The following is a 243,793-nucleotide window of genomic DNA, read 5'->3' as shown; positions in this document are numbered from 1 at the left end:
GATCATTTGTTAGTACTGCTCCTTCTTGCCTTCTAGTACAAAGTGTTCAGAGAAGACTGTGAGCACTAGGAATGCAGATGGTTTAATAGCTCTTTTGCATGCAGTAAGATACCCACAGCATTTTCACATTTGGGAAGGCTGACTGATCCATACTAAATCCTAGTTAAATAATAGAAGGAAACCTCTAGCTCTTTATATTCACCTGCCTTGCCAGGGGCAGGAATTAGAAGGCTCAGAGATTTCACTCCATGCTATACATGGAACATGGAGATGGAGTACAAATGAGAAACACACTTTTCATTTCATGAGTTCCTGAAAAAGCACTAACCCCAGAAGGGGAGAGAGGCAACTTCACAGCCCACTCTCAGATTTCACTAAGCACAACTGACTCCACCCCTCTTAGCCATATATCTACTGTATCACCACATCCAGCCAGGGACCTTGGTGTGCAAAATAGCTGAAAGCTACCCTCAGGATGAGAGCAAGGCAGCTGGTCTGTGGAATTTGGAGTCTGTGCTTCCTGTTCTGTCTTTTCTGCATCTTTCTTCACCAAACAACAGCTAAGAGAAAACTGAAGTTTGTGTCCCTAGTAAGTATGGGAAAATTAAATTTCTTCAAAACCTGTCACTTACTACTCTTTTTGTACTGTAGGGTAGGGAGGAGGGGGAACCTTTTCAAATATTTAAATGTTTCCTCCATATTCAAAATTCATTATTGCATTGTCCAAAAAAAAAAAAAAAAACCAAAACCAACTCAATTTTAAGTAAGATTTTATAATTTTGTCTCCTTTGTGCACTCCTAGATGAAGTTACTTTCTGAATGGATACAGAATACTTATTTTATAAACTTTTTTTACCACTGAAGAGTTTGCACTTTCCAGTGGTTTCAATGGACTAACATGCAAAGTAAATTTCAGTATGTGAAACTCAAACAAGTGTACAGTGACACTGAACAAGCAGCATAGAAACCAGCACTGTGAAGCTAATGTTATTTGCAATGATTATGATGTACTATTTCTTTGCAGGAAGTTTGAATCTTATTCTGAACATTACGCACACAAATAAATCATTTATATAATTTTCCCCTGCAGTTTATGATTTAATTTCTCCCTGCTTGGATTAAGAAATTACAATTTCTTAATTTCTAGTGTTAAAATTTAGAATCATATGGCTCATATCTACAGGAGTTATGCTGCAAAGCATACAGAGCAAAGAATTCATCAGATGAATGAAAAAATCCAGTATATCTGTATAAATAATTCTTTTATGTAAGGAAGTTCAATGTTTTCGGAGTAACACTTTAGCCTGTATTTACATATTAGATAACACTTCTATCACCTTTTGTGATGAAAAAGCCAACATATGACTTTTTAAGGCTAATTTCTGCCAAGTAAGAGAACTTCACAGCAGTCCACAGAACTGTTACTTTGTGTAATACTTTGGGTTTTTCCCCTTTGAATTCCAACTTAGTCGTACCAAAATACTTATATTCAAATATATCTGCAAAATTACTTACATGCTTCTGTTTGTTTTCTGTTTACTTAATTTTATGGTCTATACCTTCTAAGATACATAAAATCTCTTTAAAATATAATAGGGTATCCTGTAGTTTTTATAACTTGCAAAAATTTATTTGAGCTAATTTATTCTCAAATGCCAAAAAAAAACAAACCCAGTTATATTTGTCTAAATAAATTAAACAGGAAATGTTGCTATCTAGATTTAAGGTAAGCATTATTAATATACTTAGCATCTGTCAGATACAGTACTCACTGTCATAGCATATTGCTTGTGACTACACTAATTAATTATAATTACCACAAAAATTACCAGTAACACAAAAGCAATTTCATATGTTTTATCAGGTATTTCGCCATGGTGATCATACCCCACAGGAGTTTTTCCCAACTGATAAGCACAAAGAAATTGCAAGACAACAGGGATATGGCCAACTTACCAAGGTGAGTTTGTTAACCTGGGCCAAGAACTGAAATATTGGAAGATGTTTTGTTGATGTTTGGGGGTTGGCTCTTTGCTTTTGCTTGAAGAAAACCTTTATTAAGTTGCCAGTTAAGGACAGCCAAGGAACTTATGAGGAAACTACAGCAACAGCACTCACTAAATTTTGATGAAACTGAGTCAGCCTGTTCTGGTCCAGTGTCAGCATATGCAGAGTTTTTTGACTGCAGACTAGGATCTTCCAGTCTGGGAGGAGCCAGGCACTGGTGACCATCTCAGTTCACCTGAAACCATACAGGAAGCTTTAACCATCAGTAGCAGAAAGTGATGGAAGTGCTTACAGACACAATCCTCTGTCAATCTCTGCTGAATAGGAGTGCTTCCTTACTCATAAGCTGTTAAGATCAGTACAAGCAGAAATTTTTCTTATGTTTCCAAGAAAGTTGACTTAAAACTAAGCTATTTTAGTGCAGGCATCTGTGGACTCAGCTGTTGGTAGTAACCAGAAGCAGCTGAAGCAACCACAGATACTGTATCTGACAGATGCTGTTCCTGCCTTGACTGTAACTTCTATTAGCTGCCACCTCTCACAAATGAAGCCACAGTGAACTGTACTATCAGACTGTAAGGCAATATTTGGACACTGGGTGGTTTTTCCCCCTGCACTGGCAGGACCCACTATGTCTGTGTGATTGTGCTTCACTCCTTTTTCCCCAGATATGTTACTTGGATGGAAAAAGCTTCCAGTTATTTGCCCAGCACTCAGAACCAGGCAGTGACTCTGAAGGAGTTTAGAAGTGCCAGAAGTCTGGTTGTCCCAGACAAATGGTTACAGTCCACATGGAGGCAGACTGTGAAGTGTGTCTCTCTGTTAGGAACACACACCTTATGTCCAGTGGGTCTCTCTCTTAAAAGAACTCGCCAGGTCTCCACCAAAAGCAGAATAGAATAAACTGCCTGAGAGGTTCCTCTTCCCCACTGTTCTTAGGAGGCAAAACTGGTCTCCAAAGCAAAATCAGGCCTGTTTATGCTTATGTCAATTCCCTTGAAGAAATAGGAGTAACAGAGCAGCTTCCCAACTCAGCTATGAGTCAATCACTCCATATAAATGCTATGCAAGTTCAGCAATCCATGCCAGTTTGCTCTGAGGCATAGAAGACTTCAAGACCCAGGAGTCAGGACTCAACAACATGCATGGTAGGCAAGTTGGGGCAGAAGCCTAAACCACACATATACCCTAGGAAACTGGATGCACAATTCCAGCAAGGGGAAGAGGTGATCATATGCACACACAGTGGGTCCTGAGTAACTCCTAGCTGACTTGGCTTTGAGCAGGAGTTGGACTAGAGACTTCCTGAGGCCCCTTCCAGCCTGAATTATCCCCTGATCCCACAACTTAGAAAATTGCTTTAGGAACAATGAGTAATCACTGTACTTGAGATCCCAGTCTACAGTAATGGTTACATGAGCAAAGTGGAATATGTTTAAATACAGGCCAGGAAACACCCTGTACAAGTTAAAAGATGTCAATATACAGACTATTACAGGGACACTGCATGTGATTGAAATGGAGTCACTATCCCGAGGGGTGTTTAAGGAAAGAGTGGAAATGGTACCTAATTCCATGGCCTCTTTGACATGGTAGCATTAGGTAATAAGTTGGACTCAATGATCTCAGAGGTCATTTTCAACCTAACTGATTTAGTGATTCAGTGATTCACATGTCACTGACAATGTGAGTATTCACAAAATTATGTAGGTAAGTTGAAAGATCTTCAGCTACAAGCTACTAAAATGTTGGGAGTGGGAAAACTTATTTTGCTTTGAGAGTAGAAAATTGTCATCAGTTTAACACAGAGCTAATATGAATTGATTCCATTTTATGGATTATTATTTAACCATTAATAAGATCTGCGATGGTGAATGTTATTCGAAAGTGTAACAAAATTCAGTGACTGAAAGTTGAGAACATAGTCAGGTGTGAATCAAAAATCAAATCTTTCAGACTATTGATAAAAATCAGCTATTGCAGCAAAATGCCCTAAGGCTTGGAGGACTTTTACTTCGAGACTTCTGTTCTGAAAAAAACTAGATCTTTCCCAGGCTAAAACTGTAGCCCCCATAAGGAGTCACTGGTAATACTCCATGAGATTCATATCCTGGATGTGTCTCCATGGACAGGTGGCTGTTCTGTCTGCACTCCCAGTTAATCAGCTCTGAGACAGCAATAGAGTAGAAAGTAGACAGATGGTGTTGGAACATCTCTATGCCTGCTTTAAGTCTCACTAGCTCAGATAAACATACACATAGCTTTCCATCAAGCAAAATACAAAACTGCATCCACCAGGAGTCATATCTAACATTATCCAATACCATACATGCAGCAACTTCAATACTTTTTTTGTCATGTCTTCTTTCCTAATTCAATTTGAAAAAGAAAAAAAAAAGTCTTTATTAAAATAATATCAAATAATATTGCATTATTTTTTGGTTGTAGAAATGGATGCATAGCACATTTCTTTAGCCTCTTATGCTCTTGTGTTACTTCTACAGCTTGGCATACAACAACAGTATGAGCTTGGCCAGTACATGCGGAGGAGATACTCTCATTTCCTGAGCGTTGTATACAAGCAATGTGAGGCAAGTACTGGATCTGGGCAGGAAGATGTCTTTCATGGTTGTTAATGAGACTTCCTGGATGTGTAAGAGTCTAAACCTGGTACAGTCGGAGAAAATTTAATATCAATTGAAGTTAATGTCATTCCAAAGTATCCCTGAAACTGTAGTTCAGCTTTTTTCCTGATGGTTAACTTAAAACCACATGAAAGGCCTTTAGGCTGCCCACCAGGTTCAGCTCCCTCACTGCTGTATGGGAAATCATCTGTGCCAAATACCTCCAATGCTACACTTCCACATGGAATGCAGATACAACTCAGTTCTCATTTAGGTTTCAGCTTTTCAGTACACATATGATGTCCCAAAGCCTAGAGGATCAAATAGAGTCAATCTCATGCTGTCTACTAGGATTTCTAAGATGTGACCCTGCTGCAGCTCAGTTGCCCAGCAGAGTTTTATTCCAGCTGTAGTCTTTCTCCCTCCTCCTTCTTTCTCATAGTCCTTCATGCCACTCTGTTTTAATGACAACTTCCCCAGTACCAGCCCCTTTTTTTCTTACCAAGAAGACAATAAACTAAACTTAATGAAAGAAATTACCATCCAAAATGTCTCTTTTTCTTTTTCTTTTTTTTTTTTCCTTCAGATTTTTGTTCAAAGCACTGACTGTGATCACACACTTATGAGTGCTCAGGCAAGTCTTGCTGGACTGTACCCACCAACACAGGATCAGATTTGGAACCCCAGAATCCTTTGGCAGCCAATTCCAGTTCACACAATGCCACTGTCACAGGATAATGTGAGTATAAACTAGGGGCATCTGCTTCCCCTTGATCATTACTAAAGTGCATAGGATATGAGATGAAGGTGCAGCAAAAGGTGCATGGTAAAGGCAATGAAAAGATCATTGCTACAAGCATTGTGTGGAAAGGCCTAATAAGCTGAATAGAAGTGTTGGCAAGTATTTCCACAGGAATGGAGTTGCATATGAGAAACATGATCTTAACAAAATAGGAAGGAAAATGGGACTACTGGGTATAGAGAAAAAGAGTTCATTTATAAGGTGCGTAAATCACTGTAGAAGTAGATCAGTCCTAAATTTAATGCAAACATGACTTTCTTTGTGTGAGAAAAGAAAACTTACTTAATCTCACTAGTGCTTCAGTATTGCTTAGTCCACAGCCAACAGAAAAGACAAAAGAGTCATTCTGAGACTTACATTATGGTGAGAATTGAGTTACAGGGTTGTTTTTCATGCACTTTGCAGGTCAACGCACATACTCCAAGGATTGGTGAGAAAAGTAAAAGGGGAAAGAAAGGAGGACTCAGAGCTTTAAGCATGAGTTCATAGGGCAATGTATTTTTTCATATTCCTTCCTTCAGCTCCTCACTTTGGAGTTGTAAGGAATCCTGTGGATGGCAGCTCTGTAGCCTGCATATACTTGTCCTATATGGGAAAGTTGTGCAGCTGACTGGAGCTGAAATCCTCTGTGTGTGGAAAATCTATGATAAATGTTAAGATCAGGAGTGTGCAGCAGGAGTCTTGGTTTCTGAGAGCAGGTTTGCTCATGTGATGCAAGATAAATTGTGTGGGCTTTACAAGTCTAAATATCACAGTCTGTGATGACAAGGGAATCACGTCAGATAGGTCATGGAGCAATGGTTCTCACCTCGGGGTGATGAGAGCATGAAGATGGAAGGTGTGGAGACATGTCTTCCTCTTCACACACACAGCCAAGCACAGTCAGGAGCTGCTTCTGACACTGTCACAGGTCCCCACCTGTGACATATCCCAGCAGACAGTCAAGAATACCTGGCCAATATCAACACAGATGGCAAACTCAGCAAGCAGGTGCTGCACCTCATTCACATCTAGGGGAGCAAGTACATTTATTCAAACAAATCATAAAGTCATTAACACATGCACAATTTTCATACTTTTTTCAACTATTTGTGTTTTAACTTTATTTAACCTTACTAATTATACAGGCTGAAACTTAGACCATATGTATCCTACAACACAAAAAAGTGCCCATCATTAATTGGTGAAATCATGCCTGTTCATGAACCTATGGCTATGATTCACAAATACCTTCCTATCTGGTGGAATACATAGATTGTATTTCTAAAAAGATTGAGGAACTGCTGTGAAGCATTCCAAGCTAACTTCCCTTCAAATCTCCCCAGTTATTTCCAAAGTGCTTTTAATATTGGGGCTATATAGATGGAGCTACATTACTGGGAAAAGGACAAAAAAACACATTAGGGAAAAGCACTAATATCAGTGTCAAATTTAAAAATTTGTTTAAAATTTAACACAGAAAATGAGAATAAACTCAATTTAGCTAGCATATATAAATACATATAAATTAAATAACAAGTTCTTAAATTATTCTAGTCATATGTAACCTTCATATATCTCAGATTAATAAAAGACAAAACCGAGTTACAGAAAGTTCACAAGTTTCTACAATTTAGCTGAACTAAATGAAGCTGTGTTAAATAGACTCAATACAGCTGAATCCATACAGCTGAGTATGCACAAAGTGTCCTATTTCAGTCCAGCTGCTGCTTTGTAATTTGTTGTAAAAATGTGATGGTGTGTTTAAAGAAAGACTGAACACAATGAATTAAATCATCCCTGGAGAAGCTAAGAACAAAGGAGTTCATGAGGGCTTGTCTTAGTCTTCTGTCAAAGGACAAATTTCATCTTGTGCAAATGAATCCTTTAACTTTGAACTACTGCAGCTATTACTCCTCTGAACATTTAAAGATTATTTTGTATGTAGTCATCAGTATTACTCCTGGAGTCCTGAAGATGAATATCCTTGAAACTACGTTGCTAAATTATTTTCCAGCTTGTCCTAACTAGTGCAGCCAATCAGAACAGCAATTCTGCAAGGGTATATTGAATTGCAGAACAAGATGCACCTTGCCTAAATAGGATTTTGCAATTTTCTTTCCAGTTGCTATACCTGCCTTTCTCACACTGCCCAAAATACAAGGAGCTTCTGAGAGAAACCTTTGCAACTAGAGATTTCCAAAGGCAATTCAAGCACTACAAGGTAAAGTATTTTCGGTTCTGGAAATCCAGTCAAAGTGTACCACTTTTTCAACATTATTATTTTTAAAACATACAGGTTTTAAAAATATCAGATAATATGCTCCTTTCAGATCTCTAATCTTCAGAGTGGGTGTAGACAACATACCTAAAAAACAATTACAACATTACAGACCCAGCTGGACTGGGCTATTCCCGACAATTGAAAATGGCAAGTCACAGAAAAGATAAAATATTGACCTACTTGCAACAACTTAGTTTCTAGGAGACTAGACAAAACAAAAACTCAGATAAAATCAGTGTCAATGAATCTTAAATTATTCCAATAGCTCTTTCTGTTTACACCCATGTAAAGCAACTTCTCTGACATCTCTGCCTATATAAATCTGCGAGTTCAGATTAATTTTCTCAGCTCAATTTTCCAGAATTTCTATAACAGTCTCAGTGTTTTTTTCAACTACCTATTCACGTTTCCCACCCAAAATCTTAATTTAGGTGTTCTCTTATGTTTTGTGTCAGTGTTCATATGGTATCCTTTCCTTTCTTTCTCCACCATCAAAACCTTTGCATGACTATATAGTCACATGTTTATTCTGCTGCAACCTTCTTCTTCACAAGTGTTTTCAAAAGGACACTATGAACCTCACCTGTTTTTCTATTATCTTTCACCACTGACCTCAATCATCCATTTGTGGCTCTGCATCTGGGTATTATATGCAAGTAATCACAATTCCCATTTCATCAAATTTACATCATTACCTCTCCTCCTGAGTACCACTATCAGAATAATTATCACACTTCCTTTAAGTACTTCTTGGATTTCTGCCAGACTTCTTCATATATCTGTGTTCCCTCTACTCCCTTCTAAACATTTCCACCTTTCATAAACAATCAGCATACTTCAAATCTGGACTGGAATCACCAACCTTGTCTAAATGAATAGGCCAAATTCTCTTACATCTAGGCAATGGTTCATTGCTTTAGTGCAAAGTGCAAAGACTGTCTTCTTTCTAAAAATTCCTACATACTAGTATGGCAGTGTGTAGCAATCATGTAAAAATGCCCTCAGTACTACAGGTTTGGTGTTTTATTTGTATTCCAGCAATTTCTGAAGTTTCTAGCCACTCATACGGGATATCCATTGAAGAAGTTGACTAGTGAAAGGATTTGGAAGCTCTCTGACACTTTACAGTATGAGGTAAATAGAATCAAAGAGTCATTTAGGTTGAAAAAGTCCCTTAAGATCTTTGAGTCCAATAGAAATTCCTACACTTCCTTCAACCTGGTATTTTTATTTGGTTTAATTTTTTACTGTAAGTCATAAAAAGATCATAGATCTATTCTTCAAAATTCTTTTAAACATAGACTATTTTCAGCTTTTCTCAGAAACACTCAATGTCAAACTTACAACTGAAAATCCTGTAAACACTCTATGTCTGAGGCTGCTCTGGGTCATCCACCACTATAAGGAACACAAACTAGTGGACTTTCATATTCAAGATCCAGTCAGTACTGCATATAGAGAATTAGGCAAAAGCATACCTTTGGATAAAATTGTCTTGTAATTGCCCCAGACCCCACAGGGATAAAAATATGTTGCTGGCAAAGAAACATAAGCATCCTTCCACAAAGATTTCATGCAAACTGTAAAAGCAGCAGAAGCCATTATTTGTACATGGCCAGTAGTGGACAGAGTATTTTCAGGAATTAAGCAGCCATTGGAATGACACAAATTGCTATTTTTTGCAAGTTTGGGTGCTTGTTCTAAGCAAAGGTATCACAAAAGAGCATGGATTGTATATCAAAAGGGGCATTATGGTGCCAAACTGGCATGGGTATCTGGGTTCCACAGTCTGGAATTATCGTGATTTGAAAAAATCCTAACTGCCTTTAATTTAGCAAGAAGTCCCACTTCAAAGTCTAGACTTACCTCAGCTGACAAAAAATTGCAGAATCTTGTGTTAAAAAAGTCATTTTTTAAGGCATCTTTTGCTACCTTCATGCATAACTATTTCTAAACTTAAATATTAATGATAAATTGGTCACCAGTGTTGGGATATTAGTGAGGGAGTTTTAAGGTGGATTTCAGAAGCAACATGTAATAATTTACACAGTGTGATATTAATGAATTTACCTTCACTCCTGCAGTTTTTGCAAAACTCCAACTTTGATCAAAGCAGACTTGATCAGAAGGTTATCCAGGGCCTTAAGTTAAATGATATGTTAACATGTTGGTCCATCTCACTCTAATTTCAGTGAGGTCACCCTTCCATGTTTTCCAAATGCAGGACCACAACTTTATATTTCCATTGTTAAATCATACCGAGAGTCTGTCTAATTTGTCATCAGACAAATATGCAAAACCCACAGGTCCCATCAAGAATCTAGCTAAATGCTGGAATTAAAAAAAAAAAATAAAGAAAAAAAAATAAATTGTGGTTTTCCTTCTAGTGTTACATTTGATGAGCCTTGGTGTTTGATACTACCAACTGAGGACTCTGAGGGTATAAATTAAGACATCTGCCAGAAAAGCCTCTCTCATTTTTCAAGCATACAGAGAGAGAGTGCTTACACAGTTTTTTAGTACAATTCATGAAATCACAGTAGCACACAGCTCTCTGTGTTTGTTACTTTCAGCTAAATGTTATCTGACTTTGAGGTAACTTGGAGACTGAGGTGTTTGCCTGTCTTAAATAGCATGCAACCATCCAATTCTTTCCCTAAGACATAAATCACATCTATTAAAAGAGAAATTGATAACATTGTGATCTGAGCTGGTTTAACCTAGCACGTTCTATTGTTTTCTTGTTTAAACAAGCCCTTAAAGTAGTTGACATTTTCCTTTGAGCTCACTTGTTACAAGAACACTCCTTTTGGTGAGCTCAATCCAAAGGTTACATTGCTCTAAGGGAAAGTTACCAACCTTGTTTAAACAGGAATTCAGAGTAGTGCAAACCAGGAGAGCTGTGCATATCTTCCCTTCTCACAATTGTGATCACTAATATACCTTGGACTGCATCCCCAAGGAAAGACAAATCCATTCCACTTTAGCTTGAGGACTGTGACAGTATCTAATAGACCATAATAGGTACAAATTTCATTTATATCTCATCCTTATATATCTACCCCATACTTTGGTACATCCATACTACCGCTATACATATTGCTATTTGATCTCTGTATTCCTGTTACACCTGAAAGCTACCAGCCCTTAAAATCCTGATATTTAGATGGGATTTGTTTCAGTAAAAATATATCCCAGTACGTGACTGAAAAATCCACATAGTGATTTTTTTTTCACCTGACAATACCAGTTGCTTTTTGCATAATTTTAGTATTATTAATAAGTATTCCTCTTCTTGTTTAAAATATATTTCTTATATTTGAAGAAATAACCTTCAAATTTCTATTAATAGGAATGATACAGCTGTATAAATGCAAAAGACAGTCATCAATTTATTACAATGAGAAAATGTTACTGGAGTGAAACATTCAGAATTGTTCTGAGAAATATTTTGTGCCAGATTAAATAGCAGTTAGTAGTAGGAATCGGTAAGAAAATCACCATGTTTTCTTTCTTAACTGTAGGATATTAACAATTACACTTTACCTGTTTGGGCTACTCATGGTGTCAGGACCAAGCTGATAAAGCTGTCAGAATTGTTATTGCAGGCGGAATTTGGGTTCCACAAACAAATACAAAAATCACGTTTGCAGGGAGGTAAGCTGAATTCTTACCCCATTTAAATTCTTACCCCATTTAAAATCAAAAGTAGGGTGGGAAAGATAAAAGGGTATATGACAAACAATGCTGCTGATTCTATGGTAGAACAGTGAAAGATGACATTATGGGAATATTGGTGGGCAGCACTGAAAGGTTTTGATTAATGGGGAGGGAAATGGTGGGCATATGAATCATGAATTCCTAATCTAACATTGTAATTGAGGTATCATTTAGATTACACTGTGTAAGAAATAACATACAGATTCTTGTTGAATTGAATCAAGTCTGAACTTAGAGAAAGTCTCCATGTGTACCTTACTTAAAAAATATTATTTGTAGTGATGTCTAGAATGGTGACTTTGTTGCCTAAGTCTTCATATTCCATTACTGAGAGTCCTAAAATTAGTTATTAAACTGCTTTTAACCTTACTCTGCCCAGAAAACAATGGCAGAAGTTTGAAAGAATTTTATACCTTTTTTATCATTTATTCTCCTCCATTCACCCACTGTCATCTTTTGAGCCTCCTTTGTGTTTTATATGTACAGGCAGGATCTGTGAGCTAGGAAGACAAATGAACATATAAGCATGAATTAATTTATTGCATTTTTCAAAGCTCCAATTTGCAAAACCTGGCACAAAGTTTAAACCTCTGACCTTGCTTTACTAACAGTTGCTATTAAAAATGTGCCAGAAGCTAAAGATTAATTCTGTCTAATTTGCTAGCTGGTGCAGTTCTATCTACTTTTAGGATTTTAACTTGTCGACATGCCAACCTTATATTAACATATTAGCGCAGCCATTGATTTAAATCAAGTAGTTTGTCTTACAATTTTTCAGCAGTTAACATTAACAAAATGCAGGCAACCACACAATTTATAAAGCCTCAGAGTCAAGAGGATATGTTCTTTCTTTTTTCTCTGGAAAGCAGGAAATCACTCGAGCTATACAGACAACAAGGTAGCATTCATTACTGTGCTCTTTTTGCACTGTTCTGCTAGCACAAAGTAACTGTGATTGCACTGTTTGAAGCTGTTGAGGCTATTAGGGATCCCCAAAATATTTTACACAGAAGTAAAATAGGCCCACTGTTCATTTGAAAGATACTGTCACTATTACTCAAGGCTCTCCACACAGATTACCTGTTAAGTCAATTGAATAAATCTGGTGCACTTAGTGACAGATTGCTCAAATGGCAACAATCGATACAGATGTTAACACAAGCATCTCTTTCATTGTCACTGCTTCCCCATTTTCTTTCAGGAATTCTTTTAAAAACTCTTCTAAAGCATATATTAGATGCTAGAAAGCCTTCATACCATCAAAAAATGGTTATGTATTCCACGGTGAGTGCTTTCTCTTCATCTTGTGTTTCCTGTCTGCAGTTATTAAATGCAGTGAAAGCCATGAAATTTTATTTCCTTCATGAGATACAGCTACAAGCATTTTTTTATTTGGTTAACCTTAAATATCCTCAGATTTAAAAAAAAATTAATGAACAGGTACTACTTTGAAACCTGAAACATTCCACTTTCCACTGAATGTCATGGTTTTTTCATTGTAATAATGTTTTGATTGAGCAGGGAACTGGAAAAATCATGCCTCATGTTTTATTAAACCTGGATCACAAAGTTAATTTAAAAGAAAATCTCCTTCCTGCAAGTCATCTTTTTCAAGTGCATATGGGAAAAAAAAAGAAAAGAAATTAAGTTACAGTTATTTTAGAAGGCCTTATGAAGGTACTTACTCAATTGTGATAGTTTATTTTTGTTTAGAATGTACAAATGCTGTCATTGGAGGAGGAAATTTTTGGATTGCTCTCACAAAAAAGCTTCTGTTTCTAAACTGCATTTATATCATGATCTATTGGGTATATATCAGCTAAAGAGCTTACTGATTTGATCTCAAATGCTGTTTACTTAACAGGCAAAACCACTAGTTCTTTTCAAAGAAGTTTTAACAGCTCCTATTAATTTTGTAAGAGCTGCAAGTAACTAAGACTTCTTAAATATTTACATATGTGTATACTTTATACATGCAGGACTTCAGTTTCTATAGCCATAAAGGGACAATATTTGCTCAACAGTGCAGAGGGCAAGTACTAATGAGGATGTAATGAGGTTAATGTTGAGTGGACAGATAATGTGCAGGAAATATTGCTAAATAATAGGTTCATGTAATCATTTTCAACAGACATTTAATTAAAGGTTTCCTCTGTTCACAGCATGCAGCCACCATTGCTGCCTTACAGATGGCACTCAATGTCTTCAATGGGAAATTGCCTCCTCACAGTGCCTGCCATTTTTTTGAACTTTACCAGGAGAAAAATGGGCAAGTATCTGCAAGCTGTACTGCTAACATGTACCTTTTTTAAAACGTAATTTTCTGATATCCAAGGCTAATTAAACTAGATACTGAGGTTCACTATTCAGGAAAACATTACACATTGATTTTAATTAATGTAATTGTATTCAGTTTAGTATTCAGTAGCAGAACAAGCCAGAAAACCATATATATATATATATATATATATATATATTACAATTATGAAAGAGTTTACTCCATCCTTTTTATTTAACTCTTTAGCAAAGATGACAAACTACATGCAAATTGGTGTTGACTGTTGCTTAAAAACTTCTTTTCAGAGTATTAATTATATTAGTAAATCATAAACATATTAGCAACCAGACAAAAGAGCTGGCTAAAAGTTTGTCCCCAAGTACAATAACTGCAGCATGGAAAGGCTGTGTGGTTTTGCACACCTCACTTTATTTTGACCCCTCTGTATTTTGAAACAGGCAATACACCATAGAAATGTACTACCGGAATAATTCCTTGAGGGAGCCTCACCCCCTCACCCTCCCTGGCTGCAAATTTCGCTGTCCCCTGGAGAGATTTACTCATCTGGTCTCTCCCATCCTCATACACTATTGGACAAGAGAATGTAGAATTTAGGACATCAAAAGAGGTAAGTTAAGTGCTCTGGGCACATGTACCCAAAAGCAAAGTCAGGATTACAACTTGAGCCAACAGCTCATTTGAAGTGACAATCATTTTCATAAGGGTCTGCTCTGAAATGAAAAATATGCAGATCCAGGAAAAGAGAATTGTACCCACGGCTGTCATTCCTACTCCATCAATACACTTATCTATTCTAGACCAACTTTCTAGTAAAATGAAATCAAAGCTGATCTGACTTGAGGGTGCTGTTTTTCATGTGTGGTTTTTTGTTTTGGTTTGGTTTAGTACAGTCAAAAACACCTTCAGTTACTGAAGAACTACATATAAAGGCACTGAGTTAAAACAGTCACCTTTTCTTCTCTAACTGTAGAATGTTTGTCCAAGTTGATTAACAATAGTCAGCAATTATGAATTCTCTTGATTTTAGCAGGCATTCAGAGATCAAAATAGATGAATATTGAATAGTACACCAGATTGGTACTTACCAGATTTCAAAAGTATACAGACACACATTGGTATACTAATGCATTCCCACATAGGCAAGCAGAAAATGACATTGTCTGTCTTTTATCTAGCTCTATATTACTTAAGGGAAATGAAAACTTAAGAAACCTCACTTTTCTAATATTCAAATATTGTATTCAATACAATACAATTCAAAATACAATTCAAATATTGTACCCAACATTAAAAAATCCCATATGGCTTTCTGAATCACTGATCTCAAGAAGAATTTGAATCGTTGTAGATTATAAGAATACAGACCAGCCAACTCATCTCCTTGAAAATAATTTCCTGTTAAATATCTTGAATCCATTAATAGAGTGGAGATAGTCTGGCCAGAATACACAAAAAATTAGCAAGTAATGATTCACTAAACAAATTTCTTTACTACAGTCATTGCTCACAAATTCTCAGGAAATTACCACATTTAATTGCAAAAAGTAATTTGGCAGAGGAAGGGGAAGGTTTTTTCTGATGAGTTTTTTTCCAGCCACACTAATAACACAGTCACGGAGGATAATGATAAATACTTCATATTTATATTGTGGTGCTTAATAATCTAAGATTTGTGGAAATTAATCCCCCTCTTTCACAAAGCAAACTGTGTAACTGATCAGAAAAATAAATGAAAAAAATGGTAGTATATCAACATTTTACAATTATAAAGGTACAAATATTTAGCCTTTAAGTTTAACACAAAGGCTGTACATTGCTTCAATCGTCACATTTTGCTGAAGTAGAAGTTAGATGATGTTCAGGTATTTTACACCAGCATCCAGCATCACTGCTTTTATTAGCAACCCTGAGTGCTGAAAACACAGAAGGACCACAAAAGAGGTTATAACCAAACCTGATACTCCAATAAAAATGTTTTCCATGTTGTCATATAAAAATTTGGCATTTTACACTGTTTTATCCTGGTTCAGAATGGACCTGTTGTAGCCATATCCTATTTTTTTTTTTTTTTTTTTGTTATTAATTGAGGAAACATTAATTTCACTTTTCCTGCAGGCAATTTTAAGTTCTCTGCTGTGCATGAGTGGCACTTGGGAAAAGGGCAAGGCACACTGATCCACAGGCTGCACAGCGCAGCACACTGACAGACTACCCTGTGCTAAACCACTGTACATTAACAATTCTCAATGAATGCAGACAGCCTGGAACAGTTGATTTTTAACCCCAGAAAGCTAAATAAAGGAGAAGAGTGATGCACAGTTTACAGGTCACAATTACACTTGACACAGACAGCTGCAAAATCCCTGATTTCAGCTGTTTCCAACTCTGTCAAAAATCATCTCAACAATTTTTGTTTGCTAATGCATATGTTATTAATTTGATTATACATGCATGAAAGCATTTTATGAAGCTCATAAACGTTATTAAAAAAATAAAATTCAGGAGTGTGACTGAGTGCAAAAGTGCAATTTATATAGATAACTATTCTACAGGGAGACTCCAGTTCACGAACATACAGATGTTTCTATAAAAAGCTTAATTGAAGTTTTATGGAGAGGATTTATGCCCCCACTACAAGGAAATAAAGGAGTTAAGCAAGTATTGTTATTATAGGTCATACAATACAATAGCAGTATTTAAGAATGGTTTAAATCAGACTTAAATTACTCTACATCTCAATAACCCTAGGGTGAAACAGGCAATTACTAAAGCTCAGCATATTTGGGAAGGAGGTGAAACTGTGAGCTCTTCCTGTGCTCTTTTTGGTGCTCAGGAAGTTTTCAGCATGGATTGACACAACATTTCAACAGATTTTTCCTAATTCCATTAAAACAGGAACAAATGTGTTAACTCCTCTCCACTTAGTCTGAACTGCTTACTTGTTGAGGTACTATCAACAGGTTTGCCATGCTTTTGGAGAATGCCATATGCTAAGAATGCATCTCTCTTTTTGTCTTATCTTTAGGTGTTCACTATCTTCAGTGTGGTTCACTTTATGAAAGAACTCTTCCCACACTGTGATATGACTGTGGTCCAACATTTCTCTTTAAATTCCATCAGCATGACCAACTGAGTCTCCTCATCTCTACTAAAAGAAAACACTCCTTAATACTACAAAAGTTATAGAAAGCAAGGACTTATTCTTCATGAATATTTGCTTTACTTTGTCACCTGGCAAAACCCAAGTGCAATATGAAACCAGTGGAATTTTTCAAGACCTATTCATTCCAATGGGACTTTGTCAGAACTAATGTAACTATGCAATGATAGTTAGAGTGTTTTGAAGGTCTACAGCCTTGATTTATAGCAAAATTGGAAAATATGTCTGAAGGAGTGTTGCCCTCTTTTGAAGAATGAGACAAGAACCTCCAGAATTGGTGACAGAAGCAATGCTTCAAACGGAGACCCTAAAAGGAGGAATCATTCCACTGTCCTTAGAATTTATTTTAATTAAGAAGCAATGAATCATTTTACACAAACAGATCTCGGAAGCCACAAGAATTAGGATAATGCCTGCTTACTTATCAAAGAGATTTATTTCTTCTTTTCTCTGCCTTCTACATGCACAAATATACCATCTCTACACAGAAGGAAGATGAGACTTGTGGAAAACTTGAACTGTAAATCTAGATCTAAAAGGGGCCTAAAAACAGCCAGACTATCTACCATGAAACACCTAGCAACAACTGGTTGACCTAACAAGGACTTCAGATATTATTTCCAAAAAGACAGTAAAGCCAAGAATTAATTTTGGAAGAAAAATAATTTTTGGTTTCAAATAGCTTTTTTAACATCTTCTTTTGGTTATGTAACCTTGATTGTATATTCTGATCTGATCATATAAAGTCTGTTCTTCTGGGAAATTGTATGTAGACACTGTTCTTGACATGAACAAAAAATGGCAATGCAAAATAAAAAAAAAAAAATCAGAGCTGCATGTTTAGTAAAACATACAGAACATGTTGGGCAATCCTTCACTATTTATGTTTTCTAATATTGCTATTGCAAAACCAGCTTGTTTCCTCACTCCAGAAGCTGGATCAGAACAATCAGATGCAACTAATTTCTAAAAACAGTGGATATGTCTTTGCTTGGAGAACTAGGATCTCTTTATTTGTTTGTTTTCTCACAGTGGACAGGACCTTTTGTCAGCAGTCTTATTGTACACAGATAATTTCAAAGAGAACTAGACAAACATCTGAGGTGCAGAAGATTTCACCATTCTGGTTTCTTTTCCCCAAATCAGGCTTTTTAAATGGATGCTAAACCTAAAATGTATATTCTATACAGCATAAGCAGATAACTGCCACTCTACAAGATAAAAATGAATCAAAATAATAAAAATATCCCTTTTCTGTCCAAAAATAATCTAAATTTCAGAATACTCACTGTAAATGCCCTATTCTCTTCTCAGCAGGTCCGAATTTCTGTTCATTTTAAGCCACCATAGGAAATACAGTTCTCCAGGAAAGCTGTAGTTAGATTTCCAGTCAAAAAATGCAACCCCTTTTACCATAGCATCCAAACAATGGTAAAAATGTTTTCTGACAACATGAGATAACCAGTTCTACCTGCTTCTTAATGCAAAGAAGAGCAAGCTTGTTTATTCCGTATTACCTTAATGTCCCATAATAGACACCAGAAGAAAGTCTTCCCAGGTCTGGCAGCCCTCACAGGAAAGTTAGTGCAAGGTCTTTAAGTTATTCATCTCAAAACCATGCTGATCATCACACCTCCCTTCCTAAGAAGTGATTAAAAAAAAATCTGCTAGACGAAAGCAAACAGAAAGGAAAAGCCAAGACTCCATCTTTACCAGTGTTAGACTTCTAACAGATTGTAGCCGTGGCTGTCAAAACCAAATTTCTAGGCACTTTCTCTTCTCAGCCTGTTCCTTTTTCTTCTTTTTTTGAACTTGTGCCAAATTGTGGTGCTCGAGTTACTTTTAACATTTTGTTTGCCAGATGTTTAGAAGTGAAAGCTCAAGAGCTGTAAAGGGCAAGTTTCATGCTTCTCCCAACAAAGGTAGGGTAACTTTTCTGTTAGTTTCCTGAACTGGACAATGCTTACATAGAAAATGTGATAGAGACCTGAGACATTCTTCATTATTCTTTTTAGTCTCCAGTTCCCAGTTCCTCCTCTACTTCCTAACCCAAATCCATGTCCCAAAAACTTTCAAAACTGCATGAAGACCCTTTACCCCAGGGATTTGTCTGGTCTGAGGAATCATGGACCTGGATAGACCCTGGCCTCAGCACTTCAGTTCAGTTATAGAAGTGCATCCTATGTGAGGTCACTGCTTACAGTACAACAATGTAAGTTCCCCCTTTTCTGTCACATGTTCAGACAATGTCTTCTTCCATGCTACATGCCCCAGTGTATATACCTTGAATAATCTAATTTCTGCTGAGCAAAAATAAATTTCAAATTTAATTTACAAATTAAGAAATGTCTAAATAATTTTATTCCCCCTAGCCCTATGGAACATAAACCCCATCACACACATTCTTTGTAATGTCTTTTGTTCTTAAGACTATCACTGTAGAAACACAGAAAGGAAGATTTCCTTTATACCTTGCTAACTCTGAGGGAAAATAGGTATCAGTGTTTATAAAGGCTGGAACATAAAGCCCAGATCTGTTGTAGGAATATAAATTGGGATGTCAGTGAATGAATAATAAACTGCTCTAAATTATGTTTTCCTACAACTTCACCAGCTGATTTAATTTGAAAAATTTGTCTTAGTGTCTTTTGCAGGCATGAAGTCATACACAGGTTCATTTCAGTTCCTCTTAAAGAAGAAGTGAGTCAAAATGAGTAAAAACCCCATGCAGTTTAGCTTTGGAATTATTTAGATAATTTATTTTTTAAATATGTTGCAAAAGCAGGATCACCTGGATATGCAACTCCCTCTCTTCTTTCACAAACAATGTCTAGACAGATTGTCATATTTTAGAGAAGACTTGCTTCAATAGCCTGAATAGACATAGATTCTGTAATATAGCTGGATATAACTTGTGATCACTATTTTTCCTTTCATGTGCGGAAGCAGTGTCAGCAAAATGGGGAATGAACAACAGAAAAGCAACAGTAATTTTGTGCTGCGTGGGAAAGGTGGTACTGGACAGCCTGAACTATCATTTTCATTAATTTCATCATCTTTGTTTCTCTTTGGGTTATTTACTGAGCTGACTATCAAAAATGAATGCAAGAAGAAAAACCCAAACCAACCCACACTCTGATCAAATTAATAAATTAATTTAGATTTGTTTCCTAGTAGTACTAGAAGTAGGTTTTTCTTCTTTTTATTTAATATTCATAGTACTTACCCAAGATGTGGCAGACATAAGTTCAAATCCCTCCTTTTGCAAAAGGATTTGTCTCCACTCTTCCAGAAAATAAAATCACCACCAAACTTTAGAGTTTCAGAGGGAAAAAAGGAATTGTGTTTTCTGTCACTTAGTTATTTGCTGTTCACTTTGCTTTTTGCAAAACCTGTAAATTCCCTTGTCTCAGGCAAACATCTTAATCTCATAAGATCAAGAAGAAATTCTCTGAGTGCCCTGTAACCAGGTGCATATTACAAACTTAGGACAACTAAGAAATTATTAGAAGACAGTGAATAGACAGTGAGTAGATTTTTTTCTTCCCCCCACCTGCCTTAGATTAGTAACTTTGGGCTTAGGACATTTTTCTTTGTAGTCTAATATATAGGTTCATGTTCTGTCAGCAGTACAAATAAGTTAATTCCTTCTGTGTCACAAATTAACTCCCTTGTCCCTTCTCACTCCCCACAACTGGGTGAAAACACCCCTACATAGGGCTGTGAGACAGTCTCATTTAATGTGTTTCAGAATGGTGCTTGGAAAACGTTTCACTTTGTTTACTGAAACCAAATCTTTTCTCTCCCTCTTTCAGCTAAAAAAAAAAAAAACAAAACAAAACAAAAAAAGCTTGGAAAGAAAGATTTGAGATAAATCCAAACTCTCCTAAGTGCTGATCTGCACATGCAGTCAGTAGCAGGACCTGATCTGTTTCCCTACGTGAGCAGCCTGGTACATGAGTGCTGTCAGCAGTTTCATACCTCGTGCTTTGACTGCAGTGACTTCCACCCTTTCAGGGTGTAGGTTGTGCTCCACCAGCAGCAGTGGTTACCTCAGGTAACCCTCATGCACAATAAAGCACAGGCTCTTTTGCAACCAGACACTTCAAAGGAAATCAAGGCTTCAGCAAGCCTTTAACATAGGTACGTGCGCTTAAAATTTATAATTGTGTTTAATTCTACTTGATGCCATAATTTCATAATTAGAACTTATGACAATAAGCCAAATTAACATAAACGTGATTTAAATTGTTTAGGTTTGCTTGCATTATAATGCTTCAGCAACCATAAATAGATTAAGAAGGACTTTTAAAATTATTATAAGTTTGAAGCCATTTTTCCTGAAAAGTGCCAGGATTTAGTTACTGCAGAATATGCTGAGTTTATACCTGCCAAATGCTCAGTAGAAATGGAGATAATTCCAGAAATGCACAGAAATTTCTAACATACTTACAGATTGCATAGAGGATTCCTACATGACTCTATCTTAATCAGTATGGCACATAAATGGAGATATTTTTCCATTTTGGAATGTGTAAACATTAACTTAAGTTGTTGTGGTACCTATTATTTTGAGCACAAAATACTTTCCCTAACAATGTATACATGCCAAGGGAAGAGTGAAACCACAGAAATACTTACCATATCCTTGGTCTTGTGTTGAAGTATCATTTTTAAAAGACATTAACAAATATTTTCTATAAAATATCTTTGTCAAATATTTTTTAACATTCTTGAATGATGCCATCCAGAATCCCCCTCTTCATGACAATAAAATTGAGTTCAGGTCCTAAAGTGAGGTCATTAGAATGGTTCCATAATAGTGAGACTACAGTGGTCATAGTCACTCATCAATTAAACACAATAAACCAGAAAATCTTATAAAAACTAATCAGTTATGAATTTTGTGGTAAGGTCATAAGAAAGATAAGAAAAGATTCCAAGAGCCAACTGTGATTCTTGATCAAATAACTTTGGAACCACTCATTACATTGATTAAAAAAGTAGGGGATCCATTCTTGAGTTTTGAGACATGTTAAAGTATTCTGACAGTCTGTTTTATGATTTACACTCTTAAATAATGAAGATGATCAGCTTAAGTTTGTTTTCAGAAAGACTACGTATTATATATTTATATTTAGATAAGTCACATACACCTTTTGCATAGGCAAAAGTCACACCAGGAGAGATCAAAAAGGAGGGTGGGGACATAACAGTGGAGGAAGAAAGAAGTTCAACTGCTGGAAACTGGGAATGGACTGAGAAGACAGACAGGAAAGTTTGGGAGCTGTAATACTCCTCCCATCCGGTCCCATCCATCAGAAAATGTGGATACATAAGGACATGCACACAACTCAAAGGAGAGGATACCGAGGCTTAGTGGGCTCTAGGGCCTTAAAGATGAAATGGCTGGTAAATGGTGAAGCACCTGTTGTAGAAAATGCTGCTGAAGAGAGCTCAGCAGAAAACCCTGAGACAAGTTTGGGTACAGTAGGAATGGAATGACAATCACAAAGGACCTAAAGTTTTAGCATTTAAAGAACTCTACTAATAGATCTCTGTGAACTAATTCATTACTCAAAGAGTGCTTATGAAATCAAGTCTACAGGTATTGTTCTTCATTATTTTATAGAGAGAAAGTCAGCAGAGACAAGCTGAGCAATCTCCTCAAAGCCACTAAGCTACTGTAAGAAAGAGTGTTTTTAATCAGTAATAATAAAAATGTGAGATCCAGGACTTGTTCACAAGAAATTCCTTAAAGACTTCAGGACAAAAAAGATCTCGACATGAGCAGTTCCAAAGGGGAAGTATAGGAATACTCTAAGGGAAAAGAAAAATAACACACACAAATTGAAGAGCAAATAACTGCCCAGCAAGGATCTTAAAGAAGATACTCGTCACAAAATTTATTTGGGTATTTTATCTGAGGGACTGACAATTTCAACCCACATGAAATGTTGTTTTAAATAATTTTTCTGATTTTACAATGATAATGTGGAAGAGGGGAAGAAAAAGGGAGGAGAAGGAAGCTGAAAAGTGGGCTAGTTGAGCAGCAGAGAAACAGTATTGCCTGGCTCGTGGTTCATTCTTGTGGGTATAGTTTGGAAAAATTCCAAGCAAAGAAAAGTCAAAATGCAACAGGTAGGTTGAAACATTAGCAATGCTTAGAAATTCCTTTGTATTTTAACTTCATCCTCACACTCCAAAAGAGAAAAATATTATAGGGAAAAAAAGGAACTGAATTATGATTTGATTAAAAAGAATGTAAACAGTAATTTGAAAACAAAGGGCGATGCAATTTGTTGCGTAGTCACACAACATTCCTCTTGGATTTGAAATACACCAGCGGCAGTTCCACCCCTTCTGAAGGTACAGCCTGACGTCTTGCAGTTCAGCCTGAGCAGCTGCTGGAGCTACAAAGTCTTTCTTTCCTCTTCTGTCAGGATGGGTGTGATACGGCTTCCCAGCTTGTCTAGGATCCTGTGTTTTACTTTTCACATGATTCTCATTCTGCTTCAACAGACTATTACAGCACGAGAACTGAAGTTTGTGGTTGTAGTAAGTATATTTGTCCTCTGTTTTGTTGTGGGGAATTCAGGGACAGAATTACATGTCTGTTGAATCAAACAATGTGTACAGTTTCTTTGCTTGTCTTCAAACCTAGAAATAAGTACTGCTGCCCTTTTGCTGACTGAATTTAAAGACCTCACCTAAAGAAAGATAAAAATGTCTCTAGTTATTACAATTTTCATCTCCTAAACTCCTAATTATTTCATCTCCTAATTTCATCTCCTAATCTCTTAATTGTTATTTCAAGATAACCTACTTTGTGGTAGATGCATAGTGCAAGGCAGTTAAGAGATGCAAAGTCCACAGTTACCTACTCTTCCTTAGTTTAGCTGACACTCCAATGCATAGTGTGAGAGCTGGTGATTGTGGACTACCTCTTCTATGCTTGGAAGATGAAGTTTATCATGTTACAGAACACACAAAATATTTTCCATTTCACAATAACTGAATTGTCACAGCAGTAGACTGAGAAACTAAATAGACAGGCATTTTTAAGTGGAGATTTGAGAGATGTTTTATTCAGTTAGGCTGAAAACAGACTGTAATGATTCTTTTGCTGGACCATTTCTTATTTTATAGTAGCTAAACAGTATTTCAATGCCACTTTCCCAAATACCTCTAGAAAAAGATATTAATTCAATGTAGCATTTTGGATTATGAAGGTTGAGCTATTGTCCTTTTCATTCTTTTTTTAATAAAAGGTATAATGATAAAGAATAGTTAGTCCAAAGGAATATTTTCTGTACAAAGTTGAGGGGATTAGAATGAACTCTTATAAACAGGCAATTGAAGATCTTCTTCTTCAGCCTTTGTCTCCAGGTATGAGGCAGAAGTACTGTGTCCAAAACATATTTTCTGACTCTAAAGTACTTCATGTATAGCTACATTGGGTGCATTGTGCATGCACAGCTTGGAGGAAGGCCAGAGTGCACAGGAAAAACCAGTTCCTACTCCTGCTGAGACACCACACATAGCAGGGACCTGACACTAATTCCAGTACCATTCTGTATACAGAAATATACTTACATGCTTTTTTCAATGGCAACAGGGACAACTGGATGAAAACAGGTAGACATCAAGCCTTGGAGCATTAACTCCTTAAAAGGAATGAGATTTTTATTGAATTGCTGTTATTGTGTTTTGACAAGCAATGATTTTGCAGAAAGTTACTGGAAATGTTTACCATTATGGAGAGAGAGGCTTCGTGTCCAAAAGTCATTTGCTTACCGTAACTGTGCAGCCACCTAACAAAAACAAAAATAAAACAAAACAAAAAAAAAAAAAAAAAAAAAAAAAAAAACCAACCAACCAAACAAAAAACCCCAAAACCCACTAGGGTAGCTTGTCACAACAAACATTAAATATATTAAATATTAGGCAAATTTCATTTAAGATGTCTTCCTTTTAATCCTGTTACTTTTGCTTAGGCTGACCAATTACATAAAATGTCACAATGGATTTAATCTTATTACAATATACATTTTTTTTCTCAAGGCCTGGTTTATATATCCTCTATTGAATTGTGCCTTCTGAACTGATTGAATTTTCACAGAAACAGAGTTGCTAGTATAAATGTATAGCATAGAAATAGACCCCAGAATATATCGCTGATATAATGGGATATAATGAGGGCATTGCTGCAGTCAAGGTAAATCTGAAAGGCACCTTTCTGACATACTTCAATAGCCATTGTCCAGCTATCCTGTAAGTTACTATGTTTTCACCTGAGAGTATTACTGCAGTGTGAAAAATGTCATAATGACTTTTTAAAACTTCCTTAGCGGAACTGCACAATATAAAATACATCTGCAGGGGTGAAGAAACACAGATAAATGTTTGCCTTTTCTCACTTCTAGAATTGTGCTGTGTCTGGGAAGGTGTCTCTCTCTCCTCACAACTTCCAACTTTGTGCTGATTCCCTGTGTTATGATTATTGGCCACAAGCCCTGTTCTCTGAAAAGCTCTAATTCAAGCCTATTTGTCAAAATGCTTTTTAAATTTCTTTGCTTACATGTAAACATTAGCTTTTACTATAATTCTTGTGCAATTAATTAAGATTAAAGGCAGAATTTAAATTTAAAAACACAAACTTTAACGAAAGAAGAAAATAGGAATTACGTAGGACAATCAGGCACTCAAGTAGAAATGAAGTACTTATTTATTGCCTCTGTTTAAAGAAATTCTGACCTGGACCTTCTGCCTCTACACACACACACATTTCACCTGTCATATATACAAAGAGGTGTGGTTTCTGAGGCATTGCGGATTCATCATGTTTTTCTTCTTCTAACTCAGGATAGGAAACATTGACTGGGCATGTTATCTCTGAGCATGATTTTTCTAATCAAGCCAAGCCATCAGAAACCTTGACTAAACATGCTGGGTATTTCTACATCTGATTTCCCTGAACTGGCAGCATGATGGTTTCACTTCACTTTTGTTTCTTCCTTCCTACTGCTGGCTTCAAAGTAAGAAATCTTTTTGTTTAAAGTGAAATCTGTCAATAAAAGTGTCTGCAAGAGACTCACTACTTCACTGTAATTCATGACATTTCTAAATGAAAATGATATATATGTGTGTGTATGCTACACATGCCATATTTTCAGTGCACCCTCTCCCCTGCACCAGTTTGTGTCCAATACGATTTTTCACCTGTCAACAATGGAAGCAAATGCTGGCCAAAGTCTCAGTCATGTGACAATTTTCATATGAAGTGATCGTGCTCACAAAGTTACCAAGAGTGGATGAATGAACCCAGACTCAATCTGAAATCAGATTCAAGCTGTATCAGAGTGGAAGGAAAGAGCAATGAACTTTGTAATTATTCACCTACTGCTTTTGAGAACTGAGGTGAAGCACTTCAAAAGGAGTGCCGAAATTAATACACCAAACAGATCTGCTTTGCTCGTCTTCTGTACATACCCCTTACCATCCCTTCCTTCTTGATTTCTGGTGTCTTTTTCACTTTTTATGATGCTTCCTTGCTCTTTTCTCATTCTGCCACGTTCTGTGTCTCTGAAAGGTCAGGAAGGCAATTTGTAGGCCAGAAGTAATAAATGCTGCAGCACACATTTTTAAAAATTAATTTGAAGAATCAACTCATTTTTAACAAAGTAGGAATTATGAGTGTTGAGGAACACATACTGATGAGTAAGGTCTGTAGGGATACACTTTCTTTTCCTATCAGATGTTCTAATGAAAAACATAGTTTGAAATTTTAGAAAAAATCTCCTAAGATGTAGCTGTGAGTGAACAAGTAAGTCTTTCAGGTTAAGGGGTTGGTCATTGCTTCATTTGCAGTTGAAGCAAGGTCATTTTCAGAAGTAGCAAGGAGGTTTGAGCACATACAAAAACAGTTGACTAAGAAGCTTTGTCCTTCAATTCCTAAAAGTGGGGTTCTGCTTTTTAAAATGTTTGTTTCCTTCTTGCTGCTTCCAGCTTTGTGTTCATATCATATTTATGTGACACTGTGCAATGAAGGTGCAGAAATATGAACAAGGAGCTTAATTATTATTTCCTATTTGGTGTGGACTTAAAGAAATTAGACTTCTTTTTAGAAGAGCACATCTTCACCCCTTCAATTTTTTAAAGTTACAAAGAAATAAAATATTTTTATTTGTATCTCCTGCTCATATATTCATTATATCTTTTGATGTTGATATTTTTGCACACTAACCTCTATTCAGATAAAATGCTACTCTGTTCTGGCTTACTGAAAGCTGTTAGGGGTTGACTGTTGAGACAGTGGCCATTGTGACATGCTCAGGGTTATGTTGCACATTGAACATAAAACATCACAAACCAGTATTTAAAATCTGACATGTTGTCAGTAATTTTTCTCTAATTAAAAGGGCATATTTATGACCAAGTGTTGATCTAGTGTTAAGTATTACCTAAAATATACGTAAAAATTAGTCATTTAAACATGCCAGTCAGTTTGAACAATTGTCAATTATCCAGAAAAATGCTTTTCTGTGAAGCTGGATAATTTAACAAGAGAGGATGGAGCTATGTTGTAATTGGGAATTTAGCCTTAATTCTTGACACAAGTACCAGCTTGTCCAGAAAAACTAATTAATCCTATCTGACACCTATGTACATCAGTATAGGGAAATGAGCATTAGTACAAAAGTCCTTCTCACTGGTTTTTCTTGCACTCAACTGAATCAGCCACTAGACAATCTAGCTCTTTACTTAGTCTCCTGTTCACTAGAGGTGCACGGAGAAATTGTTATAAAGAACCAACTGAGATTCCAAATTATAAGAAAAGAGATTAAAATAGGATTTAAAAAAATGCACAGATAATGAAAAGAAAACCCAAACAACAAATTTGATGATGAAGGTGAAAACCCTCCTTGATTTGCTGCAAAATATTCATTTTCAGTTGGCCACATAGTGAAATTCAACTAGCAAACCAAAAAACATAATAAGCAGTCTTCTACATGTTCTAATGGTAACTTATATTCTAGCAAGCTTTGTTGTCTATTGTAGAAAGTGAACAAAGGCAGAAATCCAATTATATTTGCCTTTAATGGACAGCATTTTCCATCTCTGAAGTACCTGCTCTAGCAGAGGTTTGTGTGCATTAGGCTGATGGAAAGGGTGTGTGTTGTAATTAAAACATTAAGTCACATCACTGGTGTTTACTTTGAAAAATATAAACGTGAAACACCTCCCAGTGGGAGTGGATAACTGGTGTGTACAACCCTCTCTGATGTCTGGACAAGAATGGTGTGGCTTAATGAGGCAAAGGAGAGTATTAATTATAAACAAGTTATGTACCACTGAGGTATTAGGGCATAAACGTCATTTTATTAACAAATATACCAGGATGCTGCATAGTCATTTTCTTGTGCTAAATCAGGAATGAAGTTGGTGATGGGAACACAGATAAGAAAAGGTAACTTTTCTGATAATTTGGGTCAGCATCCTGGAAGGTTGTCTGAAGCCCTGTGAATTTGTATTCCAGCATTTCCTTTCATGTGAAACTTCTGTGGGTTTAATTTTTCTAAGCTCACACAGCATATGTTTGGAGGGGATAATTCAGTTTTTCAGAACCATTTAGTCTAGGGCTGTAATTTCCTTTGACTGCTGGAATAAAAATACAAAAAGGTTTAATTTTCCTAATTAAAAATAATATGATTGAATGCATCACACTAATACTTACTATGCTGGAGTGTCCAGGATACGAAAGTAATCAAACTTCACTCTCACTGAATTTGATGTAAAAGTATTAATAAAGTAAGTATTAATTAAGCTAACAATGTAAAAGTTTATATTCTTCTATCTTTATATTTTAGGATGATTGAGAATCTGAGCATAAGATCCATATGTATATTGAATTACTTTAAAAGATACTGCTATGAAAAAACAGTTACCAAAAAATTTCAAGTGTCTATGACAAGGTAATTAAATCCTAATCTAAGCACATCAGTAACTGGTTTAATATCCAGAAACACCGGGTTTCCAAAATTCAGTCATATTTCCTGTCTAGATGCCTAGCTGTGAACACAATCCCAGCATTAACATCTTGGGTGATTAATTTAATGTCCGAGAAGTAAGAATCATCAGGTTTATGCCCACTTAATTTCTATATAATTATACATAATCTTGATTTTAAAGAATGTATTCAGATCCTACTTGACCAGGTTTCTGCAGACTCTCCAATACTCTCATTTGAAAAATGATGCTGGAAGTATAATGCATGCTTGACTTCTAGTTAGATAAAAAACAATTAACTAAAGGGGTTTTTATTGCTTACATTGTCCAGCTTTTCCGACACGGTGACCGAACACCAATTGTGAACTTTCCAACTGATCTACACAAAGAAAGCGAATGGCCCCAGGGATTTGGACAGCTCACCAAGGTATGTTAACTTTCTTAGAAGAACTTAAAAATGCTATTAAAAGAGGAAGTGGGAAGATATTTTGTGTGTGTCTCTCAAAGCATAAGCAAATCCCAGGTGCTGATAGTTGCTATTAGCAAATACCAATACCAGTAATTCATAAACATTTTTGCAATGTTATTTGTTTAGCTATTATTAAATTGAAATCTTGTTCATCATAGCTTTATAATTACCTTCCTAAAAGCAACAACTTCTTGATAATGTGTCTGCTTTCAAAGAAATGGCAAGTTTAAACACTGTACTGTTAACACTGATGAAGGTCTAATGACCATTAAGTACTGAGTCCTGTGACAGGGCAAAGACATGACACCTGCCCACCAAGTCAAGTGACGAGTCCATATCTCATCATTGGACTGACAACCACCAATTCACAAAACAAGAGAAGACTTGCAGGAGAAGGTTGCTTCTGGGGACAATGTGTCTTGTAACAATGCCACTTGCAGTTCACAGTTTCACTAGGATGCATGGAGCATACTTGTTGCTCGGGTATTTTAACATCAAGCCTAAGCTCTTTGACTGTATTTGATATATGAAGCTCTGGAGCAAAAGGAAGCCAGTGCATTTCCTAATAACATTTTGTTATGGTGCAGAAGTATGAAACGGAGATAGTTTAGTGTTTAATGTTTGAAGGGGGCTTGAAAGATCTGTAAAATTTACACACTGAAACAATGCATTACTATTTTATTACTATCTTATTACTAGCTTATGTACTAGGATGTTCCTGCTTTGGCATTGACTTTTTTGAGAGCTTTTTGCTATTTTGCTATCTTTTTAGCAACAGTAGTAGGAATGTATTTCTCTGACAGGTAGAAGCTAAAAAGCTCAGTTCAGGCTTTAGAAATAAATAACAGAAAAGATGGTGTGCAACGTAAGACAACTGCAGGCACATGAAGGCAAAGAGGGAAAAATGCTACTTAAGGCATGAAATATAGGCTACAAATTTATAAGGCTGAAGAAATAACAGCAATGACAATGATAAATACTAGGCTGTCAGTCATCCTCTCTCAGCTGTCACTAAATGACATATATTATAAAGGACAATGTTGATTGCTGTCTACAGATCTACAGCTCTGTGGAAATAATATTTGTACAGAATCAGGAGCATTGCCTTTCTGTAGCAGATGTTGCAATCTTAGCCATTTCAGAACATATACTTTCTTCATAGATATAAGTGAACACTTCTATTAAAAATTATAGATCACCTGCAACATACACAGTTGTTCTGGTTTTGGCTGAGAGCTGGTATGAGGCTGTTTCAGATTTGCACTGAAAATGGTGCTGATAATGCAGGGACGTTTTTGTTACTCCTGAGCAAGGCTAACAGATTCAAAGGCTTTTCTGCTTCTTGTACTAGCCTGAGTAGGGTAGTTTGTCTGAGGTTGCACAAGAAGTAGGGAGGGGACAGAGCTGGGACAGCAAGTCTCCACTGACCAAAGAGGCTTACTGTAACATATGATGCCATGCTCAGCATATAAAAATGGGTGGAGAAAGAGGAAGGGGCAGACATTCAGCTTGATGTTGTTTGTTTTCCCAAGAAATTTGGAGGGAGCCCTGCTTTCCTGGAGGCTTAACACCTTCCTGTTCATAGGAAGTGGTGAATAAATTCCTTGTTATGCTCTGGTGGAATGTGTGGCTTTTGCTTTCCATATCAAACTGTCTTCAAGCCCTGGAGTTTTCCCACTTTTACTTTTCTGATTTTCTCCCATTTCACCAGGCATGAGTGAGAGAACAGTTGTGTGGTGTTCAGTTGCCAGCTGGGTTTAAACCACAATAACAGTACATTATACAAACAGTTAATGATCACTTAAAAGTTGATTGCTGAAGAAAAAAATAAAAAAAGACACATTTACATTAAAAATCTTGAGTCACCTTAATCTAGTAGTCACCCATATGCTTGCCTTACAGACTGGAATGCAGCAGCTATTTGAACTTGGACAGTACATGAGGAAACGATATTCCATCTTCTTGAACAGCACATACAACCGGAAAGAGGTATTGAGCAGATCTATCAGCAGCAGGTTTCTCTGGCATAGCAGAAATATGGACTTATAAAAGCACATTTTCATACTCATTTCATTAATGGAGAAATTAGGCAATAGAAGAACATTTTTGAAAGTCAGACTTACGTCAAGGTAAAAAACCAGAATAAAGTCTAATTTTAAGCTCTTACATTTTGTTTGAGTCTTTCACAACCTAATTTTCCCAAACTGAACAGCTCCATGATGAATGAGTTGGGAATTTATACAGTGACCATTATTGTTTTGGTCTGTTGAAAGATAAATGCCTATCCTGTTATGTGATGGGCCATGCTTACATACTTCCTCTTGTAACAGAGAGGTCTAAGAACTGTTTGGCTGTGCTTATCATACAGTATAGATCCATTGTGGGGAAAATACCTCTACCATTTTGGTCTGTTTAGGAGGCATGCATTATGGGAAGGTATGGAAGACCTTTGCTATGCTTCCAAGAGAAGTTTATGTTTTTGAGTGCTTTAATATTCCTGAGGTATCACTGATAGAATCATCTAGATGGGAAAAGACCTTTATGAATTTCAAGTCCAAATGTTAACCTTTCCACCACCCCATGTCTACATGCAACAATGTCCCTCTGAATTTCAAAAGATAGAAAACATCCTTCTTTGAAATCATGCTTTCTTATTCTTTCAGTTCAGTCTGAGGGTTAGATTACAAATTAAAAGATGCCTTGGAAATTCCATTTGTGAAACTGAAGTAGGGCCCAGGAAAGCTGAGTTATGGTTTCACAGTTTTGTCTTTATGCAAAAATATAAAACTGAAACCAAAAAGTCAGTATTGATAAGTCAGGTAAAATTTCTCCAATATTTTAGAGTTTCCATTTTATCTTTAATTCTTTGCCATTCTATTTTCAGTTTTATATCCAAAGTACAGATTATGATCGCACCATTATGAGTGCCCAGTCATATCTTTCTGGACTCTTTCCACCAACTAGCAGCCAAATTTGGAACCCTGAGCTTCTCTGGCAACCCATTCCAGTCCACATTTTTCAAAAAACAGCAGAGCAGGTGAGTATTGGCTAGATGCATTCTATAATCTCACAGAAGCAAAAAAACATAAAAAAGAAAAATAGCTAAAAAGCATTTTTTAAGCTTTTTGAGTTCAGTATAATAGAAAATATCAAATGCAGCTACTGGCTGACAAGTATATCATAAGTCAACTGTAATAGCTACATGAAAATCTTCCTTCCATAGCTGCAGAATACATGAACACTACAAGGTTATTTCCTCTGACCAGAACACTTTTGGACAGTATTCCAGGGAAGTTGCCCTAAATCTTTACAGGAAACAAGTGCTTTTCTAAACACCACTCAATTAGGCAAATCACCCCTCAACTCTTTGGCAAGTTTTTTCCATAGTTTATGCAAGGAATTGAATTTCTACCAGCCACTGTAATGACCTCAAAATTATTACCTTCCTATTCTGGTAGCAGTTAGGCATTCTAATTACAGACAGGAGCTCTTTTACACTCAGTGCTATAGAAACATTTAATGAAACTCTAGCACTTCTCTTGCAGAATAGACCTACCTGCATAATAGGACCTGTAGAAGTTTTACTTCATGTAGCTCTCTGTGGCTGACTCAGGTTTAGATTTTCATTTCACTTACTCTTGTGACAAGGACTGTGTAAGGAACAGTGTGGCCAACAAGGATAAAAAGCTTGTGAGTGTAATAACAGAAAGCCTTATTTACTTCTGACTTTGAGGACAGACTTCAAGAAAATTTGTACAAACCCCCTATTACATAACTGCCTGTCACCAACATCAGAGGATGGGTTCACTCATCGGGGGCTGCCACACCTCTCTCTCTTTGATGTTGCTCCATTCTTGGAGACCATGCTTGAAAACAGGTACAGAGAGAAGGGGTTCCCACAAACTGGATTATGCAAGTGTGATTCAGCCAGAAACTTAACCCTGTTCCTAAACAGAAAAGAACAGTCATTGTTATTTAAATACGAGACACCAGAGGAAGTCCTTTCACCAGAAGACAAGAAAAACATCAAAGTGGTAAGAGTTTTGGCCACATAATACCTCAAAGCCCTTAGGAGAACCACAATGCAATGAAATTACCTGTTTGAGGAAGGCAAGCTCATTTGTAAGAGTCTCTAGTGCCTCATCACTTCTGTGGCTGCTTCAGGAGTGCGTATTAATGTTTCTCTCGAACACACCTCTGCAGCAACAAAAAATGCCTTTTATAATGCAAACCAACTGGAAAAAAAAACTGTTCCTTTGTTAAACCAAGCAGATGTTTGAAGGCATTTTCAAGCCCCAAGCAACACAAAGTGGGAAACTGAAGCCAGGTACAGTGCTGTAAAAAAAACATAATCACAGTTTATTTTTAAGCCACTGAGTCTATCAGACTTGACAGGCAACAGTACTGAGTACTGCTTAATGAAGCCAAAGGGAGTGGCTTTATTAATAATACCTAGAGAGACATAATTAAGACATAGAGCAAGAGAAACATTTGTTATTGTGTAATTAAACAACATTCCCCAGTTTCATATTGCAACTCTGAGCTTTCTTCTTCCAGTGTGCTGCTATTACAGAAAAATTGCACCCTTGGAAACCTAACCAAGTGAAAGTGGGCTAGGGTTAGTTGGTGGTTGCTGCCAATGTCCCACTAGAAACATACTGGAAATGCAATCTGTTAATGTTATAGGATAATATTCGTAGTGAGTCAAAAATGCTCTAGTGATGTCACATAAAGTGCTGAACCAGCACAAGGTTTTTTCTTCACCATGGCTTTTCACTGACATTTTATGCTATATCAGGGATCATTTGTCATTCTGCAATTGATATAAACCATATTTGCCAGAGCTCAGGGTTTGAAGGATTTTTACGTGTTGCTCTGATCAAATATGTACTATCATGTGACCTCATAATGCACACACTTGGAGTAATTAATAGTGAACCATTTACCTAAAGAAGAGCAGAGCCCTTAGGCCCATAGTTTTTTGATATTTCAGGAGAACAAGTTGTCACTCTTGTTTCAAGTTCTGTCTATTAAGCACTACTTAAGGTGGAGTTAAGTTACATCTGGGGAAATGCAGAAAATGAGAGGGAAATTGTAGCTTTTTAAAATTTCTGATCATGGACCCTGACCCATTGCTCAGAGCAATCCCTTGACAGACATGTGCCATTTCTTTTTGCCAAAATCAGTTAAATTGAGGGAAATCAATCTATCACAAAAACAAGCATCCATTGAAAAGTCAAGTTATCACAGTCTATCACCTATTTTAACTGAATTCATGAGTAAGGTACCCAAAGAAAAAATTATTGAGTAGGTCTAGCACAACCATGAATCTGCCTAAAAAATATTACACTGTTAATTCAGCAAAAGAAAAAGCAGAGGGGTGTTGATAATTTTAGAACTATTCTAACTTTTTCTTTTCATGTTTCAGAGGCTGAACTTTCCTCTGCCCAACTGTCCTCGTTTTGATGAGCTTCAGCATGAAACACAAACATCAAAAGAATTTCAAAGTAGAATACAACCATATATGGTAAGAGAAAAAACCCAAACAAACAAAAATCCAAACAAACCCAAGATGTGAGAAAAAGGAAGGTAACTAAGTTGTAGAAGTTTTAGAATTGCATTTTTTCCTTTTGTTAAAATGGAAAAACAAATTGAAAAAAATTAAATCCCTGTTTAGGTTATGTCACTATTGGGTCAGAGATGACACAGAGTCAGATCAGAAGGCAAAGTAGCAAAAGCCCCAACTTTACTGAAACTGTTCCTTTTATACACTAGTCTGATATAGATGGACCTGATTGGTCATTTAATCAACACATTTCACATAATTGGCTAATTAACAAGACACCCATTTGTAAACAACCTTATGAGCAAAACAGCTTATTAGAAAACACCAGGTGGAGATTGTTTAGAATTCTTTCTCTCCAGCTCCCTAAAGTTTCCCAGACTGATTTATGGGAAAGCTTATCTTGCTTCCTCTCTCTCTGACCAGACTATTGCATCCACAAGGCAATATTGTGGATGCAATAGATATTGGAGGCAGATATTAGAGAAAGATTCTTCACCTAGAGGGTGATCAGCCATTGAACAGGCTCCCCAGGGAAGTGGTCACAGCACCAGCCTGACAGAGTTCAGGAAACATTTGGACAATGATCTCAGGCACAAGGTACGATTTTTAGGAATATGATGTGCAGGGATAGGAGTTGGACTCAATGATCCTTACGGGTCCCTTCAAACTCAGTTTATTATGTGACACTGTGAAAATTCTGTGGAAAAGGCTGGATGTTAGTGAATCTATCTGTATCTATGCTCCATATGTATTGAGCATTTGTGGTATACTCTTCATTTTTTCCCCCACAGGATTTTTTACAAACAATGGCAGTTAACACAGGGCTTGAACTAAATCACCTTAAAATACTGGATAATTTCCAGCTCTGGAATACATATGATACTCTACATTGTGAGGTAATAATAAATCAATAGATGCTGGGGAGGAATATAATTCCAGCTTTGGGTTTTAATTAAACCATGGCAATGTGTTTTCACAGGAATGAGTTGTATTGTCTCCTACATTTTTTTCTTTTTTTTTTTTTTTAATTTGGATCTAAGTTACATTTTAGTGCTTTGGTAAAAGATAACTGAAAAACAGTCTATAAGCTTGGGAGACTGTCACTTCCATTTTGCGTTTGAAGAAATGTTACCATTCCCACTATTCCCTTTTTCCCCTTCCCAATATGGTATTCCCAATAGAATTATTCATCATGATGGCTATAATAGATTTTTGATTTTTAACAGAAAATGAAATTACTAGCTTTAAACTATTAACAGGTAAACATCAAAATACTTAAGATTTTGAACACGAGAGATCACGAAAGATCTATCAGTTAAAAAATTTTGAGACAGAGCTAACAGTTAAAAAAAAGCCCAAACTGACTCCAAGTATGGGATAACTTGGCCCCAGTCAGACTACCAGCAATGAATGAAGGATTTTGAACATCTCCTCTACAAACTGAGGTAATGATAAGACATTGTCACTCTTACATGACTGGAGAATGACACTTGTCTCTAACTTCCCAGTGGAAGAACTGGTATGTGGACAACTGTATAGAAGGCAGAAAAAAATAGATATTTATAACCTGAAGACACCCAGAGAAATGAAGAGAAGAAGACATATGTCTGCAATACTTCCCACCAAAAACATGTACAGCAAGAACATATTATACCTACAAGGAATCTCCTTCATTCAGGTGCTTCTGCTCTGCCCATTCACTCACTTCAGGCCAATCCCCATTCCCACAAAATGTATTTCAGGGCCTGCTCTGGAGTAAAACCATACTGTGCAGAGAATTGCAGGACAGCCTCAGAAAGTCTAAACTAAGTAGTGTGAGGATAGTTAATAGGATGATGGAAACCAGTGAATTATAAACATTCTTTTGTTTTCCTTTATCACTAGGGTATTCACAATTACACTCTCCCTGTATGGGCCACTGCAGATGTAATCAACAAGATGGAAAAACTGGCAGAATTGTCCTTACTTTCATTATTTGGGGTTTATAAAACAGAAGAGAAATCACGACTACAAGGAGGTAAATCAAAAAATGCATAGCACTAGGAAAGCAGGAGATACGTCAACATCCTGTCACTTTTCTGATGCAAAATTATTCAAATAAACCTTTGATTTGAGCTATTGACATTGGATGCCATATTAAGTATTCAAATATGTTCTGAACATTGGCACTTGCATGGATAAAATACTGCAACAAGGTGTAAAAATCAATATCTTCAGGTTTTCCAGATTTTTTAAGGGATTAGGACTTTTTAGATATATTATAGAAAATGAAGGGAATAAATCAGGCCTTCATGGTTATGATCATACTTATCTTGTAGTAGGATAGATTAAGTTGTTTCTCCAACATTTCTTCTAATTGTTTACTGTTGTTTTTTTTTCCCTTTGATGTACTGGTTATACATTGTGTCAAAATACTGGCAACACATTTGTAGCTCTGTTAGTGATATAAAGCTGCTCCAAAATAGTCTGATCAGAACAGAATCTGAGAGATTCCAGTTATGTCTATAATGCAAGAACTACAAGAACTGGGAACTACTGTTTAGCTCCAAAACTGTGCACACATAGACTGTGCTGCACATTCTGACACTACTTAGGATACAAACCTGGAATTTATCATATGATCCCCAGGTATCCATGAGCAGGAAATCCAAACAATTGAGGTTGATTATTTGCAGGCTGGAGCATTTGAGGCTAGGCTTTCTAATGCACCTACTGTGCAGCCTAGATCTAGGTAAAGAATTATTAGCAGATCCATCATCTAGGCATACACATCACTGGATCAAATATATAGTAATTACAGGCTCCAATCTCCAGAAAATCCTATTAGCTGGCAGATGCCATATCGCATGGTCAGGACTATTTAATATTCACTGGCATACCAGTTACATCCTCTTTCCTAAGAATGATAGAAACTGTGCTTCAGAGAAATTCTGGTGCCCTTACCCATTAGCTTTAGAACACCTTTGGGCTGAAGAAGAAGTACAAAAGAGCTTTGGAAAAAACAAAGAATCAATAATGTGTAACATGTTGGAAGTAAATAGTTAAAATATTTTTTCTTTGGCTTGTAGAGAGGAAGAGACCAGCACAGTTGTTATTATTCCAACACTACAAAAAAACCCCAAAAATTAATGGACAGATCTCAGCATAACAGAACTGGAAGTGTCATTACCACCAGTTCTCAGGATGGTTCTAGACGATTTCCTGTGAATCCTGCCTCTTCACTGGACCTGGATGATGAATCATATATTTCTCCTCTGTAATACCTTCTTTGTAGTTACAAAATTGTAGTAAACTAAAAAATTAGTATGAGGCCTGAGTAGATGTCTTATATTTGATACTCACAATATTTTGTCTTTTTTTGTTTCTATTCAAATATTACACCTTCATTTTCCAATTCCTTTTTTCCTATATTTTTAAGGTGTCCTTGTGAATATTATTTTAAACAGTATTAAACAAGCTGCAAATTCTTCAAAACCAACAAAAATGGAGGTCTACTCTGCAGTGAGTATTTTCATCTTTCATAAATCTTGCTTTGATTTTACCAGTAAAGTAAGTTAAATGAAAGAATAATATACTACAGTTTAATTAAGCTAACAAACTAAACACCAATGAGTACAAGAACAAAGTACAGGCATGGATCTCACCTCAGTTTTAGTTAAACTATATTTGGCAAAGAAAATTATATATTTTATCATTCATTATTCCTACAACATAATGGTGCAGTTTCTATTAGTTGCATTTTCCTGAAGTGTTCCAAAATTACATAGCAGAACTTCCGCTGTGCCTCCAAACCTCACTGTGGGTTCTTTTTTATTACAACTATTATTATTTTATTTATTTTAGAAGGTGAAGAGGCCACTTTCATCAGGCCAAGGTCTGCTTAGCTCATTCATTATTCTGTCTCTAACAAGGGCAAAAGGCAGGGATGAATATGAGAATAAAGCCAGCAGAGAGTGATAAAACCTTCCAGCAATCTGTGTCTTAGGAACATCCTGGAATAGACTTTGTCCCTGTGTTTAGTATCTCTTGACAGACTGTCTTCTATCAACTTGCCTAATTACTTTTTTGCCTAATTACATTTATTCTTTTGGAATCTGCAACATCCTGTGAAAATGATTGGTGTGTTAAAGAAAAAAAGTATTCCCTCTTTTAGTCACATTTTCTGGGTCTAATGAATTTACTATTTTCACTATTTTCTCTCACTTCTTTTCCATATTTCCTTTTCCAAGACAGAGTCCTACCCTATTTAATCTTTTCTCCTATAGAAACTACTTAATATTTCAAATCTTTGTCACTGTCCTTCCTACATGATATCTTTCCTTCTAGTACTATCATGTTCTTTTTGAAGAGGAAAGAGCAGTACATCCAGATTTTTCACTTCTACTTTAATACTGTGAGTTCAAGTATACTGTTATTTTTGAAACTGATCAGCCTAGAAAATTCCAGAACCTGAATAATAATTAAGCCATAGCTGCTAGACTATAATATAAATAGGCTTAGCAGATATATATACCTAAAGATGCTTGCAAAATTTATGCTCCAAAGTGTTTGGACTTCTGCCTTCAGATTCTCTTGCTATGATCCCTGCAAAAACAGGGATAATGGGTAGACAGAGATCCTATATGTGGGTGGGTAATAGATCCCATAAAAATAGAAGCCAAACTGGGATTTTGTTGTATGAGTCCAAGTAGAAGGAACAATAGAAAAAATTCTGAAGTGGAAGAAAGGAGAATAGTCTTTGCACACAACTATTTGTTTGGTATATTACCTGAAAAAACATACTTGTACCTTCACTTGAAATGCCCTAGATGATACTACTGTACACTGCCTTAATCTGACCTTGGAGCAAAAGACACTGCCAAAGGAAGAAAACGAGAAAATGGACTGGAAAATTAGATTTATTACTCAAACCATTTCTTGCTTTTCCTCAGTATCTGTCTCCAAAATCCTGCCAGATGGTGTAAGACACATACTGCAGTAACTCTTTGGAAATGCCTCCTGCTGTCTGTAGTAATCAGTTAACATGTTTTTCCAATGGTGAATATACTGAACACATTTTTATGGTCACAGATTTTTTGTTTATCTCGATTTCCACTCCCTCTCTACTCTTGTCTCGTAACTCTGGATGAATGGTAGTTGAATTAATTGACTGTAAAGGATGGATTTTTTTTTTTTTCTCTAATAGCACGACACCACAGTTGGGGCCCTCCAGATTGCTCTCAATATTTTCAATGGAAAACTGCCACCATATGCTGCTTGCCAGTTTTTTGAACTCTACCAAGAAAGCAATGGGCAAGTATTGTCTTACTGATGCAAGAAAGAGTGTTTAGACTTTGCTATTCTCTTCCCCAAAACCATTTTCTCTCAAATATTGTGAGATGATACAATTTTGATTTAAATAGATACTTCACTAATAGCCTATAGACACAAAGTCATATTAAAACTAGGGAAAATTACATTTTCTGTATGTGCATGTATGCTTTGAAAGACAGGAAAAAGAGGTAAAACAAGCCTTATGAGAGGGAAGAAAATGGTAAAATAAATTTTTCTGATTCTTCAGATGATAGCACAAACATTTCCAAGACATAACTCCCACATTAAGCCAGTTGGCTTAGAAAAGCCCAGTGCTGGTTTCATTCAAGGAGCCTGCAAGAAGACTTTTTCAGCTGTTGATCTGTGCAGTTAAATAACCAGCTTTGGCAAAGTGGGCTTTGCAGATGTCTTTCACAAAGCCTCCACTCTTGGAGAACAGGTTCTAGAGTAGAATGTTAGAGCCTATTTCCAACGTGCTGTGTCAAAGTAGGAAACCTTCTATTTAAGAAACCTTCTATTTAAAAAACTTTTCAATATTGTTCATCAGGCAATATAGCATCGAAATGCATTATCGGAACGACACTTCCAAGGATCCTTATCTCCTCACTTTGCCAGGGTGCACCTCTTCTTGTCCACTTAAGAAGTTTGCTGAACTAGTTTCTCCTGTGATTACAGAAAACTGGTCAAAAGAATGTGGGAAGAAAGACAAAATGAAAGGTAGTGTAACAGTTCTGTATTTTCCACTAAGACATGGAGGCAGATATTTTATCAGTGGCTTCAAACTTTGTACCTTTCACACAATCTATAGATTTCCCTTTAAGACTGGGCCAGATATACTATGGACAGGGAATGTCAGTAGAAGTTAAATTAGCATATTCACAAAAGGTGCTGCCTAAAGGCCATGGTCAAAACTAGATCTCCACTTGTTGAAGATGTCTAAGAGTAGTGTGGATGTGGGTGTTATACAAGGGTCCTGTTCATGTTGGATACATCAGACTTTCTGCAAATGCAAAGCAAAAATGGCCTGCAAATGCATGGAAAGATTTGTGCATCTGTATTTCTGCAGTTGTACTGAGTGCAGCTGATCCATGATCTACTAACAGCTGAGAGCTGATAACCTCTTCCTGCCTGAATATTATTTCTGGGAGGGAGGAGAAAAGCAAGGCAATATATGTTACTTTTCAATAGTCCCATTATTTCCCCTATCCTGCATATATTCATCATTTTGCTGATCCCTGATGAAACTATTTTTCTTTTTTCATTAACTACACATAGGCCCTCCTGCCCTATGGAAACATTGGAGTAAGATTTACCTATACACAGAAAGCAATCTATAAATTTCTAGGATTGAAGTATATGTTCTTATCTTGCATGTCAGTAAGTGTAATCTTGCCAGAAATATTTCCATTGTATGTATATATAATTAGACTGTTAGCTTTGCATAGAAAATGGCATACATATATGTCTTTCATTAACTCCCTTTTAATTTACTTTTTGTTCTTCACAGATATTTTTATTGGATTTAATGTTGCTGTTGGCTTGTTGTCCATTTTTAACCTTGTACTGCTCTACCTCCTTTATCATTATGGACGCTGCAGGAGCAGAAACAACTACCAAGACATTTAAAGCAGAGGTAAAGAAGTAAAAGTGAGAGCAGCTAGACATCAAGGAATACTTGAAGTGGTTGATATCCATCAGTTTGCTCTGGTTAAAATAATCTCCAAAGCATATTCAATAAACCTGAACAGCTGAGGTTATCTGTGGCCCAGCTCCTAAAATTCTACGCATCTGCAGCGAGAAATACTGTAGAAATACACTATTTTAGGAATTACTGGATGGATGGAATTATTCCAATTTATATCTTTATTCTACTACTACTACTATTAATCATTTTTACATTAACCAGTGGGGTGAAGGAATGCCTATGTTTTTTTTTCACACTGCCAATTACCATTTAGCCCTCTGCTGCTCAACAGGTCTTGCTTCAAAACTGCATTCTGTAACATTTACCTTACTTCCTATAAATGGCTATTTTGTTGATGCACGGGAAAACAGTTTTAGTGAGCAGAAGTTGCAATTAATGTATGAAAAAGACTCATACCAACATTTGGACATATTGTTCCTGCACGTATTAATGCAAATTTATGCATGAGTTTTGACCTTGGCTTTCAGCTAATAAAAGTCTTTAGCCTGCTCTTTACATCTTTTCTTTTACATCTCTATAGCTCTAACTGAAATTAGTAGAACTGGGATGATCTCTGTCACATATCCAGACATCAAGCAAGAAGTTTAGTGCAACAGGATCTTGGTCAATGTCTGTAACTTCAATAATATGAATTAGTAAATATATCAAAATTTATTTTCTGTTGCTACATTGTTTTCCTATTTTTCTGAGCTCCCAGTCATGAATGATCCTTTGTTCTGTGTTTCTTTGAGCCACTCTTAGAATAAGTCCTCAAGCTATCACTCTCCTCATTATCTTTTATTTTAAATCACAATAACTCCTTTAACTCCTTGCTCTGTTCACAATCCTCTATGTTAGCAAGATCTACAGTAAATGTAAAAAAACAATGATTCTGCTTTTTGTATGCTGATCTCTTCTGTGCAACATATTTTGTTTATATTGTGAGCTTCTAATGTCAGCAAATGTGTTTCTGTAACTGCTCTTGAATGTCACAAATTATATGCATAATAAGCACTAATATTGCTGTATAAAATGCTACTTATTGTCATATGTTTCAAGACTGAATCAAGACTTTCATCCTGTAGTCCTGCAGAGGATACTGTGAATTACAATACCTTGGAGAAGTCTCTTGAAAAATCAAGACAACCATACAAACAGCTGGCAGCAGCAGGGTCAGCCCATAATGTGCTGAAGCTAATGTGTCCTGCTGAGATTCAGAAAGAGAGAAAGCTGAGGGATGGAGCTGCTTAACTCAGACATAGCATCACAGCAATGTGAATACATTGCTTCTGAACTGACTTTCACTCACATTCTGTAGGTTGCAACGTGTAGCCCAGAAGCTTCAGTAAGCTATCACTGAGAGAGTGATCTAGAGATCAGCCCTCAATATTGCAGCTGAAAAGTGATATAATTATATATAGTGATATTAAATATCATATATAAAATAGCATAAGTCAGAGTAACAAATGCTTGTGGGAATATAGCACTTCCCAAATATTGCATTTCTTGTAATAACTTTAGCTACTGAAGTGTCCAGCTTTTGAAAATTATTTCTCACTCAGTAAAATACTTTTAGTAGTATCCACGACATTTCCATTTTATCTATTTTAGGAAATATCATAATCAACTGGTGAATTTGAGTCTTACATGTTCAGGATTTTTATTGTATAACACGTTGCAAAGCAGTCAAAAAGATGAAAGACTGTCCCTAAATTAGATGGTTTAGATGTACAAGCTTCAGATTGTAAGTAGTCATTTTGATCCTCATGCAAAAACTTGAAGGAATATCTATATTGCAGTAAAAAGTATTAAAGCAGCTCTAGGAGACAAACCTGAGTTGGCTTGGTTACTATTAGAAGTGTACTCAAGGTGGAGAAAAGTTCAGAACAAACTGCAAAACCCATGCTCCTGTATGTGTGTGTATATATATATATATATATATATATATATATATATATACACATAGTCAGTGGTTACCTGATACTGAGCTCTACATTACCACAGCCATAATGCTGGAACCCACTTAGGGATAAATTATGTTTTTTTATTAGAGGAAGTCAGATGCTTGACAAATGAAGATGTATCGACTGATAAAGTGCAGTAAGAACCAGTTTTGAAATATTAGAAAATCAGTTGATTGCACTCCTCAAGAAGCAGAATGGGACATGTTTTTGTAAGATTGCTTCTTACAAAAAGAAGTAGATTCAGACAGAAAGTAAAATGTGAAGTGTCTGAGACATCTTGTATGGTTTATACTGCCCAAGCCTAAGTTGTAACAAAGAATTTCAAAATATAAGGCAATTCTTATTGCAAGCAGGAGCTGGCAGGAAGGAGTTTTATTGTAGGAACACCTTTCTGTTATTAGATAGTCATACTTGAAAATGCATATGCACTTTTAGGAAGGATCCAGTGAACACAAGTCACAGAGAATGTAATGACAGGTTCAGATGATGTAACTTCAGAATTAATGAGGGTACATAAAAGATGTAATAACTTAGTAACGTAGGCCCTGAATCTCACTTATAGGAAAGATGTTTTGTCTTGCTGTGTTTAAATCAAGTAAAATTTCTCCAGTGGAGTAAAAGGTTGTACATGTAGACAAGTTTAAAGCTTTTTTTTTTTTATTTTTTCAGCCATATTTACAGTTTGCTTAGTATAATCTGCAGACTGTTTGTGATTAGAAAATATTTTGTCTCCAAGCAACTTGTGGCACTGCAATAAAGTACTTTAAAGAAACAATTCAACATTTGCCATTTTTTCTTATTGAAAAACAATGGAGCTTTCTGTACCTCTAGAATTTCCAAACAATAGTAAACGTTCATATTTGTTGCTTCAATAAGAACAGATTTTAAAACACTTCTGCTTTGATATGAATAAAGTTGATGGCATGAAGCTCTTCAATTTGCCCTCTAGCAGTGACATCATCTGTCTCTACAGTAATTACAGTAGCAACTAGACACTGCAGCAGGGTTTTCTGGTGCCTATGGTAGACAGTAGTGCACACACAGCACTTTTCACCTCAGTCAGCAACAACCTCCTCTCACTGAATTGATTTTATTTGGGACACTAATTAGACACTAATGCTTCTTCATCAGAAATTGCCAAGTATTAATACTCAGATTGATAAACATGAGTTGATATTGAAATAAGAGCATATGACTTGAACTATTACATTACATGGTCTCTTTTATGACTAGGCAACTTCACCTTCAAAGGGATTGGAGCACTGGAAAGACCGACCTGCAAGATCACGTGTAGGACATGAGGTCAGATGGAAAAACAGTTTAAAAGACTAAATCCTGTTTTGCTAATGTCTGTTAACATCTCTTGTAGAAAGCTACTTCTTCTCCTGAGAGTCAGTGCATTATCAATTCTTTCCATCCTGCAGACGAAGGTTCCAGTCGTCTTTTAAAAAACCTGTAAAAAGCAGGATAATGCCATTTATCAGCTCAAAGTAGATAGAGACAAAAAAAAATTGTCTTGGCTTCATCTCTGTATATATATAGCTGCAGTCATGTGCATGTCCAAAAAAAGGTAATTTCTTTGTGCTCTGTTTACAGCAGCTAAATCTCTTGCTCTCCTCCTACAGTGAGCCCTTGACTTCAGAGGACACAATTCTCCTAGCTCATCTACCCTATAAGCTAAAAAGTTGTAAAGGGCAGTCTGATCATAAAGTCTTTTCTTTAGAAAGATGAGAAAAAAAGTGGACTGTAATTTAAGGTCCAAACAGGTAAGCTTTCCATCCTCAATATACAAGTGTTGACAGCTTTTGGATCAGTAATTACAGGCAGACTACCAAAATTCCATAATACCCACAACTATTTTGAGCTGTCTGAGGACAGTGCCAGTACTTCTTAGAAGTGGAGCTCCTTAATTCTTTCCATTCTAAGGCATTCTCACAGTTTCTCCTGGCTGCTCTTCAGGAAGCAGCAAGAACTGAAACATATTTGAAGCCTACACCTTATTCAGAATTTTTGAAACACATGCATTTAAGATTAAAATAGATGTAATTAGTGAATTACTATTTTACTTGTTGTACAACAGTTTTCTTCACTTGTTTTATTAGAATCTATATACAGAGATACATTTACAGAATGGACTGACTCCTCCAGGGCAGTCAAATGAACAATTCAGACATAGCATGTTACATGCATATAGATGAGATAATTTGCTACTGATACAAGCAGCACTACATGAGAATCTTCTGTATCCTCTGTAATATGGTGGTGGAAGAGAGCTTTATCAATCCATTACCCACAACAAACAGACTCTTCTTTTCTTGGTACAAGAAGATGTAGATGAAAAAGCACAGTAATCTGAAATACTCTTCAAATAAAGACATAGAAGTCTCCTTTTGCTAAATGAAGGCCTAATTTTTCACTTCATTCAGTTAAATGTTTGGAAAGAAGGATCTCAAAAAGACAGGCAATACTAAACCATGCATGCTGTGGTTAGCTCATCTGCAGCACAGTTACTGAGTTGTCTTCTCTTGTAAAGCTATTTGCTTTCACCTCTGAGTTACTGATAGGATATAGGTGAAGGACAACAATAGAGTGAGTACTATAAGCATAATTTTACATATTGTGATGACCAAAATATTTGGCCATATATGTGAACTGAATGAGCCATTAATTCCCTTGAATTCCTTGTTCTAACTACCACACTGAACCTGAGTGTATGCACCAAGCATAATCTCTGTTGATTTATCTCTCTTCCTTTCTGACCATACATTCAGTAATATAAATATTATAAAAAAAACCCACTAGCTGGGCTGCTTGGACTGTTGTCTGGTTGAGGTTTCACTATGGTTTGAATGCCAACCCTCTGTAAAGACCACTCTTCATTATGAAGTGCTGTTGTCATTAGTGACTCCCTGACTTGAGCCCTAAGAAGAATCCTATATTCTGAAGCATTGCCAGCCAGAGTACAATTACTTAATATTTATTCACCTGATGCTTCAAAAAATAACTCTGAACAAAATTCAGAGATTTAGGAGATTTTCATAACCATAGCTTGCTTTAATAACCAAAGCAGACTGAACATGCAAAACAAACTTCCTTATTTACTTCAATGAAGTAAGTGCCACTTTGGAGAGTGCAGACATTGTCTGACTCTTCTTAAGTGCATTATTTATAATACAGTAGCTCTCTGGTTTAGGATGCATTCTTAAAATCTAGTCTATATTTGTCATCAGATGAAACACAAAGTCTAATATGAGGGTCTTGATGATGATAGGTCTTGACTATTCAAGAAAGAGCTGTGTATCCTGAAATAAAAATGACAAACTTTAAAAGGACTGCATTGCAGAACAGAAGAATGTTATAAATTGTTATCTGTTTAAAATAAATTCTAAGAAAATTGGAAATACTATAGGAATGGTCATAGGTATGGGTTTGGGAGATTTCTAATAATCAAATATAAAAATTTTGAAAATGGGCTCTTCTGTCAAGAAGTCCTGAAGTTACTCTTTCTGTTCTTCTCAGAGATGTTTTTGTTTTCCACCATGTGTTTACATGTTCACTGAGCCCTTGTAAATGTTACTGTGACAAGATCACTCCCAATTTCCTCTGAGCCTGAAAGAGCACATAGGAGGGAGGAAGCAGGGAAACTGTGCATAGCTGGATAACACCACATTCTCAAATCAATCTTTTATATATACACTAAGCAACTAATATAAAACACAGCAAGCTAACATGACACATGGTAAGGAAATGTTTCAAAAAAAATGTTTCATCATGTTTCATCATGCATGATTTCTAAAGAAATTTTAAGGGAGATAAAAGCAAGAGAAATCATCTTGAATACAAATGTCATAATCTTAGTCTAGCCAAATAATGCAGTCAAAATGTAACATAGCCTGAGCAGGAAAGTAGACCCAAAAGAACTATGATTCTGCATATCCATGGGATGTCCCACTAACCATCAGCAGAGCCTAAAGGATCAATCTCAAGAGTTATCTTAAATATAGAGGCAGCTAAAATTAGCATAATCTTAATAAAATATAAATTCCATAATGTTTGGTTATTTTGTACTTTTATAATTCATTTCCTAGTATGAAAATCTATTTTTAAAAAATTCTTTTGCTTTCAAATCTTGTCTGGTGACAAAACAAGTTTTAAATAATTTGGTGAATGCTAAATAAATCATTCCATAAATCAGATCCAACATTTTTGCATAGTGGATGGGCAGCTCCCCCAAGCTGCCAACCATTGGATTATATGATTTCCAGCAGTCTGTGGACAGTCCTCTATTTTGATACAAGAGCCTAGTTCTAGGTAGGTAATGAAATGTCTTGGTATACACTAGATACAATCTGACAATCAGCAAAATAATGGCATGAAAAACAAGTGTGATGGGGAAGGCAGTCTGTGTAAGCACCACATGCTTCTCTTGAAATGAAACATATGACACAAAAGGCAAGGCATAAGGTGCATCCTTAAGTACATTAATTACTAGCAGCAGGGCATTGGGAAAACTCCTCAAGGTGAATCTAAATTCAAAATAAAATCTGCTATAAAGAGAAGAGATTTGTGCCACCTTAACATCACTTAGGTAAGGGGTAAGCAAAAAAAAATTAAAAAAATGTTTTGTCAGAAGACTGGATCTCAGCTTTTTGAGTACTGTTCAGAAACTGCTTTGTGTATGTAGAAATCAGTAGAGGCTGTGGTGTATCCACAGACATCCTCAGATATATAATTCCATGTGTTAAACTCTATTTTGGTTAAAAAACTCCTCGGGTCTCGGGAGTTTAAAGGGATTTCCAAATAGTGACAAATCTACAGGCATACTGTGTAGAGGTGTCATAGCCATGACAGCGCTGGCTTTCTGTCAACAGCAGCAAATCTTCCAAAACAAGATCGAGGTCACCCAGCTGCTGCAGGGCAGGGTAACAGCCACAGTTACTCTAGGAACTGATAACACAGGGCGTGTGGGAGCAACATCCCTTCGCCTGGCAAGTGCTGACCTGAGTATCCCTGGCATGCTCTGTGAAATTAGGCAGACTGCTTGAACCCTAGGAGTCTCCCCACCTTTACAATTCTTCTCATCACCTTTAATTGCAGCCCCGTGAGCATGAAGAAGGGCTGAGTCACAGCTTCCTAAGGATTACTGGGAGCAGTCTGCCACCTACTGCTTAGACAGGATCTTGGTGTTTGCAGCTTCCTACTTACCATAAGAAATCCTGTTTTCATAATCGTAAGAAATCATAAGAAAGTTTGTTTTAAAAGGGATCTAGACCACTCTGATGCTTCTGAATCTAAAGCTAAAGTAATCTTGGATGGTAAAAGGTCAGTTCTGCCGTTCCAGAACTAATTTCTGTTTTAAAGGAGTTGAAAAGACTATTAACAATTTTCTTCTAAACAACATGAAGAAAGTTGATAGGTAAGTTAGTGTCAAATGAACATATCTTGCTGACTCAGAAAATACCAGACTTCACTACTACACTCAGGGATTAACCTGTGGTGGTCTTTTTCACAGACAAAAACTTCTACTCAGTCATAATCAATGGCAAAACTTCAGGGGATGATTGTTTTTCTGACCTCTGTTAGCCTGTGTTCATCTTGATCTGTTCTTAATTCCCATACCAGCTAATACAACAGACACCTTAAATGGAAGAACAGAGGAAAAACATCTTTGATCAGTTTGCTGTTGATTACAGGCTTAGCATGCTGACCACAGACTTTCCACCTGCATTTTCTTACCTCTTGTTGAGGTATGAATCTTGTTGAGGGATGAATCCAACCCATTGTATTTGGCCACTTCATCTAACACTGGGAATTTCAGCTGGGCATTTTTCAATACTTTGTTATCTGAAGTCCAATGCTGTTGCCACATAGAGATATAAGCCTTCTATCAAAACAAAGGAAAGACATGTTTGTTCTAGAAACAGATGTTCAAGGCCTAGCACATTTGAAACTTTGTATATTTTTAATTCTGGGAAAATCTACAACATAAAAATTTTAAAACCTCAAGCTATTAATGACTAAGACTCTAGTAATTTGAGAAATAATTAATGGCAAGGACATTCCCACTTCCAAATTCTCCTTCAAGACCTTGTACTAATATAAATATAAAATATAGTGATACACTGTAAGCAAACATTGTTGTAACAGATTTGTATTGCTTTTAATAGCAGTATTCACATTTTAAAAGGTACTTCTTGAGGTAGATGAAGTAAATGATCAGAAATTAATTAACTTTGTGTTGCCTCCTGCAGTACAGACCAATGCAGCTTGTAGCCCATTCAGACAAGACACAAAGAAGAGGTACACAAGGGTATGTATGAGATAAAAATAGCAAAGAAAATGTGAAGATATGCAAAACACTTGCCTGGAAAGCACCTCCTGGAAATCCTTACCTGTGGGATTACTCATCACACATGCATAGTTCCACTGACTCTGATCCCTCACACTGAGAACACTCACCCAAGCAAAGGCTGGAAGAGGTAGGTCCTTCTAGATGATAAAGGCAGGAGCAGTGAAACAAAGAACAATATGGTAAGCTGCAAATATCTCGTATGTTGGGCAGAGGGGTATTAAGTCTCTGTAGGAAATCGAGAGGAAGAAATTAATTATCCTAGAGGGAAGAAAATAACACAAACCCACTATGAAACAGTAATAGTCTGCATAGGGATGCCGGAAGCCACAAAGTAAAAGGAAACAGAATCCCATGTGTTGAGCTGGTTACAAATTGGAACACTGTCAAATGCAGCTTCAGGCTTTTTAATTTTGCTTTTAATCAGCAAAGTCCATGCTGTGTCCCTGTTTACTGGTTGAACTAAAATAAATTTAGGGCCACAACTGAACAGTTTGTCCTTTTTCTGCCATGTGCCAACTCATCACTTAATGCTTCTGTCAAAAGTTACATTAGTTTTCTTAAAAAACAGGGTGTGCCAGCTCTCTCAGCACTGGTCAGAGAGAAAACCAAATTTTATTCAAAGACATAATTGCTAGTCACTTTTACATAAGAAAATAGCAGCAAATAAATTAATTAAACACTTTATTTTCTCTTAATGACTACCAAAATGTTAGTTTATTCAAATACAATATACTAACAATTCACTTTTAGTCTATTTCTATATAAGAGTATTCTATACCTTACTTCACTGCCATCTTATTTGTGCAGAGAAAAGTTTTCTTTTAAGAGTCAGATAATTTCAGATGATAAGATTTACACTGAAATAATTAATCAGCATATCTGGTGTTATGAAAATAATTAACTCTTCATAAAAAGATTCAGTTTGAACATGATTAGTAGTTAAAAAAAAAAAAAAGCTGCAGTGCCTTTTTTGCTAACAAACCACTTGTTTTGCAGATTGTGGGTGAAAAACATCAGTAAAAAGCTTGAGCAATTATGAAATTGGCTTATATATTCATGAATTTTATTCTTGACTTTCCTATAGTGGAAGATATTCTTCCTCTCAAAATGCAACTTGGACCAGAAGAAAAATAAAATAATTCTGTGATATGATAATAGTGAACATGGCTCTTTTCACAGCTGTTATAACATCACCCCTATTGAAGGACAGTTCAAGCATTTTTAAACTTAGTCTAACCTCTTCTCGAGTGGATAGCACTTACTTGCTGACCAAGTAATTCAATAAACACACTAGCTAATTTCACTTCACTGTTAAGTAAAAAAGCTGATTAATTCATATAATGCAAAACTGGTTATTAGTATAGTACAATAATTTGTATTTTCCACAAATTAAAATGTATAAATAAGAATGTATTTGAGCTTCTTTTGTTACATGCCTCCCCGCCATACACTAAAAATAGGACAGCAGAAGTTCAGAGGAATTTGGCCAAAAAAACCAAACTAGCACTAAATAAGATTACATAACTGTCCATATGCTTATGCTTAAAAACAACAGCATATGCCTTATATACTACTTGATGGTCACGATCTGTGTCAAAGCAAAGCAAAAGGAGTGGGAAGATAATATGGATAGCATACTGCCTGAAATGGATGCTAGAAGGGGCATTAACTTACTGCTGTTAACTTTCTGCCTTGCTGCTTGTGCTTTCTCACTTTCATCTACTTCTGTTTCCATTAATTCAGCCAAAAAACCCAGTGATCTGGATATTAAGGGTGAAATACCTTTTCATCACCAGAATCTAAAATACCAGTATCCCTGCAAGACTGAGAAATTGGTAAGGGACTCAATGATTTGGTCATAATGAGAAAAATGAAACCAGCAACAGCATGAGGGAAATGAAGGTGAAACTGTAACGATCTAAGAAAAAATACCTACCAACTCAAAAGAGAAATTTCCAAAGTACTGCTTCTGCTTATTACAGGAAATGGGAAAGAGCTGAAAATCATGCTGACAGATGCTCTTTTTATGACTCACTGTGTCCAGCAATCTTACATTGTAGCTGTCATTGAATAATGGGGGAAAGACAAAGTATCAGCTTCTCAATGTCCACGGCTTGCAATGCAGTTTAGCATTACTGCAGTGTATGTTACACCTTCCTTCTGTTGTTAATATAATCTGATTATCACTCTAAATAGCTCATAACAAAAGCTTTATAAACACCTGTGCCCATCTCTTCAGAGCCTTCTTCCAAGGAGAGGGTGTGTTGCCTGGGAATATTCCCCACCCTCCTTCAGACCACCACTAGCGATCACTGATGTTAAAGAGAGAGCTTAAAACATCTCTCATATAAATGAGGAGACCTCTTGCCTATGAACAATAAAGGTGAGATTATGCCTATAGGGAATGCCAACCACCTCTGTGGGTTCAATCACTTTATGTTTCTTCACAAACTCCACAATGTTATTTGGACATTCAGAGTCAAGGACTGCAGGGTAATTGCGTGTGACCTCTCAGATCTGAGATCTGTTTGCATCGAGGAGGAGGCACACCTCCCAGAATCACGGCTTTTCCTGGCTCCATCAGGAGTTTCAGGTCCAAATGTCAATTAGATCAGATGCATCATGTGTCAGTGTGTGACGTGCCAGCTCTGCTATGCAGGGACAGGATGGCTTTGCGTGCCATGCTTTCCTGAGGCAAGTTACACCAAGGTGTAAAGCTACACATAGGAATATAGCCTGAAATACCATCACTGATGACTTTTAGGCATTCTGACTGAAGTGAGCTGAAAGGAAAGTCACTATAGTTAATTTCCAGCTTTTCTTAGCAAAAAAGGGACAGGGGATGGGAGAGAGCAGCTTAAGTAGCCTAGTAAGATGTGAATACTACAACCACATACACACAAAGCTACACTAACTTCTGAAATAGTTGTAAACAGTTTCTTTGGCGAGCAGGATTAGATAGCGATTGGATAGTGGTTTGGATAGCATCGAAAATGTGGAAAGCAGCAGGTGATGGACATCCCATTTTCAGTGCTATGGTGCTGGAGCTAGGGGTGTCTGGTGTAATCTCATAATGAAACTTCTGAATGCTTTGAACAGAGCTCAATAAAACAGCTCTTGAACTAACATGGAATTTTTTGTTGTCCAGCAATCAGATAATTGTCTTCTGTCGTACTTTAGAATGTTTATAAAACCAAAATACATTTTTGTAAAATCCACCATGAAAATATGTATCCAGTTGTGAATCATGCATATAGGGCATTAAGCAATTATTGGGGTGGGGGGGTTTCTAACAGGTATACAGATAATACTTGAGATTAAATTATTATAAAAGCAACACAGCTTTCACATATTATGCAACTTAGATCTTTCAGCCAGAAGCCTTTTCATTGCTGCTACTATTGGTAGTGATCTGTTCACAGATGAATTAGTGTTGAGGAATGTTATTAGGCAATAAAATGTTCTTTTGTTTTAGTGATAATACCTTGCAGCTGTATCATTGATAAATGGTTAGTGCGCATTTCTCAGCTAACAGTCATTCTAAATGGTAAAGAGCATACTACTCTACTATGGGAAGCTTTAAAAAAAAACAAGAAAAACCAAAAATTAAATATTCTTTCTGATTTACATTCTTTCTCACAAGGCTATAATTTCAATGACTTGGCCTTGCAAGTTATGAGATCATAATTTCCTCTGTTCTTCTCTGTGCTTCACAAAGAAATTTTGATGAAACTGGATATGCTCAAGAACATTCTTGCTCTCTGAAAATAGTAAGACTTCTAGAATCATCTGAGACACTGTGAGCAAGGTTAATAATTCCTGTTTGTTTTTTTTGTCCACAATTAGTTCTATTGGGCATTATAATCTCACTTATTTCTACTTTTGGGAATTGACCCCAGGTTGGGGAATCAGAGAATTAGTACTTACTTTTCCCCTATTGCTCTACAGGCTGTAGTGATGAATCAAGAATATATAAGTGACCCCTTCATAACTCTTGCTTATGAAAACTGAATTGTGTAAACAACAGGAACCTTTTGCTTGGTTTTCAAAGGCCCTTTTGGTTTGGATGACCAAATTTAAATACCTGCACTGCAGGAATCTGCAGTGATTCCGAGTTCAACCAAAAAATTCCAATGACTCAATTTTCCTACTGTCCCACTAATTCACTGTGCTCCTGAAATATTTCAGTGTTCAAAATAACTTTTTTAAACTTGTAAAAAAATTTTATTTTTTGTTACTCTAGTTTCTGAATATAAATTTCAGCCACTCTGTCAATATCCAGTTTCTCAAATTAATAGCATTCCCACTCCTGGACTAGCATTTAAATTTAAGTTTCCATAAAAATCAACTTTCAATAAATAAACTGATAATGAATTTGACAATGTAATGTCTTAAGTACGTGAATTTTATAAGATAGGAGCATGTATTAGAATACATAAGATATAGAAAAGTTGACATGTCACACTGTCACACAGATCAATACATTGAATAAGCCTGCAAGGTACTGTCATCTGTTTTTGTTCTCATGTCTATTAAAAGAGACAGGGAGAGATCAAATAGTAATTTTATTTTTTATAGGAGAAATGTACTTTTGCTAAAAAACACTTGATCTTTAAAGGTTATGTTAGGAAACTTGAAAATTATACACAGGAATACACAGAAAAAGAAACATTAATGTACTTTCAACTAGTCAAATATTAGATGCAGAAGGATGTTGAGAAAATAATTAATTCATATTTCTAGAGCACTCAGTGTACTGAACAATGTCACAGAAATGTCAATATGGAAATTAGTAAGCTTGAATATTCTGAAGCTTGAATAATAGAGCTGGTATAGTGTACACTAAATAAATCCTGGGCCAACAAACTGGGCAATGTGAATAGAACACAGCATAGCATCCATGTGGATTCAATGAGTCCTTTCATCTGGTGGAGTGAATAAAGTAAATTTCCCATGGATAAAAATTATACACAAGCATGCAATTATTTGCAAAGGCAATCCAAATAGTCTGGAATTTATTAACTCTAAAAGACTTTGAGTTTACAATGTCAATACTGCATAGTTATTTATGTATGTAAATGCATAATTCTCTAGGTTTATTTTTTAAATCCACATAGTTATGATGTGGGATTATATCATATACCACATCTAGATCTGCAACACAGATCTCTGATTGGTATTAAGAATAACTAATAACAGAACTAAGTTGAGATCCACTAGAGAGGATATCAGATCCCAATGGGCATTAGGTTTCCCAGCCTGTTATCCTGGAAAAACTGTGGTTTCCAGTTTAGCAGACTGGTGTGGGTACTGCCTCTTGTCCTGTCTTTTGCAACCTGTTGCTCTCTAAGCCGTTTCTCCCACTCCTTGCTTCTACATTTGAATCTTCCTATCATCCTATTCTACTCTCAGATCAACCCCTATCTCCTTCCCAGACATTCCCAGTCATTCTTCTCAGCTATTTGTATCATTAACAGTGTTTTGGTAGGCCATATCTAGCTACATCTTCTCCCTTACTTTCCCTCGTGTCACTTGTCTGTATCAGTTTTCTTGAGAAAAAGTCCTCCCTACATAAGCATTTCTTCTGTTCACAGTAAAATTTTCAAAAATCACAGCCTCACAACTCTTCCTGTCTTCCCAGTTCTCAAGTCTAACCTGCAGAAGCTGACTGATTACTCTTCTCTCTCAGTTGTTCAAGATATTTCTCCGTCCTATGAGTCCCATGTGCAAAACCCACTCCTACCCTGCTGGCCAGGTGTGCTCCTCCAGAACTCCAATTTCTTCTTTGCATAGGCCCTCACCTTTATCACAGCCTGCAATGCTTCTTTGTGTTTCAGGGCACTTCCCTGCATGGGCTGTGTGTCAACAGTGGGAAGAAACATCACCTGGGACATCCACAGTACCTTTTATCCCAAAATGGTCCCCAGGAGTCAGATATTTCAAAGAACAGTTTACCTTAAGCAAGCTTGCAATGCTAAGGTGAAACATTCCCAAGATGAACTAAGTATATGGGAATTTTCATTGTCATTTTATCAAGGTTTCCACTGAACATATGTGTATAGATTTTTTTCAACAACCTGACTAAATGCAGTCAAAAGAAAAGGTAGTTAAAGACTTATTCTATGAATTGGTTGCTATTTTGTTTTACATGCAATAAACAATACATTTCGCCTTTACATTTTCCTTTGAAAAAATACAACTACACATTTCTTTAAACAGAGTAATTTCATTATGAACTGTTACATCATTGTGCATTACTGTTAAGTTCATGAAAATATTCTTTTTACTGTGAATGACATCTGAGATTTTAAGCGAATCTGATATATTCACTTCTCTTACACCAGATGTAACTAATTGCAAAATATTGCAACTAATATTGGAACTTATCTATTGGAGGTAAAAGTGTTAAAAGATAATTTGTAGATTATCTTCAAAAGACACACCAGAGAGACCAGGTAATACAAGGATATAGATGGATCAAGAGCTCAAAAGTTAATATGTATTTACTGCACATGGGCCAATGACAAAATGAAAGGATTATCCAAACAGAAGAGGAATTATTGGAGGAATGCTATGAACATGAATACAGATTGGCATGCATTGCTGTATTGAAAATACATATTAATTATTTACCAAAATGTATCACAAAGTTAATTAGCTTAGGCTACAGTTATTATTAAGCCATTAGCTAAGATAACAAACAAGTCATCATTTAACAAGTCTATCAGGAAATATAGAATTATTAATGGAGAGCATCCAAAAGTTACCTGTTAATTAATGTCACAGAAAAGACAAATTATCATTACTCTCTGCATTTATTTTTATACAAAATATGTCAAGATACATAAAAATTTGATGTGAGCTTTCAACAGCTGGCAGATTGTCAGCATAGTCTTAATGCATCTTTGGGATAACAAAGAATAGAACAAAGACTGATGTAGGAATGTGGGTCTGATTTCCAGAAGGCCCTCTGTGTAACCTGCATTTTGCTATTTACAAAACGGCACTTACAACAAAATGGCATTTACAACAGCTTTGCAGTGAAAGAGACAAGATCCAGGACAGAGGTTTCAAAAGGCATGTTACTTAATTAGATTGATGTGGGACTTTTACATTTACTTCCCCCCTTTCAAAATCTTTGTTATCCCTTCTCAGTCAAGTACTATAATTAGTCATCACGGGATTACTGTTATTGTTATTTAGCCATCTAAAAATTACAATTATTAAGCATATTTTCTGTTAGTTATCCTAAATTCATTCTAAGCTGTGGTGTACCTTTTAGATCCAGTCTTTAAGAGGACTGGATAGATCCCCATCACTTCATGGCAGAAAAACAGTAGTTGACCTTAGAGTAGATGGTCCTGCATCCTCCAATGCTGAAAGTTAAGTAAGAGAGTAAAGTAACTATTCCCAGTTCTAGCAGGGACTTATTTTCTTCTAAGACAAGGAAGGGTGGAAAAAATCTCTCATTTGTCCAAACAGACCCAAAATTCTGCCCTACCATTATAAACAGTACTAGGAAGGGAAGTTAATTTGTCCATTGTTTGCTGCTTGCAGGCTAGGTAAAAACTTGTTATTTCTTTTATTGCAATAAACCACAATAAATCTGTCTTAAAAGTAATAGGATTTCTGCTGTTATAGGTTGTATTTGCAATCATAATATTTGCTGTTGCTGTAGAGAATCTTAGCATTGGCTCTACAGTATCTCTACTGTAGCTTGCTTGAAGAATTCAGCCATCCTAAACCTCAGTCTTTCAGAATAGGTGCTGATCACAGAAATAGCCAGTGGATTATTAATTATTTAGGGGTGGACTAGAACTCCTCATTCCTTCCAGATTTCCATAATTGAATGGTAAGGAGACCTTGCTCTCTAGAATGGATATGACCTGAACTCTTTTGCAAATGGAAGTATTTAAATGGACAAGGTCGTATTGACATTTGCAGTACTTCAGGTGAAAGATCTGGAAGAACTGAACTTGGGTCTGCTTCTCCAAAGTGGACTGAAGCAATTTAACATTTTATCTTTCAAGAAGGCATAAAATCTGTGTTTTGCTGTTATTGTTTTGATAATGAGAATGGCTCTGATATGATTTCTGACTCTGTAAGTGACTGGGAAAACTATGGGCAAAACACTACCTGGGTCACACACAGGTAACAACAAAACTGCTATTAATGGAGCAAGGATTTTGTTCACTTTCTTTTTAAATTAAAACAGCAAACTTTTAAATTTGAGGTGGTAAAAGTACAATTTTTATATTCCAGCATTTTCACAAACCTTTGGTTAAACAGAAAAATGAGACCCTATATCTAAAAATATTCAACAGTATTATTCCACAAGAAAAAATGACCAAGCAATCCAGAATGTTTTTTCTGCATACAAGGTAACTTCACACATACTTTACAGTTAGACAGTAATGAAATCCTGGTCTACTTTAATTTCTGAAAGACACTGTACCATGTTGTACAATATAATTACCATAATTTCCTGTCAGGACTGCTAAACACATCTTTCTTGTTAGTTTTTTCTCTGAATAATTTCAAAATTATTATTTCACTATCTCTCAAATTTTCTCTTTCTTAATCTCTATCCTCCTTTCCTTTTATCAGTTGTTTGCATTAGATCCAAAGTTAATACTACTACTTACGCAAAAGCACGTCCAAAAATACAGGATAACACAGTTACTGAAATACTAGCTTGAGCTGCATAAATATACTGAAATATAATCTGTGCTTTCTGATTAACATCCATCCATGAAAACATTGATTACTAGTTTGTTACATCGATTTCATTATGCAAGTGGTATCTTTGTTCCCGAGTAATAAACAGCTAACAAGCTGTTGGTTTACTTGGTGTATAATGCAAAATAAGTACAGAGACAAAATCAACACCCCTGAGCCAACTAATCAACAAAACCAGAAACCACTCCAAACCTGTCCAAAAACTCTTCCATGCGCTCCAAGAAACTCTTCCGAATCATATGACCTCCCTCTGAAATTAGATTCCTACAATTCCTAGTACGTTAATAAATCATTAAGTCTTTTCTTTTTCCTCCCATGAAGTTCTGTAACCAAAAGCAATTTATCAGCTTCCCCGAAGTAATGTTATTTTCCCATCAGTGCTATTTTATCACAGTGCCCCAGATTCAGAGGACTAGATTTATCAGAAGAGTGTCTGACTAGTATTTAAATATCTGAAGTAAAATATAAGAGAGATATTTTATCACATAATCACAGAATATGCTGAGTTGGAAGGGAACCACAAGGATCATCGACTCCAGCTCCCAGCCCTGCACAGGACACCCCAAGAGTCACACCTTGTGCCTGAGAAGTTGTCCAAATGCTGCTTGAACTCGGTCAGGTTTGGTGCTGTGACCACTGCCCTGGGCAGCCTGTTCCAGCCCCCAGCCACCCTGCCGGTGAGAATTTTTCTCCTGATACCCATCCTGAACCTCCTCTGACTCACCTTCATGCTGTTTCCTAGAGTCTACAAGATGATGAAAGGATATTAAAGGATATTAAAAAAATTTAATACCTGTGGTTTTGGTATTTTCTTGCCAAGATAGTTAGTTCCACTTACAGTTTTTTCCTCATTTTTCCTCTCTTCATCTGTAGACTTTAATGACACTGCTTGAAAGGAAAGGCCACAGTATTCTAATACAAGTAATATTTAAAAATATTCTTAGTATTTATGTCAATCAGTAGGAGCTTGTGTTATAATGCTGCCGTAGGTTACAACATTTTTGGGAAACCTTGTATCTGGTTCAGAATATGGGGAAGTTGACGGGGAGCTCAAGAGTCCCGTAACAAATCTGGAGGGTGGTTCGCCAACCACATAAATCAGTGATTCACTTTCCGCAGCCTTAATGTGGCATTTTAACATCGCTTTTACAGTCACGTAAGTAATGTGCATAATTAAGCAGCGTGCTCCGGCTTTTTAACTGTCCAGCGCGCTTTTCACGGCCCGGAGACGCTCGGGCGGGAGCGCACCGGTCACCGACGCTCCTGAGGGGACGCGCAAGGGGAGCGCGGCGGGGACTTTGCCCCGGCGGCGCGGCGCCTGCGCACGGAGCCATGCCGGTTCCCGGCAGAACAAGGCAGGGCAGGGCAAGGGGCGAGGGTAGGAAGGAAGGAGGGAGGGAGCGCTGCGGGAAGGGGGAGGCAGCGCGGAGCACATCAGGTGACCGTGCCCCATGACGGCCCCGGGCCGCACGGCGGCTGCGCCGAGGGGGCGGTCTCGCTGCCCGTGCTAAGATGGCGGCCTCCAGCGCCAGGCTCTGAGGCAGCGGGAGCGGTGTAGCGGCTGCCGCCCGCCCGCCCGGCCGGAGGGTGAGGGGTGAGAGCTCCGCTCAGTGCCCCTTCGCCCTTATCGCCGTGAAGGCGCATTGCTGGTGGGGGCAGGTCCGGGCAGCGCGGGCTCCCCGGCCAGGTAAATCCCAGCGGCGGGGGACGTGAGGGGGCGGCGGCAGCAGCCCCCGCCTCCTTGCACGGTCCCGGGCGCTGCTCGGGCCGGCGGCAGCCCCCGCCTCCTTGCACGGTCCCGGGCGCTGCTCGGGCCGGCGGCAGCCCCCGCCTCCTTGCACGGTTTGGGGCGCTGCTCGGGCCGGGGTGGCGGGCGGGGGCGCGCCCGGGCCGCGGGGCGGAGCGGGGTCGGGGCTGGGGCAGCGCTCGCTCTGCCGCCCGGGGGCTGATGCTGCCGGCACGGCCCCGCTCCTGCCCCAGCCGTGAGGGGCCTGGGGCTGTGCGTGCCTTGCCCCAGCGTGGAACCTGCCGCCAGCCGCTCGCAGCCCTTCGCTTCCTGTATCCGAGCCGAGGAGAGGGCTGGGGCTGTTCTCCAGCCTCAGCCCGCCCGGTGCTTCGCTCGGCATGCCCCGCACCTGATGCGGCTTCTGTAGCCTGCGGGCAGAATTTGTCCTCTTTCTTAGAGCAGTATTGACATGTCCATTAAGAAAAGACACGTTATTTTCCTCCTCCTACCCTCAGATCAAAATATACGCGTCAGGAGATGCTTTGGGAAATAATTTATGAAGGGTGTGAGAGATGTGGCAGAGATATGCTCTCACGGAGATGAGATTTTATTTCTTTTTTGAGTGCTGACAGTATGCCTGAAGTACATGAAAATAACTAGATGCACTTTCCAGAAAATCTACCCTTAAAGCTCTTATTTTGCCACGAGCATTTGGGTTTTTTCCATGCATACTTTTAGCTTGCTTTTTGTTTTCTGAAAGTCAAAACAAGTAGTCACATTGGATGGTTTTCTGTCTGCGGTGAGCTGCCAGAAGTTTTTGGGATAGATTTTCCTGTTGAGTGGTGTGAAGCTTGTGTCTTCATACCTGTGCCTCTACTGAGGGCTGAGTCCTGGGCCATGAAAATGTTGTCTTAGCACTTCAGTTTGGGATGAAGAGGTCTTTTTTCTCTTTTTGGCTTGGTGCTCTCAAGCTGAGGTAGTGTTTGACTCTTCTACTTGGGGGGAAACACAGGCCTAGAAGTTTATTCAGGGACTTCCTGTGATGCACTTAATCTCTGCTGTGTGGCTGCTTTTGACGTTAATGTAGTCTGAAATGTATTTTCTCTTTCTCTCTTGTGCTCTTTTGGAATAAGATTAGTGGTGGTTGGAGTAGATGCAATTGAGTAGATAACTGCTTTGTTTCATGTTATGTAGCACTCGTTGGATAACACTGCATTTCAGAAAATGGTCCTTGTTTTAGAATTTAAGTTCTCGCTGAAGACTTTTTTGTTCATTACTAGATTCATCTGCATAGGCTACTTGCATGTAGTGACATCTGTTGAAAAGGAGGAGGCTGTTGAAGGGACTACTAGTGAGTTGAGATTCATTTTAGGATTGAGTTAGGAAGATACTTTATGAACAGTCTGATGAATTAAATCAAAATAACAGGACCAGTATTACAGTTGTGAAAATTATGCTTGGCTTTAGCCTGCTTCAATTCATAGATGTGCAGCTTGGTCTAATTCTAGCCTACTACAGGCAGCCAAGTGCCAGAACACTTAACTAGAAGTTACTGGTGCCTTTCTATTATTACTGACAGTTTTTTCCACTTGCAGCAAATACCTCAGTATTTGGAGACAGAGTTGCATTCCTGTCCCTGTGTGGCATAGATTTTCCAGGAACTTTAACCTTGTCTTTTGGCTTTGTTGGAACACATTTTTTAGAAAATTTCTTTTGTATGTATTGCTTGCTCCTCTGGGTGTCATGTGGTATTTTTCATAGTTTCCAAACACATACTTGTCCTGAGGGACTGAATCACTTTGTATTTCCAGATTTTAAGTGATATGTTGAGGCTTGGTCTTTAAAGCCAGATCTGTTTTTTATACTGTGGAGGTGACTTTGCTTTTAACTTGTTTGAAGATCAGTAAGTGAAACTCACTGACTTAATTCTTCTGATGGCATTCAACTGTATCTTGAAGTGTTAACCTTCAACTGCTTAGCTTCCTTATTTGCTTCCAAAAAACTATTCTTGTGTCAAAAAAAAATAACAGCTCTCTTGCCTCACTAATAAAACAGAACATTATTCTGAAGAAATATGACAGGATTGCTAAACTATGACTGAAAGGAACATTATTTTTTTTTTCTTCCTTCCCTTAGTGAGTATATACTTTTGTTCTGATACTCACCTGTCTAGCTGGTGAATCAGATTGGTTCACTGGTAAAGCAGAATGCTAATATAAATTTAAAAGAAAACCAGAATCTTCCACCCATATTCTTATCCTTAACACTGATCCTCAGTGAGGGAATGGGTCACCTGGAGGATGGGCTCTAATGTCACCATCATTTTGGCAGTAGTAAGGCTGAAATTCTCAGCCTATTTCTGTTCTGGGCTGCAGAAGGTGGGATTGCTGCTATTACTGAGGCAGGTTGCATGTAGGATCTGGTGGATTATCTCTTCCCCTTCTTACAAAAAGGACTGGGAGTTCCTACACTATAGATGAAACCTGTTTCTACAACTAATTAGGCTGTAGTACTTTAGAAGAGTACTGTTCAAGGAAAAGGAAAAGTTAATGCTTGTTAGAAAAAATCTGTCTGAAGGCAAAATGCTGCTACTTAGTGACCAATGAAATACTTAGTGAGCAATGAAAGAGGAGGTTGAAATGTAGACAGCTAAAACATTCCAGTGCAGGAAAACTCACTTATTTAAATAATGATTTTAAAGCTACAGAGGTGTAGATGACTGGAAATCAGGCTTCAGACCTTTAAGGTAGCAGGCAGGTATGTAGAACCACAGAATAACAGAACCTTAGGGTTTTTTTAAGTGCTTTGCTCTCATTGCTTTCCAGTTGGTTCCTTTTTTTGTGCTCATAGTATGTCTTCTCTCTCTCAGAAAAGTCACACTTGAGCTTGCTATGAGTAACTGTCCTGGTGTAGTAAAGACTTTCCAGGAACTCTAAATAGTATTCAGCTATGCTGGAATAAATTTTTAAAACAAAATCACAGTTTCTTATCTGCATTTCTCTTCCTCTTTTGCCCAAGAAACTTCAGTTTCTTATCAGCATTTATTTTACTCCTCCCTGCAGTGGAACAGAATAATAATTCTATGTGGGGCTCTGAATCCTACCTTGTTAAACCTTTGTTTAAGAAAGATACTGAGACTTTGTAATAAAAGAGAGATAATATAATCAGAAAAAAACTCAACTTTGAACCCCTGTCCAAACTTCTCCCTTTATTTAATAAATTGAAGGAAACTTACGTGTAATTACAGCTGTGCCTACTGCTTTGATGAATGCAAGGTCACAGCTTTTCTTCTGACTCCACAAGTGCTGGTTTGAGACTGACTTGTCTCAGTTTCCTGAAATAGATTGTTTTCCCAGATGGTAGTTTTGTCTAAAGAATGTGAAATCCTGGAAAAGTGGAAGTTGCATGCAAGTTGAATATAATTTGTGTAAAAGATCCCTTTCAACTCAAACTGTTCTATGATACTGCGTAGCTTAAACTCTGAGGCAGGGGGAGTCCTGGAAGCAGTTCAGGCCCTTAGTTTAAGGGATTGCTATTTCTGGTACATGAGACACTCAAAAATGTGGTTTCAGCTCTTCCCCTAAAGCTGTTTCACTACTATTTACAGTACTACAGGAACCAAATAGGAAAGTATTGTTGAACTTCAGTCCTGTAAAAAAGCTGTTTAAAATATCCAGGGGATATTTTGGAGAGTGCTTTAGTTATACTCCCAAAAGAAGTTGCAAGTTGTAGACAATACTTTGCCTGCAGAATCCTTGGATTATTTGACTACAGTCTGTATTCAACATGCCCATTCTCAGCCAAGAAAACCATGTTTACAAACTGCTACTCTCAAAGTAGATTTTGCCTCTATTCCAGCGGAAATAGAACAACTGGGTGTTTCTCTAGTATCAAACCTTTGAAAACCATCAGTACGGGATATGCAATAGCTGTGCTAAGAAATATTCAAAATAACCTTTGAAGTTGTGACTTCTCTACTCCTAGGTATTCCAGAATATAAAGGTGATTGCTCAAGTTAGTGCCTTATTGTCCTGGATGCTCTTGGAGTGAGCTAAATTTCAACCAATTTTTGTGTTAAATGAGGCAACTTTTTAAATGTCTATTGAATGCAGGAAGAAGTGGCAGAAGTAACAAGAATGTTGTCTTATTTTAGGAAATTAATATGTAACTAAGCAGGCCACTACAGCTTACACTGGCAATATGGCTAAACTTCATTAATGGTAAAGCCTTATGTGTTCTGCAAAGTCAATGGTTATACTGTCTTAGGTGCTAAAATTACAGTGCATCACAATGTGGATAGTACAAGAGGGATGCCACACTGGTTCTGCTGGAATGAGTGAAGGAAGAGGAAATTCTTGGTTTTTTCTAAAGTATCTTTGTCTTTGGTATGAACTATTTTTTTTTTTTTTTTCATGTTCTTATTGTGGAATCAAAGATAACCAGTAAATAATTGCTGGGCTTTACCACAGCAGCTCAGAACACTAGGCTATTGTTAGCCTTTTCTGTCTGTTAAACTGCCGGAAAATGTGTACAAGAATTAATTGTTACTAAATTTGTTACCCCTGTGGTAGTCTCCTCAGTGGGAGGGGTGGTTGCAATCACTGTCCAGAAGCACAGTGAGTAAAGCATCAAAGCTAAATTATTTTAGTGGTTTTCATCTAAACAAAAGAGCACTCTGGTGAATTTGTCACTTGCACTTCAGGTACAATACTTAATGTATCAGTATCCTGATTCTAGTTAGATGTTGGTGTTAAAATTTCTGGAAGCTGCTGGCAGCTGATAAATGAATGTTTCTTAGTTCTGTATTATAGGAGCAGATATTTGCAACCTTGAGAACTCTAGAGCAAGCAGTGTTCAGGTGTGAGAGTCCTAATAGAGCTGGTCAGAGGAGTCTGGTATTGGTGAAACTGGAATTACAGATAAATAGCTCTTTTAATCCTGTACTTAGTAGAGCTAGTCTTGTTATAAGCCTCTTATTTTATTTTTACTAATACTTTAGTCAATGTCAAGAAAATGGCTTTGAAAGAGAGGCATGAAGATTGAGTAGATGGAATGTTGTTCTGAAAGATAAGTTTAAAACAAAATTATTAGATCTAAAGTGTGCTACTATACAGTAAGATCTGTGTCGTTTGTATAGAGCGTGCTCTTTTGATTCTTATCCATGGTAATAATAATAATAGTTCTGAAACCAAGCGAAATGGAGAACTTCAGGAGTAATCATAGAATGCTTTGGGTTGGGAAGGACCTTGAAGGTCATTTAGTTCCAACCTTACTGCCATGGGCAGGAACACTTTTCACTTGACCAAATTGCTCTAAGCCCCATCCAACCTGGCCTGGAGCACTTCCAGGGCTGGTGTAATGGAGTGTCCAGAACTTCTCTTGGCAACCTGTTCCAGTGCCTCACCATCCTCACAACAAAGAATTTAATCCTAACAGCTAACCTAACCCTCCCCTCTTTCAGTTTAAAGCTGTTACTCTATGCCCAAAGCCCCTCTCTGGCTTTCTTGTAGGTCCCATTAGGTACTGAAAGGCTGCTCTAAGCAGGCTGCCCTGGAACTGCTTTTTCTCCAGGCTGCACAACCCCAGATCTCAGTGTGTCTCCATAGAAGAGGTGTTCCAGCTCCCTCCCTGGCCATCTTTGTGTCTCTCTGTAAATTGAGTCCAAAAGGTGTGGACCAGGCCCTTCTTATGTTGGGAGCTCCAGAGCTCAACACAGTACTGCAGGTGAGGTCTCACAAACGTGGAGCAAAGGAGAAGAATTGCCTCCCTTGGCCTGCTGGCCAGTTTTCATTTGATGCAGCCCAGAATGTGGTTCTGGGCTTTGAGCACACACTGCTGAGTTGTGTCGAATTTCTCATCAACCAACACACCCAAATCCTCCTCAGGACTGCTTTCAAGCCATTCTCTACCAGGCTTGTGCTTGGGATGGCCCAGCCCAGCTGCAGAGTCTTGCATGTGGCCTTGTTGAACTTTGTGAGGTTGGCACAGACTCGCCTCTCCCACCTGTCAGAGTCCCTTTAGATGTCATCCCTTCCCTCCTGCCTGTCGATTGCACCACACTGCTTGGTATTGTCAACAAACTTGCAGAGAATCCACTGTCCATATCGCTGACAAAGATGTTAACCCAGTGGCAGTCTCAGTCTTTACCCCTGAGGAATGCCACTTGTCACTATCTCCACTTTAAAAGTGAACCATTGACTGCATCTGCTTGAGTGCAACCCTCCAGACAATTCCCTATCCACTGAGTGGTCCTTCTGTCAAATCTGTGTTATTTCAGTTTAGGGGCAGGGATGTCAGGCGGGACAGTGTCAAATGCATGGGTCCAGGTAGATGTCAGCAGTCAGTAGCAATAATGCTGTTGAATATCCTGCCCCTCATAAAACTTTGTTTCCAAAAACTGGCTTTAGAGAATTTTAACTTGCCACAGGTCATTGGAATATTAACTCTGAAGATTTGACTCAAAGACTGAGTCATTGAAACACGTAAATACTATTCTCTCTTCCCAGAGGCAGTACTTCAAGTTTCCTTCAGTAGGTAGCGATAATTGTGCTGGCTCTTCACCTGAGGGAAGGAATTCTAGAGTTCATTTCTGAGCAGGTTATCCATTCTTCATGCTTATGACTCCATAACTGCTACAGCCTTTGCTCAGAAAGAAAATAACCTGAAGTCACAGAGGGTAGAAATTAGCAATGAGCTAATGTTGCAGGTCATCCATCTCAAAATAAGAAATCTTCTTTTGATAAGTCAAGCAGAGTTAGCTGAATGTAAAAAGATAATGGATTGTTATTTAACTTTCAGTGGGGTACTGACTGGGATTGGGTTGCTTGGGAGTTGCTTCAGGCAAGCTGTGTTCTTGCAGACCAGTATTAGTATGTGATATTTTGTGGGGGGGCTGCTGTGTTATTGGTGTGAATCTGAGAGTAGTACCAGTTTTCAATCAGTTACAGGGAATCCTGATTTAACACATTTGAAAATAAAACTAATGCTGTAGCAGTATATGGAGAGTAACAACTTCACTTTTGTACTTAATCAGGGAATATCTGCTTAAGTTCCTTGTATATGCAATACAACATAGTGAAGTAAAAGGGAGATTAATTTCCTAACTACTCAATATGCATTTGTTTCAGGCATTGAAAATAGTAGTGTTTAGAAGCATTCTTTAGAACTTGCCAGCTCCTATCTACTCAAGCAATTGTGGGCAAGGTTCACTAAATTCTCTGTGTGTGTGTTTAGGGAATAGATATTCACTCTGTGAAATAAGCATGTCAGGATGTTAGTGGTGAGATTGCTTAAACTTTTACAGCACAGGAATGGTACTCAGTCAGCTCTTCAATCCTAATGCTTAGCTAGTAAAGTAAGTTTTTCAACCTCAAGTTCTGATTCAGACTGGAAAACAAACTGTTCTATGGATCCAGATATCTCCTTACTATTTATTTCAGAATTGCAGTAGTACTTTGGTTTATCTGGCGTTACAGGTAGAAGATACTCAAATAATTTTATATAATATGATTTTTGAGAGCAAAGTATTTTGGAGATGACATAAAATATACTTGAATTTGAATGTACAAAGATGCAGTGAAAGTAGAGTGCTGGTAATGTGGCAAATGTGGCATAACTTACTGGAACCTGGTACTATTAAGGAATAGTGTAACAAATGCAGTGAAGAAACGAATAATAATTTTGCAACTTGGTCCATGTATTGTTTGATAAACTTAAATTTAAAAACAAAGTCTTTTTGTCTTGAAGTATATTGATGATTTGTGAACTTTTTAAGTAAGAGTCCTGAGTACTAACAGGATGTCTCCTTTGTTTTCAGATCTTGGCGCAGAATGAATATAATTAGAGAAAACAGAGACCTGGCTTGTTTCTACACAACAAAACATTCATGGAGGGGAAAGTAAGTAGTTTGAAGTTTGTTAATTCTGGATTTTTGTTTTTAAAGTTTTGTGTGACATTCTTCTCTCTTTTATTGGATTTAACTGCGTAGTTTTAACTTCATCCAACTGATGAATGAAAATTGAACTAAAGGCTTCTGCTGCTCAGTGTCTGAACTGAATGTATCTTCACTAGAATCAGTTTGGATTTTAAACATTGTGATTTAGCTTTCCTCTGCTTATGTTCCCACACTGCAGTGTAGCTCTGAAATGGACCACCTGACCTCACCAGTTTCTGAGTCTTTTCAACTTACTAAGCACTAAATTTAAGATGGAAATGTTTATTCTCAGAACAGGTTTATGGAGGAGTAGTGTTTTAATTGATGAGGATCACTACTCCACATATACACTTAAGAAGTTGTATATCAGATTATCCGTTAGACTACTAACTGAGATAACTTGGAGAATTCTGCTAATAGAAATTAACCTGATCTTAATGGGGGTCTTGGATCTAAAAATGAATTTTTGATGATGCTTCTGTCTTCATAAGCTTGGGAATGTCTAATAAAATTATCCACTAAGTTATAATAACTTGTATCTGTTATGTTGTGTCTGAATTGGGTGTTACAGGACTTTATTTGGTGTTCTTATCCACTGTTCCTTTTCACATGCATAGTATCTCTGCAAAATGAGGTTTTTCCTTGCTATACAAACATCAACATAACAAAGAGTGGGTTATCTGCACCTGGGGAAGATGAGAACTGCTTGATTCTAATGGTTTTATGAAGAGGTATTGTCCAAATCTCTTGTTTGACCAGTAAATTGAAACTGGTTGATTTTTTTGTCTGACACATTCATCCTATCAAAGACTGTGAATACTGAAAAGGAAAGGAGAATGGGCTTGCAAGGAGAAGCAGTCACAGATCTGTCACAGCTGTGCTTTGAAGAAACATGAGATTGCTTCAATGTCTAATCAAAGAGCTCCCTGCTTTTTTTGTCAGCAAAAATTAAAATCCTGGGTAGTTCTGAGTCCAGACTACATTGAGCAGCTGTCTGAGTACAAAATCTTTCCTCTACCAAGTCAGAGTTTCGATAGACTTGACAGAAATTGTGTAGTATTTAGTTTTTCTCAGTAGAATTGTATCCAGTACTTGTGTAAATTGAGTCTTTTGTGAGTTATGATCCATGCATTTGGAATTGTGTGAGCATGGATGAATAAACTACTTCCCTTAATAAGATACTATATTGCAGAAGAATATTAGAGCAGTTTGTTCCTCCTAATCTTTCTGTTCCCCAACCAAAAATGTCTGGTCTCTTCCTCAGAATTTTCTACAGCATATGTGCAAGTTTAGTGTGCATGGGATTTGAGCCAGTTGGTGAAAATTAAATACATAAACCTCATATTTCTTCTTTTGCCCAACTCCTCTCATTAAAGAGCCTGAGGCAAGCTCTTGAAGTTATGATTTTGAACCTTGATGGTAATGCTCTGGTATACTTAGAGAATTCTTATAGAACTTCAGGCTAAGTCTGATGTCTAGAACAGATTTAGTGTAAAAATTCAGTGCTGTGCTTAATTCTTTTATAGTGAGGGGGAAAGAAGTATTTAGTAATTAGTTGCCTCTTGTTTGTTGCAGCAGAAGTTTATTTGGACTTTAGTAATTTTCTATTTGAATTATTTATTCCACTCAGTTCATAGTTATACATTCGCAGTATAATCTATGTATAACATTAAAAAAGCCAGTAACTTAATGTGTGGTGCTAAATGAGCCTGAATAATTTTGACTACTTGTAGAGGTAGTCACTTTGAATGTGACTAATGCTCTGTGTGTCCATAAAATATTTTCCAGTAGTGCAAATGATGATCTTCCAGTGTTCTGTCAATCTGTAAAGTTAATGAAGATTGCTTTTTTAGTTGGGTGTGGTGGTATAAAATTTATCTGCCAGTTTCATTGTGACTGAAAAAATCTCACCAGTGCTTTGAAATAAATAAGGAACAGGCTGTAGCCTTTTATGGAGAAGAGGACATTTGCTTCAACTTTTCTCAAAACAGCCTGGGATTAGACAGTACTGCAGAGTAGTTTGAGAGATAATTAATAGTAAACCTTTCAAGTCCTAGAGGTATGAATACCTTTCTTAAATATTTATAGGTGAAGTTATGAACAAGAGTAGGCCACATGTAAGAGTTGACTTCTGAATCTCCTTGGTTCATGAAATAAGACTTGGTTCTTCTGAATTTACCTAGGGAGAGGAAACAAGGGAAATGGCAACCCAGCAAAACTGCTGTTCTGTCATGTGTTCCTTGTCCTATCACATATTACGAATGCTGGATAATAAGTGCTTCCTGGATCTTGAAATGTAGGCTTGAGCATAAGGGGAGAAAAAGAATGGGCTATAATGTTTGCATGCTAGTCTTTCGTTATGTGTAATGGTTGCAAATCCTTACTCTGTCACAAAACTCTGTGCAGCTCATAGTAGCTAAGTAAGTAAATAAAACCTTGAGCAAGTAATAAAGAGCTTTATTACTTGTGACATGCTGTTCTAAAGAACTTAAATGAATCTTATAAATAAGTCATATAAAAGACAGAAAACCTGCCTAAATTGTGCAACAAGAAGAGAGGGAACAGTTGGTTTCTTCTTATAAACTAAGAACTGGAGCATTCTTTAACAGGCTGAATATAGTGGAATTATTAGCAGCTAGAGTAGCTTCAAACATTCTGCTTCGTTACTTCATGACTTCCTTGACCTGCATCTTAAATAAGGAAATTTCAGCTATGTGGAAAAACAAATAGGTTTTGCAAACGTGTAAACATCCTTAAGGTGTCACATCAGTTCCATGCAGATGTTCCTAAGCTTTAAAGAAAATAAGTACTTGTTTTAATTTCTAAGTAAACTCTGTGCTGGTAAAGGCTTCAACTCACACTGGTCTATTTTAATAATAATGGAAGTTGGAAGGGTATTAAGTTTGTCTGATTGCCTGACTGTCAGATAGGTGCTCTTGACCTTTCTGTCATAAGGAATATGTTAGAGCTGCTCTGAATATATTTGAAGCCCATACAAAGTTTGACTTTCTACAGAAATGATGGCTTGTGCTACAGACCTGTCAAGTGAGAAACGAGAAAGGACTGCAACACAAGAATGCAGAGAAGGATAGAAGAAATGACCTGCTGGTTCCTGATGCAGTCTAACATGGCGCAGATTCAGATTAATTAAGCATCTGTTGTTAATATCTTTTCCAAGCAAACCCACAGTTTACCCAGAACTGAACCTTAAATTTTTACATTTAATCAGTTTTAATATGGACAAACAGCCAAAGTATTTTTATTTTATTCAAGTTCAAGAAAGGCATCCATGTTCAGATGATGTTGCTTTAGTCAGAGAATACTTGCTAGTACTGGCTCTGGCTCAGGTTTGGCTTTACTTTTTGGGCTGGATGGCTTCCAGATGGAAGTACCCTAGAACATGGTTTGTGCAAGTAATAAGGTATTATTAATTATCTATTGTTTCAATCTCTGCTTAGTTATGTGTCAAAGCTTTCAGATTCAGAAATATGTAGAGAGTCTTTATTTATTCAGGGTACATTTTGAGGATTATCTAGGAAATTAAACCATGTTAAGGCTTTGATTTTGCACTTGATGCATCTGAATTCTGTAGCTTTAGCTCACTGCTTCTTGTGTCTGATCCGTCTGAAACACAAGCAACTACCTTGCTATTCTTTAAGCCCTGTGACAGCTAACGTATCTGTGGTATCAATGTGCAATGGCTGTAGCTTTGGTGATCTGAGTCTTTCTAGAGTTAGGTAGCTTTGGCTTCCCTCAAGATGAAGAAAATTAGGCTTGACCATAATAGTGCTTTGACTTGGTACTGTATTGCGGCCAGTTGTGTAAGTTGGGTTTTGTGTTAAAGCAGTTGGCTGAGACAGCTTCAGACAGATGCTTCAGATTATTGCAGGAATGGTTGGATATTTTTTTCCCCTACCTGTGTAACCTTCTTAAAATTTATTCTGGTCTGATAGTACCTTTCAGTGCAAGTTCCATGAGCCTTTGATACTGACTTAACCACTAACTTAGGAAAAGGTATGCATAAATAAATCTATTTAATAGTATTTAACTTGTCCTCTTTATAGATATATGGAACAGAAGAGCTTAACATATTATAAGAGTAAACTGCAAGTAACAACAAAGAAAATTCCATATTCATTTCCTAACAAAAACCTCTGTATATCATCTTAACATCATTTTTGCAATTCAGTATGGGTTTTCCTGTGGCTTCTGAAGAAACTTAATACTCTCTTGTATTCTAGATATAAACGAGTCTTTTCAGTTGGAACCCATGCCATCACCACATACAACCCCAACACGCTGGAAGTTACAAATCAGGTAACTGTCATTTTTGAAGTTGGTTTTGACTTATGTTCTGTATCATGAACATTGTCACATGTTCAGAGTGAATAGTGGCATTCAGGCTTAAGAAACCATCTAGTCTGACAAGATCTCAGAAAAGCCAGAAGATGTGGCAGCTGTGTACAAAACCACACATAACAGAAGGTCTGTGTTGCCTTCACTAACTCTACAAATACTGGTGTTTGTACTTTTTAGGCAATTTCTCTTTATTAGCCAACAAGTAGTAGTTTGCCTTTGCTGTGCTGTTCTGAAGGAACCAGGCTAAGTTTGATCACTGCTAAGCTATGTCTCTGAAGGGAATCAGGACACTTAGTTACTTTGCACAGTATCAAATAGGAAGCTCAAGCTCATTATGTCACTTTGTTACAGGGTTATTAAAGGTTCTAAGGGGTTTTGGAAGGGAGTGATGTAGCTTTAAAATTACTAACAGTATTACCTAATTATTTTCAATTGTATAGTGGCCTTATGGAGACATCTGTAGTATTTCTCCTGTTGGAAAAGGACAAGGAACAGAATTTAGTCTCACTTTTCGCAAAGGGAGCGGGAAAAAATCTGAGACACTTAAGTTTTCCACAGAGCACAGAACAGAACTCCTTACAGAGGCACTGGTAAGATTTTTATTCTTATTTTCTTGAATCAAGCAGTAAGTACTTAGTTACTATTTGTGGTAGTGTATTATGCTTTCTTTCCCTCCATAAAAAGTAGGAATCCAAGTTTTTTGAGCTGTTATCTTAATGATCTTGATCTAGTGTCAGTTGGAGTAAGTACTTTGATTTGTAAAGAGTGAATAAAGCTACAAATATTTAATATATTAAACTGCAGTAGAATGGTGAGCCTTCTGAGGAGGCTTAATATGAGGCCCATAAAATGGAGTCAGCTTAAATGTAGACTTTCTGGATAGATAGGTTGTCATATTTGCATTCATTGTCTGTTAACTTTGTTTTTAAAAACAGAGATTCAGGACAGACTTCTCAGAAGGAAAAATCACAGGACGGGTGAGTGTCTGGCTTACCTGCATCATGTGCAGTTTAAGGAAATGATCTAAAGACTCAGACTTCTACTTTGTTCATGTGTTTTATGCTTGTGCTATATGTGCTACCTAAAATACCTTTGTGTATTTGGATTGGAAGTCGTTGAGAAGAGAAAATGGAGTTTGTTCAAAAGTAGTGGGAACCTCTTTACCAGTAGAATATTTGAGCTCTCTTTGATTGGCCTGATCCTTGTACTTGTACATGGGTTATGAATGTTGAAATATAGGCTGTGCTATGTGGAGTTCTTATCTGGAGAGGTGAAAAACATTGATTCATTAGTCAATGTTTGCTTTGCTTCCTAATTAAATATTTTCTGCATAACATCCTGAACATTTGATGCTTCTTAGGATTTCTGTAGGTCAGATTACAGACAAGATTGACATTTACTGAATTGTAATACAGTAAATAAGCAATGCAGTCTACAGAGCTGGAGTTTATATTTGTCTTTTGGTCACAGAAAATAGCACTTCAAGTGCTTAAAGTTACTTTAAGTAATTTAAAGTATTGCATGGAATAAATCTTCAGTCATGAGCATAGTAACACTGCTGGAATGAGGGGATCCCCTTTGTCTTACCATAGTTTACAGCAGACTTCTGACTTTTGCAGGTTAAAGTAAGTTTGTATTTGTAATGGAATGTGACTGCAGGAGATGAAAAATTGTCACTACAGTGACAAACTTAGCTGAACTTGATTTAATTAACTGAATAATAGCATTTGATATAAATGCTATTTCCTCATCTAACCACAGTGTTCAGAAGTCTGACCAGGCCCTGGCTGGAGGCATTTGAGACCCTGGCAGGCAGCTGGAAACAGCTGTGATTTTTGAGTTTGAGCCATGGAATGATTTACCAACTTTGCAGGTGGAACAAGAAGTCACAAAAGTTTAGATTTTATAGTAGAAGTAGTTACAAAGTAGAGGGAAGAATTTTTTAGTATTCTATAAGGAGGTTTTAACACCTGTACAGGGGGGTTTTTACTTTGTACGTGGGGGTCAGAGGTTTTAAGATGGAGGAATGTAGGCCGGTCCTGTTTCTCCTCTTTCTTCTTCCTTTCCTCCATGTTCTTGATGTTGGCACTCATGGATTGGTTTAGAATAGAAAAACACCATTTAATATAGGTAGTAGGTGTTGGGGAAAAACTGTAAACATGTATCACATAATGTATCATGTAACAGATAGCTACAGCCAGGGGCGGGGAGAGAGAAGACAGCAGACAGAGAGGGTGTCAGGGGTGTGTGTGTCTCTGCCTGAGCTGCTGACCAAACTGCAGTAGCCAGAGAAGACGATCTTTTAGATAGCTTACAATAAACTGCCTTGAGACTGAACAACAAGAGGCTGCAGAGTTTTCTTTGTAAGCATGGGTTGGAGGAGAGACTTTTCCACCACACGGAGCCCCTGAACCAAGCCAGGGTTCCGACAGAGTAGACCACCTTCTGCAACAAGACAATTTACTTCCTTTGGGAGTGGCTCTTTTGGGATTCTGTTCTTGCTTCACCATGCATTGTTTAAGCTATGATCTCCTTGTCAATTGACAGCTACAGCTGCTATCCTTTGCTTCATAGTGTTCTTAATATAGATAAGAGTATTAAGGGAAATTAAATAATTTTTTAAACTTACTAGATAAGTAGAGAACTACTGTTGTGTAGTAAAGGAGTGTGCATAGATGTCTAAAAGTAGCTCTCTCTGCAGAGGTATAATTGCTATAAGCATCACTGGAGTGATACGAGGAAACCTGTTATTCTGGAAGTGACTCCTGGAGGTATTGACCAAATTGATCCTGCAACAAATAAGGTCCTGTGCTCCTATGACTACAGAAATATTGAAGGCTTTGTTGATATTACTGGCTATCAGGGAGGCTTCTGTATCCTCTATGGAGGATTTAGTAGATTGGTGAGTATTAAATCAAAATATCTTGGTATGGTTCTTAGGATATTTATAGCTGCATATTTAATAATGAATCTTAAACACAGTTGGAGCATAAAAGTATGTGCATCTTTGGGTCTTGGTTGTGGAGCCTCAAGGCTTATGGACAGATCCTAAAAGGAAAGGATATTAATTAAAACATTTGAGAGGGTATTGATATGGGTTTGGTTACAGTTTTTGGTGTGGGGGCTTTTGTGTGTGTATTGCATGTTTAAGAACTGAAAAGGATGAGATATCTAGGTAGTAAATATGAATGTAATGTGGATGTGGAATTTCCTGTCATTTCTCAAATTTATAGTAGTGTGTTACAAATATACCTAACTGATGTAGGGATTCAGTTTAGAAATAGAGTGATCAGTGATGCCATTGCCTCTTTAGACCTGTGATCTGATTACTTGGCAGCTTTGCTTGGGAAATACTGCAGTGTAATGTTGGTTCTAAAATCTTAACAGGGTTTCTGTGTACAACAGTTCAAACGGTGGAAAAAGATCTTTACATTATTAACCATAAATTAACTTCTAGGTATAGCTACTTCAGTCTCTACTAACAAAATACGACTCAGTGAGGGTTTCCTTGTCTTTTGTATTGCAGCATGCTTTTCTCTGGCATAAAATTAGCAATATATAATTGATCCTCTAGAGCTGCCCTAACCTTAAAGATCACTAGTGGTAGCTTAGTTGCTTTCTCTGAGTCCTCACTCCTGCCAGGCTGTCAGGGTCTGTTGCCAAAGGTGGACAGGCAGACAATAACTTTAGTGGCACACTAATGTGTAGCAGGGTATCCTTTAGGAATAGCTGCTATAGATTTTCTTTTTAAAGGCTAATGTAAAGTTAATAGTGGATCTCTTGTGTAATAAATACCTGTCTATACCATGCATTTAGCAAAGGCCAGTCCAGCTGCTGTGAGCCTTCCCTGCTGTTAGGTCTATAGTGGAGGATTATTTATGATTTTATATTATTTGTAATTTTCTTTGGCTGTGCCATATTTTTCACCTATTTCTTTTCTTGACAAAATTTGCAGCACCTGTTTGCCTCTGAGCAGAGGGAGGAAATTATCAAGAGTGCAATAGAGCATGCTGGCAACTTCATAGGCATCTCTCTGCGGATAAGGAAAGAATCCCTAGAATTTGAGCAATACTTGAACCTTCGCTTTGGAAAGTACAGCAATGATGAATCTATAACATCTTTAGCAGAGTTTGTTGTTCAAAAAATAACACCTAGGCACTTGGTAAGGCTGTCAGACTGAACATACTTGGTTCCTATTAAGTACTAAGTTTTCTCTTTCCTAGTTTGCCTCTCTCTTGTTTTACAAGGAACCTGTGAAAAGAGTACTAGCTCTTACAGAAGCTTGCTTAGTTGAGAGGGATCCAGCTACCTACAACATTGCAACTTTGAAACCTTTAGGTGAGGTAAGGGCCATTCTTTCTCACTACCACTTCTTCAAATAAAGGCTTTAAAAGAGAGGAATTGATAGTATATGTGAGCCTTAATTTGTAGAGTAGCTAAATAACACTGCTTCATGAATGTGATCCTTGTCCCTTATTTTCAGGTATTTGCAATAGTGTGTGACACTGAAAACCCCCAGCTTTTCACCATTGAATTCATCAAAGGACAAATTCGGAAATACTCTTCAACAGAAAGGTAACTGGAGCTTCTGTGCATTACAAATTAAAATGGAATTTGCTACTGTGGCACTTGGAGTTCCTCAGTTTCTATAAACTCTGACCCTTGAAGGAGTAGATTCAAAGCCTTACTGTTCTAGCAGTCTGCCACTTTCAAATCAAGATATGTTAAAGGAACTAAATCTCTGCCATTTACTTTCATCCCAACTTCAAGCAAATCTCCCCAGAAGTTTTCTGATGCACATGAAAGGGTGTTGGACAGTTAGATACAGCCTGTTTCTCCTAAGCAATATAGTTTTATGTATTCTGTACTTGGCTAAGTAGTATATCCAAAACAAGGGAAGAAAGCACCATCTTTAGTATGGAAATGTGAAGGCTGTGAACCCTTTGAGCTCTCTGCTTGAGACAGTCTTAGTTGATTCTATTTAAAACAGCCAACAGAACAGTCCCTGAGTGCACTTGCAGTTGTAATACAGTCTAATCCTGCTAAGTGAGGTTTTGCAGAAAGCACAGGGATGAATTGGCTAACAACATGTGTCACTCATTAACAGATAATCTAGAATTGATTGCATTAGTGAAAGGCTGCAGCTGGCTATACTGAGTGTAAGTCAGCTCTCTCCTTACAGTGCATAAAGGAACACTGAAAGTTAGTGACTTCTTCCAGAGGTGTAGCTGTTGGCAGTAGTGTTAGTAAGAGATTCCAGGTATTGCTGCCTTTTATGACATGATTTTTTCCCTCATTTTCTCTTATAATTTGTTTCTTTGGCACCACTTTTCTGATATAAGTTGTATTTGTGTGTCATTGTCCCAACCCAGAGATTCTCTCCTGGCTAGCTTGTTGGATGGAGTGAGAGCCTCTGGTAATAGAGATGTCTGTGTGAAAATGACCTCCACACACAAAGGCCAGCGTTGGGGATTACTCAGTATGCCTGTGGATGAAGAAGTAGAGAGTCTTCATCTGAAGTTTTTGGCTGCTCCTCCAAGTAAGCTAATGCTTCCTTTGTGCATTTATAGTGCTCTTTAAAGCATCCAGATATTGAGTCAGATGCTGTACACTTAACTATTGATATGTCTTTTTCCAGATGGTAACTTTGCAGATGCTGTGTTCAGGTTCAATGCTAACATTTCCTACAGTGGAGTCCTACATGCAGTTACACAAGATGTAAGAATAGAGCTTTTACCCATCCTTTTAAGATGTTGCTAATGCAGAAAGAAATTAATCACTGTTATTTTTTAACCAGGGTCTCTTCTCAGAAAACAAGGAGAAGCTCATTAATAATGCCATAACAGCATTGCTTTCCCAAGAGGGAGATATTGCAGCATCTAATGCAGAGCTTGAAAGCCAATTCCAAGCAGTAAGACGACTAGTGGCTTCAAAAGCGGGATTCCTTGCCTTTACTCAGCTTCCAAAGTAAGTGCAAAGTCTCTTCAAGCTTGGAAGTAGTAAATGAAAATAGGCCTCAAACTTCTGTTAGTAGCTTGTGTCTAAAACTGAGAAATGGAATTCCCTTCTGAAAAGGACTGTAAGTCTCTGTACATTATTGTTTTCAGTAGTATGAGGCTGCCACCAGGCTTTCAGGCAAATTGAGAATCCCAGGTAATCATCTGCAAGTAAAGCTGATTCTTCCTCTGCTAAATACTCTGTCTTGAGGCAAATATGGTTTAATGATTTTCCTAGTGGAAAAATTTTTAACATGTACCTTCATCTGTCCTTGAAGTGGGCAGTTCTTCATTCTCAAAGTACGCTGATGTCATTGCTGTCTTCAGTTCAACACAAGATAAAATGGTGTTAGGAGATTGTACTTCTGTAGTATGTCCAGAGTGCTTGGAGTTTGTTTTAACATTAGGAAGCAGAAAAACTGTCTATTGTTCTGAAAACGAAAAATTATTTGAAATATTTCTGACTAGGAAATATAGAGCAACTATAATATAGAGAGTGATGAGAAGTGTAACAAAAGCACTTAGTCTGAGACCTTTATAAATTTAGGTTTTTCTGTAAATAATATCCTGTAACTGCATGGATACATTTTCTTTATTTTGATGATTGTGCTTGGAATGCTAACAGTGAAGTCAATATTTTCCTACCAGGAATCTCAAATTTATGAAACTATCAAGGTACTGGCTTGCTAAATCCAGTGGGAGCAGACTCCCCTTGGCCACTGCCTAGATGTCATCTTAATTTTAGGATTTTAGTTTCTTCTCTCATCTTGGTGGTTTTGCTTCCCTTTCAAAAGATTTCGAGAACGATTAGGAGTGAAGGTTGTGAAAGCCCTCAAAAGGAACAATGATGGAGTAACCCATGCCTCTATTGACATGCTGTGTGCTCTTATGTGTGTAAGTATTAAATTTCAGGTTCTTTCACTTTGGAATATGTGAACTTCAGGGTACTGAAAGATGTAGAAATAGGGACTGCCATTCAACTTGCAGTATGTTCAGATGTGGATTAACTTGTTATTCAGTGATTTCTTGCTGAACTTGAAGGGGATGTGCTTTTTGTGTGTAGAGAGAGTGCCTTTTGGATTACAGCTGTTAGGAACTGAGGGTTGAAATGTGGCTACATAGTGAATACTTCTTTTTTTGTAGCCCATGCATGATGACTATGATTTGAGGCAGGAGCAGTTGAACAAAGCTTCCCTTCTTTCTTCAAAGAAGTTTCTAGAAAATCTACTAGAGAAATTCAATTCCCATGTGGTAAGTCAAATTTTGGAAACAGATTTAAGCTTAATTGCCTTTCCTAATTGCAATGAAAATGCTTTTGTCATACTTAGATTATCTTTGAATGCATTTGTACCTACAATTGAAAATACAGCTCTATCTGGCACTGAAGTTTGTTCTAATTAAGCTTGGATCTTGACAGGTTAGGACATAGCTGTCAATACTGCAGAATTTGAATGTCCTGCAACAAATGTTTGCATGTTTAATATGGAAATTGCATGTTTCTTTTAAGTAAAAGAATAGTGTGAACTCAGATTTGTGGGATTAAACTAGAGAAGAGTAGTTTGAGTCTAAAGCATATTGAGTCATTATGCTTTAGAAACCAATTATTTACCAGGGTAGTGACATACTCAGGCGAATGTAGTATTCTAAACTTGTAGTTTTTGTTTACAGACTATTTTAATGCTATGACAGGGAAAAGCGCCTTCAGCATTGTGAATACGTGTGGACCATTGTATCTGATTTACATACCTGTCTTCCTAATTTCAGGATCATGGGACAGGTGCCCTAGTAATTAGTTCACTTCTGGACTTCCTGACATTTGCCCTATGTGCTCCATATAGTGAGACTACTGAGGGGCAGCAGTTTGACATGTTGTTGGAAATGGTGGCATCTAACGGAAGAACACTATTTAAGCTGTTTCAGGTAAGACTTACTTTTCACTATTATTAGAGGTTTCATGTACTCGGTGAACATGAAACGTTTCTTTTACTGGAAGACAGATTTGTCTTCAGCTGGTTAATGTGCCTCAATCTTTTCTATTTTGATGAATGTTTTAGTGGCCTGTTACTTTGCCTTCAGATATCAGATTGAGGTGGTTATTCTATGGTGAATGATATGCCAAATCATTGTAGAATAGACTGCTTAAAAGCTGTTTCCAGAAACACAGTAAAATACTACTTGGACTTTAGGATAGATTCAACAGATGCACAGATCTTCCCTTGACTGGAAAGTTTTCTGCCTTTTTTTTCTTTCTCAATAAATGGGAATTAAGACTTAGAAAACAAGAGTAACATCCTCTTCAGTGGTAAACCTGTAGAGATTGTAGAGATTTTTAGCTAAAATGTCAATGCCTTCTTACTGTAAAAATAGTATTTTCTTCTGCTTTTGATTAGTGTCAGCTGTGTCAGCCAGTTTGCTGAGCATTATTCCAATTTCTCTGATAGATACTGCTGTTCAGTGCCAGGAATTATGTCTGGGAGTTGCATAAAAGATGCTTGTTCAAAGATACAGGGTAGGAAATTTTCTTTAAGCTAGCTTTCACAAAACTGAATAGGAGATAGAACAGCCATGTACATTAGTTAAGGAAACTGAATCATAGGTGATCTCATGTTCAGTTTTTGCACTTGGATAATTTTTTGGTTAACATTCTGTTCTAGCACCCTTCCATGGCAATTGTGAAAGGAGCAGGTTTGGTGATGAAGGCAATAATAGAGGTGAGATTTTATAAATGTTAGCTGGGACAGCATGCAAAATACGTATTGTCTGTTTCGGAATTGCAATTGCTTAGCAAGAGAAGTTTGTTATATTAGCTTCTCAAAGTGGGGAGGGGGAAGTTGGAAGGTGAGGAACCGAGCACCTGCTTAATTGTGAGTGGTTTAATATAGCAACTTGCTTTATCTTACACTTGGGTGTTTGGAAAGCATGTGAGTTGGGACATTAGATAGCGCCTTGCATGTCTTCATACTGCAGTCAAGATTTGGCTGTAAATGTTGTTTGTAGCTCAGCCACATACCTCAGAGCCACCAGACTTCTGCATGTTAGACAGTATCTCAAGGAGGAAAGGCCATATTTCCTGGATGGAATGGGACTGGGATTAGCAAGCAGTAGTGTCCCAGAGCAGACTAGTGATGTCAGCCTCCTTGCTTTGGCTTTAAGTTTCCATACCACATAATGTATGGGTCAAGTCCATACTTTTCAAGGGCTGCTTATGATTGTTGCTAACTGACTCTTGACACTTCCTGGGTTGAAATTCAGGGCTTAAGTTAGTGCCTCATTGTATCACAATGGCTTATGCATCTGAAATCCATCTAGTACTTTCTTGGAATGGAAGTGAATGAACACTTGAAATAGAGGTATTCCAAATCTTCATGTATCCATTGATGTAGCTGATAATGTTAGCTAAAAGTTACTATGTTGTTTATTAAAAGTCCTATCATTTCGACAAGTAAAGGTGCTGCAAAAGCTTTTTCTTATTCATTGCAACTAATGCGTTTTGAGTGAGTGGCAGTCTTACCCACCTGGCTGTCTAAACTGAACAGCAGCTATTCATCTTAAGTGGTTACAGTCAGCAAAAGTCAAGCAACAAGAAATCATATGTGGCTGCCATTCTTTGTTTCATCCTAATGTATAATTGCAGTGTGAAAATGGTACTGCTACTACAACCTGATGTATGATGGCAGGCATCCTGCCCTCTTCAGTTAACTGTCCTCATAGATGTAACTACCAGTTATCTGGTCCATGGCTTTACTACAGCATTGAGCAGTTGCTGTTGAGAACTTTCAGTTAAAAACTATCATACTTTAGCTTCTGCTTTTTGAATATTAGTTGGTATAATTGATAGTCAGGAAGGCCTTGGAACTTTAGGCTGAGATAAAAGCAGCTTAACTAAGATTCTTTTCTTGGTAATCTTGCCCTGTTTCCAAAGGAAGGAGACAAAGAGGTTGCTACCAAAATGCAAGATCTTGCCCTCAGTGAAGGTGCCTTACCTCGTCACTTGCACACTGCTATGTTTACAATAAGCACAGATCAGAGGATGCTTACAAATAGGTATGTCCATCTCACTTGATATGTTTAAAAAATCATGTTTAAAAAGATCATGTTTAAAAAAAATCTAAGTAATGGCCTAGTGAACACTGGGAGGTCAAGGAAAAAAAGTGCAGTTCTTCAGGAGAGTATTTTCTTTAGCAGCTGGTATGTTTTAGTAGGACAAGCTTCAGCTGAGACTGCAGCCACTTAATAAACCCTTGATTATTTTTTTGTTAAGGTGGGCTTGGGTTTGTTACTCATTAATGACTCAAGTTTTGATTTTTATTTCTTTTACTTCAGGGAGAGAAAAGGCAAGTAGAATGTTTAGAACTTGTAAAAAGTTTCAACTTGTGGTGTACAACTGTTTAAAAATGGGTGTGCACATCTCAGACATCTTGCATGCATTTAGGATCACCCATCCTATGTGAGAGAGAAGTTTCCTTACAGAAGTTATTCCCTGAATCAACAGTCAGTAGAACTTGTGATCTCTGAGAGTATGCTGTGGAGGATGAGCAATGATTCAATTAATTCCACCCAAGTACAAGATTATGGAAGCTTTAGCTGTGAATTCCTGAAGTGCTTAGAGTTGCTAAGGAATGTAGGGACAAGTGGAGCTTGTTGCCGCTGTGTGTCATCCAGGAGAGAGCGGATATGAAACCATCTGTCATGCCAGTTCTGTTTGGTGCTACTACTTACAATGTGCTTGTAGCAATGCTTCAGTTCAGTGCAGTAGAATTCTAGTGACAAATGTTGGCAGAAAGCATCAGTTGGCATAGAAGGCAGGCTCCCAGAAAGGATTTTCTAGTCATTGGTATTAAGAACTTCAAGTAGAGCATGTAGCAGTTCTTGATGACTTCTAGCCTGTTATCTTTAGCTGTAACTTAAGGTTGGCTGGATAAACATACACTTGGTTATTAGACATTTCTGCTCTATTGCTCAAGTGTTCTTTGAGGTCTAGATCAAAAAGCATGTGCTGCTACTGTTCCACTAACTTCACTGGAACTTCTTAAAGGCAACACTTTAAAGCATGCTAAGCATATCCTTGAACAATGTAATGCTTTGTGCTCTTAATCACTCAAGAGCACGAAGCTCTTGCTCATTTTCATTTCATCAGCATGGTAAAGGTGGCAGTTTAGTGGTTTAAAAAATCTGTTTAAAATACTAACTTGCAGTTTGGTAATTTCAATGGCTTTTTCAGGCAGTTAAGTAGACATTTGGTTGGCCTCTGGACAGCTGAGAACAAAACTGCTATGAATTTGTTGAAACGTATTTTGGTAAGTAAAAATGGAATATGGAGTAGCAAAAACAATAAAATATGAAAGCTTGCAGTATCAAAGTTGGGACAGTCTATATAGTAAACATATTCCCTTTTCCCTTCAAGGGGAAGGTCTTGCCTGAGAGATTAGCAGTCTAGCATCTGCTAATTAAAGGATATTGATGAGGTTCAAAGCATCTTGTACTCCAAACATTTTGTTACTTCCCTGACACTTTTAAGATACTTTATGACATAAAACTTAAAAATAAGGTGTCTTGAATTATTTTTCTTGATTAAAAGGACAAAAATGTGGGAGACATTATAAGCATGTCTCTAATGCTTTTTTGTGCCAATAAAAAATTAAGGTGTTAAGAGTTCTGTCCATGTTTTCATGCCTTGCCTGTTCAACTTTGTTTGCTTGTAACTTGTTTAAATCTGTATGTTGTTAGTTCATATGCTGATCGTTCATATGTTCTTTCACACAGCCTCCTGAATTCTTCTTTCTTAAGTTACTTCAGTGAAGTTAGTTCAATAAATAGAATAATTTCTTACAACACTATCTGGGAAATTACTAGCTTTTAATTTCAAAATAGCAGTTCCTTCATTTTTGGCAGAGCAACTGTCCTGATCTTGAACACTATCTTAAGGAAAGCTTACTCACAAAAGACTGTCTCAACTCTAATGTCACATGTAATGTCACATATCAGAGAATATGGATGGATTCTAGTATTATTAATCTCTGTGTGTTGCCCTGAGATCAACTCTTTTCTTCCTGCATTCTTTAGGTACATTAAGTGCTTAAGAACTGGGATATAGCCAAGAGTTCTGCTGCACTGAACCCAATAATATATCTGTGTTGAGCAATTCTATTGAGGATGGTGGCATTTTACTACTCACAGCAACAAAAAATGCTGTAGCTTTATATATTTACTTTTGAGTAGAATATAAATTCTGTTTTGAAATCTCTGATTTAAAGAAATTATGTTATTACCTAACATTATGGTTTCTGTTCATTAATCATATGTCTGTTTAAACTGGTTTTAAATGTTTTCAGCCACCAGGTTTGCTGGCATACCTTGACAGTGCTGATCCTGTTCCTGAAAAAGATGCTGATAGAATGCATGTTAGAGATAATTTAAAAATTGCAACTGTAAGTAATTGTAATTGTCTTTCCTATTCCATTATATAGATGTACAGTCTTAGAGACTTTTCTAATACAAACACTTGACTGCTGCATTGACCTGCAGCAAAGATAACCCACAATTGGTTTTATTCTGCAGGATCAGTATGGCAAGTTTAATAAAGTGCCAGAGTGGCAGAGACTGGCTGGAAAAGCTGCAAAAGAAGTTGAAAAATTTGCCAAAGAGAAGGTGGATCTAGTCTTGATGCACTGGAGAGATCGAATGGGCATAGCTCAAAAAGAGGTAAAAGTATTTGAAAGTCTTTGTTAGAGTAACTTGACTAAGTCACAGTTGAGTGTCAGAACACACACTCAAATAGTAAAAAAGTGTTGTGATGTGAGAGCTCTCCTTCCTTTTAGCAAACTCTCTACTTCTTAAAATTCTTGGGTTAGAAAGAGGTTCCAGGGAGAATGTGAATCAGGCAAATTAATTCCTTCAGCATATATATTAAGCTTTAGCCAACCATATTGAGCTGCAGTGCAGCTTACATGCATTTCTTGTAAGCTGATTATGCAGGAGAAAATGCCTTGAAATGTGGCAAAACCAGTTTTTGAAGTTTATTTAAAAGAAATGGAATAGTCTTTGCATTCAAAATTATATACTTCACATCAGTGATATTTCAGTTTACGGAACCTGCTTGAAGAATCCTAGAATAGCCTAGGTTGGAAAGGACCTTAATCATCATCTAGTTCTATTCCCCCTGTCATGGACACCACCTTAGAATTCACTTGAATGTAGGTATCCCAGTGCTTAAAGGGCAACACAAGACTGTACTTAAGGTCATGATTGAGGCTGAAGTCATAAATAACTGTTTTGATCTGATATTGCAAGAAGAGAGCTTAAGCACTGCTTGAATTCTTACTGTTGGTCTCCTTTTTCGTTTAGTTTTATTGCCATGTTCGAAATTACAAACTCTTTCAATTGTGAGGTGTTTCCCTTAACTTTCTTTGCTATATTGACTAAGCTTGTTTTTATGCATTGTGGAAGTGAAACAATCTGTTGTACTTGTAAGGAAGGATGCAAAGCACAATGCAGAGTATTGAAAATACCTGTCTTTGTATACTTGTTCTGATGTAGTAATAAGCTTTAGTTTATGAAAATCTAGCTCAAGTTTGATGTAGAGTGTGGTGCAGAAGTTTGACAGTGATATTTGTGAAATAATGGTGAATTAGGTTCAAAACAGGGGAAATGAAGAAATGTGAAAAACAGTGGAAGGTCACTGCACTTTAAACAACTTGTCTAGTTACTGAGTTTGAAGGGTATTTTTTCTCTGTGGATTTCTGAGCTATATAATTTCACAGTAAATGTGTACAAGTGTAGCAAGATTGGTGTTACCACTTTAAATTACTTCAGTGACTCTGGAGTGTTAAATGTATTTTTCTTTTTCTTCCAATTTTTCTTCATAATCAGGACAGAAACAATATGGTGAGTCTGTATATCTCTTGTCGCTTGTGTGGACTCTTTGCTCAGACTTCTGCTTGCATGTGATACCTCATGTAGATGATAACAGTGATTTCATGCTTCATCAAAACAGGGAATCTTTCAGTGACCAAGTCAGGCTTGTTTATATTTTTGTGACTTCCTCTAGTTCGTTCCTTTCAAGGGCAAACATTTTTCATGCAAGTTTTCACCTCCATCAGCTTTGGAGCTGATGACTACCTGTGGTGGTGGGAATTAAACTTTTCTCAGGGATATAACTTGCTCCTAAACAGATGGTGTGTCAAACAGCTGAAAGTTTCTCTGTCATGATTTAACTTGGTGTAAATAACACTTGTGAAAGTCTGTTGCTGCTACTCACTAGAAAAGGAGGCATTAATGAGTGTGGTTTAATAATAGTATGGTTTCTGAAGGAGTGTAAAAAATACAGCCTTTTATTTTAAAAGGGAAAAAGGGGAGGTATCTGCCTCTACTGACTTATGAAATTTGGTTCTTTTGCAGAACATGATTCAAAAACCAGTGATATTAAGGAAACGGCGCCAAAGGATAAAAATAGAAGCAAACTGGGATCTCTTCTATTACAGGTGAAAATACTAAACTTAACTTGTACCTGAGACAACCACATTTTTATCTGGTTGGATATTTTTGTTAATGTCTTCTGAGTTTCTGTGACTTTCAATTTCTGCCTGCCTTGAAACAGTGCAAGTGTTTTGTAACAGCTACTTACTAAAAACCCCCTAAGCTATACTTAAGGATTTCACTTGAGTTTAGGCAAAGGAGGAATTTAGAAAGCTTCTGAAATACCATCAAACTACATAATGTTTTCCCCTTTAACCAAAAAGAAGAGTAACTAACAAACTGCAGGTGCAAATCTGCATGATATTGAAGACCAAGTGAAGTAGCACTGGAAAGTATTAAATGTAGTTTGATGGTACCTGTAAGCTACTCAAGATGTTGTAACTTGAATTAGAACATGAGCTTAAAGCAGGGCAAGAGAAGGTACATGGATACTGGATTTCAAATAGTGTTACAGGTCCTAAATGCAACTTGCTTACCTATGAGTTCTTAAAGCTGTCAAAATGTACAAGGGAGGGGCTTCCATCTGAAAAAGATACATCTCTTTGGCTAGAGCCATTGTGTTAGAGTGATAAAACTTGGCTAGCAAACTAGGTAAGCAAGCTTGGGGAAATTTCATAACCTTAACCGCTTGATGTTTCTAAGAGTCAAATACAATTTAATGCAAGGAAGATTCTTGTGCTCCTAAACCTTTGGTATTAAAGTCCATTCTCAGTGTCCACTGACTATTTTGTGACATTTAGGACATCAACTTCTGTTTTATTGCATAAGCTACTTTTTAATGTTGGTTTTGGTTTAAAACAAAGCTGGTATGTTGCTGCTCTGGATTGTTTACCTGTAGCCCTTTCTGGCTTACAGTGAATAATTTGCATGTCTCCTGGTCATCAACTGAAATAGCAAACTTAGCCCTAAGGGATGACACAGGCATGCTTTAGTCTAGGCTGGCCTCCATGGCTATCAAAACAGTATACAAGTGAACAACTGTAATTACTATAGCAAACTGGAGACCACTGCTCTCTACCTTCTAATTAAGGTCCATTAATGCTCATGATCTCCCCTAGCTTGCCAGCTGAATATTATCTGCTTTTCAGATAACGTTTTGAGGGGTTTAAACTATGTAACTTCTTTCTTAGATTTGTTCAGGATCATGCGAGATCAAACTTGATTTGGAACTTCAAAACACGGGAAGAACTGAGAGATACTCTTGAGTCTGAGATGAGAGCATTTAATATTGATAGAGAACTTGGTAGTGCTAATGTTATCTCATGGAACCACCAGGAGTTTGAGGTAAATGACCTATCATAGGACAAACTGCATTTGTAAAATATGTCTACTGGAAATGTCACTTCTCTCTTATTCTGCAAGTGAATCTTCTGTTGATGATCTCTGACTGCAAGCTAGAATTTTTTTGGGGCTATGGAATCAGCTGCTAAGGCTTGAATCAGTGAACAGGTACTACTGTGCAGTGTCACTGGATAAAACAGCCTCTTCTACCTACCAAATGATGCAGTAGAGATGAAGCATTTATCAGAACCTGTGGTGTATTCTTGCATTAAGACAAGAGTTGGTCCTTACACTGTTGTTTATGGTCTTTATTTCATTCATGTTTCAGTAATCCTGTGTCTGTTAAATACTGGTTTGCCAAATCATCAGTAGGTTATGGGGCTAAAACTTGCTGCATTGTAAAATATAGATGAAGGTCACTGTCATCCCATTCTAGGAACAGCAGTACCTAAAACAAAAATATGAACTTGGATGCTTCTGCAAAGCAATCAGTATGGTCCTGATTGGCTTTCTCAAAACATCTTGCAAGGTGTTTTCAAGTAATGTGTTAATAAACACTTCTTGTACTGTTCTCTTATCTCCAGTATTGTGGTTCCACACGACAATATGGTTTTAATTAACGCGTAATGTTTAAGCAAAGCAAGGCCACCCTTGAATTCAGCTGCAAGATATTCCTAAGATATTCCCATTGCCATCCTTGTTAGAGTATGGCTTTCTAGTGACATTTGAGCTGAGAACTTCTAGTGAAATGAGAAGAAATTTGGTTTGGGGAATTCTCATCTGACTACTCTGCACATGAGGAAGAACTGCAAGCTAATGTTTTATGAGAGAGCAATTTTATGTGTGCAATTTATCCCTATCGCACAACTACAGGTTGCTTCTTACATTTATGCAGTAAATAGCTGAGACTTGGTTTAGATTGATACTTCTTGCACTGGCATTTGTCTTTCAAAGCTTCCTTCAGGTATAGGTCAGGCACAGGACTTGTGGGTGTCACAGTGTCTGCTATCCCAACTTTTTAGCGCTGCAAACTAGAACAGAATCAGAAGTACAGATTTGAAATTTAGTAATACAGACTTCCCCTATGTACTCTGCGCTCCTGTGTGGCTTTATCCTGCTGGAATGTAGCAGTAGCATTCTTGCAGCTACAACCCAGGATACTTTGGGACTGGATTGAACAGCTGCTGTCTCAGAGATTTGCTCTTAAATAGTAATGAATATGTTACTAGACTACACTGTAATTATTTGAACTAGATAGTGCTGACAAAAGCTCTTCTATCAGCTGTGGGACCTGTCACTTTGCCAAAGGGGATGGTGGCTTGAGACTCCTCTGAAAACATACCAGTTAGTGGGATATCTTTATATAATATGCTGTGATCAAATCTGTAGATAACTTTGTGGCCTCATGACAGTAATCTGCAAACTGTAGATAAGAAAAAAACACTGTAGAGTTGCTTTTGTTGTATGTTAGAGGTACCTCATTGAAGTGCTTCTAAATGCTTGTTACCACTGAACATTGAGGCATTTGTTAAATTTAATGTAGTTGCTCTGAAGTTAATGATTGCTTTTATTGTGCAATTTTTCTTCAGCTTCTTGTTTTGTGAACTGTTGCCTCTAGGCTTTTATTATCCAGCACAATAGCAAGTATAACTAGTAATTAGCTCATGCTTGTGTTTCATACTTGCAGTAACATTAAGTGAAACACCTTGCAGTGCAATAAGTACTTATTAAACTTGAGTCACTGAATGCATCATGTGTTATCCAAGTTTAGTCAATAAAACCAGCTGGTATTAGAAACAAGTTAGTTAAAGGCTGGAAGTGGAGATTTCAGTATGATGAGAAGCTTCATTTATTCAGGGGGATAACAATAGCCAGTGGTTTTATTTTGTAGATGTGTGTTTCTTTAACAGAAAACTTGCAGATTTCAGTTTTCCTACAACTTAGGAGAGGTTGCTAACCTTGCTGAGTTTTTAAATGCGATTGAGCTCAGTATTGTTATACAAGCAAAAACTTACAGAAGGAGAAACAATATATATTGTTAAGTAAGGTGTTCTGTGTTACAGGTAAAATATGAGTGCCTTTCTGAGGAAATAAAAATAGGGGATTATTATCTAAGATTGCTGCTGGAAGAAGATGAAACTGAAGAGAGTGGAGCAATCAAAAGATCGTGAGAAATTATTAAAACCTTATCTCATTCCTAAGGTCTATGTTTGTTTTCTTTTCTAAAATCTCATTTCTTTTTTAGATATGAGTTCTTCAATGAACTTTACCATCGCTTCTTGCTTACCCCAAAAGTGAATATGAAATGCTTATGTCTGCAAGCATTGGCCATTGTTTATGGAAGGTGTCATGAAGAAATAGGACCATTTTCTGATACTAAGTACATTGTTGGAATGTTAGAAAGGGTAAGAATTATTTTAAATTACTGGGTTTAGTAGTTAACATACTACTAGTCCGACATATGTTCAGATCCTTCAAGTTACGGTGAAACCCACGTTTTGGGTTTACAGATTGTGAATACTTTTTTCCATGCTGTCAACAGCTTATTTCTTAGTATCTCTCTTTGTTTCAGTTTCATTAAAGTTTAACCAAAAAAACCTGCTGATCATAGAGATATTTCAAGCTAGTCTCTTTAAGGCCAACAAAATGGAGATATAACTTTAGTTTGCTTTTGAAAAATGCAGAAGCTCAGTAAGAGGAGAATCTTGTTCCATATCACATTATTTCAAAGTACTGACTTTGAGTTGTAGCCCCAGACCTAATGAAATGATAGCTTTAGATGAGCACATGTGGTGGATTAGATTTGTAGTAGTAGCTGCTTTCCTTATTAAGTGTCAACTAAGTTATGTCTGACAACTGATTCAGCTTGAAAAAATAAATTTCCATGCACTCTGAAGGAGGAGTTCTTTCCTCACATCAGCATGGGTTTTGGCTGTTGCAAGTGAAACTGAACCAGGGTATTCCCTTGTTACTTTGCCTTGAGCCTTGATAATCTCACCAGGGATGAAATATCAAAGACCCTCTCTGTCTGCTGGCTAAAAGCATTCTCTTTTGTCTTGTGTTTGTTTTAACTGGTTCACTGGGAATCCAAAGATAGTCCTGACAGAACAATGGACTTGGCATAATAGTGGGTTTGATCCAGGGCAACAACAGTGTTGAGGGCAGCAAGGCATTTGCTCCTCAGTGGCAGAAAACTACCACTGTTATCTGTGCATGAAACTTAACATTTAATAGTTAGTAGGTTTTCTGGGCGTGAAAAAACAATATGGGGCTTTGTAACTGCAGCTATGTTGATTTTTGAGGAGAACTTCTAGTATGTACTATGAAATACTAAGTTGTTCTTTTCTGCTGCAATAGTGCACTGACAGGCTTGAGCGCGACAGATTGATCCTGTTCCTCAACAAGCTGATCCTCAATAAGGTAAGGTGGATATGTACACTTTACAGCAATTTATCAGTCTGTTGCTTGTATAAAACAGTCTGAAGTAGTCTTTCAGGGTTAACTTGAATAAAAATTCAAGTATTGAAGTTTTAGAACAATGTTTGATACACCTTTCTGGAATATGATAGCTGTTATTTACTGGTGAAAAAACTGAAGGAAACATGTAGATAATGGGGTGATTGCACCAGATCCAGTCACTTTAGAGAATTATTTTACTTTTTTTGTGGTCACTTCTTATTTGAATAAAACTGTGCAATGCTTAATTGCAGCAACGTTTATCTAGAAAATGCTTTTGGTAACTCTGTTCATTTTTTAACAGAGAAATGTGAAAGACCTTATGGATTCAAATGGTATCAGAATCCTTGTAGATCTTCTTACTCTGGCACATCTTCATACAAGCAGAGCTACAGTCCCTTTGCAGGTACAGGGCCTTTGTTTCTTACTACTCATATGTTGCTCTGTGAAAGAGACAATTCTTAAAAGAAATCAATGTATTTTCACATTTCCTGTAGAAGTGTGATATTTGCACTGTGAAGCTAAAGCTGTTCTTGTAAACATCAACTTTTAGAGCAACGTGATTGAGGCAGCACCTGATGCAAAGAGGGAGAGCGAGAAAGAGTGGTACTTCGGCAATGCTGACAAAGAAAGGAGTGGTCCTTACAGCTTTCAAGAGGTACATCTCAGCTTCAGACTCACAACTTGACAAATTATTTCTGTCCTGGTGACTGTGAGAGGGACCATAAACAATGCTAAAGAAAGTTCTCCAACTAACTATTTAAATAAGGATTAAAGCTAGAAAAGAGACTTGATGTAGTGCTGAACTACAGCCTTTTTGGTAAGACTGCCTACCCCTCCATGCCTCAGTTATTTTCAACATAATCAACACCTTATTCTTTGTGATTTTATGACAGTTATAAGCACATTGAAACTTCATGCAACTGTAATAGTCTGCCATATAGCACTTAAAAGCTTGTAGTGAGCATGAGTGTTTAATAGCAAAGGTGGCTCTGAATGCTAAATAAACTAAATGAATCTCTAATCTTGCCATAGATGCAGGAACTATGGAACAATGGGAAGGTGACTTCAAAAACTCGTTGCTGGGCTCAGGGTATGGATGGCTGGCGACCCTTACAGGTCATCCCTCAGCTGAAGTGGTGCTTGCTTGCCAGTGGCCAGCCTGTGTTGAATGAGACTGACCTTGCCACACTTGTCCTCAACATGCTCATCACCATGTGTGGATATTTTCCCAGCAGGTAAACAGTGATTTTCAGCAGAAGGGGTTAACTTTATCTGGCAGATGCATGAATGAATAAATTCTGTCTTAAAGCTTTTCTTAGAAAGTAGTACATTAAAGAACTCTATTAAAGAGCCTTTTACATGGTAGTAATTAATTCTGTGGGCAAATAGAGAGTTTGTAAATGAGACAATACTAATATTGTGAAAGGGACTGCAAGAATGAATGCACAAGCTATGTGCATTTCTAATGCCATAGACAGGCTCTTGTTTAACTTAAACAAAACTGCTTTAATGCAGGACACTAAAACACACTTACCAAGTGTAACAACAAACTTTGAAGTTAATAAAAAAAGACAAAGAATATGGCTTCAATAGTCTAATCCTTGTGCTTAATAAAATTGTTTGTTCTTGAAAGAGAAAAGGCACATGTGTGCTTACTGCTGTACTACTTGATTTTTTTAGGGATCAAGATAATGCTATTATAAGACCTCTGCCTAGAGTGAAAAGGCTGTTGTCAGATAGTACTTGCCTTCCTCATATCACTCAGGTAAGTAACTCTTCAAAAATTCACTCACCTGAATGAGTGAAGGTTTCACTTACTCCACTGTCTTCCCCTTGTGAATACTTTAGATGGGGTAAATGCATCAAAGAGCAATTGTAACAATGTGCAAATCTCTGAACAAGCAATTGTTCATTTCATAGGGTGTTGTTGACAATTTCATGCTTTTTAGCCAATATCTCTTAAATATTTCCATCCTTGGAGAAACTGAAAAGCCACCTGGACATGGTCTTTATCAACCAGGTCTAAAAGATCACACTTTAGCAGGGGGGTTTGACAAGTTCCCTTTCAACTTTAAATGTTTTTTGAGACTTGTTTTTAAGCTGAAGTATTCTTTAACTGTAATAGCTGTAAATTTCTGTGTTGTCCCAATAATTAGTTAAAACTTCACTTTTGGCTAGATAACTTGTACTGCTTGCAGCTAATATAAATGCTTGTGTTTGATTTTAGCTGTTACTGACTTTTGATCCTATCCTGGTGGAAAAAGTTGCTGTATTGCTCTCTCATGTCATGCAAGACAACCCTCAGTTACCTCGTTTTTATCTGAGTGGAGTATTCTTCTTCATCATGATGTACACAGGTTCCAATGTACTTCCTATTGCAAGGTGAGGAATAAGAACAGCCAAAAGTACCTCTTGACCAGTCACGCACAGGACTGCTGCTCTATGTCTCTACATGCTCTGGGGAGTGTGGCTTGGTAGAACCAACATTAAATTCTTCTATAAGAGTTGCCTCCATATGATCTAGTCAGTCACTAAAAAGTGAATTTCTTATCTTTCCAGAGAGGAAATGAGAGCGTGTCTGATGATACAGTTCTAACAGTAAACTGGGCATGCCTTACTGTAGAATAAGCCATTTACAAGCACTAAAAAGCAGTAACACAGGCTACATATATGCTGATGTAGCTTTTGATAGTAGGCAGCTGTTGAAGGGATTTAAAAAATCTAATAGCCTCTTTCAATATTAAAGCCTAAAACAGTTGAATCAGTCTGTACTGCCTGATAATGCACTACATATGCAGGTGGCTATTGCTGTTCTTGTCAGTACTTTTCTTCTAAATGCAATAGTTCATAAAAAGCTATCCTGCAATTCCAGTTAAGTCTCTGGTACAGTGAAATGCATTGGGAAATGATTGCATGCTTCCATGATGACTCTGGTGTAATAGCACTGTCAGCACTTAGTCTAAAGTTATCCTATTTCATCCCTGCAGTGATGATCTAACTGTGCAGAGGTTGTCTGTGTCTCTATCAGCATCTTTTTTTGTGTGGGAAGAAAACCAGGTTTCAGGAGGAAGACTTTCAAGCTGAAATGATGAACATTAGGCAACATTTATAACACGGGAGTGCTTAGCTTTGTGGAGTTCCCAGGGATTTCATGAACTTAGTACATAAATTCATGCAACTGTTGCAGTTACTCTTTTTATCTCAAAGTAAATGTGTAATACCTGCCAGCTGGACTTTGTTGGTCTGCTACTATTCAAGGATACCTAAGTATCAAATAAAAAGAAAATAACTGCTGTTTCTCTTCTAGGTTTTTGAAATACACACATACAAAACAAGCTTTCAAGTCTGAAGAAGTGAGTAGATTGCAACAGTAGCTAACTACCTCTGTTTCCAAATAGTTTTGCAGACTACCTGTAGATGTTTTAAGTAGAATTTAGCTATTATAAGGGAAAAGGGGGAGAGGTTTTAGGTCTCAAATTAGTTAGCAAAGCAGAATTACCTTTGAGATGACCATGTGATCTCTTCTGTAGACAAAAAGTCAAGATATAGTTCAAAGAAGTATACTTGGACATATTCTTCCTGAAGCAATGGTGTGTTATTTAGAAAACTATGAACCAGAAAAATTTTCTGAGATATTCCTTGGAGAATTTGACACTCCGGAAGCAATTTGGAGCAACGAAATGAGGTAACTGTTTTCTATCAGAGGGACAAATAAATCTGAACTACAGGTTATCTTGAAGAGGTATTTGACATTCTTAAAGCTGAAAATACCTGGATTCCATGGCTTCCTCTTGTTTGCCTTTTGCAAGGGCAATGTCTTGCATTGAACTCTACTTCAACCAAAAATAACCAGGGCAGGGGAGAGCAGAATTGGTAGTGAGAAGGTGAATATTTCTCTGAACATCTTGAGTAAGTTACTTTTGTGACTCGAGACTTGACTCTGTAAGTGAATAGCTTAATACTTTACTCATTTATATGTACTCTGTGAGTGATATACCTCTAATATTCCAATACATATTGGGGTCTTCCAGAAAGTAAAGAGATGTTGAGTAAAGGAAAATATTGTTTTTAATTTATTTTAATACATTAATTTACATTGTGTTTAAATAGATCTCTCTAAAACCCAACTGAAATGTGGGAAACTTTTAAAGAAAACCTTTTCAGAAGAAATCATTGAACACATTTGTACAATGAGTGAGGGCTGAGGCCTTCAGGGCAAATGTTAAACTAAACTTTGTACCTTTTAGGCGTCTAATGATTGAGAAGATTGCTGCTCATCTTGCTGACTTCACTCCTCGTCTTCAAAGCAATACAAGAGCCCTCTACCAATACTGTCCCATCCCTGTTATCAACTATCCCCAACTGGAAAATGAGCTGTTTTGTAACATTTATTACCTCAAGCATCTTTGTGATACACTCAGATTTCCAGACTGGCCAATTAAAGATCCAGTAAGTAAGAAGTATTTTAGGATTCATTTAGTTCTTGATCTTTCAGTCCTAAAAGTTAACAAAAAGTCCTAAAGTATTAACAAAATCAATTGCTAGATTTGTTGCAAGTAACTCCTTTATAGTGAATTTTGGACCACAAGTAAATACATCAAACCCTACTTTAACTTGAAGCAGCATAGTGTTCTTTCCACATAGCAACCCCCATAAGTGTATCCTTCTTGCGGTGACTGCTTAAATAGCAAAATTAAGCATCCAAGAAACTTCAGAGAGTGTTTCACTGAATTGTATTTTGGAGGTGGGGAGAGGGAATGGAAATAATGACTTTGGGGTTCTTATTTGTCCATGCTGCAAAAGAAACCAAGCTAACATGTCAGTACATTAACTGAAGAAATCTTTTTGGTTCAAGTCCATGGACTAGATCTGTCTAAGCAGCTTTAGTTATTCATGCAGCTTTTCAGTTTATATAGTATCATGATTTGAGCTGTTTCTTATTTAAGTGATTCTCCGTCTTCTAATTTAACTCTTACATAGTCATTTTAATAGCAAGGTGCTTTTATCTTGAATAAAATACAGGATTCATTAGTAAAACAGCATTTTATTAAAAATTATGTATACTAGTGTCAGCATAAATTTAACACTAATAAATTGTAATTCTTGAGGTTAAACTGTTGAAAGATACCCTAGAAGCTTGGAAGAAGGAGGTGGAGAAGAAGCCACCTACCATGTCAATAGATGATGCTTATGAAGTTCTTAACCTACCCAGAGGACAAGGCCAGTAAGTTGTCTTCAGGATTTAAAGTTGTATAAATACTTTTATATAAACTCCATGCACTGAACAAACTGAAGTTTCTTATCTTGGTACTTGGAACAAGTTAGTGGTACCAGCTCAGTCACATGTAGCAGCTGCTTCTTTCACAGCGGAGGATTGCTTTACTAAAAAGAAACAAAGCTTGGAAGTACAATTCTAATGTTTGAGAAAACAATTGTTGAGATGTTTAGATAAGCTGAAAATGGGAAAAAGAATGCTCTGAGCTTTGCTCTTTTAAAGGACAAACTTTAACCATAGTGAGCAAATAATATAGCAGAGCTTGAATATGTTCAAAGGAGCTTTTTTTTCTGTAATCATCCTTCTCCCTCCCCCACATTGCCTTTTTTCTTGGGGATTATACCCTCAGAATTTTTTGCATCCCGTCTTGCCACTGGTTTCTGACTTCAGGTCTCTGGGAGTGAACCAACAGCAGTTTGTGTTTATCCTTCCAGAACAGTGCACTTACTGCAAATGATGAAATACTAACTTTCCACACTTGTAGCTCATTTGGATACTTCATTTAAAATATTGAGGGACTTTGAGCACCTTCTGGTTAGTATATTAGGTACAATAGGTATTAAAATGCTTTCAGTCTTTTAAAGGTCTTCCTATTGTGACCACACGATTACCCCCCATTCAGTGTAAGATGATGAAGCAGGGTTTTAAAAAGGAAGTAGGAGAGCTTTGTAGTTTTCACTCAGTTGCAGTAACTGTTAGTGCTGTTGTCAGAACCTCAGGCTGGTTTTGCTGTGCTTGTTTTAGGTTTTTTGTTATTAAGTGTAATTGATGGAACTAATTTTATTGCAGAAATGATGAAAGTAAGATCAGGAAAGCTTATTTCAGGCTGGCTCAAAAATATCATCCTGACAAGAATCCAGAAGGCAGGGTATGTACAGCACAAATTTATGGTGTTAATAAAATGGGGATGTATTCAGCTATTACGTATATTAAGGATTTTGAAATGCACACTTAAATTGTATTTCTTCCTTTTAAAAGCTATGCCCTAGGTGAATGATAAAATACAAATTAATGGTACAGATTACTAATTTAACTAATACCATTCACAGATTTAGGATTTCCACAGTAAACTGGTGTAGTCAGATCAGACTCACATATCAGAAATTTTCTTGTTTAGAGAGTTACACAGGACCTAAACTAAACAAGCTGTTTGTTCTTTTTCAGTGACTGACTGCAGCCTTTGCCCATTCTCACAATCCAACTGTACTTATTGCTTTTGTCATAGTATGATTGACTTTAAGTCTCTTGCCTAGGGCAGAGTTTGGGAGACAAAAGAAAACTAATCTATGAACCAGTGTTTGCAGTTTTTCCTGTGCAGTGAGGCAGCAAAGCTAGTGCTGTTGCTAGTTACCTGAAATGCTTTATTTTACTTGCACTTAAACTGTTGCTTCAGTAATTTAGAATGTTCTTAACAACACTTAGAGCTGTTTCTCCTTATTGGCAGGATATGTTTGAAAAAGTTAATAAAGCATATGAGTTTCTATGCACAAAGTCTGCCAAGGTGATAGATGGGCCAGATCCAGAAAACATAATTTTGATCTTGAAAACTCAAAGCATCCTCTTCAACAGGCATAAGGAAGGTAAGCATGGTGCCTCAGTGTTTTATGTTTATTTAATGGTCATTTCAGTCAGCTTTAATCTCCTCTCTTCTTTAGTCTGTGCTCTGTTGATCTGGTTTCTGACTTGCCACAGCATTATAGGGCTTCAAAATATGACATTTTCTTCCATGAAATAAATTAATCTGTAGTAAAACTTAATTCAAAACAGCATGAATAGCTCTTTGAAGTGCTCTGCTCCAATACTAATCAATTTGAATCTTCCTCTGTAGAGAGAATTACAATTATTTATGCAGAAAAATTCTCACTAGTACTCAGTCACCCAGTTGCTGGTTATACATGAGTTTACATAATCTGGCTATTAACAATGAGCCATTCTTGCAGGAATTCTGGCCAGTGTTAAGAGTCCTTGGGTGAGTGTGCTGTGACACAACCTATCTCATTGCTCAGTTGGGAAAGAGGAATAGCTGGAGCACCCTAACACTTGGCTCCAGCTACAGTCCCAGGCTGGTAGCTGCTGCCATGTCCAAGTCTTGCAGAGCCAACAGTGTTTTGCTGTTTAAGTGTTACATTATAATGGTAAACTAAGAGCCTTACGTGCAGTCATAGTCCTGTCAGTTATGTGGAGCTAGGGGCAGCATTGGTATAGACTTAAATGTGTTGGCTTGCGTTTGGCTCCATATAAAAAATGAAATTATGTTTTAGCACTGCTGAACTCTAAAGGAATGAAAAATGCAATTTAAAACTTAAAATTGTTATGTCAAACTGAACTAGGTTCTTATAGGTTTATTGTTAGTCAGTCCTGGCCTAAGATACAGACCAAGCTATACTTGAGTTTCTCTGGAGAAAGACAAGCATCGTTGGGAAGGCTTTGAACTTGGGGGCTTACTGAGCTGGAGATAAGCCTTTTTGATCTTAAATGAGTTCTTCGTGTGAAGCTCTCCTAGCTTCTAGCATGAATATTTCTGTGTAATGAGGAGTTAGATTGTGTGGACGGCTTAGTCTTGTCCGAGATTCCTCAGGTATTTGGCTTCCTTTCCTCGTTCTTATGTATCTATCATCCACCAATAATTTTGTGGTGGCTTAAATTGTTTAGACTGTGCATATATGTAAACTTGGACTATTTTTCCTCTTTCAGATTTGAAACCTTACAAGTATGCAGGCTATCCTATGCTGATAAAGACCATTACCATTGAAACATCAGATGACCTTTTGTTTTCCAAGGAATCTCCACTGTTGCCTGCTGCTACAGAACTTGCTTTTCATACTGTCAATTGTTCAGCATTAAATGCAGAAGAACTGAGGAGAGAAAGTGGAATTGAGGTAAATGTAAAGAGATGTGTTGAAATGCATGCTTTTAGTCTTAACTTTTCCATAGCTAGAAATACTAGATCCTCAGTGCCTGGGAAATCAGATGTAATTTAGAACCACTTTTGGTCCTGAGACACCTGTTATTCTTAACATCTAAGATATTCTGGATACATTAGGAGAAACATCTTGCAGAGTATACCCTTTTCTGGACCTAGGCTTGTCTATTGAGCTGTGGATAAACATGCTACATATGAAGTTTCTCTACTCCTTTACAGGACTGCCGCATTTTTTTATGTGAAAGAATAGATAAATGTGAACAAGTCACTTGAGCAGAAGGCCTCTTCATTGTATATATTACAATATTAGAACCATATAAATTGGAAAATATATTGAAGATCATTGAGTCCAACTGTTAATCCCCACACTGACAAGTCCCACTAAATCATGTCCTCATGACTTCTTAAATACCTTCAGGAATGGCAACTCAGCCACTTCCCTTGGCAGCCTGTTCCAGTGCTTGACCACTCTTTCAGAGAAAAAATTTCTTCTAATAGCCAATCTAAACCTTCCCTGGCACAACATGAGGCCATTTCCTCTTGTCCTGTCTCTTGTTTCTTGGGAAAAGATACCAATCCCCACCTTGCTACAGCCTCCTTCCAGGTGCTTGTAGAGAGTGGTAAGGTCTCTCCTTAGCCTTCTTTTCTCAAGGCTAAACAACCCCTGCTGCCTCAGCTGCTCCTTATCAGATTTGTACTCCAGACCCTTCCCCAGCTCTGTTGCCCTTCTCCAGCCTTTCAATGTCTTTCTTGTAGATAGGGGCCCAAAAATGAACAGAGAATTCAAGGTGCAGCCTCACTAGTGCTGAGTACAGGGAGACAATCACTGCTATGGTCCTGCTGGCCACACTGTTGCTGATCTAGGCCAGGATGCCGTTGGCCTTCTCAACCTCCTGGGCACACCCTGGCTCATGTTCAATAGCTATTGAGCAACACCCCCAGGTCCTTTTCTGCCAGGCAGTTTTCCAGCCACTCTGCCTCCAGCCTATAGTACTACTGCACGGGATTCTTGTGACCCAAGTGCCAGACCCAGCACTTTGTCTTGTTGAACCTCACACAGTTCCCTCTGTAGAGCCTTCCTGCCCTCCAGGAGATCCACACTCCCATACAACTTAGTGTCATCTGCACACTGACTAAGGTATTAGCTCACAGGTGAAAAGACTGTCAGCTCTTACAGAATCAAAGGTTATTATTAGCTCTTGCAAGGAATTTTGCACTACAAACCATTTATGCAAACAGCAGATTTTTGTCAAGTGTTTCCCTTTAGCCATTGAAAATTACCAGCTAATGTTTTGGTTTTGCTGGCTTTTACCTCTTTTTGCTGTGACTGAATTTGTATATCATCCAATCCTCACAGGTATTGCAAGAAGCATTTAATCGTTGTGTAGCAGTCTTGACTCGTTCTAGCAAGCCAGATGATATGTCTGTACAGGTGAGTTTAAAGCAGCAGCTTTAACTGAGCATATGGTCTTCTCAGAAGACTACATGGTATATGTATAATATGATGATAAACACAAATGTGTGTGTATAGATAATAAAAATATTGATCTAGTATTGTACGTATAAAAAATACAATTGTAAATATGCATTTTTCCTCCTCTTGGAACCAATAAAATATTGTGTTTTGTAGGTATGTGGATACATTAGTAAGTGTTATAGTGTAGCAGCCCAGTTTGAGGAATGTAGAGAGAAGATTACAGAAATGCCTAACATAATTAAGGACCTCTGTAGGCTACTGTACTATGGCAAGGTGAGTGCTGCTTTCGTTTGTCCAAATGGGTGTTTAACTGTTAAATGTTATGGGGAATATTCTGGGTTTTGGGCAGATAAGACAGTCATAGAATCATAGAATGGTTTGTGTTGGAAGAGCCCTTAAGTTTATCTAATTCCAAACCCTCTGCCATGGGCAGGGACACCTTTCACTAGACCAGGTTGCCTAGACCTGCATCCAAGCTGGCCTTGAACACTGCCAGGGATGGGGCATCCACAGTTTCTCTGGGTAACCTGTTTCAGTGCCTTGCCACTCTCACAGTAAAGAATACTTCCTATATCTGATCTAAACCTTTGCTCTCTGTTTGAAGGCTTTTCCCCTTGTCCTCTCACTCCATACAGTTGTGGATAATCCTTCTCTGTCTTTTGTGCAGGCTCCCTTCAGGTACTTGAGGGAGTTAGGTCACCTTGAAAGTCACCTCTTTTCTAGGCTTAACAAACCCAATTCTCTCAGCCTTTCCTCGTAGTTGTAGTGCCTGGACAAACCCTTTTGTAAGATCCCAGCAAATCATGAGATTTGCTGGGCTCTTACAAGAGAACTTGACTGCCTTGTTTCAACACGTATATTTGAATCTATTTAAACTGTAGATTTAAACTGTAGCCACTCTAAAGATTCAGCTACTTTTGCCTTTTAACTTACACATCAGACAGCTTGGCTTACTGTACTAAATCAGCAGATAAAAGTACTACAACTAGGCCTTGCATAAGAAGATAGACTCTAAAGTCAGCATAAACTCTGGAAACAATATTCAAAAAGTTTCCTTGCCTTTTAGCTCTTTTGAACTTGCCTCACATTATAAAAATGTTGGGTTTTGTCTGAATTAAGAAAGGAAATCTTGTCTTTAACTTTTCATTGGGGGGTGTGTGAAAACATGAGACTAAAACCACATTCTAGGAATTGACTGCATATGCTTATGTGTTCTGTAGTCCCTGCAGGACACAGGTATTGCCATCAAAAACTCACCTGGCAATCTCTGCCGCAGTTTTGAGTTGCTTTTCCAGTAGTTCATCAGTGCTTCTTTCTAATCATATAAAATAAGTATTCAAATACTCTTCCATTTGAAAGATGCAGACTAATTAGCCATGTTGTTGGTTACCAATACTACAGCTGCAGAAATTATCTCTATTTCATTTTTATCTCTGGGCTGCTTAGATAATACTGCAGAATTAGCAAGTTTTGGGTTTTACAACTTTGGTACAGAAGCCAGTTGGCATTCTCTGGTTACAGGCATTAAGGCAAGCTTCTTTTTTCTCCCCCCAGACCATACCACGAGTAGCTGCTTTAGGTGTAGAGTGTGTTAGCTCCTTTGCCTTAGATTACTGGCTACAAACACATTTGTTCCAAGCTGGAGTTCTGTGGTACTTACTGGGTTACCTCTTCAACTATGACTATACACTGGAGGAGAGCGGGATTCAGAAAAGTGAAGATTCAAACCACCAGGTAATGTTGCTGAGGTGCTGCCAACACTGCAATCACTGGCTGTTGTTTGCTTTTTCTTCCTAAGAGACCAAATGTATTCAAATATTTGTTAGAATCATTGAATAGCATGAAGAGTAAAGTTAACAGAGTTTTGTAAGGGGATTTTTGTATAGTGATGAATGCTCTTTGAGTTTGTTGGGGGTTTTTTTGGTTTCTTAAAGGATTCAACTGTTAAAGCTGCCAAAGTCCATGATTTCTAATGAACTTCATGCAAGACACTTTTAATCTATATCAAACAGTATAAAAGTAAATTTTTGCTAAGAGAAGAAAGCTCTAGGTTTTCTCAAACTGTCTATTTTTCAGGAGGTAGCAAATAGCCTGGCTAAACTCAGTCTCCTGGCCCTGAGTCGCCTTGGAGGGTATCTTTCTGATGAACAAGCTACCCCTGAAAACCCAGTGATCAGGAAAAGCTTGGCTGGAATGTTGACACCCTACATTGCAAGAAAACTTGCTGTGGTTAGTCCTACTGAGGTGAGCATCTGTTGGCCAAAACTTTCTCTAGTGATTTATAAAAGAAGTAGCTGGTCACTTCTGAACCACTGAACTCTCGTAGACCAACTTTATACTGAGAACAGCAGTGTGATTTTTTTTTTAGTTGCAGTTATTAACTGCAGGGAAAAGAGACTGGTTCAGCCTCAAACCGTATGGACAGGAACAGCTTTATAGGCTAGTATTTGCAAAACAAGTACAAGAACAAAAAGGCGAAGTTAATTGTTCAAGGATTAAGGACATAATGATGATAGAGAGCAAAGATTAAACTTAACTCTTTAAAAGTGGTGCCAAGGAAGTAATCTATAAAGAGATATTGCAGGTAGTTGTTGCTCACTGTCAAAAATGGATGGAGAATCTGAAGTGTGTCTCAGAGCAGAAAAAAGAGAATTAAAATTTAGATTGTACTTTAGTACATAGCTTGCACATACTGTTTTTCCTCTATGTTTTTCCAATATGGGAAGTTTCCTACTTTAAACTTGCTCATGTGATTAGTCTAGTTGTTATTGAGATTGGATTTACTGATACCATGAAACATGCTGATTACTGTGCATAGTGGTCCAAAATGTGTAAATGTGTTACATCATGTAAATTCCTTTTCTTAGACTCTGAAGATGCTTAACAGTAACACAGAGAACCCCTACTTGATCTGGAACAATGGGACACGAGCTGAATTACTTGAGTTTTTGGAATCTCAACAGGAAAGCATGATTAAGAGAGTAAGATACTCTTTACTTTAAATCCCAGTACTGTTTTTTTAAAAAACTGTCTTGTGTTGTCCCGTATTCTCTTGGGATGCAATTGTGTGGTTAATGCAAGTATCCATGGTTATCTACCTCAAGATCACTTTTTTCATTCTGTAGTTTTTGAAAGATAACAAAAACCCTAAGATTTTGCTTGTTTATTTCATGTTATGTTTCAGTCTGAGCTTTTGACTTACTGAAGCATTAAATTTTCTGTTCAAGTATTGTCTATTTCATGATCAGATTATAGCTTTACACTTTCTACAAGATTATTTTTTGTCTGAGCTTGTGTGCTTCTCTCTGCTTAAAGGGTGATTGTGACAAGAGCTATGGATCTGACTTTGTCTTTAGTGACCATGCAAAGGAACTTATTGTGGGAGAGGTTTTTGTTAGAGTCTACAATGAGGTTCCTACCTTCCAACTAGAGGTATGATGTAGCTAAAAATTTTCCTGTTAAAACTAGTGTTTGGAATGCTGCTTCTTCCTATTTATCTATCTGTGAGTGCAAACAGAATAGAAGAAATACAAAATATCATGGAAAAATTTCTTCAAGATCCACGTTATGAGAAAGCTCTTTACTGGAGCAGAATAAATTAAAAGACCAAGTCTGTCATAAGATGTGTTCTTCAGATGTCTTAATGACTTTTCTCTACAAGCTTGTGATGCAGGCACTTGGGTTGATTCAATAATTCCAGGAGGTGGTGGTTCTGCCTATTGGCTTTACAGTCAGTGTCTCTGTATGGGCAAACACACACTTGTTGGAGTAATGGCAGCTTTTTAAGTGTATGTTTAGATAGAAATAGGGTTTAATGTGATCCAGCCATTATAGTGATCATAGAGAATATCTGCCTGTCTGGAAGAAGGGAATATGTGAAATGTACAAGGTACTTGGATACAGGTTCTTTTACTGTGGGTACTGTTGCATCACACAGCTAAAAATGCTGTCATCTCTACTTCATAGCTTCCTAAAGCATTTGCTGCAAGCCTCTTGGATTATGTAGGCTCACAAGCACAGTACCTTCATACACTCATGGCAATAACTCAGACTGGGAAAGTAGAGTCCAATCAACATGGAGATCGCTTACGGAGAGTTGAAATGGCCCTGGAGGCTCTGAGAAATGTCATAAAACACAACCCAGGTAGGCTTAAAACTGAACATTCCCAGTATACTCTTCTGTGGACAGCCTTAAAAACTCTGAACGTCTGTAGTCTGTATCTTCCAGTGAGAAAGAAGGTTTTTTTTCTTGCTGACTGACTTTAACATTGTTGATAAGCCATATAAGCTTGCTGGTTTTTTTTTGCCTGGAGAACATTGTGAGTAAATGTAGCAAAAGTTTGGGTTATATTCAAGCCTTATCTGTTTTCATGTCTGAATCATTAGGTTTTAAATGTAATTCAATCCTACTGTTGCTAGGAAGACTTAAACCTCTTGAAAGAAACTTGCTGTAATCCTTCAAAGAATCTTCAATTGATTTTTAAACTTCCTTGCATCAAAAAAATCCTCCTTGAACTGAGTACTTCGTGCTAGTAAACACCCAAATGACACCTGCATTAGGGCTGTAGTAAAGCAAGAGGAGAAGATGCTCTTGAGAGTGGGCAGCAAAGATTAATGAGCAGACATCAATGTACAGACTGGGAAAGCCTGAGACAAATTATTAAGATGTTTTCCTGCTATTTTATATGCTGCTTCTAAAAGCAAACCATATTACTACTATCTAATAATAGCTGGTTAGGATGTTCTCTATGTTTGCAATTATAAACCTGAAAGCAGCTGCTCCTGCTGGAGACAGCAACCCTGCTCTGAGCTGGGACATTCTAAAAGGGCAAGTAGATTTGAAAACAATAGGCTTTGATGGTCAATGATAAATAAAATTACATAATCTGTTTAGTGTTTTTGTAAGAATACAAGTGACGAGGTAGTCCAAGAACTACATCGGTTACTTTCCTTGGAGTGGGGAGTTACCCTCTGTTGCTGAAATATTGTTGACCTGAAATTCTGTGGAAGCTAGATTAACAGAGAGGAGTTCATAATTTTCTGACTGTAGCAGGTGCTGTCCTGTATGATCTATTAAAACTTCTGTGGCAGACTACATACAGCTGTGCAGTCTTTGATGCCTTTCTGTATAGTGAAATACAGTCATGAGAATTGGCCTTTAGTGAATGCTTTGCCTAGCATGGAGAGTAACTTACTTGGTCTCTTGCAGGTTCTGAGTGTGAATGCATAGGGCACTTTAAGTTGATATTCTCCCTTCTGCGTGTTCATGGAGCTGGCCTGGTGCAGCAGTTGGCTCTGGAGGTAAAACAACCAACAAAAAAACAAATCAATCCCCAAAAACTCCTAACCTCCCTATCTGGATGCTTTACATAATCACCATAAACAAACCTGATTGTGTAGCTGTTAGAGTAGATTCTAAAAAATGCTAAGATTAGGATTCCAAGGTGTCAGTTCCTCCTTGGAGGAACATGTGTCATGCTGTGTCTTTGCATCCTTCTTGCCTGAAGAGACAAAATAATTTGGTGGCAGGAATAAATGTTGTAAATATCAGTTCTGGTGGCCAGTGAATTGGCTGACTTCATACACTGGGTTTTCTGAAAAGTGTCTGAATAGCTAAAGTATAATCAAGTGCTGTTTCTGATCTTTTGCAGGTAGTGAACATAGTAACAAGTAATCAAGAATGTGTTAACAACATTGCTGAGGCAATGGTCCTTGCTAACTTACTGGCACTCTTGCATTCCTTACCTTCAAGTAGGTACCGTAGGATTCTCCATCTTGCAAAGCAAAGGGTTTCGAACTCAGGAATTTATAAGAATGCAGCTGGCTGAAATTAGTTCTGAGTTTTAGGTTACAATGGTCTTGTTAGCTGTATAGGACAGAGATCTGGGTTATGAAGAGAAGCTACAGTAAGAAAACCTATACATTGGAACAAAGCTTTCCTCAGGCTTCCCAGCTGTTGCTGTTCTCCATTCCAGTTGCTCAGCTATTAACGAGAGCAATAAGGACAGTACTGCGATACATCCTCAGTGAAGCATGATGTTCCTATGCCCAGTCCTAATAACATTCTTCAGCTATCAGTTATTCCTCTGCTACATAAGAAAAGCAGAGCTACCAAGTAGGAATCACCATTTTTTTAAAGGAGATGACAGGAAGCAGGAATAGAAATAGATAGTTTTTTAAAGAAATGGAAAATTTAGACCATCTGTCATCACACAGGCCCTATGATATGCTGGTATGTCACTTCTGTCTACTGATTTAAACATTAGTGACTATCATATCCAAAGCTAACAAGGATGGTTTACAAAAATGTTGTGTGTGACCAGTTTTTTGTCTTAAATGTGTGACCTGAAATGTACGAAATACAGGTACTCTGATTACTTCTGAATTGTGTAGTGTTCCGTTAACAAAATATTCCTGCAGATTTAGCTAATTAGCATCTAATTAAGAAGTTATGCTGTATTAGAATGTGGGATTGATTTGACATTCCTTAACAAACGTAGTGTAGGCAGAAATCCCTAAGCTTGTAATTGTCTGAAGCTTTATGGCAGTTTTGAAAGTTTTCTGTTAAGATCAGTTACATTTATCTTCACTTATTCATTCTCTGTGACACAAAGTTCTTAATGCTCTATATTTTGACAGGTCGGCAGCTTGTCCTTGAAACTTTGTATGCTCTGACATCTAGCACAAAAATAATTAAAGAGGCCATGGCAAAAGGTACAGTACTACACTGAAAGCAAATGTTTCTGCAACAATGGGCTTAAAGTGAATAGAGTGGCCACTCTTCCCTTTAAAATAATCAGTGTGTAATTGGACCATTTCTATTACTTGTGATCATAAAAATATATTAAATTGAATGCTTTCTATCTTTCTGTTACAGGTGCTTTAATCTACTTACTAGATATGTTTTGCAACTCAACTCATCCACAGGTCCGAGCCCAAACAGCAGAGCTTTTTGCTAAAATGACTGCAGATAAGCTGGTGGGTCCAAAGGTAAGAATCGCAACAGGTCATGTTGGAACTCTTTCTTGATATTACCTGCATTTCTCTAAAGGTGAGCAAAAAAATCTTCTGTATCTGAAATACTCATGTAAGGAGCAGTCAGACTTTTTCAAAATAATTTAACTTTTAATCTGTGAGCAGACTTCTGGAAGCTGTGGTATGTACAGTAACTTGTATAAGCAGTTTGGTTTCCATTTGTAATGACTTTAACATTAGACACCTAGATTTCAGAGTCACTGGCTATTGCTATTTAAAATGATGGCACTGTTTTATTTTGTGGTGTTGTGGTCTAGTTCTTGACAGTTCTAGCATTAAAGACAGTTGGACATTGTGGAGTTTTCTATTTCTGTCAGTTAGTTTGTCATATGATACACTAAGTGTCATTTATGTTCATCCCTTCTAGGTTAGAATCATACTAATGAAATTTTTACCTGGAGTCTTCATGGATGCCATGAGAGACAACCCTGAAGCTGCTGTTCATATCTTTGAAGGAACCCATGAAAATCCAGAATTAATTTGGAATGACAGCTCCAGAGAGAGAGTATCAACAACAGTTCGAGAAATGATGCTTGAGTATGTGGAAGCCTTCTGACTCAGTTATCTTCAACTGAGACACTCTCTTAGTGGCAGTAAACCAGAGAGCTCTGCCTGTGAAAAGTAGAATTCCTGCAAGCCAGACTTCAGTGAAATAAACTTGTTCACTGTTTGTGTACTGTACTAGTAAGTCAGTAATAACAGGTGCAGTTTGTACATAGTCCAGTTATTTGCTAGCTGCCATAGGATTTGGAGGGATACAATGGGGGTACAATGGAGCTTAGAAACTGGAGCTGCTTCACAGTGATGGGGGTAGACTTAAGGTGTCAAGTAGAGAAGACAACTGCTTCTTTTACTGCTCATTAAAACTTACTTTCTTTTTAAAGGCACTTTAAACTTCAGAGGGACAACCCTGACACTAACTGGAAGGTAAAAGTATACTGTTTCAGCTTTGAGTGTGTCCAGGGAGGCTGTAAACCACATGACAATAGATGCTTGTATTAGACTCTAATAGGCTTTTCTCTTTAAAGTACTAACACGAATTCACTACTATGCTGTGAACATGCTATGCTGTGTTCATAACTGAAAACATAACTGGTTTAATGTTGAACTGATGCTATTGTTACTGCTTGCAGCTTGAAATTAGACACTTATGGGTAAAACCACTGTCAGCATATTCTTAATATTCTGATAGTTCAGGTCATTCTTAGTCTCATCAAAAGTCAGCAACAAAGGAGAATACTGGCTTGCTGGAAAAAGGCTTGTCACTACACAGCCATAGTAAACTTGCTCTTGGTAAATGTGAAGTAACTTTAGGAAGTCACTGGGTCTCAAAAAATATTCCAGTCCTTAAGCCATTCCCTCGCATCAGGCCCATCAGTGAGGTGTTTCAGTATGTAGTGATTCCCCGTATCTGTGAAAAGCTAGACATGACTTCCTCCTAGCAGTGCTCTAGTTCAACATTAAACCAGTTTCTAAACACATCATTATGTCTAATTTGATCCAGATGAAAGCTGGAAACTTCCCTAGACTGATAGTGAGAAAACTTTCCTTGAAGTGTGCAAGGAAGGAAAGGGCTGTTGTATCATCAGCCTTGTTGCTGGTGTTTCTCTTCAGCTGGGGTTTGCCACTATTGAAGCTGTAGGTTCAGTTATTTGTGTTCTTTGAAAGAAAAGTTCACTGTAGCGGTACTGCCTGCACTGCTCTGTTCTTCCTACTGTCACTTCTTACCTCATATTCTTTCAAGATGAAGGGTTTATTGGTCGGAAAATACTGTTATTGACCCTGACCACTTAGAGAAACAGTTTCAGACCTCCCAATACCATTGTCAATAACTTCTGCTTTACAATTCAACAGCTGCCTGAAGACTTTGCTGTGGTGTATGGTGAGGCAGAAGGTGAACTTTCAGTGGGGGGAGTCTTCCTCAGGATTTTTATTGCCCAGCCGGCCTGGGTTTTACGGAAACCAAGAGAATTTCTCATTGCACTGTTGGAAAAGTTTACTGAACTACTGGAGAAAAATAACCCCCATGTAAGATGACTTTTTTTCTGGTTCTATGCTTTGAATCTGTTTAGCATTCTTGAGTTTTTAGTCTTTTAGTTTCTGATTAGCTTAGATTCTCACACTTTCTTCCCATCATAAATGGGGTTTTCTGTCTGCTTTCTGACTCTCTGTAAAAGTGTGTTGATATGTTTGGGCAACTTCTGAACAGGAGTCAAGGTTTTTAAAGTCCCTGAAGCCATAGAATTAGCTTCAATTAAGTCTTAGGGACTTACTTTGTGCTAGAGATGAGGCTTAACAAATGAAGTGTCTTTTAATTATTCCGTGACTGACCAACCTAAAAAAATGACACTTGTTCTACACCACCTAAAAATTTTCTGCTCTTGCGACTTCTGTTGTTCTTCTGCAACACTAGTTTCTCACTCTAGTATAAATTATGTGACTTACAGAAGGCTGCCACCTTACACTTAGTGTAATGAGTACAGCAAATATGTTACAGTTTAAAAATTAATTTTTAAACAGTGTTCAGACAGATTCTGTGTTAGACTTGCAGCATGGAAACTAACTAGCATGCTGAATAAAATTAGCATCTTTGTTACAAAGGTTTAATAGCAGTTTGTAGAGGCATGCAGAATACACAAGGTGTGATGAATGCTTCTGCACAGACTGGAGAATCCTTTAGGAATTCAGGTGGTCAGCCAAACATCCATGCTATCAATGTTTCCACCAAGCAACTTAGCCAGATATTGCATTCTCAATATGTTGGAAATAGTGCTTAGGAATTCCCGTGTGATCTGTCTTTGTGGGACTCTTGAATGTTTGCCAATATTGGAGCTGATAATCATGTTCTTAACTTGTTGTTTTAACAATTTGAGAGCAAAGTGATACAAAAGCATAGGGGAAAAAATCTATAATGGAAAGCAAGTTAGAAATGTTATTATGATGATACATAAGGCTTTACTGAGTTACACTTTCTATTGATTTTTAATTTTCTGCAGGGGGAAACTTTAGAAACAATTACCACAGCAACTGTGTGCCTGTTCAGTGCCCAGCCTCAGCTGGCTGATCAAGTTCCTCCTCTTGGTCATCTTCACAAGATAATCCAGGCTATGAATCACAAGAACAATGCCATTCCTAAAAGTGCCATTCGTGTCATGCACATATTGTCAGACAATGAGGTACTGCATCATTTTAAGTGCTTGAGGGGAGAAAAGCATAGCTGGAGTTATTTGTATTTTTAGTAACGTTCCTAAAAGGGCATTATTCTAACTGTAAACACTGTGTAGCAAGTGAGTGGGGACCTATAGCTAATTAATGGAGAATTGCTAGATTAAACATTAAGGAATGTATGGTGTTGGCTGACCATATCTGCAAGAACCATTAATCTTGGCATAAAATAAAGTCCTCAGGATGTTTATCTCTCTACAGCTTTGTGTTCGAGCGATGGCATCGCTGGAGACCATTGGCCCTCTCATGAATGGAATGAAAAAGAGATCAGATGTAGTTGGGATAGCCTGTGAAACACTGAATCGAATGTTTCAGAAGGAACAAACTGACTTAGTAGCCCAAGTAAGTAGTACATTCTCAGACTGTAAAAATGTGGTATATTTAAACTGTTCAACTTAAATGGCATCTGGGAAGCCTCCTGGACACTTAACTAATGTGTTTTTTTTGCTGGAAAAGTTTTTTTTATCTAAAATGCAAACCTGTTCAAGGATGTTACCCAAGCATTGAAGCTTAATGCACAGGATAGTGTTGTGTCCACTGAGAAAGTGTAGTGTAATGCCAACTAAATCCAACTGAGTTTACATCTAGACAGAGCAGAATTGCTGGGCAGCATCTTTACTTTCTCTTGTTTGTATTCATACAGCTCAGGAAAAATGGGCTCATTTTGGCATTTGTAGTAATAGCTGTTGGCACTTTTGGTTCACACTAATGCTAGTGATATAAAAATTCTGTATGGAACTTCCTGTCCATTTTAAGATAGCTCATTTGGGTATGTTTGCAGGCTTTGAAAGCAGATTTGGTCCCTTATCTTCTGAAGCTGCTTGAAGGTGTTGGTCTTGAGAACCTGGAAAGCCCATCTGCAACAAAAGCTCAGATTGTTAAGACTCTGAAATCCATGTCTCGTAGCCTGCAGTATGGGGAACAGGTGAGTACTCAAAAGTCCTTATCTGGGCTTTGACACTTGGTAGATGTGTACCAAACTCTGAACATCCCTTGTTTAATCTTCTGGCTGTCACGTGCATCATTCCACCTAAAGTGTTAACACACCGCAACTGCCAAATGATTATGGTTTGGAATTTCTTCACCTCTTACTTGTGGAAAAGTCATTGGTTCAATGCATGTGAAGACCACTAATAAAAAAGACAAATCGAAAGTGCAGAAATGTTCTATGAGCTGGTTATCTTTAACTGACAGCTCTTCAGAACTTATGTTATAAAGGTAAATTTCTCTTCTGTTTTCTGAATATATGCATAACTGCAGCAGCTTTATGGATGTATATCTAAGGAAATTTGTCCCAGTAACTGCACTAGTTAGAAAGGCACTTAATGCCTTTCTCTTACCCTTTTGCTGAAAGCTTTCTAAAGGGGAAGAAACTTGGAATAGGTCTTTCTTCAAAGTAGTCCCTATCTTGCTCTATTACAGGAAAAGTCCTATTCTCCCTCAGCTCTCAGTGAGTGGCAAGTGCTGCTTCTAGGGTTGCTTTTCCTTGTCACCCTTTTGGGGAATAAAGGATAAAGTCAAGCTACTGAATACCTTCTTTTGAGCATTGTGTTCAGCTGCACAATTCACATGCAAAAGCAAGTGTCTTTGGAAATGTGCAAAAATTACATACCGCAGCCTGAACTACTGCCATGTTCTTCAGTATAATCCCTTCAGAATGGTTTGGCAATAGAAAACAGGGGTTTGTTCCCCTAGAACATGACAAATGGCACTTGCTCACTGTGTTACCTCTTCAAATACTGCAGGTAAATGAAATTCTGTCTCGTTCTTCTGTGTGGAGTGCCTTCAAGGATCAGAAACACGACTTGTTCATTTCTGATACACAAACATCAGGATACCTCACAGGTTAGCAACTCTCCTGTTTATGTCCTAGTTATACTGAACTGTTATTTAATTGTCACACTGGACTCTAGAGTTACTGTTTATCCCCAGGATCTAGTGCCATCACATGGTCTGAACATTCAATGCTGTACAAATACAGTAAGTTTTTTTAAACAGTAAACTTCTTTCTAGTTGTGAGTGTATTTCTCTGCATAGTCTTTACTGTCCATACTTAGAATCTGGCACTGGACACTGGCAAGACTTGCAAGTACTCTGTAGTGATAGAGCAGAGATGTAATTAAAACTGATGAATAACAGTAGCTTTCTATGCTTCGTCAGGACCAGTCTACTTCAGTTCTAGAACACCAGTTTGTCTACAGTTGGAGGGATGTGTAAACTGTTTTCAGAATCACTCAGACTGTCTCTATTAGTTGGCTGTGTGAATTAACACAACTTTAGTGCTAGGCAGGTAGCTGTACTGCTGGAAAACTTGGAATACTAAATAGATAGGCGTATGAGGCTATGTTCCAGCCAGAATCAGTGGTCTGCCAGGGTGGCCTTGTGCCTGTACACAGAGCTTGCAGCATATGCTTCACTGCAGCTTCACCCACATTTGGGTGGGTTCGCTGCTGGTGCCACCAAGATTGAAATGGCACCCCAGATGCACCCCAGTCCCACTGGCAGTGAAGAAGAGCATTTTAGCTGTGTGTGCTGTGCACTGTGTGCACAATAAGGTTTAGCTACTGAGGGAACTTTCTTGCAGGGTGCAGACATAATCCCAGATCAGTTATGTCACTGCAAATCAACTCCTGTTCTTCCTTCACTTGAGCAGCACTTGACAGACACAGTATTACAGTCCAAAACAACACTATCACATAAAATATTTTCAGATATAGCAAATAATGACATTTCAGCAAACTATCAAAAGCAACACATGATGCAAACTTCTGACTCCTCTGTAGCCATCAGCTGAACAAACACCTGGTCTTTAAAAGCTTTGCCTCACAGGTGAGGTTTTAAAGTCCTTTTTGACAAGCTAGTGTGGACACAGCCACATGCCACATGGAACTTTCTCATCTAACCCAATATAGGAATCCTGGTAAAGCTTTTGAGCATAACTGAACTAATGAGGTATAAATTAGATGGCCAAAGTTTTTCTTGCAAGATACTAGTATGTATTTTGAGAAAATGAAGCAAGAGCCTTTCAAGTCAGTAACTACAACTTCTAGAAGTAGTTGCTTGTATTTTGAGAGTAGGTATTGCAACACTTGATGCATTTTTTTTCACACAGGACTCTGCACTTTAGCTCTGAACAGGAGTTTTCTGCTTTTGTATTGGTTAATGCCAGTTTGACAAAGAACACTGGAACAGATCAGTTTGTACTGAATTTCCTTGCTATTGCATAATCATTATAAATTTAGGAATAGGAAGAAAACCTGACTATTATTGGCCAAGAACTGAAACTATATCAGATGTGGTCAGGCTTGAGACTGGAGGCAATACAGTTTTCCAATTGCCTTAAGGCCTGTGCTGCTTTTAATTGCCTAATGTTTAAGTGCTTGCCAATGTAGAATGAAGGTGCTGTAAAAATGCAAATTGTAGATGGAAACCAAGCTTTATTTTTAACCTCTCTTATCTTGTATTCTGCCTTATGTCTTGCTTCAAATTGCTTTGCCATTTGCACTTCCCTTGAAACTTCCCTTGCTTATTTCTCTTCCCTCAGGTGTCTCTTCTCCTTCCCTTCTAACTGGCAGCAGTCCCCTTCACCTGAGAAGTGGGCTTTAGATCTGCTGTGTCAGGCAGCTTGCTAACTTCTGTGTAGCTCTCTAAAGCAGGTAGATACCACCTCGCAGAACGCACGCTGCGCTCGCTGCATTCCAAGTAACAGATGCATGTCCTAGAGCTGTACAAATGCATGGTCCCAGACTGCCCAACACCGACACACTTGCCTTCCTCGAGCACACAGGAGCACTACACTGACAACTGCTCTGGCTGGTACTTGCTGGTACTACACAGGAATTCAACTTTGGCACCATGTTAGGAATCCTCCATAATGGAAAAGCTTCAGGCAACAGATAACTATGGGGAATTTTTGCACTAGGATGGGTAGCAGCAGGTGTGACACTTGGCAGGTTCCACTGATGGGTTGGCAAAGAGAGGTCCCCTTGTGCAGTCAGAGAGCTTTTTATTGCCAGAGGCACTGCTTGCTTTGCTCTCTACCTTGCAGTAGTAGTGTGGGGCTGTTCACAGGGAGACAAACCATGCTCTGATGTTCTGGCTGAAGTGTGAGAAAGGAGAGTGGGGCAGGAAAGAATAATAAATTTGGGAGAAATCAGTGAGGATGGCTTAAAGGGGAAGAGTACAGGACCCAGCAGAACTTAGTACGTTGAATATTGGCAGTGTAGGCTGGAGGTCTAAGACCAAGTCGATTGCTATATTGGTGCAGGAACGTTTTGTGTGTGATCAGTTTTCTAGTCATTAATATGATAAAAATTACTGTTAAAGCCTAAGTTTTTATTGCATTTATTGAAAGTTTCTATATGACTAAATTTTTAATTCCAGGGAGAGGGACTTTGCCTGCAGGGCAAAATTGATTGCCTCTATCATAATCAACATGGAAACTTAGTAATGGTGTGAGTCCTGCATCTCCAGTATAGAATTTGTGTATCCCAAGAATGCTGTCACTTTATTCCAACTGAAGGCACAAAAGGATGGCTAGACAAGCTTTAGACAGTTCTGCTTCTTCATGGGGCAGTCCATTGGGCTTCCTGGAACTATGCAGCTGGGAAAGACCTTTACAACACTGAAAAGATATACAAGGAGCCGAGTAGTGCAACACATGCCTGAACTCACTTTAATTCCTTGGCAGGGCCTTTCTTTAGCAAAGGAAGGCCATCCCCGCTTTACTGCTGCTTCTGTGATGGGAGGTGAGATGGGTAATGCAGGTGGTTGGGGCTCTTCTTCACTTATTTGGCATTTCAGAATAAAAAACAAAATGAGCAAGCCCAGAAATGGTCCCCATAAGCTATTCCACTAGGTAGACTAAGAAGTCTTAATTTCTAGTGTTCCTAGATTTTCAAGAATTTAAAAAAAAAACTCTTAAATGTTCTTGTGTAAGGTGTCTGGTTGACTTAGATGATGTATCTGAATGTTACCAGAGGGAATAAAGCTGTTCAGTCACCCAATAGAAGGAAAAATAATCCCCAGTATTTGTTTTCTTCCCCAAAGGCCCTGGAGTTGCTGGTTACCTTACTGCAGGGACGACATCATCTGTAATGCCCAACGTACCACCCCCGGTAGACAACGAAGTAGGAGATGTCAGCTAAGGACTGGAAATCCTTGTGGAAGAGACAAAGGCAGACTGGCCAGTGATGAGGAACAGCACTTTCCTCCAATACATTGAAGTGAACTTACTGCCTTGCCAGGTGTTTATGACAGTGTTATTCCTTTTTTCTATGACTTTTTTTTCTAGGAAAAGTCAGTGATTCTAACTACCACACTGTAACACAAGAAAGCACTCTGTGGATCAGCTGAAATGGGTACACAAGAATTTTTTTCTTGTTGTACATAAGCACATTTTGTTCCTTTATATTTGTTTACAAGACTGTGAATCAAACTTTCCTAGTTTTTATATTTTATGGATTAGCATGACTGGAGTTGAGCTACAGTCTAGAGGAATTGGGCTAAAATAACTTTGACCTCACCGACCCCACTAAAAGGGCATCCCTTCATTTCTCAGTCTGATGTGATCACTTCCATTGAACATGACCTGAAAAGGTTTGTTCCTGCACCAGTTCACTCATGTCCTTAATCATTAACATTATCTTTTTCCTCAGATCAAACAGCATTAGACATTTGTATGTATAACTGGCTTGACCAAATTGATGAAGCTTCAGCAAAAAAACCTTAAAAAGTTGACATGTTATGTAAGAAATTAGTGTAATTGTGAAATGTTCTATACATTATCCAGTATATAAAAACTTTCTATATTGAGTGTACATTATACAGATCATTCATATGTACATAGAATTTTAAAATAAAGGGAATTAAGAGCCTTGTTAATGAGATAAAGGTGGTATTCTTGTCTAGCTGTTCATTGAAAGTGAGAGAAATGAGGGAGGTCAGAGATCCTAATTGGAACATGGGTAAATATGATCCTGGGCATTCTTGGTTGAAAAGACACTTTGTGCAGGTTTTGACAGCCTAGAGCAGAACTCCTGAACCACATGTAGTAGTATACTGCAGGTGGTTTTGTATTTGAAGTGCATTTCAGCCACTGACCTGCTGACACTCTCAACTTCCTAGAAAACATTCTTGGCAGGAAGCAAGAGGAAACTAAGTTGGATGGAAAGGTAAACAAGAATTACTGCTTTCTCAAAAGAGGTTATAATCTTGGTTTTAAGTATAATGAGGTAAGGAACTTCATGGAATACTTCTAGTTATAGGTACTCTGCTACTGTACCCCCTGAGTAACCACTGCCGCTGTAGCTGGACACCCTTCAGGTGAGCACTTGGCTCTGGGCTCAAGGACAGAACTGGCACAGCCTCATCCTGAAGACTGAGCCAAAGAGAGTGTGTTCTCCCCAGGCTCCAACAGGAAGTAGCTTGGAGGAGGGGGGGTTATTTGTTCATGCAGACAGTAAACCCTTGTGTCCTTAACTTCACTGCCCTTAAGTTACCAGCCCTGTGTAAGTTGAGAAGTGATTATCCTAACTCCAGGCTCCAACATTCCGTGCTGCCCTGAGCCTGGCAGGACTGAGTGTAGTCTCAGTGACAAGGAAGGCAGGTGAGAGCAGAAACTGGGGAGTAGAGAGTTGGACTGCAGCTGAGCTTTGGAAAAGAAAAAGCATGGTACTACCTCAGTGTTTCTCAAGTTAACAAATTTAAAAGTTTAGCCTAGCTTGCAAGAAATTAAATTTTGTGGAACTTCTGACTCAAAACTGCTTTGTCTACAATAAAAGGATGAAATGCTTTGAGATTCAGAACAAAGAAAGCACTTTAAGCCTGTTAGAAAATAGATTTTATTTAGCATTATAAAGAAACCCAGATAAATTATTGCATGGCATTCTACAAATTCTTAAAAGCAAGCCCGTAATTATTAAGTGTATTAAGTGAAAATAGTGAGATAATTGCTTCCAGTTAGAATCAAGTTTTTGTATTCAATTTTACCTTAGAGACCATATTACACTGAAACTTTTCCCTTATCTTCCCTCCATTTAAGAAGGCTTTATGCTGACATTAGATTTTTGCAGTGAGTTTCTTGGACTGATCAAGGAGTTCCCACCTTGCAATTGTTGAGAGATGAACTTCATCGGGCCCATCTGCTAGGCGCAAGGTGCGTATGGACGCGAACCTGTGGGGGAGAGCTGAGTTAGGGCTGCGTTCCTGACCTGCCACAGCAGCCACACAGGCTCACACGGGAGCTCTCAGCCCTTTTGACACTCCTTGCTTTGGAAAGTGCTATCACATGGGAGATACTGCAGCAAAATCTTTCTGACAGGATTGAGATGGATGGGCTGGGAATTCAGAAGTTTCGCTTCTCCTCAAGGCCATAAGAGGTAACATTACATTTTAGAAGCACATCCTCTTTACTGCTGACAAGAACTATGTTAGGTTCAGTGCCAGCTTTTACTTTCTGTAAGGCTAATTGCACTAGAAAAACAATTGTTTTAAATTCTATAGCTTAAAGGGACACACACTATTATTTCATGCTGAGGTGAAACACCATGTACTGGTGTTACAAATTGTAACAGAAACGTAAAAGAAATGCTTAGAATCTACAGGAAATCTTCTTTTACTCACATGAATGCCAAAGGAAAATCCTGGGAAACTCCAGCTCCACCACACACTTGAACTGCACAGTCAATCACTTTAAGTACAGCTCGTGGAACAACCACTTTGGTCATGGCTACCTGTAATTAGAAGAACTCACATTATCAGTAATAGTTTCATAAGCAAGTGGAAATATTTACCCAACATTTCTATTGAATATTGGTATCTCTTAGTACATTCCTTCCTCTTGGGGTTGGATGAGAGCTCTGCTGTTCCCGTTCCCAGGGTATGGTAAAACTGTTTCCAGTCACTCAAAACTATATTACTATGTTGAGACAAGCAAGCAATGCTTGAACAGATTCATCTGTTTCCAGCCGAGATCACTCACCAATCTTCTGACAATTAAAAGCATATCTTAAGGCTGTTTTCAACATGGAGTTATTCTCTACACTTAGAATAATAATATTTAACAATATGTTTTACCTTGTCTTTTAACCAGCTAAATGCACAGGCATCGCATCCACTAAGTCCTAGCTATCAAAAAATAACATTTACCTCTCTCCTTGCTCTTCTGTTGCCCAACATGTCGATCTTGCGGGCTGTATGTAGTGTGAGCAGGCGAGCCTGTTCTATGCTAAGACGGCATTCGGCAATCCAGTGGGCAACAACTTCCTGCAGAGCCCAAAGCCAACATCAGGACATCAGTTAATGCCTCTGAGCACACATGGAACTGCCCCTCTTCCTCAGCATGAGCACATTCAGTCAACCTACAGCCACTCATGTGCAAATTAAAGCATATCTAATATCAGGCACAATAAAACATTAGACTAACAGAAATATTAAAGATAGAGCAATTCTTCTCCTGCCAGGAAACAAGAAAAAGGGAAAACTTGTGGATTCTGGCATGTGATTAGACCCTACTGTGTGCTGGCCATTTTCCTGAAGCTCATCCATAGCTGCTTTTTCCCTCCCTGCTTTCCTTTACCCCTTACCGTCCCTCACAGCCTTCTTGCCATATAATAAACCCCAGTATACAGAAATAGGGGGGTGAAAGGGGAGAGGAATTCCTTGTTCTGCTTAAACTGGTGGTGTGTGGTGCGTGACACATAGAAGCAAACAGCTGCAGGGTGGTGCCTGTTGCCTCTGATGGTAAATTAGATAAATTCTCTGTATCCAAAATAAAGTTATGATCTTGGCAGCCCTGCTCTTCTTGGCTAATTCCCCCCTGCAGCCAACATACCACAGGAGAAACAAATGTGTGATGCTTGTCAGTGCAAAAGCTGTTTGGAGCCTGAGCCAGCCTCAGGGACACAATTCTAGGGCTGGTTTTGTAGGACACACAAGCAAATGTGCAACACTTGCTGCAGTGCAGTCTGGAAGCCCACCTTGGCTGGTGCCAGCAAAGGTGATCTGAACCTGGGTGGGGTGTTGAGTTCTTCTCAGTTAACAGCTCCTGGGGTCATAAATGATGGCCTGGGTGGGGACAGGCACACTGGTACTCAAGGAAGCCACCAGCCTCACCTTGTTACCCATCCTCACTGTGAAGAACCTGCATGGGCTTGGCAGCTGCCTCCAGGTCAGGCCTGTGGCTTCATCAAACATCACTGTTACTTCAACAAGCTTCTGCGAGCCAGAGTGTGGCTCATGCACCTCTTACTCATTCTAGGTTATGTTGGTGAAAGGAAGTTGGGAAATTACATGGCTGGAAATATAGATATGTAAAATTGCTCCCTCTGGATTTGCACAAACAATTCAATACAATCTGTGCCAGGATACTGATTCAGTTTGTTCTTTCCATTGCTTTTACTAGTTTTTTTCAATAAAGGCATCCTAGCTGTTGGGTGAGATTAAGGAATGTTTGAAATGTGACAGGCCAGCTAGCAAACTCTGATGGTTCTTATATAAAACACACTGTCATATTTTTTATTATTTATCAAGCTCTTGCTCATGAAACAGTATGTCAATCCTGAGCAAGGTAAGAGCAAGGATCTCCAATCTGCCCTTGATGTGGTCTGTACTTTCAAAAGCAACTATAAATATTTAATCAAAGAAGTAAAATTTTATTTGAAAATTAGACCCCTCAGTGTCTCCCGTGATTGTGAATGGAGACAGCCAGGTGACAGAATGGACACACAAAAATGGTGAATTCAGATAGTAACTACAGAAACACAAACTACATGCCTGAAGAAATACCTGTCCAAATCGATCAGGAAAAGCCTTGCATTATGGTTTGTTTCTTTTTTCCCTTTGCCACCCCAAATTTTATGAATAGGAATTCAAGATTAGGGCACAGCTGCTGCCCTGCCCATTATTTGCCCACACAAGGCTGTGTGGGCAAAACAAGGGTCAGCGTGTGGAGTGTGTGAACTGAGCCAAAGAGGGACGGTGCTTACGTGCTGATAGAGTTTCTTGCCGAAGGTCTCGCGCTGGGCCGCGCGCTGGCACAGGATCTCCAGAGCGGCCTCGGCCGCACCGAGGGACCGCATGCAGTGATGGATCCGGCCTGGCCCCAGCCGGCCCTGGGCTATCTCAAACCCCCTGCCCTCTCCTGGTTGGAAAGAAAAACAGGCGCTGCAGACTCTGTGATTCCCTCTTGAAAGGGTCCAAGACCCAAGCAGAACTGGTCCCATAGCAAAATAAAAGAACCAGAGGAGAAATAGAAGAAATCAATATCTACACTAAGTGAGAGAAATAGAGCAGAGTTCTCCCTGCAGGGGATCACAGTGCTTGCTTGCTTGTTACTTCTTTTTCAGTTCTGCCACGTATGGACCATGGAGTGCATCAGGACATTCTTTCTAAAAGTCTGTTAAGTCTACAAGACCTGCTTTTGGGGGAAGAACAGCACACACAGACTTTGCTTTGCTCTACTTCAGGGCAATGATACTTGTGTGACAGCCAAAGCTGCCCTGCCTCCTTCTACTCTAAATAAGGGACATTCAAGCAACAGGTAGGCTGCCAAAAGGAAGAGTGGGCTCTCTCAACTGACCTGAGATGTTTAAAATAACTTAAGGTGATTCATAACACAAACCACTGTCTCATAAAGCTTGGTTCATTGTTGTATGTATTAAAAATTAATCAGTGCTGAAACTCACCCAGTATTATATTGGAGACAGGTACTCGCACGTCATTGAAGTGTATCTCAAAATGTCCTCCATGGATCTCATCTACAAAGATAGAAAACACAACAGCAGGGTAAAATGAAGGAGGATAAAAATACAGGCCTCCAGTTCCTAGCCCTCCTTCTATAGATCCATTTTTACTGATTTATTTCATACACAATATTTATTAGTATAACTGCAGCTTCTGACCTGCTAAAAAATTAATACATGTATAGCTGATAAATATGATCACCTACCCATGTAGCCAAACACTGAGAGAGGTCTTATCAGCTTCAGCCCTGGGGTGTCCATGGGAACAATAATCATACTGTGCTGATTGTACCTGATCAAGACAAAAAGCACAGTTAAATCTGAGCCTCCCTTTTGTCTGCCCCTTCTGGTTTTTTTTATTTTCCATCCTCAATTTAGGACTTGCATAAAGCCAGTGCTGAGATTTACCTGTACCACCTGCACCATCCTGCCCACACAGTTTGGCTTCTTGACCCACCAGTCAACAAGTGTATTAGTATGTATTAGTGGCACCTAATGCACCATGACTGAGAAACTCCTGCTGCTGTCACTTCTGTGTACACAGTTCTGTATCACCCAGTCAGTTCCTCCCCCTCTACCTTTCTGTTTTGTTCTCAAAACCAGTTTATCAGAATCTTGGCTTGCCTAGAGTTTAGGAAAGAGAAATCCGTCCCCATGTTTACATTCCTTCAAAACATTTAAGGTCAGCTTTTAGTCACACAGAACTGGAGGTGATGCCCCAGGTCTCTGAATTTAGTCTCCAGTTCTAGCAAGTGGAGTGTCACATAATCCCCCCCATTAACTTCTCTTCAGCTTCTAAGAGCTCAACATATGCCACTGTCTGTACAAATTTCCAGGCAAACCTTCCTGGGTGCTGTGTGCAAGTTACCAATTGCTTCTTGGTGGAACCTAGCCAAACCTAAAAACTTCAGATTATCCATGGGATTTGGGCTAAAATCCCTCTTAGATATAAATGTCACAATTCTTTTGCATTACAAGCTGTGTGATGTTAATAGCACCAGGCATGTAGCATTTTATTCATTACTTGTATAAATTTTTGCAAAGCTTGCAATTCTAATCTAGTAACAAATTGAACGTGTTTTTGTCAAAGAGGAAGAGGTAAAGCTTATATTTACACATATAGAAATAAAATGAGTAGGTCTGATTTAAGATGTGCAATGCTCTCTGCTTACACAGCTTCACCTTACCAATTCCCCATGTTTCAGATTTAACTTTCTGTATCTACAGATAACTTTGTGGAAAACTTAATCAGTAACTTCAGGTCTCTGATGTGCCACTTGTACCCATTCTGCTCAGGGAAGCGCTGAAATTTTTGGTTTTATTATTTAAGCATTATTATTTATTATTTCATTCTTCCTGGTGTTAATTGTTTTATACACTACACTTAAAAAATTTATGTAAGCCAGAGTTGTTGGTTGTTGATGCAGACTAAACAACTGATGCAGACTAAAATCCATGTGACCAAGATAAAGCAAGTGAAGCCCCCAAAATATCCTGATCCAATTCATCACACAGCTGCAGAAATACTGGTGCATTGCTGGTGCAATGGAGAGAGGTGGGAAGCATGCCAATGAAAGATGGTAACAGTGGAAAGGTTTGGAGGACTCAGTCAACAGATTCTGACAGCAAAACAGGAACTCAGGCTACAACAGAGAAGTGCTGAGGTTTAAAACATCCCTCTAATTTAGGAGCACATCCAACTGGTCAAGGCAATTAATGGCATTTCACTTTATAAAATTTTTGCAAGCAGTGACTTCTCCAGGGAACAAGTTTTTGGAAATTCTGAATCTCCTAGGAATTCCTACCTGGATGCTGATGAGTTTTTGGTTTTGCCCATTACAATTGCCACTTTGCAATTCGGGTTTCCAGCACCTTAAAAAAAGTGGCAAACACAAAAACTGTTTTTAGCATAAAATCTCAATGTCAAATCAAATGAAGTTTCATAAGAAGAAACCCTACTCCCTTCCTTTTGTGAGGCAGAAAATGCAATCTACCCCTGTGTTTATCTTCTGAATATCACACTGAAAGAAAATACATATTAATACTTAACATGTAAAAGGGATCTGACTTGTGGGAAGGGGAACATGAAAAGCTAAACATCCAAACCCTCCAGGTTCATCACCTATTCCTGTGAAAAGGGAACAAGAAGGTACTTGAAATGGAATCTGATTACTTCAGTCTCCATTACAGCTGAGCAAATAAGTGTGATACAACAGCACATCTATCAAGGTGACATGCTGCCATTTCAAAAGTAAAATTTTCAAAAAACTTCTTCAACTTATAAAGACTGGAGGGTCTATGTGGGAATGAAACACCAATCACACTTTAATTATGCAGAGAAAGCTATCAAATGGTTACTATGATAACTTTGCTACTACTTCAGCAGAGCTTCTCTGGAATGCAGAATTTCTCCCTCTTTACAAAAATGATTTTAGATTTCACTTTGAAGAAAGATCTGAGTGAAAATTGTTACCTGAAAATAGCCTGCTAGCACTTCAAGCCATTCATAACATTACTTAAGATGTTTCTTCTTATGGACATATTTATTAAGCCTTTGTAGCATAAAGACAGCACTTTAATGTACTAGTTCTGAAGAAGATTCTACCATTGATTAAAATAACATTTCTATGATCTTTAATCCTCCCTGTCTTTTTCTTTAAATGTTTCTTAGTACCAAATCATGCTGTCATTCCTTTCAAAGCCTCCCACAAACAATAAAGCTAGGGAAAATACCTTATGGATATAGCAATCAGTAATTTTTTAGTGCAGATGACAAGCTTTGTAGAGATTCAGTTCAAGGCTTGATCTGTAGCAGCTTATCTGATGTTAGAAGCAAATACAACTTTATGACTTTGCTGGCAGCTGTTCTTACAAGGCTTGGGAGACTCTGGACAATACAACCACCTGGCTTTGAGCTGAGCCACTTCCTCCTACAGCCAACTGTGATGGGAAGTGGGAGAGAGATGTATTTAATTGTGATGAACACTGTCTGTTTGGAGGGCCAGACTGCCAGATGTTTACTTTCCTCTTTTGCAATATGGTATTCAGCCACTGTCTCCAGAGGGGGCTTACAGAGTGGCCCATGAGCTATACAATGCCAACAAGCTAAAAATCCCAGTGAAAAGCTTTGGGCAGGGGCATAAATCAACTTGGGGGAAAAAAAAAACCACCAAAACAAACTGGATCCCAAACAATTGGCTCACTTGGGCAACTGCAACAAGCAGCTGATCAACCCCAAATGACCTCAACATATTCTTTGCCAGGTACTATCTTGCACAGGGAAATGTCACCCCTGCACAAGGGGTATTTGACTCTTCTCCTTTTCAATGGAAGGTAAAGAATTGCACAACTGCTATTTTCTTAAATAGACCTATGTTCAAGTGAGGTTTACAACAAAATATATTTTAACTTTCTGGAAACTCCTGAAAAACTGTTTTGTAAACAATCCTCAATCTCTGCTTCAAAACAAAGAGCAAACTTAACCATGTTGTATGAAAAAAAACCCCAAAACACTCACAAAACCTCAGAAGAAGCCTTCATGTTGAACTCAGCAAGGAATTCACTGAGAGCTGGACATCTGGTTAGATGTTCTAAATCATTTGTACACATTTCTGGAAGGCAAATGAATACCTCCATCTTATATGTGCTTGTTCCAATCTAAGCACAGATTCCTGGCCCTTCTACTCCTTAGAGTCTAAAGTCCTGAAAAACTAAAATAAACTTTATGTCACTTCAACCCATAAAAGACAGAAAAAAGTTCTGGTGTAATGCAAGACTCTGAAAAGCTCCAGTGCTTTGGATGGAATGCAAACAGCCTGAATGGAATAAACATCCCTTTTGTAAATGACATTTTCACATCACTTACAGAATTCAAAGATATTGCTGGAGGATGGAGAGGAAGAGTCAGAGAAGCCTATTATTTTGGTAGGAGTCAGAAGTAGTTTTAGAAAGAAAACACAAGATTGAAGAAACACTAGATAATTCAGAAGGTCAGTTTTAATCATATTCCCATATTGATGAGCTTTCAATAAAGTTTTCAATGTATATGACTGCACAAACCAAAACTTTTGGACCATAATGCCACTACACTGGTAAACATCTTCAGTTTAACTAACTTCTTATACTTTTGAACTCTTCATAGCAATCCCTCACATAGTGAGGCAAATATAGTATTTTAAAATGTGCTTAGTGTTGATCACAATCCCATTAGAAGCCTAATCTTTGCTATCAGAGGTATAACATGCTTAAGTTTACTGATATTCACACAATCAACTTATACAGGTTCTTTCTGGTGGAGAGACTACTAAATGTGGCCACCTTTGAGTACCACCTGTACTTGAGGAATCTGCCATAAAGTCTGCTCTCAGAAGTCAGCAGCACTTTAATTCTTACAATGTATTTATTTTTCACTGTTCAGCCTTCAATTTCTAGTCTAAGATGACTAAGGCCAGACAAACTACTGCCTGAATGCTGAATACCTGTGATTTTTGCTACATTGGCTGCTGTACCCCTCAGCCCAGCCGGTTACTTCTCTCTGCTAAAGGTCAGGGGTCTGTGGTGGCTTACAGACCTTCCAAGACTGGCACTGACAAACACATGTTCTGGACTCCTCTACAAGAAGAAACTGGTCTTGTAGGACCAACACCCTTAGTAGGGTAGATGGCAGCGTGGTAATGATTGTTGGAATGTGGGAGTCTCTTGATGGAGAAAAGGGACACACACAGGCACATCCCACCAAGAGCCCACAGTCATTTCTACCCACTAGCATATTGTATTCCAAAGTTTTATCTCAACGTTCTCCAGATAACAGTGCAGGCAGCTGGTTCATGGAGGGCAAAGACTAAGCTGTAGCTGCAAGCAAACACGCAATGCTGGGGCTGTGCAGCTGCAAGGGCTTTGCAGTCCTGCCACTGAATGTGGCTGCTGGTCACTCCCAGCTGGAGCTCACAGGCTCTGATGGTGACAGTGAGAGAAGCTGATCTGCTTAGGAATGTTTTTTTTCCTTGCCTTTATGCCACTTTCACACAGCCATAAGTGTTTTTTGTACCTATTTTGTACTCACTTACTAAATAAGTTTTGTTATTTTTGATCCTACTGAAATACACACATGACAATATTATTTCTTTACTCTGACTGGTTGTCCGTGCACCCCTGAGAAATTACAAGGAGCTGAGGAACTGCAATAAGCAAGGCAGGATTCACATGAATGGCCTTCCTACAGCCTGCCCACAGAACCTCTTGGGCACTTTTGCAGGCAACACACAATTCCCTGGGAGCATTCTCAGCTCTAGTCTGATTATTCCATCTTCTTGGAGACCCTATTGATACAAAGCCTATCCAAAACTGAAAGTTTCATTTGTTTTAAAGAGATATAGCTCAGGCCTCAAAGCCATGACATGATCTATGAGGAGAGGGCTGGGAAGGAGCTCAAGCATCTTATCTGCCACTGTGAAGAGCACTACTGAAGTACTGTGATGACTCAAGATGAAAGCATTGCAAAAATATGCACAAATATTGTGGCACTCTTCCTTTAGCCTGTAATTCCTCTCCCAGCCCACTTTGTCATTCTGAAACAAAATATAGCATGTGGAAAACATCTGCCCATTACATTCTTAGCTGCCCATTTTTAAAAATCTTTCCTTTCACAGACAGAAGGTTAATCCAGTCATGACAGGTGTACCAGAGCGCCAAAAACCCCCAAAATCTACCTCTGGTCTTCTTAATATGTCTCTCTGTTGCTGGGCTTCGACATTGCATTTACTGAAGCTCATTAGGTTGTTACCCAATCCAGGATAATTCAAACAGGTCACTAATTTGATTATGAGATTGACTGGCAACATTCAAACCTCTGAGAACTCTCCCCCAGGATGCAGGACTATCTCCTTGTACTCTGGCTGACAATCTGCCACTTGCCTTCACATATTTTCCTTACCATCTTTCTAGTTTCACATACTGAAAAAAGCTCTTTCCCCAACCTCACAAAAAGCAACTCATATTTCTATTGTATCCCCTAAAAAGTTATATAAGGAGGGGATGTAAGGATCCCTTAAAATTTTATACAGTCAAGATCAAAAGCACAGTACTGCCCTGAGGAAAGACCCTGTGGTGTCTGGGGCAGTAACTCAGCCCCAGATGCACCTCCTTTCTAGCCTTTTCTCCTTTTTAATGTGTTGTTTGATAAAAGCCTCTTGATGATGTGTAAAAAATTTGGACTTCCAGGAATAAAACCACAAACAATAAAGAGAAGCAGTTAGAGTGTCCTGACCTTCCAAAGAGCAGTCATAGTCTGTTGGAACAGGAAGGAATGTAGGAAGTGTACATGCTCAACACAAGAAGAGTCTCCAGGAAAGCACAGCTTTTAAAAGTATTTTTTTAAAACTGTCAAGTCAAAATGAAAGTGCAACGGACTTCCACATGAGGGTGTGGTGTTTGAAGACAAAATACAATGTGTCAGAGCAATTTAGATCACTTCACTGAGGCGTGTCTCAGTTGCAGTACCTGCTACTCGTCTGACGACAAAAGGTTAGTTTTGTTTTAATCCTTACTGTTCTGCATATTCGATGATATCTTCTTTGCATACATTTACTCTTAGTTAAGTATAATTTCACAAAGGCATGTCTCCTTTCCAGAATCAAAGTTAGATTTGCTCAGGAGCAGGACAGAATACTGCTTAATTTATCAGAGGAAAAAAACTGTCTGTTCAAACTAGGGATATTGATTTAATTCACCATCACTCATACAATCCCACATCAAGTTTAAACACACAGAAACACTGAATTTCTATCTGACTGGAAGGCTGAAATAATTCTGCAAGAAAACATGCAGTTGCAGATTTAATATATTTATTAGCATACCTTCTAGAAAACACTGTTTGAAAAACCAGCAGCTTCTGAGCTATTTGTGTACTTGTGGGCACTTTGTACATGATAAAATTCCTTTCTATCATAACATTCTGAGAAGCTCCAGCTGGAAGATGCAGCGTACCCACAGCAATCTGCTTCTGTAAGAAATCCCACATGGGCATGGCTCACTGTGTGGGATGGAGACTAAACAAAGTTTTTCCACCACTCTTCAGTGCCCAACTCTCATGGGATTGCTTGGCTGTTTGCAATGGGCATATGCACGTATGCCTGAGAAACAGCCCTACCAGGAAAAACAAATGCGAACAGGTATGGGAGCCAAAACATTTCAGATAATTTTGTTTCTGTTGTAAACTCAGGGCAGACAAAAGCTTATCAGGCAGCGGAGCACAGTCACAGCCAAACTGGTTTGTCATACACAGACTTTTAAAGTTTTCCCTGAATTGTTTACTGGTTTGCTTTCAAGTAAATTTGCCAGTGATCCAATTTGATTAAATGTTCTGTATTAAGTCTTTTAAGACCACAACGAAATCTTTTCATTTAACTTCTATTTTTCCTCAAATCTCAGCTAAATGGATTAAACTCTTCATGCTGCAGTTTTCCTTCTACTAAAAAAAAAAAAAAAAAAAAAATTATTTTGCTGTTGATTATTAAATCTCTCCTCAAAGTACTATAAAGCTGCAAAAGATTACTGCTGCTGGAGAATCCTGCTAAAACAGCTTTTTAGGCATAGAACAGACAACCCTTTGCCAAAGCATGAAGTAGAGCGACTGTACTTTTCCATTCTGCACATCTCATTAAGGCAACAATATAAAGAACAAATTGCAAGACTTAAAAAGGAGTAATCATTTTTTAAAGTTTGATGGGGAGTGTTTTGAAATGTTAACAGAATAATACAACAAAGTCATTAAAGATGGAGCCAAACCAGATAGTTAATTTCAAACTAATACACTTTTGAAAAAAACTTGGCTAGAAAAATCACGGAAGAAATGAACAAAAATTAAAATTATTATTTTCTCTCTATTTAATTATTCTGCATTCCTTATTATGAGATCAATCATCAACTTACTTTTTCCTAAAAAAACTTTAAGAGACATTTGGCAGCCCTTCATTTAAACAATTGTCTTAGAAACAGAAATGGTAGTTGCATTTTTCTTTCAGGCTTGAAACAACCAAATCGTAGCTCTGGAGTAGAATATCAGATAATGATCTGCTTTCAGCAATATTGACCTCAAATTCTGAACACTGCATATGATGACAAAATGGGGATATATTTTTCATTCTCACCTGATTTTTGCTACTGCTTCTAAGAAACCTTAATCCCATTTATTACAAGGGAACAGAGTACTGCAGAACTGTATTTTACAACAGACAGAATTTCAGCACGTTAGTCACTGAACACAGTTGCAGGAAAAGAAAAAAATAATGCAGGACATGAACTTGCTTCAGATGCAATCTGAAGATACAAATACTTAAATCTTCAACCTTAAACTGGCAGTGGGAAGCCAGCCTCAGTGTTTACAGAGTAAATCTATCATGAGATTGTATTTGAAAAACCAGCAGAGTTTGGAGCTGTTTGGGTACTTGTGGGCACTTTGTATGTGATAAATTTCCTTTCTGTTTTAACATCCTGAGAAGCTCCAGCTGGAAGATGCAGTGTACCCACAGCAATCTGCTTCTGTAAGAAATTCCACCTGGGCACGGCTTGCTGTGTGGGATGGAGACTAAATTAAGCTTGTTCTGCTGCTGTTCAGCAACTAACCCCCTGCTGTGCTTTTTGTAATGGGCTTATACAGTGTACTTGAGAAACAAACAAAAACACTTTCCTTGAACTATATTCATATCCAAAATTTGTCAAGATTTATGACAGGAGGCAGCTGCTTGTCTCAGCTGTAATCTGTTCATATTCCTCTTACACCTGATTGTAACAGCATTTACAGCATTCAGCTGGTATTCCTTTGCTTTGCAGAGGCTGGAGAGGGGAAGGTGCAATTCCAACCCCATAAAGGTAGAGATAGAGTTATGTGCAATGGAATATTGTCAAACATAATACAGTCAGAGCAGTTAAAGCAATGATGGCTCCTCGATTCAAATACGGAAATCAGTGAGGGGCACTCCAAGCATTTTACAATCTGAAATGCTAAGGGTAAGGAAAGTATTTCAATTTAATCCATTTTACAGGTATTGCCAACACTGATGTCCTCAGTTACCCAATTCATGTGAGAACTTGAGATGGTCTGCTCTGCTTCTGTTACTGTCTAGCTTCCCTTTGATTATTCACAAATGTATTCTGAATATCTAAGTTCCTTAAATTTGAGATGTATAACCAGCCCTGAAGAAGGGTTTTAGGTTTCAAAAGAAATTTTAGAAATTTTAAACCTGGTATTACTTCTTTAATGTTCCCTTTTCCCCACATTTTTGTGTCTTGTAGCTTTGCACTGTCTGAGATATGAATAACTCAACAGATTACTGGATTGAAGATGAGGAGGATGATCTCAACCCTTTTATAGATTACAATAGCTATGAGCTTCTCTGTGAAAAAGGTGATGTAAGAAATTTCAGGAAATTATTCCTCCCAGTGTTCTATGCACTCGCTTTCACGGTTGGAGTGGCTGGAAACTCATTAGTGGTTGCAATTTACGCCTACTGCAAGAAACCCAAGACCAAGACAGACGTGTACATCATGCACCTTGCCATTGCTGATCTGCTCCTGCTCTTCACCCTCCCTTTTTGGGCTGCAAATGCAGTGCAGGGATGGGAACTTGGAAACATGATGTGCAAGCTCACTTCTTCTCTGTACACCATGAATTTCAGCTCCAGCATGCTGTTCCTGGCCTGTATCAGCGTGGATAGGTACAGGGCCACTTCTGACTCCCAGGGCCACAGAAGAGTTGGCAAACACTGCAGTATCACCTGCATCTGTGTCTGGCTGGCTGCCACCTTCCTCAGTATCCCAGAGCTGATATTTAATCAAGTCAAGAAACACAATGAGAGGAACGAATGCCTTCCTGTATTTCCGATGAACATGGAAACACTCTTAAAATCAACCATTCAAATCCTGGAAATTATCCTGGAATTTCTGCTTCCTTTCCTAGTAATGCTGATCTGCTATTCTGCTACTGCTCGGGCAATCTTTAGGTCTGCAAATGTTAAGAAGTCCAGGCCTTTCAAGGTTCTGCTGGCAGTAGTGGCTACTTTCATTGTCACCCAGCTACCCTACAACATCGTGAAGCTGTGGCGAGCCATAGACATCATCTACATGTTGGTTACAGACTGCCACACCAGTAAAACCATAGATGTGGCACTCCAGGTCACCAAGAGCATTGCTTTGTCCCATGCCTGCCTCAACCCTCTCCTCTACGCCTTCCTGGGCGCCTCTTTCAAAATGCACATCATGAAAATCGCAAAAAATTATGGGTACTGGAGGAGACAACAGCAGAATGGAAGACCTGAAGAAATTTCTATGAATTATGAAGACCCTACTGAAGAAACAATCAGTTTCACTATATAGGCCCTCTATTGCTTCCATCATCTTATATAACCAAGGAAACTGTTAAATAATTCCAGGGGGTATTGCTTCTACAGCTGTTTCTCTGCAAGTCAGCTTTCAGATGAATTTCTGAACCTGCTTGAACCTGCCAATACACCACAAAGCACTTCAAAATGGAATGTGTTTATCAGAATCAAAGAAGAACTGAATACTGAAACCCCTAGAAACAACCTGAGATATTTGCTAAAAAACAATATCAACAAACTCAAACAAAAAAACCCACCACAACAAAACCCAAATTTCAAAGTGTCACAGTACTAGGCAATTAAGTAACTGTGTAATGAACAACCTGTACACATGTGATTAAAACAGAGGAAAAAACCCATCACCAAACAACAGGAACCTTTGTACCAGAGGTTAATAGTCTTGTATTTCTCCAACTATTTTGTAAAACTTTAGAACTTTTGCCTAACAGTTCAGCTCCATTTCTCAACTCAACTATCATTCCATAGATATCCTTGCAGATTGAAATTTAGTACAAGCTTATGGCTGAGAATTGAGAGGGAGAAAGAGGAGGGAAAAGCCTTGTGTTTCTACAAATGTATAGCAACAACAACTTCCTCCACAAAAACACCCCAGCAACTCCTTTTCTATAACTACAGAAAAAATTACTTTTCATCTCTTCTCTTCTGCTCACTCTAAACTTCAACAAGACCAGTGCTCCAAGGGTGGCTGGCTTATTCTAGATTTTTATAAATGTAATAAATAGTTCAGGTTATCTTCAGATACAAGGCCTGTATTTTTTATTTAGAATTGTTAAAATTAATCAAGCACTGCAATAACTGTATCTGCTAAAATAGATGAAAATACAATAAAATCAAATAATAGAAAAAGTGCACTGGCTTTTCTTTTTTCTTTGTTTTTGTTTTGTTTTAGTAGGTACTGACATCTCTTACCATAGGCATTTACCAACCAGCAAATGGGAGAGGCCTTGCTTGACAAAAGAGAGAGGTTTCATTCCATATGGAGCTTATGGATTTACAGATCTTACACAGAGAGGTACCAAGGCCATCCCCTGCCACAGTGTTGGCAAGGATTCCAGGAAAACAGCAGTTTTCCATGAGTCACTAGAAGCATTTCAAACATACTGACATGCTAGATTAACTTTCAAAATGAAGAAGTGGTGTTACAGAATACTGCCCTTGTCTTCAAACATCCTGTGGGCTCTGACAAAATGTCTCATCTACAGATTAGGAAAGCCAACAAGAATCTCTCATTGCTAGATACCATTCCTAATTACACAATTATGGACTGGAACAAAAAGCTCTAAAATGAAAGACAAGAAACAGCAGTAGCATAAACAAGACATGAGCCTCTTCTCCCTGTTTGGAAGACAAAAGCATACAGAATGTCTGCCCAGCATGTTTTAAGAAATACTAGGGCATGACCGATTTTCTACACGTACACCATAAATCTGACCTATTTAAGTCATACTAGATTTACTGTACACATGCAGAGCATAATAAGAAATCCCACTTTTTTCATGAAGTAACTAACTCCTTACATGTGTGATTTATGACTTGTCTTCACAAATACAGAGTGACATTCTGACCAGTCTGCCAGGCTTCTGGAATTCCCACACATTCAAGGTTTTAATGTCCCAACTTTTGTCCCAAAAGTTAAAAAACCCCAACCAAAACCAAGACCAACAACAAAAAAATAAACCTCCCCAGCCAGTCAGAAAAAGAGACTAATACAGAGCCAAATGAACACGCTTCTCAAACTTCTTGGAATTGCAGTGCTTTTTATGCATCTGTCTTTATGCAAATCTGATTGCCCTAATTGTATTTCTTAGAAATAAATCATGCTGTCTTATGTTTACTCTCCTTTTTATAATTCACATAACTAACTTAATGAATATTATTCTCTGTGTGTGACCCCCCTAAAACTTTCTCATTATTTCTTCAGGGACTGCAATGCATGGCTGGAAGACACTGACCCAGAGCAAAGGCTAAAAAGCCAGCAGTTAAGCAACACTCTTGGGTCAGGAGACAAGATTCCATGCTTCTTTTTGCTGCCAGTTTTACAGGAATAGAACAGAGAGAGAGATCTATCTTCTGGTGACTCCAAGTATTGCACAAGCATGTATCAGCAGCTAGCTGTGACAATCCTGTACATAAATGAAACATTCAAGTTTAACAACTCTGTTTATTTACTTGGATTCCAAGTTGCTGTCACATGTTTTGCCAAAAAAGTAACAATACCACAATATCAGGGACAGTTGCCACTTACAGTACAATCCATTGATTTTACTGGGAATTATAACATAAGAAAATCTCCTTTAATAGTCAGTCCAACAGCATCACAGGCTACTTTAAAAGCAACCACGTTTTACTGTAGCTACACGGTACTCTCAAACTTCTCACACAAACTGCCAAAGACAGCTTCATGAAAACAAAGTCATAATGTGTAATTTCACTGATAGAAAGAGGTAATGTTTTAAGAAAAGAGCAGCATTCACTCTGTGAAGAAAATTCAGAAGTTATAAAAAGGGGCCAAATCCCCAACTTGATTTGAATCTTTAAATCCTTGGTTCATAAAAAAAAGCTTAATTCAGCTCCTGCTGTTGTTTTACATTCTATTGCCTTTACTCAAGAAAAGACAAATTTTCATCTCAGAAATGGAGCACAAATAGTTCTTGGAAAAAATTCTAGCCTTAACCATTCTTATTTAGGTTTCCACACTTACCACTGCTCCACCACTTCTTGCCATTGATCACGTAGCTGTCCCCATCTCGCTCAATGGTGCATTGCATATTGGTGGCATCACTGGAAGCCACATCGGGTTCTGTGTTAAAAGGAAAAAACAAACCACTAGATTAAATATAAAGCTAATACAATGTCCACAAATATAGGGCTCTAGATATACTCTATTAAAAGTACACTGCTTTGCTACCAGTAGAAAGACACTTTGAAGACCCTTGCTGGCTGTTGTTTTCCAACAATCTGTTATTTATAGCCAGTTTAAATATATTTGTTCTTTGGCTTGGACCACCCTTTGCAATCATCATTCTTCCTTTCCTTCTCTTTTAAAATCATTTATCCTTCCATTGTACTTACAGGTAACAGTTAGTTATATACCTCCTCAGCCTGTTTTCTCCTCCTGAGTTCTTCCCAAGCAAAAATAGAAACTGAAAATAATTTTGTGGAAGGTTAAGCTCTAATGTAAAGCTGTTTGGTACTAAAAACTAAAATTTTATTTCTTTATTTGTATAGTAAATAAGTAAATTGTATTTACTTATTTATTTGTATAGTACAAAAATTAAACTAAAAATATATAGAAAGCAAATACTAATTATTGTAACCATGAAAATTGGCAACTACCAGGAAAAGCAGCAAGGCTGCTCCAGTTTGCATTCACACCTCAGAGATGATTTTATATTCAAGCACTTTCACTGATACTGAATTAGCACAGAAATGTCCACTGTAACACACAACTTGCAGTTTTCTACTTTTCCCTGCATACACCACATGAAGTTTCAACCAATTGGCTCTAACTTTCTTCTGGAGAAAAACTTACCTGTCATGCAGAAGCAAGAACTAATTTTCCCTTCAAGGAGAGGCTCCAGCCACTCTTTCTTTTGCTCTTCAGTGCCATACATGTGGAGGACCTCCATGTTTCCTGTGTCTGTAAGAAAATCAGCTGTCATGCTTACTGCTCGAGACACACAGCCTGTAAAGTGTAAGACACCCAACTTTTTAATGCTCCAGTGCCATAGTTTTGGGACTAAACCAGGGTTGCTAACCTGGTGCATGGCAGTTGAAAACCTCAGGAGCAATAAGGCATCTCCCTGTCTCCTCAGCTATTAGGGCATAGTCAAGCTGGCTGAGACCACTGACATCTGGGAGGAAAAGGTTCCACAGACCTTCTGCTTTGGCCAATTCCTATCACAAGAATCAACAGAAAAAACATCAGCAATAAGTAATAAAAAAAAAATTAAATTCTGTTTTGCAACACGCTCCTGCCTACCTTACTGTCCAATACATATGATGCTTTTTTCAATAGCTATTCTGAAATTGTAGGTTCAGCCTTTGATTTAAAGTTCAGATATACCCCTCTCAGACCTCATTTTGTGTTTCTTCTCTCTCATTTGTTTTCTCACTTTTTCCATACTTCTCTCTTCCTTTCTTTTCACTGCTCCTCACAATTGTTTCTTTCATGTTCCTCACATTGTTTCTTTCACGTAAAGTAACTTCTCCAACAGGATACACCAATCACTCTTATCCTCTGTGTCTGTGCTCTTTTACTGCTAGAGTGCTAGAAATATTTGTTATCCCATACCTTTAGCCTCTCCAGCAGTGGTGGTTTCTTCCATTTGTCCTCAGCATGTCTATGTTCAGTATAATATTTTATTATTTCCTTAGAGAAACAAAAGGTGCTGTTTAAATTAAGAACATATGTAACACATAAATAATAATACATCTCTTCCAGATCTATGACCCAAGGAACCAAGTAAAAAATATTGAACACAAATTTACATTATATAGTTGGCTTCATTATAAAAATAAATATATAATTGACAGTTTAACTGCAAGTTGAAGTTCTATTCATTTTGCAAGACTTTAAATATCAGATTACTCCAGTATATGAACTACTATTTGGGATGGTTTAAAGTATGTGATGCTTGCCTAGGAGATCAGTATTTTCGGGAGATAAAAGTACCTATTGCCAACAGTATACACAAGAGGCACAAACTCAAAAGTAAAACAACAAATAAAAGCCTGATGTACCGACAGTTAAGAATAAGATAACCCAGCTAATCTTTCAGATAACCCAGCTAATCTTTTGTGAACTGTGAGAAAAAAAAAAACCAAACAACAAAAAAAGCATTTTCTCTTCCTATCAAAATAATTCCTTAACAGATAACATAAGCAGTCATTCCAAACACCAGTCCTTAGTTTTAAGTGAACCTTTACATTCAGTAATCTTAGTATTTTCATAAACATGATTTAGTGAGACACAGAACTTCAAACCTGGCCCAGACCTAGTTATAAAATGAATAAAAGTAGTGCCCCATTATGAAAATGACACAATAAAGACAAGCGGCCAAGTAGAATTTACAAGTCCTGATTCACAATCCCTGTAACCAGAAATAACATCCAAGCACAACACAACTCATCTGAAAAACTTGCATGGCTATTTGTGGTTTGTTTGTTTTTTAAAGCAAATACTTCAATTATTGCAAGGCTTTCTTGGAGAATATGAAACAACAATCCCAACTTAGTCACAGACATACTTTTAAAGAAACTTTGCATATCAAGAGTTACTACTCTTGACCCCTCCTTGTGATAGGTAGATGTAATCATTAAACTTTTAAATTAAGATGTTTTCTGCATTTCTGCCTGACATGGAAAAAAAATCAGAAAGTCAAAACAACAAATACTGCATCAAAAGCCATCTGTACTTCCATGAGGCTGAAGGCTGAACCAACTTTCTAAGTGGAAATTCCTAACCTTCCTAGGATATGAAGTAAACTACTTCATCTAATTTTCCCTTCCACTAACTATGGACTTCATGTATATCTCAAACATTCATTGGTATTAGATATATTCAGGAATGATACATTATGTGATCCCATTTTTGTCACAGCCTAAAAAGCAAGAAACAGAAAAATTCAGCTTAATATAGTTAAAATCATCAGTTTCTATTTTTAAATAGGTGTCTTTCAGTTCAGTATCTAAGAGTTCCAGGTTGTTCTTAGTCTAACAAGTATTTTGGTAACTTTCTTTAAAAAGCAACACTTTCTAAAAATAGAGGGTTTTACACTTCAAAAGTTTAAAAAATAACTCTTTCATTAACAATGCATACAACATTTTAATCCTGAAAAGAAATAATGCAGTCTTATAATGATTTCTGCTAATATTTTGTAATGCCACAATCATTACTGCATGAAAAACAGGCTGTTTTGGAAGAAAAACAAACAGGAAGACATGACTTCTATATGTATTTTTACATTTTTATATAGTCTAGTCAGAAAATGTTCCTTTATAAACAGGTTAATGAAAAGCTTTTACCTTCTCAGCTGGATAAATGTGTTGCTTCATGAACTGCTTAACCTTCAGCAAAATTTCTTGGCCTTTCCTACTTTGATGGAAGAGCTCTCCAGAAATGCTGTGCTGTGTGCTGCTGAAGGATGACCTACAGAAGAACATTCAATGCAGTAACAAGACCAGATTTTCCCTCAATATAAGCTGCCTTAGGCATTTAAATAAATGAAGATATTGGAAAAGCTTTGCCTTGCCTTTGACCAGTAGTCTAGACCACTCTTACCTTTTTGAGAGCTCTAATCCTCTTTCTGCCAAAGGCTCCACAAGCTTTGCAAATTCATGACTGTTCTCTGCAGAAGCATTTCCAATAAGATACCTGGCATATACACCCTAAAACAAAAACAAAGCCATAAAAGGTATAATTATGCACTTCAAATTGTCTTTTTAACACACTGGTGATTTCTTCAGATATAAAAGTAAGCACATGGTCTTAAAAGGAAAAAACTCACTGGGATATGCTAATATTGATTTTGGTACATATCTGATATAATGGAGATGCTTGCTGCACAAGAGTTAAAACCATATCCCAACTAAAGCAAACGAAAGGCAAATCACAAAAAAGTAGTAGTGGAAAAGTAAAAAATAAAAAAAAAAAGATAACTGTCTGCATGTGATATGGAAAATGAGCTCAGCCTGTCCCTCAAACCAACTGACAACAGCATAGATATATGATTATTACCCATGACTAAATGAACTACCCACAAACACACAAAGGTATGTGGCATTTCAGCAAATGTGAGGGTATTACCTGGGCTATCCCTGCCATTTTAAAACAGGACAAAGCAAGAAAAAAGTTCAAGTTGGGTAAAGTAGTGGAAATACGTCGGCAGCGGCAGTAAATGGAAACCAGTTCTTCACAGGAAGGAGTTTCTACAAAAAAAAAAAATTGTTTAGAATGCTCAACATTTTCCATAATTTCTTCCCACCTTATTCTTCAAATATTTGAGCATTTTTGAACTTTATGAGGTATTTATTTTACATAGTAAACACCACAATTTATCATTTGTCATGACGTAACTGTGATATGGAGTGACCAAAGGAAGTACGAATTGCCAGAATTTCAGATCACCATAACATTTCCTGCTGCCCTTTGTCTCCACTCCAGTCAGGCAAATAATTTGACCTGGGGGAAAAAAGGCTTTAAAAAAAAATTATATATTTACATTTCCATATCCTTTTTCTCCCATTATCTCTTAGAAAGGATCAAAATAAGGTTTTACAGTAGCATGTTGTTGCTAAGACAAAGCTTGATAGAATTATCTAAAGTCTCACAATCAGCATGTTTGCTACAACAAAAAAAAAAAAAAAGGAAAAGTTCTTTACAAATGCAAAACTACATGCTTGTGAATTTACCACTTAATTCCTACAACATTTCAAATAGAAATCAAACCTAGGATTTGTTTCAAAAAAAAGATTAGTTTCATACCTATGGTGCCTTTGAAACCCAAGACAGTGCCTTGACCGAAGTCCTTAATAGATGTAGGCAAAAAGTAGAATTGAATGGCATATGCTAAATCTGCTAAAGGATGACCAGTAGTTGAAAGCTCCCAGTCCAGCACTGCCAAAACACGAGCCTTAAATAAAAATAAAAACCTCAAGTGAGTGCTAGAAGACATGTTCTCTCTATGCACAAATGCACAACCCACTCAATATCCAAGTGTTTTATTTGGCTACTTTATGTTTAAAATTAAAACACACACTAGCTGTCAACAGCAAAAAGAATTCCTTTTGGCACTATGTAGGATCTGCAGAAAATTAACACTCACATAGGGACAGAAAGCCAGGCATTTTTCCAAAGAAAATCTAATTTAAATCTACATTTTTGAGTACTGTCCTTCCTGTCAGAAACTTCCAGACTCTTCTAGTATAAAAGATGATTGAATTAAAATATCCTAAAGAACATCAGTACTGACAGTTGTCGTGCTTCTTTCCCAGTCCTATTGCACAGTCCTTTGGCACAGAAATTAACAGACAGACCATGCATCAGAAAATCTAATTTATCACAACATTGTCCACAGATTAACACTTACATGGGGAACTGAATTTCTTAAACAGAAAGTCAATTACTATTCAGAGTGAGCCTCTCCTGCAAGCATCCTGGTGTCTTCATCAGGGTGTTCTGAGACTCCCTGCAGTGTCATTCTGATAAATTCCTAGAATCCAGATGTCCTGTCAACCTGAATGACCCCTCCAGCCTACTCATGATCCATGGCTACTTGAAATACATGGAAAAGTCCTTCCTACATACTCAGTCCTGCACATTCAGGAACAGTTTCCACAGATGCCTTAAAATAACCTATGTACAACTTGGTCAATTCCTTCAGTTCCATCAGGAACAGCTGCAATAGTCCCCAAGACAGTCAAATTCCCTGTTCAGGGAATCAATCAGCACATTTAAGCCTAGAAATCATGTCTTTCAACTAATCTATGCACAAAATCTCTAGGAATCTTTGGGATCTGTTGCTCTGTCATGAAGCAGGCATTGCAGCCATGGTCACAAGTTCCAGGCATGTCTTCTGGTCACAACTCAACAGGTAGCACAGAAAAAAAGTAGTGAAAACACAACTGTGTTGATATAGGTAGCAGAAATTTATTTCCCTAAACTAGAAACAAACAAACAAAAATCTCTTTTTTTCCCCTAAAGATGAATGGGGAACTTTCAGGGTCTCTGTGATCTACATGTGCTCCATAACTAAACAGCTTTGGCAGATTTTCCTTTGCTTCCATTAGTCTCATGTATCATACATTCAGCTCCTGCTCCAAAAGCCCTTGTTGTTAACTGAAGCCATAAAACAGACAACAGTGGGCTTCAGATCAGATGCTTATGTAGTTCAATGATGTGAGTCCTCAGCTGCACTGAATCCAATAGGATCTATGCATATAAAATTATTTCTTCCCGAACTTTGAAGCAGGGGCTAAAACTAATTAATAAATAGAGTATCCCTCAAAGACAGGTTGGATGGGCAACCTGGTCTAGTAAAAAGTGTCCCTGCCCATGGCCAAGGAGTTGGAAATAAATGATCTTTAATGTCTCTTCCATTCCAAACCATTCCATGATTCTGTGGTTCCACTGATTCTATCTCGCTCCAGAAATCCAGGACTGTATTAGGTACCTGAACACCTCACACAGAGTACAGAGAAGAGTTCAGTTTTCTACTGTTTCTTTCAAAGATGTTTCATGCACTAAAATAATCCACATATAAGTGTCCCATTACATGATAGGAGTACAAACCAATGGAAGGCCAAAATCTACTAAACGTACAAATACATTTCAAGTACCTCTGTTGGATGGAAAATGATGTTATCTATTCTGAAGTCCCCATGAATCAGGCTTTCTTCATTATCATCAGGTGGCAAGTTGTTTGCTAACCACTCAGCCAGCTTGTTCATGGCAGGAATATCTGTATGAGCAGCTGCGTCATACTGTTTTTTCCAAGTTGATACCTTAAAAATACAAACACGCCAACAGATTTTTCAGTTGATTCACAAGCTTTTCAGGAGTACAAAACTTTGAAGCACATGCTTCTGGGCTTTGGTTATCACCACATTGCATGAAAATGCAGTAAAACCCAGTACCTCTGCACTTGCAAATGTGAACTGAGATTTCAACAGATGAAATGAAAACTACATCTATTTTAATCCTATTTACACAGCCTAAATCTAATGTTATTCCAAAAGCAAATGCATATCATTCCCTAAGTACAGCATTACAGGATCAGTCTGAATGTAGTAATATCTTCAGATTGTGCACAATTCATTGAACTAAGTGAAGGTTTAATAGCTTCATAGCTATAGCTTAATAAAATATGATCATTTATAATTACCAATTTAGCTTGCAAATCAAATAAACATTCAAAGACCAGACAAAACAAGAGAATGTTAAGAGCTGTACCTGTCTTTTGCAGTATCCTGGTCCTCTACCATATCCTTGGAGGCCCAATGACTGTAAATCAAAGGAGTGTAGCAGGGCCAGAGTTTCTATCATTGCAAGATACAGAGCAGAACGCTCTGCTGGGCCCACCTCAGGCAGAGAGACGTCTCGGAAAATGCGACCCTAGAAATACCATAAATCAGGTATTTGGTGGGACATACACATCAGATGAAAAGAAGTATAGCTATACATTCCACATCCAAAACCAAATGTAGTGCACCAACACTCCCTTTGCAATCAAAAATTCCTTCCTTATTTATTTTATTCCTCAGCCAGGGCCAATGAAGTTAACCCAGGCCATAGTATATATATTTCATCTCCAGAGGAAATTCTGAATTGAAGCACTCAATCCAGGTATCCTCAAGCTTGAAAGCACCAGAAAAACAATGTTACTATATTGTTCAAAAGCTAAATTGCAGAAAAAATACCAATGAAGACCCCTGGGGAAATGGTAATGGGTGGGTTGTGGGTACAAAAACTCCAACAGTCCAAAGAAATTCACTTGTTTTTCTCCTTAAAAGCAATTGGATACATTTAGAAGATGGGCTTGCTGGTCCATTTTCACAATTGTTAAAAACAGAGTAGTGCTGACCATCATAGAATGGACAGATCGTACTTTTTCTTACTTAGAAATATAACAAGGTTTATTTTTAAGGAATCACTTTGTTGTAATAAAAACCAGAAAATTTCTCCATCTTTGATGTATGAAATTGGTTTCAAATTTTTCACAGCACTTACATTCTATTACCCTTGATTTACAGCTTTTGTAGGAAAGTTAACCTGGTTCACCTAATCTACAGAAACTGACCCACAAACTTACATTTCTAATTTCCCAGTGAAACTAATGACAGAACAGGATGCAATGAAAAAGAAAAGGCCTGAATTCAACTCCTCCTCCCGGAGGATAAAAAAAAAAAGAAAAAGACACAATACAGCAGACTCGTGCTCAAAATCACCAAAATCTAATAAAGAGTGTTTTAATTTAGCTACAGCACCCCCAGATGGAGATATGCTGTGTTCTTTTTGAAAGTAGTGTTTGAACTGGAATTCTGCTTTGTTTTCAAGAATAGGTGATTGTATGTCAGCTCCTATCTTCAATACTAAAAAGCCTCCAAGATATCCAAAGATTCCTTTTACAGACTGATTTTTTCCCTCTAACTTCTGTATGTTTTTCAGAGAAGCAATATTGCCTCATTTCAAGATATCTTTCCAAGGGCTCAAACAAGAACAAGGGGTTAAATATTGTGCTAAAAAAATTCAACAAAGTGTGAAATAAGCTCTAGAGAAGCTGAAATCTATGAGAATCACTGATAGCTAGCACTTCTTCAAAACATCAGGAGATTATTTACTCTCGTATCACAAAATTGTGCAGAGCAAGGCTCTAACACAAAGGCTTTAGACAATTTAAAAGCAGTTTGCAGTAGGGAGAAGGAAAGAATCTCTCACAAAGGAGGACCAACCTGCACATGCTGCATTACATAAAACTCTGTTCCAATGATAGAAACGTCACTGCAATACAAAAGGGGCTCAGGCACTGGAAACCCAGCTGAAAATAAGGCTTTCTGCACACGATATTCTCTATGGACCTGAAGAAGACACAGAAACTTAGGTTCAATTATACCTCCAAAACATAAATGAGCACAAGAGTGAATCCTCTTGAATGTTTAATTATATGCAGAATGTGAACATGGGAAGTAATCCAGCAACTCACTGCATTTCTGGACACATTCATCAGCGTGCTGGACTATCATGTATAGACCCTGGTCACCTGCAAAACAAAGTGTTTGGAGCTTAGTGAAGAATGTTACTTACCTTGTGTGCTCCAGGTAAAAGGGGACCATGGGGCTTCTTCCTGAGCACAAAAGCCTTCCCACCCTTCTGAAGGTAAAAGGTTGGGTTTGACTGGCCTGAGCTGCAGAGAGAAAGATTATAATTATTCAAAAATTCAAGTACTTATAAATCTGTAAACTTCTAACAGAAATGATACTTGCAAAATGCATTGTGACTTGATCTGAACAAAATGGCAGGATGGAGGAAAGCATCTTCTCCAGAGCTGTTTTGTGTTGTGGGTTTTTTCAAATCTGGACTGGAACAGGCTGCCCAGAGAAGCTGAGGATGTCCCATCTCCGAAAGTGTTCAAGCCCAGGCTGGATGGGGCTCTGAACAACCTGGTCTAGAGAAAGGTTACCCTGCCCATGACAAGGGGATTGGAACTAAATGATTCTTAAGGTCCCTTCCAGCCCAAACCACTTTGTGATTCTGCTCTATGATTAAATTACTGATGATTGTAGTACCAAGCCCCACTGTTTGCCAGCCTGATTATCACACACAAAGATTATGCTTAAGGTACAGCCTATAGGAACTGTAAAATTTTAAAGAATGTATGTTGAAGTCACAAAGAAAATTAGCCATTGCAATCACGTGTAAAAGAGAAGGACAAGCAGTTAAACACTTCATAACAGCTTGTCTACCATATTCCAATCAAACCCAATGGTGCTTATTTTCCTCAAAGCTCTGTGTTAATCTGTATGCTTTTCTCTCCTTATTCTGGTTCATTTTTAAGATGTATTCTGATCTAATCCAATAAGTGATTAGACAACTATTGGAAAATAAAAATCAAATTAACTTTTGCCGTCATTCCTCCCATTACATTTCCTTTCTCCCCTAATCAGTTAGGGCTTAGTTTGTAAAAGTTTGAAAAGTTTAACTGACAAATACTCTGCTTGGAGCAAAATTAATTTAGGCCAGCTGAAGCCTTGAACTGTAATTACAAAACAAAGAAGTAAAAGCATAAATACTAATAAAATTTTAGCAGACTTTACTATTAGCTACTCTCCTAAGGCCCCTCCTAAAATCTTCTCAGCTGAGGTACATAGGAAGATTAGGACAGATTGAATGAATTAATGTTTTCTATTTACATCAGAAGACAATGAAAAATTGTTCCCTGTTCCTTAGCAATAGCTGCAGATAAGTTAGTCAAGGTCATGCTTACAAAGGAATTCATGCTTATTTTTGGAATAACGTTACTTCTAATATTTCCCGACATGAAGTCGTGCAGCGACACCACTGATTTGCTGAATGCAAACGAAATCAGGGCTCTATGGACTGGAGAGGCTTTGGAGCCCGGGTGTGGCATCTCCCTGGCACACCGCATAATGCTCCAGTAATGGGAATCTCGGCACATCCTTGCCCTGTTCTCGTGCATTTGCTTACCTGGTGACAGCCTAACGCTTTTACCATTGATTTCCTAAGCCGCGTGTGTGCTTATGAACATTACTATTTGCTGTGCAATTAAAGATGGAGCAGGTCAATTGCGATTTACGCGTAAGCAAAAACACAATCGCGGGTGTACTCTGAGGACAGCGGGCAGTCCACCCAACACACAGCCCGCCCACAGACTGAGCGTGACAAAGGTCACTTTGGCCGCCACCGCCAACTTTGTCTTCTCCAGGAGCTCAAGGGGTGAGCTGGGACACGTCTTCAACTGGACTAAGTCGGAATGCACATAAAAAAATCCATGGATGGCTGCTGCCCGCCGTCCCGACGGCAAAGAGCTCCACCTCTGACCACTCTCCCTGGCAGGCGGCGGGCGGCTGCTCTGCTCGGCGCCCCGGGCGCTCCGGGGCAGGGGAGCGGGGCCTGCCACCCGTGTCCGTGCCCTGTCACTGGTGTCACCTGTGTCACCTGTGTCACCTGTACTGCCTGACCAGTGCCACCTGTGTCACCTGTACTGCCTGACCAGTGTCACCAGTGTCACCTGTGCTGCCTGACCAGCGCCACCAGTGTCACCTGTGCTGTCTGACCAGTGCCACCAGTGCCACCTGTGCTGCCTGACCAGTGCCACCTGTGTTACCTGTACTGCCTGACGGCCAGCGCGCCCGCGGGCAGCCGCGGGCAGCCGGGCAAGCGGCCGCTCAGGTACCGCTCCAGGCTGCCCTGGTCGAAGCGGTGCTGCCGCCGCACCTCGCTCGTGCCCGGCTCCGCCGCCATGCTCGCAGGCCGCCCCGGCCGGGTCACCCGGAGGCGCCTGGGCCCGCCGCAAAGCGCTCCGCAGCCCCCCGGCCGCCGGGCCCGGCGGCTCCTCCCGGGACGCGACGTTTCCCGGGAGGCGGGCACCGCCCCTCAGCCCCGCCCGCCGTGAGGAGGCGGCCCCGGCGCTTCCCGGAAGCTGCCGGCAGCTCCCGGGCGGGCGCGGACGTGGCGCTGCCATGGCGGAGCCCGCGCGGCTGGAGCGGCTGGAGCGGCGCGTGCGGGAGCTGGAGGAGGAGCTGGCCCGGGAGCGGCGCGGGCGGGCCGCGGCGCGGGCCCGCATCGACACCATGAGCGCCGAGGTGACCGACTCCAACCCCTACAGGTGCGCTCTGTCAGCGAGCGGAGGATGGGAAGGGGGAGGCTCTTCCCCGTCCCCCGCGGCGGGCCGGGGTGGAGCGGGAGGAGGCTCGGACGGGTGGGAGTCCCGGGGATGGGGCTGGGTGTGCTCAGGAGGGTGTCGGGCGCTGCAGGAGGCAGTTGCTCCGGGAGGGATGCTCTCGGATTTCCCACCTGGCTGGGCTGGCAGGGTTACTTTGTATTATCTTGCTTTACAATACAGGCTGAGAGGGAGAGGAAACCTTGTGAGTTTTCAGCTAGGTTGGTAGTAAAGGGGACAGCTGTTGGTATTATATGAGGTTTTATTCTCATTCTTCCAAACTGCCTATTTTAGAGGTTGGTTTATAGAATTCTCGAGCCTTAGAGACCCCTTCCCTTCTAGAAATCTGATGATTTTTTGGTTTTTGTTTTGTTGGTTTGGGTTTGGTTTTATTTTTCCTTAATACGTGTTGATACTCGTACTTTCATGAAAAATGCCATAAAGGGACAAAATGTTACTTTAAAATCCTTTCAGTTATCCTCAAAACTTGATAGCCTCTGTTTATTTTTTTTATATTATGTTAATCTAATCAAAATGATCGAAAACAGTGCAAGTCTTCACTAGTTTGCTGCCATATGGTTCATTACCAAAAAAAAAAAAATAAAGTGTCACCTTTCATTCTGTAAGTCAGGGATTCATTTACAAAAAATATCTGTGTCTTCCTGAGTTCATCAATATTACTAGAGGAATAGTTGCTTGAGTTTCTGCGGGGTTAGGACTCTGGTGCAAATAGGAAAGCATCTACTCTGTCACTCAGACTGTACCTAGCTGGCAATCAGAACTGTAATGGAAACAGCAGGCTTGAGTTTATTGCTTGGTGAGGTTATTTCAAAAGCAAAAGTGATTTTAAATACCTGAAAAGCAAAGTTGTTCTTAGAAACATAAAGAACGTTTTCTGTGTAACGTTGCATTTATTTTTTCTTTGTAGTCGCTTGATGGCATTAAAAAGAATGGGAATTGTCAAAGACTATGAGGTAGGATTCTATGTGTAATGAAACATTACTTGAATTTTTTTCCCTGGGAGGATCACTTTTGAGATACACATCTGTATATTATTTCTTTCCACAGAAAATCCGTACCTTCACAGTTGCAGTAGTAGGTGTAGGGGGCGTTGGCAGTGTGACTGCTGAAATGCTGACAAGGTGTGGCATTGGTAAGGTAATGAGAGTTTTTTATTCTTCTTTATCTTTATAGTAGATGGACCAGTCCTCTTTGTAAATAATTTGATTTGATATTACCCAAATAAAAAAATGTTGTGAAGAAAGCACTCAAGAACAGCACTTGTGTAAGCATTTCACATAAAGAGTCTGTATTTTTATTACACTGGTAAAATTGATTTATTTAGGTCTTGATTCTGTATCATGTGGGTGATTCTTGTTTGGATGTTTATCATATCCATATTCCTATGAACCCATCTCTCTAATCTTGATGCTGCAAAAGGATTACTGCCAAAGGAAAACAAAATAAAGAAAAACGAGGGGGTATTTCAGATAAAGTCTTATAAGAACCAAGTTTATAACATGCAATTGAAATGCAGTAGATGACAAACAGAAAACTTTATCACAAACATTAGTTTGTTGTCTGGCAGCAAGTAGGAAGGTGATAATAGAGGTGATACTGTTCATATGGGTTTATCTGTTGAATATTCTTAGTTTTAATGACTTAAAAGATTGGTTCAGTTTTTCACACCCTTATGATGTTAGTACCTATTGTATGTGAACTGAATGGGCTTCTGAAGGGACGGAGTTTGGTTGGGAGAGTTTTCTATGGCTTTGGTCTAAGTTTTGTTTTTCAAAATTGCCACAGTGCTCTGTTTGCAGAATCTCTGGAGATTTACACATGTTAAAACAATCTTTGTTGTAGCTGCTTCTGTTTGATTATGACAAAGTGGAACTGGCAAACATGAATAGACTCTTCTTCCAACCTCATCAAGCTGGATTAAGTAAAGTGCAAGCAGCAGAACATACTTTGAGGTATAACTTGGAGAAGTGGGTATCAAAATGTATTTAGCCAGGATGCTGCTCCAGAAAACCAATGTTTCACTCTTAATAATTTGCAAAGGAGAATGATCTAATTTGGGAATTTGAGTATGAAATATTTGTGGGGATTACTGATACTTCAAAGACATTTTTGTATTGGCCAAAACATTAATGTGAGTATACTTTTTAAGTATAGCCAGTTTTGCTCAGAAGTTTGGTATAAACAAAGTCACTTCCATATTTTATGGTTTTTTTTCTTACCTAATCTGAATTTTTACAAATATGGATGAATTCTAGAGTTCAGAGTGGAAATTTAAGACTGTAGCAACACTTGTGAAGTTAGGGAGAAGAATGCAAATTATCATTGTATTGTTTACCACTGATTCCTGTTATTTCCTCCATAAGGGATATTAATCCTGATGTTCAGTTTGAAGTACATAACTACAACATCACCACACTGGACAACTTTGAGCACTTCATGGATAGAATAAGGTAAAATCCCCCAACTTTAGTATATTGCTAAATTCTGCTGATGTGTGGTTCTACACAGCCTCATGTATTTCTTGTTGGGGCTCTTTTTCAATTTAATATCTTCCAATTGAAAACCTTTGGGAAATACATGTATGTGAAGACATTCCTGTCTAGATGTGTTATGAAAAACAGATCAGATCATATCTTGAGTGCTCTGTAGTAGTTTTCAGGTATGATTTATAAAATGAAAGGAGAAAGTAGTGTATCTCACAGAGATCTGAAATGACTTGCACCATTTGCAGTTCTGTTGTACAAAGATAAAATTCTCCAGTACTTTGTATTGTGAGTGCATACTATATAAAACAGTCTAAAATGCTCATATATTTAAATCCCAGCTTCAGCATGGTGTTGTTTCTACTGCATATCTAAGATGCTGATTGTGTCCTCTACTGCATTTGCACAAGCTTTGTTAGAAATTCACTTTTCTTGGCCTTCTGTACTCTAAAGCATCATGTTGGTTGCCATGTTGGTGTTTTGTTCTGATGGAAATTTCCTGTAAATTTCTGATGCTTGTTTCAGTAATGGTGCACTGGAGGAAGGGAAGCCTGTGGATCTGGTTCTGAGTTGTGTGGACAACTTTGAAGCTCGCATGGCCATTAACACGGTAAGGCCACCCAAGGCACAAGCTTGTGGAAGTCTGCTTTCTCCTATAAATAATGTCAGGAATTGTGGAACTGTAGAAAAGACAGGAAGCTAAAAACAATTTCCTAAGAAATGTCCCCCTTGGCCTGAGGAATCTGAGCTTTTCCCCAGTATTTATAAACCCATTTTATGTGTATAAATATAAATATCACTAAAGACTTGAAAGTTACTATCAACTTATGGTTAGTAAAAGATGGAAGCATCATAAACTCTGTCTTTTCTAATTACTCTAACAGTAATTATATGGAGTTTATATAACAGCATTTTCAAAGGCTGGTATGTTAAATCTTACAAACTTTTAAAGATTTTCTATAGCTAATTGTAATTCACATGACTTTTTGTATACTAAAAATGCTGTTTATTTAATCAAACTGATTTTCTTTATAGTAGCAGCCAATGTAGGGTATATGCCAAATGTATATTTTCTGTTCAGCTGACTTGATCCATAAATTGCAGGCAGGGAAGGCACATAGATAACACTGTACCCAAGCCTCTAAAAATAGTTTGTGGAATTATATTCTGTAGTGTGCTGTGACTGGGTCACTAATGTCTGTATGTGTTAGAACATCACAGGTCCTCAGGAAAACACAAATGGCTGGCTTCATAAGGGCAACTTTAATTTGCTGTTTGATTTGTCCTTTGATAAATTATTTATCTTCTATCTCTTCGTGTACCTTTTTCTGACCATAGCCCCTTTGCCTGAAAGCAGAGGGATGAATTTGTGACTCCCATTTTTTTGGGTTCCTATTCTTTTCATTAAACTTCTGCAGTGCTGATGTGTGTTTCTGTGTTTATAAGGCCTGCAATGAACTCGGACAAATCTGGATGGAGTCTGGAGTGAGTGAAAATGCAGTGTCAGGACACATCCAGCTGATCATCCCTGGTGAATCCGCTTGTTTTGCGGTATGTGGTGCTCTGCTGAATTGCTCACTTGCCTTTTAGAGCAGGACTGGGAATGTGAAGATTAGCGGGCCTTGTGAGTGTGATCCTGGCTCAGCTGATGCAGTACTTTAAAATTCTGTGGGATTTCTTGAATGCATTTTACAGCTTAATTTCTCTATTGCCCCTCAGTGTGCTCCTCCCCTGGTAGTAGCTGCAAATATTGATGAGAAGACATTGAAAAGAGAAGGAGTTTGTGCAGCCAGTCTTCCTACAACCATGGGTGTTGTGGCAGGAATGCTTGTGCAGAATGTTCTCAAGTAAGTGACTGAGTTGTTGCTATTGATGTGTACAACAAAATATTTAAATATTTAAACATGCTATGATTGGCACCATTAAGTTATACATAAAAAATGCTACAGTGCTGACTGGTCTTTGGAATTTTGCACATGGACAAAGAATAAATTAATTCTCTTGCCTGTAGCTGAGTTATTCTCACACACCATGAGAAGATGGGATTCTGTATTGATCCAGTTATTCTGTTGTCAGCTGACTACAGCATAACTGGATTTAGGGCAATTACAGTAACTCTACAACTCCATGAGTCTGAAAGTGTATTCTAAAAGTTCTTTGAGGAAAAATTATTCATTGAACAACTGAAGTTTTAGGTTTACACCTGTATTACAAGCTCCTTCTTTGTGTTTCTAGATACCTGTTAAATTTTGGTACTGTGAGTTATTATCTTGGTTACAATGCAATGCAGGATTTCTTCCCAACTATGTCTATGAAGCCGAACCCCCAATGTAGCGACCACAATTGCAGAAAACAACAAGAAAATTATAAGGTAAAAATGGTTTGTGTTTGTGTGTTGATTTTTTTTATTTCCCTTTTCTTAGCAAACAAAGCAAGTTGCAAATCTATAGTAAAAGAAAATGTTCGTTGCTCCTCCAGTTTGCTGCAGTCATCTTCAGATCGTTGCACGTGTTTCTAAATATGCAGTACTTACAGTTACCTGAAAGTAAAGGGTAGGAAGAAATGTTGAGCAATTATGTAGAAGAAAATATTACTTAACTGAATACAAACTTCTCTAGCAGTCATATGTTTCTGAGTGTTAATGGGTTTGGTGTTTTTTTGAACTTGCAGGTATTCTCCCTTTTTGTTCCTAAGCAGTCACCATTTAGAACCATTTAGAACCTTTTTATCTTACATATTGGAAGAAATGTGAATATTAGGCTTCAACTTCTTTGCTGTTTTTGGAAATTGGACTATTAAATTTTGGTTAGTGAGGGGTTTCTTTTTTTGTGTTTTCCCTCCAGAAAAAAGAAGCTGCAAGACCAAAAGAAGAAGTAACTGAAAAGGAAGAAGAAATAGTACATGAAGACAATGACTGGGGTAAGTTGTCACCTGGAGACTAAATTATTTTCCCAACACTGAGATTCAATTTGGGTGAACACAGTTTAAGGTAGATATAATTCTTCTAGTTCCTGTTTTTCATAACTTACACTGTGGCTTTTTTATATCTTTACTGTTGGCTTTTCACAAGTTTTTAAAGTAATTTTACTACAACTTGAGTGCAATGTTTTGAGTGCAGTATGGTGTTTTAGGCTCAAAATGTAACTGATGCTTGAATACAAAACTTCCTCAGAGGATGGTTCTGTAGATGAGAGAGATATAAGAAGATGTATTAACTGCATATTCTTTTTAAATATACTAAAGGGCAGTTGTCATTTCCATAAGTACTGTGCTGAGGCATCCCATGGATTTTTACATTCCTCAAAGGGTTTTAAATTAGAAGGAATTATCTTAAGGAATGGTAAATGTGTTTTATATAGCCATTTTAAGAATGGAAATATATGTTCTGTTTATTACATGCTATAGAAAATCATCTTATCTTACAGCTGGGAGAAGTGTTCTTATGGTAAAGTTTAAATGGCAAGGACAAGGAAGAGATGCCATTCTGGTTCATAAGTTGTCTATATAGAATTATTTTGTATATTGTAAAGGGAAAATATTTTCTATTGATAATGGAATGAAGTTGTTGAAATCAAAGGTGTTTTTAGTTCACAAAGGGAACTAGAAAATAGTTGGGAAAGTAGTTGCATTTTTCCTCTTTCTTACTTGGCAAAGTAGCTGCATTTTTCCTATTACTGTGATGACCTGGTGATTAAAGAACTTTAATGGAGTTTTTGTTTCCTTTTAATGCAAAGGCATAGAATTAGTATCAGAAATTTCAGAAGATGAACTGAAGGCTGCATCTGGCCCAGTACCTGAGCTTCCTGATGGAATTAGTGTAGCATATACTATCCCAGACAAGGTAATGTATTTATTCTTTATGAATTTTTGAAAAACGCATTGTAGATTAAATTTATAATAACCAGCTTGGTTACCCTTTAAACCTAAAACAGCATTCCATCTTGAACAATTCCAGTGAAATGTCACCTCAGTTCATTTGATTATTCTTTTTTATTGTCCATTTTTGTGTTCCTGGGAAAGATACTTCTTTAAGTGGGGATGCTAGTTTGAATGTACTGCTGAGATGATAGGAATGAATGCATTTGGGTGCTGGGTGAAGGACAGCAGATACCACTTTCTCAGTTGATATTTTGGTGACTAGTTATTTTTTACTATACATATCTTGTAAAAACTGTATGTAGTCAAAGAGCAATGAATATACCTGGGGAACATAAAATCTGAATGTCCTGCAGTAAGAACATTCTAACTCCTAGTCAAAATAGTTTACAATTGAAGCTTTTAATCACTTAGGCCTAATCTCACAACTGAGTGCCTGCTTCTAGGAAAATGTGTGGTGTAACAGCAATAAAGCTGATTTGTGGGGGTTTCTTGTTTACTTTTTTTGTTGACAACTTTTTCTTCCTGTTCCTAACAGGAAGAGAATTTAATAACTGGGGAGACAGTAGCAGAGTCTGAAGAAAGCCTAGAAGAACTCATGGCCAAAATGAGAAACATGTAGAAAAACAAATATTAAGTGCAACTTTCATGAGTTTGGATGGACATTGGATTTTGGGAAGACCAGACTTCTTACTTTTTTTCCTTTTTTTTTCCTCCATTGAAGCTTACGTTTTCTGATGAAACAGAACGGTTACAGGGGCAGGAAGGACACAGAGTTACATGTTCATATTCTGTTTTCTCATCATGTCTTTATTAACAGATAGAGCTGTGCTACTGTAAATTTTAGTTTCTCAGCATTGCTAGTGTCCAGATATTCAGTGGACCTGGATAAACTAAAAAAAGCAGGCACAGCACATTATCATGTAATGTGAATAGCACATAGAACAGGCCAAGGGAAAGATGAAATCTGCTGGAGTGGACTGAGTGGGTGAAGGGCAGATGATAATGCCTCTCTCATGTTGCTGCTCCTGAGTTTCCAGGCACTTTTACTTGGTTGTCATTCACTGGTCTAAAGTCTTGGCATGGATCATGCTGTGGCTACTTTTTCTGAGTAATGAGAACATACAAGCCTTTTCATCTGCCTTAAATATCCCTGAGATGGAATTTTCTTTGTCAATGCAACTTTACTCCTGCTTGTCCTTAAACAGCTGCCTAGGTTTTCTATGTGATGTTTTTGAGTATACTGTAAGAAGGTGAAGTCTTTTGTTATTATTACATTAGCAGCATGCCACTATTTTGTCTGACAGATACTTTTCATGACAAAATTATGATTAATATTTGAAAAAAAAAGGGAGAGAAAAGACTTCAGTTTCAGAAATCTAAATATTATTTTGGAAGTCTAACTATAATTCTCACTCCCCTTCACATGGGCTATATTAAGTCTGAGTTTGCATAGAAAGTCTTCTAAAGTAAGATGCTATAAATGTTTAGTTTTGCAAATATTTTCGTTGGAGTAGCTCACCTGTTGTATTTGTCTTGTAAATGACATAAGTACAGTCAGAAAACCTTTTAAATGGACACATGTTAAACTGACCTGTAAATATTTGCGTCCTGGGGCACCAGTACCCTGCAGAACTGGAAGGATCAGTTTCAAATATTTTAACTACTGGGCATCTGGGCATCTGATCCAGAACTTGGTAATTATTTCAGCCTTGGAAGTATAATACAAATACTTCCAAATTGGGCTCTTTAAAAAACTTTTCCACAGTTTGATGCAGCCAACACAGAGCCAGCTAGTAATGGCAGTAATAGTTGTATTCCACTAAAATGAAAAGAGACAGCAATACCATGGTGGTGCTTCTGTTTCTTAGGGCAGCTGAATGAATACCTGTTAGTTATACTAATAATTAGTTTAAAAAAATGTTTCATTTCTAAGTAATGGTTACAAAATTCAAAATCAGTTTCCTTCACAGCTGACATCAAATTATATTATACACAGGACAATAATTTTTAAAACCAGTGAGGGAGATTTTGGGTGGTTTTGAGTGTGGGGCATTATACTGTAAAATTAAAGTGGCTTTTTCAGATTGAGTTCTCTTTTGGAGAAACCAGGTTTTAGAAATGAACTGCAAAGAAACAGGAAATAGATTCATGAGACCATTAGAAAGGTAGATACTTGAATCTGTGTCACTAAGTCTACATTAGCTTGATCCACTGTCAATTTATGTGTTACATTTCTGTGGGACTTTCACCTTTCTGTTGGGAACAATAGAGGTCACGCACACAGCTGTGTGGATCTGGAGATCCTGAGGCAAATGGCCGAATCATTTCTACAACAGCTCAGTTCATCCTGACTCTAAACTATTTGGCTGCTATCACAGGATTGACAGCTTTATGAGAGGCAAATTCAAGTACACTTTTATGAGGGAATTAATACATTTTTGTATGCCCTGTTAGAGAGTACAGAAAATGCTTCCTGTGTTACTTTAGACTTTGAACTTGTATATACAAGAAGAATTTGAAATAATCACAAAATAAATAAAAGATTATTTATGTGTCAATGGTTAAAATTATTTAAAAATAAACAGCATCCAAAAAAGCAGCATTAAGGCTTCTTTTTTTTTTTAATTTAAAAGATGTTTACAAGTATAATGTACTTTAAGTAAGTACATTTACTTTTAACTGTAAAACAGAATAGAATATTTACTGTTTCTTTGGTTATGAAGTAACAAATACATTGCCATGATTAAGTCCAGCTTTGTTTATTGGGCAATCTTGTAAAAATGTTCAGTTTTTACAGTGTCGCATGAACATTATGAAGATGTTGATGTTCTGACAGTGTAATTAAATCTCCATTGAAACTGGTGACCCTCTGCTTTGAGGTGGAGTTGTCCTACACAGAAGTTTTAGCTGGCATATCACATACATCGAAATGACTTTTCCTTGCTGTCCGTGAGGTACAGCTCCATGGCAGCTGTCTCATAAGCTTTTTTTGGGTTCACCAGATAGTCACATGGTTCCTCACCCTCTTTGCTAATGGAAAATGGATGGTTTGGACCTGCTACCAATTTTTTATTTTAATTTTTTCTTATTCCAAAACCAACCCTGCAGCCTGTGAGGAAGTTGGAGAGAAGTTACCCAATGCAAGAAGAGTAACAGTTCAGCAACAGTAACACTGAGGATCAAGAAAGTAACTTCTTATTTAAACTAGCAACAATAAGGGAAACTATTTAGGAAGGAAGATGTACCACTGTTGATGATAAAATCAGACAGGACAAGCTAGACCAGACATCTGATAATTGTTTAGAGGAGAGAATTACAGTAGGTTGAGGTTTTGGAGAGGAAGAGGGTTGGGTATTTTTGTTTGGGGTTTTTTGTGTGTGTATTTGTGTGTCTTTCCTTTTGCCTCTATTCTTAGCTGGTGACAATCCTGCAAAGAACTTTCCAATTTTCAAAACTTTTCAAGGTGGCTAAAATAGAGTGGCAAACCCTTACTTTGCTTACAAACCTATTTTCTTAATAAGAGGAGAATATTCAGAGAGCTATTACAAAGTCTCAACTCTTAGTGCTCTATCATAACACCTTCAATAACTATTTTTGATTTTTGTTTTCAATTAAACCTTAACCTCAAAAATCACATTTGGATTTTATATTTGTGGTGTCGGTTTTATATACCTTTTCTTTTGCAAAGTTACTGCATTACCAAAATATTAAATTCCTCCTAATTAGAACAAGGGCTGGAATGAGTAATATTTAATTCTACTATAAAAGAGAAAAAAACACTTGGAAGGCAAGTACTTCTTTGAAGTGAAGGCCATTTGCATTTCTGAAACTGGATCAAATTAACATTAGTTGCCTCTGAAATATTATAGTAGGGTTTCAAATAATTTTCTACTTACATTTCTTTTTTTTATAAAAAAGTCTTTTTTTAGTATGTATTTAAATTGATGCATACATTTATGGACTGAATGAGAATAGAACTCAGACTGATTCTTCCAATGACTCAGACAGTAAGAAATACAACAGGCAGGTAGAGTTGATTAATATTTCTTTATCTGATGGCAAACTATTGTGCATCACTAGTTTTTCCCCAGCTAATACAAACATTCTTATATTTTAAAGGATTCAGTAAGAATCACAGTGAAAGTATTGCTAAAGTTTTAAGAACAGGAAATTGGCCATAATCATCCTCATTCTGATTCCTCATTGGAAGTATTTTTATTGAACAGAGTGGAATCTTACAACAGCTTTATCTGTACATGATGATGATATATTTAGATACCCCAGTTTCCCAAGGAAACCACTTAATTTTGCATAACTCCCTTGAATGAAAGTTTGCTTAAGCTGAAATAACCCTGCAGGTAAAACTTCAGGTTAAACAGTATTTTCAAAGTTTTTTTCAAAATTACCATTTCTTCAGAAACAACTTTAAAGGCTTGTAAAAAGGCAGGAATGATTGATGATTAAAAAATACACAAATCCTCTAAGCCATGCTGTTACAACACAGAAATAAGAAATGCCTCTTAGAGCTTATACAAGTGATTCAACTTAATTTGTTACAGTCCTGGCACTTAGGCTAGGAGGCATCAAGTTTTTGCTATTAGCTACAACTTGAGCTAGTAACTAATGTGTGTACCCATGTACAATGAAAGAAGCTCACTTTGCCCCATACAGTTGGCAAAGTTAAGGCAGAATTCATGCAGACAGGCATCAGTCCCAAAACAGTACATAATCCTTAGAAAAATGGATTTGTCTTAGTACATTTCTGTCTACTAATATCAATAGAGACTGCCTTTTCTTGGAGCCAGTTTGTATCACCTTTGTCCATGTTCCAACAAAGCATTTGGGGATAATGCACTTTTTAAGCTGAATGTGTCTCCACTTGATGAGTGTCGGGAAGTTGCTTTTCCACCTATCAACAAAGTCTCTGCTTCTTTTATTTCCATAGCTCTCTTGTAAAGTTCAGCTGCCTTCTCAAAGTCTCCCCTTTCATAGCTTTGGAAAAGAGCAAAACAAAGTTGTAACAAGCAAGTAAAACAAGTTTCTCTATTTATTTAAATTGAAATATACACCATACTATCAAAATAATGTACTTAAAAGTCCCTACTTTCCTAGAAAGTACACAAGCCCAGATGTTTTGTTTCATGCAGTAATTTGCATTTATAATGTTGAAGCATATAATCTTACCTTAGCACAGCCAAGTTTTTCAGTGTTTCCCCCACACGAGGATGCATTTGACCAAAGCTGTCTTCATAAATCTTTAGTGCACGTTCATAGAGAGGCAAAGCTTCAATCTGTTTTTTCTTTGGGTAGCAGAAAGTTTCTTTGTTATAGATGTGTATTTCTTTCATACAGATGTATATTACATGGGCTTTTTTTTTTGCCAATATAGTATCAATGCATCCTAGACGCAGTATCATGCCTACCATTCACACCAGTTATCTCTTGCCTGCGTTTTTATTGCCAAATACGCTTTCAATACTTAAAATGGAACCCAAGCATTTGCAAAAACTATAAGGAATTTCCCTTTTCAATACAAACAAGTTTCTTTTGTTTCATTTAAGTATAGGTCACTAAAAAGCCTAAGACAGGAAATATAAGTGTTAGGCATGAAAAACTTACCATCTGACAGTAAAGGACAGCCAGGTTTACCAGAGCAGTTGCTACACTTGGGTGTTTTGGGCCAAATGACTTCTGTCGAATTTCAACTGCTAGCTCATACAGAGGAACAGCCTTGTCAAGTTTTCCCTAGAAATAACAGGGAAAAAAATGATTCATTTTTCTGGTATCAAGATGGTAACAGGAAAAACTATTTTAAACAAAAGCCTTGGAGAAGATCTAATTGTTTCTAGAATAAGGGGATAAACTTTGCTAAGTAATACATATATTCTGCATAGATTATTTATCCTGACTATTTATTAGAACCTAATTTTCCAAAATACTGGGCATATTCAACTTCCAGTTAATGTGTTTCTCAGCTAGGTCTATTTCTTCCTTTCTTATTTTTTTTTTTCCCCCATGAGTGTCTCATTAAGAAGGCTGTAAAAAGAATTTTAAGTTGTATTTTTTATCAAAATAATTGTCTCTGCCGACTTTTAATTTGCGCTCAATCAAACTAGCAAAGAGGTTTTTGATGCAAATATTGAGTGGCTTTGCAGCTTCCAGCAGCATGAAAATTAGAAGCTGATGTGAGCAGAAAATAATGTGACCCAAAACCATTTAATGCAGACAATAGCAGGGAAGAATTTCACAAAAACATGAGCAAATTTGATCTAAGAGATTATCTTCAAGGTATTTTTTTCTCTTTGAAGAATAGTAAAATGTGAAAATATAAAATAAATAAAATTCTTATAGTCCACTGAACTTAATCTTGGTTCAACTGCTGGAAACAATATATCACTATTAAACTAATAATACCTAACAGTTAGAACAACACCTAAAAACACAGATATTCATAGCACATTTTGAAGTTATGAAATGCAGAAGTTAATTTTACTTTTGTTAATTTTACTCCTCATAGTGCATTTTGCACACCAGTAATGCTCATCTTTCACTGAGTCAACAGAAGCTGAAGGTGGTTCAGTCAGACAGTTTATTTGTAAACTGCTATCTCCCTCATAATTCTAAAAGTTTCCCTTAAACTGACTGTAAAGTTCAAGGTCATTGTGTAAAAAGAACTATTCCTACCCCCTAAAACATGATTTTTTCCATTAAGACAAAGACATTACAGTTAATTTAAGTGATCAGAAGAGGTAACAGGTGCGTGCTTACCATCTTTTTGTACAGCACTGCTAGGTGTTTCACAGTGTAAGCCAAAGAGGGATGATCTGGAGCTAAGGCTCTCCTCCTGATGTCCAAAGCTTTCTCATAGAGCTCCTCAGCCTTGTCATAGTGCTTCTTCTCATTATACAGGGCTGCCAGGTTGTTCAGGGACTGCGCACAGTCTGGGTGGTCAGATCCCAGGACTCGCTCCCGCATTTCCAAGGAGCGCTTCAGGAAAAGCTCTGCTGTCCTACACAACATATTTGTTCATCAATATTTTAAAGCTGGTAACATCGGTACAGGCTGAAGTGCCTGTTTGAAACAACAAACTCAACCTTGGAAACTCAAAGTAGAATCTGTTCAGAACTGACAAAGTAGAAAAGACACTGAAGCAAAGAGCATGTTTTATCTCACTACAGTCAGGTGCTACTATTTCAGCTTTCATTTCAGCTTTACAGCAGCTCCTCTATCAAAACTACAGGTGATACCCCCATAAGACTGATAACATCCATTACTACTAGGCAGCTTCTTATCATGATATCCACACAAACCCTGCCATACTATTCTCAAAAGGTCAGCTTAGTAAATCGGGAAAATCTATTTTACGTTAGAGGAAAAAAAAGACCATTTATACACAGAACTGTAGGTACAATTCTGAAGCTCTTAGACAAGTGTCAAAAGGTGTTCACTCTATGCAAGGCTGGAGGATCATGTGTGGCAAATAATTACTCATTAAGTGACATACCCTTCTGCCACTGATTTCATCTTAACTACATGAAGTCTTGGACTTGCTGGTTCAGAGCAGGGATATATATTTTTAGAAATTCCTTAAAACTGTACTAGAAAGTTTATACCTTTTCTCACCTATGCAGTAGCAGAGATACAGCTACTCTTGAAGTAGGTTGCATTTAACAGGAACTACATATGAATAACATAGAATATTAAACAATCTTGTATGAGATTAGATAAAATATTACCCCTCGATAATCAGTCATTTCATGAGGGTAAACTGATGAAAACTCCCCATGTCCAACAACGCCCCATGTCCAAAATCAATTTTTCACTGCAGAGATCATGAATCTGTAATTAGATCCTAAATAATTATATACTTCTGTAATTATCCAAAAGCTATCCAAAAGGGGCCTTAAAACATCAGGTACAGGAAGAACTGGAAGTAAAAATACTTCCAGAACTCACTCTGTACTTTTTTGCTGGGCACTTCTGTTCTTCTCTGAAAAGACTCAGTTCACTAGAATGGGATTTAGGTGACTTTACAACTCCCTCATAACACATAGCTTAGATTCTTCTGTCAGCTAAAGAAGTTGATGTGAAGAGTGGTTGAACATACAATCAGAACTATCTTGCACCTTTTGTTACCCTTCTTCAACACCCTTGTTTATCTCTGACTGCTTTTAGAACACCTTCATGCTGTTCTGGCCTTTCTGGCTTTTAGCAGGACGTCAGGGTAAAAGCTGATGGATCACAAGCACAACGAATATTTAGGACATGACTTGTAATACTGTCATAGAAAAACAACAATCCTGCTGGTAAAAGATGAACACTGCAAAGGAGAGTCACAAAATAGTGGAGATGAGCAGAGAAGGCAGAAGTTTGAGAGAAAACTGGAATTTACAACAAAGGCTAATTAACTGTGGGACATCAATTCTGAATGCAGGAAGTGCACTAACTTGGTAAATACCCACATGCCAACAGCACCAAGTAGAAAATAAGAGTGAATTTCACAGTGAACAAAAGCCAGTAGTATGAACAAGGGATAAGTATTTGATTACTTGTCTGCATTTAGTGCTACATCTCACTGCTCTGCCTCCATTCAGACATCTGAGAACTCTCAGTGGATGTGTCACAATCAGTACAACTTACTCAAGATTATTCTGCAGGTAATAGAGAACTCCAAGCTCATTCAGGGTTCGAGCATTATCTGATGTATCCTTGCCTAACGTGAGCTCTTCCAGTTGCAGGGCTCTTTGACGCAGGAGAGCAAAGCCACACTACAGCAAAAAGAAGGAAATGTAAGCCAGTAACCAGTACCTTTGAAGTTTAACACTAAAGACAGAAAACCAAAATACTTAAGTTTGGTGCCAAAGTAGCACAATAATCCTCCTTAAGTTCTATTCTTAAGCTACATGGCAAATGCTTTCTTAAAATATATCAGCAAATTTCACCAAAAAAGTGAAATTTTGGTGAAAATTTCCTGGCAATACAAGTTAATTGTGCAGTCACACCTCTCTCCCTGTATCAGACATGCTAATTTGCTTAAACTCCACAGTTCAAATAACCAGTTCAGATCAAATTCTTAGGTTTAGAACCTCAAAATTTAAAATCAATTTAACCTCCAATCCTAAACACCACATACAAACACATATAAAATATTACTCCAGGCTTCACATCAATCTGTTTAAAATTAAGTTAATACTTAAAAACAAAATAAAGTAAAACAAAATAAAGTAAAAACAAAATAAAGTAAAAAGTGCACTCTGCTTATTTTTGATCTTTGCAGTCTTGATAAAAATAATTTTGCAGAAGAACTCAATATAGAAATAGATCAAATCTTCATGAACCAAATTAATTCTTATTTAATCACTATGGAAATAGCAACATGTTTGTGGTTTTTTACTACTTTCATTAGAGCTACAACTTGAACTCTGGAGTTATTAGCTGGACTCTTACAGTACAGGCATTACATGATAAACTCTTAGCTCAAAAATGACAACAGAAACCCTGTAGCTGAAAAACAACACAGGAGAAGAAAACAGGGAAAACTCTGTATGTCACCTAATACTTTTACTGGGATTTTCCACTGCAGTAAGCACTGCATTCACTTGTAGGACAAATGCCTCAACTACTCTGGAGATCACCTTTTTCCATTGTGACTTTGACACACAATTGCATCGGCTGTAATTCTGCACATCTGAAATGTACATATCCACTTGTTTCTTTTCCACTACTTTCAACTCCATTCCAGTTGTACTGATACATCTTCACTTCCAGCAGAGTTGAAAGTACAGTTACCAAAGCTGCTACTAAGGTACTTCACTACATATGCCCACAATTATCAAAAACCCTGGTGCATTGTCAGCTCTGAGGACACAATTTATCATCTGTTTAGCACAACTGCAACATCCCTTGTACACCTTTTTAAATATCAAGCACTGCCTTACCAGACTGCCTTTCTGCTTTGCTGCTTTTTGGCGTATTTTGAAGGACTTTTTCCTCAGTTGCTCAGCTTGTTCATATCTGAAAGTAGTTATTTGGATGTGAGAAGAATATCAAATGTAATGTCAATAAGCATCCTGGAAAGATTCTGAGTTACTTAAGCATACAGATTTGAAAATTCAAGATTCTTGAGAATAAATGCACTTTTTTTCAAATACAAAATTTACAAAATTATTAGGGACAGACAATGTTTCTCCTTTATCTCTACAAGTTTTTTGTTAAACTAAACACAAAAGTTGGCCCCTCCTATGTGACCTGCTACAAAAATAGAGAGGGGATGCTTGTGGTTGCATTTGAACATATTAAACTTGAAAAGAAAAAAAACCAGAAAAATTCTGGCTTCAGGATGAAAATTTTTGCTGTTAATTTTTTTCTGTACTATCTCCACATAAAACAAAACCAGCAGTGTAATTAAGCTTACTTGTTCTGCTTTTGGTACAAGGTTGCAAGTGCATCAAGTTCACGGGCCACCTGAGGGTGTTCAGCTCCATAGGCATTTTCAGAGATTTCCAATGCCTGTTTATACAGCTGCTCAGCATTTCCAAACTTCTTCCACTGAACATACACTCCTGCCAGCTGGTGGAGTGACTGTGCCACCCTGGGGTGGTCTGGATCCAGCGCCGTCTCTCGAATCTCCAGAGAGCGCTGCAGAGGAGCTACAGCCTGTAATAGCCAAGGCCAGAGCATGAGGGGAGCAGGCAGCATCCTCTATGCTGCAATAACTGAACTACTGCCTTAGAAAGCACACACTGAGCTCTGCTTCATTTGCCTTTTTGCTGTTACAACAATCTCTAAATGTACTTACCTGACTGAGAAGACCTAGGTCCTTAAGAAACCGTCCCAGGGTCTCATAAAGATCAGCCAGGCAGATCATACTTTCCTCTCCCTCACTGCTTTTTTCATATTCTTTCAGAGAGTCGAAATACTCAGCTGCCATAGAGCTCTTATCTTTCCCAACCAGCTGCCAGTAACTCAGCAATTCTGCAAAATGTCCCCTGTTTTAACAAGGAAAAGAATCTTATCTCTGATACCCCTCTATTCAGACCAATGCTAGGAAAAAAGGTCTACATGCACAAATGTTGTTGTTATGTTACAGCATCTACAGAGACAATCCATGAAGAATAACACTATTCAACAGCAATATTTATTCCTTTACCAGCCCCAGGGTGTAACAGAATAGAAAAAATACATTATTTATATGGAAACAGCATTTAGCACTTCAGCCTCTACTATTACTTCAGCTCTACTATTTATTTGAATCTGTCACTTTCTGATTTATATTGAAAAAAAAAAAAGAAATGTTTATAATGGCCAAAGCAGTTTCTACCTTTGTACCTTTTGTAAAGGTTTTGGGATACAAAGAGATTCAAAAGACACTTGTGTAGCTTTTGCTTATCTCCCTGCTGTTGGAAGAGCCAGGGAAGTTCATCTGCACTTCTCCAAGTCACTCGGTCTTGACTATTGAAAGAAAAACAAATGAAAATTAAAATTCCAACAGGCCTAACATCTTGTCAATTTGCTGTGAAAACTAGGCAAGCATACAATTTCCACACCTGAATATCAGAACCTATTACTGTAAGACCTGTGTACTCCATTTTCTTATATGTTCATTTTAATTTCACTTCAGAAGGCACTGGAACCCCCAGGCACTCCACAGAAAGCTACTTCTCCATCCCATATGGACTAATCTGTGCCTGCCAGCAGGACTGCAGCCCTGCAGGAGCCCACGGTCCCTTTGTGCCTCCTTTGTCTGGCACACTGTGGCCCTCTTGGCTTCCTGCTATGCAACAATAGATGCTTGGAGGAGCAATAAACAGCAGCCCACAGCTGGGACTCAGGTAACACAGGATGTAAATGCAAATCAGTTTTCAAACTGGATATGAACTTGCAGATGTTCAGCTGTTCTACCAGATCTCCTCTTATCTATGTACTAATTGCTTGCTGAAGACAGTGGTTTTCTGCTTCAAGTCCCAAACAAACTCAAATTTCCTAGCATTTACTGGGAGTTAAAAATCCATAGGGGGTTGGAAACCACAAAATAACTGATATGGTATTAATTCATGCCCTACATTTCCCCATGATCACTTCATCATCATACACCCATTCCCTTTCACAGACCTCATTCTTTTCCAAGACTAAAAGCTATCAATAAGTAAACTTTTAAACTGACAATTTTGCATAGTTATTTTGCCATAATAATTTACTAAACTCAAAGAAAATATATGAAGAAACCAAAATATCTGTGAGGTATGAAATCTGCAATTTACCACTTCTTGAAGAATTCTGACCTACCTTAACTGCATGGTGAAATAGTCCACTAGTCTTTGTCTATAGGCAGAAATAACATTTTCACCTGCTTCCATATACTCTAGTTTTACCATCTCCCATGCCTGAAAGAGAGTATAAGTAAAAGAAAGTGAATGCACTTAATTTGTTTAAGTGCTGATGATAAACAGGGTGATGAAACATATCTCATGCTGTAGAACTAAAAATCTTTCAATGACAAAAGCACTACAAACAGTCTTACATTATACCACAGCTCTGGTGTGGTTATTCAAGCAATATTCCTTTCTCCTTCGATTATTGTTTTTTTTGGGAAGCTAATGTTTTCTAGGATGCATGGAGTTAACAATTAATAGATTAGAAATTTACAAAAGGTTTGAAAGGCCAGATTTTCAGCAATACTGGTTTATCATAGCTCTGGTAGTTTTTAAGATGTTTCTATAGCTGACCAGATGTTAAGGAGAATGGATGAGCAAACATACATTTCAAGGCCTAAGTACCTAACAACAGAACTTATCTAAAAAAACAGGGCTTGGAGTCAAGTGTTGGAGCTTCACTTGCACATGTTTAGCATTACAAACTTTACCTGGAGGTGCTGGAACTTCAGCAAACCACAGCCATATGTCAGCAGACACATTTTGTGCAGGCTATGAAGGAGCGAGGCCAGCACTGCAGAAGTCAGCTCAGGATAAAGCTCCATCAGCTCTGATTCACTCACCCCATTGTGACTGACACCAATGACACACAGTATCTGCATGAAGCAGTAAACAAGATTTCATACAGTTAGCAATATTTCCTGTAGAGCTTAGTTACACTGAAATATCAAGAAAACGACTGTTTATCACTGAGATAATTTTATAGCCAAAACCCTGCCTATACACACCCTTTCCCTCTACACAAAGAAGAGACTTCAGTGTTAATAGTTTAATATTCTAATAGATAAAGAACCAAATGGGACACTCTGGGACAAAAAAATGGCTCCTCAGACTTTCCTCTATCACACTGGGAGAGAGTAACTCCATTATCATGAGGAACTTTCATCTAAGTAAAATATGCTGAGGGTCTTTATGCAGCCAGAACCAAAAAAGTAGCAAGTAAGAGTATTGTGTCCTAATTAAAAAAAATGTTTTGCACAAGAGGGAAATTCTGCAAAGGTAGGAAGAGGAGTCAGAAATGTAATAAGCAATGTCTGTATTCACAAGCCACCATGTTTTGATTGCATTTACTATGCTCATTGTAATTCATCACTAGATCATGGTAGTAATCAGCAAGGAAGTGCTAATTCTGTATCACATCATAGTGAAAAAATCCTGCTTTATTCTGTGAGACAACAGCTCACTTGATATTTAACACAAAGCAGTCATACATTCTATAGTTATGCAACAGATGTAATCACATTAATTAAATTGTCCCTTCTATACTAATAATATACAATAATCTCTGAATCATACATATGAACTAAGATAAATTTGTATTTACTTTTAAGTTAAGAAAAGATCTTTACAGGGCTATTCATTACCCATAGAAACCATGATGCATTTTCTGCTTACCTCTCTCAAAAGATCTTTCTCTTTATCACTCTGCAATGATTCCTGAATTGATCTCAGAACAAGCCTGTACAGTGACACCGTGTCTTGACACTGGCAACACTGCTGAAGAATCTCATCAATATTTCCTGTATTTCCAACACTGAGCAGAAGGACAAAAAGGGTAAAGTTTAACATATTAAAATTGGCTGAGTTAGATTGACTTGAAACTACAGAAGAGCTCTATCTCAAATATTCTCTGGATTCCTACAGGGTTCAAAAGGTGCACAGCACCCGGCGAGATTTAAACACAGAAGAGGTGAGTTCTTGCAAGCCAATTTCTGTCATATGTCTAATTTTTCTAAATAGCTGCAACAGTTTTATTAAAAAACCTAGGATGCAGTGTTCTTTTCTTCAGCAGGAGTACAAGAAAGAACATCAGGATGGATAGAGATAAAACCACATGCTGCTATTTCATTTAATGAATTTACAAAGCAAGCTTTCAGGAGAAATTAAGTCTTCTAGAACACAAAACGTGAACAAAAATAATGAAATCAGTCACCCGGAGTAAATTACCAATTAGTGTATCATCTTCTGGGAGTCTCTTAACTAAAAATGCATCTTTCTCAACAAGATGAAGTCTAGGTTAATAAGAAGCCAATGCACTTATTAGGTATTCTCTTGCACAACAGGGAAGATTAATTTTCTCCACAGCAGGAATTACAAGGCTAAGGAGCATATGCAGGAAGTTAAACTAAGCAGCTGTTGAACTTCCTTGTAGCGTTAAAAATCTATGGGGCAAACTCTGTGTACATCAGTACATACAACACACCTGAATTTAACTGTTTAACAACACAATACCAACATTCTCCAAGTACCTTTAAAAACCACTGAAGCAACTGATACACACATAAAGAAGAACAAATTAAGATAAAATAGAAATAGAAGAGCTGAAAACAAATACATATAACTACTTGGATTCACTTAGTATCAAGCTGGTGACTTCATAATCTTTGATTTCTGTTCCTGTTCTATTCAGTCACTGAAGAGCAAAATTTCTCCATCATTTCTTCTTAACAGTATTCATCCTGTGTTAAATGAAAGCATTTCAAAAGGCTAACCTACTTGAAGCCTTCTAATCTAGTGATGACCATAGTAATTTCCAAAACACCTCAACTTACCAAGCAATGGTTTTGCCCAAGAGAGTAACATACAAAGCATTGCAAGTCGTGGCAGAACGACAGTGTCTCTCAAGCTTCTTCTCCTACAACATTTTAAATAATTATCTGTGAACTGAGATGAAACTAACTATACAAATAAAACACTCACTGTTTGAGAAGAAAACAAAAGTTCTAGATATTCTTTTATCTGCAACTTCTGAAGATTATACCATAGTAAGTAGTACACAAAATACTGCACACATTTCCAGCTATAGGAGCATATGAGTGAAAGTCTCTGAATTTAAGATGAAGAGTTAGGGTCTAACATTATATCTCAACATGAAGGTTACCTTACAGAATCAGTCTCAAAGGCAAAGGTAAAATACTGACTTTCCCAATCTCTCAGTGATTGTTACAGTATTATGCAAAAAGAATTCATTAAAACATAATTAAACCTTCTGGTGTTCTAAAATAAAATATCACATTTACAGCAGTATGTGCAACTGCACAGTTTTTCTGTTAAAAAGTTGTGTTGTTCCATCTGTGTTTCAGGGCTATGAGCCATGGGGTGAAAATACTCAAACTTCATGCTATCTTGAACAATCGTATTTAGTTAGTTAAATATAATGTTTTACTCTGGCAGCTGGGCTTATTTAATCTTTCCGTGTTTTCATTAAAAGTTATACTAGAGTAGGGTATTTTAGAAAAACTGCAACAGACATACCTGTTCTTTAGTCAATTTAACATTTGCAGAGTTACATTCTGCACTAATGAGAGATTTAACATCTTTGGAATTCAGTGGATCAAGATGAAGAGTGGGCCATAACCTTTGGTAAGAGAGAACAAAGTCATATTTGAACCTTATTAGATAGCACAAAAAAGTAAAAAAAGACATCAGAGTTCCAGGGCTTTTTAAAGATTTATATCAAAGCAGTAATTGAAGCTGTTCCCTTCTACTATTAAATTCATCTGAAGTAGAATTTACACTTTTAGCCTTATCCTGAATCTACATCATGCTATTGCAGTTCTTGATGTGCATCTGACTGCATTTAGTATAATTTTTCATACAGTTATGTGGATAGATCCATCACAGTAAAAAAAAAAAATCTGGTTTTTCAACAGCTAAAATCTGTCATTGCAGCTAAAATAGAGAAGCTTTCATTTTCCTCATAGATTGCAAAATCTTATCCTATTAAATCTTCACATCTTGACAAATCTATCTGCTCTTCAATGAGTAACTGCAATTTGAAATAATAATTCTAAGCCAGGATACTTTGACACATCACAGAAATATAACATACCTCCACGCCTGCGGACAGGTTTCTACATTCACTGATACAATCACTCTCACGTTCACTGGCAGTGGATCTATCAACCACTTCATATGCTTCTCAGCTTGCTTAAAAGCAAATTTTCATTTGTTAACACAGAGGTTGTTCAAAACAATGCCAGAAGTTGCTATGTTTCATTAACTGTGCAATCCAATGAAAGGAGTCTTAAATTCTCCAGTGTCCCTTAAAATCTTCCATGATCTGATCCTCTAGGCAATACTAAATGACCCACTTATACATATCAGCATAACTGTACACTAAATAAAGCAGATAGAATGCTATTGTTGAAATGTTCACCTCATAAAAATGAGGCTATTTATATGCCCAATAAGTCAGTTCACAGCCTTGAATCTTTGGATAAGTAATGTAACCAGACTGCTCAAAAACAAAGGTTTAAAGATAAAATTTAGAAGAAAAATACCAAAACAACCCTAAAAAAATTATCTACAAAAATAACTCAACTGTTCTTTTTACAAAACTATTTTCTCTATGTTCTCTCCAGAGCAAAGCAAACACTAATATTTTTTTTACATAGCTATGACTGAACCTATTATAATAGTCAAGACTCCTGTTAGACTGAGAAATGGCAAAGATATTGAAAACATACCTGTATTTGGTCAATAGAGTCAATAATTATAATAATGCTGCCTTGATGGCGTGCAGAAAGTTTTTCCAGCCAACGGGGAAACTCTTCCAGAAGTTTAGCTGGATCGAAAGTCAGAGGTGACACTAACCAAGAGTGTTGCATAAGCTGCAGAATTATAAACATGTACACGAAATTATACTTTAAAAATCAGCTAGGATAGTTGAAAGAAGTCTTAGAATACCCAAAAGGGGGGAAAAAAGCAGTTCTCTCCCCATAACTAACCTCCCCCCCAAAAAAACTCTATGTGATTTGGGGGCAATTTTTCTAGTCAAGTTTACACAGAATTATTTTCTTCTAGTTTATGTAGAAAGATGGCATATGCAGAACAAAGAATATTTCTTGAAACCAGTGTGTAAATTCTAGAGAGATAACCTTTACACAACAGACAAGAAATATGAAGATTTAAAGGACTTGAAGTTGCACAGATTAAACAGGCAAACATCTAATACATGAGAAAACTGCATGGATAGCAGAACTGAATTCATTTTTCTACAGGTTTTAGCACTGTGAGGCCCTAGTGCCACTCTTGTGATGGAAAAAGTAAGTTCAGACCCTGGCACAAAAATGATCCTTCTTATTCCCCATATACTCAGCACACAATTAAAAATAAACCAATATAGGAGAAAGCCCAATCTAGGAACAAGATGGTGCCAAGTGGCCAATACAGCCTCAGGTTTCTAAGCACACAGACACAAGACATACGACCTGCCTCTCTCATTGACCAGATGGCAGGGAATTTTGGAAAGAGTATGATTATATGGTTTTGTAAGTCATCGATATAGGTCACTGAAAACCTAACTGCTAATGCTGATCTATTATGAATATCCCAGAGATGCTATTTAGTTGAGCTACATTAAGTGTACAGGATCAGATTCCCCTCATTCTATAATGCCTTACATTTTATAGACTCACAGAAGAGTTTGGATTAGAAGAAGCTTGAAAAGTCCACCTAGTCAAATTCCCTGCAATGAGCAGAGGCATCTTCAACCAGACCAGGTTTCCCAGAGCCCAGACTGATCTGAACCTGAATATTTTTCCACTACATTTGTATTACTTTTCACTGATGCTGAAAAATTTGCAGAAAATGTTATCTTTGCACACACAAACACACACACAGACACACAAAGAAAGATGCAATTCAGGGCATGTATTTAGCATTACCTTCAGAGTAAGGCGCTTAATTATCAATGCAGATTCTGAACTGGTAGACATGGGCCTTCCAACAAAGTGGTAAAGAATGAGAGTGTTTGGTGAATGCTTCTGCTGTAATTGAATCCTAATGAAAGAAGAGAAGAAAAAATAAGACTCACAGACTGTAATTTTGCAAATAGATCTCCAACAAAAAGCATCATTTTTGCTAAAGTAGATAGAGTATCTTAGCTACACATGTTCCATGTTTATCTTACAAAACAGGATAGACATTTCCTGAGGAATAATTGAACTTCTAATGCCAGATTCCATTTTTGCTCTCACCATTACTGATAGCAAGTAGCAAGTGTCCTTCCTGGCACTGAATAGTCATGTGCCACTAAGCTTTTAAAAAGCAAAGACACCATCAATTTATTTTTATGACAGCAAATTTTGTCATAGCATACAAGTGACCATAAAATTCTATGGTCTATGATAAATTATGAGGATTCTTTCTTTATTTCAGATTCTTCTTGTGTATTACAGAAGGGCAATGCTATTAAGCTATCAAAACCACATTGTAATGCTGTGCAAAGACAGATGTGTAAGTGATGTCTTATCATAAGGTGTTGCAGCTGGTGTCAGGGAGCTGTTAAAAGGCAGTCCAGATGAAATTAGCAACTCAAATAACACAAATCATTCCAGCATGCTTAAATAACATCAGCACTTTGTAAATGCTCCCATTTTACCTCTTATTACTGACACAATGCTTGAAATGTAATGGAAACTTTTTTCTTAAATTTCATTCATATAAAGAAAAATACATTTAAACTACCATTTTGACAGAAGGAGAGATTTCCCAGAGCCTGGTCCTCCTGATACAAGCAGTGGTGGAATTGGTGCTGGTGCTGCTACTAGGTCATTCAGACGTTCAAAATACTATAAAAAAGAAGCAATCATTATAAATAGTCCAGTGTTTAAGGAAGAAATATTGCCTGGTATTGTAAACCATTTCAATTCAAAATGCATGTACCAGTTTATCAAGGTAAAGGAGCAACTACTGAAATGCAATATAATACAAGTGTAAACAGATGTTGCAAGGAAACACTTAAACCACAGAATTTATTCTCTCTTTTTAAAAAAGTGTATAATTAATTAACACTTTATTCAAAACTCTATTTAAAATGTAATCTTCAGTGTTAATAAACTGAATTAGTGTTATTATAGTAAAGCAACAGTGTTCTGGTTTTGTTCAGGCTTCCTTGCCCTCCCTTTCCCCAAACTACTCCACTATACTGGATATGGTTGCCAGGAAAAAGCTGGCATCTGCCATGAATGACTATTTTGAGCATACAAAAGAAGTCATTCTTACGGCATATTAATGTCCAAAAATATTGCAGCAGATGACAAAAATGGACCAAAGCAAAACACCTTTCACCTGCATGGGAGAAATATGTCTTCAAAGTAAAAGGTGTATTTAGATATACATTGATATTTTTTTTTAATGTTCTGTTATTCGATTGCTCTAGAACGTACTAAAGATGGTACAATCCTCCAAACCATTATCAATATAGGAATGGTGAAGTAAAAGAATATATTGTGCTAGTAAAATAAGGGTACTAAGAATTTAAATGCATGCTTTTGTTACATTGCCAAAATAAACTACTACACCACACTATGTGATAACTTTAACATTTATCCTCCTACATTCATATCTTCCCAACATGTAACTATTCCTGATACTCACAACTTGCAAAGTATAAGAAAATTATTTCCAGTAATGAGTAAGTACTGAGGTATTCAGCAGCTTTCCCTATAAAGTTTCCTTTATTCTTTTACAGCTGTATGATGAGATGAAATCTTTTCATTAACTATCTCCAAAAGACCTAACTCCAGGTGTCAAGAAAGAGATTGGATTTCCTCGGGGAAAAATAAAAGAGAAATAAAAAAATAGAAGAAGAAAAAATAGACAGAGTGTTTCCTATTGATGACCAACATCTAAGAGGATGCTCTGCTTCTGGCACGCTGTTTTAGTGCTTTTCTCCAGTGCAGGCACAACTACTTCTTCATCAATGTCATTCAACAACACACCAACTGGCATCTCTCCCAGAAAAGAAATATGCCATCTATATCAGACATATGGCTTCTTCAAGCACAGGGAGTGATAGCCTTAAGGATGGTCTCAGACACAGCTTCTGTAGAAATGCATCTTGCCTAACAAGGGATAAAAGTGAGTGATTACTTTCTCTTCATCCATATACCTTTACAATGTACTCACTTTCTCAAATCCCAGCTCACATGTTGAATTAGAGGCCTGCTGAAAAGCTTCCATCTGTTCTTGTTCATCGTGTGCATCCCACAATACATCACCAAAAACTTCTTCTTCAGGAGCAGTGGAGTCTTCCTTATTACCCAAATCCTTGCCTTCTAGGTCTGTCATTTCACACCCCAATATATCCTAAGTAAAAAAAAATTGCATGGAGAAAACTGCAACTATATAGCAAGCACATTTGCTGTCAGTGTCAGTATGAGTGTGGCTCTAACACCAATATGCTCATTGCCTTGCAGGGTAGCATAGAACATAAATAAATAAACAATTAAATGAAACTAAGTCAACTCTGAATGCACAGGTCTCAAGACAATGATTTTAAATATCTCACAGTAGAAACCTCAAGGAGAGAACATATCTATGATATGGATAAACAGAAATTAAAAACTAAGTTAGGCCCATAAATAGAACCTTTTCCCATGGTCCAGTGCTTCTGTCCATAAAAGCACTGTTCAGTTTGGGGTTTTATTTTCCACTTGCACATTTCCTTGCTTGGCAGATATTAACAATAAAATGGAGCGATACTTTGTATCACACCTAAGTACCACATAGTAATCACACTGATGTAATTCAAAATCATAAATCAACATAGACATAAAAAGCTAAAATGCATGATGTATTTTACCTGTTTAATTATTTTTTCCACACAATTATAGATTTCATATGCTCCTTCCTCCATACCTCCAATATGGTCAATCATCTGAAAAAGTAAATGGAAAAGCATGACAAAACTCTGAATCCAACTGAGAACAATATTTAGGACTTCCAACAAAAACATTCTGGAACACATTTAAATTCCATTCTCTTGCCTTCCTTAGGTAAGATTCACTTTGCTTAAGAACTTTGAGCATCTAGTTTCAGCTATTCTCAACATTTGTCTCTGTAGAGGAAAATAGATCATAACTGATCTATATTTAGGCAGCAGGATTCTCTCTACATGTATACTTCATTCCCTTTCGTGGCTACAGAGGCACTTTGCCATTTGAATGTCTAAATACAGGTAAGAAGTTCTAACCTTAAAGCATAGCCATTTTTTTCAGTGAAAATGCAGTGGCTTTTTTTTCTCCCCTGCTAATAAAAATTTCATAACATTCATAAATTTCAGCTTCATCAATCTGCTCAAAGAATGAGCAGCCAGAGCAACGAGTGCAATACAATTTCTTCTAAAATCTGGGACTATTAGCATGTAGTGTTGTTTATAGCAATTTTTAAATGCCATACCTTTGCTTTGTTCATGCAAGAAATTTGCTCAATTAACTGTTGCACTGAGACTGAACTGACTTTGCCATCCTCCCTTCTGTGGTAAATTAACCGGGGCTTTTCTTCTGGATTTCTCAAGAAGGCTTCTTCACAGTCCTCCAACAAACAACTAGATTGGAAATCAGCATTCTTGTGCTATATTACACTGCTGTAGTAAACAGTTCAATCAACACAAGCTCCGAAGACGAGTTTCACTGCAAAATCTAATTCAAAAGTCATATCTATTTATAGCAAAAAGCAATCAAATACTTCAACAGAGAATTTGAGAAAAATTCTGAAGCAAGATAAAGCTAAAAGAGAGATTTATGCTACTTGTACCAAACGCAGCAAAACCATGTATTAATTTTTATGATTACTGATTTGTAAATGTAAAGCTGTTTTTCCCATCATACCAATACACAGAGTGAAAGGAATTGCCTTGCATGGAAAGAACATGGTTTCACATACAATTAATAAGCATCATAGATATGCTTTGCTATCAGTTATCTGAAGGTTCTGTTCTATTTTTGATCTTTTTAGGAAGAGTCCTTTAGTATTTGTCAGATGTCTTGGGTGACAGTCTTTCAATTTATAGTACTTTAAAAGGCAAATCTGACACCTCCGAATTCAAAAGCACTTTGTATTTATATATGTGAATGATATCCATGGTTATTTATTGCTATTCCACAGAAGGAACTATATTACTTGGGGATGCTGACAATAGCAGACAGGATTGTTCAAATATTATCATCTTTACACAAGCACCACAATTTTCATCAGAGTTATTGTAAGATAAATTCTCTAAATTAATACTTCTGGGATTTTTTTTCCCTGCATATTTTGTTCTTACACATTTGTGCTCCATATACATAAAACTGGGTTATTTGGCAACAGCATATAATGCATAACAGTAACATTCCTAACACAATTTAAAAATATCCTTCCTTTGGTGTATTTTCTTTAGTGAATCATGCTTTTTCTTCTAGAAGGTTAAGAAATTACTCACTGAACAAACAGACCACATTCCATCACTATTTGTCATGAAACATCATGACTTCAGTAAATCAAAACTGTCAAAAGATAGCATAAGGTAACACACAGGAGAGCCATGACATTAGTCTGAAAGACAGCCAAGACCAGGAACTATGTGATAGAATAAACCCCAAATACTATGGACAGGTGTAAGGCTAGATAAGCAAAAGAAAAACAAGGAGGACACTGACATCAGCCATCTTGAATTCCTAAGACATAGCCACATGCACAACAGAGAGATCCTCTTGGAAACCAAACATTTCTGTATGTTACTAAGACATTGTTCAAGCTGTATTTTAAGAGAATTTGTAGCTACAAGAAAAATAAAATGGTACAAAGCTGATATATTCTTTTAAGTGTCTGCACTAGCAAACCTGAAGTTTGAAGTAGTATCACTTTGAAGTAACTAGCTTAGGAAACATACTGAGCATAGCATCCCATACATTTTAATAAGCTATGCAGTCTGCATAAATTACAAGTTGCCATTTGTTTCACCAGTCTGGAAAATACTCACCTTGGCAAAGTTAAATGCAGGAGCAAAATGACTAAAGAACTTTTTTCAATTTCCCATTTTCTTACATCCTGAAGAGGCCTTTCATTCTCTGTTGAAAAATTAACAACTTGAAAGAAGTACCCCATTTTTTCACAGACTCTCTGAAGTTTTGGGGAGTAGTTCTGAAAGCAAATGTGAGCAACAGTGCTCTATTACTAACCATGCATAGCACTAAGGATCTACCAAACAAATCTCAGTTTCTTTTATCTAAGAAGCTTGTTCCCCTGAAGCCCTCGACAATACTTTCACTGATTTCACTGAAATCAGACTATACCTACTAAGGCTTTCACAAAGTATTAGACAAATTTCTGAACCAGCATCACACTGGAAACAAGACAGCATATAAGTGAGCACAGGTTTAGGGGTACTCACTCTAATGAAGATGGTCACTTCTGGCTGAGTCTCATCAGTACTGATAATGTAACATCTTACTGTGTTACTCCACAGTGAGTGGGAAAACAGAGGAGTAACCTGCAATAAACTGGCAACAGCAGCATCCCAATCATCTGCCAATGGAAAAAGCCCCAAAATGAAGTCTTAAGACATCTTCACATGTCATCATACTGCATAACAGCTAAGTCATCACCTCTTAACATCAAGAATACTACATTTTATTTAAAATAGTAGTAGTGTTTTTACTCAATTATTTAAATTTTACAAATTTTCAGAACTCATATCATTTGGTAATGTCACACAATTTGATAATGTGGCAAAATAAAAGTGTTAATTATATTATCATCACAATGTTATTTCCTTTAAAAAGGATTGATGAAATGTTTCCACAAAATTAAACTGATAGCATTATTGTAAAAGAAGTACCAATATGCAGGAGTAATAAATTCACTCATAACCAAACATTTCTTTTCCTTCAGATCTATGTATATTTCAATTAGACCATGTGAACAAATGACAGCAAAAAACTGTGGGAACTTCCTCTTCTGGAGAAAAAAATCCATTGCTTCCTGTAGCATTGTATGTTTATTCCCTACAGAAGCAATGAGTTTTAAAACTTTCTTAGGTTCTTCATTTTGTGACTGGTCATTCTTTCAAGATAGGAATAGGTCCTCTTCTCAGGACCACACAGGTTGATGAAAGTCTTAGTATATGAAGTTGGATCCATCACAGGGAAGACCCACCCCTCCCACTTTGCAGGCACAGAATTCTGAATCAGACAGAGCCTGAAGGACTGAACTAAAAAGGGGAAAACTGCCACCAAAATCAGCTATATGCAGAAGAGGTTCCAGAGCCAGGACAACAGTGAAGGAAACCAGAGCATCAGAAGCCGATTTACAAGAGGCCACTTGGGAAACAAAGTTCAAAAGCAGTAATTATTGACAAGAAAATATCAAGGATTGATTTGCATAACAACTGTACATCCTGGTCTTACAATCAGATTTCCATAAGTGGCCTCCTAAGCAAAGTCAAAGTCCATGCAAAATCAATGAACAAAACAGGAGTATATTTTATTCTGGTACAAATATGATGTTCATACCCAGGAACACAAAGCACTTGTAACTGTTTGCTAAAATCACTGCTGCACATACCATAGTCATTCATATATTAAACATAACTTCGCTACATTTTATTTTATTTTTAACAAAGAATTCCAAATAATCCTTTGGCTAAATTACCCAAGAATGGACAGAAAAGGATCTAAGAAGGAACAGAGTTACTTAAGCATAGTTGAAAAAATTCCACAGACACCTACAATTCCTGCAAGATAAATTACCATTACTTACCTCTGTTTATATTTGCAAATGGTCCCTCGACATCTATGGAGCTATGAGCAAATTCAGGACCTCTGAAAGACTGCTGAAGTTGCATCATACTACCCATGGATGGCTCACTTCCCAACACTCCTCCATTCCAGTATTCGGATTGTGCCCCTGTAGCTAAGAATTGGAAAAAGGACAAACAACCCTCTTCACTGTCACTACACAAGGTAAATTGTCAGTGCTAAATACTCCAGCCATATGCCATTGACCATAATTTTTTTCTTTCAGCAGATTTTCTCACACCTTTGTGTGTGTAGCTCTAAATGGTTGCTTGTCCAAAGTTAATGAGAATCCATGACACCAAAGATTGAGGGTATAGCCTAATATTTGCTATTACAGAGATTGCTCATATACCCATCTGAATCATTTCCATGTTATTAAATTCCTCATACAGCATATATAAGAATTTGTATCTACTTGTTCTTTATTAAACATCTAATTCTGCTGTTCTGGAACACACAGCAGCAGACACTGGCATATGTCATCATCCAAGGTGTCTAAGATTCCCTCTAGATTCAGGTGTGATTTTTGGATATGCTGGAGAATCATCTCTCAGATACAGAATTAGAAAACCCAGAAAAGACTAGAAAACTCAGAACAGTTCATGGAACAACTATTAAAAAGTGTTCAAGTAACTGTGTCTACATAGTACTCTGTCTTAATTTATTCATTTTTAATACTAGAAATGTGAGGTTCCCACAATCTAAACCAAGTTTGCCAGGTTTGTTACTTTTACCCTTCAAACTACTTTAAGTTGCTTTTCATCTGGATTAATAAAACTTTTTTTTCAAAACAACATAAATATCTGTCTTCTGCTTTACTATTTGGAGACTTCAGTCATGGTCCAACATAAAATGTTGGGAATGAAATTCTCACCTGTAACATCTGTACAATTATCGTCAGAATCAGACTCTTCAGGATCAAACACTTGGATCCCCTGGGCCTGCAGTCTCTGGAGTTTTGCTTCTAGCTCTCGTTTGGCCCTCAGTAAGTCCTGAATCTCATTTTCCTTAGTTTCTCTAAAAATCTATCAGCAGGAAGGAAAAAAAATCAGTATATTCCTGAGCTCATGTTATCTACTTTCATTAGGAAAAGTAATTAATTTACCAGACAAAGGCATGAAAATGTCAATCTGAAGCCATCATGAATCAGGAATGAGCAGGAAACCATAATTTAAAATTATCTATTTTTAAAATTTTACCATTGTAAACCTTAGCATACCATTGCTAAAGAAGCCTCCATTAGCATGTTCATTAAAAATTAAAACAACTTTTTACTTTTTAGACTCTATTGCTACATATAACCTTTCAAAGGTTCCCTTTTATTCTTCCATGTATTTATTTACAATTACATATGATCTTGAATTTACATTTTATTGTTGCAGAAATTTAAATTTCTCGTGTCAGAAATTGATCAAGCATCTCCAGCTGTCCTGTTTGTAACTTATTACCATCATGTGGGAAAGAAAACATGAATATAGTTTTAAATTCAAAGAAATGAAGTAGTCTTCAAGTCTCATTTTCTTAAATAAGATCGGAATCAATCCTCTTTTTATATATCTGACAAACATGAACTACATGTAGCTACCGACAACTAAAATGAAGGACATAAAGAATCTTGAAAATGGTGAAAAACTAGGACCTACTGCCCTGTTTTGAGTGGCAAAAGTATCATCTGCAGCAAAGGAAAAGCATAAACATCTGCCTGGCCTTTCAAGTCATCCCTGCAGAGAGTGCAAACTGTCTCTATCATATTTTTGCAGTCAAAAGAGATGCACCAATACACATTTTTTAGAGGAATGTAAGCTAGAGGCATTGCACCTTACAATACAAGATACAAAATTATTCAGAAATAATGGAACTCTGTGTTTATACATTCATTAGGCATGTATCAATTTGCAGCTCGTTTTCTTGTCACTCTCAAATATGAATATACTTCTGTGTTCAAATTCAATGCAGAAATTTAATTTATGATGTATGACTTAATATTCTTCTTTCAAAAATTATAAAGTTATTTCATATTTTTTTCCTCTTAGTATTACAGAGAGATTTCAGTAGGATTATTTTAATGGAAATGGGCAGCTACAGCTATGACACTCTAAGGTGTCTTTAAGAAGGAAAGGCCCTCATGAAAGCTATTGGAGAAGGGTTCATTTGGGGAATGTGAACAAGTGACATCCATCTTTTTTTGGTCATTTTCCCAGGAATAGAAAAGTCAAACCATACCTTGAATTGCCTTTTGACCTTGTCTCGATCATGTTCAAAAGTAGCAGCTCTCTCCATGGCTTGGTATTTAGCTTCTAATGCACTTTCTTTCTCTCTAAGTATTTTCTGGTATGTTTTCTGAAGTGCCTGAAAACATTTAGTATTTCATTTTTTTTCAGAGTTTTATTACCGATAAGAGGTTTTAAATTACTTTTCGGGTCTGACTACAATATTATCTCAGTGCCCTACATCTCTCCTTACTTGTAGGGCAGCCAGAATAAGAGAATATTCTGAGTTGCAAGGGAACCACAAGGACCATCGCGTCCAACTCATGGTCCTGCACAGGACACTCCAACAGTCCCAGCACCTGCCCGACAGCATTGTCGAAACACCTCTTGAACTCTGTCAGGCTGCTGCTGTGACCACTTCCCTGAGGAGTCTGTTCCAGTGCCCAACCACCCTCTGGGTGAGGAACCTTTTTGTAGCATCCTGCTTAAGCCTCCCCTGGCACAACTTCAGGCCGCTCCCGTCTCAGGTCGCCACGGCCGCGCAGGGTGCGGTCCCCATGCCCAGAAGAGCACTTTGACAGCATCCCGATGGCACAGCAGGACAGCACCGGGGCACCACTTCCCCAGCACCTCGCCTTCCCTCGCACCCGTCACCTCCGTGCCCTGGCTTTCCCCAGGAAGCGGGAGGAGCCCCACTTGGCTGTCAGTGCCCGCACCCGCGGGGCAGCGGGCGCTACCTGCAGCTCGGCGCGCAGCCGCTTGTTCTCCCTGTCCAGCTTGGCCTCCTTCTTCACCATGGAGGCCACCTCGTTGTTCTTGCTGACGCGGAAGATCTCGTACTCCTTCCTCAGGCGCTCGTACTCGGCCACGCACTCCAGCTCCTGCACCGAGGCCGTCGACTTGAAGCTGGCGCCGATGAGGCCGCCGGGCCGGGAGCCGCCGACGCGGCGCAGGGACCCGCGCAGCAGCCGCGCCTTGGGCTTCACCTCCACCGGGATCTCGCAGGCCTCGCCGCCGCCGCCGCCGTACGTGTCCTCGATCACCTCGCCCACCGCGCCCGCCGGGCTCACCAGGGACGACGCCGTGCCCATGGCCCGCGTCCGCCCGGGCGAGGCTCTAACACCGAGCCCGGGGCTCGGAGCCCCCGCGGGGACCGGGCGGCGGGGCCGTGCCCGGCGCGGAGCCTCCCCGGCGGCGGCCGCGGGCCATGGTCCGCTCCCTGCGGCCGCCGGACGGGGAAGGGAGAGCGGGAGGAAGCTGCCCCGCGGGCCGCCTCTCCCCCTCCCTCCCTCTCCCGGCCGCTCCCGCCCCGTCCCGTCCCGCGGCGGCTCCCGGCTCTCCCGGGCTGGAGCAGCCCGGGATGGGGGAGCGCCAGCCGCCGCTGCAGGCGGGGGAAAAGCAGAGAGGGAGAGCCGGAGGGGCTGGCGGCGGGATTCTGCTGCTCTCAGCTAAAAGTGACGACGTTTTAGGGTTTTGCTGCTAAAAACGAGCTAATGCGGGGTCCCAGCAACTTTCCCATTCCCGCTGACACCATCTCAGCCTCGTCGGGGAGGATTTATCAAAAAGGAAGAAAAAGTTCCTATTTTCTCTTCACCGCGTCTATTTCTCAAGTGTCTATTTCTAATCTCTCTGTCACCTGCCGCGGAGCCCTCAGGATGCGCCGCATCCCTAGCTGATCTACACGATTACATCAAACTGTTCTCCTTGGCAGACAGGGACACTCAGGTTTTGCCACTAACTTTGGTTTTGAAGAGACCTTGGAGGGGGAATTACCCCTCACTGGTCAGAAGTTGTGACTTCTGAGACCAGCTGGCACTCTCCAAGGAGAGCTGCTAAGAGCTGGTAGTGGCACGAGCTAGAAGTGAGCGCTGGGAAATGGTGCCATGTCGTGATCGAGGTCGGCGCTTGCACCTTGTGTGCCTCCTATGAAATTTGTGAACTCCCTGGTCAAAGACCTTCCCTGCCAAGAATAAGAAAACTGTGGATTAACAATGCCTTAAATTATCCTAATGGCATTTCCATCTCTGTCTCTCAAAAAACGCTGTTTGGTTCCTTCACCTATCATAGGGAATTCAGTGCAACAAATCCCCGTGGCTGAAGAGAACATCCACTTGTTCCCAAATCTCAGAATCTGCCCTACCTTTAGTGTGAATGACAAAAATGTCATTCACAAAAACTTTAAAACAGATTTTGCCTCATGTATGTGCCAGGTTTGTTAGCCATGACCAAGGGTGCCATTTCTTCTTAACAATGATCTTAGAGATGTCTTTTCAATGAGACATTCCTGAGTTTCAGAATCTACTGGAGGGGGAAGTTACTTTTGTGTACACTAGTAGAAATAGAACAAAATATGTCTCTTTTTTTCCCCTGAGTTAAAACTTTGGGTTTGGAGAATATGTGCTTTTTCCCCCCCTCCAAATTTTACCCCATTATTTGCATGAGGAAAAACCAACTCATTTTCTGGATATAATTTATTGATAAATTACATTGGTGATGTATTCCATTTAAGCCCTGCTTCACTGAAAAAGACAGATACAGAATATCTGACAATAGAGGGAAGGAGAAGGGTGCTTCTATGTTTTCTCTAATATTGACAGTAACATAGCTTGCACAGTATTAGGTGATTCAGTGAGTAAGTCTGCCGTTCTGTAACAAGCAAGGCTCTTGGTTTCATTTGTGTATTGGTATCAGGCAGTTTTTCCACTTCACCGCTGACTGAGCTCTGGGAACAATTGAAAATACATCCATGCTGGTGCTTGAACTGAATTATTTTCATATTCTGAGTTTTTGAATATCAAAATCTGCAAGCTTTAAGCCTAGAATAAAAAGTGTAGTATTGTAAGAGCTTTTGTATTCCTTCTAATAATCCACTTGACATTAACAAATAGATTGGAAGAAGTGTAAATGCTGTTTCTCTAATGCTGCCCCTGGGTGCATTATGGAATTTTTATGGATAATAAAGATCATATTAACACAGCCCTTTCTAAACAGAAAAAATACACTACTTCCCTATTGCTTCCTGGGTTGGTTTTCCTAATGTTTAGAGATTAGAGACATTTACTTCAATATCTAATTTGTAAACTAACAAAGTGTGCTTTAAGTCACTGATTAGGACTATTCAAAAAGCAATCCAACTGTTCATTGCACAAATATTGGAAACAGTGTGTGAATCTGAGCTATCTTAGCTTTCAGAAATGAATTGCCATGCAAAATCATTTGCTGGAGAAAACACCTTATCAAGTTCTTTAAAAATTTCTCTTCATGTTTTTGCAGCTTTTTTAAGTGTCAATTGGACCAGCCAAATCCTTAGTCCTTTAAGCATATTGATGCTGGTTGTATTGTGTTATAAAGTTCTTCACTGGTCAGTGAAGATATTTGGGGTAGTTGAGCAGCTTCCTATTTGCCATTTCCATTATTTACATAATTTAGACAGTTTATTAAAACATTCTAGGAGTGAAATGTGCTGGGCTAACCTTGGCCAGCTCTTATTACTACATGATGTATTGTTGAAGTTTCTTATTCCTGCCTTTATTTCCTTTTAGGAGTCTTTGGTGACTGTTGACAAACAAGTTCTGTGGATCTAAGGATGTGTCCCATAGTGAAAAGTACAACTGCAGGAATTAGACCTTTGCAAGAAGGTTTGGTTTTATACATGTATTATTAAGTTCAGCTCTGAGTTAGCAGATGTTCATTTTATAAAAGAATGTATCTGATACCTATGCATTCCAGTAAAATTTAGTGTATAAGGTCAAGATATGGCAAGATAAGGGGAAGCTTAGGAAGGCTGAAGATGATAAGTTGTCACAGATTTATTAACCAGTAAAAATGAGAGTTGCTTTGTTTAGAATGAATGGTGATCATGACCTGAAAACAGAAGGTGCTTTAAATGAAAGACATGTGACCAAACTTCTGCACAACATTCTTTCTGTTAACTCAGAGGCTGGAGTGACTTTTAAGGTTGTATACTGCAGGCATAAGCAAAGTGTGTTAAAAATCCTTCACAAATAAATATTAAATTGTTTTCGCCTATACTGAAGGGAGTTGAAAACATTTTATTATCTCATTATTCAAAAATGTCTTTGTCTGATGAAACATGATAAGGGAATTCTAGGGAAGATGTAGAGTTAAAATATGTAGAATGTAATTCTTAAAAAAGTGCTGTTGTCCTGGATTGTACAGGCGTTTTACAAGGGCATGGAGTGATAGCACATGGGGTAATAACTTTAAACTCAAAGAGGGTATATTTAGATTAGATACTACAAAGAAGTTCTTTACTGTGAGGGTGGTGAGGCACTGGAACAGGTTGCCCAGAGAAGCTGTGGATAGCCCATCCCTGGCAGTGTTTGAGGCCAAGATGGATGGGGCTTTGAGCAACCAGATTTCATGGAAAGTATCCCTGCCCATGGCAAGGGGGTTGGAACTAGATAATTTCTAAGGTCCCTTCCAACCCAAACCTTTTCATGAGTCTGTGGTTCTATGGTATAAGCTCTAAAAGGAGACTTGCAATTGTGCTGTTCTTTATTAACTTGATGTCTTTCCCTAGTGCTGTACATTGAGCACAGAGTGCAAGTCTGAATACTTACTTACTCAGCTTCTTTGTTATATATAACGAGGCCTGATGATTTTTAATTGAGAGAATCTGTTTTGAATCTGGTACACTAGTTGTTCCTGAAACTGCCAAATCTTGGAATTACTTTGTTGCTTTCTTGGCCTGTTGTGACATCTGCATTTTTCTCATCTGCATGAAAGACAACTGGACATCTGCCTCTGTCCTCCTCAGAGACCTCTATTGCTAAGCATCTGCAGTTCCATGATTCACCAGCCACTCTGGCTGGGATGTAGGGTTCTGGAGCCATGTGTAGCAGAGGTGATGGCTGCTGGATGCTGGAGAGGTAGATGTCTTCTTCCCTTTTTCATGTGTTGCATCATGGCTGTAGCTAGGTCCGTTGTTATGACTGGCTTACACTTTGCAGTCTTTCTGTGACCCGACATGAAATTGTATAACTGGGATTTGAGTCATTTGAGGTGTTGTGAATATAGGAGGCAGGGTAACTAAGAAATTGAGAACAGTTCATCATTACCTCAGCAAGTTAGAAATTACCATTCATAAGAATGACTTAGTCATAAATTTTTTTAGAAGTAGGACCGTACTATTGAAGTCTGAAGAAATGTGCTGAAAATCCCATCTAAAGTGATAAGATAATTTTTTATTTCAATAGGCATATCAATGAGAGTCTCTAATACATCTAATACAGTATCTAATACAATCTTTAGTGCATCTGCTTTTTATTTTCAAGCTAAAAGTAATTTAAAATACTAGTGGTTAATTGTAGACTGCTTAACAAATGCAACCTTGGGGCATTGCTCTAAGTTCAAATAGCTACTGAACTTGCTATGTTTCACTCAGTAACTTTGTTACAGTCTGGCAAGTTGAAATCATGTACTTCTTTCAAGAATTCATTTGCTGAGAGGCCTGAAAATTACCAGGAGCAGACATGATGAAAATCATAATGAAGGAGAGGACATCTGCTTTCAAATGCTCCCACAACTTTTACAAGTCATAGCCCTTTACCACTAGAGGACAGCAAGATCTCAGGAAAATGTGGTTGTGTGAGGTGGTGAGAGAAAAGGAGAGAAATTGCTTACACAAGAGTTAAGAAAGCCTTAGTTCAGAAGTTACATGCTTCTAGGTATAATCAATCTTCTTAAAGTTTGAGTCAGTTTTAGAAGATATTTCAAGACAAAATACGAAGGAGGCAGATAAATAAAAGCTGAAGTTTTAATGTAGGGCTTTGTCTATCAGTTATAGATGTTATTTGAAAAGTACAATACTAATTAGCTTTGAGAGCTATATGCTCTTTCCATTTAATTCATATATAGCTTTGTATTGATTTCAGCCAGAATAGAGCTTTGCTTTGAAATCTTAAATAACTTGTAGGTGTCCTGATTTTTGATGAATAAATTAGATACCCTTATGTAGAAAGGTTCTGACAATCTGTTATTTAGAATAGAAATAATAGACTGAACATATTGAAAAGGAATCTTCTGTATCTACACCTATTTATCTTATTTATGTCTGTTACTTCTTATGCAAGGACTCATTGAAGGTTTCAACATAAACTATAGGAAATGCATTCAGAACAGTGCAATTCATAACCAAAGTAAAAATTTTCACCTTCATGGCTTTAGAATGTCAGACAAGAAAACTCTTCTAATCCTTATGGTAAGTCACTTGGTGATATTTCTCCACTAAGGGCTCAAAAGCCTCCTTGAAGTTGCCTTTGTTTGCCATAAATCTGAATTGAGTTTTAACTGAAAATTACACAATGAGTTATAATCCTAGAAAGAAGAGCTCTTGAGCATCTATTTTATCATCACTGAATCATCACTGAATCATCACTGAACTGAGAAGGGCATATCAGATTTTGCAGTTTCATGGTCATGTTATTCCAGGCCAGTTGGATTAATATATATGATCACAAGGCTGAAGAACAACTAATTTTGTTCACCAAAAAGATGGGGTGAAAGTGAAGGAAATATCCAAACAAACAGCAAACCAGAGACACACTAATGACAAGCAATTGCTGTTGCCATGCTATTTATTGCTTCTGCCTAGAGCCAGAAAATAACAATGGTGCATAGCAAGGAATGAATATAGAGAAATTTGCTGAAACTTGCACCTAATAATTTTGATGATCACTTACAAATGCTCTTTAAAAAAACTTCTTGTGTTAGTGGGAATGTGAAATTCAATAGGACCCAAGTGAAATTTCATGGATACTTCCATGCTGCATCGTTCATCCCCAGAACATCTGCCTTCTTGGCAGAGCTGAATGTCCCAATAACTTATCCTGTTTTGGATTTGCAAATTAGCCATCCTAAATCTCAACAAAATTTTTTTTGAAAACACATAGAAATGGCACTGCTACTGGGAAAGTTTGGTACCTGAGTGAGGTTTTTTAGCTTTTTTTTTAATCCTAGAGCAATTAAATCCTGCATCTTTTGTTTCCCAGAAGATTGCCTTGACTAAGGGGCTATAGCCAGGACTGGGCTCAGACTTTCAGCAGCTGTGTGGGGAGAACTAGTATGTCATACAGCAGAGTGCATGTTTTATGGGACCATAATGAACTATAGGAGTCATGATTCTCTAGAGTCCTCTTCTCTTCCTGCAAGCTAAAATAAAATGTATTCTGTCTCCAGATGTATTCAGCTATACCCAGATGAGGATGAAATGAACTCTTACTTCATTTTAGATGCCTGATTCTGGAAAGCACCAGAGATCTCAAGAGTGATCTAGTATAAGCCATAGTAATTCTTCATCATTCCTTTAGATAACTATTGTCTTTGTCATTCTGTATTCTGTCTGTGGTCAAGTGTACTCTGCCCTTGTAGTCTCTATAGAAGTCAGACATTTAATGCCACAGAGTGCATTGTCAGGGCAAGAGGCTTAAAATTTGGTCTTACAGTACTAGAAGATGTTATATTTAACTCTCTTTCTAAGGTACCAATTTAGCAGTGTCCTTAATCATGCCTAATCTGTAATCATGTCAGTATTTGCTATGAAATCCAAGGGGCTAATTCCTTCCTGACATTTTTTCTTGCAGTTGGTGCCATCCTTATCTTCAATACAAGCAATTTTGTTTTTAAGAGTCATAAGTACAGCCACAGAGATTTTTTTTTTTTCCAACTTGATCAAATGCAGAAGAAATTATGTTGAAGTTCTGTGAGAAGTTTATTCAGAAATCCCTGCATTGTTAGGTTAGGGTGGAAGTGCCAGAAGAGGCATGGTGTGTGGGATGTTGAATCCCATCTTTAAGAAAATAAATACTAGAAACCTTCCCAGAAGTTCTTAGTTTGAAACTTTGATTTCAGATCTGAATGAGACCCGTCAAAGGATTATATGCTCTGAACTTTCAGAGCCAGGTCCTTTTCATCTAGCTGAAAATTAAATACTAAGTTCCTTTAATTTTTCATTGATCCTCCCAGTTTTAATTATGTAGCTTGAAGTGCTTATTACAGGGGTACTGCTATATTTTATTATGTGTACTGCTAAACAGGATACAATTTTAAGAAATTAATTGGATAGTGTGGAAATTGCTGAAATGAATAAAGAATGTTAGCTATTTTCCATGGAAAATGTAGTTACTTGTGTGCTACATTAGTTCTGCATTTATGAGCTGAAACTGGCAACCTCATGATGGAGAATTTTATCTCTAAACCATTATGTGGCATATTTTTGAGTAGGTCTATGTAGTTTCCTAAAATTTTTCTCATGCTACTGGTAGCAGTTCTTTTTAGTACTTCATTTTCTATTGTGTTTAAATTCTCTATATGAGACATGTATTGAAACCAAATTACATTTCTCTTTTTATAACTGTAGGAGATTCTGAATATCCTGAGGCTATACCTGACTGGCATACAGAAAGCTTAGATAACCATTGCATAATAGGAGTGGCTGGAGAACACTGGAGCTGCAAATACTCTGTTTAATATATAGAATTTTTAAAATGTGACTCAAATGAAGAAGGATTTCGGGATCAGATATATAATAAATTAATTTACAGCTTATGCCTTGAAGACTTCAAAAGAAAGGACATACCACATAATTCTTACTTCATTTCTGACAAGTTATTTGCCCAGTTGTCCTATACAAATTTATTTTTCTTCCATCTCTTAATTCCCATGTCACCTTTCACCATCTTTCAGTACATGCCAAAGGAATAGTCTGACACTAGCAGGGCCTCTTCACTCCTGATACTGAAGTATGAGTGCTGCAATGGTCAGACACTTCACTCTCTTAGGTATTGCTCTGCACCACAAGTCTGACTTCATCCCCTCAGGTCCTAATTTATTCTTCTCTCTCTTAAAAAAAAAAAAAAAAAAAGAAGAAGAAGAAGAAGAAGAAAAAAAAAACCACAAAAGACATCCAACAACTGCTGTTTGAAGAAACATCACATATGATAAAGAAAACAGAAAAATATGAGAGGTATCATTTTGCCTTATGGTCAACATAGATAACATAGATGAAAGCACGTTCTGGCAACTGGGAGACTGCAGTCTTTTCCATCAATATCTCTGTGGTAGGAAGCAGAGCACAGGTGTTTAAAATCATGGAAAAGACAAGGTGAAGTGGTTGATGTGAGGTACAATCTTTAATACTTCCTGGTATCTCAAGTGCTTTAGAAAAGAGTCTGCAATAATGAGGGCCTAACTTCTTTTTGAAAGTTTCTGCTCTGCACAAAGAAAGCAAGCAGTAATGAGAAGAAAGACCTAACTCCCCAGGGCAGTTTCTAAGAACAAAGAAAGCTGGCTTTTTCTAAGTCTTTTAAAGACCTCTTAAAGTCCTTTTAAAGACCTTAATTAATTGAAAGGGAAACCAGGCTATAAAATATCTTTCCAATGTATTTATAAACCGTAAAATAACACTTCAGTCTTAAGCAAAGTTAATAAAGCCATGAAATACATAGCTCAAACCTGTCAAAAGCATACTGCCTTTGAATCAGAAGAAGTATTTCCCACTACATCTTCAAAATAATTTTAAAATTCTGTCTGGCAATGAGACTAGTCTTCAAAACAGTAACTCTACCTAGCTTTAAACTGTTAAATGTCATAGCTGAGCTTATGTTCACAATGGAACTAAATGATGAACAGCACCAATTGAATGACCTTTATTGAGTAAACAATTTGTTGCAGTCTCTGGTGAAGCCTTTCAATCGACATGCCTTTAGATTAGAGGATGCATTAGAATAAACAGTACTGATAGCTAACAGTAAAGGAAACATTCAAAATACTACTTTATTTCCCCATCCTCCCTAAAGCCTGTCACTTCATTCTTGTGTACCTGCTAAAGAAATGCCCAAGGATGCTTGAAATATTCAGAGATTTCTTTGAAATTTAAGCTGCATGGAAAGGAAATTGAGAGCAAAAGCAACTTTCTTCCTGCTACACAGGTGGTGGAAGAAAATAACTGTAATTTTTGGGTTAAGGGCCATCTTGTGTCAGGAAGTCAGGTAGCAATGAGGTTTTTTTTCCCCCGCAACACCTTAATAGTTTGGAAATTAACTGAGCACAAGTGAAGTACCTTTGCTTTGAGGTATCATGGTAGTACTTCCTCAGGGAATCAGGAGTGCCAGTGTGGGGCATTCATATCTAGTAAATAGCAAACTCATGTGCTAGATTTCTGAACCAAACATCTCCCAATTCCTTATGCTGGCACTGTTGCAATGCCTTTTCAGAATTGCATTCCAGAGTCCATTCCCTGCAGAATGTGCTATGAAAATAAGGCCATGTCTCTGTTGTCTCCTTGATGCATGACATTAACACAGAGTGATGTCACAGAATTACAGAATACACTGAGTTGGAACAAAACCACAAGGATCATTGAGTCCAAGTCCTGGTTCTGCACAGGACCATCCCCAAGAGTCATACCTTGTGCCTGAGAGGATTGTCCAAATGCTGCTTGAACTCTGTCAAGCTTGATGTTGTGACCACTTTCTTGAGGAGCCTGTTCCAGTGCCCAGCGACCCTCTGGGTGAAGAACCTTTTTCTACCATTTAACCTAAATCTCCCCTGAATCAGCTTCAGGCCATTCCCTTGGGTCCTGTCACTGATCAGTACAGAGAAGAGATCACTGCCTGCCCCTCCTTCTCCCCTAATGAAGAAGTTCTAACTGCAGTGAGGTCTCCCCTGAGTCTCCTCTACTCCAGGCTGAACAAACCAAATGACCTCAGCCACTTCTCACCAGGCTTCCAGTCCAGACCCTTCATGTTCCTTTTTGCCTTCCTCTGGACACTCATAATGTCTTTATGTTGTGGCTCCCAAAACTGCCCCCAGCACTTGAGGTGAGGCTGCCCCTGTGCAAAGCAGAGCAGGACAATCCCCTCCCTTGCCCGCTGGTGATGCTGTCCCTGAGGCACCCCAGGACACACTTGGCCCTCCTGGCTGCCAGGGCAATGCTGACTCATGTTCAAGTTGTCATCAACCAGGACCTACCCTGGAGAGGATAGTGCAGTGTTTGGATACATCTTTTCAAAGGCCAATATGTGCCTTTGGTTAGCCTGAAACATAGAATGGTGTTTACGTGGTTATGGTTTGTTTTTCAGAGCATAGGCAAATACGTATTCCATATGAAGTGTCTCCTTAGGCACCAGGCACTTTCAGAACGGTGTGAAAGCAGAATTCCAGCCTAAGAACACAGCTCACAGACAAATGTTGAGAGCACAGATGGGTTGCAGTGCCTGAAGCCCACAGGGAATGAGCAACAGAGTTGAGCATGTGTTTTCTTCTGTGATAGTTGGGTAGAGACTGTGTTGAATAGTGGGTTCTGATTTTGTATTTCAGTGGAGTCATGAATTTTCATGAGATTCAAGAAGATACCTATTCAGTTAGTCATACTGTAGGGAAATTTTGTTGAATGTATGAGTATCTTGCTCTCTTATAGCATAGTTGTGGTTGGGGGAGAAGAATTGGAGTCTTCTTTTGTCAGTTATTTAAAACAAACTGGTGAAAAACAAGTGTAGTAAGGAATCAGGTCAGTGCTAAAAAGTTCCTTCCACAATTCTGTGCTAATTAATGAGGAATTAACTTAAATCTGTGACAAATTCAACTGAGAAAGCAATCAGTCTTTCTATGTGGTAAATAATTTGTCAACTTGAAACCTATCAGTAAGTTTTTCAGGTAAAGACAATTGTTCTGTGTATCTTTGTGCTTCTGATGTTAATTCAACTGTTTATCTCCTTTTATATATTTGCTCCTCATTAGTTGTCACGCGCATAATTTATGATCTATTTTTCAAAGCATAGATTTCTGTACATTGGTTCCTGTATATCTTCTTGTAAAGTTTTGCTGTTGTAAACTTAAAAACTAAGAGGATCATATCATATTAATGTGTAAACGTGTTCAAGTGACTGAAAGAAGCAGCATATATCCCCTGTGAATTGATATTGTCTCTTTGCAGGGCTCAAGCTACATGGAAAGGACATGAAATTGTTGGATTGATTTTTCCAGTAAGTGATGCATGTATATTTGGTTACCTGAGGCATCTAATGTTCATCTAAAACAAGTTGTGCAGGATTTGTAGTATTTGGTAGGGTGATTGGCAGTGTTCGAGGTTATATGGCTGGGTGACCTGCAGGAGCTCTTGGAATGGCTGAGGTATTAGAGCAGGACAAAAGGATGGGAAGAGGAGGAAGCTGCAGGGGAGCAAAGGTGGAAGCAGGAGCCTGCCCCAGGGCAACGCATTTGGATGTAAGTGAGGAGGTGAGAACTGGATATTAACAGAGCTTCAAGCAGCTACACTTCCATATGGTTAAACAGCTGTGTGCTTGCTGCTCTCAGAATCATGTTTTCCTATTACAGCTTGGAGCTGATTCATTCAGAGATGCACTCCAGACCATGGCATAATGAAGCAGAGACTTGCTTTCTATCTGGGTTATGATATTTCATTAAATACCAGGTAAAATATTAAAAAGACCTCTAGGTGACTTATAAATCTAACTTACTTTTTCATTAAATTTCTTAGAACAATGTTGGATTGGTCTCAAACCTTGTTTGAGCCAGTGCAAAAATGGGGCCTAAATACTAGTGTCTCCTCTGCAGGCATAATTATTTATTTTAAGAATATTAGTGTTTGTTAGGAAATGTAGAAAATGAGAAATATTATTTTTACACTTTTCCTTTAAAAAATTTAGGCTGGATTGTAAGAATGAAAATTAAGAAGTGATATTGGCAGAACAAAGAAACCGAGTTCCGTGAAGAATCATTTTTCTTATTATATTATTCTTTCCTAGACCCCAAAAAAACCCAAAAAACCTCTGAACAGATTATTCTATTCTTAATTTTTATATCTTAAAAGTCAACATTATAATTTACTCAGACTGTGGAACCTTGCATTTTAAATATTCACTAATGTCTGTTGTAAATACCATGTTTGCACTGATGAAAGACATTTTCTGTGGGGGGACCTAATCTTTTTCTTCAATCCCTCTTGCTTAACTTTGTTATAATCCTTTAGGTAAGTATTTTAAATAGTACATATTAAAGAGAAATTAAATATGGAATAAATTTGTAAGATTCTAGGAAGGTAGCAAAATCTTAAATGCAGTTATGATATTTACTGACACATCATTGTGACAAAAAAATACTGTATAACAAAACTATAAAGAATGGCAAGATTACATAATATTTGGATTTGAGTTATTCTTCTGGGATTTTGGTCCTGAGATAAAATACATCCACTTCAGATGTAGTTTCAACAGCCTTTGTTTTTCTCCATTTTTAAGTAGTGCAAATATTGCTGAAGCATCTGGGAACAGACATAGGTAAGAGTCACTCATCCATGTCTTTTCTGCAAAGCTGGTGCAGTTAACAGGGCTGGCAATTCACAGCCTTTGCTCTTTAGACCTTCCTTCTTCTTCCTGTAGAAGTAATTCCTGCAGACCCAAATTAGCCTAAAATCAGTGAAGACAGAACAGAACCCAAACAGTTCCATAAGTGACATGTCACCTTGAAGTGAGGCTGTGACAGAAAAGGACTTGCTACAGTTTATGTTTCTACTTCTGCAAAGGGAAAGCTCAGACTTGATGTAAATAACTCTTTTACATATTCTGTGGGCTGGATGAAAATTGTAGTGTAGTATCACACATAGCACCATTTTCATCACATTTCATAATTTTGTAGAAAACCGCCTACTTTATTTGTCCACTTCTTTCAAGAAAAATTTTGTTAAAATACTTGAATTGTTATAGCTCAACATTCATATTGCTTATTCTTATTTTGACTCAAACCTCCTGAACATTATGGAAAAATATGCACTGCATTCCATTTTTAAACCACCTATTCATGGAGCCGATATCCAAAAGAAGTTGACTCTTAAAGATGTGACTCCCAAGTGTTCCACTCAAATACATACCCACTATGGAAGCAAGTGTGTGTTTCTTAACAAAACAGATTAAAAACTTGAAGAGGCTTGTGGAAAACTCTAGAACTTTTCACAAAAACATAAAGAATCACTAGCAACATCACTGAATATAATAAAAGATATAAACAGAAAACTGCTTTTCCTTAAAAAGAGAAGTGAAAAATTCTCTCCTAAGAAAACCTTCAGAAAGAAAAAGCAGCATTATTTCAACTGCACAGTTCATGTCATAAATTTTCTACAGAAAACGTAATCCTGTGTTAATGCAGCTTCTTTAACTTGACTGTACAAGGTCGTGTTTGAACCCAAAAACCTCTTCAGGAGTTGTAGTATTTTTCTGAATACTCTGGAAGAAGAGTGAGATTCTACCATTTTTTTAAAGTCTTCCAAAAAGAGATTTTGCAATTTTCATGCATCAATTGGGTTCTTTTTTTTTTGTGTTTGCAGAAGCTCAGTCTTTTAATATGTCTTTCTTTTTTTCATCACTTTGAGCATATGGGGTTATAAATCTCCTTTAGACTGACTAATAATAAAATTCTTGCAAATACAGATGTAAATTAATCAGAACTTTTCTAGGGTAGCAATTCTGCATCACTCTGAATTTTTCAGTCAGCATTAGATTTCTTTTAGTCAACTAATTTCCTTCAACTATAATGTTGCGCTAGATTCAAGGACTGCTCTGTAATATCTAGAATAATTATTTTTTTTTTTAAATCTTGGCATTGTAAATTCTTTTCTCTTCATGGATACTGGATCTTGAAAATCGGGAGGGGACTGGGAAGTTAGAAACCACTAAATGAAGGCAGAGGACAAAATGGCATGAAAGGAGAAAATTATAAAATAAATGAGATTAAGAAGGATATAGATGAGCATTCAGTTTCAGAAAGTCAGAAGAATGTATCTGACAGATCACAAAAGCAAGTGCAAGGGGCAGAGTTGATTGAAAAAGAATTTGCTACATTGCACATTTTCATCAGAACCAAGCTTTGCACTTAGCTGCCCAAGCCTTCAACTTCTCAGGTACACTGGTTCCATCAAATGGAGCTGAATTGATCCCATCTTTCTTTTGCCTGATATCAATCAAAAGACAAGAAAATGAAGAAATGCCTAGGGCCCAGCAAGCTATGAAATGCATTTTGAATAATGTAGCTACTTCTACAATACCAAATTAAATTTATCAGCTTAGTTACTAAGCCAATTAGCTATAGATATTGTCATGAGATAAAACAACAGCTGTATATTTGATATGATTTACTTTGCTTCTTCTGATGGCAAACACTGCTACATCATAGTGCCAGATTGATTTTTATAAAGGGATTTCTAGCTGATATAAAATATCATCATTCCACTGACTTAAATCCATCCAAGTCTCAGTTTAGCTTGGGTGTTTGGACAAAGTATCAGATAGCTGATGCCAAGAAGGGTAACAGTAATGCACCAGAACAAAAAAAAAAAAAAAAAAAAAAAAAAAAAAAAAAAAGTGATGAGAGATCTTCATTTTACAAAAAAGCTTATCTGATTTCTGACTGAAAAAGTAATGAAATGATAAGTGCACACTCCCATCTTACTGAGCACCTTATTTACTTTTATGTATGCTGACCATGGGTCCTGTAAACAGAGCACATGACTGCATACCTTAATTCTACCAAGGGAAAAAACCTTCACATACTCATTTGCTTTGCTTTACATCAAGGAATGGCAATGAATTTAATTGCCCAGCGAATTAGAACAACAATCTGCTGGCTTGTTTTGTAAAATTGATAATTTTACAATGTTCAATTACTCCATTTCCCATCCTTTAGTAAAAGGATGTATTAATTTAATAGAGATACCTTATTTGAACTTATTATTTTGGATCCATACCAACTTTTTTCTCAAAGTTTCTAGTAAATTGGAATCCAGTGTTTGTATGATTTCTAGGTAGTATTAAAAGGCTTTTGAGTATTTGTGCAGCAAATATTAATTTCTCCAGATATTTCTGAGGTTTGAAGTAAATTCTCCTTGGAGAGGATCTATGAACTATCACTGATCATAAAAGAATTAACAGACTGAAATGAGTTAAACTGCTGCAAAGTATATCAGACTTGCAATGAGTGCCCTGGGTTACTACATTGGCTAAGAAGAATGGCTTAAGGTCCTAAAATTGCATGAATGATTAGAGCTTTTCTTTGCTGATGAAGTAGATAAAAATGCAGTTTCCTGATTTGCATTGACTCTTAAAATTAATGGTAGTTCTACAGAGCCAAGTGCTAGCAATTAAAAAAAAAGCAAACCCAAACCCAAAACCCCACACATGTTTGAGGTTTCCTCTTTTCTAATTTAAGATTATTGTGTTTGACCACAGTCAAGTACAGTGTGATTTTCAAACCTTTCTGATTTTACTTAAAGAAATACTGAAATACTTCCATAGATTGTAATTTATATTTCTGGTTAACCATATCAGAGTTTTGATTGTTGCATTTTTCCCCTGCTGATTTTATGCCTTTTGAAAACTGTTTCCCTCCATCATCTGTATGGAACAAAAACAATCTCTGGGGCTGATTTTCATGGTGCTTTATTTCCATAATTTTAAACTGGGTGAAAAGAAAGAGTCCAGCTACATAAAGCTTTCCAAAGCAAAGTCACTCAGTGAACATATTCAATAGTAAGCATTTAACAGAAGGTATAAGGGGACTGTTATACTTTGGGCTTATATAGGCTCATAACTCCCCAGCAGCCAGAAATAGTTGAAGCACAGACTATTCACAGTGTTTAAAAGGAAACATATGTAGTAAGCCTTTGAAGGAATAAGGTCTAATTTTACTGGTTTTTAATGTCAGTGAAGAAGAACCCAACCTAATGTTTTAGACAGCTGTCACCTCCTTAAATGTCATACATCAGTGGATAATGCAAAATTAAAAGCAGTTTTGTTTAAAGGCAAAAATCAAAGAAAGCTGTGCCCTATGAACAGTTCTGCAGCCCTCTGTATGTTCTAAGATGCAATGATCTTCATTGATGCTATCTTCAAATGGAAAAGAAAAGTGAATTTGAGTGGTTCACAGAACATCAAACTTGTAATGTTGTTTATCAGAGAATGTTGAAAACTTTGGAGAATGTTCACAACTCTTACAATGAGGCATCTTCAGTTTGAGTACTTTGCTGTGAAAGTTGTGGCACTGTATAGCAAGAAAGATGTGAATGCCAGATAATGTTTACTGAAATAAAAATTCTTACACGTTCCATCATGCAAAATCTTTTTGCACATTTTTAAATTATTGTGCTGCATGTACTGAAGCAGTGTGTTAGGATATAATAGCTGTGATATTTCAGTACACAGTATTTTAATTAATAGAGTATAATTTAATACTTAAATAAACAGAATAATCTAATACTTATGAAAGAAATTTTCTCAATATGGAAAAGACCACCATGTTATATATGTCTTCTTGAAATATGGATATGAAGTATTTTAATAAAGTACCTTTTTAATTAAATAAAAGAGAAATATCATCTTTAAAATATTTCCAAATTCTGAGTTCTTTTCAATAGTGGTATAAGTTAGATGGAGTGGCAACCATTTCAGTGTGGTGCCTTCAGTTTTCTTAATAATAAGTTGACTTCAGGAGGGAGCCTCAGTACACATATAGTACAGGAGAGAGAAAACGAAACCCTTTTCAGTGCCTTTCCTGTAAGTCAAGTGCTGCTAATGCAGAGTTTGTTTAGCATCCCTATGGAATTCCAACAGTAAAGCCTTGACCCTTGACTGGGATATGATAGCTCAGATTTATGTATCTATGAAGAATCCTTTTTAAATCATTGGTGTACACCTGAGTGGTTTTATATCACAGTTTATAATCTGTTCTATTTGTTTTAGAAGACCACAAGTATCTAACTATATAAAACTAGGCTTAATACAATTGACAAAGATAGGAGAAGCTAAAGAAAAGGTTGATACCACAAAAATTGCCCTTTTAACAAAATAAGGTCAGTGTCAAACAGAGTTTTTAATCTTGTTTCAGAAAATAATGAAATGAAAAAAATGCTGTTCTTAATTTCTGGCTCACCATTCATAACATGGCTTTTTCTCCTTGCAGAGAGAGAGGGGGAAGAAATCTCTTCATCATGATAAATGGGCAATTGAAGTTGCAGGCAGATGAAACCTACCAGCTGTAACTGGTAAGACCAGAGTTGCACCTCTTCTTTGAAGGAGGACATTGAGCACTTACTGTATGCCTACAAAAATGGTTTCTTTTGGCTTTACCGTGCTCTGGTAGTTCAGCAAGGTGTCTTGTTTATCTATACTTGTTTTTTATGTCTTTATGAAAACAGATCTTCAAATAGTGTAAGTAACTCATCAGTGAGCTACAATACCTAAACGCCGTAGCTTGTACAGAAGATTGTAATTATTTGCAACAGGTAGATGGAAAGCCCAAAGTTTCCTCATTTAGAAAGCAGAATTTAAGAAATAACTTGCCTTGTATTTATTGTGTGACATTAAATGCTAAGAAAAGCAACTATAGATTTTCAGATCCACATCCTCAGGTAGAAAAATATGTTTGAGAAAACAGGTTCTAATAGCAAGAGTGTTGTTATACTATGAGTCTCATTTTGTTAAAAACTGTGCACACAGAGAAGAAAAATTGTGCTTTTAGCCTATAAATTAATTTTTAAATACAAGTCTATGGATTATAGAAGGGGTGTAAATGAAGACCAAAAAGGACAAGGTTTCAGTGGGCTGGTTTTTCTCAATCTGATAGCCCACTGTGTTAGCCTTCCAGTACAGCAAAGAGAGATGTCAGGAGAATAACAGGGCAGCTATGCAGATGTTAAGGTTAACATATGCCCATAGTATCATAGACAAGAGGAAGGAAAGCATAAATGATGTTGCTGTTTGCTTTCTTGCCTGTTCATTTAGTAAGCCTAAAATGAATTCAGCATTAACAGATCACCATGTTAGTAAATTTGTTTGATAGGTAGAGATACATGTGCACACTCTGAAAATGCGTACCAGCCTTTTTTGATTTCTTGTAATAAGAGAGCCAGTGAAAGGATGCAAAGGCAGAGCAACTAAAATATTAACTAGGAAAATTACTTTTTTAACATCTTTCTGGATATGTATGAGCAGAGCCAGCTTGCACTGATCAGGCCCAACAGAAAGGAGGTTGCAGTACTGCAAGGTAATGAGATGCAGATCCTATGGTTTAATAGCATGCACAGAATTTTAGAGGCAGAGTGGAAATTTCTAACTTTATTGAGATTCAGATGCAATGTGGGTGTGAGGATTTTAGAGGGAACTCTAACTCCAAAGTAGTGATCAGCCTCTGTTATGAATACTGGTGAGAGAGATTTGGTGACTGGCAAAGGAAATAGAAGGGAGAGATTAAAAGAAAATGAAAGAATGTCTTAGTTTTACTCATGTTGATGAATCTGTGAGACAGAAGGAGACAGCTGAGTTATTCAGTTTAACTCATATTAGTGAATCTTACTGGATGAGTACATGGTTGTCCAATGTATTCTTAAACAAGCTCCTAAATTTTGGTTTCTGCAGCTTATCTACTTCTGCTACTTACCTATCTATTATTGATTCACTACCTTTATCACTAAAATATTGTTTCTAAAGCCTAATCTGAATTGATTTTGCTGCAGGTTTTATGTCTCCTTCAGCCCTGTTTTGCCATATTAGCTATCTTTCATACCGCTCATGCAAAGATAACATAGTCACTTCACTTAATTGTTCAGTCACTGGTGAAGGTAGGATTTTGAGCTAGGTATATATTGGATTGGTTCATAAGTTACTGAGGTTCAGTTTCAGTGTATATTCACATTTCTTCCTTCTGAGGACCAAGAACGCTGCCATTTAATGTAGGATCCTAGAACTAAGTAAATTATAAAACTTGTATGGAACTTTTGGATGACCTCCCTGGTTCAAACCCCAGTTCAAAACAATGCCAATCAAGATCAGGTTGCTAGCAGCTTTGTCCAGTCTTTAATAAGAAAAAAAAAAAGAAAAAAAAGAGCGATCTTGCAGCCTCTTTGAACATCTTTTAGTAGCTGACTGCCTTCATGGGAACAATTTTTTTTTGTCTATATACTCCTATAAAGTCATTGAAGACCAAGATGTCTCTACTTCAGAGTTCTCCAGTAGTTGCTTTCTATTATCAGACACAAATATTGAGGAATATTTGTGCATAGTTTTTTTTGACAAATGCATTTCAAGAATTGACTAGACAAAAGATGTTCCTTCCCCAAGAGATATCTGAACAAGCTAACATCCCTCTTTCCCACCACTCAAGTTTGATTTGATTGATTTTGCAAAAGACCTGCAGAAATCTTGATTTATCTGATTTTGATGATTTGGCTTCATAAGTAACCTTTCCAGAACAGATCCCCCTTTTTTTCTTCTTTTTCCTGTTCATTTGTATTATTTCAGTGAGTTCATCCACATTTCAGGCTTCAGAACAAATTCTTCCTGTGCAAGCTAATGTCAGTGTCTCTCTTTGCTCTCCCCTATCTTCCTGAAACAAACTGGGTTAAATGTGAAGCAGCTGAGTTATACATTTGCATCTCTTATTTCACACCCCTGGTCATCTGCCACCTGATTTCTACCACCTTGTGGTTTTTTTGTCTACTATATAGACATCTAAGTTGATCAGTGATTTGCAATAATTCTTCCTTTTGTCCTTCTCGTGTCATCTTCAGCCATTTACTCAGACAATATTTCTTTGGCCCATAATATTTGATTACTATTAGTAAAACTGGATTAAATTGAATTTTAAAAATTGAAAGAAAGCAACACTTTTCTCAAAATAATGTGTAGGAAACAAACTGTCCCCATGGAGTGGGTTTTCTTCTGAAATGACCGGTAAGCATATCAAGTGCTGACTGTGTAATGTAAAGAAAAATTAAAAAATAAGTTAAGTGTAAGTGAATGGAAAGTCATGGTGAAAACTGATATCTCATGTTCTGAAATGATGATCACAAAGAATACAGCAGTTTCATGAACTTATTACTCTATAAACTACACACAGAATTTTAAATGAAGTGCTATAATCCTGTGAGATTGAAACATATAGGATGGATAAATTGAGTTTATATATATTTATTTCCAAACATAACATAAGCAGTAAAACAGTTAATATGTGCTATGCAGTAAGAATTGCACTAGCATTTTTATTACATAGTTAAGGGCAAAAAACATGCCAAAGGAAGGAAAGCAGCATAATTCTTAAGAATAAAATTACTTCTAGCAGCAGGGGAAGTGGTCTAAATGAAAAAAAGCTTACTTTATGAAGTATTCTTTTCTATGAATGTTAAATGTGAAGGTCAATGGACCGTGTGGTTTCAGCTTTTGTTTTGTAGTATAATGTAGGCTTTGTTGGCTTTGATATGCAAGGTTCCTGTGATCAGAAAACATAATTATAGAAAAACAGAATTTGAGTATTGAAGGTTAATGACCTTAGTGTATTCAATTTCATGCTATCCAAAGACAATTATACTGAGTTTGTTATAAGGCTATTTTTAATAGCTCCTGGACATTCTCCATTTAAGACAGCACTTTCTGTACTTATAGAGTATGAGAAACCTAAACAGCTTTAAGAAATTTAACCCTTTTTATTGCATCTGGGTTCACTGCTGATTAAGTCATATGACTCCTAGTTGTTAGAGTTACATGGAGTTTGTTGGGAAACAAATCCCTGAGGATGTAATGAACAGGCTGCAGAGCTGTCTCTCCTCTTGTTGAAGTCCAGTAGGAGCAAAAAAAAAAAAAAGATTGGACAGTCTAGATTAATCTACTTCAGGCTTTGTTCTTATCATGACTAAGAAACTCAAGACAAATTATTTAGTAAGTGTTTTTAGGCCATTGCAACACAAGGTGTCTGCTTTCTGACTCATCTTTGCTTCTGCAAAGTGTTCTTCAGACCAGATTTCAGATTAACCTTCATTGTTGCTTTAATTCAAATCTATAATAACAGTATTATAGATAAATAATGCCCTTGTAGTTAATGTTATTTGGTATATTCAGGAACCTTGGTGTATACTAATGATACTAATAAAATGGCTCAAGGCAACTTCTATCCTTGTTACTCCCCTTGACCTTAATATTCCTAGTGCTTTCCCTGATGGTCTTCTTCTGAATTTGACTATTCTGTGTTCCTGTATAGGGCAACTTACGTATATGTGTGTGTGTGTGTGTGTGTGTGTGTGTGTGTATATATATATATATATATATATATATATATATATATATACACCCTTAATTAGGCTTCACAATGGAAAATCACTTTCTTATTTTAAGAGTTTAAGAAAGACAATTTATTCTTCTTTAACTGCAGAAGTAGTCTTTTTACTTCTAGCTTCTTATTTGACTTTCTAGAAATATTTTCTGAATTGTTCTAGATTAGTCACACATCTTTTTTTCAGATACCAATACTCATGAATCACAGATCTATGAGTCTTCTAATTTAGATGTGTAGACATGAGTTGTGGCTTGTTGTCTATCTGTGCAGAATGCATGTCTTGTGAGAGCATTGCTCCCTTACAGTCAGTCCTTCAGGCTCTCTGCTGTTGTTTTTCCTCAAGTTAATGATGAACAGAATTTTGCAGCAGCACCAAATTATTTCCTGAAGAATTCAGTGGATTGCTAGGATCAGATCCTATTATAATACTATAATATTTCCTATAAAGAAACTGTCCATGTCTTTCAGTGTCTACAACACCTACCAAATGTTCTTTTTGTTGTAGCTTACATATTGTATCTCTTTTGATCTGACATCCTGATTGCTCATTTAACTGTAACTGACAGTAAGTTCTAAGAGATATATAAATGTATCATACTTTTTCTGTAATTGGTATTCCATTACCTTATTTGTGTACAACAAATCTCCTTTTAGATATTCATTATATATATTCTTTTTCCCCCTGTGTATTTATAGATATGAGATGTAGTTCAAATGTAGGGAAAAAGCAAATGGATTGGTGTAGCAGCGCATAGCTGCAGTGACAATCATGATCCAGGGGGTCCACAAGGGTGACAGGGAAAATAGATGAGACAAGTCTCTGCTGTTTAGCAGGGGAGTCCATTTTATCCCCCCCTGCCCCGCTCTGTGCTGGGGGGAGCAGGGGGACAGAGGCCCAGGAGCCTGAGCAAAGCCCAGAGAACTCAGACCCAGTGCCGTGGGGTTTTATCAGGTGTCCCATGGGAGGAGTCTTAAAATCAGATTACCGCCTTCTCAGAACAGGAAGGCTCCACAGATTAGAAATTTAATGTGATGTCCCTGTGTCATAAAAGGAGTTTATTGACTTTTGGCAAACTATTTATCTTCTGTAATTCCAGTATATTCATACACAGAAACTAATGGAATAAAGGAAATGCCAGGTTTGCATCATGGCTTGGATTTTTGAAGTGTTTTATATTTCAGTTTTACTTCTGTTCTCCCTCTTCCACCTTTTCTTTCCGGTTTGGAGCCATATTTTGTCTTTGTAGCCTAAGGCAGTATGTTGTCTTGAAAGATTGTATCTACAAGGCAGTAGCTTGGAAGGATGTAGTTCCTCACACAGCTGTTCATTTTTCACACACATATTAATATATTTGACCCCTTTATGTGTCCTGAGAGCAAGGGAATGGATTGCTTTGTTCCTAGTTGCAGAGTTATATTGGTAAGAGATAGGAGAGTTTCCCTTTTTCTGTAAACTGTCAGGAAATAAATTGTATGGTCATTTCAGTTTTACTACAAAATGCATCATTTGATGTTAGATGCTTCACTCTTCTTATTGATTACTATAATTGGATATAAGTAAGAGACTGTAACTGCATTGACTTGGGAAGTTGCAATGCTACTGAAACTGATCTCGTGTCTGACAGTGATCCATAACTGCTGTATGCTTGATTATTTATAGAAAATTTTCTATGTTAGGTCAGTTTATTCCTCAGTTTAAGTCCAGGCCTCCCAAAGGCAATTTAAAAAATTACACTGTTTACAGGCAGAATCCTGGTGTTCTGGTTCCTGGTCCAGCTATAGACTTGATTTAATTGTCTCATGGAATGGCAGTTTTTATTTACAGAGTAATTGTGTTCAGGCAGTCTGCAGCTTTACAAATGCAGCGGATGCAAGGCATTGTTTTTTCAGGGAGCGTGGCAAATCATCACAGGATTGTAAATTTATGGTGGGTACTGCCATCCATGTCAGCTGCTTCCCTGCTTACCAACCTGCAGCAACAATGTAAAGGAGAAAAATTAGACCTTAAGTTAAATTAAAGTAGTCTATTAATTACAATGGAAAACCCGCTCAACTTTGTTAGTTTCCTCTTGTGGAGTGGAGAGGTCAATATCACTTCTCACTTCTTACAAGCATGGAAAAATAGATCCTCTATGTCACTTTGGTTTATATTATTTTTCTTGGCTGACTGCTATTTGCACCTTTAAATATTGTGAGTGCAAACCCATTATGCAAACCCATTATGCAAACCCAACCATGTTCATCACCATTTTGTTTCTTGAAAGGAAGCAGATACAAAAATAATTTTCCAGAGGCTTGTGACTTTCTAATTTTAACACTTTGAGATTTTAAAATCAAATCTCTCAGAAAGAAAACAGAGTAGGAAAATTTGCTTTCTACTTTCCTTCAATGAGTGCTCTTAAACAGACTTTATTATTGAGCACTAAAACCAAAATTGTCTAGTTGTAGTCTGAATAAACAAGCTATTCTTCTAAGCAAGAATATATTTTGGAAGTCAGTGCAACTTTGAAGACAATGGAGACAAATTCAGTAAAACAAATTCTGATCATTTGCAGGCGAGATGAGAAAAATAACCAAGCGTATTTCACAGTGACCTGGGAAATATAGTCATCTGGATATGGACTATAGCTACAGCTCAAGTATTGCACTGCAAAATTTAAGACATTAACATGAACTAAAACTTTAATTTTGAATTCCTATTTCACTCATTATATACTTTATAGCTGCAGTAATTCAATTACAGAATAAATTAAACCTGTAATTTTTCTGATGATCTTTACATGAGTCTTTGCAATTCTCCCAGCTTATGGAAATAAATTACTTACAACAGGCCATGGGATGAAATACAAAATCTTTTTTCGCTTGTCATTTGTAGGTAGATGTTAGGCAGGACAACAACAGCTAATAACCTTATTTTCAGCAATATTTTGACTCATATAATTTTTGAAAAGCGAGTTAAAAGCTTTAACTGTGCATGGATCTAAGGAGCAATTATTTTTAACCTATAGTGATTTAATACTAGTGGTAAGATGCTTCTTTGCTTGAAGAAAAGCTAAGGCAAGAAGAAACTGCCATGAGTAAAATTAGATGGTATAAAGAACCATTTGTTTTCATATTTTCAAATCAATTGGTGCACCTGGAGGCTTCCACAATTCAAATAATGGGGAATGTAGAAATTATTACTTCACTTAATTTTAACTGAAAAAATTATTCGATTCACACACAGAAATGTTTTTGCAATATTTTTATTAATTAATGGCTGTTAAAAACATAGAGACTTGAAAGTATGAGATAAATCTAATCACCATGTAATTACTTTTAAATTAGATTAACAATAGACTTCATTTAAATTTTTTGTAATATAAACCGACACAAAATATTTAGATATTTAAGAGCTCTGTCTCTAAAATTATTTAGATCTTGCTTATTAGATTAGAGCCTTTAGCTTCTCTCTCTTTTAGATTAACTCTTCTTGTGTCTACTGTGAAATAAATCCTTTTAAGTTGGAAATCTTGAAATAATTCTGTTGGAACTTGCTTGAATGCTATTACATTATATAAGGTAATTTTCTTTGTATCCCACTCACTTGTACCAGTAACTGTAATTTTAAATTGTAATTCTACTCTGTCTCCTACTCTGGGTATCTCTTTACTTTGTGTGAAACATTATTTTGCATACTTATTCTACTTATTCTGTGTACAGAATACAGGAAATAGTTTTAACAGAGGAAATTAGTGTGTATTAGCTATTGAATTTCAAATTCATCCGTTGACTTCCTCATCTAAACAGGGCTACAGAGGAACAAAACACCCATATTCAGGCTCACTTTAAAATAGAATTTACTAGTCAATAGAGTCTTGCATTTCCTTCCTGTAATTCCATAAATTTTCACATAAATAAAGACAAGGGCGGATACTCCCATTAAATCACCTCTGTTCATGCAAATGCTTTATTACAAAAATTCTGACCATTTCACATACATTGCATACAATATACACCAACATCATATCTATAGGGCATATAAATATACATCTGTATATGCCTTTATATGTACCTAAGATACAATCTATAACAAGAAGATCTAATTTCAAAATTTATATTTGCTGCTTCATTTCAAGATGTAAAAAGACCTTCTGCCTACTCATTATTAGGAAATTCATTGTGCTCTGCATGCATACATATCTGTTACCGAATTTTTAGTGATATTTTAATTTCAAAACTAACTTCACTTCATGCTCTCACAAGATGGTTGCAAGAACAGGCTGGTCTAAACAACTATCAGTGTCTAGCTGTTTAAAAATCCAGTAGGATTTTTAAATGCATCATGCCTCTTCAATCTAATCTAATTTCTAGTATGATCTGGATTACAGTTTTCAGTAATCCATAACAAAATTTTCTGCAGAAATGTTTATTCAGTTGATAATAGACAAATGGGAAGTCTCTCATAAATGTGTGAGTCTCTTGTACACACCTGAAAATATTATTGGAAAAATTTTGTTTTTTGAAGAAAAAGCTGTGGGCTTTAAGGTCTTCTCTTTACTGACATACTGAATATCTAGAGCATAAAACCATCAATCTCTGCTATGTAGATTCTACACAATACAGAATTTCTATTTTTTCCTCTTGCACCCATATCTTGATTATTTCTTTTATAAGTGATCAAGAATGAGTGTGCTATGAAATGGTGTAGAACAATTGCAGTCCATCACTCTTACTGTTTTGAGTTTGATCTTCATGTACTCTTTCAGAAAGAAAAGATAAAAGGCAAGAGTAAGACTTTTTGCTTTGCTTTTTTTTAGGAAAGAGAATATTTTTATCTGTTTGCAACAAAGATAAGGAATGGAGGATTCGCTACTTCTTGCAGCCTTTGCAGCTGCTTCAGGTTGAGATGACAGGAGGGCTCACAGAGAACAGTGATGGTGACATGAATTTTGGTGGGGGTTTGCCTTGCTGTTTCAGAGGGGAAGCAGTAGCCCACACTCATGAACATACAAAGTAAAATGCAGCAGTATGTGACATCCTCTTGTCTACAGCACCTTCTATTCATCAGCCCATTACTTTAATTTATAAAACTGACTGAAGGGCAATGTCAGGAGTTAACAAATACAGCTCTATTCAGAAAAGGAAATGCAGTTTTAGCTGTATTTACCGAAGCACAATTGCAATCTTGTAGGAAGATCTGCAAAAGGAGCTGTTTGTACAACAGATCACAGCACACAAAGCTGCTTTGTTTCAATGTGATACAATAACTCTGCCTGTGTTCACGTTGCCCTTATGGATGTTGCTACTTCTTAGCTATTTTTCTTTTTTTCCCCTTTAGTTCAGAGGAGATGCTAAAATATAAAAGGACTTCTCAGAAAAGGAGAATATGCTCTAAACATAGTTATAACAGGAGGAAGCCTGGTCCATAAAATCCCAGTAATTAATATAAAATAATTAGCAAATGCCTTAGGCAAGGAGATACCTTGAATTCCTCCTGGAAAAAAAGAAAATTATGTTACTCGGTTGTATTTCACTCTTCTGAAACCTCTGTAGAACTTGAGAGAGCTCCTGAAATTAAAATGCATCAGTTAGAACCCAAATGCTTCAATATTAAGCTTGAGAGCCATGAGTCTATGTGGTCCTTAGTGAATACCAATAGGTACAGATAAAATTAGAAAATATAATAATCAAAGCATAAGAAAGGTGCAATGTATAATATATAGAGCAATTTTTAATTGTAAACATTAGCTGAACTCAGCAGTGTGATTTTCAGTCTGAGTGGAATTATCTTCATTCAAAGAAAAAGAAAACTTGCAAGACTTGGAAGATACAGAAGTGAGATACACGTCTTTCCACATACCTGTGGAAACAATGTACTCACTTCAGGCAAGAGCCATTTGTACTAATTTCTGTGCCTCTGTGTTCACTGAGGGATATCTTCCTTTCAGTCATGCCCTTTCTCCCTTGGTTTCATGAAAACTTTGCTGCCTATTTGCATGGAACTTGTAGCTGCATGGGAAAGGGATCTGGATGGGAGAACTACACTTACATTGAAAGTAGACTTTATCACAGCTACAGCTGTAACAGAGCACATCACCATCCTCAACGGGCCTGGACCCTGGCACCAAGGTCAGTATCTCAGGCAGGGCCATTCTAGGACCATGGTTGTTACCAACTGCTCTAAAAAATTATCAGAAGATTTACATGTTCTGGTGTTAGGCTAGAAGGACAGAGTTAGACACATGTTCTGTGGTAGTTAGGTTAGAGCATTAAAAGCGTAAGTCACAAAGTTGACATTTTGGTTTAGAACCTGTTAAGAATTTCCTTAGTATGTATCAAAGTATTTAAAAGGAGTGGCTAATTTTGTATCAAGATTGTAAGCAAAATGCCAAGTAAAGCACAAAAAATTGTTTTGGGAGTTGGAGACCAAACTGTATTATTAAATGTGATTTTTGACCCGGGAAGAACTATGATTCTGTGCCCAAGCACTTAAGTAAATCAATTGCTTTTTTCTATATTTCTGTTGGTGTTGGAGTTTTAATACACAGAAAAGGCCAGTGTAGTGCTTTTGAAAGTAACCAAACTTTAGAGCAGTATTTTTTTTCTGTGGTATTCTGCTTCTTTTGGGGAATATTACACTGAAAAACTGAGGATTAAAACAACTTCATGGAGAACAGTCCAGACCTCCTGGTGGGTGATGGGTAGGGGGAGAATATTTTGCATCTTCCTTGCCTGGAATAATGAAGGGCTGGTAAACACAGCATTGAAGAGGGAATGATAGAAGGAAGTACCAAAACTTATTATCTAACATGCTTGGGTGGAAAAACAAAATTTAAGAGGGTGAAGAGATGGTGCTGTTTCAAAACAGAGAGGATAAGAATGGTGGTAGGTGAGTAGGGGAGATTGTGTGTGGCCCACAAATCCAGAAGTCTTTAAAAACATTAATTAAGTTAAACAATTAAAAAATCTTATCTAAAAAAAAAAAGTAATCTGCATTGAGTATCCTCTGTTCACTGGGGAGATTAATCCATGACTCTCAGGGGATTTAATAAATCTAGATGTTTTCCATGAAACGGGATGTTGCATCTGGGTTCCAGTCTGACTGACACATATGTAAAATCTCATGAAGACAGACAGCTCCCCACTGGCGCTGCATCTGAGAAAGGTTCCTGTGCAATGTTTTAATTAAGGTTATTTATTTTTTTATTATGATGATTGCATTTTAATTGCACATGAAGCACTCCAGGGGTGGAGGTGGAGGTGCCTGATAAATATTATATGACAGTGTGTAAGGGAAAATGTTGCAGTTTTAGAAAATACTTGTGATGCAATCTAAGAATGAAAGCAGAAATGATTCTTTAAACCCTTTCATAGCTTTTGAATAAATAGCATTATCTTATTAGTCTTCTCCATGTTATAGAGGTGACTGGCAGTGTAACTCATAGTTGTCTCCAAGTTGTAGCTACATGAAAGATCTCTTACGTACATCTCCACTTCCAGAACTCAGTGGGACCTTTTGGACAGAGTCAGGGTAGATACTTATATTTCCAGTGAAAGTACTGCCTGAATAAATCTCTACTGGGGCAGTAGAATGGGAAAAATAGCAAAATAAGGAAAATATCCTAGTTTATGACTAGTCACTTAGCTGTTTCTCTTCAAGCATTGCATAGATCTCAGTTTCACAGATGGACAAGGTGGAGGTGAGATACACATTGTAAAAAGGTATTTTTATGCAAGCTCTGCTTGCATAGCTTTATAAAAACCTTAGTATTTCTCTGTCTCATCCAAGAAATGGTTTTGAGATCAGGAATTAAAGCTCCTTGTTTATATTTCTATATACTGCGCTTCACATTCATAGATTCTTGCAGTTACAAATTTTTGTATGTGGTAGAAACTTGTGCCATGATGCATTGCAAAATATTTGCATCCATCTGTTAGCTATTTTTGCAATTTAATTATTGAATTATAAAAGTGTTTATGCATGGAAAAAGGTATTTTTTCCATCTAGCCCATATTTATTTTCAGTGCTTAATTTATGAATTCAGAAAGTGGTATGTTTAAAGATGTTTTTTATCCGACCAAGCTGGGCCTTTTTTTTTTGCCTTCTTTCAACATTGAAAATTGTTCCTTACAGAAAAAAAATTAAAAATTAAGAGTTTCATTAATCTTGAATTATTCGACAGTGTACAACAATTTGGAATTTATCTGAGCATTTCAGGCTTGAATATGCTCGTTAATTAGGAAGAAATTTGGCATTTTTTCACACAAACACTGAAATAGATATCTCATTGTGTTTCTAAACAAGAACTCTAGTACTATCAAAGGATACTTTTATTCAGCAGTAAACATAAGATCATATGTATATCTCTCATTTTATCCATCTTATTCTTTAAAGATTGTCACATACAATAAAGCACAGGAGCCTGGCATACTGTCCAAACTCAAGTTTGTGTACCATGACAGTAGAGCCTAAAGAATCCTGTTGCTTTTTACACCTCTTCAGTCATGCAAACAGTTGATGTAAACAATGGTTATCTTCAGGAATAAGGTACCTTAATTTGTGGCAGGATAGATCAATTTATTTAGTATTATTTATCCATAATACTATGGGTTGATATTAATCGCCTTAGGAACTGGATGCTTCATAATTGTTGTTTTTTCAGAGCTAATTCCCTTAGCTCAAATAAAATAGAATTCTGCGTGTGAGAATGTCCTGTTGTAGCCTTGCTGCTAAAAATAGTAACACTATTAATATGGCTACAGCTTGTGTACATATGTGGGTGGTTTTTATGTGCAGAAATCAAAACTACAACTTTCAAAACATTCTTTAGAACTGCTCTGTCTTTATTTCATTACTTCTGCTTCATTTTGCTGGCAGTGTGTCAGAAACAATGTTCTGCTGGGCCTTTGACAGTAAAAAACTTATCAGCCGCTAAAAAAAACTAAACTGCACTATTTAGCACTATTTTTTGTGCTAAATATCAAAGCTAATGATTCAGTTGCCAAAAATGCATACACCGATGTCTCTTCTTTAGCCACTCACTATCACATGAAGCTGTGGTAGAGCCAGCTCTTCGCCACTTGGGAGTTCCCTTCTGTAGTTTCTGCTCTTAGAGGACTATAGGTTTAGGGTAGCAGAGCCTTTGTAAATAATTTCTCCATCACACTGTGTTATTCCTCATCCCACACAAATCATTTGCATATGAAATCTGACAAAAATTGTTCAGTTGCTCCCTCTTTACTTTCTTTGATCTCTCTTACCTTCTTCCCTTTTTGTCTTTACAACTCTTAGTTTATTTCTGCCTCTTCCTCTGGTCTCTCTTCATCTTCTGTTTCCTCCTACCAGTTCCATTCCCATCAAAAACAACGCTGTCTGATGCAGTGCCAGCAGTACTCAGACAGCTATAGCACACAGAGGCATATATGCACCAGCTTTGTACTTACTCATTTTGGTATTGATAGCACAGTTTCTATTTTTGTCTAGAAGTCCAAATATGTACCTCTGCACATGCAGCCACTGTTGGTGTCTGAATTAGTTCCCAAATGTGCAGGCACAGTGACAGCATTTTAGGTACACTCCGAGAGTAATGCAGACAAGGTTCAGTGCATTCACTGCCTCTAGTTTTCAGATGCTTAGTTATTATTTAGAGTAAAAAAGGCATTTAATTTTTAAAGGAGCTTCTGGCTTTAATCAGTTATGTATATGCAAGACCTGTTTACTCTGCAGGAAGCTGGTCTTAAACTGTACAGGAACCGTGGCATCTGCAAGGCCCTGACTATGCTTTTCTTCTTTTTTTTGTCAGAATATTTTTAAAGTGTGTTGGAAGCATCAAAAAGGGTACAGCTAGAGAAATTTTTAAGGATATTTGAGGTTTTTTTTATTGATTGATAATTTATGGAAATAATTTCTGAGCCTGAAAAAATTAATTCACTAATTATTTTAGATTTATCAGAGATTCCTCTTTTTTTTTCATTATCGCCTCCCTTGCATCTCAAACTGAGTTTAATATTAAAACATCTTTATTTGATTTATTGGTTTGTGCACCTGCATCATCAAAATCTTCAACATCTCTTTGAGAAGAGTGTTCTGTGTTTGCTGAATACACAGGAAGAAGGCATTGCTTAGGTCAAATCTACAGCAGACTGCATTTTAATGGGAATGGATGACATGAGTGAAAAAGTCAACTAGTCAACCAGTTCACAAATCCAGAACAAACTGACTCAAAGCAATCAAGGACAGAGGTAGTGCCTAAAAGAATTTGTGCAATTACTTTACATAACGATGATGTGGACAAAATATCCAGAGCAGTGGCTTACTTATGACTCTAGACAAAGAGTGCAAGATTTTTAGAGGAAAAAAGCTTCTTAAAAGTGTTGTGGTAGGTCAGGACATTTCCCTTCAATCATGTAAAACTCCTTGCAGTAGTATATTCCATGTACAGCAATATGCCATTCCCTTGCTTATTAGCAAATCTCTAACCAAGGATGGTTTAGTTATGTCAATGATCACATTTCTCTCTCTTCCTGTTCTTGCTGCTTCCACATGATTGGGATAGTTTAGGAATTTGGAACATGCTGAGGATAGAGCAGCATATAAAATATATGGATTGCTAAATGCCTGAAAGTTTTTTTCCCAGGAAGGCAATTTTAAATGAGTTATGTAGGACTAGGTTTGTGACATAGTAAGCTCTGTAGCACCCTGGGACAGTGCCAAGTTCCTTAAGCCTGGTACCATTTTTTTGCTACATGGCGTTTGTGCCTGTGTCTGCTTGGACGGAAATGTTCTCTCTGTTTTGTCTTAGACACTGTCCCACTCAGCTTTTCAGGATTTTATACAACTATATTTTTGTGAATTGCTGTAATGATTTCATTACATTGGTAGCAGATCTATTTCATATTCAAGTAACATGTCTTGAAATATAATAAAATGCCATGGTAAATCACATTAGCTCCTAGTGCATTTAGCAAATGATGATATAGTCTGACTCTGGAAAGACCTTGAAGGGTCTGATGCATACTACATTTATGCTCAAGGTGGAAATTATTTCCAAAAATCATATTTAATCCAGTTTAACAGCAGTTCAGCACAAAAAGAATAGAAAAGGCATATTCTGTATGTAGAATGAGTACAGAATATATCTGATTTTTTGTTATCATTCTAGGTTTTTTTAAAATCCATCTGCAGCCATCCACTGAGTGCTCTGGGCACTCTATATGATAAATTAAGAATTACAATATGAGCTTTGACAAAACTTGCTACAACTGTATCTCCATTTTCTGAAAACTTCATCGAAAGCTATAGAAAAGAAGGAGAAGAATAGGGGCTGGAAGTAAATTAGTCTATTTGGTGTCCAGGAAGTAACTAACTCCTCAAAGTTACCATGATTCTGTTGAAATAGTGCCATTACAACTGAAATACTCATAGAGGGAAGGTCAGAGCCTGTGTATGTTTTGAGGGAAGAGGCTTGTTATGAACAATTTAAATAGCATAGCAAAATATCAAAAGATGCTTGGTATAATTTGTTCAGGCTGTCCAAAAGACTTTTTTTGGGAAGATCTTCTGAGGCCTGATAGAATATTAGGTTTAAGTTTTTTCCATAATCTACAATGATTTACCTACTCCAGTGGAGAATCCGAAGATTCTTCTGCAGAGATACATGCAAATGGAAACCTCTGTTTAAAGTGTATCTTTAAACTGAGAGAACTTTGTTATTGCTTTTCAATCATAGTACTTGAAACATAAAGAAGTATTTTAAATCTTTATGGATACAAATACTTAGTCTTTAGCTTTCACACTTTGATCATAGCATGACTGTTAATAGAAACAAATTTTTCAAATGTCAAAACATCTTTATTTCTTGGACACACATTTCACTTTCTTCTTGTTAGGTGCTGCATTTAAATCACCTAAGGTCCATTTTCTCTCATCCATTTTCTTAGTTTTCTTAGCATATGAACATGATTGCTTAAAGAATAAACAGAATCTATTTTTGTTCAATACATTTAGTTCAATGCATTTAGTTCAAGATTATTTTGGGCTAGCTTTCTTTTTGCCTATTTTTTTCTTTGTGTGCCACTGTCCTGTTTAGTCATGTCTTTACAAAAGATACTTTTCTTTTTATTCAGTCTTCAAGTCTCTGCTCTGATATAACTGACTATTTTAAATGCAAGGCAACTAGAAAGCCTGCTCTTTCTTAGATTCCAGCTCCCAAAGATAAAAGATTTTCCTTCTTTGTTTCTCAAGCTAAAAGACTTTCCTTCTTTGTATGTTTTGTGCTGAAAATTCAGCATATGGATATTAGAGAGAGATGGGGGGAAGGAAGATTTTTGTAACAACTGATTTGATGATCAGAAAGGTCTTTTCCAGCATATATGATTCTATGATCCTACTCAGAACTTTCTATTCCAAGATACAGGAGATCTATGTCTGATCGCTTTCTAATTGCCCCAGTCAGGGATTTTTTATGAGAGACACAACTCACATCACACAGAAACATAAAAGTCTTGCAGGGTCCACAGATGTTCCTTTCTAAACATTTGATAAGTAGGTGCAAGACATACCCAAGTCATAATGAAGTAATGTCAACTGGGGGGTTGAACAGTGACTGAAGAATGCCAGTTACTCATATAACTCTCAAAGATTCTGTAGGAAACCAGACATGAATATACTGCCATCATAGTGTTAATTTTAATTTCTGTGCTTTTTTTCTCCAAGTAGTCTCTTTCTTGGCTGGAAAACAAGATAATTTTGAGTTTCCCCACTCTTTGTTTCAGAAAAGTCAGATATTTAAAATATCTTGTGCATCATCCTGCCATCTATATTTTTGTAAGCCTGAAGGTATAATTTTATTTCTAGATGAATTTGGCTATAATTCTTTTTCAGTGATTCATAAGTATTTTATTTAGCAGTCTTTACTGAAAAACATTGTCGGGGGAAAGCCTGTGTATCTTTTTATTTAACCTTTAGTTAGATGAGATCACTTTTGACTGGTTAAGCTAAAGACCTTACCAGGTGAAGAGGTATTTGAGATTTCTTGAAAAGTTTGACAATGAAGCTTGTTTGAGGTTTTGTATTTTCCAGCTCTCCTTGCTTCTGCATTGCAATTTCCTTTGGGGAAATCAGTTTTCTTTGAGCCAGACAAGTTGTTTTTAGTTCTTGCGCAATTGGCTTGAGGGTATTTTCAGTTTCTGTCTGCTGTGTAAGACTGTAATTTTAATTTTCTGATGTTGGACTAATCCAAAAGGTGTTTTGCTTTTTATAGTTTCTGTTGTATCATCCCAGTATCTGTTTTCCAAAAATAAAATTTATGAACGTAGATTTATGATTGCTATATACTTAGAATTGATGTAACAGACTGCTGAAGTTCTTTACTTGATTTCTGCAGTTCCTGCTTGCCTTCAAATGCAGAGATGTTTTCCAAAATACTGAAAATTACAGTAGCTGTTGTCACTGATATATATTATCATTCTGAGATATGATCAAGTGGTAGAAGTATACTTAAAGAGATTGATTTATAATAGCCATCACAGAACTGGTATTCAGTAAGAAAACTATATCTGCTTGAATGCTGAAAACATTAGCTGTATTTTAATTGTGAAACATTCAATGTTTGCATGCTTTTCCAATTCAGCTGGCCAGCTGGTTATATATTCTTTCCAAAATCAAAGACATAGCTATTGATATATGTCTTTATGAACGCTTAGGAACCAGCCAAATGTATGACACACAAAGTATTATCAGTTTTTTTTAAATTTCTGTAAGGGACCTGAAGATTTAGGCCTATATTTTCTATAAATTTTATTGATGTTAAGGTTTTAAAAATAATAACTGTATGACTATATTCAGAACACAATCTTTTTCTGTGAATGTTTTTGAAATGTGAAAAGTGCAATCTATGTACCTGAAATAACAGCAGATTTGCCTCTCATTACTACTGTGTAAAGAAGATGACACTTTGAAGATAGTAATAATTTTAGCAGAAGCTATTCTGTTGAGAAACATCACAGTGTATGGAAATGCTACATGCTGTTATGTGGTGGTGTTAATTTGCATTAACAATGAATGCATTATAAACCTCTTACATTCTTTTTAAGTACAGTCATTCTAGAGGTTTGGTGGTGGATGTATTTAGAAGTTTAAATAGACAAGCTTTGAAGAAATTTCAAAGTGCTTTTGGTTTGAACCCCATCTAACAACGATGTGTAACCTACTTGAATTAAATTAGCAACCAAGAAAATAGTTTTTCCATTCTGCCTTCACTGAAAAGTCCTATTAGAATTATTTTTGAAGTAGCATTTGCCCACAGTTGTTTTGGGAGAAAAAGGGGTGCACACTAACTAATAAGGATGGTAATTCTCTTGTCCATGTCTACAAATCAATTTTTAGAGTCATATTGGTGTTGATAATTGTCATTCTGCCTGGCTCTTCTGACATGTAGGATTGGTCTCTGGTGAAATACATATTGTGCAGAATGGATCACACAGTGTAAATTCATACTTGTATGTTGCTCTGTATATTGACTTTTTATAACTCTGCCTCTTAATACAGAAAAATTTAATTAGTAGAAGCCATGTGTCCTACATTGCTAAAGTGTTATACAGCATCCCAATGCTAGAAGTAAGGCTTTGATAGAATTATTATAAATAAGACAGCATACTCATATAAATTCTAGTGACTGCTTTATTCCATCAGACATCAATCAGTTCCAAAATATAGTGTGTGAAAAGTACATGTTATAAAGGATTTTTAAAAAGAAAACTTTAAAGGAAATGCATGTATGTGTAAAAAATAATTCTTATTATAGTTTGGGTTGAAGGTGTTATAGAAACAGCTTCCTTTCAATTCAGTGTAAATGAAGGAACAAATTATTCACTTTTGTTCAGCCATAGCAAAAATGGGAAAAGCAGAACACAGGCCCAGGTAAGAATGAGCAGAAATCATTTTGGCTAACGCCTTTTCTTGGGAAATGATAAAACATGCAGGAACTAGGATTGACTGGAGAAAGGAGAGACGGAAAAGGAAATGCAGACAAACTAAAACCAAAGAAGCCGAAGTCACAATGACCTTTAAAAAATTAAGGGAGACACAGTCTTGGGCTGAGCACTGACTGCAGTAAGGCATGGAATTACTCCCTGGGCTTCAGGGAAACAGGAGTTTACACTCCTTTGGATACATATAAGAATAGCACTAAAGCTACTTGTGCTTCCATTATCAGTTATTCCTCCCCAAGGAACTAATTTGAAAGCTGCCAAATTCTGGTGACCAAGTAGGTATTCCAAGACAGTCTCCTATTAGTAGCTCAGCTAATATGGTCATCAAGAATAGTAAAGCTTAAAAATAAGAAGAGTATTAAGAATAGTAAAGCATAAGAAGACATTTTAAAATTACATGTTAGGTGTATTGGAAGTATATGTAACTACATTGGCTTGCTTCCAGGATTAGCTGCTTAGAGTGCAGAATCAAAATGGGCATTTGGATGATCTAATAATTCCTAGTGCAGAGCACAGATAATAAATCTGTAATCAGTAATTCACTCACTAAATACATTTAGGAAGCCAGATATTTTGTAGTTAAAACTTGTAATGGCAGGGAATTTCCCATCTCTTTGGGCTTCTCTGCATTTATTCAGCAAGCAAGGGGTGGGGAAATCAACCCAGTCTTAACCTTTTAGCCTTGTTTTTCAGCTACCAGAAGAAGTTATAGTTTTTTCCTACAAACTGAAAAATGCTGACAATAGAAATGGATGGATAAGATTTGGTATTCCTGTAAGTGGGTACAATTCCATTGAAATTAATAAAGTGCCATTGAATTTGCCTGAAAGTACCATTTTACTCATAAGGTTTTGATATGCAGTTCAGAAATATATTACCATTGGGTTCATGTGCACGATCGCTTTTATTTGCATCTCTCGCAGCTTTTTGCCACCTCATTCCTATAGCTGCAACTGAATCTGTCTACAAAAATGTTTGTACAGCTAAGATGGTAATATACTGGCTTGAGGAAAGCTTGTTGTAGTTAAACTAGTTAAAGTTGAGTGCAGTCTTTTTTTTATCCTACACTAGCTAATGCTCAGATTTTTAATAACTTGAAAAGTAACAATATTTGAAGATTGAGGCAGTTTGATTGATAGTAAAAACATGGTCACAATAGTATCAGTTTCCCACAGAAACAAAGGGAGAGTGGTTTTGAAAATATGGTCCAGCTTAGCCTTTCAAGTCAGCTTTCCTGTCAACACAGATGACTGTCTGCTTTCTGAGCTAATCCTGATGTTTCTTTCCCTGGTCAGCCAAGTAGTAGAGCTACAGAAAGTTCTCTTTGGCTTCATATAGATCAAATATACTCTGTAAGTTTTGACATAATAGAAGTTGAGGAGAGCATTCTCAGCATTATACTAGCCTAGAGGCAAGCACAAATGATTTGTCAGCCAGGTTGCCAGCAAAGTAAATAAGAATTAAGATACTTTTTTGGGAAATATTGAAAGCTGTAATATTAAATACCAATAGGCTGATTTGTCAAAATGTATGAGATATAAACCAAAATTCAAACTTCAGTGATATTTTCACTTCTCCACAAACTACTATTTTACTTTCTTTACCTCTTCAAGTTACAATTTCAGAAAAACTTGAGATAAAGTTACTTGATGAAAGGTTCTCAAAAGTAAATGTTTGCAAAGTAGAAAGAAATCAACAGATGTTAAGTATGTGGCATCTATGTCTTTCAAGGGCAGCTTCCTGTAGATGCTGTTTCTGCCCTAGCAATAGAATAAGGACAGTGCCATGACAGTTAATATTTTCTTTGTTTATGGTCTCTTTTGCTCGTATGAACTTCAATTTTTATGTTCCCTCATTTGTTCATATTTACTTCAGTGAAGTAAATCCTCTTGAACATGAAACCTGCAAAAAAAGGAAAGGAAAGAATGAAGAATCCTGGAAAAATAACTATAAAGTAGTAGTTGTAGTAGTAGTAGTAGAAATATAGAAGTGGCTGGAGCCTCAAGCTGCAATTCTTAGAAATCCATTGATGCAAGACCATAATTGCAACAGAGGAGAGGTTGTGCATAATTTTTCCAGCAAACATTTCTCATTTTGATTGTTGTGTTTGGAGTTTTTAAAATCCAATATTGATAAAATTTGCATGAGTCTGACATTTGCTGCTCATTTTTCCTTATAAAACAGATCAATTACCCATCTGTCTACTTAGGAAAGAAATATTTTACCAACTGTGAGGCTGTATCCAGACAGGGAAATAATCACATCCTTTCATCTTCAGTGTATGCAGAGATGTCTGGAGTTGAAACAGGCACAGAAGAAAAGAGACAGTGAATAAGTAATTCCTGCCTTTCTATTGTTAGGATTCAGACAGCTTGGTCAGCAGTCAACACAAATAAATTCCAGAAGGGAATTACAATCAAGACACTCATGTTCTCCCATTCAGCTCAAAATAACATGGAACACTGTTACTTCCAAGATGTTACTCCAGAAATGACGAGTAATAGAAACTAAGAACCATAGTAAAGAAATCAAGATGAGAATAACTAGCTGTATCAACCTTTATTTTCAAATCTTAGTTTTATTTAAAGATTGTACTGGTTGTGAGGTTGTTTTCTTTGGAAGGGATTGAGTAGAAATTATTTTTATAGCTTTCTTTAGGTGATTGTGAAAATAATTAATGATAGAAAAGGACCTTTTTTGGTTAACCTAATCTTCTGAGGCTTTTATGGTGTACCTGGCACTGTGGTTTTTTAAGAGTGCCTCTAAAAGTGACTAAGGAAATTTCACACTTGGGTAGAAGTTTCTTACTGGCTCAGAAGCATGCTATGGTGCATACTGAAACTTTTATTTCCTGTAATGTGTTGCTTTGCCTGGGAAAAAGATACCAGTTGTGTGAGAAATGGCCTGTGGGACAGGATGGGCTGATCCAAGATAGTGCAGAAGTTGCAGTTCCTGATTACTAATTGGTTAACCATAGTTGTTTTCTAAAGCTTTGTGGGACTCTGCTTTTGCAATATCTTGTAGTGCTAGTTAACAATGTGTGTATATAAGTATTTAAAATATTGGGAAGTGTATGCTATTTATTTGGACATTGTGCAGTATATTAACTGGACCTTTTTGAAGATTTGATAACTTAATAGACAGCTGTGGTCAAATTTTATCTGAATGTCATGGATTTTGAATGTCCAAACCATGGCCTTACCCAAAGGTGCTGGATTCTACAGAACTAGGAGCAATGTAATCTTCTTGCTTTGTTGGCTTTGGTGGGAGGGTTGAACATCTCTGGCCTAAACCACCATTGGCTATCGTGTTAATGCCACTGGGATGGCAGTACAGTAGAAGTCTCAGGCAAGGATGAAATATAGACCTTCATTTTAGAGGCTGAGGAACGGGTTCAGTATTTTTTGATATCTAAAATATGAGAGGTAGCTTAGGAGGTCTGACGGTGTTCCTTCGTGTCTTCTGTTTTTCTGGCATAGTTTTTTCTTTTTCCTCCTTCCCCCAAAAGTTCGTTACACACAATGAAAACCTGTTTTTGTTATTTGTTAGGAATGGAACTCCACAATTTAGTCCCCCACTGAGACTTTTCAAAACCACATTGCTGCTTTCTCACTCCCATGTTTCCTGTCCCATTCCCATTGCAGTGAGATGCAGTTGAGAATTGGAGGCACAAAATACAAAGATCATGGGTTGAATTTACTGGAAATGGCAATGAGATAAGAAAATGTACAGTAAGAATCACGATATTAATAACAAAACTGTACAGAAGAGAAAGTGGTTCACATGCAAAATGCTCATTGAGCCCAATCTGACCCAGGTGCATCCACAGCCACTCCACTGCTCTCTCCAGTTTGGGACCAGCACCCTGCTAACCTGATCCTCCCATCTATCCACAACTTTCTTGACTGGAAGAAACCCCTTCCATCTGGAAGAAAGTACCTTTCCCCCACCCCTGGCAATGGCATGAGGTGGTATAGAATAGTTTCAGTGTCCCAGTCATAGCCCACTCCTGGCTACTGCAAAAATTAACCCTGCCCTGGTCAGAATCAGACACTTCCATTTGAATGGTGGGAAACACTTTGGAGTCTTATTTTTCTCTACCTCTACTTTTATTTTCTTTTGAGGTTCTTCATGTTGAGAAAGATTATGTGACAGCCTTTACCTGTTCATGAGGCAATAGTAATTTTTTTTTTAGTTCTCTTTGTATTGTACTGGGGTTTCTGGGGATGAAATTCTACACCTGCATGTAATATTGGAAGTGAGGATATACCAGTGATGTATTTAACGCTGTATTTCCTTAATGAAACCAAGTGTGACAGCCTGATTTTTAGGTACTGACTGAATACTGAATAAATCTCTTTATTCAGTTCTCCTTGGCGACTCCTTTTCCTTTTTTTTTCCACCGGGATCTTATGACTAATTCAGAAGTTATCAGTGCATATGAGTAGTTTAAATTGTTCTTTCCAAGGTGCACTGCCGTGCACTTTTTCTACCTTCAATTTAATATGATCATCATAACATCCAATTGCTTTGGTATAATAGGTCCTGGTGGAGCTCTTCAGAATGGCTGGCTCAAAGGTTCCTGAGCATTTTATCCTGCTGCCTTCTTTGGCAGTACGGTAGCATGCAGCACTTTGGCAGGAGTTAGGAGATCAATATGATACCCCAACGGCAAAGCCTTGTGCAAGCTAACAGAAATAAAACCTCCACATACATTATTATTAAAACCGTGTTTCTCTTATTAAAAATTGACCTTTTTTTATCCCCTGTGGGCTTTTAAATTACGCCTAATGTAACCCTTTATTTTTAGATGAACTTTAGTTGCCAAATCAAGAGGATAAGACACCATGGAAAATTGATGTTTTTCTAAATGGCATTGTAAAAATCCCTTCCATAATGGGGGCACTAAAATATAATGATGTATTTTAATAACGAAATGTACTTTCAAGGAGAAAATAAATGAGAAAATGTTCATAAATTTTAGAAATCCCCTTTAAATAGACCCTATAAATAGAGAGAAACAGATGGAAAACATTCCTAAAATATGATAGTATAGCACAATTTCTGTCTTAGTGGATGCCACTTCAATCTTGAATAATTTGCAGTATATGTGTACCCCTAGATTTGAAATATCTTTAGTACTGTACCAAATCCTTTATTGCTCTTGGCATTTGATGGTTTTCTAACTAAAATTGGAAAATGAAAGTTAGGAAACCTGACCTTTTAAAATTTTACTTATTTGCACTTACTTGGCAGAGCTTTTGCTCTCACTAAGCTTTTAATTAATGATACAAATATATTCTATTTTGAAGTTTTGAATAAAACAATTCTCTAAGGTATTGAGTTTTTTTTCCCCCAGGCAAATGTTTGATTTTTATTGTAGATTGAATCTGTCCCCTTTTGTTGTTCTTGCTTATCCCAGGTTTCAATCTGTTTATTGATTAATTCAGGAGGATCTTGAGAACTTTTTAAACAATTTCTCAAAATAAAATACGTCACTATATTCAGTGTAAATTATTCTGACATGAAAAATAAAATTCACCAAAACTAAAGGTTATATTGAAATACCAGTTTTAAGTAAAGATTCCAGTAAATCTAATTCTTTCCATGCAAAGCCAACTATAGTTTAATAAAATTATCTCCAAGTAAACTGGTTGGTATTAATGAACTTTCTGGGATTTTGTGGTCACAGGGACCTCCATGTATCAATAAGGCTATTGTTACTCTTTCCCTTCTTATGCATCTAACATTAGATTAGTAATGAAATTTTATGCTCAATTTTAGTCATATTTTCACAACCTAATTATACATAAAATCAAATCTCAGAGGATTTTTTTGTCTATGGAGTCATGAACCTCCCATCACATCCATATTAATCACTTTCATGAGAAGATTAAGTTCAAATGCTAGTGTGGTGCATGTTGCATATGTAAGAAGGAATAGAAGAAGCTAGAAATTAAATCAAAATGGTGTTAATTGCTAATAAATGCAGGATGCACAGCTGGAATGAAATTTTGTTGTTGTAGGTAGAGTCAAGATTCATGTTATTTAGATGTTTAGTATTATCTGCAAACTTGGTCTCCTTTTTATATTCTTTCTATTTTCAGTGTTTCAAAATGTGAACTTGGAAAATGAGAAATCCACACTCATGCCCAATCCTCCCTATCCTCACTCTGGAGACAACAATAACATAAACATATGGGAGAATACTGTATTTGATAGAATATTGCTGTTTATATGAGCTATTCATTGCTTCCATTACATGTGAGGAATATTATATGGAAAGGTTCTTTCTTACTCCAAATACTAAATATTTCCTTTCAAATAATATCAAGCTATAGACTCAGAACAATATAATTTTTCAGATTATCATAAATATGAGGATTTCACAGGGCACAAATACACTCCCTCCCAAAATACCATGAAAGATGCCAGTCAACTCTTTCAATAAAAAAAACATCTGCTTGCCTGTTATAAACAAAGCACCAAGCCATATTTCACAATTGCATAATAGATGGAATTATTTTTCTTTAGTATTTTAAATAACAGCCCCACGAGAACTCCATTCTGTCTTTCATGATTAAAACATTTCTACAGAGGGAGTTAGAGTTTAAAATCTATTCATTATGGAAACTGTTTTCATGTTGTTGGATCTTTTATGAAGGATTCCAAGTTTCCACACCATTTATTAAGCAATAACATCACAAGAGAGAACCCCCAGGAATATTTTAGATTGGAGGAAATCTAATAAGGACTTTCAGAACTGGGGGAACATGATTTGAAAATATTTAAAAGAAATCTTATCATTGCTTTAGAGATATGGAATAATATCCCTGCCCCATCCTCCCATACTATCCATTTGGACCAAAGTCATATCTTTGCAATTAAATCCAATTTATTATGAGTCATATGTTGACTTTCCATTTGGTAATGGCAAACAAGGATGTTGGAGCAATAGTCATCAAAAAGATTCACTGAACTGGAAAATGCAATTTTGACCATAAACTCCAAATAATTTAAAACCTATGGAGATGTGATGATGGGCTTTTCTGGCTTTTTATCGAGAGACATTTAAAACTGTCATCTGTTTAACAGTAATTTTGCTGGAAGATACAGCAACTGAACATTGCAAAAACATCCAAGGGGAAAAAGAGATAAAAATGTGGTTTATTTTGTATTTGATTGCCCTGTAAAAAGGTCAAATGTAGACCTGTGACCCACTGGGTGAAAAGCCCACTTTTTTTTCAAGGGGAAAGTGATGGATTTTTCTTTCTATTTCTAACATGACAAAATCCAGAAATATAGCTTTTATTTTTTTTTATCTGGAAGTTTCTTGGGTTTTTTTGTGGATCTTTTTTTCTTATACTGTAACCTTAGAACTTAGAGAAGAAAAGAACTGGAAATCTTTTGTGTCCAGAACCAGCATAAGGTGTTTTGACCATTATAATGCACTTTAACTTGAGTATCAGTATACTTGTGAATCCTGTCAGATAGAAGGGATTTTCTGATAGCAGACAGCTGTCTATGCAGAACTAGTAAAAGACAAAAATTCCCTGAAACTACTCAGTGTACTAAAAGAGGTACTGATGTAACCTTAATACATGGCAAATACATAATTCTTAGCTGTGTTAACACAGCTGCCTTGTCCAAGCAGGTGCTGCAATTTTATATTGGTTTTATTTGTTCTATTTCAATCTATTGCTTTAAAATATTGTTCAGCTCTGGCCCTGTGACACCAAGGGTCACACCATGTGCCTGAGAGCATTGTCCAGATGCTGCTTGAACTCTGTCAGGTTTGTGCTGTGACCACTTCCCTGGGGAGCCTGTTCCAATGCCCAGCCACTGTCTGGGTGAGGAACCTTTCCTGATACCCAGCTTAAACCTCCCCTGACAGCTTTAGGCCATTCTCCTGGGTCCTGTCACTGGTCAACAGAGAGAAGAGACCAGTGCCTGCCCCTCCTCCTCCTCTCAGGAGGAAGCTGTAACTGCAGTGAGGTCTTGCCTTAGTGTCCTCTTCTCCAGGCTGAACAGACCAAGTGACCTCAGCAGCTCCTCATGTGGCTTCCCCTCAAGGCCCTTCAGCATCTTTGTAACCCTCCTCTAGACACTTGTAGAAAAAAAATTATTTCAATGCTATTTTTGAACAGTTACTTTTTAAAAGCTTCAGATTTTCAAGGACACAATAAGAGGCTTTACCTCCTGGAGCTGATAAGATATATTTATTTGCTTTTATTTTTAGGTGTGGTAAGAAAGATCACTGTGAAATTATTTTGAAAAGCTTTTCATGTGTGAGTGTGTATATGTCTTTGTGCATGTGTTTATATAGGGGAGCATATGATGGATCATTATTAATCCATATATTACAATTTCATTTCTCTTCTGTGGTATTTTTCAAAGCTTTACAGACAGGAGATTCTTTTCTTTTAGTATACATCCATCCTGCTCTGCATGCTTTTATGCTTATTACAGTCTCACATAAGTAATAAATTTCAGAGTCATCTGAAAACTGTAGAGTGTGATAAAAAGATGCAGCATTTCTCCAGGCCAGAAGGCTGCAGCTATCCAGCATAAAACAATGCTGTGCAGGGATATCTGCACTAGAAATTATATAGTTGTGTTTACCTAAAAGAAGAGCTGTGCTAATTGACATTGCTGAGAACACATCTCTAGCATAAGGCCAATAAAAATGTCAAAACTGCTGCAAAATCAATCTAGCCAGGAACCTGCCATTAACAGCCAGAGTCCCCTTTCTATGGTAACTAGTAAGTTCCTGGAATTGATCAGTAATTACACAAATTGACAATCTGTTTCTTCATAAGACAAAACAGTACAAGGCAGTCTGAAAGATAATAAAGAGGTCTATTCTTTCACTGTACATCTTTTTGTGCCATAGAAATCATACTTTTTACTTCAGTATTTTCTAGCACTATATTTTATAGCATTGTTTATTTTAATTTCACCATGTTTTTTATTCTTTCTCAAATAATATAAATTATACTTCAGAAAAGGAGAATAATTTACTTGGAGTATTCTCTGACATGAGTCAGAGTTGAAAATATCTTATTGGATCAGTCAGTTCACTCCTTTACAGACACAACAATTTCTTACGATATATAATGGCTCCAACCAGTATTTGAATTTGAATTTTATCTTTTTGCTGGATAAATTATTCCATACTGTGGAAGAGCCCATGAACTAAAGGTATGTTCACTGCAGGGCAAACAAACCTGGACTCATAGCAGGATATTATTAATTTTAAGTTGCATCGAAGTAAGATTTGTGACAGTATGATTTTGATATGGATGTAGAAAAATTTTAATTCACTGAACTGAATGGAGTTACTAGGTATTCATGACAATGAAGAAGAGGAAAAGAACAGGGAAAAAAAAGGAAAATAGAGAATTAAAAGATAACAAAAAAAGAGTAAAAAAGGGGAGTTTTAAAATAGATTTTTAAATTGTTAATATCTGGGCCCAGGTAGAGCTCATATATAGACAAATTATAAAGAGGAGGTCATTCAGACCAGTAAACTTCTAGGTGTTTGTAGATGCAGAAATAAAAATCAAGGTGAATTTTAGAATGTGTAATAAGTTCCACAATAGATTTTGGACATAGGACAGAGCCCAGCTACTCAGTATCTGATAGTTCAGAATATTCTTCAAGAGTTGGTAATAAAACTGTAGTAAATACGGTCATAAATAAATGGAAACAAAAGGGCATAAAAATAATGTTTTCTTGCAAAACTCTTTAATTCTGAAACCTGTTAGAGGCTGAGATGAGCTGGAAAGATGACAAAAAGCTCAAAACAACATAAATTATGCTATTCATAATTAAGAATTAAAATTCTGCAACATCTTCAAGGAAGAGACCAAATGGTTCTAAATAGGTAATTTTATTCCACATTAATTCAGCAAGCGCCCTTCTGACTAGTGTTGCCCCCAGTGGCAACAGTGAGCGTAAAAGCCAGGAGCTCTGATTTCAAGTCCTTTGTAGTTCCTTAGCTGCTTCTGTAGTAATTTCCCCAAATGTTCTAGGTCAGAGACTGCTTTCATCTTGAACCCCTGATTCTGATGATGATGTTCCCAGTGGGGCACACAAAGAGTTTGGGAAAGTCACTATGACTTTTCTAACCAGAACCAAATTTATAGCTCAGAGTGCAGTGCTCAAAATGATGGAATATTTCATTTTAAGAATAGTGTGTTATGGCACAATTGCATTAACTGGGAACATCCATACTGCAATTTTAAAGTATCTAGCTTGCTAAGTCCTTCTGAAATGGGGACAATTTGTTTATAAAATGCAGGCTTCATTTACAGAAATTACTCTTTGTGAAGTTGTTTCCTAGACATCAGCAACTTCTCTGTGGTAGTTTAATTATGGAATAGAATTCTTTATATATTCTAGTTATAACTAAATTTTTATTTAAGAATGAGGTCAGAGAATAAAGTCACAATAAAATAAAGACAACCTGAAGCTAGGTCATTTTGTTCTCAAGGGATAAAAATTCACAGTCTAACTAATAAATTTTATTAGAATTTCCTATTTTATTGCTAGAAAAAAGAAAGTACTGCAAATAACTAACTGGAAAGTAGCATGTTAAGTTATTTGTCTCCATAGCACATACCACATTTAAATATGCAGACTTTCAGCAAAGCCCTCAATGAGCTAAATTATAATGCCTTATTCCATAGGTAAAATGAAGTTAGGGTTTTCTCATGAAGAGTAGAATTTGCAAATATGCCCAGTGCCCTTATCCCCTAAACTCAAAATCCGTGAATATACTCATGACTTCCTGGAGAGCTAGTCTGCACTCTGAGCTACGAATTCAGTTCCAGTTATAAAATTCATAGTGACTTTCCAAAAGTCTTTGTGTGCTCCATTGGGAAGAGCAAGAGCAGAATAAGGGATTCAAGATGGAAGCAGTGTCCAAGCTAGAACATTCACAGAAAGTTACGACAGAAGTAGCTGAGGATGCACAAAATATTTACATTCAGGCCTCCTGGCTTCTCATCATTAGTTGCTGCTCTTTGGCTGGGTTAGTCAGAGTGAGGTGTAATCTTCCACTGTCATCTCTGAGTCTTTCCAGACACATGAATTAATAGGCTTTGTCCTGTTGATCATAATTGGCTTAAAGCCAGGTACTTTGTATTTCTGAATTTATATATTCAAGCAGGAGCCAGAAAGACAGATCTGTCATCACTAATCCAGAGAGTAAAAGAATCTATGAAGAACTTTTTCCTTCCCCTTTGGATGGTACCTTGTAATCATACAGTTCTCAGAACACTGTGATGATAATTGATGCTTTGAGATTTAGTTGCAGAGTAGGTACTACAGACAACTGACAGCTGAGTATAATTGGGCTCAAAATCCCAATGGAAAATAGGTGTAGACAAAAGGTTTCAAATTGATTATTTGTGATTAGACATATAGGTTTTCTTCTTTTTAAGTACATAATTCTGAAATCCAAGTATGTCCAAATGAGTTCCAAACATAGACTTTCAATTTCTGAGACTTAGGGATTCTGTATCTGAATTCTACAGCTGAGCCCATTTCTAGTGCAGACCTGCACCTCTCAGTTGCCTTTCTGAGTGCTTAGAAATTTACCTTCCAAGCATTAATTGTTGATATCCTGGAATATTTTATGTGCCATTGTATTTAGTAGTATGCTGTTTTCTGTCAGAATTTTGCTGGCCTTAAAATAAAATACTAAAATATTTAATGTTAGAAGACTCTGGGAGGGCATCTGGTGCAGCACATTCCACACCAACAGCTTTCTTAAAGCTAGAGGTGATTGCTAACAGAAAAGACCTTGGGTTGAAAACAGTTTATATACACAATTTTTGGGTACAGTCTTCAAGAAAAAATCTATGCTCAGCATTTTATACCTTTGGATCTAGAATTGTTACAGAAAGTGAAATTTATTTCAGGTGCACATGCTCACAGTATCCCAATGAAAGTGACTTTGCACTTACATTCAAAATTTCATTGTTTTCAGTCATTGTATGGTGCTGGGTTTCAAATAAGTATTATAAAAATAAATCAGTAAGTCTAGTAGTCAAGCACATCTTTTGAGTACACATGAGAGTGATTCCTAATTTTTTAACCTGTCATGATATATTTAAAAAATGGTGTATCAGCAAATTTTCTGAGCTACAGATTAATTAAATATAATATAAATATGAACAAGAACAATTATCCAGCATCAAAACACTAGCTATTTAATTTTCTCTGTTTGATGTGTTTATTAAAATTATCGAAGATGCAGAAATTGCTGCTGTAAAACACTGCAATTCTCAGCAAGATATCAGTACTTTGCTATTAGTTCATTAAACCTTTATGCTGTTAATTTTTAAAAATGTTTTAAAATAGATTCCAGTTCCCATTTCTAGACGCTCAGAAAACTCGATAATGGCCCCAAACCAACAAGTTGATTAAAAGTGGAATGCAAAGACTATGCATGGTATTATCACATGAGCAGAATGGGAGTTCACATTTTCATTAGAATTGGAAGAGATTGAGTTGTTTAAAAATCATAAACTTGTTTATAAGGAAAACCTGTACAATGTCTATTTTACTCTCAGATTATATCTTAAATTAGGCAGCCAAGAATAAAACTATTTTCCTCCCCTTCTTTGTGACAGCATGGATCTTGGGATAGCTTAAATAACTAAGTTGAAGTTAAAATTTTGGCTATAGAAGTAGTTGGTCCCCTAGAAGGGAGTGCTTGCCCAGACACAGGTTTCTTACCAGCATAAACCTTTGCTAAATGCACACAGAACTTGCACTGTCCATACCATTCTGCTTGCCAGCTCAGGTGGATATTTATCCTGCAGCAGTTATGTGGGTTTTGTTGCAGCAGTGCTGGTCTTGTGAACACAATGAAATTAGTTATAAATTAGATAGTCTGGCTATTGATTCGAGGCTCAACACAGAAATACCCTTTACGTCTTCATTTCATATCCTGGGAGTTTTTTGTGGCACACACCAAGTTCCATGTCATTACAGCTTTGCATTTTGAAATTTCCTATGCATCTTAATTCTAAAAAACTGATTAAACTATAATTTAATTACATACCTAAGCTATCATCACTGTCATCGCAGTACAGATGTGTCTTTCTGCTTCGCACAGAGCTTACTTTGCTGGGTTGATGAGATGGTGCAGAGACCTAGATATAACCTAGAATCATGCCATAGGGCTTCCCAGGAATTATCTGCCCCAACACTTGGCTCATTCTGTACTGCAGAGGGGACTGGCTTTGGAGTAGGGAGAGTTGAACACGTGCCTTTGATTTTGAGGGTAATTACATATTTTGATTAATAGTGCTGAGGATTTATATCCCTTTCTGGGTGCCGTATCCGGGAACATGTTCTTCCCTGAACAGATCTTATCCAGCAGAGTGTTATTGTGAAATGTCTTCTGTAAAGATGCAGAAATCTCACCTTTTGGTACTGTTCTGCAGATATGAAGATCACCTGGGGATAATACATTTTATTCTAGGTGGGTGATGAGGTTTTCACCATTGTGTGCAATCCTGTCTGTCTAAATTACATATTCAGATAAGAAAGAAATTCTCTTTCTTTTCTCCTTGGTAAAAACTATCATAAAATGGGGTTTGGATGTAAGAAATGCCCTCACATGAATATTTTAAGCCTAAGAAAATTACTGCAAAACATTGGTTAAGCAATAGGGATTCAAAACGTGCTTGACTGCAACTCTAGATGATTGATTCCAGAAAAATTGTCAGACATTTCTGAAAATTCCACAGTTGGCCTTAGGTTGATAATCTTTCTGCCTGAATTTGCAAAGTGTAATTTCTTTTAAAGTCTATACATGAAGAGCAAAAAGCGACTTCTGATATAATTTTAAGGGAATGATATCAGAAAGTCATTAACTAGCATTTAAAACCTATTTTTCAGACTACAGCTCTATACATCTCAACATTTAATGTAGTTCTAATTAGGGTTTTATTTTCATAAAACACATACTTTCTTTTTTCAAATTAGCTATTATTAGTGAATAATTCTTGACATGGTATGCATTGTAAATCCCAATTTTTGAGAATGGGTGATCTTGACTTTCTGGCTGCAATCTTTTCACCTTCCACTGTGTTTGCACATTCCTGTGGGATGCTGAGAATCCTCAGCTCTCTCTACCTTCTACACAGCCAAGCTCTGAGCCTACTTAGATTCTTTGATTAAAAGTTTGTTCCTTCGTTTGCTTTGTGCTCCCAAAGGCTTTTCTTCCAGGCAGCCCGCATTCATTAAAGACTCTGTGGAGAACACATGGGACAAACTTAATTGAGCAGTGCCAGTCCAGAATAGCAATGTATGTTCAGTGAGAACAAGGTGCAAGACAGTTGGCATTTTGGGAATTGTAAACCATCACCAAGGTCTTCAGAGACAGGTGCATTTGCTGGAGACAGCGCAGTGCGTCAGGGGATATTGCATCTCTTCTGTAGAAACAGGGATTTTAAAGGTTACTGTGTATCTTTCTCCATTACCAAATATCAGACTACTCTTGAACTATATATAGTGTACACTGTAGTCTTCATCCTGTTACTTATTCCAGATAGTTTGGGGTCTTTTTTTCTACTGTATGTAACAGAAATGGACTTTGGTCCTGTTTCTGCATTTACTGAGGTACATGAAGTGTGCCATCCACTTAGAAAAAGAGCAGATTGAATGAAAACAACCCCAACACTGTGTTACTTGGTGTATTGAGTAGTGTATGTACTACCTAGAGTAATAATACCTCACTGATAGCTAGCAAGTACTTTTACATGTAAATTAGGAATGAAGTATAATGCAAAGTATTAATCTCTGATCTAAAATATTTACATTCTTAACTGAAATACAACTACAAGTGTGATTTACAAAGTTACCATAAATACTACTTAATTAGGAAAAAAAAGTACCTAGTAGACATCATTTTCCAATAAGGTGATTCAGCAAAGAGTATTTGATCATAGTGAAACAAATTGTGCATCTATTTCCCAAGTGACTTTTAGGAACTAGAGAATTAGGATATTTATTTTTAAACGCAAATGTTATTAAAGTTCTGGATTTTCCCCTAACGACTAGAATTTCTACTCATTGGCAAAAAGTCATAGAACATGATATATTTTATAAAAATGGTGTTCTAAGTAGTTACAGTAGAAACTGCAAAGATATTTTTGATCAACATACAGATATCTTAAAAATATACACAATATACATAAAAAGAGAAATCAGATATCCATATGCAGATGTATCATTTTTTGATTCAGCTTTTCCATGTTTCCAGATAAATAGAGATATTTGCGACTTGTGTAGGAGTCCAGAATCATGAGGCAACTGTCAGCAAATAGGACCCCAAGTCAAACAAAAGATTGATGCATCCTGAATGCAAAATAATCCAGCTGATAATCACCAGTGCTACTGGGGATGCAGTCAGGTCACTGTTTTGTTCCCTAGATATTTTTTTACCTGTTTTCTGAAAAAAGGTGAATTGAGAGACTGGCTTTTCTTTTTCCCACAGAAAGAAGAGGTGATGAAAAAGGTTGTTTGCAGCTGTTTTTGGAAGAGAAGGCACTAAAGTTTGATGCGTTTTAAAACCAAAATGGATGAAGTATGAAGCTAAGACCCTTATGGAGTCAAAGGGATCTTGTTTAATTCTTAATTTTTAATATATGTTCAACATTAAAAAAAAACCCCGAAACTCTATTAGATAGCACTGTCCCAACCACATAAGTTAATCTCTGATAATTCCAGCATATACACAAAAATGCAAATTAGCAATTAGAAGCACAATTATAACACCATTTCTACTTTGTAAAGTTTTTCAGTATCTGTAGGAGTCATGTCTCCTCGATATTATTAAATCAGCCACTGATGTTTGGTGGTTCAGGCATATGCTGATGCTTTTTTCTCCTTCTTTACTTGTAAAACTAGGACTTGTTTGTAAGTCTATTCTATTTTTTAATTGGATTTCACAGTCATTAAAACAATTTTGTTGTATTTAATTTGATGTTTTCTTACCATCCTGGTGGTTATTTAAGAATATAAATAGCAAAAGCTTGGTTGGATGACCATGCTTGAGAAGGATCCAAACCCAATGTGTTGTGAAGATGGTGCTGGATGAGTTTGGTCACAGGTAAAGGATGAATATGCCATTAAGCACTTCACTTTTAACTCCTTATTCTACTATCATGAGCCCAAAACCTCAGAAATAGGTCACAGAAATTTTTTATAGGTTGTCAGTTAAACTGACACTGTGCTGCCTCGCAGGAATGATTGATATGGCAAATTAAATCATAGCATGTTATATGCAGCTGATATTTTTGAAATATTTCTCTGCAGTCCCACATTTGTCCTGTTTTCAAGAACCAACTTATAACTCCCATGCTCTTGGACATGATATAAATAAATGGAGACAATAAGGGGAGCTGAAAATAAACTAGATAAGTTTGCAAAGTATCCTACATGGAAAAATTACACCGAATTTTAGACAGGGGAATACATTAATAGTGTTTAATTGTTTCATTCATTATGAGTGTTGAGTGACAGCCTTTGAATAAATGACCAGTAAATCTTTGTCTCAGATGCAAAGCAAGAATATGATTTTTCACTAGGGAAATGTCAGAACCTTCAGAATTTGCAGTTTTGTTTGATCAACACATGTACAACTTAAGAATATATTTCTATCAAAAGTACTCATAGTGGCAAGGCAGAGTAAGATTTACATACCATAGTGCTCAATCATATAATAGCCTTCTCAGAGCTATTATTATAGAAGAGTGTATGTCAGGAATCCTAAAAGCCTGCTTTTAACACTTTGTTGTTTTCTACATTATTATTCCTTTCAGAAATTACCCATGGTTTTGCCTAAAACACATTGTGTTTGAGGATGAGAACTTATTGTGTTCTATGGGCATAACTTGCCTAAGTGAAGAAAAAATGTCCTTCTTCCATGCCAATAATCTGCTTTTTAATCATAGAATCCTAGAATAGTTTGAATTGGAATATAAAAATAATCTCTGGTTTTGTTGAGTCCCAGTGTTGGAATATACCAGAGGCCAGTAGTCCAATGGAAATGTCCTGATGCAGAGTACAGCTTATAAAGCAATACACAGAAATGTTTCTGCAGCACAAGTGTGTTTTTGGATACTTCAATGACCAGATCTTCAATCTTTCTGGCCAAAGATTCACTCTGTTGAAAGTTTCCAAATGCAGTTGGATTGTAATTGCCATCTGCATTTGCTGTTTTCTCATCTTTCAACATCTTGCTCTGCTAGAAAAGCATTGTCTTCTCTGAAAGCATTGACTTCAGTCTCCCATGGCTGGTCATTTGATGAAACAGGTTTATTATGTGGGTTTCTGAGTGAGAAAACAAAAACAGCAATAAAAAGAAAACAGATTGGCAGTTGCTATGGCAATTCCATCTTTCGCTAGGGTTTGATGTAAGTCTTAGGAGCTAGGGGAAATGCTTGGAAATGATAATTATTCTTTTTTCAAGGGAATGTAATTTTCCATTGTAAACAGAGATTATAAAGTCACCAATTTAACTGGTGCAATTGGACTCTAAATTTTATATTATCCATTTCTTAAGGAGGGGCAAGGGACATTTTCTGTAAAATAGTTGTATTGTTACCTGCATTTCCAATTATGTACTGTCAAATTCTCTTTCAGATTATTGGCTTTTTTTACAAGTACATATTGGTGACAATAGGTAATAATATCTGAGCAAACACAAACCCAGTAAAGTGTGCTTTTTGTGGCAAAGAGATTCATTAATTTCAATATAAAACATGGTGGTAAAATAACTTGTTTTTTTTTTTTTTTTCCCAGAACCTGAGAGGAAATCATTAAGTGAGTTTTGGGACACAACTTTGAGGGATGATCTCTGTGGATTTCCTGAAAATGATATATAGTTGCAATTAGGTGGTATTTATCCATACTGTACATTTAGTAGATTAAAAAAGACTTCCAGATTAAAAGTTTGATACCAACCCATTTTTTTTTTCTGGAGAAGAAAATACTAATGACAATGTACATACTACTGCTACTAAACTTATGAAATAACTGTGGGGTAAGGGTAGACTTAAGGAAGATGCAATAATACTCTTCCCCATTAATTATTCCATTTCCACAGGCATCTAAAGGCTCTTTCTTATATATTGCTTTCTTATTCTGAGACTCTCCTCATATTATTATTTATTAAATAATTTGCAGTGATGGATTTTTTATATTTCTAAAGATGGATATTGAATAAGTTTAGTGGTTATTTTGGAAGTGTAATTCTTGAAATTTTCTGTAGAAACTGCAGCACAACCACAGGACATCAGTTGTGTATCACTTAATATTTGTTTCAATAGAGTTGGATTTTTAAGAGATAATATTTGTTGTCATGAAGAACAATTGATTCCTACCCTGTCTTTTAAAATCATTATAAGAAAAATTTAACTTTTATCATTTGGGAATAGTTGCATTCAATACACTGTATTTCCTAACACAGATGTTAATACTGGGGAGCATACAATGAAATGCTCTCTGGAAATACAAAGGCGACATTCTAGGAAAATGAGCTAAGAATGGAGAGGAAGTCATTCAAAATAACAGCAATTGAAAATATGGAGTCTAGGTAGCAGCTGAGTCACTGTATGTGCTAAAATAAGTCTGTAAATTCAACCAAATAATTGTCTGGCTTTATTTTTCTTGGGTTTTCTGCAAGGAGATTTTTCCTCTAAGTACTTTGACAAGGCAAGATATTAGTAATTTTTAGAGCCTCATTTTAATTAAATTGTAATGGCATTTTAAAAGATACTTTTAAAGTATATGACAGCAGAACACAGTCAGATTTTGAATTATGCTTTTGTTTCCCACCAGAGTTGTATTCTAAAAAGAACTTCAAAGGAGGGGGATACTGTATGTCACTATTTTCCTATTTTGATCCAAGAGATTATGATTTACAAAACAAAACAAAACAAAACCAACAATCAAACCACAACACAAAAGGGAAGAAGTAATTAATTGCAAGGAGGAACACTTCAAAGGCTGAACATTATGTCTTTCTCTCTGGTTAGTACTATCTGTTTCTGATTCACACAAATGAAAGAAAAAGCAATGTTCTTGTGTGCTTCAGCTCTGAGGTACACAGGAGTATTGGGCACCTCTGTGGAGAGAAAACTTCATGCATGTGGATGCCTTCTACCACTGAGGACATCTGCTCCTCACTGTCACCAAATGTATTCTACCACTGAGGACATCTGCTTCTCACTGTCACCAAATGTATAAGGAACTCTTTAAGTGAAATGATTTTAAAAAACCCCTGTGTACTTCGGAAAGATGTATTTCAGAAATTGAGGGATATTATCCTAAAATCCTCATACTTGCTTTTTCTGAGAGGCTTTCAGGGCTGACTAAATAACATTCTTGGGACAGCTAGTACTCATTTTTATTTGTTATAGGACATTGATTAGCCTTGGAGATGACCCAAAGTTGTGCATAACCTACCTGCACAAATTTTCATACCCTGGTATTCTCTGTACAGAATTCCCAGGCATGACTGAGGGCTGCACTTGTCCAGTAAGTGACCCCAAATGTAAAAGATCAGATGACTTCCCTCCTAGGGACTGTGGGCTGGCAGTAACAAAAGTGTTACATAGCACTTTAGAGTTCTGAGAATCCATTAGGAGATCTCACAAAGAGTATTTCTCCAAGAGAGACCATCTGACCAGAAGCCAGCAGCAGAGCTCTTAGAGGGCAATTACTTTGCATGCTAACATGTCTAGGCTTTTTGAATAATTTGTGTTGTACAGAGATGCTCTGAAAAGAGTCTAGAAAAGTATTTTCTCATGACTCCAAGGAGGGAAGTTCATTAAATTGTGCTGATTAGCATTTTATAACATTTTATTTGTATTACCATCCAGGCAGGTATTTCCTGTTGGTTATATGACATAATCCAGTGAAACAGTTTAATACAGTGGAGCACACAAGTGCTGGTGTTGGTGAGAGTATTTTGTCCTCTGGCTGTCTGCATTATAGGTTCCTCAACAACGGGAATATACATACAAGAATGCAGATTTTTTTCTTTCCCTGTAATGGTCACAGACATGGATGATGAACAGAGTTGGAAAAGGTCTGCAATATTCAAGACAGACACAGAAGGCCATCTCTAAGTCTGTACAGTTATTGCAAAGTTTTTTGCCATTATCCAGGTGAGCCTGGAGGTGCAGAGGTGAAGGAGGCTGGATTGATCTAACAAGAAGATCATACAAGTAACTGTAATGTTGGAGAGTGAAATTTCATCTCTGCAGGGTCTGGCTCTATGCAGAGATGACCCTGAGCACTAATCCAGAGCCCAGTGCTCTGCAGAGGTACTTTAGTTAAGGTCTTAAGAAAGTGTTGAGTCTTCTCAGTCAATAGCAATTGGCTGCAGAGGTGTGGAACAATTATTCCAATCAGAAACACAGCACACAAATTATCTTCTTCCCTGGCATCCTAAAATCTGGCAAAGCAAGGCTTGCATTCATCGAGCTTGACCCTGTTTGCCATGCCTAGGGATGGACACATTTTGAGTTGTAGCCTGCATAAGCAAAGAGGCTCAAATCCTTCGGCACCCTCTGTAATGAAGAAAGAGAAGTAACAGTGAGGGAAGATGAAAAGCCAATAGGTGGAAGAAAACAAAGCAGTGGGAGGTGTTCTGAAGCATCGAAATATCTGGGTGCAAGAGCACCAGCTCAATGACATTATCTTTCCTACCTTGGGTAATGGAGGTTGCCAAAGTGAGGCATGGATTCTAGCAGCTTTGGGAGAAAAAAAGCAAGAATAGGAAGGATTTGCACACAGGCAGATACTGTCTGAGCAATTAAACCTTTTTAGTTCTGCAGGTTTCTCTGTGGTAATGTAATTCTGATACAGTTTTACAATGTGATAAGCTTGAAGAGAACAGGGATTTCACAGTAAATGGAGGTACAGTGAAAGTGTCTTGTAAGGTTCACACCCCATATATCAATGTATTTAAAAACCCAAGTAATTTTGTATGATATCTTACATTTTAATGTATTAGTTAAAATATGGTTCATGGTCTAAAATTAAACAGCCTTGGGTGATCATATGGTGGAGGATAAAATATTCATATCATTATAATTACAGAACTTAAATATGAAAGATTTAAACCTAGTAATGTTGCATTTAAAAAAAAATGTTTTATTGCAGTTTTGGGGGGTTATGTGAGCAACATCCACTCTAGGATTTTAAAATATTATTTCCTAGCCTTAATAAATGCATTTGCTATAGGACTGAACTTCTTTCCTCTGTAAAACAAGCAGACTAACAGTGTCCTTTTCACTGAGTGGCACAGAGAATCATGGTATAAAGAATTTCCATATTAAAATGTGCATTTTCTATAATACCGCATGAGTAATGGAAGCAATGGCTTCCTTCCCTGCCAAAAATATACACACAGCAGAAAAATCCCCTTGAAGTCTACACAAGGAGGATGTGAAAAATAGCCCAGAGAAGAGTAATCAGAGGCAAGATTATACCAGTTTTCAAACAGGAAAAAGGTTGCTTAAGAAGAGATATTCTGGGTCCAACCACTCTGTTATTCTAAACGTAGCACCTCAGAGGACATAAAAAAGCCAGTAATTTGCTCCAAGAAACAGCAATACACCTTCATTATGTACTCCCTCCCTTGCTTATTGGACATCTTAGGCACAGCAATTATGGTGAGCCTACATGGCTGGGAGCTATCATGGAAAAAACATTGTTATGAGAGAACTAGAGAACCTGCTTAACTTGAAATGAGGACAGCACCCATTCCAGTGGTGATTTACTATTAACTGCAATGATACCAAGGTTTCCTGACTCAATAGCCTTTGAAGCACAACTTTCTGGCCTCTCTATGGCCATAAAAAGCCATAATAACCTTAAAATAGGATTTTAGATTGGAGAAAGGAATAGAGAATGCAAATTCAAATACCTCTGCCCTGGTTTGTCATAAAAATATATGGCTACAGACGAAATACCAGCAAATCAAAATATTTGTAGTTATAAACTTAACTCAGATGTCAAAAAATGCTTGTAAAGGACAGGGTACAATCAGATAGATACACGTGAAGAAAGCTATTGCCAAACACCTCAGTCTTTTTCTACCTTTTCAAAGTCCGCAAGAAATGGTTTAAGCAACAGCTCTAGTAAATAAATACAAATTATGTGGGGTATTAGATGTATATCCTTTTCCTCATTTTATCTTTCCATTTTTGCAGACAGATGCTATTCACCTGGAGCATGCTTGTTTAATTGTGTCACATTTATCATCCTTTCTTTGAATTTTTTTTCATGTGAGCAACTTCTTCAGTAAGAACATAAGCTTCTGGCTCTATTTTATACTCTGAATTTCATTAAGCAAGTGACACATAGCTGTCTAGGAGGTCCAGATCAGTGCCCACTCATTAATGTCTCATCAATTTAATTGTTCTTTCAATTCGCAGTATTATTGTTTCATGGTTATAACACCCAGCAGTGCTAAGGAGCAGCCAAGAACAAGACCCTGTCAGGGAGAGGTCTCTTTTTTAAAAAAAGAGAGGGAAAAGGGTACACTTTTTTTTCAGTTTTTTGAGTACTTGATACTGACTGTCAATCAGGTTGTCATCAAATATAGTCAAACATGATGATTTTTCCTTCAGTCTTGTCAACAAAGGAAACACCATTCTGTTCTTTATGTTTCTTTAGTTATCTGTTCAAAATGCTGTACATTTCACGAAATGGAACATTTTCCTTGTATCATGACTGATTTTCTGTTTTTGTAATTAGATACTTGATAAGCCTCCAACCACTTTGACTCTATTCTCCTTTTCCTCCTTGTATAAATTAGCAGAATTCAATGGAAACCTATACTTGTGTCACAGGCTGATATTGAAGTTTCTAAGCTGTGCTTTTCTGGTGTCATGAAGGATGGGAGAGTTCGAGCAACTCTTTCCTGAAAGAAATAATAATTCCTCTGGCAATAGATTACTTGCTAGATGAGGTAAAGTGAGCATGCTCTTCACCTGTCTACCAGTTAATTTTGTGCAAAAGATTTGAACTATTTGCATTTTTTGGAATCAAAAAAAAGTATTAGTTGCACAGAGCAACTTGTGTACAGTGGATTTCTGGAACAGATGTGCAGATATGTCAGTATTCCTGCTTCACTGCCTCCTCCATAACAATTTAGGTAAAACCTGATCTTCTGTCCAGCTAGAGACATTGTGACTAAAAAATGGCATTCTCAGGGCTGCATCCAAAGCTGTAGCAACAGCAGCAAGAACAGAAAAAAAGACTGTATACAATCTCTATTTATGAACAGCCCTTTGGCTTTCTCCCATCCACATGCCAAAGTGAATAAACTGCTGTTAATCTTAACATCAGCAATCTGAACCGGAAATTAGACCATGTCCTTTATTTATGAGGAGGGGTAGAAAGTAAATAATCTTTTTTAGCATAATATTGCAAATTTGGAAAGAGATATGCATGTTTTGAGTGATACGACATAGAGAAATAAATCTTACTGCTCTCCCAATTTAACACATCAGATTCTAAAGACATAAAAGTGGTTTTATTTGCTGCATCCCGTTTGATTAATTCCCCCTTTTGGTCCTACATCTCAATACATTTACTCTGTTGTTTTGCAAGAGACCAAAGTAAAGCTTGGGTATACTATCAAGATGGAATAAGGAAAGCATGGGCCCTAAGCCTCCTTTAAATTGCACCAATGTAAAGGAAAAAATTAATTGAAATTACATTACATTTCCTTGGCTCAAGACCTTCTGATGTCAATATTACCTCTACTATCAATCTAATAAAGTAAAAGATAGTTGATGGATTTGTTTTTCACTGTGGACAATGGCAGCATCCGCTTTTCCACTGACCACACCTGAAAATCAGGCTACAATAAGATTTTGCTGCTTGTTTGTCATTGCAAATCTGGTGCTTTGATACAAAGCAGAAAACAAAATAGTACAATAAAGTTGTTGTTTGCCATGGTCAAGTTTTAAGGAGCTCTTATTTGACAGGAAGAGACATTTGTTCCCCATTCCTTCATAGTGATTGTTTTTCCCTCCTTCACCCGGTGTCACTTTTAAGGTCTTGTTTCTTGAGTGATGGTGGAAAAACAATTCCTTTTGCAAAGAAATAAGGACAACTTATTTTAATTCTGCTCAAGGCTGCTTTCTTTGTTGCTGTCACTCTGCAGCCACTTGGTATGAAACAGTCTGTATCTACAATCCCAAAAGACAACTTCTGGAATGTGTTGGAGGCCACTGACCCTAGAAAAATAAGATAGCATTTCCATTTAACTTCTGTCCTGGAGGCTTCTCACTTGTCTACACAGAAAATCAAGCTTAAAAAAAAACAGGCAAAAGGGCTGGATACACAAGTGTAGAGCAAAAGAGTTTCTTGCATATCACAGCATTTCCTGCCTATCTCAAAGTGCTTTCTGGGGTTGCTGATGTATATTCAAAGAGAAAATGCAGTTTTCCTAATGTGAGGGATATAGCACAAGCCCAGCTTTGCCTTCAATTCTTGTAAGTAATGCTGTTTTTCTTCTTCCTCCACCACCCCCTTCCTACTGCCATCCCTCCAATCCCCTTGCTTTTTTCTGCCCTGCCATATTTACTTTTGATCCATTAGCTTTTTAACTCAGTGTTTTCCCTTTTTACTTTCCTCAAGGAAGCTACACTCAGGAGTGTAGCCTGGAGTTATTTAGTTCTTCTTTGCAAGATGTTGCCTGTTAAAGTGTATTACTATCAGGCAGATATTGTTTTACTCCATTGACTGCTTTTCCCTATGCACTCCTTGCATTATGGACAAATTCATTAGCTGATTGACTCCTATCTCTTTCCCCACAGTGGCTGGTAATGTTATCTATGAGCATTCCATTTAAATCCCAGTCCAACTTGATACTGTGTGGTCATGAAAGAGCAGGCTAAGGCTGTGCCTGTACTGAAGCACAGTAAGATCAGGAAGGAGAAAATTGGGTCTTTGCTCAGGAACTACAAATTCCTTATGTTCAGCACTATATTCTTTTGAGAAAATAATTTTACAGCTTCCTCACACATGCAGTAGGGCTTATCTTCTGGTAATGGAAATGGACATTGATCCACTGACATTACTGGAGCTATTTGGATCAAAAACAGTTAAGGACTTAGCCCCCTAATCCTACTTTTCCATGCTTTTTCTCAAGGAGAGGCTTCCAATTAGAGTACACCAACAGCAGTAATGGTTTATCATCACTGTTCAAAATGGAGACTTTTCTGTGAGGAGCACTAAAGAGAGCAGGGCACACCGGAGCTGCAAGACCATTGATATGGGCTTGAACAGCCTCACTGCACATGGGCATCAGTTTAGACATAGCACAGGGCCAGGTTATGCTGCTGTGTGTATTCAGAAGTCAGCTGCTATCTCCACA

The 243,793-nt window shown here is 37.4% G+C and overlaps 7 protein-coding genes across 13 annotated transcripts; 5 read left to right on the top strand and 2 right to left on the bottom strand.

The window, feature by feature from the left end:
- Positions 1–435: 435 nt before the first annotated feature.
- LOC110471065 (prostatic acid phosphatase-like) lies at positions 436–13,728 on the top strand. The gene is made up of 9 exons (XM_021531297.3): positions 436–589; positions 1,865–1,960; positions 4,512–4,598; positions 5,218–5,370; positions 7,538–7,636; positions 8,735–8,830; positions 11,221–11,353; positions 12,618–12,700; positions 13,579–13,728. Exons 1-9 carry the CDS (start codon positions 476–478, stop codon positions 13,726–13,728), a joined length of 1,011 nt encoding a protein of 336 aa, XP_021386972.2. The 5' UTR covers positions 436–475.
- Positions 13,729–23,246: 9,518 nt separating this feature from the next.
- LOC110471066 (prostatic acid phosphatase-like) lies at positions 23,247–41,858 on the top strand. The gene is made up of 11 exons (XM_031504169.2): positions 23,247–23,433; positions 29,216–29,311; positions 31,256–31,342; positions 32,238–32,390; positions 34,782–34,880; positions 35,711–35,815; positions 36,804–36,936; positions 38,338–38,420; positions 40,105–40,211; positions 40,780–40,949; positions 41,740–41,858. The coding sequence occupies exons 1-11, from the start codon at positions 23,320–23,322 to the stop codon at positions 41,856–41,858; spliced, it is 1,266 nt and encodes a 421-aa protein (XP_031360029.2). The 5' UTR covers positions 23,247–23,319.
- An 18,442-nt stretch (positions 41,859–60,300) lies between these two features.
- Positions 60,301–118,027, top strand: DNAJC13 (DnaJ heat shock protein family (Hsp40) member C13). 5 transcript variants are annotated; one of them, XR_002465520.2, is made up of 58 exons: positions 60,301–60,326; positions 68,514–68,594; positions 72,872–72,947; positions 73,430–73,579; positions 73,925–73,966; positions 75,691–75,891; positions 76,945–77,151; positions 77,237–77,332; positions 77,473–77,564; positions 78,362–78,528; positions 78,628–78,707; positions 78,787–78,956; positions 79,780–79,879; positions 80,129–80,236; positions 80,750–80,905; positions 81,640–81,696; positions 82,908–83,029; positions 84,207–84,282; positions 85,318–85,413; positions 85,544–85,687; positions 86,855–86,869; positions 87,383–87,465; positions 88,591–88,744; positions 90,805–90,908; positions 90,987–91,146; positions 92,099–92,161; positions 92,502–92,603; positions 92,751–92,855; positions 93,233–93,435; positions 93,881–93,965; positions 94,428–94,582; positions 95,508–95,553; positions 95,731–95,885; positions 96,448–96,649; positions 97,309–97,424; positions 98,265–98,343; positions 98,920–99,055; positions 100,170–100,354; positions 101,756–101,830; positions 102,029–102,148; positions 103,430–103,609; positions 103,952–104,119; positions 104,743–104,856; positions 105,191–105,307; positions 105,842–106,019; positions 107,085–107,176; positions 107,527–107,626; positions 108,515–108,589; positions 108,753–108,865; positions 109,278–109,447; positions 109,795–109,837; positions 110,765–110,938; positions 111,907–112,086; positions 112,337–112,477; positions 112,917–113,060; positions 113,881–113,980; positions 115,680–115,791; positions 117,185–118,027. XR_002465520.2 is itself a non-coding variant. In XM_021531235.2 (57 exons), exons 1-57 carry the CDS (start codon positions 60,304–60,306, stop codon positions 117,280–117,282), a joined length of 6,774 nt encoding a protein of 2,257 aa, XP_021386910.2. In that variant the 5' UTR covers positions 60,301–60,303; the 3' UTR covers positions 117,283–118,027. The 5 variants fall into 5 exon arrangements, 4 of the variants coding, with proteins under 4 accessions (XP_021386910.2, XP_077642977.1, XP_021386912.2 ...); XM_021531235.2 differs by lacking the exon at positions 115,680–115,791; XM_077786851.1 differs by lacking the exons at positions 60,301–60,326; positions 115,680–115,791 and adding an exon at positions 60,432–60,658.
- Positions 118,028–118,959: 932 nt separating this feature from the next.
- ACAD11 (acyl-CoA dehydrogenase family member 11) lies at positions 118,960–147,321 on the bottom strand. Its single transcript, XM_021531239.2, has 20 exons — positions 147,119–147,321; positions 145,078–145,177; positions 144,726–144,851; positions 143,227–143,388; positions 142,614–142,778; positions 140,761–140,908; positions 140,083–140,204; positions 139,558–139,664; positions 139,302–139,425; positions 137,569–137,646; positions 137,033–137,171; positions 136,807–136,914; positions 135,976–136,074; positions 124,683–124,749; positions 123,084–123,169; positions 122,821–122,892; positions 122,122–122,276; positions 120,284–120,400; positions 119,759–119,868; positions 118,960–119,309 (listed from the first exon to the last, which is right to left on the bottom strand). The coding sequence occupies exons 1-20, from the start codon at positions 147,253–147,255 to the stop codon at positions 119,195–119,197; spliced, it is 2,337 nt and encodes a 778-aa protein (XP_021386914.2). The 5' UTR covers positions 147,256–147,321; the 3' UTR covers positions 118,960–119,194.
- On the top strand, positions 129,355–133,248 carry ACKR4 (atypical chemokine receptor 4). The gene is made up of 2 exons (XM_021531242.2): positions 129,355–129,399; positions 132,169–133,248. The coding sequence occupies exon 2, from the start codon at positions 132,187–132,189 to the stop codon at positions 133,246–133,248; it is 1,062 nt and encodes a 353-aa protein (XP_021386917.1). The 5' UTR covers positions 129,355–129,399; positions 132,169–132,186.
- An 83-nt stretch (positions 147,322–147,404) lies between the features above and the next one.
- UBA5 (ubiquitin like modifier activating enzyme 5) lies at positions 147,405–174,077 on the top strand. 2 transcript variants are annotated; one of them, XM_021531246.3, is made up of 12 exons: positions 147,405–147,619; positions 148,602–148,647; positions 148,742–148,831; positions 149,537–149,646; positions 150,058–150,144; positions 150,703–150,787; positions 151,624–151,728; positions 151,897–152,024; positions 152,413–152,548; positions 153,021–153,096; positions 153,912–154,018; positions 173,965–174,077. In XM_021531246.3, the coding sequence occupies exons 1-12, from the start codon at positions 147,474–147,476 to the stop codon at positions 173,992–173,994; spliced, it is 1,146 nt and encodes a 381-aa protein (XP_021386921.2). In that variant the 5' UTR covers positions 147,405–147,473; the 3' UTR covers positions 173,995–174,077. The 2 variants fall into 2 exon arrangements, with proteins under 2 accessions (XP_021386921.2, XP_021386920.2); XM_021531245.3 differs by lacking the exon at positions 173,965–174,077 and adding an exon at positions 154,592–156,655.
- On the bottom strand, positions 152,559–182,436 carry NPHP3 (nephrocystin 3). Of its 2 annotated transcripts, XM_077786862.1 has the most exons (28): positions 182,001–182,436; positions 181,277–181,402; positions 179,928–180,078; positions 179,016–179,168; positions 177,649–177,782; positions 177,238–177,398; positions 175,674–175,821; positions 175,078–175,152; positions 174,402–174,581; positions 172,959–173,062; positions 172,157–172,271; positions 170,957–171,100; positions 170,320–170,417; positions 169,743–169,845; positions 169,040–169,122; positions 167,883–168,021; positions 166,919–167,083; positions 166,342–166,439; positions 165,385–165,507; positions 164,855–165,044; positions 164,471–164,712; positions 163,995–164,070; positions 162,697–162,824; positions 160,825–161,065; positions 159,676–159,801; positions 159,241–159,356; positions 158,872–159,048; positions 152,559–152,716 (listed from the first exon to the last, which is right to left on the bottom strand). In XM_077786862.1, exons 1-28 carry the CDS (start codon positions 182,352–182,354, stop codon positions 152,713–152,715), a joined length of 3,954 nt encoding a protein of 1,317 aa, XP_077642988.1. In that variant the 5' UTR covers positions 182,355–182,436; the 3' UTR covers positions 152,559–152,712. The 2 variants fall into 2 exon arrangements, with proteins under 2 accessions (XP_077642988.1, XP_021386918.2); XM_021531243.2 differs by lacking the exon at positions 152,559–152,716 and having other exon boundaries at positions 158,085–159,048.
- Positions 182,437–243,793: the final 61,357 nt, after the last annotated feature.

The sequence above is a fragment of the Lonchura striata genome, chromosome 1 (genome assembly GCF_046129695.1).
Source record: "Lonchura striata isolate bLonStr1 chromosome 1, bLonStr1.mat, whole genome shotgun sequence".
Lineage (NCBI taxonomy): Eukaryota > Metazoa > Chordata > Aves > Passeriformes > Estrildidae > Lonchura > Lonchura striata.
The sequence above is the reverse complement of the archived record's forward strand: the minus strand, read 5'-3'. Positions and strand labels throughout refer to the sequence as shown.

Bases quoted from the DNA above. Each gene is read 5' to 3' on its own strand.
- LOC110471065 (XM_021531297.3), top strand. From the start codon at position 476: ATGAGAGCAAGGCAGCTGGTCTGTGGAATTTGGAGTCTGTGCTTCCTG. The intron at 1,961-4,511 runs GTGAGTTTGTTA...TTACTTCTACAG, and splicing joins GATATGGCCAACTTACCAAG to CTTGGCATACAACAACAGTA. The intron at 5,371-7,537 runs GTGAGTATAAAC...TTTTCTTTCCAG, and splicing joins TGCCACTGTCACAGGATAAT to TTGCTATACCTGCCTTTCTC.
- LOC110471066 (XM_031504169.2), top strand. From the start codon at position 23,320: ATGGGTGTGATACGGCTTCCCAGCTTGTCTAGGATCCTGTGTTTTACT. The intron at 34,881-35,710 runs GTAAGAGAAAAA...TTTCCCCCACAG, and splicing joins GTAGAATACAACCATATATG to GATTTTTTACAAACAATGGC. The intron at 40,950-41,739 runs GTAGTGTAACAG...TGTTCTTCACAG, and splicing joins GAAGAAAGACAAAATGAAAG to ATATTTTTATTGGATTTAAT.
- DNAJC13 (XM_021531235.2), top strand. From the start codon at position 60,304: ATGCCGGTTCCCGGCAGAACAAG. The intron at 60,327-68,513 runs GCAGGGCAGGGC...CTTTGTTTTCAG, and splicing joins CCGGTTCCCGGCAGAACAAG to ATCTTGGCGCAGAATGAATA. The intron at 99,056-100,169 runs GTAAGCATGGTG...TTCCTCTTTCAG, and splicing joins CTTCAACAGGCATAAGGAAG to ATTTGAAACCTTACAAGTAT.
- ACKR4 (XM_021531242.2), top strand. From the start codon at position 132,187: ATGAATAACTCAACAGATTACTGGATTGAAGATGAGGAGGATGATCTC.
- ACAD11 (XM_021531239.2), bottom strand. From the start codon at position 147,255: ATGGCGGCGGAGCCGGGCACGAGCGAGGTGCGGCGGCAGCACCGCTTC. The intron at 143,389-144,725 runs GTTGGTCCTCCT...TGGTATTTCTAG, and splicing joins ATGTAATGCAGCATGTGCAG to GGTCGCATTTTCCGAGACGT. The intron at 124,750-135,975 runs GTAAGTGTGGAA...ACTTTTTTTAAG, and splicing joins CAAGAAGTGGTGGAGCAGTG to GTGCTGGAAACCCGAATTGC.
- UBA5 (XM_021531245.3), top strand. From the start codon at position 147,474: ATGGCGGAGCCCGCGCGGCTGGAGCGGCTGGAGCGGCGCGTGCGGGAG. The intron at 148,832-149,536 runs GTAATGAGAGTT...TCTTTGTTGTAG, and splicing joins CAAGGTGTGGCATTGGTAAG to CTGCTTCTGTTTGATTATGA. The intron at 150,788-151,623 runs GTAAGGCCACCC...TGTGTTTATAAG, and splicing joins CTCGCATGGCCATTAACACG to GCCTGCAATGAACTCGGACA.
- NPHP3 (XM_077786862.1), bottom strand. From the start codon at position 182,354: ATGGGCACGGCGTCGTCCCTGGTGAGCCCGGCGGGCGCGGTGGGCGAG. The intron at 168,022-169,039 runs GTAAGTTGAGGT...CCTTCTGCTCAG, and splicing joins TTGGGCAAAACCATTGCTTG to TGTTGGAAATACAGGAAATA. The intron at 159,357-159,675 runs GTAAGTTTTTCA...TGCTACCCAAAG, and splicing joins CTGTCCTTTACTGTCAGATG to AAAAAACAGATTGAAGCTTT.